Source organism: Chlorocebus sabaeus, chromosome 20, assembly GCF_047675955.1.
Source record: "Chlorocebus sabaeus isolate Y175 chromosome 20, mChlSab1.0.hap1, whole genome shotgun sequence".
NCBI classification, from domain to species: Eukaryota; Metazoa; Chordata; class Mammalia; order Primates; family Cercopithecidae; genus Chlorocebus; species Chlorocebus sabaeus.
The window spans coordinates 44,718,911-45,007,268 of record NC_132923.1 but is presented as its reverse complement, the minus strand read 5'-3'; the positions used below and the strand labels follow the sequence as shown (position 1 = coordinate 45,007,268).

Here is a 288,358-nt window from a genome sequence, read left to right as displayed (position 1 = left end):
AGTTCAGTGACCATGTGTATTTCTTACATCAATGTGGTCCCAGGAAACTACTATGGCAAACTGCCTATTAGTTCTGCCTGTTCACTGTCAAGATCTCTCAGGAAAAGTACTCTTAACTCTCCCCTGGTACATTTGTATCCGGAGGGCAGATTGAATTGACTTTGATCACTTGACATTCTGGCTCCCTACAAGAGTCTCTCTCTCCTTATCCTCCACAAGACACTGATCATCATATGATTCCAAGATTGGTAGGACCACTCTACTTGGGCAGATCCTGACTGTAACAGAGACAAATAATCCTTTGTTTTGAAGATGGCTATTTTGATGTAGAGGAACAGAGGCTTGACTCAAGCTAGCTAAAAAAAAGGGGATTCAATTTTTAAAGATAAACATGAGGCAAAGGGGGATCAGAAATGGCATAGGAATTCAAGGACAGGTACCATAGTATGGCTGGGCTCCACGGGAAATCTGCAACTAGCAGAGGCCACTCTCTCTGGGCATCTACCAATCTCTGGCAATGACAGCTCCATTCTCCTCCCTAACTGACCAACTTTCTCTGCTTACCTATTCTTTCAAATCCCTCTAACTTTGGAATGCGTATGGCTTATAAGGGCCACTCAGGCCCCAGCCTAATGGCAACTCTTGATATAGAGATTTGGCTTTTGCCTTCAGTGTTCACTGGTCTAGTTTTAGAAAAGCTGCAATTTAAAATAAATGTTTTAATTATAGAATTTAACACATAACACATACACATTACGGTAGAATACTAAAGCCCCACATACCCATCACCCAACTTCCAATTACTAATACTTTTCTTCTAAACTTCTGTCAAACTATGCATCTGCCAAAGGTCTAATATCCAGCACCTATAAAAAAACAAAACAAAACCTGTGCAAATTCACAATTAAAAAAACATTAAAAAGTTGGCAAAGGACATGAACAGAAGAAGACATACATAAAGTCAAAAAGCACATGAAGAAAAGCTCAATATCACTGACCATTAGAGAAATGCAAATCAAAACCACAATGAGATACCATCTCACATCAATCAGAATGGCTATTGCTAAAAAGTCAAAAAATAATAGATGCTGGCGAGGTTGCGGAGAAACAGAAAGACTTATGTACACTGTTAGGAGTGTAAATTAGTCCAACCATTGTGGAAAGCAATGTGGTGATTCCTCATATAGCTAAAAACAGAACTACCATTCAACCTAGCAATCCCATTACTGGGTATATACCCAAAGGGATATAAGTCATTCTATCATAAAGACACATGCATGTGTATGTTCATTGCAGCACTATTCACAATAGCCAAGATGTGGAATCAACCTAAATGCCCACCAATGGTAGACTGGATAAAGAAAATGTGGTATGAATACATCATGGATGTTTTGTTTCATTTAATTTAATTTAGGAGAGCTAAATAATTAAACATGAGGCCAAAGTACATAAGAAAGTGGCAGTCTTTTATTCAAATATGCACACACTCTCGGGCGAGGTTCACTGGTCACAAGAAAGGGCCAGGGAAGTCGCGCCGGGGCTCTAGGGTGAGGTTCCCCGGTCGATGAATGCAGGGGCTGAAGAAGTCACACAGGCGCTTACCAGCGGCAGACTTTTATGCCTGGGAGCTGGAAGGGGAGGAGTTTGGGGCATGTGTGTAGGAGTGGCTTCTTGAATTTCGGTGTCCCCGGCTTGACGTCACTCTGCACATGCTCAGTTGATTTGGTTCTTTTCCCGGGTGCGGGAATTTTTCCCGGGCGTGGGAAAATCTGTGATGAAGAACCCGGAAACAACAGGGACTGCTCCAGCTTGTTCACCTTCCTCCATATTGTCCCTTCTCCCTCACCCAAACAATGGAATATCATGCAGCCATAAAAAAAGAAAAAGATCATATCCTTTGCAGGAACATGGATGGAGCTGGAGGCCATTATCCTTAGCAAACTAAAGCAAGAACAGAAAACTAAATACTGTGTGTTTTCACTTATAAGTGGGAGCTAAATGATGAGAACACATGGACATGTGGAACAACACACAATGGGGCCTACCTGAGGATGAAGGGTGGGAAGAGGGAGAGAAGCAGGAAAAAATAACTGTTGAGTACTAGATTTAGTACCTGGGTGACTAAATAATCTGTGCAACAAACAAACGCCCATGACACAAGTTTACTCATATAACAAACCTGTGCATGTACCTCGAATCTAAAATAAAAGGTTATTTTTAAATAAAAATAAACTTCTGTTTACCTCTCTTTTTTTTTTTTTCTTTTTTTTAGTATTTTAAAGCAAATCCCAGAAATCATTTCATTTCACTTGTACATCCTTTTATTGAATTTCCATATTTAAAGTCATTAGACCCTTTCCATCAGAAAGGAGTATGATTAGCCTGCCTCACCATTGTGAGCCCAGGCATACAAATGATCACTGGTGTCTTTGGGTCAGGTGATCAACCCAGTGCAATTAAGAGTGGCTAGGGAGAACTGTGTTCATTACCACAAAGTAACTGTGATGACACTACTTCTCCACAAGGCCAAGAGTTTTCAGTATAAGGGGGATTAGACCTGGTACACACTGCACAACCTTGTTAAATCATCCCCAGATCACTGAGTTATCCACCAGGGCTGGGGCTAAGGTGAGGCAAAGGGGGACTTGCTTCAGGCACAAAATTTAGGGGGAGCCAAAACGTTCAGTAATCAAGATAAATAATATTTTAATGCAATCCTTTAATGAATCAAAATTACTTGTAGAAAATACACAGTGAAGAAAATATCAAAATGTTGGCCGGGCGCGGTGGCTCAAGCCTGTAATCCCAGCACTTTGGGAGGCCGAGACGGGCAGATCACGAGGTTTGGAGATCGAGACCATCCTGGCTAACACGGTGAAACCCCGTCTCTACTAAAAAGTACAAAAAACTAACCGGGCGAGGTGGCGGGCGCCTGTAGTCCCAGCTACTCCGGAGGCTGAGGCAGGAGAATGGCGTAAACCCGGGAGGCGGAGCTTGCGGTGAGCAGAGATCTGGCCACTGCACTCCAGCCTGGGTGACAGAGCCAGACTCCGTCTCAAAAAAAAAAAAAAAAAAAAAGAAAATATCAAAATGTTAAATAAGGACAGAAGCTGTCCACAAAAGTAATAAACTTGCTGCAGTGAATGACTGTCTTGTGTATTCAGGCACTTTATATACATGAGAGCATTAACTCCTCATAATCCCGTAAGAAAGGTTATGATTAGCTAGTCTTAGGAAAATTCTTGACATAAAATTGTATTTCAATCTGTTCTTGGATAAAAAAGCATTTATTGGTGAAGTTAAATGTAAGGTATCAGAAACTCAGTAGAGACTCCTACAAAAAAGTAACCATACTCTCGTTTTAAAAATGTCTTAATTTTCTCTTTTTCAAGTATGCCCAGTTCAACCACCTAACTTGCTTAGAAAAACAAGACTTTTCTAAGAGAAACAACATTTAAATCAAAGAAAATCCTCACAACAACAGTGTTTTTAAACGTGATTGTTTTAAGATTCTAATATGCCCGACAGGCTGAGTTTTGAAACTTCAAGTTGGGGCGCTTTACCACTCAGGGGCCGCTTCTTTAGGGGAATTTTATAGCTGCACTTCGAAAGTTGCAGGGAGAGGGTTTTTTGCCTTTGAACTGTGATATCTCTTCAACAAAAAGGTTTTCATTATTATTATTATTATTATTATTATTATTTACAGTGAAACCTAGTGACAGGCAGTTACTATTAATCATTTACTTGTTCACCATTGGGGGTCCTCATGGTTTACAGCACTATGCTTGGGATACTACTACAAAATAAGATAACCGAAGTCCCTGCTTTCGTGGGACTCACATTTGGTTTTGTATTGTTTTGTTTTTTACTTTTTTTTTTTTTCCTTAAACTCAGTGGGAAGAATGACCTTTGATTTTTAGTATTATGATAGGGCTTAAATGCATGTTGGGCACATTGCATTTAGGACCTAATTTTCTCATATTTTAAAAAATGTTAATTTGTGCAACTATAAGGAAAATGGGAAATACATTCAACCTCAACTAAAGTCTGAACACTAAAATATCCCCTAGTCAGTAACAATCCTTAGACCTATGTTAGCATTCTCCTAAACATTCTAGCCCATTAATGGCTTATCCCCTAAACATTTAATAACAAGTTTGCTTGTACCACATGGTTTGTGTGAATTTAAAAATCCTATGATTTTTCCCTTTCTTCTAAACTGCCTGTCTGAAAACCGTTCAAGAAACCAATAAGGAGTTAGGTGAACTCTGCCCTTTATGATCTTATCATAGAAATGAATAAGGGTGGTTAATTTAATGACAACTTTAACCTCCTTTTCAAATTATTTCTGCCCATAAAAATGTTTTCATATGGTACCAGATAACTCCCAGCTTCTCTATGTGCCGAGACATGCCTTTTCTGGTAATACCATAGGACTCCAATGGTACAATCACAATACACAGAGATACCCTCCCTGACTTTTCAGATCTTCAAGACAGTTCTTAGGAGCTGGGCCCAGCACTGCTGAAACTACCTTTCATTAAAATACTACTGGTTCCACAGTTTATATTACTCCTTTTAAAATCTTGCTAATGTCCAGACACTTGTTTTCCTAAATAAAAATGTCTCAAGGCTCCATAGTCACATACTACCTTTGCATTAAAATGCAATTGCAGCTAAAATCAGGAATGAAAGCAGAACATCACTACTGATCTTAGAGAAACAAAAGGGATTATAAGGTAATATTATAAACAACTGTATGTCAACAAAATAGACGACTTATTTGAAATGGACAAATATCCAGAAAGACACATACTACAGAAACGGACTCAAGAAGAACTAGAAAATCTAAATAGACCTGTCAGGCCTCTCAGCCCAAGCTAAGCCATCATAGCCCCTGTGACCTGCACGTATACATCCAGATGGCCTGAAGCAACTGAAGATCCAAAAAAGAAGTGAAAATAGCTTTAACTGATGACATTCCACCATTGTGATTTGTTTCTGCCCCACCCTAAATGATCAATGTACTTTGTAATCTCCCCAACCCTTAAAAAATTCTTTGTAATCTCCCCCACCCTTAAGAAGGTTCTTTGTAATTCTCCCTACCCTTGAGAATGTACTTTGTGAGATCCACCCCCTGCCCCTAAAACATTGCTCCTAACTCCACCGCCCATCCCAAAACCTGTAAGAATTAATGATAATCCCACCACCCTTTGCAGACTCTTTTCCGACTCAGCCCGCCTGCACCCAGCCTTGTTACTCACACAAAGCCTGTTTGGTGGTCTCCTCACAGGGACGCATGAGACAAGACCTATAACAAGAGACTAAATTCGTAATTTTAAAACTTCTAAAAAAATGTCCGGGTTCTTGGGCTGGGCGTGGGGGCTCACGCCTGTAATCCCAGCACTTTGGGAGGCCAGGGCTGGCAGATCAGGAGATCAGGAGATTGAGACTATCCTGGCTAACACGGTGAAACCCCGTCTCTACTAAAAATACAAAAAATTAGCCGGGCGTGGTGGCGTGGCCTGTAGTCCCAGCTACTCCGGAGGCTGAGGCAGGAGAATGGCGTGAACTGAAGGCGGAGCTTGCAGTGAGCCGAGATCGCGCCACTGCACTCCAGCCTGGGCGACAAGCAAGACTCCGTCTCAAAAAAAAAAAGAGTTCCGGGTTCTGATGCCTTTAAACTGATGAATTCTATCAATCATTTAAAGAATAATTAAAACTAATCTTTCACAAACTTTTTTAGAGAATAGGAGAGAAGCGGCCACGCATGGTGGCTCGCGCCTGTAATCCCTGCACTTTGGGAAGCGGAGGCGGGCAGATCACGAGGTCAGCAGATCGAGACCATCCTGGCTAACACGATGAAACCCCTTCTCTACTAAAAAATTAAAAATAAAAAAATTAGCTGGGTGTGGAAGCGGGCACCTGTAGTCCCAGCTACTCGGGAGGCTGAGGCAGGAGAATGGCGTGAACTCGGGAGGCGGAGCTTTCAGTGAGCCGAGATTGCACCACTGCACTCCAGCCTGGGCAACAGAGTGAGACTCCATCTCAAAAAAAAAAAAAAAGAAAATAGGAGAGAATACTCCCAAATATATTATGTAAAGCCAGCATTACCCTGATACCACACCAGACAAAGACATCACAAGAAAACTACAGACCCATATCTCTTACAAATATGGTCACAAAAATCCTCAGTAAAATACTAACAAATCAAATTCAGCAATTTATAAAGATTATATACTATGACCAAGTGGGATTTATCCTAGAAATGCAAAGTTGGTCTAACATCAGAGAATCAATTTATGTAAGATACCATATCAACAAAATAAAAACAAAAATTAGTCCTGGTGTGGTGGTTTCATGCCTGTAATCTCAGCACTTTGGGAGGCCAAGGCAGGAGGATTGCTTGAGCCCAGAAGGTAGAGGCTGCAGTGAGTTATGATAACCCGTCTCTAAAACAATAACAACAACAAAAAACTTTAAAACAAATTAGATGATCATCCCAACAGATGTAGAAAAAGCATTTGACAAGATCCAACACTCATTCATGATAAAAATATTTAACCGTTTAGGAAGAGAAGGTAACTTCCTCAACCTGATAAAGACTATCCACAAAAGACTCACAGCTAACATTATACTTTGAATAAAAGACTGAATGTTTTCCCCTAAAGATTAGGAAACAAACAAAGATATCTGCTCTTGCCACTTTTATTCAATATTGTACTGGAAGTTCTAGTCAGTGCAGTAAGGCAAGAAAAGGGTATAAAAGTCATCCCAGTTGGAAAAGAAGTAAAACTATCACTATTTCAGCAAGGCTGTAAAAGATAAGATCAATATACAGATATCAGTTTTATTTCTATATACTATCCATGAATAACCTAAAAAAGAAATGAAAAAAGCAATTTTATTTACAATAGCATCAAAAAGAACAAAATACTTAGGAATTAATTTAATAAAAGAAGTGTAAGATATATACATTGAAAACCACAAAACATCACTGAAATAAATTAAATACTTAAATAAATGAAAGGCATTTCATGTTCAAGGATTGGCAGGCTTAATGTTATTAAAATGCCAATACTCCTTAAATTGATCTACAGATTCAGCACAGTACCTATTAAAATCCTAGCTATCTTTTTTGCAGAAATTAATAAGTTGATCCTAAAATTTACATAGAGATGCAAGGGACCCAGAATAACTAAAAAAAAAAAAAAAAAAAAAAAAAAATTTTGAAAAAAGAAGAACAAGGTTGGAGGACTCATATTTTCTGATGTCAAAGTGCTTCAAAGCTACAGCAATCAAGACAGCATTTTACTGGCATAAAGATAGACATATAGATTAATGGAATAGAATTGAGGATAGAGAAATAAATCCTTATATTTATGATCGATTGATTTTTGACAAATGTGTCAAGACTTTTTTCTCCAATGGGGAAGAAACAGTCTTCTACAAATGGTTCTGTGAAAACTGGACATCCACATGCAAAAGAATGAAGGTGAATCTCTTCCTTCCACCATACACAAGGATTAGCTCAAAATGGATTATAGAATTAAGTGAAAGAGATAAACCTATACTATGTAACACTTAGAATAAAAAGGGCCAGGTGCAATCCCAGCACTTTGGGAGGCAAGGGCAAGGGGATTGCTTGAGACCAGATGTTTCAGACCAGCCTAAGCTACAGAGTGAGACCCTGTTGCTACAAGAAATTAAAAAAAAGAAAAGAAAAGAAAAAATAACTAGCCAGGTATGGTGGCATGTGCCTGTAGTTCCAGCTACTCTGGAGGCTGAGGTGGAAGGATAAATTGTTTGACCCTGGGAGGCTGAGGCTGTGGTGAGCCATGATTGCCACTACAATCAAGCTTAGGTAACAGAGTAAGACCCTGCTCCAAAAAAGAAAAGAAAAGAAAAAAACATAAAAATAAATCTTTGTGACCTTAGGTTAAGAGTCTTGTTAGATTCAACAGCAACAGCACAAGTGAAAAAACTAAGATAAATTGGACACCATGAAAATTAAAACTTTCTTCCCACTGATACTATCAAAAAAGTAGAAAAACAAGCCATCAAATGGGATAATATATTTACAAAATACATGCATGATAAGGAATCTAGTCCAGAATATATGAAGAACTCTTATAATCCAATAACAATTATAAAACAGGGTAAAAGCTCAGAATATTTTCCCCAAAGATCTATAAACAACCAATTAGCACATGAAAAGATGTTTCATATTATTAGTTATTAGGTAAATGTAAATAAAAACCACAATGAGATATTACTTTAGGCCCATTAAGATGGCTAAAAATTTTTTTTTAAAGTAATAACAAGTGTTGGGGAGAACACAGACAAATTGGAACTCTCCTACACTGCTGGTGGAAATGTAAACTGGTATAGCTAATTTGAAAAACAATCTAGAAGTTCCTCATGAAGGCCAAATACAGAATTACCATATGACCCAGCAATTTCAGTTCTAGATATGTACCCAAAAGAAGTGAAACCATACATCCACACAACAACTTGTACATGAATGCTTATAAAAAGCATTATTAATAATAGGCAAAACCAAATGTCTACAAACTGATGAATGGATAAAACGTCATATAGCCACACAATGGAATATCATACAGCCATGAAAAGAAATGAAGTTTTAATACATACTACAGCATGAATGAACCTTGAACATTATGCTAAGTGAAAGAAGGAAGTCACAAAAGACACACATTGTACGATTCTGTTTCTATGAAATGTCTAGAATAAGCAAATCTATAGAGACAGAAAGTAGTTCAGTGTCTAAACCAGGGCTGGGGGATTGGGAAGAAGGAGGGGAGCAACTGCTGATGGGAACAGGGTTTCTTTTGGGGGTGATAATACAGTTTTAAAATTAGATTGTGGTGACGGTTACATAACTGTGAATATACTAAAAACCATTGAATTGTATGGATAAATTGTATGGTATGTGAATTATATCTCAATAAAACTGTTAAAAATGCAATTGCAGGGATTTATGTTGGATACAAAATTAATTAAAATAATATGGTTAATTTTTAACCTCTTGACTCTTAGTTTATTAAACTGTAAAATTCAGATAATGCCTTATTTCAAAAGGTTATTGTGAAGAAATTATTGATTCCTTCATTCATTTATTCAACAAAAATATTTGTTGAGTGCTCTCTAGGTACAAGCACTATTCTAGTATGGGGGATAGAGCAAAGAACATAATCCAGCCCTTGTGATGCTAACATTCCAGTAAGAGGAGACAATCAAATGACACATGTGTTAGGTGAGAAATTGTGTTACAGAAAAAAATATATACAAATATATGTACATTTCAAATATATATATATATGTACATATATATATGAGGAATGGGGAGAAGGTGAATAGGGTGATGGATGGAATATTCCATTTTAAGTTGATCAGGAAAGGCTTCACTGAGAAGGTGACATTTTAGGGAAGTACTAACGGAGCAAGTCCTGTGGTTAATCTGGGGGTAAAGCGCTCCTGGTAGAAAAAGGCCTTGAGGCAGCAGTCTGCCTCTGGGTGTTCTAGAACCAGTAAGCAAGCCAGGTCAGTGACAGCTGAGTGACAGAGAGGGGAGAGAAAAGATGATGGGGTGTAAGGTGTGTTGGGTGGGGGTCGGAGGAGGTACAGGGGAAGACTGGACCAGATCACGTAGAGCCTTACTATAGATTGTTGTAAGAAACCTGGCTTTTTTCTCTGAGCAGGAAGAGCCAAAGGATTTTGAGCACATTAGCACATTGATCTGATTGACATGTAAATACCTACAACTGCTCTGTTGAAAACAGACTGCAGGACTGCATCATCAGGAAGACCAATGGGAGACTGCCTCAGTGGGACAGGAAGGTGGCTTAGGGTGCTAGTGGAGGAGGTGATTAGGAAGGAGTAGCATCTGTATATATTTCGAATGAGAAACCAACAGGATTTATGGACAGATCAATTGGGAAGTGTGGGAGAGAGACTTAAATGAAAGAGAAATAAAGATAAGTTAATAGGGCTGGGCACGGTGGCTCACACCTGTAATCCTAGCACTTGGGAGGCCAAGACGGGTGGATAGCTTGAGGCCAGGAGTTCAAAACCAGCCTGGCCAACATGGTAAAACCCCGTCTCTACTGAAAATACAAAAAATTAGCTGGAAGTGGTGGCGAGAGCCTGTAATTCCAGCTACTCGGGAGGCTGAGGCAGGAGAATCACTTGAACCCAGGAGGCAGAGGTTGCAGTGAGTCAAGATCATGTCACTGCATTCCAGCCTGGGCAAGAAGTGCGAAACTTTGTCTCAAAAAAAAAAAGAGTTAATAGATTTTAAATGCTTAGCATAGCACCTGGTAAACAGAAACCAGTGACTATTTTCAGCTGTTATTATTATTATTACTACTTCCTGTTATGAGAGTCATAGAAGGTAATGTATGGAACCTGTAAGTAGTACTTAACATAAGCTATTCTTATTAAATCCCAGAGAGAAGCCTTAACAGGAGTTTGTGTCCTCTCTGCAAGGCTGGGTGATGGGCAGCTGAAGAAGGACCGAGGCTCAAGATGAATGAAATAAGAACTTCAAGTTCAGTTCTTATATCCTGTTTCAACCTGAGGTCCCTGCTAAGGCTGTTGGGTAAGATCGCTAAGTGCCCATATTCCTACCACTCTCTCCCTGTACTCATAACCTTCATTGCCTTCTTTTGAGCATTGTAGAGAATGTTTTCTCTCAGTTACCCTCTTCAGTATTGTTTTAAAAAACATTAGTGTTGTTTTTAGTAAAAAGGCATGCATATTCAATGTAGATAATTTATAAAACATTTAAGAAAAAAGTAAAACTATTCAGAAATAATATCACTCTAGTATTTTTCTGAGATAGATACTTTTTAAATTAAAAATGAGATTATACTACACATACTGTTTTGAAGCCCTCTTTATTCATTTAAAAATACATTGTTTCTTAACAATAAATACTCTTCTATAACATCATTTTCAATAGTACATAATGGAGAACCCAATTATGTATTCCCTATTGTTCAATGCTTAGGCTATTTATAAGTTTTTGTCATTAGAAGCAGTCCTATTGTAGCAGGACAAGCCACAGACAAAACTCCTCAGACACCGAGTTAAAGAAGGAAGGGGTTTATTCGGCCGGGGGGCATCGGCAAGACTTCTGTCTCAATAGCTGAGCTCCCCTAATGGGCAATTCCTGTCCCTCTTAAGGGCTCACAACTCTAAGGGGCTGTGTGTGAGAGGGTCATGATTGATTGAGCAAGCAGGGGGTACGTCACTGGGGGCTGCATGCACCGGTAATGAGATCGGAACAAAACAAGATAGGGATTTTCACAGTGCATTTCTATACAATGTCTGTAATCTATAGATAACATAACCCATTAGTTCAGGGTCGATCTTTAACTACCAGGCCCAGGGTGCGGCACCGGGCCGTCTGCCTGTGGATTTCATTTCTGCCTTTTAGTTTTTACTTCTTCTTTCTTTGGAGGCAGAAATTGGGCATAAGACAATATGAGGGGTGGTCTCCTCCCTTACTATCAATGAGTGTCATTACCTATATATTGTCAAGGAAAAAATTACAAAAAACTGAGTTTAAAGATCTAATTGGCTTTATTAGTGATTTGTGAATCAGGCAGCATTTCATGTGCAGAACAGAAAGGTGTTCTCCTGGGCATGACAGAACAGCTGGTTTTTGTAAGGTAACTTGAGCAGGAACAAAGAAACAGCAGAGTGCAAAAAGTGGATTGGTTAACATCAGGTTACTTTGGTTTACTTTCCTTATATGGCTAAAGTAGAGGGGGCTTCCTTATGCTGATTCAGTTTGTCTAGGCTTTTTTGGGTTTTGTTGTTGTTATTGTTATTGTTGATTGAGACAGAGCCTTGCTCTGTGGCCCGGGCTGGAGCGCAGCGGCAGTATCATGGCTCACTGCAACTTCTACCTCCTGGATTCAAACAATTCTCATACCTCAGCCTCCCAAGTAGCTGGGACGACAGGCGTGCACCACCACACCAGGCTAATTTTTTGTCTTTTTAGTGAAGATGGGGTTTCGCTATGTTTGCTAACTCCTGGTCTGAAGTGATCCGCCCACCTCAGCCTCCCAAAGTGCTGGTATTACAGGTGTGAGTGACTGTGCCCAGCCAACCAGGCCTTTTTGGATAGGTTGCTGTGATCTCTAGTTTTCTGAAAAACTGATCTGTTTCTAAGTACAGCTTGATTATGAAGCACCTGTCACAAGTGAGTCCATTCTGGTTTGGTCTGGTCTGTTCAGCTGACTGCAGGAACTGAGTCCAAACCAATGGCCTCCCATAAACTTTATTTAACAATATCTTTGCAGCCCTCTGATTAATTCCCCAGGAGAGATCTAGAAGTGCAGATGCTGAATCCAACAGCATTCATAATGCTTTTTTTATTTTTAATTTTTTTCAGAGACAGGATTTCACTCTGTCACTGAGGCTGGAGTGCTGTGGCATAATCATAGCTCACTGCAGCAGACTTGAGCTCCTGAGCTCAAGTGATCTATCTGCCTCAACCTCCCAAGTAGCTGGGACTACAGGTTTGCCCCACCACACCTGGCTAATCACAATGCTTTTGATACATGTTTCCACCAACCTGATACTGATCCATCTAAGCCACCCGTTTTTATGACTGAAGACTCCTTAGATTCCCTGGGCTTCCTCCCAGAGGAACGTAGTAGGACAGAACTTTAAACTACGAAGAACTTCAAGTTCAGTCCTTATATCCTATTTGAATGTGAAATAACTTCACCTCTCTGTTTTTCAATGCCTTCATTTGTCAAATGAAGCTATAGTACTTTCCTCAATGCAATGAAAAAGCCCCTTGAAAAGATTATGAATTCCCAAAGCACATATTACTTAAATCAAAGAATCTTTAAAGACCAGGCCCTGTCCTTAAAATCATCCTTTATCCTAGAGAAGAGAGAATGGACCTCCTTTGTCTTCCAAGCCATTTTTTCCTGTTATATTGTAAGTCACATCTGGAAACTTACTGAATTGAGATCTGGGAACAAGGAACCAAAGAACTCAATAACTGATTGTCAGAAACAGCAACCTGTACTTGCTGCCTAGAGCAAGTGGGCATTCCAGCAGGGAGGCCATAGGATGCAGCAAAGGTGACTTCCTTCTCAGCAGGAAGAACTTAGCCTAGTGTTGAATGATAGATGGGTTGAACTTTGAGATGGTAGCTGGACTGAGTCTGCTGACCCAGGGAGGATACGCCCTACTCTCACCCCAGGTAGGGGAAGTTGGTGTTGGGCTGCCTCCCAAAGGGGTGCTAGGAGACAGGACTGGTTGCAATGAAGGAGGAAAGCATGAGTTTTGGTGGTGTCAGTAACTGTGAAAAAGCCCCTTCCACAGATCTCACTTCCCAGCCACCCTTGGGCCTTAGGCCTGAGTGAGTCAGTACCGTTAAGCATCCCACCCCACCTTTCTGCTTCTGGCTCTTGGAGCAGTCCCAGCAGAGGAAGCCAAATTTCCTCATCATGGTTCTTTCCCTTGTCCAGTTTATAAGACCTTTGAGGGCTCGCTGAATAGCAGTACCTTCCCAATACACAGAGAATCACCCCAGGGCTTCTAGGCCACAAACTTCACAAACCCCTGAACAGATTATCCAAGGCATGGGAAGAAGACCAACGTCAGAACCCTCCAGGAAATTTCAGTGCTCTTAGTAGATACATTTGGATTCTTCTGGAAAACCTCCAAGCTCCCCCAAGGTAAATGGCTCTCCCAGCACCCCAAAGGAACCCACAGTTGCTTCTTTCATATAGAGGCCACAGAGGCATCCACTGCATGAGGTCACCTCACCCAAGGGGCGTGGCAAGACTGCACAGCCTCCATCCTTCCCTGAAAAGTGCCTGCCGTCCTCCCTCACATGTTCTCACATGGACCACGTTCTGCATGGCGTTCCTCAAAGCACAGCCAGTGGCCTTAAGTGGGACCGAAGACCCATGGAAACCACAGAAACTGCAGAGATCCCAGGAGCCACAGCCACATGTGTCATCATGATCTCAGAGGTTCACCCCTCAGGCAGCCTGACTGGATGTCATAAAAATTAACTAAATAACTTAAATTGACTGTTGGGGTGTTTGCCCAGAGCAGACACTGACATCCCTCAGGCTTCGCAGGGCAGCAGAGCTCATATGAGTCATTCTGCAACGGGTCCCAGTGGAATCAGTGGAAACAGGGAGGTGCAGGTCTGGCTGCCCTCCCGGGCTGAGTCAGAGCAGGCCTATCACTAGGAGGCAGGGCTGTGCCCCCAGACCCTGGATGCCCTTTACCCTCAATCAGGGGCTCTCTCCCTTCAGGATCTCACCCTCCTGCAGGAAAGGTCAGCGTGAAGCCTGCAGGAGTTCACAAATGTTAATTTCTACCACCACCACCTCCACTTCTGAGTAGATGTCCTTTTCTTCCTTCTTTCCCCCTCTTTTTTTTTTTTTTTTTTAAATAGAGACGGGATCTTGCTCTCTTGCCCAGGCTGGAGTACGGTGGTGTGATCACAGCTCACTGCAGCCTTGAACTCCTGGCCTCAAGGGATCCTCCCATCTCAGCCTCCCGAGTAGCTAGGACTACAGGCATATGCCACCACTCCTGGTCCCTTTTTTTCCTTTTCCTTGCTTTCTCTTTTCCCACATCCAATTCGGGAAGTGGGAGTTGGCAATACTCAATTACCCAATAGGCAGATAAGCATGCGCTTAAGGTCCAGGAAGGCAGGGATACCCTCAAAATTGTTTGAAAAGTATCTCGTATTATATCCTATATATCATCACATACGCAGATACATGCATTAGAAAAATCATACTTTTGTTTACCTTGTTAACACTTTCTTTGTGGCTTAGTGTAGTTTTTCTTTTGAATTAATGGGGGTCGTGAAAACCAACACCATTATCTTTTCATCTTTTCTGAGCTTACAGCTGCTCAAGTCCTTGGGTAATGGTGGTGAGTTTTGAGAAGTTGTGTTTGGAATTAGTGAGGGAGGGAAACAAGCTTTCAAATGTAAACTCATGTCTAATACCTACACTAATACTGGGAAATGTTGGTAGATGTAAGTGGTTTCAGCTACTTTGAGAGGCAGTAGTATAATGTAAGGTCTAAAGACTTTGAGGTTACACAGGCTGGGTTCAAAACTCAGCCCTGACATTTACATACCCGGTGATCTCAGTGAGTTATTCAACCTCTCAGGGGGCCAGTTTTGTCATTCATAAAATAAGTGATCCTTCGGGCTGAATGAGCTAATATGAGTAAGCTACTTGATACATATAAGCATTCAGTAAGTGCTAGTTCTTATTTTCCAAGATAGGTTTTAAAAGCAGCTCTGCCATTTTTATTAGTAAAGTTTACAACATGATAAGTTACGCTTTTTAAAAACCTTTTTCTTATAAATTAATTATTAATATCTCTACTTTTTAATATGGAAAGACCCTCTATTAAGGGCTGCTAAATAAGCCAACTATTAGATTAAGAACTTAAATCTCAATTCAGGTATCATTTGTTAATTTGTTCAGTTGATGAAATTATTCATCTCATCATAGAAGCCAATTAAATTAATGCATCTATTTTACCTATAATTTAAAAAGAAAAAAAAAGGTCTAGAAAGAGCAAAAACACTTTCCTTACCCAGGCTCTTATTATTATCAATTTAAGTTGACGTAGACCCAAAGGAGAAAAGGCTGGGAAGTGAAAGGGTACTGACCCAGGGTGAAAGAGGGGTGGGAAGCCGGGGAAAGGGCTTCCGTCTTGGAAAAGACCAAAACAAGAGCTTCCACGGAAGTAAAGATTCATGCAGGAAAGGCCTGGAAACCTGACCATTAAGTGGAGGGCTCCCATGGTCCTGATCCCCCGATGGTGACTGATAACCCCCATTGTGTTCAGGCCTAGTGCTTCCGGGCAGGAAACCCCAGCTTCTGTACCAGGGATAAGGCAGGCTGGGAGCAGGCCTGGTGAGGGCATCTCACTGCCACTTCCTTCTCTCAAGGAGGGTCGGAGTCAGGCTCCCTTTCCCAGGACCTCAGAGTTCTGAGAGGTCAGGGCTGGTGTGGGCTGCTGTGGAATCAGGCCTCTTCTGCGTGGAGGTCAGCCCTTAAAGCCAGGCCTGGGGATGGCGGTGAAGTGGCCCTTGAGGGGAGGTGTATGAGGAGGTTGAGGGAGGAGGAGTGAGGGAGAAGAAGGTAAGAATTGAAGATTCATAAAATGGCTTATGTTAGGGTGACATAGTGATGATAAGGGTCAGCACAGAAAGGGATTTGAGCGTTGGACTAGGAAAACTCTCTCTTTCCTGTATTGTAATTTTTTTTAACTTTATGTTTTGGCTAGTCATGTTTTTACTAGTTATATTGCGTCTTTTACTAAGTTGCAACTTCGTATCTTAATTTAATTTAATTTTTTTTTTTTTTTTTTTGAGACCAAGTCTCTGTCACCCAGGCTGTAGTGCAGTGGCCTGATCTCAGCTCACAACAGCCTCCACCTCCCGGGTTTAAGCAATTCACCTGCCTCAGCCTTCCAAGTAGCTGGGATTATAGGCGTGCACCACCATGTCCAGCTAATTTTTGTATTTTTAGTACAGACGGGGTTTTACCACGTTGGCCAGGCTGATCTCAAACTCCTGATCTCAGGTGATCCTCCTGCCTCAGCCTCCCCAAGTGCTGGGATTATAGGCATGAGCCACTGTGTCTAGACACATATCTTAATTTTAAACTGAAGATCAAAATTTGATTATCACCCCTTTTAAAAATCACAATATAAGGCTGGGTGCAGTGGCTCATGCCTGTAATCCCAGCACTTTGGGAGGTCAAGATGGGCAGATCACCTAAGGTTGGGAGTTCAAGACCAGCCTGACCAACATGGAGAAACCCTGTCTCCACTAAAAACACAAAATTAGCTGGGCATGGTGGCGCATACCTGTAATCCCAGCTACTCGGGAGGCTGAGGCAGGAGAATCACTTGATCCGGGAGGCGGAGGTTGAGGTGAGCCAAAATTGCACCATTGCACTCCAACCTGGGCAACAAGAGTGAAACTCTGTCTCAAAAAAAAAGAGAAAAATTACATTAGTGTTTTTTTCTGATTAGAAAATTTATATATAGTTATTGTAGAAAATTTGAAAAAAAATTTAATCACGAACAAGAAAATTAAAACTACCTACACTCTTACCACATGGAAATAACTATGGTTAATGTATTAATGTATCTTCTTCCAGATATTTTTGTATGCATAAATGTATGTACGTTATTGGGATAATACTCTATTTTTATTTATTTTATTATTATTATTATTTTTTTTTTGAGATGGAGTTTCGCTCTTGTTGCCCAGGCTGGAGTGCAATGGCGCAATCTCAGTTCACTGCAACATCCGCCTCCTGGGTTCAAGAAATTCTCCTGCCTCAGCCCCCAAGTAGCTAGGATTACAGGCATGCGCCACCATGCCTGGCTAATTTTGTATTTTTTCAGTAGAGACGTAGTTTCTCCATGTTGGTCAGTCTGGTCTCGAACTCCCAGCCTCAGGTGATCCGCATCTCGGCCTCCCAAAGTGCTGGGATTACAGGCGCGGCCACTGTGCCTGGCAATACTCTGTTTTGTAACCTGCCTTTTCCCCTGGATAATATAACAAAAATGTGTTTTTATGCCCTGTGGTATTCTTATACAACTGGATTTTTAATGACTAAGTATTCTGTCATATGTATTTTCATAATTTATTTAACCAACCCCTCTCACTGCATATTCAGGAATTACCATTTTTCCCCTCTTAAAAAGTAACAGTGATAAACATAATAATTACCACTATTTTTTTTGAAACGGAGTCTCCCTCTGTCACCCAGGCTGGAGTGCAGTGGCATGATCTCAGTCCACTGCAACCTCTGCCTCCCAGGTTCAAGCAATTCTCCTGCCTCAGCCTCCTGAGTAGCTGGAATAATTACAGGTGTGCACCACCATGCCTGGCTAATTTTTTTTGTATTTTTAGTAGAGACGGGGTTTCAGCATATTGGCCAGGCTGTTCTCGAACTCCTGACCTTGTGATCCGCCTGCCTCGGCCTCTTAAATACTGCTAAAACAAAGATGAGGCATTACTGTGACAATTATTCAAAAGGTTCTAAATTCAAACAAAGCTCTGAGAAGTTTGAAAGGCCATCTTAATGTAGCTCTCAGGTCTCCCTTCAGGCTTGCAGAGCATGCAGCCACCTGACTCTGACCCAGGCCTCAGCACCATGGATCATGATATCGTTTGTATGTTTATCTCCACCCAAATCTCATGTTGAATTGTAATCCCCAGTATTGGAGGTAGGGCCTGGTGGGAAGTGATTGGATCCTGGGAGTTGATTTCTCATGAACAGTTTAGCACCAGCCCCTTGGTGCTGTCCTTGAAATAGTGAGAGACTTCTCATGAGATCTGGCTGTTTAAAAGTGTGTGGCACCTCACTCTCTTGCTCCTGCTCTGGCCATGTGATGTGCCTGCCTCCTCTTCGCCTGCCTCCATGATTGCATCCTTCTAGAGACCTCCCCAGAAGCTGAGCAGATGCCAGCACCATGCTTCCTGTAAGGCATACAGAGTCGTGAGCCAGTTAAACCTCTTTTCTCTATAAGTTATCCAGTCTCAGGTGTTTTGTTGTTGTTGTTGTTTGTTTGTTTGTTTGAGATGGAGTCTCACTCTGTCACCAGGCTGGAGTGCAGTGGCACCATCTCGGCTCACTGCCACTTCTGACTCCCTGGTTCAAGCGATTCTTCTGCCTCAGCAGCCTCCTGAGTAGCTGGGACTACAGGCACGTGCCACCATGCCTAGCTAATTTTTGTATTTTTAATAGAGACGGGGTTTCACCATGTTGGCCAGGATGATCTTGATCTCTTGACCTCATGATCTGCCCACCTCAGCCTCCCAAAGTGCCGGGATTACAGGCATGAGCCACCATGCCCAGCCGGGTGTTTCTTTATAGCACTGCAAGAACAGCCTAATACAGAGCGTCTATTCATTCAATTGGCTCATATTTTTTGAGCAGCTACTATTTCAGGAGCAGAGGCTGCAACCTCCAGAGTAGTCATGGAGTTTGTATAAAGAGAGCTTAGGATCCCAGGATCCTGGAGTCAGGTTGCTTGCTCTGGTCCCAAGAAGTTTACCATATGACTTTGGGCAAGCAACTTTACCACTCTGAGCCTCATTCTCTTCATCTGTGAAGTGAGCATAATGGTGCCTACCTCATGGATTGTTGTGGAAATTAAGTGAGATAATGCTTGCAAAGCTTTCATAAAATGTCTGGTGCATCCTAAGTGCTCTACCTATTTTTATTAGCTTTAACACTGCCCTCCTGCTGTTATTATTGAAGTTTTGTTCATTGAAGCTTTAGAGCCATCTCTCAATAATGCTAAACCTCTTTATTGACAACACTTCAAATAATTCTACTCTTGTCTTGCCAGCAGCTTAATTGAGACAACTGTCTGACCTGTAATCACTTGAGGGGTACACACTGTCAAGGAAAAAGGAAACACTCAGTTAACAGATAAAAATACAGAGTTCAGCAGTCAGCCTTCCACACTACAGGAGATACTTGATTAGTCTTGAAACTCAGAGTCAATGAAACACAATTGCTTAAGTTTACTCTGGACAAAGAGATTTCCTCAGTGAAGGAAAATCACGTTCTCTCAAGATCTGTTGACATTTTGAAACTCTAAACCCTCCAGTTACTCTTCTACAAATCACATCTGCTGGGACCCTGATATGGTTTGGCTCTGTGTCCCCACCCAAATCTCATCTTGAATTGTACTCCCACATTTTTTTACAGGCTCATAGGCGGAAGGGTCTTGCCTTGTCTCTGATGAGACTTTGGACTGTGGACTTTTGGGTTAATGTTGAATTGGTTAAGACTTTGGGGGACTGTTGGGAAAGCATGATTGGTTTTGAAATGTGAGGTCATGAGATTTGGAGGGGCCAGGGGTGCAATGAGATGGTTTGGCTCTGTGTCCCCACCCAAATCTCATCTTGAATTGTACTCCCATAATTCCCATGTGTTGTTGGAGGGACATGGTGGGAGATAATTTTAATTATGGGGGAAGTTTCCTCCTTACTGTTCTTCTGGTAGTGAATCAGTCTCATGAGATCTGATGGTTTTATCAGGGGTTTCCACTTTGGCATCTTCTTCATTTTCTCTTGCCACTGCCCTGTAAGAAGTGCCTTTCACTTCCCGCCATGATTCTGAGGCCTCCTCAGCTATGTGGAACTGTAAGTCTAATAAAACCCCCTTTTCGGCCAGGCGCGGTGGCTCACCCCTGTAATCCCAGCACTTTGGGAGGCCGAGGCGGGCGGATCACAAGGTCAAGAGATCAAGACCATTCTGGCCAATATGGTGAAACCCCGTCTCTACTAAAAATACAAAAATTAGCTGGGCGTGGTGGTGGGTGCCTATAATCCTAACTACTCAGGAGGCTGAGGCAGGAGAATTGCTTGAACCTGGGAGGCAGAAGATGCAGTGAGCCGAGATCACACCGCTGCACTCCAGCCTGGAGACAGAGTGAGACTCTGTCTCAAAAATGAACAAACAGACAAAACTCTCTTTTTCTTCCCAGTCTCGGGTATGTCTTTACCAGCAGGGTGAAAATAGACTAATACTGACCCACACCCTCACTGCATCACTGATGCTGAGTAGGAGTGGTGGGAGGAGCACGGAATGCCTCCTCCCAATCAGGGTATTTTCAGTCTCTTCTGTGGTCAGAAACTTTATGAGGATCCAGGATTTCAAAGCAAAGAGGCGCTGAGGCCAACATTGAAATGGTTGCTCTACCCTTTCTACCCCTCCTCCTACAAAATTCTGCAGCTTGATCTCCACATTTAGTTCTTACTCCTTAATAGGGATACAACACTACACTAACCTTTTTTGGCTATAACTTGTGTCACGTAAATGGCAAAATGCAGCCGAATACTGTGTTATCTGGAATGGAGATTTGCAAGGTGCTAATGGGGAAATTAAAATTACAGCCTGAGTTGGGCAGACCGTGCGGCTGGAGCAAGGCTGAAACTGTTGATGAGCACATGGAGGAAGAAGAAGTAGCAAAAGAAGACAAAGAAGAATCTGATGATGAAGCTGCAACAGAGGAAGAAAAAGAAGAAAAGAAACCAAAGATTTAAAAAGTTGAAAAAACTGTCTAGGACTGGGAACTTATGAATGATATCACACCAATACGGCAGAAACCATCAAAAGAAGTAAAAAAAAAAAAAATAGAAGATGAATACAAAGCTTTTTACAAATCGTTTTCAAAGAAAAGTGATGACCCCATGGCTTATATTCACTTTACCGCTGAAGGGGAAGTTACCTTCAAGTCAGTTTTATTTGTACCCACATCTGCTCCACGTGGTCTATTTGACGAATATGGATCTAAAAAGAGTGATTACATTAAGCTCTATGTGCACTGTGTATTCATCACAGATAACTTCTGTGATATGATGTCTAAGTACCTTAATTTTGTCAAGGGTGTGGTGGACTCAGATGATCTCCCCTTGAATGTTTCTCTTGAGACTCTTCAACAACATAAACTGCTTAAGGTGATTAGGAAGAAGCTTGTTTGTAAAACTCTGGACATGATCAAGAAGATTGCTGATGAGAAATACAATGATTCTTTTTGGAAAGAATTTGGTACCAACATCAAGCTTGGTGTGACTGAAGACCACTCGAATCAAACATGTCTTGCTAAACTTCTTATGTTCCAGTGTTCTCATCATCCAACTGACATTACTACCCTAGACCAGTATGTGGAAAGAATGAAGAGAAAACAAGACAAAATCTACTTCATGGCTGGGTCCAGCAGAAAAGAGGCTGAATCTTCTCTATTTGTTTAGCGACTTCTGAAAAAGGGCTATGAAGTTATTTACCTCACAGAACCTGTGGATGAATACTGCAGTCAGACCCTTCCCAAATTTGATGGGAAGAGGTTCCAGAATGTTGTCAAGGAAAGAGTGAAGTTTGATGAAAGTGAGAAAACTAGGAGAGTTGTGAAGCAGTTGAGAAAGAATTTGAGACTCTGCTCAATTGGATGAAAGATAAAGCCCTTAAGGACAAAATTGAGAAGGCTGTGGCGTCTCAGCACCTGACAGAATCTCTGTGTGCTTTGGTGGCCAGTCAGTACGGACTGTCTGGCAACATGGACAGAATCATGAAAGCATAAGCATATCAAACGAGCAAGGACAGCTCTACAAATTACTATGCGAGTCAGAAGAAAACATTTGAAATTAATCCTAGACACCCGCTGATCAGAGACATGCTTTGATGAATTAAGGAAAGGTGAAGATGATAAAATAGTCTTGGATCTTGCTGTGGTTTTGTGTGAAACAGCAATGCTTCGGTCAGGATATCTTTTACCAGACACTAAAGCATATGGAGATAGAATAGAAAGAATGCTTCCCTAAGTTTGAACATTGACCCTGATGCAAAGTTGGAAGAAGAACCCAAAGAAGAACCTGAAGACACAATGGAAGACACAAAGCAAGATGAAGACAAAGAAATGGATGTAGGAACACATGAAGAAGAACAAGAAACAGCAAAGGAATCTACAGCTGAAAAAGATGAATTGTATATTATACTTTCACTGTTTGGATCCTTTGTGGAGAGGGAATGTGAAATTTAAGTCATTTCTTTTGGGAGAGACCTGTTTTGGATGCCCCTAAAATGTGGGATTAGGGATCACAGAAAGAAGTAGGTTTTTTAGTTGAATTTTTTTAACATTCCTCATGTATGTAAATTTGTACTATTTAACTGACTATTCTTGATGTAAAATCTTGTCATGTGTATAAAAATAAAAAAGATTCCCCCCCGTCCGCCAAAAAAAAAAATACAGCGTGAAATCACAAGGGGCTTCAAGATAGTTTAAAATCCTCTCCACTATTTACCCTGAGTCTTTAAAAAAATGCTTCAGACTGTGGGAAAATGAAGGTGGCTCTCTGTAATTCCTGGATATGGCGATTGAGTAGGAAATGTGGCTTTGAGGGGACCAAATTTAGAAGTAACTGGAGAAGCAGCACCATCTAACTGGTGGAGGATCCAACTGGATTTTCTATTCCTTCATCCGTTGAGCTGGCTTGACACTTCCTTTCTTGGTTCTTTTGTTTGATTTTTTGTAAAATGAGAGTCACGCTACTAGATAATCTCCAAAGACCTGTACAAGACTCTATGAAATTTTTTTTAGATATTGAAATATTTTTAGACTTTGCACAATTATTAAATGTATTGAGATACCTGATAAATATATTTATTAATAATATGGTATAGGCGAAGAGCATAGATAGATGATTCATAAGAAAAAATACACATAATTAATGAACATTTCCAAAGGTCACTTTTACTAATAATCACAATTTTCTACTTATCCCAACAATATATATTTTTAAAAAACAGTTCACATTAAAGAATCACATGGAGAGTGTTGAGATAATCTTGTTTGCTTGGAAGGTCATGGAGATGCAAATAAACCTCTAAATCCAGCAGGGTCTAAGCAGGATGGGGACCTGATGTTTTGCAGCCTGCTCCACCCATTGACTTTTGTGATGGACTCAGTTAGTTTTGTCTGCCTGCTTTCTGGGTCCTTTTCTTCTACTGTCAGCACTCCCCAGGTAGCCATTTATCCCTGACTCTCAGGCCCTTTGTTTTGTGGATGCTGGGCAACACCGCCCCCACCACCCCAGTCAACTACTGTAGAATTCAGACCTTGGACCCGCCCCCACCACCCCGTCAACTACTGTAGAATTCAACCCTTGGACCCGCCCCCACCACCCGGGTCAACTACTGTAGAATTCAATCCTTGGACTTTGGTCGGAAGGATCAGGAAAGCCACATTCCTTTCTGCTAGTACTAATAGCTTTAAGAACGCATAGGCCGGGAGCTGCTGTGCTGCGATGAGAGGGCCTGATTGAGAAGAAAACCAATACAAGGAAAGCTGTAAGGATATAGGACAAACTAAAGTGTTTTTCCTACCCTCTACTCTCACACAGTCACTCAGTATTATACTTTACACTAGATGTGGGGGTGGTCTTCCCCCACACACCAAGCAATTCTGCAGATGATTCTCTGGTGGACACAAGCCGAGTGTCTTCAAATCAAATTCTATTCTATTCTCACACTGTCTTCCTGAAGATAGCAAGAGATCCCACAAGTTGAGGGCTCGGTCCCATAACACTGCCCCCACTTCAGATGCCAGTTGCAAGCATAGGATGTGACCAGGGTTTCTGACCAACCAGCTATAAACTGGGGTTTTCCCAACCCCTTCCTTGGGTTCTGTTAATTTGCTAAGTGGCTCACAGAACTCAGGGAAACATTTTACTTACATTGAGCCATTTATTATTATAAAGGATATTATAAAGGATACAGATGAACAGCCAGGTGAAGAGAGGCACAGGGCAAGGAAAGTGGGAGAGAGCCTGGAGCTTTCATGTCTTCTCTGGGTGCCTTACCCTCCAAGTACCTCCATGTGTTCAGCTATCGGCAAGTTCCCAGAACTCAGTCCTTTGGGGTTTATATGTACGCTTCATTACATATAATGATTCAATCGTGATTAAAGTATCGGTCACTGGTTTATCAACTCAACCTTCAGTCCCTCCCCACTCCTCAGAGGTTGGGAGGTGTGGGGTAGAAAGTTCCACCCCCCAATCACATGGCTGGTTTCTCTGGCAACCAGCCTCCATTCTGAGGTTACCTGGGAGCCCCAGGTACCAGCCATCTCATTAACTTACAAAAGACACTCATCATTCAGGAGATTCCAAGGATTTGGGGAGCTTTATGTCAGCAAACAGGACAATGAGCAAAAATATATTTCACAATATTACAAAAGCAAAGCCTAGAGGGCCAAGTCCTGATGACTTCATATGAGTTCTTGGATCCAGTCATGTCTGAAGATGGTCCTATCCATAGACGTTTTATGCCATTATTTTTGAAGTAATACAATATTCAGAGTATTAAAAGTCAAATAATATTACAACATCTACAAACTGCAACAACAGAAGTCTCCTGCCTATTCCTTCCCACCTCTTTTATCTTCCTCTTCAGCGTTTTCTGCTACTTTATATTGTGTTTATCTCCATATTTCTAACCAATAGGGCTATCATGCTATTTCTCAGATCAATACTTCTCATATGTTCCCTCATGACTTTCTTTGTGGAAGAAGAGGATTTAGCGCTATTTTCTCACTACCTATCCCTCACCCAGCTTCATCCTTCCATAATAGATATTTTACAATTTTTTGTTAAATTACTATTTAGTTTTCATCTTGTTAGTCTCATCAGTGTTAGGTGATTACATTTTCTTCTATTACTGTTGTTCTTTCTGTAAGTAATAATTTCCTCCCTTTGTTCATTTTTTATTGAGTGTCATGATTTCTTTCTGCACTCACAAAAGCCTTTTAAAACTCTGAATCAGCTTCCTTTTTTAAACATCTGATATTCTTGTTTTTTTCCTTAGAAAGGGTCTCACTCTGTCAGCCAGGCTGGAGTGCAGTGGTGCGATCATGGCTCATCGCAGCCTCTACCTCCCGGGCTCAAGAGATCAGCCTGCCAAGTAGCTGGTACTACTTGACTAATTTTTGTATTTTTTGTAGAGACAGGGTCTTGCCATGTTGCCGAGGCTGGTCTCAAACTCCTGAGCTCAAGGAATCCTCCCACCTGGGCCACCCAAAGTGCTGGGATTACAGGCGTGAGCCACCATGCTTGGTCTGATATTCTTTTAGTTCCATTTTTTTTTTCCCTAGGGACATTCTCTCCTGAAGCTTTTCATCTTTCTGCTTCAATCTGACTAGCTGACTTCTAGGACTGCTGCAAGATTTCCTTGATTTTATCCTCCAACCCTTCTTGTGGTTGATGCTACTGTGTTCACCAAAACAGATCCTTCTTCCTGAGTACAAAGCTAGACTATGTCAGTTGTAGCTGATGGAATGTGAGCAGAAATGATTCTTGAAAGCTACATGTTAAAGATGGCAGGGTCTTTGTCAGTGGAGCTCCTAACAACTTTGTGGTGTCCTACCCCACTCTACTGTCTTTTCCTACTGATTGGACTTAAATGAATGAGAAATAATTTGCTAGCTTTCCATTCTGTTCCTTTTTATAGCATCCAGTTCTTATTTCAATAATGTAACAACATTTGTTACCTCTTTGAGGATATCGAAGACTGTTGTGGGGTTTTTGTTGTTGTTGTTGTTTGTTTGTTTTGCTTCCTGCCTTGTGTCTGTTTCCTCTGAGTTCTTTTTGACACCTACCTGTTTTGATCACTCTTTCACGTTGAGTTTTTCCTCAAGTGTATGAGTATCATCATTGACCTCTGACTATATTTGAGAGTGAGGTATTGAGAAGCTGATTAAAAGCTATATGACCATGGGTGGGGTTTGTTGCCTGGTTAATCTTCATTACAGAGATAAAGTGGCTGGCTGGGTTTTTCCATTTGAGAATACCCAAATCTCAGTTATCATCAGGGCTTTTCTACTCCACTGGCCAGTCTTCTTAGAGAAAGATTCTTCAGTCTTCTGCCCAGGCTCTGTAGGCCTGACTGCTGGGTTCTTTGAGCTGATCAGGAAAACGGCTGAAGTCTCCCCATTCAGAACGTGGAATTGCCTGTTTTTGGAAGACTTTTTCCACTGCTTTTCTGTTTTCAGTTGCCCCCCCTGGACCTCTTTGCTACGTCTGGTGTTTTGGGTCTGAAACCTCTCTGGTTACAGTTTATTCCACAGTAAACCTTCGGTCCCTTGTCAGGGTTGGGGAGAGATGGGTACCTCTCAATGTTCCTGTTTCAGACCCATGTCTCCTTTTGTCCTTAGAGGCTTCTGCTTCCCCAATTCCTGAGCCTTTCCAGTGTTCTGTGGTGTGAATGGGCTTGCTTCTCCTTTGAATTCTCTTTTAAGAATGTTGGGGTGTACCACTCAGATGGCCCCCTTTTGATGGAGGTCTCATTTCCCAGCTGCTAGGAGTGTTGGCTGATGACATTCCTAGGAATTGACTATGGATGATGGGAACTGCCACACCCAAAGTTATCCCAGGGCCTGAACCCCTTGCCTCAATTTGGGACCACTCTGAAGGGCTTCCTATGAGGTCTTCTGTGACTGTGCTGTGACTCCATCTCAGCTCCACCTATCTCTGCTCAGTCCTGCTTCTTTCACTCCCCCACAGGTGTCGTACCCAAGACCTCTGCCCACTAAACTTCCAGCATCAGATTTCCATCTCTGGGTCTGTTTCACTGGGAACCTAATCAAAGACACCTTTCAGTCTCTAGCTGTTTCATCTCATTTTAATATTCCAAAAATATATTGGTATTTCTCATCTGCTATTGTCTCCTCTCCTATAATGATTGACTTTACGAGTATATACCTGTTTTCCCTCTTCTGTTCTCATTTTATTGATATTTCTACAAGGTATCTGGCTTAAACATATGTGTTCGATCTGTTATTTTATTTATTTATTTTTTTGAGATGGAGTCTGGCTCTGTTGCCCAGGCTGGAGTGCAGTGGCCAGATCTCAGCTCACTGCAAGCTCCGCCTCCTAGGCTTACGCCATTCTCCTGCCTCAGCCTCCCGAGTAGCTGCGACTACAGGCGCCCGCCACCTCGCCTGGCTAGTTTTTTGTATTTTTTTTTTTTAGTAGAGACGGGGTTTCACCGTGTTAGCCAGGATGGTCTCTATCTCCTGACCTCGTGATCCGCCCATCTCGGCCTCCCAAAGTGCTGGGATTACAGGCTTGAGCCACCGCGCCCAGCCAATCTGTTATTTGACCAGAAGTCGGGAAACATATTAATAACACCATGGAACACATAACGAATCCTTCCAGCTTCATATAGGTCATGTGAAAATTACTAAAACTAACTCCCTTTTATGGACACTACTTGAGATGGAGTATTAGAGAGTAAGAGACTGTAGAATAAATATGCCATATCCAGACCACCAATAGAAAAGCTAGAGAGCAGCCCCCATACTTTCCTGGATCACCCCTTCCCCTTCCCCAAGCTATGTTCCCTCTCCTTCCTGGGGAGAGGGGGCGCGCACTGAATCCCCACCAAGCTCTGAGCCTGCTCTCTTCCTCTCCAGGCCTTCGCAGATGCTGCTTTCACAGCTTGGAATGTCCTTTCTTCATTTCACCTGACCAAGTCCTTTTAATCTTCCAGAACCCAGCACAGAGCATCATTAACCCCTCACACTCAGCACTGGGTCAGGTACCTCCCTTGTGCATTTAAAGTACCCCACGCCTGCATTCATAACAACACTTAATATACCAGAATTGTCACTGCCTGCGACTTTGACCTCCTTGAGCACAAGAACTGAACATTTTTCTTTTTAGAGCTAGTACTTCTCACAGTACTTGACAGATGTTTAAAAGTGGCTGTAGGGGCCGGGCGCGGTGGCTCATGCCTGTAATTCCAGCACTTTGGGAGGCCGAGGTGGGCAGATCATGAAGTCAGGAGATTGAGACCATCCTGGCTAACACGGTGAAACCCCGTCTCTATTAAAAATACAAAAAAATTAGCTGGGTGTCGTTGTGGGCGCCTGTAGTCCTAGCTACTTGGGAGGCTGAGGCAAGAGAATGGCAGGAACCTGGGAGGTGGAGCTTGCAGTGAGCCAAGATTGCACCACTGCACTCCAGCCTGGGGGACAGAGCAAGACTCCATCTCAAAAAAAAAAAAAAAAAAAAAAAAGGTGGCTGTAGAACAAATGGAATAAATGGATCAATGAATAGATGGATGGATGCTTCAAACAGGCTCTCCTTGGAGAGGTTGCCATAGAAGAGCAAGGCCTCAGGTTTGGGGAAACAAGAGGAGTTCAAGTTAGGAATGAGTTTCTCCTGTCCAGCCCTCACCTAAACCTTGGTGAACTAGTTCCCAGAAATGGTAGAGCAAAGGAGGTGGTCCAGCCAGTTGTTACTGATCTGGATTGGCAGAAATGGAAGAAAAGATGCCAGAGTAACAATTGAGTATTGATCCAGAAAAGGCAGAGAAGGGAAGTCGTATGTAAAAATACCAGCCTGAAGCTGCAAAAAGCTACAAAGGAAAACCTCCCTAAGAGCTTATCATACCAACAACAAGAAGCACTACTACTAACGCTCATATCTTAGATACTTTATAAAATTCTGCACATGTTGTAACTCATTTTATCTTTACAACAGTCTTATGAGTTGGGTGCTTATTCATATTTTATAGATGAGGAAACTGAGGCACAGGAAACTTACCCAAGGCGATTTAGCTAGGAAGCGGTGGTGCCGGAGTCTGAATCCAGACAGTCTGATTTTGGCATCCATCCTCTTAACCATGACAAGAGAAAAGCTGCCTCCCCTCTCATTTCCTGATCTCACCAATTCACCACTACCCCAAGTTGCAAAAAAAAAAAAATTCATCCTTTTTGATAGAACAATATTCCTGTCAAGGCAGGATTCCCAGCTGTATTTGGTCTCATAGCTCAGGTAGAACAAAAGTGAGGTGAGGAAGAGAGCTGGGAGGGAGAAAGGCCCAGGGTCTGGGATGGTCCTTATATTCCCTTCCCTTGACAAACACATTCCCGGAAAGAATCAGTATAGAGGAAAAAGGGGGAGAACTGAAAAACTGCAGGACACGTCCAACTGACTGTCCCTCCCTGGAGAGTGGTCCCCTCCAGGACTGGTCGCAGGGACTCTGTGGCCTGCATTCCAAAGATGGGCTTTGGTTTTTGGACCCAGGAAGAAGGGGCCAATATGCATCAGGAATCAAGTCAGAGCCTGTGACTCAGCCCACACAAGGCCCAGAGGTTCAGTAACACATCACAAGATGCTGAGACACGTCTCAAACACTTGCCAGCTGAGTCCATCTGGAACATGAGTTCTGAGCAGAAAAGAGCAGGGAGTCGAGGGGAGGAGCCCTGGATGTGCTGGTTAGTGAGAACTGACTCAAGAGGTGACTTCCAAGGCCAACCTGGGGTGATCTGGCTGAGTCTCGGACCAGTCCCAAGTACTGTGGAAGGTCATGAGAGTGGCAAGGCTGAACCTCAAGACCAGTTTCCCAAGCAGGGAGGAGAGGGTGACTCCAGCACCGCCTAGCCTCTCTCATGCCGTCCCTTTCTGGTCTCACTCAGGCCAGGGAGGACTGTTTTCCCAGGATGGCCCACCCTGAAATGTAGGAGGCAAAACAAGGGAGTGCCATCAAAAATCATTGGGGCAGTCTTGTTGCCACTCCTCTGAATCCTTTCAAAGGAAAAGAGCTCATAAGCAAGGCTATGAAATTATTCCCACTTGTATAAGCAGAATTCTCACACTTGTGACTATGGAGCTTGTGATGTGAAATTACTTGTTCTATATTTGTCTTTCCCACCAGGAAGTAACTGTTACCAGTGAAGGGACCAGGCTGGTCTTGTTCACTTGTGCCTAGGAGAGTTCCTGGTACACAACTGGTGCTCAACACATATGTGTTGGGTGATAAACTGTGCAGGGACTCTGGTCTTCTTCTAGCCCTTAGTTAGGAATTAGTATGAACAAGACCTCTTCCTGCCCTTCTTTATGGGACCAGCCTGCAGATGCTCTTGCTCCCATCTCCCCCATCCACCACGGCCTCAGTTTGCATTTGCAGAGCCGGCAATTAAAACTCCCCCAGGAACTTTCTCAGAGCCAGAGCCCAGGTCACATGGTTTGGGTCACCACATGGAGCCTGGGCCTCCTCTGGCCCCAGTTGCAGCTCAGGTGTCAGAGGCTGGGCTGGGGGTGGGGGCTGGACTGGGAGGGCAAGATTTCTAGGAATCACTGGGGGACTGAATTACTCAGATGAAGAATTTGAGAAGTTGATTCAGCTTTTGGGAGGAAATGTCAGTAACTAGGGGAAAAACAACTGGGATGAAGGGCGAGCTCCTTGGCTATGGGAAAGTGTGCTGGCTCTGAGTCAAACTGGCTCTCATCCAGATTTTTATTTCTGGTGTTTGGTGGTTACATAAAAAAAGCTTATAAACTTAACTCCAGTTAGAAAAAAATATAACTATTTCAAATATTGATCCTGGATAATCCCTTCAAACCTGTCAGGGAGACCACCCGGTGTGAAGGGAGGTGGGGGGCCCAGTAGATGAAAACTTGGGGAGGCCTGGGGCCAAGGACACTCTGGGGCTGCATGATTTGGAATAGCACCTTCTCCATGCAGGATGCCTGTTTTACTGGTCATCTGGCTGCTTCCTATAGGATTTTAAGGACCTAGGGACAAAAAGTCAATGTACAGGCTGCACTGCCTCCAGCAGTGATTCCTAGTCTTTCTAGACTGCTCCCATGCTCACATTTGCATCTGATATTCAGTGACTCTTCCTCTCTGAGCAGAAATAATAGGTAAGTAGATATTTTTCAAGTGGAAATGAATTAAAGTAATTTTATCAGATTGATAAAAGCATGACAAATATGAAATAGAGGAATTAACGAAGTATATGAATGGACAGTTCACTATACGAAAACAAATGCCAATTGAACGTCTGCAAAGATGTTCATCCCCAACAGTCGTCAAAGAAATGCAATCAAAACGAGATATTTTGTGTCTTTCAGATTAAAAGGACTAGAAAGAAATAATATTGTTTGTCAGTTTTAACTCTTGGAAAACCAGCGAGTCAACTGGAAGACCACTAGGGCTGAGGCCTCAGTCCGGTGACTGGTCACCATATTCTCATATAAAAAGCATAGAGAGACAGAGTTCTTCCCAAATGCCTACAATAACCAGTTAGAAAATACAATGGGGAAAAAATTCCTTTCACAGTAGCAACAACAACAACAACAACAAAATTTTAAATGCCCAGGAATTAATATAACAAGAAATGAGGAATCTAGATGAAGAAAGCATTCTGCCTTACTGAGAGACAAGGACATCAAAAGAGCTGCACGTCTAAAAATATCCAGATGAGTTAAAGATTTCAATGTAAAATATGAAATTGTAAAAGTCCTAGAGGAAAAGCTAGGTAATTATGTAATTCTGAGATAGGGGAGATTTCGATAGATGACCCCAAAAGCAGAAACCGTTAGTGAAAAGTTGGATAAATATGACCTATATAAAATTTTTTCAATATGTTAATGAACAGCATAAACCATACTACAAGGCAAATAACAAACTTATAAGTACTAATACATTTTCTCGATGTTAATAGAAAACATATTGCTGGTGTTGCATTTTGTTATGGAACATTCATTAACATCTATTTTAAAGGAGCATTTTTGGGGAAAGTGTCAGTAAGATGCAGTTTCAGTTCTTAATTCACAACAACACATAATTCTGTGGGCTTTCTTCCAGTTCCTCAAAAACTACCAAGATCTTTTGGTTCTAATGTCCTCTACACTTGCTGTTATCTTTGCTTAAAAAGTAAATATGTCCTTTCTCACCCCATGGGCAGCCATGTCTCATGCTTCAGACTTGGGCATAAATTATGCCTTCTCAGACAGGCCTACTTTAACTAGTCTAACTCAAGACATTCCTCACTCTTTATCCCACCAATGTGTTTAATTTCTTTAGAGCATTTATCAAAGCCACACCTTGTAAATATAAACTTATTTGTTCATTTGTGACTAGGCCTCCTCTGAAAGAGAGTAAGGCCATAATAGCGGCTCAGGAAGACTCCTGCCTGTTCACAGGCATAGAGCTGTACCTGGTAGAGTATAGCACTGCTGGCATAGGTCAACCAGGCAACACTCATTTGTGGGACAATGAATAGGCACTCATCTGGTGTTGGAAGAGTAAGAGAAAATGAAACAGAGCCCCTCTCCTCCTACAGGATTGGTTGCTTGAATGAATGGATGAATTAATGAACAGAGTTGGATAAGCCTCTCATGACAGTATTCTGTAAGGATTGTATACCCATGTTTTGTCTCTCCCCAACACCAGAACTTTGACTTGAATCAAGAGTCTTTGTCAAACTTAAACTTTATCTAACTACAATCAAGTACAGATGTTCCTCAGTTTATGATGGGGTTATGTCCCAATAAACCCATTGTACATTTTAAAATGTCATAAATTGAAGATACGTTTAATACTCCCAATCTACTGAACATCATAGCTTAGCCTCGCCTACCTCAAACACAATCAGAACACGTGCATCAGCCTACAGTTGGGCAAAATCATCTAACACAGAGCCTATTTTATAGTAACATTATAATAAATAATTTTGAATCAAAACTTGAAATTCGAAGTATGGTTTTTACTGAATGTGTATTGTTTTTGTACCGTTGTAAAGTAGAAAATTCATAAGTTGAGGACTGTCAGTGTCTTGAATCCAGCTGTCATTATCTAACTGAAACCCTACCCTAGTCAATACCGAAAGCCCAGCTCCAGAGCACAGGGGACCACCGAAACAAGGAAGCACAATTCAACAAAGAAATTATCGAAAGGGAGTTTCACTTCTTCCTTGTGTCTCTTGACATTCAAGGGAGTCTAATTTATAACCCCTGTGGGACTTTTCATATCCTCTCTTCTCTACCCCAATCCCCTGCCCACCCCACAAGAATCTAGACCAATCTAGATTTTTCTTTACCAATTTTCCCAACCCCTTCTCACCCAATGCCCCTATTCCCAACTCCACCTCCCACACTGTCCTTTGTCCTTTTTTGCTCCCTGGCTATTCACTAGGACTTGACCCCTTTCTAAGTGCTTTTCATCCCCCCACCATCTGATCTGAGTCTCTTGTATCTTCAGAACTTCAGAGCCCAGTAGTCTTTACTAAAGTCCCAAAGTCCGGGAGTAACTCTGACTGACATTCTCTTGGGAATATGGAGGTGGGAGTAGGAGAAAAGTGATCTGGAAATTATTGAAATCTCTTTGGTGGTCTGGGGTGCAGGAAAGGGGGAGAGAAGAGGTATGTCACTATTTCTCATCAGTAAAATGCCTGCATCCCCAGCCTCTTCTCTGACCTCTCTCCATTGCTGTTCTGCCTGCTCCGGGGCTGTGTCCTGACACTCAGCTGCTCCTGGGGTTGTTGGTCCTGCCACATGCTCTACCCCAGAGCACTGTTTCTCATGAGGCTGTAACACCTCCAGCTCTGAAGCCCATCATATCAGATGATACACCAACTGGCCCGCCTTATTACAGCCCGGTCCCACCCCTTCATCCCTTATTCCTTGTGGGTCCTTCTCACTTATTATTTCTGCAATAGACTCTGGCTTTCTCATCTCCTCCATCGTCAAAGGTTGGAATGCTCTGGGGCTCAGTTTCTTTGACCGCTTCCATGCTTACTCCCTAGGTGATGTCTTTCAACCATGTGGATGGTCTACACATCTATAGGCTAATAACTCTCACGTTTATATCTCTTGCCTGGACTCCCCTGAACTTTAGACTCATATATCCAATAGCCTATTCCTGTCTCTATTCAAATGTCTAACAGACGTCTCACTGTCAACAACAGAACTCTTGATTTTCCCCACAAACCTGCCTTCCTTATAGTTCTCCTCCTCTCAGTAAATGTACCTCCACTCTTCTAGTTGCTCAGCCCCAAAACCTTAGCATCATCCCTGACTCCTCTTTCTCTTACATCCCACATTCAACCTGTCAGCAAATCTTGTCATTCTAGACTCAATCCACTTCTCATCACTTGCACAGCAACCTCCCTCCTCCAAGCCACAGTCTCATTGTGCCTGGATTCGTGTCACAGTCTCCATAGCAGATACTCAGCATCCCTCTCGCCAGTGTATTAAGTATTGCTTAGGCAAATAGTATGTCCCCTGGGCCCTCCTGCAGAATAGAACTGTTGGTTTTCCCAGCCCTACATGAGGTAGCCACTCCTGTATGCCCACTACTCTGAGGCTTTTCATCCCTTCTTCCACCATTGCCATAGAAGTTTTCATAGTTCTACTTCACTTTATTGGGGCCATCCCTTTCCCTGAGCAGCAAGTTAGCACTATTTCCCCAGGTGCATACGAGGGTGTTAAATCCTGCATCATAGGATAATACTCCCATATCAGTATACTCTCCATAGCTGGAGACTCTAGGTTGGTTCCATGATTCCACCTTCTAGTATTCACATTCTTGTGTAATCTCACCATAGAGCACAATCTAGATACATGGTGAGTTCTATGTGGTTACTTGTATGTGAGTAACATTTGTCTTGCTAGGAGGACTCTCTCTTGCTGGCTTCCAAGGAGCAAGACGCCATGTTATGAGTTGCCTTAAAGAGAGGGCCATGTGGCAAGGCACTGAAGGTGGCCTCTGGCAGACAGCCAGCAAGAAACAGGCCTTCAGTCTGATAGTCTGCAAGGCCCTGAATCCTGCCAATAACGGTGTAAACTTAGAATTAGGTCCTTCTTCACTCGAGCTTTCAGGTAAGATCTCAGCTCAGGCTGACACCTTGATTGCAGCCTTGCAGATGACCCAGGAAATCTGTGCTGGAACTCCTGACCCAGAGAAACTATGAGAAAATAAATGTGTGTTCTTTTAAGTCACAAAGTTGGTGGGGAACCGCAATACAGAAGTAGATAACTAATACACTTACATTCTGTCCATCCCCTGCTTTGATCAAACAGTCTTAGAATCTAGTCCCATATGCACTGTCCCAGGTTTGACCAATTTATACTGGCCAGGTCCGGAGCTCCTTTCTTCTCTTAGCAGGTCCGGCACTTCCCCAGCTGTGATATATTGTGACTTGACCCTAGTTATTGGTTTTAGCAATTGACAGCTACATTTTGCCAGAGGTGATGGGGTCCTCATAGCCAGCCTGCCAGTGAGCGATTCTGTCCCAAAATCCCATTTTAGAGTCTGCATCCTAAGACCACTTCTTGTATCAACTGTCATAGTCAGGTACACAGAGAAACAGATTACAAGATTCTGAGACTTGCGTGCAGGAGGCTTTCTGGGGTGCACTCTTGGGACAAACATCTTCAAGGAGTGACGGGAAGCAGGACTGAGCAGGGGAAGAAATTGACCTGCACTGCAGTTACAACAAAGGTTTCAGCTGCTCCTATAAGTTGCCATAGCACTCAAATGGCCTTCAGGGCTGTTCTGCTTTGAGGCAAGGGGGCTGGGACTTAAAACCTTCTCATCATCCAAAATTGTTGAAGGCAGGCTTCTTGCAGGGAAGGGGGCATGATCTTGGCAGGCAAATCTTCACTGGAGGAAATTCCCCAAGAGAAAGTCAGCTGAGAACAGTCAATCGCCAACACTCCCAGCAGCGAGGGGGGATAAGTACCCAGATCCTGAGCACATCCAGCACCCACTACATTCTCCCTAGAGGTCCTCCTCCAGCTATTTCCACCCCATCTCACACTTCTTCAGCCAGCCCACCCAGATACCAGCCTCTCTCACCTTCAAGAAAGACCGGTTATTGGACCTGTAAAATCAGGCTGGGAGTGTCCTGTCCCCAGGAGCTGGCAAAACAACGGGCTCCAAGGGCCTCTGTCTCATCCTCACCATCCCAGAGCAGCTTGAGAAATGATCCGATGTGGCCTTACAATGTTCAGTGCAGAGAACACAGGAGAAGAAGCCACTGGGAAAGAAACAGGTCCTTTCCCTTCTGCTCAATGGGCTGCAAACTGCCTGGTCGGTATATGATCTCACTTAACCATCACAGCACCGGTGAGCTGAAAATTGTTCTCTCTGCTTTCCCAGTGAAGAGTCTGAGCATCAGAGGGATTCAGTAACGTGGGTGCCAGTCTCTCTGAAGCAGCTTCTCTGTCTGTCTTTTTTGCTGCGCCTTCCTCATCCTGACCCTAAGTACTGGAATCACTCACTTATGAGGGAGTCTCACCCCACTTTATGACTTTAAGTACCATGTTTGCACTGATGATTCTACATTTGTATCTTCAGCTCGCTCTGCTCCCCAGAACTCCCAGCCTAGATATTCATTTGCCTTCTCAGCATCTTTTCTTGGATATCAAAGAATGAACTTGATAGTTCAAAACAGAATTCCTGGTTTTCTCTGCCAAATCTCACCACCCCCATTCCTAACGTCTTAGTTTCCATTCCTACTCAGAATGGTACTGTCATTCTTCCAGTTGCTCAGGCCAAACACCTGGCGTTGTCCTTGACATTGCTTTTTCTCTCATACCTCATATCCAATCTATTTGCATACATTGTCAGATTTTCCTTTGAATCTGACCCTTTCATACCGACTCTGCTGCAACCATACTGGCCTAAACCACTGTCATCTCCCATCGGTACTATTGCAAGAGCTACTTCCTTGGTCTTCACTCCTCAATTTCTTCTCTACATAGCAGCCAGAGTGATCCTTTTAAACTGTAAGATCATTTGGGAAGCCAAGGTGGGAGGACTGTTTGAGGCCAGGAGTTTGAGACCAGCCTAGGTAACACAGAAAGACTTTGTCTCTACAGAAAGTTTAAAAATCAGCTGGGCACAATCGCACACACTGGTAATCCTAGCCACTCAAGAGACAGAGGCAGGAGGATCGCTTGAGCCCAGAGTTTGAGGTTTCAGTGAGCTATGATTATACCACTGCACTCTAGCCTGGGCAACAGAGCAAGATCCTGTCTCAAAAATCAATAAATAAACAAAATGAAATGATGTGTAAGATCATGTCCTTCTTCAATTCAACACTTTCCAGTAGCTTCCTATTTCATCCAGAATAAAATCCAAAGTCCTTGCCATGGCCTACAAGACTACCAGATCTGGCACCCCCTAACCCCTCTGTCCTCATTTCTTACTCTCATCTCTTGATCCTACATCTCACCCTTTCTTTATTTCACTCTAACCAGTATGGCCTCATTGCCGATCCTCAATACTCCCAAAATGTTGCTCCTATCACAGCCCGTTGCAGTCCTTGTTTCCTCATAGAGATTTATATCACTCCCTGCAACACTCTTTCTTTTGGTCTCTGCACCAAGGTGCTCTGTTTGGGTGTCTCTCCCTACATCAAAGAGGCATTTCTTACCAGCCTAGCTTAAAACAGATGCTGTCCTCACCCCATGATTCTGTAACACTCTTATTCTGCTCTATTTTTCTGCATATTGTGTGTTTGTTTGATAGCCTCTCCACCTAGAATGTAAGCTCCATGAAGGCAAGTCTGCTGTTCACTGATGTGTCTCCAGCATCTAGAACAGTACCTGGCACACATTGAGTGCTCAGTGTTTGTTGCAAGAATAAGTGAATAAGTGAGTAAACTGCCATGGCAGAGACATGGCCTGGCAGGTTTCTTGTGAGGTTTTTGGAAAATGTTCTGTGAAAGCCTGGAGAGCAGCAGGTAACAGCAGAAACTGGCATATTGGCTGCCTCTTTTTTTCAGTCAAGGGATTTCTCATCCTGTATTTGTTGTTGTCTTATCACCTCATTCAAAATACAGTTCTAAAACCTCATGGCTTCTACCCAGACCAACAGGGTTTATGACATGACACAACCAAACCCTTCCTCCTTATCCATTTCCCAAACACAAATCCACATCCACATCTACATCTACACCCGCACTTAGCTTTAGTAAACAAATCTTCACAGAACACAATTAGCTAACCAAATATATAAAAATATATATTTACAAAAAGATTTTAGGAGATGTTTATCCATTTCACAGAAGGATCCTTTGCTTTGGAAAAGGATTCACCACAGGAATCCTTTCACCAAATCATTTCAAAATAGTTCACCAAATCATTTCAAAATAGTTCAGCAAATCATTTCAAAATAGGAATTGCCTTCAAGTGTCTCTCCTAGAAGAAAAGAAAGAAGCTTGTATTTACCAAATACCCGTATGTTCTCATCACTGGGCCTATGCTATTGGCTATTACTTTATTTAATTCTGATACTCTGTGACTTAGTGAGTTATACCAGGGGTCTATCTGATTATTACATTCATTTAGTTGTATCTTTTGAGTTTCTTTGAATTTCACAAATGATTATATTTTATCCAAGGAAAAATATAAAAATACATAGCATGCTGGGGTCATTTAGTTTTGGAACAAATATGTTTTATACACCTCAAAAACACTTAAGAAAGCAACTTCCATTTCTAGCCATTATGGAATAACTATCAACAGACTAGTCTTCCTTTTTAAACAACTCTTAAACTGGAAAAAATGTATGAAATAATTGTTTTCAGACTTTAGACAGGATTGAGATTCCTGAGAGGAGGAAAACAAAAGAGATGAACTTGTCAATTGCCCTGACTTTTTGTCTGGAGCACTTTGCCCACTGTGGTACAAGGAGGGGATGCTCCAATAGTGGATGGTCCTCTTGCTCAGCCAAGATGGCAGACATCAGAGCTTAGCACTACTGAGATGGTTGGAACTTGTGGGCAAGGCACTGTAGAAAAGGGAACTTTGCAGAGAAAGAACTCTACACATCTGCATAGAGGTCCCCATGAGTCTTTAGCTGATATTAAGCTGTACTTGTGTGGGCCAAGACTCCATGAGTTGAGGCAAAGACTAACTGCCAGGGGAAAAAACAACCACTGGGATGATATGAACTAAACAACCACTAAAACTCACACAGCCCTAGGAGACATTAAAGTTTTGACCAGCCAGATGGAAAGATCTCACTGAACGCTCCAAGCAGTCAACAGAGATCCCAGGAAGGCCATATCTTAGGATAGGGTGAATTTAACCTTACAGTAAAGGCTACTCTAGTAAAGACTACTCTAATAAGGCTTAAAAACAGCTCTTATTTTATTTATTTATTTATTTATTTATTTATTTAGATAGGGTAAGGGAAGGGAAAAGGAGAAGAGAAGGATAGGGGGCAAAACAACTCTTGTAAAAACCAAGTTGATCCACAAGTAAATTAACTACCAACTAGAGCAAAACTCAACGTAATTAAAGAAGACAACAAAATCCAGAATTCAACAATGTAGCACTAACAATGTCCAGCATCCAATCAAAGATATTACTAAACATCTGGAGAAGTAGAAAAAAGTGACCTATAGTGAGAAGAAATATCAGCCAACAGAAATAAATGCTCCTAATGTTTTCCTTGCAACATGGTACAGTATTTTCTTTTCAGAATTAGAACTCTGATTCAGTAAGAAGGTAAATGATATTCTGGTTATTTTGTTTAAAAGGCAGAAAAGTGGCCGGGCGCGGTGGCTCACGCCTGTAATCCCAGCACTTTGGGAGGCCGAGGCGGGTGGATCACAAGGTCAGGAGATCCAGACCATCCTGGCTAACACGGTGAAACCCCGTCTCTACTAAAAATACAAAAAATTAGCCAGGCGAGGTGGTGGGCACCTGTAGTCCCAGCTACTCAGGAGGCTGAGGCAGGAGAATGGCATGAACCCCGGAGGCGGAGCTTGCAGTGAGCTGAGATGGCGCCACTGCACTCCAGCCTGGGCGACAGAGTGAGACTCCGTCTCAAAAAAAAAAAAAAAAAAAAAAAAAAAAAAAAAAGGCTGAAAATTATATAATATTTTTAAGGATTTATGTCCCAAATAGAATAAATAGAAACTTGGGGTAAGTTTCACCTCTTTGACAATAACTCTTGAAGCTTGTGAATAATTTACAACTTCATAGAATTATCACACTGTCAGTGGCCATGGAGATCATCTATTCCCTCATTTGAAAGATGTGAAAACCAAAGCCCAGTGACTTGTGGTAAGAAGCAGCTGGGTAATCATTGATCCAGGTTAATTCTCAAGCCTAGGCTTTTTCCATGCTGCTTCTAGAACCATCTTGTTAATTTTTAAATTTCACAGTATTTATTGCAGACCAGCTAAGGAGGGCACCATCCTAGGCATTAGACATAGAGCCATGAACATGGTGGATATGACCCCTCTTCATGGAGCTCACATTCTAGGGCAAAAGGCATGCAGTAAGCAAGAAAACAATGTATATAAGTTCTGGATTGGGAGAAGTACTCAGAAGAAAATAAAGACAAAAAAATGGGATAGAGAATGACTGAGGGGTGAGAGAGGTGTCAAATTTGGTTTATGCGATGAGAGAAGGCTTCTCTAAGAAGGTGACATCTGCCTTGAGGCCTCAATGATGATAAAGAGCCAGCCATATGAAAATCTGCAGGAAAATAATTCCAGGATGAGGGATAGCAAGTATAAAGTCTCTAAGGTAGGAATGAGTTTGGCATGACCATGGTAACAAGGAATGGAGAGGGGAATAGTGATAAAGAGGGATTGCAGACTTGCATCCTGGACCTATTGCTAATTTTCTATATTGCTTAATTAAGTCTAGGTGATCACCAAGCCTCTGACATATTATGGTTCTCTAATTTATGGAACATATTCAATGTGAAAATTGAATAGGGGTACCATGCACAGAATAAAGAAGCAAGATAATATCCTAGGTATGGTGCAAAAAGAATGTGCTTTGAAATCAGCTTAACTTATTTGGATCCACATGTATTAACCACATATTCTTGGATAACTTCTTTAAGGGCTTACTAGAGTCTTGGCTTCTTTATTGACAAAAATAGGTATAATGCTAAGTAGCACAGAGTGACCAGAAAAATTGACTGAGATGTGTAATAAAACCAAGCCCAGTGTTTGGCACATATTAGCAGCTCAAAAAAATGTTATTTTAAATCTTCTTTCTGGGGAACATGACTGATAATACTCACTGTAAAGGCATGTGAAAACATCTAAGGAGAGGATAAAAGGGTTCATTCATCACGGATCTGTGTGACATACCTACTAAGTGCCAGGCACTGGGGATGGACTGATGAGCATGACACACACCCTGTTTCTTTTGGAGCTTGCATTCTGAATAGGGAGAGACGGGCAATGTACAAACTAAAACAATTAAAAAATATATTATCAAGGAATAAGTGTCATGCAAAGAATTAAAACTGAATGATGTAAAGGAGGAAAACTGGGTGTCTACCACAGACTGGATGATGGGGGAAAGCCTTTCCCATGTGATAATTAAGCTGAGATCTGAAAAGTAAGGAGGAACCAGCTGTGGGATGATCTGGGGAGTAGCATTCCAGGCAAAGGAATTGTCAATGTGAAGGCATTAAGGTAAGAAAGATATCACAGAACATGATGGTTGGAGCATAACAGGGAGGCAGGAGAGTCGTATGAGCTGAGGAGGAGTCAGATCCCTTAGGTCTTTGAGTACCAAGATAATCACAGACAAATCTTTGTAATATACAAAGCATTCCTAGAAATTGAGAAAATAAAGGACAACAACCCAATAGAAAAAGAGGCAAAGGATAAAATAGACAGTTCACACAGCATGAGAACAACAAATAATCCTTATACATATAAAAAGATGCACAACTTCATTCATTGTAAGAAAAATGCATATTAAAATTACTTTTAGATATCATTTTTTCATCCATCAAATTGGCAAAAATACCAAAGTTGGATAATGCACTCAATTGGTATAGCTATGAGAAAGCAGGTATTGTTGATAGTTTAAAATGGTGCAAATTCAATGGGATACAATTTGGTAATATCTATTAGAAATAAAAATGCACTTACTCTTTGGCCTGGCAATCCTACTTCTGGGAATTTTTCCTTGAGATACACTTGCACACAAACCCAAGAACCTTCATATGAGGCTACTAACTGCAGTGTGGTTTCTAATAGCAAGAGATGGAAACAAGCCAAGTAAGTGTACGTTGAAAGGGGTAGGTTAGGCTGGGCGTGGTGGCTCATGCCTGTAATACCAGCACTTTGGGAAGCCGAGCCAGGTGGACCATGAGGTCAGGAATTTGAGACCAGCCTGATCAACATGGTGAAACTCTGTCTCTACTGAAAATACAAAAATTAGCCAGGCGTGGTGGCATTTGCCTATAATCCCAGCTACTCAGGAGGGTGCGGCAGGAGAATTGCTTGAACCTGGGAGGCGGAAGTTGTAGTGAGCGGAGATCTCACCACTGCACTCCAGTCTGGGCAACAGAGTGAGACTCTGTCTCAATAAATAAATAAATAAATAAGTAAATAAGTAAAATAAAGAAGAAGAAGAAAAGAAAGGGATAGGTTAAATAAATTATGGTATATCCCCAAAGTAGAATTCTATATGGCTGTAGAAAAGAGATGAGATACTGCTTTATATTCTGATATGGAAACAAAATATGTTAGGTGAGACAAGCAAAGTGCAGAACAACATGTATAGTATTAATATGCTTCCACCGTGTAATAAAGGCAGAAAGAGAGGAGATTCTTATTTGCTCACATTTGCTTTAGGAAGCATGACAAGCTAGTGAAAGTGGCTACCTGCAGGGGAACAGGAGGGTACGTACACACAAGAATAGGAGCCGGATTTTTAAAAGTATAGTTTTTTCTGTTTTTTTGGAATTTATTGTAAGTGTGATGGGAAGCCATTGTGGAGTATCAAACGGGATTGACAAGATCTAACGTCTTTTAAAGACTGTTCTAGCAGCCACGTGGGGAATAATCACAGAGAGACAAGGAGGCCGCAGGGAGTCTGCTGGATGGACTGGTTTATGTTAGAGGTAAGGATGGCGTAGACTCCGGTGGTGGTGGTGCAGATGGAGAGCAGCAGATATGTTTGGAAGCCATCAGGACTCACTGATGGATTGGCTGTGGGAGGTGAAAGAAAAATAACAGTTTTGTGTCTTGAGCCATGAGGTGGCATGGTGCTACCAGACCCCAGAGATTGATAAAATAACAGCTGGGGAAGTTCATAAGGTTTTATGGAAAAGGATGCCTGTTAGCAGAGTTGTGAAGGACTCTAGGATCTGAGGAGGTGATGAGAAGGCCTTGCAGATGGAGAGGAAGGAATGGAGCAGACAGAGCCAGGAGGCAGGGGGAGGGGGCTCTGCTCTGCGGACTGGTTGGGTCTCTCTGCTTCAGTTTTTCTCCATTGCAGCTCAGCTCAGCCCCAGGGCCATGAAACAACTTGAAACCAAATCCTCTATTTCCCATCATATGCTTCTTTTAACTGCTTCCTACACTTCCTGTGACTGTTTCCTTGCAATAACTAGTTTCTCTCACATGCATTGGCATTCTGAGAAATACACTAAAAGTGAAAAACTCAACCAAAGTGAGGACTGTCTGGCTGGCCGGGTTAAAGATTTGTCGCTTTTTCCTTTGCTGGTGCGATAATGTAATTATCTTCTCTTGGATCACTCTCCGGGGTGGAAAGGTAAAAAGTGGTGGATTTCCCTGGAGTGCACGTTAGATGCTCCCCTAGGTGCTTCCACTTTTAAGGCTAACTGGTGGGCTAAGAAGCTTCTTATTGTCACCTCTCCTCTCCACACAGGAGAAAGATTTGATAACTGGAATCCTCAATGGAAAGTCTCTTCTACAGTTGCTTACTTACCAAAAAGTGGTGCTCCAGAAGAAGTTTGTGTTTCAGATGAAGATTCTTGAAGCTCTAGTTTCCACTTTTGGGGTATGCTGTACGGTCTTGGGTTTAAATAACAAAAATTGCCAGGCACGGTGGCTTATGCCTGCAATCCCAGCATTTTGGGAGGCTGAGGCAGGTGGATCAATTGAGGCCAGGAGTTCAAGAACAGCCTGGCCAACATGGTGAAATCCCATCTCTACTAAAAATACAAAAATTAGCTGGGCATGGTGGCAGGTGCCTGTGGTCCCAGCTACTTGAGGGGCTGAGGAAGGAGAATCGCCAGGAAAGTCAAGGCTGCAATGAGCCAAAACTCTGTCATTGCACTCCAACCTGGGCAACAGAGCAAGATCCTGTCTCACAAAAAAAAAAAGTTTTCTCCCTTCCTACACCATCCCTGCACCATACAGAATCCATGTGACTTTCCCTTTTAAAAATTCAGCATTATTTCAACACTGTTGTCAAGTACACTGTGTTCTTTGCAGAAACTATGTCATAGGCAGTTTATGAACCGAGACAAGTAACAGACCAGCAAAAGCTGCTCCACCCAAATCACTTATGAAGACTTTCAGCTTTGAGTCTTTGATTGGTCAAATGGAAGGAACCAAGTTGGATTTTAAAGCTGAGAAATTCTTGTTCTCCTTGTCCATTCCCTCTTTTCTTGCACAGGCGGTGTGCTTTGGTTGATAAAAGGATAATCAGTTCAGGGACTTCTGAGCAGAAAGAAAATATTGATAATATGTTAATAAAATAGAAAGGAAAAGGGTTGAGGGGTGTGTGTGTGTGTGTGTGTGTACTCACATTCCCACCCCTCATTTCTTTTTAAGTCAAGGTAGAGTTCACTTCAGTCATGTGGTTCTACATTTAAAGTTTTTTTTTTCTTTTTAATGAATTCTCAGAGGCAGTAAACGCAGAAAGTCATTAAAAATTAATTCAAGCTGTGACCTTCTGAGGAAGGGGAGGTGATGTCACATGATGACCTTTATTTTAAGTGTGAAATCAGATCTACATAAAGTACAGTGTTCACTTCCTCTGAAAAAGCTGAGATGGAAATCTAAGCACAAAGGCAGCAAATATGCCAAAAATCAAACTTTTGATTATCAATGACATCTATAAAAATTAATCCAGCCATTTGCCCATTTTCAAACATGTTGCATTGGGGAAGAGCAATGCTCTAGGTTTGGCTTGCTTTGAAACAAAAAAGATGCCTATATTTGGCATTTGGTAACATTTCTTCACTTTATAGAATGATTATAACATTCACAAGTGGCTAGATGAAACCAACACTTTATAAATAATGTTTGATTAAGGAATATTAATTTTTTCACAAACATGGGGAGGGAGGAAGAGGAGGAAGAGCAGCAAATTATCAAGAATACTGTGTGGAACCATGAAAAGTTTGGGGTAGACCTACATTGATTTGCTTTTTATTTACTAGACAACCTTTTCTCTCTCTCTGTGTTTTTTTTTTTTTTTTTTTTTTTTTTGAAATAATGGGGAAAGAAATTACATCTGTGTCTTTTTTTTTTTAAATAATAAAAATCAGACAACTCACAACTCCTATATAGGTCATGAAATTATAACATTTTTGGATCATAGACTCTTATAAGAATCTAATGAAAACTATGACTTATTGTCATATGTAACGGCCTAATGAATTAGATGGATTTCTTGTTGTTTTACTTGTCTGTTTGAGTAATCCGTTTAACTATTCCTAGCTAATACCATATTATTTTAATTACATGATTTTATACTATATCTGCTAAGGTCAGACTATCTCACCATTCTTTTTAAAAGTATTAATTCAATGGGAAGTGAATAAACGTTTTAATAAATGCTTCCAATAGAATTGAATAATCATCTGGAAAGAAGCAAAAATAGGCCCCTACCTTCGTATCATACACAGAAGTGTGGATAAAGACCTACCTACATTTTAAAAATAAAAGTTTAAAAGTATTAGTATATATCTAGAGTCAGAGAAACCCTAAGCAAGACAGGGAACCCAGAGGCCAAAAGGAAAAGATAAGTATCTTCAACTACTTAAGAATTAAACATTTTGTCTTGGCAATATCAATTAGAAACAAAATGGAAAGACCATGAGAGACTGGGAAAATATTTCTCATAAATGACATGTGACACAGAATTTCACTAAGGTACGAATCATTAAGAAAAAGACAATTCATTGGAAAAATGGGCAAAGAAAATAGAAATTTACAGGAGAATCTGGAAAAGACTGATTTGATAATTTAAAACTTAGTCATTGCAGATAATACAAATCCAAATGAGATACAATTTTCAACCATCAGATTGGCAAAATTTAAAACACATAACACTGGTAACAATGATAGTAGGTAATATTTATTAAGTGATTAGTATAAGCTAAGAACTTTATGTGGACTAGCCATTTAATATTCACAACAACGCTAAAATGTAGATTTTTTTAATATCAAGGAAACAGTTCACCTAGCAAATGGTAGCACCAAGATTTAAATCTTATGCCTAGAGTCCAAACTTCTATTTCAACGTAGGCAATGTTGATGAGGAAGCCAGCTGGAATTACAGGCACCCGCCACCATGCCCAGCTAAGTTTTGTATTTTTAGTAGAGACAAGGTTTCACCATGTTGGCCAGTCTGGTCGTGAACTCCTGACCTCGTGATCCACCCGCCTCGGCCTCCCAAAGTGTTGGGATTACAGGCGTGAGCCACCGCGCCCGGCCAATGTTTTCTAATTTATTAAAATAAAGTTTATGATGATCCATTATTAAAATTTCTGCTATATCTGTTGTGTCTTTTTTTAACTTCTAATGCATGTGTTTACTTTTACTTAATTTTTGCCTATCTCCAATAGTCTTTTAAAGTAATAATTAACTTGCCATGTTGGATACTCTTACATTTTCGATCTTTTTTTTCCAATGTACAACTTAGAGCAATTTAAGTTTCTCCATAAGTTACATGTTTTAGCTGCATGTTTGAATGTAGTATTTTCACTATTTTTCAAGTTTAACCATCTAATTTTCTTTTTTCTTTTTCTTTTTTTTCCCTTGAGATGGAGTCTTGCTCTATCACCCAGGATGGAGTGCAGTGGTGCAGTCTCAGCTCACTGCAACCTCTGCCTCCCCGGTTCAAACGATTCCCCTGCCTCAGCCTCCCGAGTAGCTGGGACTACAGGCACATGCCACCATCTCCAGCAAATTTTTCTATTTCTGGTAGAGATGGGGTTTCACTATGTTGGCCTGGCTGGTCTTGAACTCCTGGCCGTGGGTGATCCACCTGCCTTGGCCTCCCAATCCAATTTTCATTATGACTTCTTGAGCCATGAATTAATTAGAAGTGTTTTTTTTTTTCTTCCCCCATTTAACTGATTGTCAGAACATATAAAGTGGTTTTTTGTTTTTTTGTTTTGTTTTGTTTTGTTTTTAGACAGAGTTGTGCTCTGTCACCAGGCTGGAGTGTAGTGGCACAATCTCAGCTCACTGCAACCTCTGCCTCCTGAGTTCAAGTGATTCCCCTGCCTCAGCCTCCCGAGTAGCTGGGACTACAGGCGCATGCCACCACACCTGGCTAATTTTTTTGTATTTTAGTAGAGACAGGGTTTCACCATGTTGACCAGGATGGTCTTGATCTCCTGACCTCGTGATCCGCCTGCCTTGGCCTCCCAAAGTGCTGGGATTACAGGCGTGAGCCACTGCGCCCAGCCATAAAGTGTTTTTAAATTCCTAAATGTATTGAATATTTAAAAATTAATTTCATATTCATCTTTAAACTATTTGTATTGTGATTAGGTAACCTGATCAGTATGATTAAATTTTGTGATATTTGCTGAGAATGCCATTATAGTTCCAGGAGTGGTATATACAAAATTCTCAAATTGGGGGACACAGGATTCTATGTATGAATCTTAAATCAAGCTTAATTACATTGTTCAAATCTTCCATATCCGAATATTTTTGACTTGTCAACTTCTGAGAGTGATATGTTAAAATATCCTACTGTGATGATGAATTTGTCAGTTCCTCTTTTTCTGCTTTATAATTGTCACTTTTTTTTTCTCTCTCTTTAAAGCATTGGAGTGTGAGAACATAATAGATAAGGATATTAACTACAGCAGAATATCTTGGCAAAAAACTAAAATGTCCATTACTAGTGCATTATCTGAATTCATTGTAAAAAATATCATGCAGCCACCAAAAATCATGAAATTTGTTCCATATCTAATAATCTACAGGAGGTCCATGTTAAGTGAAAAAGGCAAGTTGCAGAGTATGTATATTGTGATCCCATTTTTAGTAAGCGAAACAAAAACTTCTATATTCATGAACACGTTTCAATATGTTTGAGTTTGAAAAAAGGCTGTTGGCTGGGCACGGTGGCTCAAGCCTGTAATCCCAGCACTTTGGGAGGCCGAGACAGGCGGATCACGAGGTCAGGAGATCGAGACCATCCTGGCTAACACGGTGAAACCCCGTCTCTACTAAAAAATACAAAAAACTAGCCGGGCGAGGTGGCGGGCGCCTGTAGTCCCAGCTATTCTCAGCTGAGGCAGGAGAATGGCGTGAACCCGAGAGGAGGAGCTTGCAGTGAGCTGAGATCCGGCCACTGCACTCCAGCCTGGGCAACAGAGCAAGACTCTGTCTCAAAAAAAAAAAAAAAAAAAGAAAAAGAAAAAAGGCTGTTAACATCAGCTCCTCTAGGTAAGTGACTGGAGGGAGTAGGAAGGGTAGCGTTAACAAATATCTTTGTATTTCACTTCCTATGAAAACCATGTTTTTATTTGGGCAATTTAAGGTAAGCCTAATAAGAAAATGATGATGATTAGCATTCATCTCAGGAGGCCTGAGAAAGATATGCCATATGAAAAAAGCAAGTCACAGGCTGGGCGTGGTGGCTCACATGCCTGTAATCCCAGCACTTTGGGAGGTGGAGGTGGGTGGATCATTTGAAGTCAGGAGTTCAAGACGAGCCTGGCCAACATGGTAAAACCCCATCTCTACTAAAAATATAAAAATTAGCTTTGGGTGACAGAGTGAGACCCTGTCTCAAAAAAAAAAAAAAAAAAGAAAAAGAAAAAAGCAAGTCACAACTGTTATAATCCAATCTTCTTTTTTGACAGGGCCTTCCTCTGTCACCCAGGCTGGAGTGCAGTGGCATGATCTCAGCTCACTGCAACCTCCACCTCCTGGGTTCAAAGATTCTCCTGCCTCAGCCTTCTGAGTAGCTGGAATTACAGATACATGCCACCCCAACCCACTAATTTTTGTATTACTAGTAGAGACAGGGTTCCACTATGTTCGCCAGGCTGGTCTCGAACTCCTTACCTCAAGTGATCTGTCCACCTTGGCCTCCCAAAGCACTGGGATTACAGGCATGAGACACTGCGCTGGGCCATAATCTAATCTTATTTAATGTCACGGACATGTTGATATGAATTAAGGAAACATCTGGGAACACATACGCTAAATCGGTATTCTTATATTCAAGTTGGAGGATTACGGAGGCCTTTTCATTGCTACATGTCTGTATTCTTTGCATTCATTTTATACATATATATTGTTTGAACAAGAAAGATAATTTTTTCTTACAAAAAGCCTATGGACTCCCACCAAAAACAACAGCCGAGACACATCTGCAATAAAATCCTACATGCAATTCCGGCCCCTTCACAGACTCTCTGAAGCCAATTTATTAATCACCCAGGTTTTTCCTCCAGTAGACACAAGGAGAGTTTGATGGTAAACAAAATTCATTGACCTACCAATTCCTCCCACATATCCTAAGAGGAGCTGGTTGCACGGGGCACCGTAGCTGTGAAATGCAGCTTAATGCTATTCCTGCTCTGAGGGTACCCACCTGTGTAAAATGTGAGGGATGGGCTGCTGGCCTTGACGCCAAATCATCTAAGTCACTAAAAATCTCAAAAGGGGAGTGTGGTCTATAAATGCATATTCAATGCTGTAATGTAATATTTGATATTGAACGAGAACTTTTTTCATTACAAATTTGTCTGTGGGTGAGGATGCCAAATAGAACTGAGATCTGGGGAGGTGAGAGAAATAGCTGGGAAGGCAGGCAGATTAGCCTCCTCGGAACCACGCTTAGGAATCTGCACTTTAGCCTGAAGGCAAATTGGGGAATTACTTAAAGGCCTCAAAATGGAGTCTTTTTAGGATTTCTTTGGCTGCATGGTGGAGAAAGAATTGAAGGGAGCAAAATGGAAAGTTGGCATACTAGTTAGGAGGCTGCTGCAATGACTCAACTCAAGAGACAATGGCTCTTGAGCAGGGTGCAACAACAGCCGGAGCAGGACTAAGTCAGTGGTTTGAAGAAAGAGACATTTTAGAGGTAGAATAACACTTGGACTTATTGATTTGGTTAGAGCGGAGCCAAAGAGGCTGTAAATTCCCAGGTTTCTGGCTTGGACAACTGGAAGACGGTGGTACCATCTGGAGATATGGAATGCTGGAAGCAGCACTGGGGTATTTGAAGGGGCTAAAAATAGTAGACCTTAAACACGTATTATTTTTCTTTGACTCTGGGAGATTGACAGAAGGCCCAGGAATGGTTTCCAGGGCTAGACACCCACTTCCAAGTCCCCTGCCACGCTTCTCTGAGAAGAGCAACAGCTCCTGCTGCCCTCTTCTTATAGTCCGTAGGCCCTTCCCTCTGCTCTGCACCTCCCTCTTCCTCATCAACACAGTTGGACCAGACGATACATTCAGGAGAAAGTCACAGTGAAAAAAGTTACATCAGCCTGAGGGGTAGAATTTAATGATGACAAGACAAGACACATATTAATAATTGATATATATCTTTTTATTATGCACAGATAAAAGACTTAAAACTGTGGTTATCAAAACTATACATCTAAGCATCTTCACAAAATAGCTGACACACTGAACAGAGAAAAGAATACAATGGGGGTGTTCAAACTGGCCACAGGGATTTTAAGGGTACTCTTTTTACCCTCATAGATGATGAAACCAGCAACAAAATCAGGCTCATTCAGGAAAAACCAGAAGAGAGAAGTATTGTATTTGGAAACTGATAATAGTCCTTTTTAGAAAAACATCTGTCAGTTTCATGAACAACCCCAGATAAAACAAACATGAAAAAAATCACATAGGACTCACCCAACAAAATGTGCTCTGTTAACACAACCAGCAGTACAATCATTCGAACCATGAGGTAGTTACAGTACAAAAAGACTGGCACGCGTGTGAGCACCCCACACACACACACAATCATGCCCACTAAGAACACAAGCAAGAAATGGATTTACAATCTTATTCCAAGATAAGGAAAAAACCATTTTTTTTTGTTTAGAAAATGCTATAGAAACAGTTTAGACAGAAGAAATCTCTGGCTTTTTAAAATACAGAGTAACAGCTGGTAAACACCACATGGTGAAAAGCTATAGCGTATTATACAGACAATCTGCCTTGGAGTTTAGGGCATTTCAACAACAGCTTCAGCATCAAACAAACAAAACAAAATGGCCTCTGCAAATTAAGGGTGTAGCCTGCAGAAATAACAAAAGACTGCAGATGAAGAGTTCAGCTGAAATACAACAATACTTTTAAAGAAACTCATAGAACATGTTATAAAAGTAGAGCTTGTACTTTGTATTAAAACTGTAAAGTGTGAAGCAATTAGAAATACTGTAATGAGAAGCTAGGGAGAAAATACCTTATTTTTTTATGTTCATTTTTTAGAAACATTTCAGAAATACTTAACAACATTCACTCTCCAATATGAGATTAGGTTTTATTGACATAGATTTCTTGATCTGAAGAATACTTCTGACAATGAGACCCAAACAAATAAAAGGTGATTTTTTTTCCTCTCTCTCTCTTTTAAAAAAAATCTTTTGGTTTGCATCTATAAATTTGTAAATTAATTTTAAATTATTTATAAAATCATTGGCAATGTAGCATCTCTCTTAAAAATATATATTTAAATATATTACAGAAGGTTTTAACTCTGCCCTTCTAAGACATCGATCTTTTAATATCTCCTAATAGCTAATTTTCTTTTTAACAAGATGGAAAGGGTTTTTTAAAAAAGCAAAGGACTGATCAAAAGAATTCACAGTAGCTGAAATTAAACATTTCATATGGAGTAACTTAAATTTATCTAAAACACTTAAATATATCTTTATACACAGATTTTGTAGTAAAATATAGCTATAAGTGACTTAAAGACTCTAGTCTTCTTTGAAGACATCTTTAAACTTTTTTATACATAGAATATGCTAAAACAATACATTCCACTGAAGGTTAGGCAAAGCGCATTATTTTCAAACACAGGTAGCGTAATCTAGGTCCTCTACTCTGATACCCTTATGTTAAAAAAAAAAAAAAAATTAAAGGAAAAAAATTCTCTAAACTCATGTCTTCTTCCTTTGTATATGGAAATCTGGAAACTTTTCAGTAGATCAATGTAGATAGCCTGGAAATCTCAGCCCTAAAGTCATCTGTTTTGGTTAAAATTTTCCTTATTGAATGTCTATATCTATTAGGTTAGTCAGATTATTACTCAACGATTTGGTAAAAATGATTGTCAATTTCCACATACTTGTTTCCCGTGTAGACACTGCCCTAAGGTTTTAAGCTTCATCAGCATTTCCCACTGAGGTTCCATTCACAGACGACCAGGCATAACTTCCTTATTTTAAGGGCAGTGGGATTTGCTTAAGAATATTTTGGGGGCAGAATCTAACTTGTTCTACTTATGGAATTCTAAGTTGTTTGGGGGAATTCTGGAAAAAGAATAATTTGCAATGAAGCTATCTTCAGCAGTAAAATAATTTAGCATGATAATTTCCCTCTGGCATTCTCTCTCGCTTTTTTTTTTTTTTTTTTTTTTTAACATAGAGGCATCACTGAGCTTATTTTAGCTGCAAAGTGGCATCTTATTATTCCATTTAATGAAATTCCCCTCAAGCCCTTTTTGAGTTTGGGATATATTTAAGGCAAGAGAAGTAAGGCAATCCAAATAAGTGCCCTTTTCCAATCTCGGCACTGTCTTGGTGGAACTGGCGACACTATTTGGATAACCAACTGGAGACCAACAGGATTTGCCATACATTTGCATCTCGCTAGAGTTTAGTTTTTATAAAAGGGCCTACTTTTTTTTTTAAGTTGACAGGTTTTGAGTGGAAACACTCACCCTAGCAAATATACTTAAGAGTAAGTTGCAACTCTAAAAGCATAAGGACATTTTCAAATTTTCTCCAGCTGAGAAAATGAATGTGCCAGATGACATATTATATACTTGCACTTGCATACACATAGAAATATATCACTGTGCAAATTTCTCCTTGATTTTATAACTGAATTTCACCTCAATTTATATATTAATTTGTCAGAAGAAAATATTAGGAATGGGCACAAATCTGTGGTTCCTGATTTTGGTCATTTTCAATTTCTGTAGGCCTATAAGAAATATAACATTTGCATTAAGACATTTTGCAGTGGTGTATGCAAGTATGGGAAGAAACAGGAAGCAGATAAGGTCATTAGCATTGGTTTGGCCCAGGGCATAAGAAAGGAATGTTGCCTTGACACTTGTCAGGGTGCAGTCGCTGAGGGCAGCACCCATCAAGGGACACATCAGACCCCACGGGGTGTGGCAGCAAAGTCAGAAGCGTGCATCCAGACGAAGGTGCGAATTAGACAGGAGGAACACTTAGAAAGCCTCAAAGCCATTTCTTGTTTTACATCTTGGTTCAGATATAAAGAATCTTTGGCCGCATCTCCTCACTGGTTCTACTATCTGGCTATTAACCCTTTACCAACTCCTTGAGTCTGGGTAAAACTCAGGGCCCCAAATTATATGTTCTCACCTGGACAAAGCAGCATTTTAAAAACTGGCATGTGTTTCACATTGAAAACCCCCAAGCCTGTGAGGGGCTGGTGGAGAAGACCACCATTTTAGCTTTCTCACATGAATTCTAGTGTGGTACAGAAGCCCAGGGTCATGTTTATATTAGCCCTGGGTGTGGGGTGAATACAATGGGTGATCTTTATACTGAAATTCATTGTCTTTACAAGGGAACCAAAATCCAGCCCTCTGAGTCTGGACATGAGGCTCAGTCATTGGTCCTGCCCTTGGCAGTAGCTGGGCTGGGCTGGGCTGGGCTGGGCTGGACTGGGTTGGGCTAGGCCGTGCTGCTGCTGGAGCAAGGTGTGCTCTGCGTGCTGCCGATGCTGTGGGCAGCACTGCTATTTTCCGAGGCTGGCGGGGAGGTGGGGACTTGCTGCCTTCCTGCGGTCTCCCCTGCAGTTAAGAAAGAAAAGGCAGAGTCAGAGAAAGACGCATATTATGTATGTGCATTCCTGAAAAGACCATTTATTCCGCATTTGCCATTTTAACCGATGTTTTTCTCAACCAGGGACAGAAGCGACTAGATCCTAGATGGCTGGAATACCTTCTAAAACAAGGTTTTGCTATTTGTTGTTTTATTTTTAAAACATCATGAATAGGAAAAAGAAGACAGCTGACTGACAGGCAGCTCTAGTGGCTAAGACCTCTGACAGTTGATGACAAAGTCCTTGAATTTCAGGGTCTACAACCTTTGATGAAAACACCACCACCTGGTCTGTGTGAACTGGCAACTGACCAGCACCTGTATTCAGGAAACACTGTCCATCTTCTTTCATTAAGATATTGTAGGATGTGGAGGGTGTGACCTTTAAATTGTAGTTAAGAGAACCTTGGAAGTTTGGGAGCCTTGTTCTGAATGCACTTGTTAAAAACAGGAGTGAAATATAGACTTTGTCCTAGCTACAGCAGAGAGAGCCTTGTGTGCCAAACAGATAAATTACCTGAGAAATTGGGGTGGGGGATAGCTGCTATTGGAAAAACCTTTTGGGGAAGGGGTTTAGCTGTTTGCAAATGCGGACTGCAGTTGCCAGCGAATGGCCTCTCTTCCCCACTGAGGTTCCCTGTGGGGTGCAGTGTGAGTATCTCCTAACACTTTAAGCATCCCACTTTTCATTACACACCCCACTGCATTTTAGTTAAAGCCATTCATCGTGCCAAATGTGCAGTGCTTTGGAGAGGAAGGAAACCTCAAGTCACACACATGGTTTGCATTTAACAGTGCAAAAGGCCCTAGAGTTAGTCTTCTCTTCGGCAAAACTGGCCTCAGTGCAACCCTCAAAAAATGGCTCTAGGTAGGGAAAAGTGATCAGGGCTCTCCAATAAAAAACACTGCATTTACTTTGAAAAGTCAGAGCATAAACTTCATAAACTTCTTGTAAGCAGCATCCCCTCCTTCAATGTGGGAAACCCCAGAGGGCCAGGCCTGTTGATGAATGAGCCTCCTCTTTCCTGTCATGCTGAAATACACATCTATCAGCCAGAGATAAGCAACCCTCCCAGTTGCTTCATTAAAACAAAACACTCAAGGAAAGGCCCTGCCCTCCAGTGCAGGAACTTGGCCCCATTACTTCCATTCTCTTTCTGGGGCCCCTCAAAAGCCTCTGTGAAAAAAGCAGTTCTGCAAAATGTAGAACTGGCTCATGTCCCTGGGTCTGGTTACAGCTTTTCCTGTCACCCCTTTCATGAACCACACAGTTATACACACTTTTGCATCAACCTCAAAGTATTTATGTGCTTGTTGTAAGTTTGGCCCTTGTTGTACTTCCTCTAATTATCTTTTCTTCTGGGATTGGCGGGATGGATAGGGGACTGGGGTCAATATTCCTGAGAAGCGGAGAAACACTGCTTTATTTTTTTATTTTTTTGAGACGGAGTCTCGCTCTGTCCCCCAGGCTGGAATGCAGTGGCGTGATCTTGGCTCACTGCAACCTCCACCTCCCAGGTTCAAGCAATTCTCCTGTCTCAGCCTCCGGAGTTGCTGGGACTACAGACACGTGCCACCATGCCTGGCTAATTTTTTGTATTTTTAGTAGAGACAGGATTTCACAGTGTTAGCCAGGATGGTATCGATCTCCTGACCTCATGATCTGCCCACCTCGGCCTTCCAAAGTGCTGGGATTACAGGCGTGAGACACCATGCCCAGCTGAAACACTGCTTTTGACTTTTTTGGAAACCTATGTTTTGGACGCTCCCCAGCACTGCCCTCTACTCTTCATGTGTGTGTATAACTAAGGGTGGGGAAATCTGCCCCCATGGCAATAACTTTCTGCCAAAAATTCACTTTCCCCAGAGTAGAAGCTTTATTTCTAGAAGGGAATCAAATCTCTTAACTATCCTGATGTCAAAACAAAAACAAAAAACCTCCAGAGACCCAAACAACTCTAGATATGCTTTACGAATTCAACTCCCTTACAAACCACATGTTGGTCCATACCCAGCTGGATCCTCACATAATCAATTAGAAGGACTAATGTGGCTATGCATGAACCACGTTTTAAACTTACATTTTCCTATTTAAATAAGGATACATCTGAAAAGCAGGAGGCAACTCCATCTTTTTCTTCTTTGGCTCACCTGGGCTTTGTTTGCTCAGCCTAATAGCAGGTAAAAAAGTAAGAAGGCCTTGCTTCATCTAGCAATAGGGAGCAAGTTTGCTCCTCCAGGAGTTGCCCTGTGCTTGATTATTGACATTCAGGAAAAGTGCCAGGACTATGCCCTGCCCAGGAAGCCTGAATATCTGCTTTCCGATGTCTATTTGCCAAATATAATTTGTTGCCATGTCAGTTTATTTTCATCAGTGCCTATTAAAGAGACCTTTCAACTTCCCGAGTTTTGGAAACTCTTGTTCTGGTGATGCAAAACACTTCAGAACAAAACCCCAAACAAACAAAGAAGCCTCTGCACTCAAGACTGCAGGATACATCTCACCAGCTGGATAAGTCAAGTTAACCCAATATTATATTGACTTTGATCCAATAAAGGGCCAAGGTGAATCTGAGAATCTGCTGGGAAATATTGAAAGTCCCCTCTTCAGACCATCCTTTCCACTTCTGTGGCTACTTTCACATGTAAGATGCAAGGTTTCTCAACATAACCATGTTTTAAAAATAACTCTTACCGGCTGGGTGCGGTGGCTCACGCCTGTAATCCCAGCACTTTGGGAGGCCGAGGCGGGTGGATCATGAGGTCAGGAGATCGAGACCATGGTGAAACCCCGTCTCCACTAAAAATACAAAAAATTAGCCAGGTTGGGTGGTGGGCACCTGTAGTCCCAGCTACTTGGGAGGCTGAGGCAGGAAAATGGCGTGAACCCAGGGGGCGGAGCTTGCAGTGAGCCAAGATCACGCCACCGCACTCCAGCCTGGTGACAGAGTGAGACTCCATCTCAAAAAAACAAAACAAACAAAAAAAAAAAACTCTTACCTTTTGACAGAATTAAGAAAAAGTTTTTTCATTGTCAAATGGAAGTGATGCTACAGAAAAATTCACGATGAGGAAGAAAGTTGAATGTGCAGGTGCTTCTACTTAATGGGCCAACAGAGACCCCTGGGTTTTCTGAGATGGGTCTTTTGGCTGTCTGCTCTCCACTGCAGTGGTCTCTGATTTTGTGGAGCACTAACTTTCTCTAAAACATCCATTGGGTGACAAATATAACCAGGCTGCTCCTAAAGGAAATGGGCAGGGAGGACCTCGTGGCTAAGCAGACTAGGCCCAATTAACACATCTAAGAAAATCAAGGAGGGCGCCTTGCTCGTAAATAAATATCAAACTTGGCCAGCAGAGGAAATGTATTCAGTCTTCATGCTTTCCTCCTAAAATCTCAAACCACATTGAGGGAACAGAGATTTGAGAGGAGGGAGAGTGAGTAGGGGAGAGAGGAATTTGGTGTCTGACATACTCTCAAGGAGGAGGGTACACTAAGGATAAGGATACTAAGCATTAATTCCACCCATCTCACAGTTAGCTATGGCTGGGCCTAGATACTGCCAGAGATGCCTTAAGAAATAGAAAAAGCCAGGTGCAGTCACTTACAGTGCCAGCTACTCAGGAGGCTGAAGGGGGAAGATCTCCTGAGGCCAGGAGTTAGAGACTGCAGTGAGCTATGATCTCGCCTGTGAAGAGCCTCTGCACTCCAACCTAGGCAACATAGAGAGACCCTGTCTCTACAGGGGGAAAAAAAGAAAAATAGAAGCAAAAAAAAAAAAAACCCACAGCAAAAAAAGAAAACAAAAACCCCATTTCTTAATGGAGAATGTTTTATTTCTTTAGCATGGCATGGAGTTGTCCAGATCTGACTTCCTGCTATCGCTTTGGCATCTATATTACAACTGGATTCTTATTTCTAAGTCTTTCACCATGGCAGGTCCTGGGGAAGAAACTATTCAGGAAAGATGTGAATAGCACTGGAGGACTCTGTGGGGAAACAACAGAAGAGTTAAAAAGAAAGGTGAGGCGAAGCTTGGTATTTAGGGCAAAGGAGACTATTGCAAATACTGTCCATGAGGATTATTACAAAGAGGAGCAGACAGCTGTTCTTTATCTCCCTGGAGGGCAGAACATGAGGAAATGAGTTTAAATGGCAGGAATAGGGATTTAGGTCAGAAAAGAACTTGCTGATCATGAGGATTGGTTAGTTATAGAGGGAATTTATAGAATCTCCTTCTCAGGAGATATTTAAGCATAGGATTGAAAACCATATACCTGGGGGTACTTTATATTTAATATTCCTTGATGCTAGAAAGAAAACAAAGATATTTTCTTCTAGGTTGCATGCAATTTTGTATTAATTAATGTCTCAGTTTCTTGATATCCTAACTGTAATTAATTCACAAGCTCACTCTTTAAGCAGAGTGAATGATACTACTTTTAATTTAGAGAAGTCTTCAATCACTTTTTATCCTTTTCAAATTTCATTCCTCCCCAGTCTCCAAGCGAAAGACTCTTCTTTTGCAGCAAAATTCTCCAGGAGGGGTGAGTTAGATGTTGTTAGAAGTCACGGGGAAAAGACTATATCAAGAATTAAAGTTTTTCACAGTGTCCTGCCTACTACTTTCTCTCTATATTCCTGCAGTGTGGCCAACCTGTTTGTATACAGACTTTGGTTTTCTGTGGTATCTTCCTTGCCTCTGTGGCCCCTGAATAGGATGCAAAGTCTGATAATAACTAAGAAGAAGAAGAAAAGCCAGGTGGAGGAGGAAGGCTGTCCCCCACAGCTATCACTACAATCCGAATCAGAAACTGGACTTGAAGCTGTGGTTTGTTCAATGGCTAGACTTGCTACCTCAGCAGGTGTGTTAGTTGTGTTTCCCTTTAGTCAACAAAGAGATAATCGCTACTTCACAGGGTTATCAGGGTGAGCGTACTTAAAACAAGAAATGCGCAATAAAAGCTTTTTCAACTTTAAGGCTGCTCTGATGTGTAAGCAGAAAAAAAATCTAAGAGTGGAAGGAACACTGTTTCACAGAGCATAATAAAATGCTGAGGTTTTAAATTAGGTGTGCCCGTCCCAACTCATCGGGCAGTTTTCAACAGCCCTCCACGGAACACACCATGTGTTCTTAAAGCAAAAGTCAAGCGCGTACCCAAAAGTCCACCCGAGTCAGGTAAGAGGTTTTCATTAGGAGCAGCTCTAGAGGTGCCAACGTGTTCAGAGGCCTGCGGTTTCTCCAGGTTCCCAAGCGTAGCCCGATGAAAAGAGAAACAGCAAGAAGACAGGCTAAGGTGTGATAAGGTAGGAGGCAAGAGACCAAGTCCCAGGGATCAGACAGATGCAGCTGGAACAGCTGGAAATCCCAATGTGACTATGAGGAAGGCAGGCTCCACTCCACTCTCTTTTCACTCAAATGCTCATATCATTATTTTATAAAACCATTAAACACAGAGGTTAAGATGAATGCCTTCTGCTTTCCTGGTGTCTATTGGTGTGTCTTTTTCTCTCAAAAAACAAAGCACCTCCCAGAGCATCTGGCCATTCATACCCTTCCCCCTTCTTCTCACCCTCCCCTCAGTTTCCCTGAGAGGTTAATAGAAAACTTAATTCTTCAGCTTAGAAACACTTCTTCCTTCTCCAGTGAGACCTCCCTTGTCAGTTCTCCATTTTTCTGACAGAGTTCATCAGGTCATTGCTTTCCTAAAGGTTGGCATGTGTGCCTGTAGCTGGGTTTCTGCCCGAGCCACTCTGCTTATAATCAGTCTGTTTGGTTATTCTCTTTCTCTGAATATATGGGAACTCCATGACAGCAAGGACTTCGTGTTGTTCATGGCTATTTTACCAGTGCCTAGAATAGTGTTGGCATTTAACAACAGCTTAAAAAATCCATTGAATAAGTGAGTGAAAGAACGAATAAATGAGTGAACAAACCAAAAAAATTTAGCTGATACTAAACAGAGGCAAAAAGAAAAACCAAAATACTTGCTAATTAATGTTTATTATCTGATAAGCAGATGGAAGATAAAAAGATTATGGCTACATGACCTTTGAATTTGTAATAACACAATAGCAAGAGAGGAGAAGAGTGAACTCTGAATCAAGAAAGCAAGGTTCCAGTCCTGACTGCTGTGCCTGTGTAACTTTGAGCTGGTCACATCAGTTCTCTGGGCTCAGTTTTCTCGCTATGTAAAAAGGAAATGTTGATGTAGACTAGTAATTTTCCAAGGACTCCCTTTAAGAAACTGATTTAAAACAAAAAACAAACAAACAAACAAAAAGCAAGGGTACGACTTTGCATAGAGATAGTGCATTTAAAGGCACTGACTTGCATTCCTTTCCCAAATCTTACCACAATGACAGTAAATGGATTTTTAAAAGCATAAACACATGAGAACAAAGATAACAAAAGTAAAGATAACAACAATAAAATATTGGAAGCTGGTGAGGAAATGGGTGAGTGGCAACTGACTTGGCAGACTCAAGAGAGCTGAAACCTAAGCCAACAGCGGGAAAAACTGAGAAACAACCAATTTATGTCACTGAACCCTTAAAAAACTAAGGGAATAGTGGCATCAGGCACCTCTGGAAACCTCTCTTGAATATATGGCTATAAGCAAGAGGGGTTGGCTGAACTATATGAGAAGCAGAATAGTTCTCTGCATTTCCTCCCTCACTCCACTGCGCTGAGATCTGCCCTTTCTAATCCAGGAAGAAGAGGGCAAGTTTACTCTCTTAAGAGGAGGAAACTGAAGGTTCCAGGAATGATCAACACCAGGCACATTTGAGGGCAACAGTACCACATTCAAAAGGGGGGGACTCAGCAAATATATATTAATACATATTTTGGCTCACCTGGGCTTCTTTTGCTCAGCCTAAAAAGAGATAAAGCAAGATGGCCTTGCCTCATCTAGCAACAGTGAAACTCTGAATCAAGAAAGTAGGGTTCCTGTCCTGACTGTAACTATGTAACAAATTTGTCTCCTGTAGAAGTTGCCATGCGCTTGATTATTTGCATTCGGGAAAAGTGCCAGGGCTATACCCTGGGCAGGAAGTCTGGATATTTGCTTTCTGGTGTCTATTTGCCAAATATAATTTGTTGCCATGTCAGTCTATTTTAATCAATGCCCATTATAAAGGTCTTTCAACAGCCAGTCCTATACCTTTCAAGTAGGAAACAGAAAAACATATTTTATGGAAGCCTGATGAGCTAAAGAGGAAAGATCTGATGATGAGATATTAGGGGTTCATCAATAAAATGGCCCAGTCAGATCACCCTAAGGAAGTTCACAATCAATATGTCGCACCCACAGTTTAGCATTTCCTTATTCTTAAATAATCCTATATTAATATTCTCAGACGATACTGTACCCATGAAACAAGAATAGAACCTTTTTTTTTAAAAGGAAAAGAAATTCATAGGAAAAAAGTTATTGGAATTAAAAAATTTGAAGCCAGTATTAAAAACTCAGTAGACAACTGAAAGATAAAGATGAGAAAAACTCCCAGAAAATAAAGAAAACAGAAAGATGGAAAACAGGAGAGAAAGGAAAATTAAAGGACAAGAGGTTCAACTTTCAAATAAATAAAATGATTTCTAAAATGAGAGAAAACAGAAAAAAGGGGGTGAGAAAAAAAATAAATCATTTTTAAAACTCTTAGTACTGAAAGACAGGAGTTTCTAAACTGAAAGGGCCCAATTATTGACCAGCACAACGTATGAAGATACATCTAACTCAAGAATCACTGTAAAATTTCTTCCAGAAAGAAAAACAGGTCATATGCAAAAGGGATCAGGAATCTGCACAGCTCTGAACTTCTCAACAGCAATCCTCAGAGCTAGAAGACAATGAGGAGGGCTTTCAAAAGTCCAAAGGAAAAAGTGTCTATAATCTAACATTCTATACCCTGCCAAACTATCTACCAGGTGTTTCTGTTAAACGAGGATATTTTCAGACATGCAAGGTGTGAAAAACATTTGCCTCCTATGTACACTTTAAACCAGGAACAAGAAAGGCAGGAGATACATGACACAGGACATCCACAACTCAAAACAGAAGCGAACGGAATGCACAGAATGGTAGTGAAGAAGATCACAGGAAGACAGCAGCGTCCAGAAATGGAGGGAACTGGTTCAGACAGGAGCAAGTCAGAGGCTCCAGGAAAGAGCTGAAGAAAAGGAATCAGTAGAACATTCCATATGTCTCAATGTATTAAAAGGAGATTGAGACAGCTGGCAGGGTCAGCAGAAGAAATAATGATAAATATACAGAAAATTAAGCTAATGACTGAGGCAGGAGAATGGCGTGAACCTGGGAGGCGGAGCTTGCAGTGAGCCAAGATTGCGCCACTGCACTCCAGCCTGGGTGACAGAGTAAGACTCCATCTCAAAAAAAAAGAAAAGAAAAGAAAAGAAAAGAAAATTAAGCTAATGGGGTAGGGTGGGGAAAGATAATAATTCTAGGGAAAATTAAAAGTCATGCAGGATATTATACATGAGTTAACTGTGATTAGCATTTAGGTAGTCATAATAATGTAAACAGTAAATGCTGATCTAACCAAAATGTCAGCATATTTCTATTAAGAGGATGGCGGGGGAAGGGGACATTCTCCATAACAGGGGGTCTACAAAAAAGGTCTAAACCTGCAAAGTCAAAAAGCAGCAATATACTCGTGGTATTTAGAAGTATGGATTAACGTCCAAAAGGATGAGCTAAGTGTCAAAAAGAATGCTCTGGGGAGTGAGTTAAGAAGGTGGGGCAGTAGGGGTTTGATTTTTTTTCATAACAAGTCTTGTAGGATTATTTCAACCTTTAAGTTACTTGCATGTACTACTTTAATAAAGCTAAAATGTTTTACTAGAAAATAAAAATAAAAGCATTTGTTCCTCCCTTCAAGAAAAAACCAGATATAATTTTGCATGTGATTTTAGGGACTTCATGGACTAGAACTTAGGGATCCCTGAACTAGGTAGGGTCCCTAGGAGCATGAAGATTCTACGGTTCCAGCACCATTTCAGCCCCCAAGCACCCCTCCTCTCTACAGCATCTTAGGAGAGAATCTAAGTTTTAGGAATGGAGTTTTCCAAACAGAATTAATCCAGCCTCAAGGGAATATCTCTTATTGTGCCCAGAGTTGTCCTCTGATAAAGCGGGAACCCCGTCTTTGTAGGCTAACACACATTCCAGGTATGTAAGTAGATATCCACAATCCAAATTTGTGACTTGGTTTTGTGCTCTGTGCTGCACATGGAATGGAAAGCATAAACAAAGCGAAAGTCATTCAAATTAAGGATTGTTTTTCACACAGAGGTAGATGCTATCTGAACCCCCAAATACAACATATACGATCTGTGAGTTCCACAGCTTCAATTATTGTTGAAATTGAATGGACTGAGGTAGTATTTGTATCGTAGCTCTCCCCATTGCCTACTGCATTATAATCTTCCTTATTAATCTAAATTGCTGCTAGCTGACCCAGGTAAGAAACTGAAGGGGTTCCAGAAAAGAACTATCATGTGGTACTGAAGTGAGTCTTCTTCATGCTTGTGTGATGCTCGTATTCCTCAAGAGCAATCTATAAAATGAACCAGAGGCTACAGTTTTTAATAAAAAGTAATTTTGAAGCTGTCTCATAAGTCATGTGAAAGGATTTTAAGCCCAAATGACAGTGTCTATAAACCTTTTACCTTCTGAATCAGTGTAATTCATTTTGCTGGAAAGCATCACAGGAGGGAGGTCTTTGGTTTCATTTTTCTTAAATTTACTTATAAACCTATTTCTACATTAACAGTACTTTAAAGGTCCTCCTAAAGTCTCTGGCTTGGGGGAAAAAGGATCAGTAACAGCAGACTTCCAAATTCAATGAGCATGAATACATGCCATACAACCAAGCTTTGCTTTTTGTCAGGTTTGTGTGCTTGCCTGTGGGTAACAGTCTGGATTACTGGGGGGATTTCAGTGGGGCGTGTTCCAGTAGTGAGTGTCATTTGGTTCCCTATATTCTGCCTGGATATAGCTTCCTGGCCCAAGATATTGGACCTGGCTTCCTGGCCCAAGATTAGCTTTGAGAGTGCAGCTGTGTGACCAAGGCCAGTCAGTGGCTGAGCAGGCACATGGTAAACATCTGTGGGTGACCCAGTCTTCTTGGAGTACTTTCAAACTCATTCCCAACAGACAACATGTGCTGCTGACTGCCCTAGCACCTCTCAGCCAGGCAGGAGGTTGGAGAAGTTGCAAAAAACTGTTAGCTTGAGATCTGAACATGTCGGTATTCTTGTGACAAAATTCTTACTTTAAAGTGCTGCTCTGCTAAATTCTATCTTTCTGGTCCGTTTATAAACTGTTCATGAGAAAGAATGCTCCTAAACTGATTCACAGATGGTTATATAATACTCAGAATCATGACACTGGAGTCTTATTTATTTTGAGACAACTTCTCTGTTGCCCAGGCTGGAGTGCAGTGGCGCCATCACAACTCACTTCAGCCTCAACCTCCCAGGTTCAAGTGATCCTCCCACCTCAGGCAGCTGGGACAAGAGATGCACATTACCACGCCATGCTAGTTTTTGTGTTTTTTTGTAGAGACAGGGTTTCACTATGTTGCCCAGGCTGGTCTTGTACTCCTGGGCTCAAGTGATCCTCCCATCCCGGCCTCCCAAAATGCTAGGATTATGAGGACTCATTTTTTAATCTTTCACATAAACATACTTCACTCAAAGTATCCTGACTAGAAACAAGCATTCGAGGACTCAAAGCCCGTCTATTAGAAAGTCTTCTACGTTTTTGCCAAGAGGTTGACTTTTGGGTGAATGTCCCATGCTAGACATGATGAGTCCATTCCTCTCCTTCTGGCATAATCTAAAATACCTCAGTCAGGACATGTGGTATTTAAAGTGAAAATTCTGATGAAAAAGAATCTGACACTTTTAACTACCAGAGGATCACTGTGTCATGCTTTTATTCTCAACAACTTGAGGTTTTGTCTAGCAATCAAGAGGGTCAAGATATGACTCTCCAAAATATCCTTCGGTACTTCTTTCCCCTTTAAATCAGCCATCCTTTCAGCTTGGCCCAAGGGGAAGCCAAAGATCATGACATTCATTGGTTTAATGGACAATTAATGAAATTCTAAACAGAGAAGCTGGGCCTGCCATTTGCCTCTGATGGATCAATCTAGCACAGTTTACCTAGGTTCACAGTGTAAAACCACAAGGATCCAAGAACAAACAAGAACAAGACCAACTAGTTCTCTAGAGTGCCTCAAAATGCATGTCACTCCTTCCCATAGTTGTAAAGAAACTAAGAAAGAAGCAATAGCAGGGCAATCCATTTGTTCTTTCTCCATTGCACTGAAGACTCCCTTTGCTGGCCTGCTTTCTGTATTGGGGTCAGAACAGGTTCTCTCATCAGGCTACTCTGTTTCAACCTTGGGACTGGTAGGGAGGGGCACATCTGAATTTTGAAGATTGAGGGATAATAGCTTGAAGATGAAGTGCCGGCCGGGCGCGGTGGCTCAAGCCTGTAATCCCAGCACTTTGGGAGGCCGAGACGGGCGGATCACGAGGTCAGGAGATCGAGACCATCCTGGCGAACACGGTGAAACCCTGTCTCTACTAAAAAAATATAAAAAACTAGCCGGGCGAGGTGGCGGGCGCCTGTAGTCCCAGCTACTCGGGAGGCTGAGGCGGGAGAATGGCGTAAACCCGGGAGGCGGAGCTTGCAGTGAGCTGAGATCCGGCCACTGCACTCCAGCCTGGGAGACAGAGCCAGACTCCATCTCAAAAAAAAAAAAAAAAAAAAAAAAAGAAGATGAAGTGCCATGTTTCATCACTTTTATTTTTTCAGTTCATGGAAATCTATTTAGAAAATTTAACTTTAAGAAAAACATGACAATTTAATGTTTTATCAAAGAAGACACAGCATGGGTTAAAAAAAAGGTTGAGAAAATCTGGTTTAAGTCACTGATTAAGGACTCTGATGGACAGTGCTCAATACCTTGGCAGGTGTGGTAATAAAATATTGGCTTTCTTTTTCACCTCCTCTAATTTATATGCCTATCCTTAAATCTTTGGTTTTGACAGAATGGTTTGTATTTCTGTACATTGTCTGCATTAACTTTTTTTTTTTTTTTCCAAATGTTTATTTTATGTACAAAGAACTATCATGGTTTTTCATTGAGTAGATGCCTTGGATACTCCTTTGAAGGAAGATCATTTAGTCCAACTTCATGGAACCGATATCCTTCGCGTACTGACGGAAACACTGGCGGCACATATTGAGGCCATATTTCCGGATCAGACCGTGCCGGTTTGAACACACGCGACAAGAGCGAGAACCCTGGCCGAATTTTCGCGGGTGGTTCCAGTACAGCTGCTGGTGACCCATCTTGCTCTCAGAAGTGCAACGAGGTAAAAGGCTGCATTAACTTTAAACTCTAACAACAAAGCAGCTTTATTAGCAGCTAAATTTCACCAACATCACAATTGCAATTAGCACAAACAGTTTAAACATTCCTTTTCTTTCCACTGTTTATGGCAAATTATACTTTTGTAAAACCCAATTTAGGCCAAATATGTAAATGTAAAAATAGTAGGAATGAACTTTCTCTTTCATTCGTTATTTCGTCCAACAAAACACTGAGTGTCTATTGTGTGGCAAGAACACAAGCTGTTCACCAACTCATAGTCAACAGTCACACTAACCTGTGTGAGAATAGATGTACCACAAGGCCCCTGTCAGGAGTGCTCCGATCACAAAGGCTGCAAACGCAATGCCCATCACAGTTAGGGTGTCCAGACCATGGAAAATTGCTATAAAGGAGAGAAATCGATACACACAACTTTTCGGTTAGTCTGCATCATACATTGCAATTTTATATTTGTTTCACAAGCACTGTCATAAAGGTTGAGCACTAATAAAATCTGAGAATGCAATGAAGATTCCAATAAAATACACTGTATTTTGTAACTTGCAATTTTTTTTTTCAAAGGAGAAATGAAACGATCAGGTTTTCAAGGTATTCTCAGTTTGCAATTTATTTTGATCAACAAACTAAAAAATCAGATTTGCAAACTCTGTAAAATCTTAAGTCTGTCATCTCATTGCCTCACTCTGAGGACCTACTATTTGAATGGAGGGTGGCTTGAAAATTCACACTTAAGGTGCTTTGGAAAATAAAGTGAACTTCCATGATCAAAATCTGCCTTATTGCTGCTTATTCACTGAACACCTCCAAAAATGACACACCGCACAGAAAGCACACACCTTAGAATACTTTATACACACATTTTTGTGAACATTTACAAGTATGGAAGATAACAGAAAGAAAGGAGAATATAGAGTAAAAATAAACTATTCCTGTGGATTATAACATTTCACCGATCTCATATTAAACTCTTAATCTTAACAGCTTCATATTGTGTCATTTAAAACAACCTACTTTTTAACACTTTTCCAACCGTGATCTTTCTATGAGGGGAACGGAAATACCTCCCAGTGGGGAGTGATGTCAGTTTTATGATCAGCAAAACATATAAATAGAACCAATTGTTTCTCCATTTGGCAAAGGTTTTTATATTTGAAATTAATTCCAGGCCCCAGAAATAGAACATTTCCTTTCATTTAAGAGAACTACCTTCTTTGAGTCACTTATAAAAAGTTAAAATTGGTTTCCAAGGGAGAGGAGTTTTTGGTAGAACACAATTTCTAAGGTCTCTGGGTTTTGAATGTAAGTGGGAAATACAGGATCTCCCCACCATTATCATACTATTTCTACTTTCTGCTCCAGTCAGAAGCAACTCCGGTGATCTCTATATAAATTAAATCCCTTTGTCTTTCAACTCACTGCAGTGTAAAGAAAGCTATTTTTTTACATGGAAGACTGCCATACACTCCTGTGACCTTTGAGCAGCCCAGCACTCCAAAGGCTCAGGGAAAGTATGCCATGGTAGAACGAGACTGGAAGGATCCAAACTCCCAAGTTCTGGTCCCCACTCTTTTAGACCTGTGCTCTTTGGTGTGTTCATTTAACTTCTGAAAAATGCAGATAGCTTCAGTCACCTGCTGAAGTCAGAGGGTCAACACCTGAGTTTGTAAAATGGATGAAGATCTACTAGATGGAGGAAGAGGTGGGAAGAACTCCCTGGAGGTGAGGTTGAACCAAGCCTTCAGCCTATTTAATCTAGTCCTTACAACTGATATTAGAAGATGATTTGCCTTTTCATACCCACAGATGCAAAAATTGAGCATGATTACAAGTTTTCAGTGAAACTATTCTAAATTTCCAAAGATGGATATGTGTCCATATGTGCCTCTCTTTGAGTTCATATTGTTCCATAATTAAAAAGTAATAATAATAATCCACTTAAGATAACGGTTTATGAAGCGCTTTGTGAAAGGAACTTTCCAGACTGATTGTTACATGTAGTGAAGAGTCAACCATGGAGACTAATCCTGGGAGTCTTAGGAAAGGAAAAAAAGCACAGATTCACAAATTCTCCTCAGGAGACAATATTAGCTGGGAAGTCTAGGTTCAAGTCCTGCCTCAATGCCAATGAGGCAGGAATATTTCTGGGTCAGCATTTTCTTCTGCATAAAACAATGAAACTGGCCTAGACAATTTCCAAGTCCTCATTCTGTAGCAATTGGTGTTGCTTTCTCTTTCATTCATACATGCTCTTCCTGGTGCCCCCAGCCCTTGCACTACGGATTGTCTTGAAAGTATAGCAATGAGTTCCCTTAGCATTACTTCTCTGAGCAGATAAACCTTGTTGATAAGACTTAAAGCAAACCACTTCCATGGCTGTATGTGAATACTTTCAGGTCAGAACAGACATAAGCATGCAAGTCATTAACTTGTCTCTCTAAATAAGTTACTACCTTCCCACTCAAGCCATACATGCCAATGGATCAACAAATTAATATTTTAAAGCGGTAAAGGTGGAAAGGGAAAAAGAAAGCAGGGATAAACAAAGGACAGAGGAAAGGAAAAAATATGAGCAAAAAGGGGAAAGGGGAAGGGGGAAGGGAGAATGAGAGCAGAAGTCTCCTTATCAAAACACAAAGTTTGGCAAATGTTCACTAACCAACTCATTCTTAGGAAAGCCCAGGAGGTTTTATTTCGAAATAGTTGCATAAAGACTTACGTGGAGAAATTGGATTTGGTTCCTTCACGCTTGGACGTTTTTCTGAAACAAAAACACAAATCACAATGTATTCTATGGAGAACCAAAATTTAAGCAAAGGGTCATCAAAGTCTCAGCAGAAACTGACACTTTTCCATTTGTTAATAAATACTTTGAGAAAGCTCGGTCAATGATCCTCTTTAGATATCAAAACTATAATGAGTTACCCAGAAATTTTAAGCATTGTACTTTGTCAACATCAATTGTATAGGCTCTCCAATTTGAAGAAAATTTGAAGGCAAACACCTGAACTTAGGGAATTTGGGTCTGACAATTTGTGTATGTGTGTCTGTGTATATCTTTTTATTTACTTACGAAAAAATCCAATATCTTTAAATACCATGCCTTTCCAGTGTAGTCTATAATATTATTCTGCTTTCAAAATACATTTATATACTTTTTTTTGAGGGTCTCACTTTGTTGCTCAGGCTGGAGGGCAGTGGTGCCCTCAGCTCAGTGCAGCCTCTGCCTCCCAGGCAATCCTTCCACTTTAGCCTCCCAAGTAGCTGGAAGTACAAGCGTGTGCCACCACACCAGCTAATTTTTATATTTCTTGTAAAGACAGGATTTCACCACGTTGCCCTGGCTGGTCTCTAACTCCTGGGATCAAGCAATCCACCTGCCTCGACCCCCAAAGGCCGAGGGATTATAGGTGTGAGTCACTGTGCTCAGCTTTCAAAATATTCTTTTAATTTAATAAACACATTTTGTAAAAGTACTTTGTTCTTCTATTCTTAATGCTATTATCCTACAGTTTAACTCCCCTTCATTGCTCATCAGGATTATCACAGAGGCCCCCTTGTCTCCACCACTACCCTCCCCCCAATTATTTCCTCCTCCACATTTGCCACCAGAGTGAATATTCCAGAGCCCAGAGCTGATCATGTTATAACCCTGACTAAATCCCTTGATAACTCTCCTTCCTTTATAGGGAAAAAAAATCCAAACTCTTTAACATGACACACAAAGTTCTCCCTTCCTTCTCTATCCTCTCTCTCCAGCCTCCTTTCCTAATGGAGTCCTTCACCCATGGTGGGCTTCCCATACTTAGTAATTTAAGCTCCCCAAATTCTCTATGCTGCTCCGTGTCATCGTGCTTTGCAAGTTATCCTGAGATACCCTCCTCCCCAGATCTGCTTTGTTGGCATTTTTTCTGGGTGACCTTTGCTGAGTCTCCCACTGCTCCATCTCCATCCCAGCAGAGCTAGTCTCTCTCACCCTTGCTCATTCCATCCCTCCTCTGTTACACTTGGGCCACAATACCTCCTAGTTTTTTTTTTCTCTCTCTTTCCCTTGCTCTCTTTTTTTTTTTTTTTTTTTTTTGCTGTGAGGGCAAGGTCTGGTTCCCAGTCATCTATATATCCCCAAGGGCTCAGACTGGCATAGAATAGGTCTTCCAGAAATGTTTGGTGAAGGATGATTAAAATGTGAATGTACTTTATGCAAATGGAGGTCACAGAGGAAACCAGCAATCAGACTATGAAGATGTTCACATGCGGTTCGCACCAGTGCCATGAGGAAGGCAGAAAAAAATTTTGTATCACTGTTTTGGAAATAAGCAGCCTGAGACTCTGATATCGTGTGACTAGAGCCCAAGGCCACAGCTGGAAAGCATCAGGGCAGAAGTTGAATCAGAATTCCAGAGTTCTGCCTAGCAGGCTAAATGACTGGTGAGCGTAGCTCTGTCCCTAGCTGGGGAAGCACTGATGAAGCAACTATTTGTGCACAGTTACTCATTATCTTCAGCAGTGAGGCTGAGACCAGCAGTTGGGATATTATGGTCCACCACCTATTTTTGTATGACCTGTGAGCTAAGAACGGATTTTATATTTTGAAATGATTTTTTAAAAATCAAAAAAGGTTATTTCATGACATGTGAAAATTATATGAAATTCAAATTGACTCCATAAATGAAGCTATACCTGGACACAGCTATGCTCATTTACATACTGTCTATGGCTGCTTTCATGCTGTAACAGCAGCGTTGAGTCATTGAGACAGGGATTGCATGAGCCACAGATAAAAAATAATCACTATCTGGTCCCTTACAGAAAAAGTGTGCTGAGTCTTGCTACAGACCTTGACCTTACTCTTTGGAGTTTAAAAGTGATACATGCTTAGCACCTCTCTTTTCATCTCCATTTTCATTCACTACAGAAGGAACACACACCTTGTGTCTGAATTCACAGTGAAGCAAAAAGAACTTGGGAAAATTTGACCCAAACAAGCAGCATCTGAATTGATGTCTACAAAAATAAAGAAGCTAGACAGGGTAAAAGAAAAGAGAACTGTAAATTCTCAGGATTAACCATCTCCGATGGGTGGGCCAACATTCTGGCCACATGAGTTATCAATGTCTGGCTCTAGGGGAAGGAATGCTACCGGATGAATCAGAGCCACCACAATGGAATGGTGCCCCCTGGAGTTGTGCAACATAGTGGCCCTTGAATGAGGATATATGCAAAAGTTATACTTAAATACAATTACTAAGAAAATAAAAATGATTGTATGTTTTTAAGAAAATCTAATTCAGTATGCAGAACACACACTAATTATGCTAACTACAGAAGGCACTACCCCGGGAGCTGGGTCCCATCAGCCTCATTGGCACCAATAAGAACAATGATGCCTTACATTTGTACATCTGTATGGTGTTTTGCAATAGACAAAAAGCCTTCGGCCTTCACTTACATTGTCTCATTTTAAACTCCCAAGAACTCTATGAAGGAAGGGTATCTAGCCACAAACTTCTCCTACTTTCAAGAAGTAGTATTTGATTCCCTGAACTAAGTCCAAAGGCATTTAAAGGTTGCTACAGTATGCATCATGTAAGAAATATATACACTTCTGGGAATAATTCCATCCAATCAACCACCCATGGTTAAACTTTCTCACTCAGAATCCCCAAGCGGTTGAAAAATTATGACTCTCTCCTAAGGAGACCTCACATGTAAGAGTTTAGGTTTTATAGTAAGGCCTCTGTGATGGATGGCATTGTTTTAAAATTCTTAATGGATTTCTGTTATGATCTAATCCTTTACCCCCACCCCAAATAGGGGCCTTCTCACAGAGCTAAACAGAAACAGTTGTTGTTCATTTCCCCTGGGTGAAGTCCCTTCGTGATTTCTGTGCACAAACAGTAACAAGCACAGGCTGCAGAACTGAGGTTAAAGGACTCTCTCCTTGAACTTTTCTCTTCCTGAATCCCTAAGAACCCCCGAGTATAACTAAAATGGCTTGATCTCCACCGGAACCCTATCATCGAGTTGGCATGCTGAGAGGAAAAGAGTGGACGTAACAATATTTACTTTTGGTTTAAGGATAAGATTGTATGAAAGGAATCTTAGCTATTGCTGTAAAGAGAATTGTAACAATAAAGATTTCTTTACAGAAAGGACAAACTATAATCAACGTTCTGAATTAAGTCTTTTCATATACTCTGAGCAAATTTTGGTCTACCTCTAGAACCAAAATTCCCCTCCTCAGATTGTTCGGCATGGTTTTCATAAATGGGATATTTCTGGGGTTATGCATGAGTAACTGACCACAGTTTTTGGCCTTTAGTGTTCAATTTGGTACTAGGCACCACAGGATGGAGTGGGCCCACAGTGAAGCAAGGCATCCAACTGGTACCCACATCTATTGGCATTTGGCAAAGGGAAGAATAGGGAGAGGAAGATTCCTCCTGGAGACTCAGGAGGTCTTTGTACAGGCCCCATTTAAGATAGAGTTTTTACTAACTTGACGTCACAGCAACTGAACCCTTTCTCTGGATTCTTTCAATATTTATGATATTCATTGCAACTGCCTGTTCACTTATCTGTATCCTGCCACTAGACCAGCGTGTCTCACGTGGTGGGTGATTTTTATTCCAGGGGACATTTGGAAAGGTCTAGAGACATTCTGAATGGTTACATTCAGGTGGTGGGAGGGTGTTGTTACTAGCATGCAGTGGGTAGAGACCAGGGATGCTGCTTAACATCCTGTAACACACAGGCAGCCCCCCAACTACAAAGGGTATTCCAGCCCAAACACTGACTGAACTGAGATTGAGAAACTTTGCACTAGGCTGTAAAGCCCTTAAAGACAAGACAATTTGTCCACTATATACCGGCCATATCTTAGGTACTCAATAAACTTTTTTAAAAAATAAATAACCACAAATATCATGTATATTTTACTCTTGGATATTTCCCCAGCAATGCAACCTTCACACCATTTTCAGAGTAGCCTTCCTAAATGACCTAATCATCAGTTTCCTGCTTGAGATCTTCTGATGGTTCTTAACTTAGAGGTACATACTGGAATATGTATGGATGAAATTAAATGTCTGGGTTTCCTTCAAAACAATCCAGTGGATGACAGAAAGTGATAAAACAAGATTCACCATAAATTGGCAATTGTTGAGAGTTATTCTATTTTTGTATATATTTGAAATTTTTAAGATAAAAAGTTTTTAAAATGTAAAATACTGGCCGGGAGCGGTGGCTCACACCTGTAATCCCAGCGGCCGACGCGGGTGGATCACCTGAGGTCAGGACTTCGAGACAAGCCTGGCCAACATGGTGAAACCCTGTATCTATTAAAAATACAAAAATTTGCTGGGCATGGTGGCAGGCGCCTATAATTCCAGCTACTTGGGAGGCTGAGGCAGGAGAATCACTTGAACCTGGGAGGTGGAGGTTGCAATGAGCCGAGATTGTGCCACTGCACTCTAGCCTGGGTGACAGAGTGAAACTCCGTCTCAAAAATAAATAAATAAATAAATAATGTAAAATACAGGGTGTTAAACAAAATCTCTATGATATCCCTCCTTCCCTTCTCGGATAGAGACTGCATGCCTTGGTCTGTCAATTAAGCATTTCTACCAGCTTTCCACTCAGTTTCCGCTTACCTCGACCTCAGCTTGAGGACAAAACCTGGCTGGTCCTTTAGAGTATCTTTATTCTGGAAAGATCAAATATGTTCCAAAAAGTAATGCCTCTCTTGGATCAACTTCCAACTGACATTCACAACTTTCCCTTCCCAAAAAAACTCTAGTTTGCTGAGAGGTTGAGAGGAAGGAGAGGAAATTAACATTTACTGAGTATCCAAGATACGCAGGCATTTTTATTTTTTAAAGTTAGGTGGTAAAAATACGGAGAATATTCAGTATCTCAAATATTTAACTTGCTAAGAATTAAATGCATCTATAGGTATATAAATCATGGCAAATTTTGGAATGATATTTTTTGCTCCTGACGTCCACATTCACACTCTTCTGTGTATGTGCACTGTTTCAGAGAAACGGTTACTCCTCCCTTTCACCATTAAAAAAAAATCATCACCAATGTGGTGTAATCATTTTTACTGTATAAGCCCAAGCATTCTCAAATGCTGTACAAAGTGGTCACAGAATCCAAGGCATACAGCACTAATATGCCTATACTTCAAAATTTCAGAAAATAGGGTAGGACGGCACTCCCTCAACTATTTTAAATGTTTTGTCATAAACCATAATAGGCATAAACTATTTATGTTTTCTGGGCTTTTTCTGTGAGTTACTATTGAAAATCATGCAACTTCTCCTGAACTTGAATACTCTGCTAAACAGGTTACACATTTCCCAACATCTTAACCCTTTGGGTGAACAGATATTTTTCCTAAAATCTTTCATCTTCCTTTTAGTTCATAATTATTAGGGTATTTGGGGTGTTACCTTGAATACTAATGTGATATGGTGTGAAAAGGGAGAAGTGAGCCGGGTGCAGTGGCTCACGCCTGTAATCCCAGCACTTTGGGAGGCTGAGGTGGGCAGAAAATCACCTGAGGTCAGGAGTTTGAGACCAGCCTGGGCAACATGGTAAAACCCAGTCTCTACTAAAAATGCAAAAATTAGCCAGGTGTGATAGTGGGTGCCTGTAATCCTAGCTACTCGGGAGGCTGAGGGAGAAGAAGCGCTTGAATCCAGGAGGTGGAGGTTGCAGTGAGCCGAGATCGTGCCACTGCACTACAGTCTGGGTGACAGCATGAGACTTTGCCTCAAAAAAATAAAAAAATAAATAAAATAAAATAAAATAAAGCAAGAAAAGTGAGAAGTGGGGCAGGGAGAGGGGTGTGAAGACATAGATGCAAATGATTCTAGTTTTCAGTAAAAACTAGAAACAACATCCATCTGGAATAAGGCATAGGGTTTAAGAGCACAGGTTCTGGAATCACAGTGCCTGAATTTGAAATTCAGATCCACCATTTATATGCTGTGTGCCTTTGGCCAAGTTATCTCTATACAGAGGTGCTATGAGGATAAAATATAATAATCCACATAAAGCATTTAGCACAGAGCCTTGCACAAAGTAAATGCTCAACAAATGTTAGATCATCATCCTCATCTCCATCACTATCATCATCAGCTTTAAACTTTCACCTATTGTTAAAAATCTAAATAGTAAAAGAATGCTAACCCAACACTGATTCCCAAAGGACTTAGAGATCAAAAGTGGCAAAGATGTGCTCAGGAAGGTTCCATTAAAAACAGTGGCCCACAGGAGGAATCCAGAAATATTTTTGTAGTCTTGATTGCCTACTTTCCTGTCCACAGAAGAAACACTGAAGTATGTCAATGCTATTGGCAGGGGTGGCCACAGAGCAGCTCTCTGCCTGGCTGTGAGGTTGCCAACCAGAGCCTTTATCTGCTGTCCCAGAAAATCCAAGTGGTGAAAAATAAGATGAACCAAACAAACGACCAGGAAGAGCTGGAGTTTTGGCATGGCCTTCAAAGAGCACCTATGTAGTAAAAGCACAGTGAAGCATCCCATTGGTTGGGAAATTTTTACCCAAAAAGTCATAGATTCTACAATAAAGGGACATAAAGCTGTCTGGCAGGAAGGACATTTGTGACCTGTTATTATTCAATTAAACCAATGCAATTAGACAAACGGTCACAGTCTCTCTTTTTTTTTTTTGAGACAGACTTTTGCTCTGTCCCCCAGGCTGAAGTACAGTGGTGCGATCTTGGCTTACTGCAACCTCTGCCTCCCAGGTTTAAGCAATTCTCATGCCTCAGCCTCCAGAGTAGCTGGGATTACAGGCGTGTGCCACCATGCCCGGCTAATTTTTTGTATTTTTTTTTTTTTTTTAGTAGAGACAGGGTTTCACCATGTTGGCCAGGCTGGTCTTGAACTCCTGACCTCGTGATCCACTCGCTTTGGCCTCCCAAAGTGTTGGGATTACAGGTGTGAGCCATTGCGCCTGGCCCACAGTCTCTTTTCAAATGACTATTCCAATTCACTTTGAGGCAGAAGGCACAGGCTCCAATGGTCTGCATTGAGGAGAAACGATTTAGAGTCAAAAGAAAATAAACATAAAAGGTGAGAGGAGTCACACAGAGCTGAAACCTGCCAGAACACTTACCCCAGTCAGTGCAAAGTTAGAAAGAGAATTTGCATACAGCCCCTGGGAAGCTGGCCTACAGTTTAACCTCCTCAATTTATTTAACAACCCTAAGTAATACACTTTCTTCACCCCCATGCTTCTCAACTAAAATCTAGTCTCAATTTGCAAATCTCATAAAATTGCTTTGATATTTGGTAAAACTTTCCTCTTGAACTATTATATAAGAAAACATTGAACTCTCAGTACAATTATACTAAGTTTAAATAAAAGTAATTACCTAATTTGCAACAGAAATTACTTAGAAAATACCACCAGGCTCAAAAGAAGAATGGATGAATTGCTGGAAGTTATACTGCTGCAGTATTAATGCCTAATTATTGTCTGGCATGGGAAAAAGCAAGCTGCTGCCTTCAATTACTAGCAGAATTACCTCTCTCAAAATAGTTACGAGTAACAGATGGAATCCAAGGTAGCTGCTCTTATTGTTAAATTGTCAGAGACGTTTGAACCAGACTGACTCTACCTTGAATAGGGCTGGGTAAAATGAGGCCGAGGCCTACTGGGCTGCATTCCCAGGAGGTCAGGCATTCTCAGCCACAGGATGAGAGAGGAGGTCACAAGACACAGGTCATAAAGACTCTGCTGATAAAGCAGGATGCAGTAAAGAAGCTGGCCGAAACTAGCCAAAAACCCCCAAAACCAAGATGGCAATGACAGCGACCTCTGGTTGTCCTCACTGCTCATTATACACTAATTGTAATACATTATCAAGCTAAAAGACACTCCCACCAGCACCATGACAGTTTACAAATGTCATAGTAAAGCCTAGAGGTTACCCTATATGGTCTAAAAAGGAGAAGAACCCTAGTTCCAGGAATTGCCTGCCCCTTTCCAGGACAACTCATGAATTATCCACCCCTTGATCAAGAAATAACCATAAAAATAGCAACCAGCAGTCTCTGGGGCTGCTTTGTCTATGGAGTAGCCATTCTTTTGTTTCTTTACATCTCTAATAAACTTGCTTTCACTTTACTCTGTGGACTCATCCCCAAATTCTTTCTTGGGTGAAATCTAAGAACCCTCTCTTGGGGTCTGAATTGGGACCCCTTTCTGGTAAGGAAACCACTTCCACAGTACAAAACAGGGCCAGCTGCTGCCCAATTGTGATTACTCTGCAACACAATTTATTTCTCCTGAACCCAATAAAAAGGAACTATTTGGACCATCCATTTATATAAAGACTGGGTCTGTTATAACTTTCAAATGGTTGAAAACCAATCCATAAAAGTAAAAAAACAACAACAACAAAAGCGTTGCCGAGAACATCTCATGTACATTTCACACCAACTTTAGGACAGCCAGGAAAATGAATTAAAGATTATTTTGCTTCTATCAAACAGAATAGTTGAGTATTACAACTGAAAGGACCTTCTGGAAGTCACCCAGTCCAAACCTCTCCTTTCCAGATAAAGAAAATGAAACCCAAAGAGGTGGTGGTAGGGGGTGTTCTCCAAGGTCCCACAGCCAGTTAGCAGAGAAAGCTAAAAGCAGTGCCTTAGGCTCCCAGCTCCAATCCAGTGTGCCTGCCACCTATACTCTTCTGCCATTTTGAGGGAGCACATACAATCATAGGAAGGGGGCAGATGCCACCACCAGGTATCACAATTGGAATGGCACAGCTCTTTTCACAAAGGTTAGTCAACCAAATAAGACACTAGACAGTACCTGCATGCTTCTGTTCTGGTAGGTCCTGCCCACTGTCCAGGGTCACCCCTGCTGCCTAGTCTTGCCAAATCCCAATCCAACACGCTCAGATCAGGAATGCCATGCCAGGGCCACCCCAAACCCTAGATCTGGTGTCAGCACCACCCAGCAGATCTTCCAGCTAATGCCCAGCAACCAGAGCCAGACAGCGTGCTGGCTTTTGTCAAGGCCCTTGGTGCCCAGGTTCCTCTGTGCCCCTCAGAATGGCAAGAGGCAGCCTATAGCTCTGACCCTGAAATATCTAATCCTGCTTGGAATCTACTTTACTCTCCCAGCCTTCTCTTGGTTTGACACCCTTAGATATCAATGTTTCTAGATTGTGACAACTGTGATTGCCTAGATATCCCATGTGACATTTGGTTCCACCCCTCAGACACTGCCAGCTGCCTGGTGTGTTCTTGCTTGTTTATACCCCTTGGAGCTATGATGCAGGTCCTTGTCAGATGCTCTTCTCACCGCCCACTGCCCACAGGGCCTCATATATCCACTCCTAACATTTGTTAGGGCCCAGCTCTGCCTCTCTGCTGCTCTGGCAGGCCAGGCCCATGCCAGATCTGGCTCTGCCCTGCCTGTCCTCTCAGGTACTGATGTCATATCCCTTAGGGCACATCCTTCCTTTTCTCACAGAAGATACAGCTTGCTGAATGTTCCTGCTTGTGGAGAAAGGGGCATGCTTGGCTTCAAGCAACAAATGTGGTTGTGCAAAATTCCGAAAACTGAATTATAAGATGCATTTTGGGCAGTGGTTCTCATCTGTTACACCTAAGATGAATAATGTTCACATATTCTCAAAGGCATCTGCAATTTTGATAGAGCAACACAATAGGTTATAGCCACCATAACCTTTAGTAGTAGATCACAGAAAGATGAACTGTGGATTGTGTGCAATTCCCAGGACATGGGACTAACTAGAACCCTTTTTTGCATACTCAAGGAAGCATATTTGAATGCAAGGGAGAGTGACCTTATGACAGGAACAACCTAGACCTGATATTTTTTACAAAGGAAATCATTTTCAAATAGATTACTTACAACTAAGCCGTAATGGCTGTAAGAGAACCAGCTAAAGAAAGGACTCTTCGGGCAAAGAATGGTCTTCTAAAATAACTAACTGGCCCTTTAGTAATCTTGTGACTAAAACTGGACTTTGATTTACAGTATTGGGTCTTCTTAATGAGCAGTGCTCAGGCCCCATGCTCTGATCGTGCCTCCCGAAGCACACCTTTAGATTCTACTTCATGGTGGATCACAGCAAGGGGCTTGGTGAACGTCTTCTTATTCTGCATCATAGCCCAGATTATCGAGGCGTCCAGCGAGGTGCAGGCTTCGTCAGGAGGAACGCACTGCAGAGAGGCAGAGCAAAGCACAGAATCAGGGGTTGCTGAAAAGTGCCTTCACCAGCTCTACCTGCACAGCTGTCCTGTGGCCTTTTATCAGACAGCATACAGTCGTTCACTACAGAAAAGCAAGAAGGTGGGTGTTTTTCAGAGAACACCAAATAACCTGGGAGATATCACAGCAGGCCCAGTAGATTTTTAGTTGTACCTGAAGATGCAAATATCACTGGATAGCTTCTCAATATTGTCCTCCCCCTCCCCCTCTTCCCACAAAACTAAACATTTTAGTGTTAGTTTGAAAAATAGAAAAACTATATGCCTAGTGTTGGTCCTCACCAAGCTGGCTTCATATACACGGTTCATGTTTGTGATTGGTGACTGTGGGAAATTTCCTGTAAAGATGCTCCTCAACTAATGATGAGGTTACATCTTGACAAACCCATTGTAAATTGAAAATATCACTAAGTTGAAAATGCATTTAATACACCTAAAGTACCGAACAACATAGCTTAGTCCAGCCTGCTTCAAACATGCTCAGAACACTCACATTAACCTACAGTTGGATAAATCATGTAACACAAAGCTTATTTCATAACAAAGTGTTGACCAGCTCACATAATTTACTGAATACTTTACTTAGAGTGAAAAACAGAACGGTTGTATGGGGACTGTCTATATTGCATTATGAAGGTGACAGATTTTATATTTTTGTCCAAAAAGATAATTATGTTGTTGAGTTTGTTTCATTTTTAATTCTGGTATAGGCTCATGTAAAACTAAACTTTCCAGGGTCATCTGTTTTTAATGTTTCAAAATGCAGATCCTGGGGAGCTGCGCCCAGGTTGTGGAGGCCATGAGGTCAGCTGCTTCTATTCTATTTCAAGGCCTCAGACCTATTAATGAGCATGCCCAGGCCCACTACATCTGTTTTGAAAAGATATGATCACACTCCCCACTTTTTCTTTAAAATAACTTTGGTTTCTTGTCTATACTTATCAATAGGTATAATTCTTTTTTCTTAAGACAGGGCTTTGCTGTGTTACCTAGGCTGGAGTGCAGTGGTACAATCATGGGTCACCACAGCCTTGGCATCATAGGCTCAAGTCATACTCCCACCTGAGCCTCCCCAGTAGCTGGGACTACAGGTGTGCACCACTATACCCAGCTAATATATATATAGTAGTGACGGGGTCTCACTACATTGACCAGGCTGGTCTCGAACTCCCAGTAATCTGCCCACCTCAGCCTCCCAAAGTGCTAGGATGACAGGCATGAGCCCACGCCCAGCCTAATAGGTATAACTTTAAAGTAAATGACAGCTTCTGTGGCAAGAAGACATATTAATACATCCATCATTTTAAACATCTATAGCAGGCATCCCAAAAAGCTAATTGAGTTCCATCTTTTCCAAACGCAAAAGAGCAAAGACTTTAGGCCTTGCTGTCATTGCTGCTCTGAGCAACATGCCAGTCAGACACTTCTTACAAGACAACACTCACCGCCACACCCCTAACCCCTCAAAAAGAGAAAAGCCTTTAACAAGAGCCCTCTTGTAAAGAAAAACAACACATTTTCTGTGGAGGGGCATGATGATTGACAAGATTTGCATTTTGCTTTCCTGTTTTAGTTTACTGTTACTTTCCTACTGAGCTCTTCAGTTGAGCAAGAGTCTATGATTCTACATTTAACTCAGTGGTCTGTGACCCTGGGCAAGACACTGTACTCTCTGGGTCTCAGTTTCATCAGCAAACGGCAGGGTTGGTCTCAACAATCTCTGAGACCTCTTCCTAGAAGATGCTTTGGCTCTCTCTATTGTCACAGAAAACACTCAGAAAATAGAAATGTGAAAATATTACCTATAAGCAGCAAACAGGAAGACAGTGGTAACAGCTCATCCAAGCCTCTGATGGATAAAGGGTGGGCTGTCATTGTACCTACTGTCCTATTTGCTCCTCTACTGAGGAGGGAAGCCAGGTATGATTATAACAGTTTTATAAATACAGACTCTGAGGGGTCCAGGGACTGACTTAAAGTCCCATTGGTGGCAGCAGACCCTCCTTCTCAATCCCAGGCTCTTTCCATGTTATCTTATCTTGGGGGTAAAGGGTGACTTAAGGTTTAGGGTTATATCCCATCATGTCATCCCCTGAGGTTTAGAACTCTCCTTAAGAGTGTTCTGGAAGAAAATTTTAGGATTAATTTTCCCAGATTAACACACATGAAGCTGGGCTGTTCCAGGCCAGGTCAGAGAGAAGTAACAGCCAAAGCCACAGTAAAGATCCCTGGTAACTGCTAGCCCTCCCTTCCAAGACCTCTAACCCTTAAACGTTACCCTTCTGCCCACAGGAAGCAGCTGGTCCCGTAGCCATACACGAAGCTCCCCATGGCTCTCTACCACTGTCCACTAAGCCCCAACCCTGATGGCGAATACCCACAAGGCTAAGGCATCACTGCCGCAAAAGCAAACTAAGGAATACAGTCTAAATCACTGTATATGTGCTCCTCAGTGATTATGATCGTATCTGCTCTATTTTCATATGCAAATGAAATTCTCTTGGGTATTATCAGAGAAAAGGATGCCCAGGGTAAATATAATGATGCAAGGAATTCAGATCAATTGTAATCTATTTGGAAATGATAGTTTTTCCTCCCACCTCCATACCTAAGACTTACAATTTGTGAGTTAAATGAGAAAAATTCCATACATACATTATTAATAATACTGCTTGATTCTTAGCCTTTTAGACATTGATATATGACGAAAGAATTGGAAATCAGTTTACTCTGTGTGAGATAGCCACAGAATAAATGCATATATGAAATTATACATAATTATGGCAGATCACAGAAACAAAACTATGGCAGAAGATACCTTTCATATACAAGGCCAACCTAATGGGTATCATCATTAATCTTGCACATCTCCCCTATCATAGGCATTCCACCAAGGTCGAATGGTTCTGCTTTTTGTTATGGCAACAGACCATTCAATCTGGAGAGTGACAGGAGGCAAATATGATGAACTGGTATGAAACTGAGAAAAGCTAAAATATTTGTTAGTTTCCCCTAGAAGTCTCCCTGAGACAAGTCAACCTTATAATTCACACAGAAAAGGTTAAAAAACAACTACAATGCCAGTCTCAGCAGGACCTGGAAAAATTAGTTCTCACAATGAACTTGTCCTTTCGGCTTGCTGTATTTTTGGCGCTGCAAACTATCTGAAAAGCAAAGATAAAGCCAGACCTCTCCCTCCATGGAAAACAGTCTTGATTTATCACTTGTAAGGTACTACTAAGTAGCTCGCATGGAAAAAAGAAAATCATGCTGTCAGGATTTATTATCTAAGACTCCATAAAACTCACAGTTCCCTGCTAATACTGACTTTAATACTTCAGTTGGGCAGTTCCAAAACAAAAAACCTCAACCTGCAAGACCTTGGGATTAAACTTTTCTGCCTCACCTAAAAATGCCAAGATAACCATCTGAATGGATGAAGGCCCACAAACCTTAGGCAACTTCTGGGGGTGCTTCTCTGTCTTGGTACACAGCGTCAGCTCACACTGTAGAAAGAGCAGTGAGGTGTTGAAGACGGGCTTGAAGACAAAGCTGAATCGCTTCTTATCCATGTCGGCTTGCGGGATAGGAAAGTGCACTCTCCTGGGACTGTAGAATTTCACAGATTCATCTTTAGGACAAATGTTCTCAATAATGGTGTAATGAGACATCCTATCAGGGTTCGAATATGGAGAGATAAAGCACGTTTGGATGGCAAATCCCAGTTCCTGTTCAGCCTTAGTAACAGATACCTACGAGAGGGCAGAACGATGAATTAGGAAACGAGTTAGCATCTCACTTCCACTTTAGGCACAAGGACCATATGCCAACACAGCCCTTCAGAAGACATGCTGCTTTATCTTCATACCATATTTATAGCCTTCTTTCTCATTACAGAAGTAACACACACAAATGTTGAAAGAAAAATATATTTTCCATTTCAATTTGATATGGATGGTGACAGTGAATTATTTCGTTCAAATGTTAGTCCGTTAGATTCAAATACAAGATGAGTAAGTCTCTTCCACCTCCCGGTAAGTCCTCTGAGTGCTACAAATAAAAGCGTATTTTGCATTTAAAGTGGATTTTCCCAAGTAAATAAAACACCAATAGGCAGAGTCCCTAATGTTTTAATAGTACAACACTTATAAGCTAAGCTCTTTTTAAAAATTGACCAAAAAATAGAGTTCAGTGGCAAAATCTACTTAACCTAGGCAGGAAGACTGAGCTTCTAAACTGCAAAAAGTCAGAGTGCCTGATGAGAGTCCTGCTTCATTGGTGAGAAGGCAGAGCTGGCTCCGGTGCCGGGTGTCAGTGACGGTGCAACCTGGAGGCCATCATGGGCCTGGTAAAGTGTCCCAGCTGCTGGCAGATCCAAATCAGCCTTGCCAAGTACTCCCCCTTCACTCCACAAGCCCGGGGTAGTTTAGGGGAAATCTAATCTGGAAACGTTTCCGACTCATTTATACTTCCCCCTTTGAAAACATTTGTATGGGCTACGTCCAAATTTTGTTAAGGTTCTTTTCTTTAGAAACAGGAAGTAATGTTTAGCCAAGAGTAAACAGAATTCAAACCTCAACTATCCTAAACTTAGCTAAAATCCCCAGACCAAACTAGATTCTCCATTTGGTGACACGTGGATCACTGCATGAACTGCCCCTCCCTGCTATGCCTCATTCTTTGACTAAATTTAGGATCAAAATAAACTTTAACACTTGTAGAAACAGCTAAGTCCTTACCCACAGACCAGCAGCCCCAGAATCATTTCAAAAGCACGGAGATAGAAACAGACATTCCGCGCTGAGATAACCCACGGGGAAACCCCTGACATCACATGGGGCTTTGAATCCACAGCACTGCTGTGAAAGGTTCCTACATGGCGGTGAACTGCAGGACACTCAACAATGAAGATGCCAGTGAAGAGGATACTAAGAGGAAGTGTAAATACTAACACTTCAGTATTTTTGCAATACTTCTGAAAAGCAAGATACTCTATCTTGGAAAGGTGGCAAATTACATATGTGCTATTACTAAAAACTGCCCTTTAACATGAACTCAGAACCCACATGCCAAAATGTGTAACACAGGGACCGCAAATCTTTTTTCTAATCTCAAAGGAAAGTATGTAGTGGCAGAATGTCTAAGGTATCCCAAAAAGGGATACCTTTGTAGCAGAGGGAAAAACTATATATTATTTTTAAATATATTTTTACATATATAATTCATATATATAAATTATCAGCAAATCTTTTACTAAAAAAGATTTTACTTTTAGACCAGAAGTGAGTAGGAGAAGGACTACAGGCTCTGCAGTGAGACGAGCTCATAAAAACCACATGCTCTCCTGCTCACATGCTGGGCACTGAGACTCAGTTTCCTCACTTACAGAATGAGAACATGAATACCCATGAGATATCATAATTGTGAAAATTAGCAAAGTAAAAGTTACATGCAAACAACACAGCTCCCAAAGCATCAATAAATGCTACCTATTAGTAGTAGTAGTGTTCTAGATTTAAAATTTTAGGTTATTAACAATTGGGTTTGGCAATTCCCCAACACAAATGAACCAAAAGAAAACTGCCATTATGTGACCAACAGTCACGTGAGATGACCAATGAACAGGTGGCAACACTGTTAACTTGGATTATGAAAGGGACTGCATGGTGTAGAGGGAATAGAGGAGAAACTATGAGAAATATAGGTGATATATGAAAAGGCATAAATGGGAAAACAAGAATGGGAGGGAAAAAAACAACCTACCAATAACACTTTTCAAGTAAGCCAGCATTTGAGGGATGGGGGAAAAAACCCAAAATATCCAGGGTAAGGTACAGGAGGAAGACTGACCGCTGATTAGCATAAATGAGCAAAGCCAGGCATAGACTTGGAAAAGAACAATCTGCAGTTATGCAGCACCCCTGAAATCCACAGCACAAGAGAGTTGTTGACCAACTGCCCATGTGAACTATACAGTCAGAAAAGCAAGAGAAAAACAGCCATCTTAGCTTAGGAAAAGCATGTAGAAGGCAGTATATTTTCCCCAATGGAGAAAGAAGGTGTGCTCAAAGAAAGAGAACTCTCAGAATGGGGGAGGGGCCGAATCCATATGATCAAGGAAAACAACATCTAGCACCAGCAGGCTCTGTCCCAGAGTCAGTGCAAATGTGAGAGTTATATGTCTTTCCAAAACAGAAACACGTGCACCAAAGTCACTTTTAACATGCAGAAGTATCCCGCTTTGACCCTTTAAGCTTCTCACCCCTCCCACTATGAAGCTGAGCTTGCAGCTCAGCACCAAAACCAGCTCATTAGATGAGGACCTTCCCATAAGACCAACAGATGATATGCCCACTGGAAACACTAAGGTTGAAACATGAAAGTTTGTACCCAGGGCACAAGAAACAATAGACATCCTGGTGCCATAAGGACATTTATCTTTTCTAGAATCCAATCTCTGAACCTGGATGTTTGCACTGATAAGACGTTATGTTTTCTCCCCTTTCAAATGGCACTTTGGAGATAAATGATAGTCGTATCCAGCGAAGAACGGTCAGAGCTCTGGAGCCAGGCGGCCTATGAGCACTGAATCTGAACTCCACTAGTACCAGCTGTGTGGCCTCAGACAAATTTGTGCCTCAATTTTCTCATCCATAAAATGAAGGTATTATTAGCCTCCCTCATAGGATGGCTCTAAAGAGTAAGTAACCGCTGCAATACTTACAACTATGTTTGGCACATAATAAATCTGCAGCAAATGTTAGATGTTGTTATTTCGTTATTACCACGCCTGCCTAATATTCTGTAGTCACTCCAGATTCCAGATTTAGGCTGCAAATGATTATTAACATTATATATAGGAAATAGTTTTAGTAAGTGTATACAGATACTTAGATCATGATCTAGAAAAAAATTTTTCATGAGTTATAATAGCACATAGCATTTCACTTAAAAGTGAGTGCAATTTAAAAGATAACTAGTCAGTTTCAGTGGCGGCAGGGACCCACAGGGATTTGGCTGCCATGCTGGGAGCCAAGGGGACTGTGCAGGGAAAAAAAAGAAATAAAAGATAACATATGAGGTGGTTTTGAAATATTCCACAGTCAACTCTAACACTGCAACTAGTGAACTACTGTTCCAAAAGCAAAGGACAGGGCTTTACCAGTAGAATTCACACTTGTCAATTTTTTTTTTTTTTTTTTTTTTTTTTTTAACATTCGTCTACAAAACACTGTCTTCACTTAGCATAATGTATTACATCTTGAAATTTCCTGCTTTGGTCAGAAGTCAACCTGAAAGTGTTCTCTGAGCCAAGCCCTCATCAGACCTGGTGAAGGTCTGTGAGGCAGGATAGGAAGAGGTCTGTACAGGGTATTTTAGCTGATGGCTAAGGAACTACAGCTCAGTGCTAACCTAAAAGCTCAAGGCTAACTTTCAGGTCTCACCTCAACATAAACGTGTCCATTCTCTGCCACAGAGAAGACCCCCTGGGAGGGCACCAAAAAGAGGTCAGTGTTGTAAAGCTCCATGTTGAAGGTGATGTTTCCATGGGGCTGTTCCTGGAAGCTGCTGGGGTTCCTCACCTGCTGCAGGCTGCAGTTAAACTGGAAAAAACAACCCACAGGAAGATTAATGACAGTCACATGAAGGGTGAAGGCCCTGTAGCTTCATGAGCTTTAGCCTTTAACATCTGATTTTATTTTCAGATAGTCCCTAACTAAAAACAAAATAGACAGCATTTTCCACAAACCCCCTGCTGATAACAAACACGTACCACCACAATTTCAGGTCGGGTGAACAGGGAAGCATCTCCTTCATCCATATCTCCCGGAAATCCATTATCACCTGACTCCAGATCTTCATAACCGTCTGGCCAACCACTACTGTCCCCAAGGGCTGGAACCTGTATCACAATCTAAAAGGCAAAGAAAGCACAGCCAGTGTTATAAAAACACCAAACCATGTGCATTTGGTTCTGCCTCACACAAACACTCATGTAATGATTCTGATGCAAATTGAAAATCTGACTTTAAGACAAAAAAATGAAATAACCTCCAAGCTTTTTCGAATTTTATCTTCAAAGTGATGAAGAATAAGGAGAAGCCCAATGCAGGTTCAAGTTAAAAGCTAAACTAATATTTGTATTGTCTTGTGAAAAATAAATATTTATGTTGTAACCATACTGAATAATGACAAATGACTTCAAATGATGGGAAAACACTAGATACTAGAATGGAGTTGAATGGAGTTGTCAAGACGCTTGCCTATACCGTGAGAAGGGGCTTCCCCTTAAGAGTCTTTATATTAAAAACTCTAAGACGTACTAAGTTGGTGAATACAAGGAGCTTCGTTATATATATCCTTTAAGAGTTGTAGAAAGTTTGGTTGAAGTTAGCAGCGAAGGACCTAACGTTTACTATGGAACACCTCTTCATTGCTGTGCTCTCGTACCCCTCTAACTTTTGCCCATTTCTTCCCTAAGAAATCTTTCTCTATGGTGTATGGATGTGGAAAAGAATATGTTTTATTCCAGGAATCTTTTTTTTCCATCTTTTTCACTATCCACCTGCAGATATATTCCAGGAATCTATCTTGACATAGGTTGAAAGTATGATTCCTGGATTATTTCTAAATAGAATGAGAAAATTCACCCAAGGGTTGTGACTCCATAAATGAAATCCTAATTTCTCTTGCTTCACATGCTTGGATTCTGAACATGCTACAGAATAGAAACATATAGTAAGTCTGAAAATTACTACAATTACAATTGGTGAGAACAGCTAAAATAGTCCCCGAAGAGAGTAGGATGGGAAGAAAAAAAACAAAAAACTGCCTTTCTCTCTGTACCAGGTCCTCCAAAGAAAGTACTGATGTCAATTAAAGGAAGTATCTAGGATATTGCTAAACTCGAAGATCATAATAAAGAAAAGAAAAATATGTGAGGAAAAAAGGAACTTTAAGGGATCATTACATGCCTTTCTCTCCTGAAGCAACTGGCATTTTTTTTTTTTTAACTTAACGGACATATTACTGCAGCCACTCGTTGGTGTTAACTTGGACCACAGTTTTAAAATGCCATAATCAAGTATTTCAGTATTATATGACATTCATTATATCTGTAGACACTGGATAACTGAAAGAAAATTCATGCTGTAATTATCAGGAGGTCAAAGGTTAATAAAGTAATGATTTGAGTAACAAAAGGAGATTAGCAGGGCCTAGCCTGGTGTCTAGGAAAGATTAGTGGATGAGAGGTCAGGAAGTTGGATTCAGTCGTCCTGGCTCTGCCATGAGCCCATCCCTGGAGTTTAAAAAAGCAAGTCTTTTTAACTTCTTGGAGTTCAGTTTCCTCACCTGGTGAAATGAAGCTGAATAAGCTCATCTTAGGTTCTTTGCGGCTCCAACAATCTAAGATTCTCTGAGGAACAATATACTTGGGCTCATGGGAGAGCCATTTCTCACAGGAACTGCGCTGACCAGAGCACCTGATTGCTAGCCTCTCTTCTCTGCATTGGGTCAAACTAGCAGCCACAGCTCAGCCACCCCATGTCAAAGCTGGATATGGCACTAAGAAGACACCATCTCCCCACCCCAACCCACCCTGTGTCAAAGGTGGACACAAGGATCTCTGAACCTTATTTTTAACTTTAAAAGTAAAACCCAAAATGCAAAATCAGCACTTTAAAGTTCTTCTGAAATGAGTTCAGGGTCAAAGTACATCCATTTTGCTGAGAACTGACACTTGGCTTTGTTCAGGCCTGGGGTAAAAATCCTCTTCATCTTCAAAGAAACGTTAAGTCTAATTTTCAGGGAGCACACAGCCAGGCTCTGGCAAAGGGCAAAGCTTTGTTCTGGAAAACACTCACAGAGTTATAGTAGACCACACCATCGAGGGCTGACCACCGGGGCCGCGTACCACAGCCATTCAGGGGAGACTCCAAAACAAAGTGTGTGCCATTCATCTTGGCCTTGCAGGTGGGATCCAGCAGGGTGACATCCATCCCCGAGTAGCCACTGGCCTAAAACAACAACCACCGAAGACATAGTCGGAGGCCCACAGGCAGTTCTGTTGCATAACTGACACAACTGACAACTGCCTGGTCTTCCAAGGACAGGCGACAAGAGGCCTGCATCGTGCCCTTCCCCACATATCTCTTCCCAGCTGCCCACCTCTCAATAGCCCAAGGGTAATATCTGTTGGCCTTGGCAATTCAATAGCAAAATATTGACACACGTGGATCTGGAACCCCCCCGTCACTGAGAACAACAGGAACCGGGTGAGAATCGCAGCCAAGGGGAAGTAGGCCCATCCAACTGAGAAAACAGTATCAAGCCTCTGGAGTTCAAAAATGAAAGAGATAGGGAGAAATTACAGATGTAGACTGGGGCCAGATGGGAAAGGAGGTGGCCTCTCTTCCCTCCTGTAAGCAGCTGCACTGACCTGAAAAGAATCTTTTTCTACAGCCACGATCATCTTCTCATTGTCACATTTGACAGACAGGGCAATATCCACGCTCCCTTGCACCTCTTCTGGCTCTCTGAGACCAGGAAACAGCTGTATGCTGGGAATGACAGGGTCCTTTGGCCTAGGGAGCCCATCTTCTCCCTCTTCATTCCAGACTCTCCTGGAAATATCTGGGAAAGGAAAGGGAAGGCCTCCATTTTGGCCTCCCCCTCCCTGGATGGGTGGGTTCTGCAGGGCAGGCAGGGCACCAGGGTCCAGCAGGATCCGTAGCTCAGGAGGAATAGTGTGGACTTCCTCATCTCCCATCTCCTCTGCTGGTGACAGAAGGCAAAACATCATCAGTGTTTGATGCCAGGCCACCACCAACATCATTACAGGCAGAACAGGGGGAATTAGCATAGAATGGGCAGGTGTAAAATGACTTTTAATAAGCAATGTATAAAAGTCATTAGAAGTCTAGAAGCCTGAATTCTAGTCCTGCTGTTCTCTCTAACTAGCTCAGTGGCTTTGGGCAAGCGGTTTGCTTCTCTGTGCCTCAAATTTGCTTTTCCAATTTTTTAAATTAAGCGGTTGGAAATGATTAGTGGTTCTTAACTTTGGCTACACATGAAAATCACTTGGGAGCTTTAAAAAATATTCCTGTGCCCAGGTTGTACCCCAAACAATTTAAACTCAGACTCTCTGGGGTGGTACCCAATCATTGATATGTTTTAAGCTCCCCATGTGTAACTGCAATGTGCACCTAAGGCTGAGAGCCAATGGAGGAGACAGTTTCTAAGGCTGTCCAAGTAGAAAAATCTGTGATTTGAGTAAGTTACATGGGGCAATATTATTCCACTCAAATGCCACTAAAATACTTTCCTTGAATCAAGAGATTCTTTTGAATAGTTTCTGTAAGGATGTCTTGAAACAATATTGGTATGTGAAAATTACTTCGCCACCTTCTTTTTGACAGCTAAATTTTAACAGGTATCTGGGCACCTTGGCCTTTTAGAATGTATTCCCTTGAAAGATAAGAAAGAGCTGCGTAGACACATTCATTCCTTCAAAGGGAGAGATGTATTTCCATATAATCAATAATCAATATTTTTTCATATTTCTAACAATTGAAATAATAATTTCCCCAGTTTTCTTTATATCTACTATCTAAGGCCAACTGATGTATACTTGAGGTCAAATCCATCTCAGTGGAAGCTGGAAGTGAAGATGACAGTTGGACATTATCTCTCCTTTAATAGTATTCTTTGGAAAGGACGCTAGAGCTGTAAGGGTCTAAAATAAGTCATAGCTTTGTAGGGTTTTTAATCTGTACTTTCACAAAAACCTTCACAACAACCCTGTAAGGTCAGTCCTATTATTTTCCCCTTATTACTGAAGAAAAATCTGTGGCTCAGAGGTGAAGCGACTTCTCCCCAAACAGTGACTAAATGGTAGAGCTGGGGCTTGAACCTGTACTCCTCATCTTTATTCTATTGGCATTTCACTCAGTGGCGGTACCATGAGCTGAGGAACAGGTCTAGGGATCAGAAAACTAGGCTTTCAAGTCATGCTAGCTATAAGACTCCGGAAAACCTCAAGAATTTGTTGAGCCTTGGCTTTCCACCCCATCCAACTGGGGTAGTAACTCCTGCCTTCCCTCTGGGTATGAATGCCCAAGTATGAGTCCTCATGACTATTTTCCTAAAAGATACAGCCTTTGACCATGAACTTCTTTCCTGCAGTCTTAACTCTTCTGTATTCTCAGCCATAAGTGGCCATTAGGTGCCTCAGAGAGAAAAACCTAATGTAGTCACAGTGAAGATAACCTATAACAAAGTTCTCTGAATATGCATTCAACTCTATGTCACTGAAAATCTGTATTACAGTTTCCTCAAAATCTCTTTCTAGGTAATTTTAAGCCTTCTGATAAAAAGTAGTCAAATTATTAAAATGTGCAAGAGAAAAACAGCAACATATAAGCTGAAATGACAGTTCCTCACTGGAAAAGCTTCGTTTGGAGGATATTTTTTATATAACTTAAAAAAATTCTAACTTACCATTATTTTCAAGCTGAAGATGAAATCTATTAGCCACAGGAGCCATTGTGTATGAAGTTATTGGACTATAGCCATTGTCCAAAGCCCACTTCACCAGATTCCCTTGGGTTGAAGGAATGTCATCTCTTATTGATTTGGTCATTGTCATAGATCTTTCACTCTCTTTTCCAAAGCCAATACTGTTAGGAGCCTGAAGATATAGCAAAAAAATTCACTCATGAGTCTAAAATTAAACAGTACTTTAGATAATAAAAATTAAATATCTGAAATAAGTAGATTCTATATTGTGTATGAGTGAATTATTTATTCTTTTGACCCCTATTTTCTTTGGGCTAAGAACGATGATGTGAAAAACCTTTAATAGCAGATTAAAAGACATCTACGCATGCTGCTTGATCATACTATTTGTATTGACTATGCTGATAAAAAAATCATCCAATGACATGTAAGTAGTTACATAGTAAGTATACCTAGCTATAACTATACAGTTAGTCTAATGTTTAAATGATTAACACACACAGTAATTATGTATATTAAGCTTTCCCTTTTTACTTAAAATGACATATGAAGTATACAGACAGACATGTTATATTGCCCTCAAATTTCCACGCTTCCACTTCCTATTCCCCTAGATTTCAATGAAAGCAGTCAGTTACACCCACTTAACAATGGAGATATGTTCTCAGAAATGCATCATTAGGTGATTTAGTCATTGTGTGAACATCATAGAGTGTACTTACACAAACCTACATGGTACAGCCTACTACCTACCTAGGCTATATGGTACAGCCTATTGCTCCTAGGCTACAAACCTGCACAGCATGTTACTGCACTGAATACTGTAGGCAGTAGTAACACAATGGTCGGTATTTGTGCATCTAAACATAGAAAAGGTACAGTAAAAATATGGTATTACAATCTGGTAAGACCACTGTTGTATATGTGGTCCCTCACTGACTGAAACGTATTATATGCTCAAGACTGTACTTCAGTGTGGAGACTATCCCATCTATATAAACTACTAAATTCCACATGGTAAAACAACCAATGTTTATATTTCATCTAAAATGTATGATCAATGAGCAATTCTATAATTGTATTCATTTGCCAATTCTATGAACCAAATATACTTACATCTTCTATTCTAAATATTAATTAATTTAGGTTACTCTCCCCTTAAGTATCACTATTTTATCCAGTAATACAAGTAGGTCTTAAGATTAGCTTTCAGAGATGGGTGCAATAGCTCACACCTATAATCCTAGCATTTGGGGAGGCTGAGGAGGGCTCAAGAGTTTGAGACCAACCTGCGTAACACAGTAAGATCCCATCTCTACAAAAATTTTAAAATTAGCCAGGCATGGTGGCATTTTCCTGCAGTCCCAGCTACTTAGGAGGCTGAGGTGGGAGGATCACCTGAGCCTGTGAGTTAGAGGTTGCAGTGAGCTATGGTCATGCCACTGCACTCTAGCCTGGGTGACAGAGTGAGACCCTGCCTTAAAAAAAAAAAAAAAAAGATTAGCTTTCACTGGATAATCAATTACAAAATAAAAATGATAGAAATATTTTTGGGAAAGGATATAAATGGACTCTACTCAACCAGGTTATTCAACAAGGACATGGAAGGTAAATTTATACATCAACTGCTGACTCCTGTGGCAGTGCTCTCATCAGAGGGTGAGAGAGCTGAATGCTGCAGAGGGGACCCCAAAGGGAAGGCATCATATTTTCAACAACTGCACCAACAGGGCTGGAAAGCCCTTCCAGCATGCAGATTACACCATTTTCATGCTGTATAAAAATCACTTTAATTTCCATGCCCAGTGATTTTCTCCTGCATGCATGCAGCATTTTTCCTAAATTCCTCATTTGTTTCCCATTCTGTTTGCCCCTAACATGACTAAATATTAATCCTTTCCCACTGTAAAACCCTAAAAGATTCACAGGCTCTAAGTTCTCTTGGCCTATGTGGTTGTGGGATATTGGCTGAAGCCACATGTATTTCAACTCAAAGCTTAAAGGATCTCATTCAGTATATTTTTCTATTACCTAAAGTGCTTATGTGTGGGAATACTGCCAGACTCACCAGTCACAAATACTACAAGCAAAGGAACTAGACAGAACTTTAACCAACTTCTGCAGTCATTTGTAAACTCAGTTTAATAGATTCAGAATATTTTAGCTCTTACTCCAATTCAGAAAAAATCTCCTTAGGGTAAAGAAGGGCTAGGGAGGAAGGAAGGAAGGAAGGAAGGAAGGAAGGAAGGAAGGAAGGAAGGAAGGGAGGGAGGGAGGGAGGGAGGGAGGGAGGGAGGGAGGGAGGGAGGGAGGGAGGGAGGGAGGGAAGCAAGGAGGCTAAAATAAGATAATGAAAGATCCAATTTATTCTTAGAAGTTTTTATTCATTTAGTCAACAGTAGTTTTTTAGGTACAGCTTCTTCCAGCCTTTCAGAGCTACATGTCATTTTGATTGGCTGGAATCACAATTGGCCTAAACAATACTGCTTGCTCTCATCTGCCCTAGTCTTTCATGTTGTTGGACAACTGAGAAAGTATCATATTTCCAGAACACTATCATCATAACTGCCACCTGTCCTTTTGCACCAGTGTGGAATGAGCTGTTTGCACCTTTCCACATTAAATCTAGGAGCTGTCAATACATGTCATTTTGATTATCTCTGGGAACTTAAAAGACTCGACATCGATCTACACATTTGTAAAGCAGCAAGGTTTGGGACAATGGCAGACAAGCTGGTGGTTCCCAGCTTTGAGCAAATTCTCACACTGTACCTCTGGAAGTCCCTAGGCTTTTTCCAGCTTTAGTGGAGCTACTCCAAATGTAGGTGTACAAGGGGGTCTCCAAAAACCACCACCATCTTTTCCAGCCATATCTTCATGAAAGATGAGGAGTTGAGTCTAAGTGCCTCCACAACCCCCCCGCCATATTTTCATCTGAACTGATGGCATAGGGGAGGGAGGACTAGGAAAAGGAATGGCCAGAGAGGGTAGTGCATATGCCCACTGGGATTTTAAAAAATGTCTTCTCTAGGAACAAGCTGCCAATCATCAACCCTGAAGTTCTGAGGCCACATGAAATAACGTAAGAGGAAACCTCTAACACGTTTCCTCCATCTATTCTTTTATGTTTTAGAGGTTCTTCCTACCACAAAAGTGATTATGCATAGTCCACAGAGGACCTGAGAAAAGAGCCAGATCTGGACAAGGCAATGTAGACACCTCCAGTGTTCCCATTCTTGCCCACTTCCTGGCTCTTTGCACCTCTTTTAACCATTTCGTCATCTGGAGGGCACATTCTGCCTATGCCCCACCCCCAACACACACATGCATAAGACATTCATGTTTAATGGTGCTCTTCTTTAAATTACTCCATCAGGCTCCTTACAACTCCCTTAGACTTTTTTCTTTCTTTTCACCTTATTTGGAGAAGTGCCTTAATTGTTCCTATAGACACCTGAAAGAGTTATTTATGGAAGGAAGATGAACCCCCTTTTTATGGCAGGCACGTTGCTAGGCATGTATTATTTTATTTCTCTTCCATAATATAAGGAGACAGGCATTACTATTCCTGTTAGAGAAGGAGAACCTAAGACTCACAGAAGCAACACATGTAGCTGAGAACTAAAATGTGCAGGCCCTGTGTCCAGTGCTTTAGATGAAATATCCTACAGGCCCTTAACAAGTACTCGGCGAATAAATGAACAAACAAATGAACTCAGCTAATGAACCACAAACTCAAGGTGAGTACTATCATCATACCCATTTCACAGATGACCAAACAGACTCAGTGTTCATCAGTTAGACTGCACAATATCTACTAGGAGTAGTAATCATTGGAGATGGGATTTAAATCTAGCCCTGTCTGGCACGAAGTCAAGATTCTTTCCATTCCACTATGCTGTCTCTAAAGGAAACAACTAGAAACAAGGTTTCTACTAACCACTGCCCCCTTTCTAAACACTAATTTAAACTTTTGTAGGAGGTCACAGTGGGATTGCCTTTCCCTCACAGCACAGTCAGAATTCACATCTGAAACAGGGAATTAGAAAATCACAAAGCATCAACTGGTTGGGAGAATAAAAAAGAACATCATGAAACATTACCTAATTGTTTAGTAATGTTGTCATGCATTGTCCAAAATTGGCCTGGAACAAGAGTACAGCCAAGGAGAGGAACATAAACAGATCTTGCACTGGGATGAGCAATCTCATTTCTAGCCTTTCTGATTCATATGAGAGATGGGGACATTCAAAGTGAACTCCAGGACTGCCATGGGCCACGCACACATACTCAGGGAGAGAAAGAGCCATTGAAGGGTCAAGGCTGAAAGAATATTTACACAAGAACTCCAGCAGGGAATTAAAATGTACCGTATGTTTTTGCCTTTCAAAGCATGATTCCCTTTCCTGTTTTTGTTATTCTGAAATTAAAAACATTTGGCCGGTGTGCCAGGCAGCAAAAGCAGCAGACAGCCCAGGCCACCAACACCCCTCTCATGCCATGCCAGAGAAGGCAATCAAAACATCTCTGACTTCAGATCATGGCTAGGCTTTGGGCTTGACAACAAATTAATGTATCACCATTACATATCATGGCTCAATGAGATCCTAGCAAAGTTAAAAAAAAAAAAAAAATCCACAGGAACCAGAAATGATTACTTTAAAATTAAAGTATGTGTGCTAGTGGTTTTGCCTGCTGCCTCTGGTGAGTGCTTTTACCTGACGTTGCCAAGGGAACTGTTGGCTTTGCTCACTGTGGTATCACATGGAAGGTGCCATGAATGAATGAATAATACCAAAACCAAGGGCATCCCTCTCCCAAAATACTGAAAACATAAAACCCACTTCAACTTATTCAGTGCAGGTACTAAAAGAGAAATTGGCCAAAAAAAATTTAAAGACGATGCATAAAAATTTGAGCCCACAAAAGAGATACTAAAGAGATAATTATCTTCTTAAAAAACAGGGAGGAGGATTTTTCTTTAACTTTCAATAATTCAGTCAAATAGTTATTGCCTAAGTATATTTGAGATAAGATTTACTTTACCAAGTTTCAACATTCAACTTTTGAGGAAACCAGCTGCTGTTTGCCCATCATGCCAATGGGCTAAGCCTTGTGCGTACATCTCTATTAAATAGAGGGCCTTGGGAACAAGCTGGAGTAGACTTGCCCAGCATGATTTCACTGACTTCGCAGTTACTGTGATTCTTCTATCAGTGTTTCACACTTAGGAGTTGGAAGCAAGCAAAAAGACATGCCAATATTTCATATTTAACTCAAAAAGAAAAGTCAATGATGTGAGCTGGGATCAGCCTAATTTTCCATACTTTCTCTAAGTACCTAATTCCATAATAAAAGCTGATATTCGGAACTGTGACACTTAGGTCCTTGTGGGACGCTCATTATGAAGGCTTAATTGTGTTCATTACTTAACACTTACTATTAGTGGAAAGCATACTAATGTATTTCAGGAATTTCACAAATGAGGGAGCTGGGGTTCAGAGAGGTTAGGGGACTTGCCAAAGGTCACAGTGGGATTACCTGGACTCAGACCTGCGTCTGTCTTAATCCGAGGCCATGTTTTAACGACCACACCTATTTTATAGGAGCATCCTATCTTGCAAAGTGAAAAATAATTGACAAAGCTTAGAGAGTCCAAAGAGGGAGAAACTCTAAAAATAACACATATAAGTACAGCTTAAATTGCTGTCATTCATCTAAACAAAACAAAAGACATACTCAACCAACTTACAATAATTTTCAGGCTTCCCTTAACATCAAAAGATTTGATCACCCAGTTGACAGACTTTTTGCACTTCAAGATCAGGATGAGATTTTTGACCACCTCAAGATTCTCTTGAGAAGGTCTTATATCAATTGTTATATCCACCTGGAAAGCACTGTGAATGGAAAACAAAGGCAAAGTTAAGACCTACATGCCAGAAAGTTGCAACTATCTCCCCTCTTCCAAGTCTTCATGTTTCTAGTGTCTGGCCAGTTGATTAAAAAGCTGGAGTTGATCCCAGGCCAATGACATGTGCAAAACAGATTGTTATTGCACACATAACAAAATTGTTTTACATAACAATAGAAACATATGCTTGCTGATAATTAGTCACTAAAGTTTTTCTCTTCTTTGGTGGAAAAGAGGTGGTTACTTAATGCAGCCACTGTTTGAAATGGACTTGAACGAACCAGAAGAGTTTACTTTTGAAGCAGTATTGTTGCCTTTTCAACCTTTAACACCTTTGATGTACAGGATTCCCATTTGGCTATATGTTCAAATTCCTTCAAAACCCAAGTAGGTAGCAGTTTGGTGAGTTGTGGGAGGGTGGTGTGGGGAGAAGGGAAGCATGGTGGTAAAAAAAAAAAAATTAGGAAACTTCAGAGTAAAATAAGAGACAAAAGGCTAAAGAATTTCTTGATTTATATAAGGTTTGCTTAAGTCATTAACAATTGCTACAGAATCATATCTGCATTTACTTTCCCAAACTTCTGGACATAAGGTTATTAAAATAAAGAAAACAGATGGTCAACCAAGTGATTACTGGAAAATTGATGAACACAACCCAAACTTCTAAGAATTCATATAAAAGAGAATTTTTTACTAAACAATAACATCCCTGTCGTTCTGAATTTAAGGGAACAGTCTTTCTTTCCATCTCAGCTTTACACACTTGTAAATCATAAAAAGGATGGTATACTCCAATGAAGCCTCAGGCCTGACATTGAAGCACATTCACCAGACTGCTCCTACTCCCATTCCCTTTTCACTTTCCACAAAATTCTTCAAGTGGACAGAGTGGAATCTTACCAAAACTGATCTGTAGCTTACACACTTTTAAAGTCAAACACTGATTAGAATTTTAACCTCGAAATTCCTCTACAATATAAATTTAAAATTTTAAGTCACTAGTCCAGATTCAAAGGAAGGAGGGTAAAATGCAGGCTAACGTGGGAAAAGAACCTACTTTTTCTCCTTTTTCTTTATTTTAAATTCCCTAATTATTCTTGATAGGGAGGGTTGAATTTCCAGTCCAGTGGTAGGAAGCTGAGAGGGAGAACAAGCGCACAAGGGAGAGGCAAGTTCTATCAAATGGCTCTTTGGTATGTCACTATGAAGGCCCACTCCAGCATACACACACACACACACACACACACACGCACACACACACACACCAAGCACACAAGGGAGAGGCAAGCTCTATCGAATGGCTCTTTGGTATGACACTATGGAGGGCCACTCCAGCACACACGTGTGCACACACACACACACACAGATTTAAAGCAAACAGCTCTGAGTGCCTAAGTGCTCTGAGGACACCATAAACAGAGCTTTATTAAAACCAGAAGGTTACTAAGATGATAATTATATTAATAGGGTATATTCTGTAATTTTTCTATCAGGGATAACCTTAGTCAGAGGTGATAAAGACGGAGCAAGAGTGACTGTGTCCTGTAATTAACACCCAGAAGTTCAGAACAGGTTTCAGGAATTCATATGAAATATCTGGGATCTAGGGACAGATGCAAAATATAAAATATACCACCGGTGCCTTTACTCTCTTCTTCAAAGCTTCTGTGAAACACATCTGACGAAACACACCTGAAGCATCAATGGCTCCCTTCCCTCCTGCGTGAAGCATCAATGGCTCCCTTCCCTCCTGTGTAGGATGGGCTGCACGCACCTCTCCCTGCCTCAAGTCAAGGAAGATCTTTACTTTCATCTCTTCTCACACTCACACACTTAGACTCGCTTACCTGTAGGGGTTAGAGTTGGGGGTGATTAGCTCGATGATGTGTACTTCCTCATTCTGGGGCTGGCTGGACATCACACACCCTTCTGCTGCTTTGGGCTGAAGGTACTCAGCAAGGTAATTGAGTGAGAGAAAATTCTTCCCTATGTTGCACTTCGGAGGGAACACTTGATCTGAAAGAGGCACAGGACAATCTGTCAAACCACTGAGCTACTTGGTAACCAGATTCAAAGGAAGGAGGGTGACAGTAAAACTGAGCAAATGGCGGACACAGGGAACCACGAGCTCAAAGGATGGGCCTTTGTCTGTGAACTCCTCAACCACCACCCTGAAATGCATCCTGTTATGGTCACCAGTGACCTCCTATTGACTAGCCCCCAACTAGGGGCCTCTTTTGGCTAAATCCTCTCCTTGCTTGTTCTCTGTGATACTTCCTGTCCTTGTCCATTTCCTCTGACCTATCTTTCACATCTCTTCCACTGGTTCCTCCTCTGCTCAGAATCTGTTTAGACCCCATCCCAGAGAATCTGATTCAGAACACCCAGCGGGGGCCTAGGCAGCTTTCTTTTTTGAAAAGCTCTGTAGTTGATTCCAATATAAACTAAGGCTAAGAACTTCTCAGCTCCTTCCTCAATCCCCTTTCTATCTCATTCTTTTCCTAGGTGATCTCAATCACTCCCATGGTTTCAACCTGTACCTGGATCATGACTCCTTTTCTGAGAAGTCAACTTATACTGTCATCTGTCTACCAAGCATCTCCTACCTAAAAATCCAATACTTAAGTATTTCATGGTCAGCATATTTAACATTCAATCCATTTTATCCCCAAATACACTCCTCCTTGGATTATTTGTTATTTCAATTATCAGGAGAGGCAACCACCTAATTAATCCTCTGACGCCCCATGTAGAATTAATCTTTCCCTCACATGTATTCCTCACAGCACTTCATACTCTGAAGATGAAAGGTAGGAGTTTGGGGGAAACAAAGAAGGCAGACTTTCACTCTTTCTCACAATCTGAACACAGACCACTCAAGTTTATATGGCACTTTACAGTTTACAAAGTGCTTTCGCAAACATTATCTCACTGTGCTGAGAGTTGCTCACCACCTCTACCCGGGAAAGTGATGTAAGCACCAGAATCTGAAGACACTCCCCCAATGGCACATGCCATTTACACAGCACGGCGGCTGATGGGATTTCCATCCACGGGCTTAAATGTTTCAACAGAACTTGAAAGAAACTGCTGGCAGTGTGACAGCTGGGACCAGTGTCAAGGAAGTTCTAGGTGTAGCATGCTTTTTTCAGAAGGGATAATTAATCAGAGACCTGGCACTATTATAAAACAGACTTCTGCCTTTTCCATTTTGAGGACAGGATGCCAGGGTTCAAATCCACATGGAAGTCTCACTTTGGAGTAAGGAATCAAACCAGGGGGTCCCAAGACTGGGTTGATACTGTCCCTCCCCCTCCCAACTTGTGCAATCTCCCTTGTGCTCAGGTCTGCAGCACACACTGGGGCATCATGGCTCTGGTCACCACAGCACCCCCAGCACCACCCCAGAACAAAGGGGACCAAAGCCTCTGCTTGTGGGCTCGTTGCAAGAGAGCATTGGGTTTGCCCTCTGCAGTCTCCTCTAATTCCCCTCCCCCTCAGAGAGAAAAGCTCAAGGCTCCACTGACTGCCGTTAGAGCAGCCTCCTTCCACTTCTGCTGAGGGTTTTGCCAGATGAGCAGATGAGGTATGCACACCGTGCAGCTGCAGCCCTGCGGATGCCTCCCCCACATCGCAGGGTGGAAAATGATATTGGAATGGCAAGGTTGAAATTTAATTAAGAAAGAGTGTCTATGGGCTAGGGACAGGCCAGTCTGGAACTCAAGAGACTAGGGCCCTCCTGGGATTGTGGCCGGCATATCCAGTTCATAGGTGTGCCTGGTTTGTATCTGGCACATAGTGGGCATATGGTATAGGTTTCCTGAATTAACAAACAATGATGTGAGATTTGAGACAAATAACAAAATATTCACTCATGTGAAGCCACTAGGAAAGGTCTAATTGTTCAAAAGTTGATGTTATTAAGGGCTCTAGTCCCAGATGCCATTGTCACTAAGTTGAATAAGCTGACCACTTTTGTTGTGTGTGGTTTCTCCCCTGCTCCCCAATGACTTTACAAATACCTGGCATCAAAACTTACACCGAGTGCCAAGTAGAAAGGAAACCACAAAGGGGAATTCCCGGGTAAAAGCCTGGCAAGTTTGGGGGCAGGGGGAGTCACATGCTTATTTGTATTTTAGGAAAAGATTGACAAATGACTTTGAGACACAGAAGGATATACTCTGAGAGCAGGAATGAACCTGGGGGTTAATGCAAACATCTCATTTTCCTCTGCAGAAACTGAGGCTCTGGTGGTAAGTCAGTGTTGCTTGAAGCCTCACAGCAAGACCAGCTGGGATAAGAGCAAAACTCTTAAATTCTTCCATTCTGGGTATATAGATGAGAGCAGTTCCTAAATGTCAGCAAGCATCAGATCTCCTGGAGGGCTGAATGAAACACTGACTGCTAGGTCCCACCCCCAGAGTTTCTGATTCAGTTGGTCTGGGTTGGGCCTGAGAACTGGCATTTCTATCAAGTCCCCAAGTGATGTGGATGCTGCTGGGACAGAAACCACACTCTGAGAACCGCTCGGGTTAGAGTAATCAGGCCTCATGGCCTGCGATCCCTGGGTACAAGAAAGGTAGACCCAGGTTGGATTCTGGGAAGTGGGGGATGAGGCTTGCGCAGTAGAGTCTGAGCCGTGGTGATAAACGTTATCACTTTGTGGTTCACTGACCTCACCAAGGAACCTCCTTTCCCTACTGCTCGTCTCTCCATGGCATGGCCCAGTGACTTATACTCAACTGGTGGCTGGAGTCAAGTTTCAGGGGTTCCGAAGGTGTTACCAAGGAGTTAACCAGTTTTTACTGCACCAGACAGCAGGTCCTTTAAGTTGGCTTCCCCTGCCTAGTATGCACAGGCTTAACCAATTAAGTGACAACCCGTGGCTCTCAGGGCAAGTGACTGCTGTGCTTAGAAAGAAGCTTATGTACTGCCGAGAGAACACAGTCCAACATTCTAAATGTTATTATAACAAATTTTCTTATTCTAACAAATTCCAAGGGGTAATCAACATTCTTTCATGCTACTAGAATTCTGCTTCAGCAACGCGGCCCACTGGCCAGGGCTGAGAGTCTTTATTAAAAGAGATTTTTCATTTTGTCTCAATGGGATTTGACCTCTGTTATTAGCTACCTATCATGAGAGCACAGAAACAAACTTAGACTTTTTGAGCCTAACCTTCATCTAAGCCCCCTCCTCTCTGCCTCAACTAAACAAGGATGTTCATCCAGGTGGACCACTTTCCTTTCTGAGTTATGCTTATTTGGCTAGGACTTAAAGTACAGCTCAGGCAACAAGCGTTAAACTCAAGAGTCAGGAAGCGTGGGTTTGGGTTCTGGCTTTGCCACTCGTTAGTAACTTGGATGTGAGCAGGTTCACTTAGCCCTTCACTAAGCCCTCTGTGAAATGGTGGAAATGACGTCTTCCTCCTGGGATTACTGTGGGGTTAAGTGGGGTGCACATGAAGGCCCCTGAAATGGCTTCTGCATGTAGCATCCTCTTCGACGTCTGTGTCCCCTGTTCCTGCCTCTGTCTCTCACACACTTTAAAGCAGCCCAGATCCAAACAAGAGCTGGGATCAAGTGTTCACTAACCCACCCTTCCCTGTCCTGTCTGTGAGGAGGTGACAGCTGCTGTAGAATTTAACAGAAAGCAGCTGGATGCTGAATGCTGGATGCTGAAAACCTGAAACACAGTGTTCACACAATCAGCTGGCTATAACAAGGACCCATTCACAGGAGCTGCTATTTCCTAGTAACTTATGGGGGCTTCAAATATACTCAACTGAAAATACTGATTTAAAAAAGAAAGGTCTGGCCAGGTGCAGTGGCTCAAGCCTGTAATCCCAGCACTTTGAGAGAACAAGGGAGGAGGATCTCTTAGCCAGCAGTTCGAAACCAGCCTGGGCAACACAGCAAGACCTATGTCTACAAAAAAATGTAAAAATTAGCCAGGTGTGATGGCATATGCCTGTAGTCCCAGCTTCTCAGGAGACTGAGGCAGGAGAATCACTTGAGCCCTGGAGGTTAAGGCTGTAGTGAGCACTGATTGCACGACTGCACTCCAGCCTGGGCAACACAGCGAGACTCTGAGGAAGGAAGGAAGGGAGGGAGGGAAGGAGGGAGGAAGAAAAAGGTTTCTCTCTCTTTTTTTTTTTTTTTGAAGGCTTTCAAAACTGGGTTTCTGGATATTTCTATCCCTCTGTAATGCAAGGAAATTTACATAGGCAATCTCTTATCAAGACAATACACTTCTTTTCTTCAATAATTTGTCCTTGTGATAGTCATTTGTACTAAAAATACATTTAAATACTTTTCCTCTGCTATTGTCCAAAATGTAACCTATGTCTCAGTACAACAAACTGACACAGGCTTCAGATGTTTGCCGAAGACAGGTAAGAGGAAGCCACCTGCTGACCCATTCTGCCAACTCTTCCACTCCATCAGTCATCACCTCCTTCCCATACCCTCAGCTTCTCGCCTCCACTTACTTTTCTTGACTTCTGTACATGGGTGTCTTCTAAATCCCACACAATAACCTCCTCCTCTCTCCCCATGCTCCTCCCTATTTTTCACTTGGCTATAACCAGGCCTGCTTCTCCAGGAGGAAAAAAGAGGGCAGGGAATACAGGGGACGGCAGAGAGGCCTGGGACCAAATGACCCCTCAGGTCCCTGCCAGTTCCAACATTCTGTAATTCTGTGATTCCTTGCCCTAACCACCTGGTTTCAGAAAAGAAAACAATTGCCTGTCATAAATCAGTCATTAACTGAAGCCACATAAAATTTACCTTCCCCCACTTTAATATAAATGTTTCTTGCTATCTTGAGTTCGGTGAATGAAGTAACTGCTCCATACTCCTTTCGGGCCCAGTTTAACAGATGTTCATTTCCATGGGGGAAGTTCCTTTTTTCTGTTACTGCTGTCAAGGAGAAGTTTCCTGACGAAAACTGGACCAAGGAACCCTCAGACACCTAGAGGAAACAGAATTGCATATTTAACATGGTGCAGTCACTGGAGCTGAATCATAATTAGAGAAAGCACTTCTCAGACAACTAATGGGTATTTGTAAATCAAACCTCTTCCCTTTGTTATACAGGCAGATCAGCGTTTTTAAGCAGCTGATTCAAGAAATAATCCCAAGCCTAGTCCTCCCAGACAATGGCAAAACTACCAATGCAGGATGTCCCTCTGAACTCCGAAAGAACCTCGTGATGATGGACTGCACTGCACATTGAGTAATCATAAGAATTATCACTGCTATTTCCAAGAAATCTACATTGAAGACCGATCTTACAATGAATGTATTTCAAGTCAAGTGGCAAGCCTTGATGAATGTTCTCATGGGCTTCTAAAAAGCCTCAGGATCAAGACAAGTGATCCCAAAGTCCTGCTAGCAACTGATCACAACTTCCAGGTCTTCCACAGCTGCGGCATCTGCTGACAGAGTCATCACAATAGGGACACAGCGAGAGTCATCTTGGTTTATGTTCTCCTCAGCACCGAGATAAAAATGGCCAAAGGTTGCCAGCCTTTCTATCACATTGCTCTATTTCATAGCAGTGAGATGAATGTTTGTAACAGTTTATTTTGTAAGACCCCCAAACTCCCACAGATAATGAAGCCAAGAGGCTGTTAAACTGATCTAATAAAACTTTCAGGATGATTTATGCAAGTACCTCATTCTTGCTGGATGTATTTAGACCACTGCTGACCTAGCATATCAAGGTATACGTGTAATTAACACAACCAAAGGAGGAAAATCATCATCTTATTGCTGTGCTATAATCAAATTGAGTTGCTGGTGAAATAGGCATGCCATTTTTATTGGCTAGCATTTATAAAATAACTGATTTTTTCAATGTCACAGTGAAACCTCAAAATGTGGGCAAGAACGCTCACAAATTCCCAAGTCATAGAACTATAAATGTCTTGTATTAAATTTCACATGAACCGTTTACTCATAACGAAAAGCAAGCAGTTTCTGAAGTAAGACTAAGAAGCAAGTCGAGGGCAGGGATTTTATTAGTCGTTCTATCACAGCAGTGTTTTTAACACACACAAAATTATATTTACCCAGCTACTGTGCTAGACATTAATATTTTCTATACAATTATATAAACCTATCTTCTAAAAATGCTGGCAAAAAAAAGTACTGCACTTAATTGATTCCATGACCTTCTAATGTTGCAAGCTGAAAACTAGAATCACCTGAAGAGTTTCCAGATATCCTGATGCCCAGGCCACACAGATAGCACAGAGCTACATGTTCCATACTAGTTTTGTTTATAACTGGCATCAGGACATTCAGAAATGATTGTGACTACACTTGACAGCACTGATAGGTAGTAAGTGTGCATGCAGTCAGTGGTAGCTGTGTAGAATTACACAGGGTCTGTGGAAGCCCTGAATTAATCACTCATAAACTGGGTGTAAACCATAGCTACTCACAACAGCTACCACTGACTGCACACTGAGTACATATCAGTGCTGTCAAGTGTAGTCATGATCATTTCTGAATGTCCTGATGCCAGTTATAAACAAAACCAGTGTGGAACATATAGCTCTGACCTTGTTTTGACATCACCTGAATAAGCAAAAATCCTACGTCATTTTCCTGCCAAAAAATAACCAAGCCCACCTAAGTGTAACTTCTCAGAGGTTTAGCTACTCATCAACACTGAACTTCCAACAACGTTTATCTAATTTTTTGACTTTTGCACTGTAGTAAAATTTTCTTTTCACTTGTACTAAAAAGGCATTTTTATCAAGGCTGTCACCAAAAACCCACAACAGTCCAGAGGCCTTTGTCCCACTGCCAGCACAGTTCTGAATGTTTAGACGAGAAACCATGGATGTTCTGCTTCTTGTTTCTCATTCATGCTGTGGCCGTAAACTACGGCAACTGGGCTTTAAATGCGTTATACATAGAGTACATTTTTTTCAGAGCGGAAAGCAGGATGTCACACTGGTGCATTCTAGAGGCAAGAAAGCAAACAGCACAAACACAGAAGATACCAACGGCAACTCCAAATTGTGTCCTGAAGTAATTGAAGAGTGATGCCGTGATGAAGCTGGTGACAGGGCTGCTTCATGGAGGAGGAACAAGTCCCTCTGCTCCCTCCAGGCACCGTCCTCCTCATGGGCCAGCAGCAATAAGCTTCATACACTCAGGGCTGAGGAATTTGGAACTGGAGTTAACAGCCACTCCTCAGGCACATTCCAATAAGAAGAAAGTAAAGCTGCAGTGAGGTGTCCCCGACTGCAGGTCAGTGGAAATTTTCAGCTTCAGCAAGGAGTGAGCCAGCACTCTCCTCCTGACTGCCAGTTCTCCTGACCCTGACAAGGCTAGAGCTGAATTTTAGAAGGTGTTGTTTTAGAAGGTATTGTTCAGATGTTATTTCCACCTGATCTGCGGAACTGTGAGGCAGGCTACCATGACCTCTACAGCAGAAAAGCGGAAACCTCAGAGAGGCTAATGGCCTACCCAAGGCCAGATGGTCAGCACCAGGCCCAGACCAGAACCTAAGACTTCTGACTCCTGGTCACAGCTGGCCTCTGCTTGCACCCTTCCAGAAAGAAGACCTCACTAGCTCCCAAGACAGCAGATTTCTGTTCTGTTAGATTCACTTTTTATACACTAGTCTGAGCCATGCCTACCAGAACAAATAATTCCTTTGTCTTTCTTCCATGAGACAAGACTTCAGGTGTTCAAAGGTGTCACCTGACCTCAATCACATGTTTGCTTTTTCAGGGCAACACCCCCAGCTTCTTCAACTCTGCCCCAGACACCCTGGTTGTCACAGCATCAACAGGATAGTCTCCGAAAGATGGTGTCGGGACAAAATTCAAGGTCTCCAGTGTGGTCTAAGAAGCATATTGTGATGGTTCATTTTACGTGTCAACTTGACTGAGGCACAGGTACCCAGATATTTGGCCAGACATTATTCTGGGTATTCTGGTGAGGATGCATTTGGATGAGATTTAAATGTTAGTACACTGAGTAGGGCAGATTTCTCTCCCTGATGTGTGTGGGCTCATCCAATCAGTTGAAGGCCTGAATAGAACAAAAAGCTGACCCTCTCCCAAGTAAGAATTCTACCTGATGGCTTTCAAACTGGAACATCAGCTCTTCCCAGTGCTACGGCAGCCTGCGGGCCTTCGAACTGGAACTGGGGCATTGGCTCTGCAGATTTTGGACTTGTTAGCCTCCATAATCTCATGATCCAATTCCTATAATAAATCCCTTTCTCTATGTGAACGCTGCATGAAGCATCTGCATTAGCTTTGGCATCAGCTGAACCCTGCTATGATCGCATATTTACTAATTGATATAGTTTGCATATTTGTCCCCACCTAAATCTCATGCTAAATGGCAATCCCTAATGTTTCACATGGGTCCTGGTGGGAGGTGTTTGGATCACGGGGGCAGATCCCTCATGAATGGCTTGGGTCATCCCTTTGGTAACAAGTGAACTCTCATTTTGAATTCACATGAGATCTGCTCATTTAAAAGTGGGTGGCACCTCCCCTGACACACGTTCTTTCTCTTGCTCCTGCTTTTGCCATGTGTAAGTGCCTGATCCCACTTCATCTTCCTCCCTAAGTAAAAGCATCCTGAAGTCTCCCCAGAAGCAGATGTTGGTGCTATGCTTCCTGTACGGCCTGCAAAACTATGAGCCAATTAAACTTCTTTTCTTATAAATTGCCCAGTCTCAAGTATTTCTTTTTAGCAATGCAAGAACAGCCTAATACACTAATCTATGCTTTAAACACACAGCCAACAAAGATTTATGGAGTGCCTGCCTACTCCATTGTTCTCCACGCTGGAGACACAGAGGGGAACATGACAGACAAAATCCCCTGCCCTTATGGAGATTAAAGTCTAATAAGGCAGCCAGAGGAGCAAAATAAGGTCACAGAGAAGTTAAAGACCTAAAGGAGATGAAAGAACCACAAAACATCAAGGCAAGGAGCGTTCACAGTTGAGATGCAGCAGGTGTAACATCTGACACGGTAAAGGAAGACCAATGAAGTCAGTGTGGCTGGACACAGGCCTGAGGGGAGGTTCGTAGGACACAGGTCCCAGAGGAGACCAGTAGGCCCACAGGACCTTGTAGACCATTGTAAGGACTTTCGAAACATCTACCAAATGTTTTAACAGGATGGATCTGGCTGCTATGTTGAGTCTAAAGAGAGACTAAAGCAGGAGATCATTAGTAGACTTCCAGAATAATCCAGGTGAGGAACAGTGGTCACTCATACCAGGAAGGATCGTAGAGAAGATGGTACCTAACCCCCCAGGTCTTTTCACCAGTACGAGGCTTTTCTATCCTATCCTTACACCCATAATTCTCCCAAAATAAATGCAAAGTCTTACAATTATTCTTTAGACCCATATTTCAAGTCTGAAGAGACCATGTAAAAATCCTTATTTTATTAGCTATATATAACTAAATTTTATAGCACACCTTCTGCACTTTCATCTAAATCCCCAAGAAGTTGACCAAGACAAGACTGAGGTTTGTGACTCACACGTACACCCCCACACTAACCTAAGCACATTAGCAGTCCTTGCTGGGGTTCCAGGTTGTTCAACCAACTACGAAGGGACCTCACAGAACCTTCCTTATCTTTGTAAGGGCATCATGCTACAACCTGCCAAGAACCCTGTTGTATTAGTCCATTCTCACACTGCTATAAAAAAATACCTGGGACTGGTTAATTTACAAAGAAAAGAGGTTTAATTGGCTCATGATTCCACAGGCTGTACAGGAAGCATGGCTGGGGAGGCCTCAGGAAACTTACAATCATGGTGGAAGGTGAAGAGGAAGCAGGCATGACTTATATGGCAGAAGCAGGAGGAAAAGAGGGAGTGGGTAGGTGCTACATACTTTTAAATAACCAGATCTTGCGATAACTCACTATCACAAGAACAGCAAAAAAGAGGAAATCCTCCCACCCCCATGATCTAATCAACTCCTACCACGCCCCACCTCCAACAAGATGGAGTCTTGCTCTTGTCACCCAGGCTGAAGTGCAATTATGCGATCTTGGCTCACGGCAACCTCCACCTCCCAGGTTCAAGAGATTCTCCTGCCTCAGCCTCCCAAGTAGCTGGCATTATAGGCATGTGCCACCATGTCCAGCTAATTTTTGTATTACCAGTAAAGACAGGGTTTCACCATGTTGTCAAGGGTGGTCTCAAACTCCTGACCTCAGGTGATCCACCTACCTCGACCTCCCAAAGTGCTGCGATTACAGGCGTGAGCCACCGCACCCAGCTGGGATTACAATTTTTTTTTTTTTTTTTTAAGACGAAGTCTTGCTCTGTCGCCCAGGCTGGAGTGCAATGGCACGATCTTGGCTCACTGCAACCTCCTCCTCATGGGTTCAAGGGATTCTTTTGCCTCAGCCTCCCGAGTAGCTAGGATTACAGGTGTCCACCACCAGGCCCGGCTAATTTTTGTATTTTTAGTAGAGACAGGGTTTCATCAGGTTGGCCAGGCTGGTCTCGAACTCCTGACCTCAGGTGATCCACCTGCCTTGGCCTTCCAAAGTGCTGGGATTACAAGCCTGAGCCACCGTCCCAGGCCGCAGGATTACTATTTAACATGAGAGTTGGGTGGGGACACAGATCCAAATCATATCATTTGCTGAAATGAAGACAAGATATTTCCAGGTCATTCCTTTAGTCTACCAGTCCACACCCCAGACACTGCATTAATTTTCATGGCGTAGTACCCTTATCAGAGTCTGGCTTGTAGAAGAATGTAGGATAGAAAGAGAATAGCAAAACACATAAGAAATGTAGGGAAAATAATTTTGTCTAATATGAGAAAGGGTTGCAATCATCATTGCAAGGAAAATAACTGCAAGAGTGTATAGGAGAAAAACAACCTATTTTTCTCTATGCTAACACCACTCTCAATAGTTTACTTCTGACATCGGATGTCTGGGTGTTTTTCCCACACCAACCAATTCTCCAACTCAGGACACCAATTGATGCTGTGTATTTCGATGTAGTTCTGATACCATCTACCTGGAGATAGGTCAGACCACACAGATCAAGGGCTCAGGCTCAGTCCCATGAGACTGCCCCTCTTCAGATGCTTCTGATAGAGGAGCTATAAATCATAGGTTCCCATGACCACGAGGTTCAATTATTTTCTAGAATGGCTCACAGAACTCAAGGAAACACTTTAAGTTTATTCATTTATGATAAAGGATACAACTCAGTAACAGCAGCCGGATGGAAGAGATGCATAGGCCAAGGCATGGGGAAGGGGTGAGGAGCTTCTGTGCCCTCTAGGCAAGTGCCACTCCCCAAAGCCCCGGCACCTCCACATGCTCAGCAACCAGCAGCTCTCCAAACCCTACCCCGCAGATCACGGATTTCTAGAGAGCCTTTGTTCCACAGGCATGACTGATAAAACCATTGGCCATTGATGATTAAGTCAATCTCCAGCCCTTCTCCCCTCCTTTCAGGGGTGGGCTGAAAGTTCCAACCTCTAATCACATGGTTGGTTCCCTTGGCAACCAGCCCCCCATCCAGAGGCTATCCAGGAGCCCCAGCCACCAGTCATCTCACCAGCATACAAAAAGGTACTTAGCACTTCAGAGATTATGAGGGTTGGAGGAGCTGTGTGCCAGAGGAGGAGACAATTTATTCCATGCCCCATCTTCCACCTTACCCCTGGATGCTTGCCACAACACTGTCCCATTTCAGGTCCTTATAAGCTCAACCAAACTGTTACAGTAACTTCCTACCTTCCCAGCCACCATTCCTGTTCCTTCTACTCCTCCTCCACACTGTCACCTGGGTAATCCTTCTAAAAAGTAAACACATGATAAAGCAGAACAGCACCTAAGCATCTTAACACGGTGCATGACTAAAGAGTGCCTCTGCCCACCCTCATCTCACGCCACCCTCCCACATACCCAAGAACTACTCATAGTTGTAGAACACGTCATGCTGCCACACACTGCTGGGTCTTTTTACACCCTGCACCCTGCCTGAACCCCTCTATCCTACCTTGTTCCCAGGGCAAACCGTTTCATGTCCTCCCAGGAGTATCACCTGCTCTGTGAAGCCTCCCAGGCTCCCTGCTCTCCTCACAATGAGCTGCCCACATGTGTCTTCTACAGACCTTTAGTCCATCCTTCTCTCGTATGGACTGCAACTGTTTATCAGCATGCCTGCCGCCCTCACTTGACAAAGAGCAACACCTCAAGGGCCAAGAAAAAATCTTGTTCATTCTGAATCCCTTGGGCCTGGCATTGTGCTGGGCACGAAGCAAGGACCAAATAATTGCTTGTTGAATGAAAGCTCAGTGTTGTTACCTATAGGAAAAGATATACCACAATTCATTCATTCCCATTACCCAAACTCATTGCTTCCCTTACTCCCCAGGAAATGAGCTTTTGGCCAAGCTTTAAAGCTAATGATTTGATTTTTCACCTAATAACTCCACCTAAAAACCAATTATTAAAGCATATTTAGTAATTCCATGTCTTCCCCACAACCCAATGAACTTTCCTTCTGCTTGCTAATTAAAATCCAATCCTCTAACATTCCCTGACATGGCAAATGTCTTCCTGTGGGAATGAACAGAGTACTGGGCTCCAAGGGTCCCAATTCCTAGTAAAGGTCTGTTGAAGGGGCAACCGTGAAGCACTTTACAGTCTAACAAATCCTGGGATGCTGAGATGCACCCTGGACTCTCCTGAATGCTCCTCTCTACTTGAACCATGCACAACATTTGTATTTGAAATTCAGGTTATGCTACCAGACTTTATTTTAAAGAGCAGAACATTACTCTATCTGCCAATTGCTGGGAGTTTTATTACAAGAACTTACGGCTAGGCAACCACAGCCAAGTTTATTATTTTTTCTGGATCAGGTTCAACAACCTCATCCAAAAGTACATGAAAAAAGTCAAAGAGGCAACCAGCCCTTTGTTTCCACACCTGTCTTTAAGCTTTAACTCTTCAAGTCCTCAGCGGACCCACGGAAGCCTCAAGGCTTATCTCCCAAGCCTGAGTAAAGTGCACAACTCCCAGCTAATGGGCACGGACACCATTTTCCTGGCACTGAGCTTCTTTGCTTTAGCACTGAGCACATCAGCTGACTCACCGCCTGGCAGGTTGCATCGTAGCCTCTCTCTGGGCCTCCCCCACATTGGTTTAGTCTTCAGTGGCGAGGAGAGGAGCTTGCTGTGGATAGTGCCACACTGCCCTGTCCCCATCCTCCTACCTCCTTGACCCATACCCCAAAAAGAATGCTCCCAGATGAAGTCTTGAGGAAACTTCAGGCCACCCTAGATCAAAAGTGGATATTAAGTCTCATCTTAAGTTTCACCTCAACCTCCTTCAAGTCTATTCAAATGCTACCTTTTCAATGGGCCCATTTAAATTACAACCCCACCGCCCAGCCCCACTCTAGGAATTCTGATTCTCCCAAACCCACTTCACATTTTATTTCTAGAGTACTTGTCACCTTCTAAAATGCCATATAATATGCTTATTGCCCAACTCCTTCCACTAGAAAGTTCCTTCAGAGGCTAGGATCTTAGTGTGCATTGTCCATGGGGATATTCCAAGAGTTGGGTATAAAAAAGATACTTGTTAAGTATTTGTTTGATAAATAAAATGAATCTTGATGTCCAATTAACTAGCAATGCCTGCCTAAGGTTCTGTGCTGAGAAGGATTCTGAGGTCATATTCAGGAGTAGCAGAGAAATGGGAACAAGTGCCATGAGCAACCATGTGTCTGCCAGGGTGTTAACGAAGGCATCATTGCTCTACAGCTGTGTTATCCAATGTAGTGCCCACTGGCCATAAGGCACCATCAAGCACCTGAAAAGTTGCTAGTTAAATTGATCTGTAATTACAAACGTAAAATGCATACTACTTAGCACAAGAAAAAAAGTGAACTATCTCATTAATTTTTATTGACTGATTACATGTTTATACGTGATATTATTTTGGATCTACTGGGTTAAACAAAGTGTCATTAATATTAATTTTACTTACTTTTTTTTTTTTGAGACAGAGTTTTGCTCTTGTCGCCCAGGCTGGAGTGCAGTGGCGCGATCTCAGCTCACTGCAACCTCTGCCTCCTGGGTTCAAGTGATTCTCCTGTCTCAGCCTCCCAAGTAGCTGGGATTACAGGCACCTGCCACTATGCCCGGCTAATTTTTTGTATTTGTAGTAGAGATGGGGTTTCATCATGTTGGGCAGGTTGGTCTTGAACTCCTGACCTCAGGTGATCTGCCCACCTCGGCCTCCCAAAGTGCTGGGATTACAGGTATGAGGCACCACACCCAGCCTTCTTCTACTTTTTAAATGCACCAATAGAAGACTTAAAATTCCATATATTGTTCGCATTGTATTTCTTTTGGACAGTGCTGCTCTAGAGCCTCCTCCAATATGACCCTAAGAAAGGAACATGTTTATGAACTGATCATGTCCATCCATGCATCTGCTTCTTGGTCTGGTCTCAACATAAATCAATGTCAAGAAAACATCTCAAGCCCAATGCTTCCCAAAGTGTGATCCTCAGACAGAAGTACATTAAAATGCAGACTCCAGGGTGGTGGGAGGTGGGAAAGTAGGAAACTACATTATAATCCTCCCTCCACCACTCATGATTCTGATGCATACTTGAGGAACATTGTTCTAGGCCATAGATATGAATATTATTTAAACTCCAATAATCTTTATAAAGCTCTAATGAGATTGTTGAAGAACAAGCAAGAATCTCTCCTCTGCACTGATGATAAAAAGCCAAGAGGGAGAGCAGAAAGCCAAGTCATGGATGGAGTCATCTCCTTGCACATCTCAAAAGGAAGAAATGGGCCTTGTGAAATAAGAGAAACCATAGCTCCCCAATGATAATGAAAAAGCCTATTGAGATCTCAGAGGAAATCTGTTCCAGGAATCTCAAACACACGCGTACACACACACACACACACACACACACACACACACACACATCCCCTACAACTCAGCTGTGGTCCGTGTGGAACTTGAGTTATCAGCTGGGTGAGTGCCTGCTGTTCAGGTTACAGGCCCTTGGGGCTGCTCTAACTCACACATCCAACCGCACAATGTCCGTGACTTTGGCATTGGTGGAAGTTCAACACTTACACAATGAAAATCGACTCCTCCCCTCTTCTGTCCTGCCCTACTCCCAACTTTCAGTATTCCTCTTCCCTTTTCCTGACTCCTGCACAAACAAATCTCTTTTTGGAGTTGCCTGCTTAGGAAAATAGAAAGAGCAAAACAAGGAAAACAAATAAAGCAAAGAAAAACATACTGATATTTCAGAAACACCTGCCATGCCAAGAACTTGCTGGCCCAATTCCAGAGGGAAAAGACACATGGTAAAGGAGAATAGCTATTCCTCCAGAATCTCAGTTTAGGTTTAAGTGGGATCTTCAGATTGGCCCTAGAACTAGTCACAGCCCCCACACAGAAAGGCATTACAAAGATTATGCTTTTATGTATTTTGGACACACAAAGTACAGCAAAAACAAACATACTGGAACAGTATTGAAATATTTACCTTCCAAATGAAGACTGAACCCTGCATTCTAAAAGAGGAAAATCACACATTCTCCCTACCCAATTCCTGGGAGGACCCTACTTGCCTATTTCCTCTGAAGCCATGTGATGTGAAATGTAATCTGAAACATGTTTTCTATTAACATATATCATGACTCAATGCTTTTTAAAAAAGGTTCATTTCAGAGAAATAATAACTTCCATGCCTGTGAACCTTTGCAAATTCATAATTTGCAAAGCTACATATTCATGAGCCATGCAATGACAGTATCTGCCAATCATGCATTCATGAAACACAAATCTATGCAGCCATTTAAAAATTCTTGGGTGATTTTATTTAGTACCCCAAACTAGATCACTTTCTTCCAATAAAATGACTTAAAACATATTTGACTATTACTTTCTCTCAAAACATTCATGATAATCATCCTGTTCTTAAGTTTTGCTGAAATATAAAAAAAACCTAAAGGATTGAAACCGCCCCATGTTCTTAAAACCCTGCATGTTTACACACATCCAAGAGGAAAGCTCTGAAATGCTGCCCTCCAAACACAAACATGCACAAACTTGAACATGAGCCAGTACAAAAGCAATACTCTCATCTCCCATGGAAACGTTATCAGAACAACAGTACATGTGAGTGTGTACATATACAAAGAGAAGCAAAAGATGTCATTCCATCTGAAAAACAAACTAAGTCCCTACAAGTTACCAAACTGATGAAGCACAAGCTGCTTTCTAATACAGTTTTCCAAAATAGAGTTCCAGGCCACATAGGAATCCAGTCCAGCTTTACAAAAAATTCTTCAGACTCCTCACTTTACCCTTCTTCATCTGCCAATGTTAGCCTGAGGGAAGAGCTTACCCCCAAATTCAAAGTGCATTTCAATCTAAATGATGTTTTTCAGGGAAAAAATAAAATGTTGGTATCATTACTATTACTTGCCATATTCCTCTATCTAATTTTGCCCTCCAAATGTGCTCCTGGAGAACCCCACAGGAGGGATGACTCTCTCTTTTTTTTAAGTTACATGCAGTCTGCCAAGTCAAGTTCAAGAGCACAAACTGAATTTTACAAATGCCTGGCTTCAAATATGTTCCTAGAATTCTCTTTATAGAGTTCTTCTTCATCAAGGCTGACAATCTCAATCCCATTTTACAGAGAAGGAAATCAAGGCTCACAGAAGCTAAAGGATCTATCCAAGGCACATAGCTGGCAGACAACAGGGTTGACAATGGAACCAAAGACTTGGTTTCTCACTCTAGAGTTCTTTCTATTCCATCGCTGTGGAAGAATCAGCTACCAAGCTTAGAAATCAGTAGTGTTGGGTAGGCAGGCACTTCCCTCAGCCTCATGTTAATAAAACACTAGGAAATATGATATTAATCACAAAAGCTCATGCTGCACACTTCCTAAGTGCATGTCACACGGATTCTGAATCCTCATATCTGACCGTGGAAAAAACTGGGGCTCTGAGCAATTAGATAAAGTGCCAGATCACATACCTTTAGCAAGAAACGAGTGCAGATTCAAACTGTCTGCTGGACTCCAAAAATGATGCTCTTTCCACTGTGGGAAGGTGGACACTCTACCTGGAAAGGCCATTTCCCGTTGGTGAGGGAACTGACTGGCTCACAGGTCAGCAAAGACCTGGGTGCCTTAGGGCAAGCTTTCTACTAAGGCTGGGTAGGCAAATACAAAGGAACATTCTCCAGGCTTTGAGGAGAGTGAGAAGGAAAAGCAGTGGGACAAAGCAGGGGCCTCCCACCCTTCGCTGCCGCTTGCAGAGATTCTCCTGGTGGGTGGTTTCCCCCTCTGTCCCCGCTTCCCCAGCAATCTCAGAGCCGTGCTGGTCAGAGTGGAGGGGAACGGAATGGAAGGGACAGACAGAAAAAGGAATGACTTAAAGAAACGGAATAATTACTTGGCTAGAAGTAAAGTTAGAGTAAACAACAACAAATTGCTCAAGGATCTTAAAAATTTCCATGACGGTCAGTTTTATACATCAACATGTCTAGGCCATCTTCCCCAGTTACGCAATCCACTTATCTACACGTTGCTGTGAGAGTATTTTGTAGATGCAATTAAACTCCATAATCAGGTGGCACTAAGGAAGGGAAGGGAGATTATATCAGATAATCTGGGTGGGCCTGATTCAATCCATTGAAAGCCATTAAGAGCACACCCAAGGCTTCCCTAAGGAAGAAAAAATTCTATCTGTGGACAGCAGCTTCTGCTCATGCCTGAGCTGCCCTTCCTGAAGGGCCTCCCTATGGACTTTGATTGCCCTGCTGTCCCCACAATGGCATAAGCCAATTCTTTGTAATAAATCTCTTCATATATATCCCTGACTGGTTCTGTTTCTCTAGATAAATGCTGACTGACAGCTCCTGGGAATGGCTGGTGCAAGCCCCAGGAGAAACAGAGCGGCATATTCTGGCCCAGGAACCACAGACCTAACAACAGTTTGGGGAAAAAAAAGTTCTAAAGGGCATGTCCTTGGAGGGCAAGAATGGAGGTGAGGCCTCTAGCCCAAAATAACTGTGGCTGGAGCCTCCTTTGAGCTTCCTAAAATTAGCTCTGAAGCAAAGGCAAAGCCCTCTTAAGCAGGCCACACCCATTTTCCAGTCTACCTTGAAAAGTCTCTGAAGACGATCAAGGTGATCTCCTAGGTCAAAGCCAAGAAGGTTGAACTGAACATATTTAGCATCAATTAACAAATGGTCCCCAAAGGGTTAAGGATACATGCAGATATTAAGGCATCCCGGTGCAGCTGATCCAGAAATGCTCCAACTGGGACAACAGAGAGAAAGTGCTCTTGGGAAAGGGGTCAAGAAACAGTTTTAAAATCCTTATCCAAGTGAAATACTGATATGATCTAGATCCCAGTACTGAAATAAGTCATGCACAACACACTTCGCTGAAACAAGAACTTTACTCACCCGATGCGATGCCCTGATTTGGCTCTACAGGTTCAATTCTGAAGCCCTGTTCTTGGGACAGTCATGAGTGACTCCAGACTGGAGGCGAGAGTCACAGATAAAATCATAGTCATGCCCTCGAGTCAGCAGTGTGACTGTGTCCAATGAGGTCCCCATTTACCATTCTGGAGAGTATTATTATTATTATTGCTAACATTTACAGAGTACTTACTAAGTACTGTCCATGGGTTAGAGCCCCCACTTACTAGCTATGGGACCAGGTACATGTTAACTTCTTTGTCTCAGTTTCCTCATCTTAAAACAAAGACAACAAAAGCACCTACTTCACAGGCTTATTATGAAGACTAAGGTCATACATGTAAGTACTCAGAAGAGTATCTCACACATGGCACACACTAGAAGTGCTTGTTAAACATACATCAGGCCATGAGATTTGTCTGACAGATGCTGAGGTTGACAGGCCACGAGTCATTCCTCACTATGGCAGGACCATAGCTTTCTTATATAAACTGCTAGAAAAGGATATAAAAACCCTGTTCTAATGGATTGGGGCGTGGCTCCAAACAGCAGCTCTGAACATCACCCTGCCATCTGTATCAGCCGGAACCAATAGAATCTCAAGAACAGGCTCTCCATGATAAAGATGGAAAGGCCAGAGATCAGATGGACTGTGAGACTTTTGCTGGAGGTAGCAGATGGATGACCCCCTGACTTCCAGGTATATACTGTGTCATTCACCACCTCAGTGGGACAAGGCAGAGGCAAAGCAATGATGACTCCCTAGCACAGCGGCATTAAGGACCCACAGTTGCAACAAAGACCCCAGGCCATCTAAGGATAGAGTGTTAGGAACCAAAGGCAAAAGCAGATCTTGAGAAACAAATTCTATCCTAGACACAGATATTAGAAAGGCTAAAGGACCCCCCTTCCTTCCCTGCAGAAATCAGAAGTAGCTTCCAAGCTAGAGTTAGATAATGCGGACTTGAGGTGCAAGAACCAATTTGCCTCAAATAAGCCCAACAACCTGTGCCCAGGAAGGAGTTGGACCATCCTGGAGCTGCTTTCTGAGATGGGGAGTGTGGGCCACCTGTGGAGAACCCTTACCAAGAGCACTGTTGTCTATAATTTATGAGGAACAAGGCATAGCCACAGCCTTCAAGTCAGCCTCCCAGAGTCTCTTGGTAAACAGCTGGGGTTTTTTTCCCCTTCCTATTACATGGAAATAGAATATTCTGCAACCTCCTTTAACGAAACAGTCACTTTTTCTACCAAACAGCTCTCTGGAGGCTGGCCACCACGTCAACAAAGGGCACCAGAGATGTGACATTTGATACAACGTCCAACACTTGGGAAGGGCAGATGCATCTGATTACCAGATTAGCCTTAGGCAATAAAGCCTTAAAAGACGTCATGGGACTCCACATGAAGAAACACCAACCTTGCCTCCTCAGTGAAAGTGAGTTTATTTGACCTCAATTTGTTGAATGAAAGCAAAGCCTTCACAGGGCTGCGACCCATGCCTGCACACAGACATGACACAAGTCCAGCCAGAGCCAGGAAAAGTCTACACTTGCGTGAACCCTCCTGGACAGGATGTCTTCCTCAGGAAAAATACACCCAGGCAAATCTCCCAGGGGCCACGGGCCATTCACTCACTCACAACATTCACCAGCCTTAACCCAGCAAGTTAGAATAAATCCCAGGGAGTCTTTCAAAAACCCCTTCTGGACCAGGTTTACCAGTTGAAACTGGGCTCTTTCCAATGTTCTAATTGCCATAGTGACATTTAGGAAGAGCTCAATGGCCACAATAGGGCCAAAAACTCATTCCTAGGAAACAGGAATGAGTTGTTTGAACTAGGGTAGTTGACTGACCCTAGCTCATGAGAGGATCAAGACCCATATAATTAAGGCTCTTAAGGACAAGCCACAAAACCAACAGATGAGCAGACTCCGGAATAAAAATGCATGGTACACAACCACTTGGAATATCCCACAGGACACAATGAGTCATTCTACAAGAGACATTTAAAAAAAGAAGAACCACCACCAATCTTGAAACATTTAGTTATTTAATCTGCCTTCAAGAGAGAATTTATCTGGGGAAAGACCTCACTGCAAAACACAAACTGGTATATCCGGGTCCCTGGAATACAGGGGTAATGCTTCTGGCTGAGCCAAGAGCTGTGTTTGTGTCTGCAGCCCTGACCCGTTTGCCACATGCTGTTCTCCAGAGCCAGCCTCATGCAGGAAGCTGCCTTGATTGCATTTGGAAGAAGAGAATTCTCATTTTCTCCAATTTCTACTATTCTCATCTTCTCCCATTTTCACTATTATTTAGTGTAATAGTACTTAGCACACTAAACTGCAATTCCTAATTTTTCAACCAGCTCTCACACATCATGGGAAGCTAAGGACAGGCAATTTACCCCAGTTTTCCCTAGATCCTCCACAGCTAGCACAGTTCACAGTTAGGCACTAAAAACTGGGTGTTGGATGAATGAACAAGTAGATACAGAAACCATCATACCAGGTATGCTAATTCTGTGTTTTTTTCTGAACGTGGGGGTGGGGGAACTGCCAAATAAGGGAAAGAAGGAAATTAGCAAAGAAAAAAATTATTTCCAGGTTTTTTTAAATGCAACACAATAGAATACAGAATTTTTTTTTAAAGAAGTTCCCTTCTCTACAAGCAATCTTGAATGTCTGAGTTATTCTTAGGGCGTTTTTGGACAGACACTACAACCCTCAGTTACACATCACTTGGCTTCATGAAAAGGTAACAGCTGGACATGCGCGGTGGTATGGGCTGTGCACGTCCCTTCCTAGTGCCGCACTGAGCACACATCTGGGGCTATTTAGCAACTGATTGGAAATTTAGCCTTTTGATTTCCAGTTAAATACTAGGCACAGGAAAACAAATAGCACTTGTTTTTCACTGAGTCTTGTCAGTCATCCAAACTCCAGTGCAGACCAGAGAACTGCCTGTGGTTTGGTGGCAGAGGTCCAAAATATTTGGACTTTTTTTTTTTTTTTTTTTTAATGCCTCTAGTTTAAGTAAAAGGAATAAACTAGATGTTGGCAGCTCCAGCTTCTTCACCCATCCCTCCCTGCTTCTTGAAAATACAAAACTGGTTTTAAATGTATTGATTTACATTTTTCATTAGGATTAAGTTTTGATTTGTTTTTAATCCAAAGCTAATAGCATAGAGTTTGGTTTCTGTCATTTATTTCAACTGCCCTGCCTTGATATTTACTTGGATTTGCTGAGGAGACAATGCTCAATTTGCCAGTTTCTGTTCCAAATTAAATTGGGATATAATATCTAGCAGTCGTGCTATCAAAGAATCACGGAGTTTAAAAGCTGGGAAGAGCTTTAGAGATGAGCTAGTACAATCCCCTCATTTTAGAAATGAGGAAACCAAGGCCTGAGTAGTTAAGTGATTTTTTTTCTCAGTGATGTATAACTAGTTAGTGGCAGAGTCAAGACTAGTACTCAGGCGTCCTAACATCCAGGCCAGGGCGTTAACTGGAAACAAAAACCTGAATTACCTCCGAGTAGAGCTGCCCGATAAAGCACAGGACACCCAGTTAAAGTTGAATTTCAGGTAAACAATGAATACTTTTTTAGCATATGTTATGTCCCAAATAATGCATGGGCACACTGACAAAATTATTTGTTGTTTATCTGAAATTCAATTTTAACTGGCAATCCTCTATTTTTGTATGCCAGCTCCGGCAATGGTACCTCAAAGACCAAAATCCCCTTCCATGCCCCATCCTCCACTCAAACATACACACATTCACATACATTTGCTCTCTGATTTTAACGATAAATGGCTAGAGAAAAAATAGATCACGGCACAGTAATATCGAGAGTGAATGAGGTTGGAAGAAGCTGCTTATTTCTTGAAACTTCTAATCTTAGATACCCTTTTTTCCTTATGAGCATGCAAAGTGAATAAGCCTGACATAAGTAGGCTGGCGATGGCCTCTGGACTAGGCATTTTAGGTTATTAAAAGCCAGGCACTAGGGTCTCATCTTGAAAACGTCTGCTTGTCCTAGGCCTCCAAGTCTACAGACCTTGCAGGAGAGAATGCTCAAATTTGGAATACAAATAAAGCAAGATTAAAAAAAAATTAGAGGCCAGGCATAGTGGTTCACACCTGTAATCCCAGTACTTTGGGAGGCCAAGGCAGGTGGATGACTTCAGCCCAAGAGTTTGAGACCAGCCTGGGCAAAAAAGTGAAACCCCGCCTCTACAAAAAAAAAAAAAAAAGTCAAAAATTAGCTGGGTGTGGCGGTGCATGCCTGTAGTCCCAGTTACTCAGGAGGCTGAAGTGGGAGGATAGTTTGAGCCCAGGCAGCAGAGGTTGCGGTAAGCTGAGATCATGCCACTGAACTCTAGCTCGGGCTACAGAGCCAGAAAAAAAAAATCCTGTCTCAAGGAAAAGGGAAAAAAAAAAAAAAAAAAAAAAAAAAATCAGGTACATGGAATAAAGTAAAAAGATACACTTTAAAATCTAGTTCATGCCCAGCACTGTGGGTCATGCCTATAATCCCAGCACCTTGGGAGGCCAAAGTGAGTGCATCACTTGAGACCAGGAGTTTGAGATTCACCTGGACAACATGGCAAAATCCTATACCTACAAAAAGTACCCCCAAGAAATCAGCTGGTCATGCTGGCATGCACCTGTAGTCCCAGTTACTCAGGAGGCTGTGGCAGGAGGATCCCTTGAGCCCGGAAGGTTGAGGCTACAGTGAGGCATGTTTGCACCACTGCACTCCAGCCTGAGTGATGGAGTGAGACCCTGTCCTTAAAAAAAAAGAAAGAAAGAAAGAAAGAAAAGAAAAAAAAAAGTGCTGCAGCAAGGTTTTCTTGCTAGTTTTATGAAATATAGTTCACATCCCATAATATTCAGCCTTTTAAACAATTCAGTGTTTCTGTGTATATTCACAAGGTGTGGTATATTCACCACTATGTAATTCCAGAACATTTTTATCACCTCCCAAAAGAAATCTCACATCACTAGCAGTCATTCCCCATTTTCCCCTCTCATCAGCCCCTGGCAATCACTAATCTACTTTCTGTTTCTATAGATTTGCCCATTCTGGACATTTTATATAAATTGGAATCCTACAATTTGTGACCATTAGTGTCTGGCTTCTTTCACTTAGTATAATGTTTTCAAGACCCATGTATGTTGTGGTATGTATCAGAACTTCAATCCTTTTTATGGCTAAATAATATTCCATTGTATGGATATAGCACTTTTTTCATCCATTCATCTGTTGATGGACATTTGGGTTGTTTCCACTTTTTGGCGACTGTGAATAATGATGCTTTGGACATCTGTGGGCAAGTTCTTGTGGACATGTGTTTTGTTCAATTGTTTTCCACAGAACCATTTTACATCCCCAGCAGCAATGTATGCATGTTCCAATTTCCCTACAGCTTTCACAACCCTTGTTATCACCTTTTTTATTATAGCCACCCTAGTGTGAAGTGGCATCTCACTGGTTTTCATTAGCATGTCCCTAATGACTCATGATACTGAGCATCTTTTCATGTGTTTTGTGGCCATTTGTGTCTTTTCTCTAGAAACTGTGTATTTAAATTGTAGTACGTTCTTAAAGACAATTTCAGATTGTGGCTCTCCTCAATCTTTTTTGGCAAACTCAGGTTGAAGGTTCAGGCATTATCACCCAGTTAAGTTAGCTTACTTTTTTTCAGTGTAGAAATGAATGTATAAATAAAAATGGGCTTATGTGATCCTTCTAAGAGATTATTTGTAGTTTCAACATGGCACACTGAGAGGGTAAGATGATTTTTATTTCTGATTGTTCTCTGGGCCACCCATACACCCTGCAAAAGGAAAACTACAAGATTATGACAACTTCATCACGTGTGTGCATGTGTGTGACTCACACTCAAAGATTCGCTACTTGAAACTCAGCCCGAAAGCGTCACTCTTCATCCTACTCATATTTCCTAGGTAACCAGAATAACCAGATAAAGGAGCTGCACCTGCAGAGAAAACTAAATCCCACTTTCTCCCTGCCTGACATGCTCCCTTCTTGCCTGTGCTGTGAGGGGGTGAGAAGGACTGAAATGATTTGACAGAAAAAGACAGATGCCTTTATTACCAATATTAAAGTATGTTTTTAGTCACCCTCATGGGTGGCTGCGATTTCTGGGTAACATAAGGCCCTCCTAACTAATTACGAAAGTTTTCCTTTTTTAATTTGGGCAGTCATAACAACACAGACATGTCCATTTAAATAAAAAGGTCACCCTGATAAATGAGTAGATGCTGTTACCTGAAACTTTTCTCATCACCATATTAAAAAAAAAAAAACAGTTAAAAGTATTGTAACTCTACATACACAGTAGACAGCTCTGAGACAGAAATGCAAACCCTCCAGCAGCATACCAGGAAGCAGGCAAGGATACACGTGTCTTGGACTGAGAGTCAAGAGACCCATTCGCTTTCCACAGCTCCTCTAAGCTCCCTGCATAACCTCGGAGAAGACAGTGATGAAAATGGTGAAGCCTCCATTTCCAGAGATCCCATGGGCCCTCTGAAGTGTTTGATGAACACTTTATGTAACATAATTTAGTTATCTTATCCCCAAACTTTAACTCTTAACTATATAAATGAATAAAGAGAACACACCACTGGATTTCTATTGATCACCAGACCCTCTTTGGCAAAGGCTGTCAAGGAGATGAGCAGACACTAAAATTCATTTCAGGCCACAGAGAGGAAGGGAAAAGCCTGCCCACGGAGAGTGGCCCAGCTTGTGCAAGGACTTGCATCACTCGTTGTCCGCCGATGTGAGAATGTGAATGAACAACAGATGTTCCATCGTCTCTTCCAGGCCATGAAGAAATGTACAGATGGGAAAAAAACCATTTTCCCTAAAGGAAGCCTGCTGGACAACAAAGCAGAGTTCAGGTGTCCTGGAATTTAAATCCTTGACTTCGCCTGATGCTGCCTCCCACGTGTTGGTAATTTTAGGCTCATTATTTGATCTGCAATCTCCTAACATGGGATTGATCCAAATGGGGTTTATGTTCAATTGTTTACTAAAGCTGCCGCCTTCTTTCATTGTTAGTGTCCACACTGACGGCCAAGAAGCAGTTTTCACAGATTTTAAGCAAAATTAAAGCAAATTAATAACTAAGAGTAAGACTCTTTCCCTCAAAACCCATGGACTGGCAGACTGAAGAAAGAATCCAGGCAGTGATAAGTACAACTATGTCATACATGGCCCACACTTTCATCTGGACCTATAGCCCAGAGAAATAGAACCCCTTTCAATCTGGGGCCAGCCAAGCTAGATATTTCATAATTACAGATGCAAATTTAACACCCATCCCACATGCCCTTAACTGTGGCTAGAAATAAATAAGAGCAGCGACAGCAGGTAATGTCTACAAACATTGTATATATGGTCTCGCTTACTCAAGATAACAGCCCTATGATGGAGGGCCTGAGAAAAATCCGGCTTAGAGAAATTAATTTGCCCAAGGTCGCTGCTTGGATCCAAACCAGGACACGCACTGCCTTTGCTCATCATGTCTCCATAACCTGCCCACCGTGGTAGCCACTAGCCTCACGTAGCTACTGAGCACCTGAAATGTGGCTAAGCAGGACTGAAGAACTGTAATTTAAGTAGCCACGCACAGCTATTTCCTACAGTATTGAACAGGAAAGCTCTACAGTATGAGGGCTAAATGTGCATATGACTTTATGATCAGAGCCATTAGTATTACTATCCCAAGTAACTTTAGTTAGAGGAGACTGGCAGTGATTATGAGTACGAAGGCAGACAGTTTAGCATAACAGCTTGTAGAATAGGTCCTATCTAGGTTTGAGTACCAACTCTGCAAGTAACTAGCCATGTGGTTTGGGCCACTACTTAACCTCTCTAAATCTTAGTTCTTCATCTATAAGAAGGGATCTACACTATCGTACTGTAGAAGGTTATTGTCAGAATTAGATAAAGTATTAGAGAATTTAGTGACCTGAAATATCCTAAGTGCTCAATAAACGTGCCAGTAATAACAACTCAATAATTACTGGTTTTTGGCCTTTTTAATATAGAAGTAATAAGAGTTGCAATTCCCAGAAAAGGCTACAATAAAGTTATTGTAATACCCACCTTGTAAATGTACCTTTTGAGCTTAAATGTTTTATTCTGAAATTAATTTAAATTTACAGCAAAGTTGCTAGTACAAAGGACTCTAGTATAGCCTTTAACTAGATTCATCTGTTTTTAAAATCTTGCCACATTTGCTTTATTCTTCTCTCTATACAACATGTTTTTTTCCTGAATGATCTGACCTTTTAGCTCTTAACCTTAAAGAGTATTGAGTATGTTTCCTAAGGATATTCTCTTACAGAAAAACAACAATTATCAAATTCAAGGAATATAACATTGATACAATATTTTAATCTATAGGCTCAATTATAATTTCACCCATTGTCCCCCTAATGTCTTTTATAGCAGCTGCCCCACTCCCTACCCAACAGGATCCAGCTCAGGATCACATGTGTCTTGTCTTTTTGTCTCCTTTAATCTGGAATGGCTCCCCAGCCTTTCTCTGTCTTTCATGACTGACACTTTTGAAGATTACAGGCCAGTTATCTTAAAGAATGTCATTCAATTTGGTTTTGTCAGCATTTCTTCATGATTAGATTCAGGTTATATGCATTTCTGGCAAAAATACTACAAAAGTGATGCTGTGTTCTCTCTCATTTATAGGCACACGACGTCCATCTGCCCCACATTGCTGATATGAATTTTAATCACTTGGTTAAGGTATCATGGGATATCCCCAATGTATATAGTCAGTATTTTTTATGTGTAATTAATAAGCAATTTGTACAAAAGATATTTTAAGAATATCTAAATATACTATTTCCTGAACTCCCTCCATCTCTGCTAGATTTAGCATCTGTTAATAATTCTTACCTAGTCAACTTTTATTATGATGGTTGCAAAATGATCATTTTCTAACTCCTTTGCTCCTTCTATATTTACTAGCTGGCATTTTACTACAAAGATGAGCTTTTTCTTTTCTCCCTTTTACTCATTTATGTACTTATTATAATAATTGTATTGACTATGGATTCTTACATTATCCAACAAGAACCTTTGAGTTTTTAGAAGTACTCTTCAAATACAGGGGAAAGAAACTACAGATCTGGATTGGGAGTCATTAACTGGGCAAAGTTTATTCATGAGGCAAGAGGAAAACTATTAACTGGGGACTCCACTTGTTTTGGATGCTTGTGGGCAAGAGAGGTTTAAGGCCTCAGGCGCTGCAGTTAGGACATTAGCCTGCAGCTCTCGCAATAGACAAATGTGAGTTACCACTACCAAGTTGCAGTATTGCTCATCATCAGACATGATATCATACCAAAAAAATTCCATCCAAACAACCCATCTATTTCTCCACAACTAGCAAACTTGAATGTTCTGGCAAACTCAAAGGGACATGATTTACAAATAGTAGGTAATATTTGGATCTTTCCACAAGAGCTGGGTTCCAGCTTGTTTTTTTAATAAAATACAAATGACTTCATTTTGGAGCTCACTGTGTCACTTTCTCAACAAACAGATCCTCAGATCAGGAATCAGGCCTGTGTTATATACAAATAGTATGGGTTCATGCATATTTATTTTGTGGTCAGGGACCACACACCCGGTAGCCAGTTACAATATTTACAGTGCTCCTGATGCCACAAGCGGGGTTTCAGAGCTGAAACCAAAGCTCAGGCCACACAGAGTATGACGACAGATCCTGCTCTAATGTGCGCACTAGACCCCAGGCTCTGCCCACAGAAGATGGGCAGGTGTGTCTGCTTTCTGTGAATGCTTATCTATGTTATCCAAATATCATTAAGTGCATCCTTCAAATTTAACACTCTTTGGACTCTGGCATTATTTCAATGAAAGTAAGCCGTTATTAAAAGTTTGGCAAAGTTTAAGGATTATTATACCCTTGTGCTAAAGATCAGTTTGGGGGAGGTTTAAGCACTTACCAAAAACAGTCTGGAGACCCCAGTGGCAAGTCTCTCTGTCTTCAGATGCCACACCAGGGGGTGTGGGGAGTTGAGCAGGAACACGACAGGCTTGTGGTGGATGTGGACTGAGGAGATAGGATTCAGGTGAAGTGTGACCTAGGAAGCAACAGAAAGAAGGTAGAAATCTTAGCCCTGGCTTTCCATGAAAATCACTCAGAGCAGCCTCTGGAATACTTTTTTGCAACTCACTATCAACAGAAACAAGCTACAATCCAGCTCAGATCCTATGACTAAGATACATTAAGTTGAACCAGATGACATTGCCAATATTTGACCATTTTTTTACTACAAAATGGCTACTTCGTATGGGTCAACCACACTAATCTCAACAAAAGCATGAATTAGCTCCCCGTCAAAGAACAAATAAACAGAACACATTTTTTTCTTTCGAAAAGTCAGCAAAGGTGGAATAAAAGTTACCTTCCCTTAGGCCTGCTTTAAGCTGTAGGTCAAATGACTAAGGTGAAAACTGGAAAACAAAATCCCCTGGGGGTGGGGTCATCCCTCTGGATCTCCAGAGAAATGACTTTCTTCTCGTCCAGGTAAGCTCCAACCTCCATAAAGTGAAATGGGTTCTGCCAAAGAAAAGTGCCAAAAGCTGAGAGAAAGGGGCTGCCAAGGGAGGCTGCCAGGGCTTTCGCTGTCTCAGCTTTTAGCTCGAAGGGCTTTTCCAAAGAAATGAAGCACAGAGGACACACAGAATAAAGAGTGATTGTATACAACCCCTGTCAAAAAAAAAAAAAAAAAAAAAGGGAAGAAAACCATGGGATGGATACAAAAACTGTAGCCAATTTTGACAGCAGATCAAGGACTACTGCAGGTCACCACTGTTGTCATGAACATCACCAAAAAGCACCTGTGAATGGAGCTGCAAGCCATGGACTCAGCAAAGTCCTCTTGGCACACATGAACCCAGGGCAACATGAACATAGGAGATCAAAAGGATATATAAGGAAATATTGACTAGATACTTTCATACAGTCTGTCCATACTGGCTTTCCATACACAGTGGGGAGGCAAGACCGAGGCATCACATATTTAAACAGAGTGAACTCATCAAAGACAACCATAAAGTAATAAGGGAGGGACAGGCCAAAAAAGGACTTAGGCTAAAAAGACACAGACTGAGTGATGCACTGGGAATAATAGTACATCTCAGCTAGAATTTTCATGAGGATGACATGGTCTAGATCCACAATCTGAGTCTATACAACCATCAGGTACTAAATGCTGGACTACTTCACATTTTCCCAGTGGCTGTCAGCCCACTGTGATCTCAACATACTTCTACCTTTTTTTGTAGGGACCACTTATGACCAATGTCACTTATCATAGTATACTCTCAGGTCATTGATAAATAAGACACTCAACTTTCATTATCTTTCAAAACCCAGGTTTTTGCACATGGTAGGCACTCAATAAATGTCAAAATAATGTTTTAATTCTCTGCTTTTCGATGCCACAAAAATATTCTATAAATAACTTGCATCATCTTGTTCACTAACTTGAGTATGCATGTCTTAATTTCCAAAATGGACTGTAGGCCAGGAGTTTGAGACCAACCTGGCCAGCCTGGAAAAACCCCATCTCTACTAAAAATACAAAAATAAATTAGCCGGGCATGGTAGCAGGCACCTGATACTCAGGTGGCTGAGACACAAGAATCGCTTGAACCCAGGAAGTGGAGGTTGCAGTGAGCCCAGATCATGCCACTGCACTCCAGCCTGGGCTACAGAGTGAGACTCTGTTTCAAAAACAAAAACAAAAACAAAAAACTGTGCTTAACATATACACGATAATACACTTGATCTTAGCCAAAAGGCTGGGAAGTAAGCATACACAATAATATTTCATTTATCACAGCAAATTCATATATTTATGTGTTACCTAAAGGAGAAAAAAAGGTTCAAAGGAATTTAGCTGGATAATTTGCAAAAAAAATTTAAAAATATAAAAAAATAAGCAACACTCTAACTGCCATGAGCTATTTCTGCACACAGCTAGGATCATTTTTATATTTGGCATAAGCATAGTGCTAAATCAAAATACTAGATGAACAGTGACGTCAAGTACAGCTACAGCAAAGTAATGTGCTCCTTGGTTGTAAAGACTCTACCTCACAGCACACTTTGGAGATGCTGTCCGCATCTCGAAATAAACAGACTGATAGCCACTGAGAAGAAGAGATGCTATAGAAACAGCAGAAGCAAAGATTCAAACTGTACTGAACAAAGAGACACACACACTATGGAGAATGAAGGAGGGATGAAATCATCATTTGTTCCAGAGTACCTGAAAACTGCAAAGCAACACTCTGACTGTCACTAATAGCATGTATCAGTAAAAGGTTTCTCTATTTATTCCAAGACTATTTACTGAGTACCATAATGGCACAAAGAATAGTAATGTATATCTGCAGGGGCTGCATCAACTCTTCTTCTGAAGATTTTCTTTGCAGTGCTTAGGCATACAATTCTTCTTAGAGCTCATAGATAAGCAGAAGTTTTGGTCAAATATATACTACAAAATACTAATAAGTATGTGTCTCAAATGAACAAGAATTTTTTATAAAAGCTCATGAAATGAGAAGAAAAAGATCTATGAGACAGATATTGGTGCTCAGGTCCAAAATTTTCCAGATGGTCAAAAGTGCTGAGGCCTGGCTCATATAATCAAGGAAAGATTTCTAGGAGCCACAGCCCTCAGCTTTCCTGGAAACAGCTCCCTCTTCAATATGTGGCAGTGTCTGGCCAAGATGAATCTCTGACTCTGGCACACGGGGTCCAGGCAGGGCCCCAAAAGCCATTTGGCAAAGAAGAATTCACACTACAATTGGGAAATTCAAAGAAAAATACCCAATAGTTTCTTTAAAAGATCATTTGGCAGGGACAATGAGTCCTGCAAGCACCCGCTCACCTAATCTCTCAGCAGCCTGTCTTTTCTAGGCTTCCCCTGCTTGAGTAAATCTTGCTGAAGGGAAGATAAAGGACAACCAAAACAACTAACAAAAGAACGATGGTATAAAAGCTTCCAGAGAGAACACACTGCAGTATCTCAAAGAATTCCTGGTTAAGTTGCCCAATTTCTCCCAGGTTGGAAAAAAAGAAAAGAAAAGAAAAGAAAATCCTCCTGCGGATCAATTATAGCTCAGGGTAGACTACAGTTACAAATATAAGAACATCCTGAAGCTTTTGTGGTTACACTCTCCAGTGCTCATGGTCTAAAGGCCGAGCTGAGGCAGACTACAGCAAATAAATATCCCGTGAAGAAATGATACAAAGAGTATCCAGCAATCTCCAGCTTGGAAATCCAAACAGTAGTTTAAAGAGTTGAACATCAATCCTAAGTCAAATTTACACATAAAAATACAGGTTAACAGCTTTGTCTATGGGTTCATAAGTAATAACAAATCGAACACTGGGACCATGCGAGCTGTGAAGGCTGGTAAGCTAAAGGGGATGCAGCTCAAAGGAAGCAGCAATGACCAGTCTCGAAACCACTGGCTTCTTTGTAAATCTTTGGGAGTCATGGAGCATTTGAGAACTTAATGCATGTATACTCTCTTTATCAAACCAAACCAAACAAAAAACATCCACATCACACAAACTTTTGCAGACAATGTCAGGGAATTACATTCATTGCAGGGCCCATGAACTCCAGGTTAAGCACCCATCAACCCAGGTTAAGAACCCCATTGTAAAAGAGTAAGAAAATTCTAACAGCAGCAATGGTAACAAAATGGCTCCATCTAATTAAACTACAAATTACACCTCTGGTCTTAAGATGTCATCCTTTCAGGAGAAGAACTAATAGATGAAGACTCAAAACTAAAAAAACTTTAACATGTAGTTTCTGGTGGAACCCATACTTTGACCACAACTGGTCCATGAAGCCTAATCCAAGAGTTCCTGTTCTAACCATGCTGGTCTCAAACAGTGCTGGATATTCGGTATTCCTTATGGTGTGAGAAAATGCAAGCAAACCTGATCTGCCACATCCCTTATGTAACACCATCCCTCATACATTGCTGATTCTTCCCCTAAATGGAAAAGAGCTCATTGGTCTAACCTGTTCTACAACATCTATTCATACTAGGTCTTCTGCGGTTATCTGTGCAACGCAACGAACATATAATTTTATAAAGAAATTCAAAGCAGATCTTCTGGGTGTTTTTCTGGGGAATCTGAACACAACTTTGACCAAAGTCAAGGACAACTCTAAGGAGCACAAAGCCTTTGAGTAGTAGAAAGACCACCTCCCTATCTCCCACTTGGGAAGCATGTCCTTGCTCACATTATCAGCAGAAAATAACAAGGACAATCTTTTCTGGACCTTGTTATAGTGAAGGCTTCTCAGTTCTCTAAAGATTATCTTTGATAAGCAAAAACTATCTATTGTTTCAAACTCTGTAAATTACTTTATGAAAATTAATTACAGGAAGAGGGGGAAACCCTACTTACTTTATGGAAAGATTCCTTATGAAAATTGTTTTGAATTTCCCAAGATTCATAATACAGACGCAAGGCATTTCTACCATAGAGATTTTAGAATATGTATTAGTTAGACCCCCTACTTCAGGGGTTCATTAAAACAAACGAAAAAGCAAAGTGAGCAAGCAACTGATACGCTAGTCTAACAGCTGTCCAATTTTGCTAACGTGTCAGTGAGGTCCATTTCAACATTTCTGATTCTTAGAACAGCCCCTGTGGACCTGTGAAGCAATGAAGTCATCCAAAACACTACCAGGGAAACTCTCATTATCTAAAACCAGACCAAATAATTCTCTGAAATGGATGATTCAATAATCAGTTTACACTAAGATAAGAAAAGAACTCCAACAGCGTGCCTACAACCAAGATCCATAAAATCACATGCTGGTCTGTATATAGCCATCATCTGTCCCCTCTTCAGGGGTAAGGAGATATCCACTTGGCAACAATGTTAGTAGTAACTGAAAACATCCTGAATCTGGGTCTCCCAGCACCCACACTTTGCATGCACAAATGGAAAGGCATAAACCTATTTCAGGACACTAGGGTCCTACCACTGAACTCAAATTTCACTGACATTTGGGCAATATGACTTTTAGGAACTCAAACCTGACCCCAGATGGATCTAAAATGTGCAACTGACTGCTAGGGGTGGGAACAGTATTTACTTAGTTGCTGCTGCAGTATTTAGTATATTCTGGTCTACAGAACCCCTACAGCTGATATTTTATTCACCATTGCTTGTCCTTCACCATTTGGGAATTGGTATAAAAAGATTCCCTCAAAATATTTTTAGAGAACTGGATTTGGAGCTTTTAAATGTTTCCTTTTTTTTTTTTTTTCTTTATATTTCTCTGAATTTCTAGAGGAATATTAATCAGTTGGTGCTGAATTCAAGAAATCTTGACATACACACATTCCCCTACACACACACCCAGGGTCCCCATCCTGACCTGGGGCACTCAACTGACCATTCTCCTTGGTCAAATGGTATCAAGCTCTTTCCCAATGGTTTTGTCTTGAAACCACTTAATGTGCTGAGAGGGACACTGGCAGTTCATTTCAGGATTCATCACCCCTCCCCCCAACAAGGACATGATTCAGGATTCCCTGAGAGCCTCTGAAAATAATCTAATATAACCACAAAAGAGACCAAAAAAAAAAAAAAAAAAAAAAAAAAACTAAAATGAAAGTCTGAAGTGGGATGCAGAAATAAGCTCCGCTCCATATTTTGTATGCCCTGGAAAAATACTGGGAACTAAATTTGGGTTGGGGGTGGAGGGGCAAGAGCTCATATAAACAGAGGAGTATTTATGAAACTACAGGTCATGACCTTCTAAAGGGGTCCTGGGAGCCGTTGCAAGGAGATTCCAGAGACCCAGGCCCTTCTTTCCCAGAGCAGCCACAGCTCCCCCGGCTGCAGGGAAGAGAGGCAGGCAGAGTGGAGACCCTGATGTGTGGGTGGTTCCAGTGGAGGAACGCTGCTAGTGCCCTCAGCAGGCCACTACTGATGCAAGTCTGAGGACACAGACAGGCACTTTTCTATCATCCTTTGGCATTAAGATAGGTTGTGTGAACAGTGTACTGTATACATCACTAACACACTGCAGCCTTGCAGGATTCTGGCCTAAAGTGCACCACAGTGCTCCAGATGGACTTGTGGGTCCAGCTCACAATGCCATCTCCAGTAAAATCTTTCCCTCTCCCTCAGACAAAGCTGGAGCTCTCTCAGACAGCACTGGTGTTTCTACCTCTGCCTGGCACTATAATGATCTGTTTAGATCAAGCTTGTCCAACCCATGGCCACATGCTGCCCAGGATGGCTTTGAATGAGGCCCAACACAAATTTGTAAACTTTCTCAAAACATTATGAGATTTCTTTTGCAATTTTTTTCTTTTTCATTCATGAGTTATCATTACTGTTCATGTACTTTATGTGTGGGCCGAGACAATTCTTCTTCCAATGTGGCCCAGGGAAGCCAAAAGATCGGACGCCCTGGTTTGGATGTTTGTCTCCCCTGCCACTGTGTAAATTCCTCAGGTCATTCTCCAGGGGCAGAAACTGAGTCACACTCATTTCTGTATCCTTAGGCCTAGCACAGGGCCAGACATTTAGTAGGCAGTCAACAAGTTCTCTGAAAGAAGGAATAAAAGAAGGAACGAACAGAAGTTATTAATGAAATGTGACTAGAATAATAATTACAGAGTCATATTGTCCTGTTTTTCTGACCAGAAAAAGGGGGTCGGGGTATACATAGTAAACAGAACATTAACACATAGTCAAGAAAAGCAGATTCCAGCTACTGAAACAAATGACTGGGATGCTTCCTGGAAGGTATGCTGGACAGGACGTCAAGGCCACACCCAGGTTTTGTGGGACAAGCCACCCTAATTGTCATCCTCTCTGTGTGTAAGACAGCGTAGAATGGCACTCAGGCCATCCATGGGAACCACACAAGGCAAAGAAAATAAAATAGAAAATATTTGTTATCTTAAACAGTTACACAAATAAAAACATGTAAAATGTAAAAAACCTTTGGAGCGTGTTTTCTTCTTTAGGGATAGACAACAAAGGTAAAATATTCTGAGCAAATGTTCCACCATCTTTCAGAGGCACAGAAATTTACATGGGTTTTCATGTAGGCAATTAAGTGTGTTAGAACGGTTAGAAATTAAAATTCTAGGCAAACTGAAGAAACTCAATATTTGCACATTAATTAAAATGGGGGGGAAGTTTGATTTATATATATATTCCCCATCACATTTTAATACATACATCCATTCAGATCACTTTATTTTTGTTTTTAACACTAATATGTAACCAAAGCCCCATATAACCATTTACTATACAAATGTATTTCCCCTCAAGTTCTCCTTTTTGGAGACAAGATCTCACTCTGTCACCCAGACTGGAGTGCAGTTGCACAATTAGAGCTCACCGTAACCTTCAACTCCTCAAGCAATCTCCTGTCTTGGCCTCTCAAGTAGCTATAGCCACAGGCATAAACCACCATGCCCGGCTAATTTTTTTTTCTTTTTTTTTTCTTTTTGGTAGAGACAGGGTCTTGCTATGTTGCCCAAGCTGATCTCAAATCCTGGTCCCAAGCAATCCTCCTACCTCAGCCTCTCAAAGTGCTGGGATTACAGGTGTGAGCAACACAGTACCTGGCCTAATTTCTACATTTTATAATGGGCTTCAAATTAGCTTTGCTACTTACCTGTTTAGTAAGCCAGTATTCTGACATGTATATGTCTTTACCAACAACAGAATCTTAGAATGGCTTGTGTGTCAGTACTGTGGTGTATCAAACTGCATAATAAAGAGAATCACTGGAGTGATCATTAGAAGCTGATTTACAAAATAAGCATAGCAGGAACTCAATTCCCACAAAATCTGGGTACTGGAGTAATCATTCCATTTGCTACACACAGTCATAGATGAAGCTGTCGTCACTGGGTTAACAAGAATTCTGGACAGAAAATAGAGTTATAATTAAGCATTAACATGCTACTCTTTGACCTACTTTCTTGTAACCAAAAGTCACATGCACTAGATTCTCACCATTTGCATCCCCATCACTCCTATAGATAGATAGAAGCAAATCCTGAATTCCAACAGGACAGCTGACACCAACCAGTTTAAAGACCCCCACAAAGGAACCACCAAATCAGCATGAGAACACCGTTTCTTTATCTCCCTGTCCCATGACTTTACCCTGCACTCTTCGACCCATCAACATTCTCCATACTTCAGCCCACTCCAAAACCCTTAAAAATTCCAACCCCAAACTCCTGTGGGAGATGGATTTGAGTTTCCCCCAGTTCAGCAGCTGTACAATTAAACCTCTTTCTCTGCTGCAATCTGGTGTCTCAGTGTATTGACTTGCCACGCACATTGGGCAATGAACTATAATGGCGGTAAGATCTCAATAAGGATTTCTGTTTAAGCAGCATCTTAAAGTTAGTTAATTTGTAACAGTAAAAACAAACAAAAAACCCCACAAAATGCAGTTGATTCAGGTAGCGATTTAAGATGCTCTCAGCATCCAAGGATGGTATTTGGATTCCCCTGGGCTAAAGTACAATCTTAGAAAGTATATTAACCTGAAGCTGGTAAGGAATTCTTTAGGAGTACAGTGTTACCTTGCTAGCAGAAATCTAGAGAGAAGTAATTACTAAGATATGAACATTCACAAACACCACACTTGGATTATTGTTAAAAACAGTGGTGGCAGCAATAGTGAAAACCATCATCATCATCATCATCTCCTAAGGAAAGACAATAGGTAGATCCATGGCTCCTGTTGAGAGTGCTGCTCTCATCAAAAGGAAGTGCTCTGCATAATTATCTAATTAATCCCATCTTAAAGGTAAAGAAATTGGTGTTCTTGCCAAAGTCAGAAGGCTAGAAAATGACAGTGCTGGAAGTAGAATGAATGTCTCTACCTGTCTATCTCTCTCTCCCCCTACCTACCCACCCCCATCTTTAATCTTGGGTGTCAGCCTTGGGGCACAGAGGAGAATGGGAAGCTGCTCTATAGTAGTAAGAGGCAGGAACTATTTTACTGCTGGAAAATATATACAAACTCAGCAAAGTAAACTTCTCAATTCTTTCTGGAAGCAGGGAGAAATGCATTAATTACTGTTTTGTATTTTCACATTGGATCACAGAAAAAAAAAAAATGCCATGCTCTTTAAGAAGACTTTGTGTTGGTCGGGCACAGTGGCTCACGCCTGTAATCCCAACACTTTGGGAGGCCAAGGCAGGAGGATCACCTGAGGTCAGGAGTTCAAGACCAGCCTGGCCAACACGGAGAAACCCTGTCTCTGTTAAAAATACAAAATGAGCCAAGTGTGGTGGCACATGCCTATAATCCCAGCTACTCGGGAGGCCAAGGCAGGAGAATCCCTTAAACCCAGGAGGCAGAAGTTGCGTTGAGCCAAGATTGGGCCATTGCATTCCAGCCTGGGCAACAAGAGCGAAACTCCATCTCAAAAAAAAAAAAAAAAAAAAAAAAGGAAGAAAGAAAGAAAGACTTTGTGTCCAGAGGATGTTACTGACCTATATCCTGTTGACCTATCTCTTAGAGCATCCAGAATCTGATCCTTGTATTAACTTTGTACACACAAACTATCTCAGAGGATGGGGTGGGACTTGTATTTTTATCACCTTAGAACCTAGTGCAATATCTGGCACTTACAGGAATTACAGTAATATTTGGTGATGAATGAATGAATGAAGGAAGGAAGGAACTGATATGTTTTGGATCTGTGTGCCCATCCAAATCCCATGTCAAACTATAATCCCCAATGTTGGAGGTGGGGCCTGATGGGAGGTGACTGGATTATGGGGGTGGTTTCTCATGAATGGTTTAGCGCCATTCTCCTAGCGCTTTCTCATGACAGAGTTCTTACCAGATCCGGCTGTTTAAAAATGTTTAGCAGCTTGCCCTTCACTATCTCTTCCTCCTGCTCCATCCATGTAAGACGTGCCTGCTTCCCCTTCACCTCTGCCATGATTGAAAGTTTCCTGAGGCCTCCCCAGAAGCTGCTATGTTTCCTGTACTGCCTGCAGAACCGTGAGTCAATTAAACCTCTTTTCTTTATAAATTACCCAGTCTGGGTATTAATTTATGGCAATGTGAGAATGGACTAATACATGAATTAACACACACATTTCAAAGCATAATTCAATGTCTTCCAAGATCTACATTTTCTTCTAAGTTGGCCACATCTCCTGTAACCCAATCCTTTGGGTCACTCTGCCTTCCTTTCTAAATTACAGGCAGTTTGACCTGGTAGTTAAGAACAGCGACTCAGAGTCAGGTATTAGGTTGGAATCTCAGCTCTCCACCTACCCACCCTAGGGCCCTGAGGGATATTAAGACTCTACTCGAATCAGTTTCATCAATTGTAACATGGCGATAATAATTGTATCTATTTCATCAGATGTTAAATCTGTCATTTGTCGAAAGCACTTAGAACAGTGACTGGCATCTGGTAAGCACTCTCTAAGTGTTAGCTGTTATTACTTCTGCCCACTAAAACCACAGCTGCTATTCTCCATTCCCTTGGTTCCTATGGAAAGAAGCTCTTGTCTATACCATCCTCCACTGAGGCTTCAAGTCAAAAAGGGTTTCCTCATAGTCCTCTAAACATCAAGCTGTTGGCAACCTTGGACTCGGCTCACATCCTCTTCCTAAACCAACTTCTCTCTGGGCACACACAGGCCCTGTTAAGCTTCCCCTTTGCCCCCACTCTCTTTCTTCCCCACCTGGCAACCCCACTTCCTGAGTCACGCTCCCAAAGCTTACTCATAGCACTATCATGACCAATAACATCTCCAAGGCTCACTTCATTCTAGCCAGACTTGGAGATACTTCAAAGGCCCCATACAATTGGAGAGAAGAATAAGGGAGCTGTTTTTTTTCGTTTGTTTGTTTTCTTTTTTTAATACAACACATCCTGAAGGGGATGCCCTGTTTCCATGTGTGTATTTTACTGTGACACAAACCGATCACTCTCAGGCTTGAACAAGCTCGGTGAAGACCTCCACCAGATACAAAACCAAAAAGGCCGAGACAGCTGCAAAGGTTTCTATTTCCCTAGAGATGGGAGTTTCATGGAAGGCTAAGGATCACCACAGCAACCAGACTACAAAAACAGTCGTGGGCTTCAGCACCATAACTCTGGTAAAGCAATTTGTGCTCCGTGAAAGGCTGGGGCACAGAAGTTGAAGAATGATCAAAGTAAACACTGCTCCTCAGGCACCATTTTGTTGTGCTGATTTCAAGACTATGAGTCTCAGCATCAAAGTTCTGTTATGAAAGATGCGCATCAAGTGCCAAGGATTTGCTAGGCTGGACCGCCTGCCCTGGTGCAAAGGTCTGAAGAGAAATTCATAGCACATTTTCCAAAACAACCATTTCAAATTTGCTCTAAGAGCAGACCAGGGTAAAAATGTATGCCATTATATCAAGTTACCCTGCCCATGCTAGAACAACTGTTGATCCCAATCCTGGATTAAAAAAAAAAAAAAAAAAAAAAAAGAGTGGGTGATTTTTTCTCATAAAACCCTAAATAGACTTTATCCCATGCTCAACTTACATAGACTGATTCCTACAGATTTAAGAAAAAAAATTCTCTAAACTTTATTAAATACTAAATGAAAAGAATCACCTGTTCTAGTCTCTGATCTGCTACCCTAAATCTGTATTACAAGTTTACATAATAAATAAGAAACTACAGCGCACTATTTCTACACTATATAGAAGCAGCAACTATAGAGTATAGTAACTAAAACAGAAATCTCTTCATGGATTTATAAAAGCCTTCAATATTTATAAGTATGATTAATTATTAACTATGTTAACTACAGCTCGAATATATAGAACTTGTTCTTTTTAAAGAAACTCAAATTGGTCTACCTGAGTAATATTACAATATCCTCAAAAATTAGGTTAAAAAATATATAGTTCCCATGAGCAAATTTATAGAAAAATCCCTCAGACCTCTGTTATGTTGGCAGTACACAATGCAGTCCTAAAAAACAGTGGTAGTGAGAAATCTGTAACTTAAACTGCCCCAAACAGGAACACTGAGAAAATACAACTACAACCATGTGATATGTACACATACGTATCACACCCCTTTTCTCTAGGATGTGTCCCATGTATAGTGTGCTGCTTTCTGAATCTTTTGTGGGGAAGGGGTCCACTTACACAATTTCTGGAGTTTCAGTAGATGCTCAGTAAGTCAGCAGGGACTCTGCTGTCAACAGAATTTATTGTTCCATAGGCCCCTCTAGCCCAGCAGTTTGCAATGCATAAGAGGTAATTAGTAATATCTAACACCTAAATGCTTCACAGACAGGAATGAATGGCTTGGCTTACAGGCTTGCTCAGTCTTTTCTAGCCACACCTTCCTCATTTTATCTCTAGGTAATAAGCACACAGGGAAAAGAAGTTCTCATGTTATGTTTTGCACATTTACTATTCATTCCTCAGAAACTGAATGGCTACTAAATGCGTAAAGCACTTTACTCAGTCAATCATGTGGAGATACTAAGAATGTTTTAAGATATACTTTATGTATATATTTTTACAGGAATTAAAAACATGATTTCATGTTTAGGAAGTTGAGGTAAAGTCATTTTTTAAGTGAGTAGATTTAAGAAAAATATTAGGGGCCGGGCACAGTGGCTCATGCCTGTAATCCCAGCACTTTGGGAGGCCAAGGCAGGTGGATCACGAGGTCAGGAGGTCAAGACCATCTTGGCTAACACGGTGAAACCCCGTCTCTACTAAAAAATACAAAAAAATTAGCCAGGCGTGGTGGTGGGCACCTGTAGTCCCAGCTACCAGGGAGGCTGAGGCAGGAGAATGGCATGAACCCAGGAGGCGGAGCTTGCAGCGAGCCGAGATCGCGCCGCTGCACCCTAGCCTGGGCGACAGAGCAAGACTCTATCTCAAAAAAAAAAAAAAAAAAAAAAATTAGATAAATAATGCAAATAATATGTGAATACTACACAAACTGTGAAGACTAATAGCACATATAAACTTATATTTGGGAAGCACCACTGGGTAATGAAAGGGCTTCAAATGTGAGTCAGACACAATACCTGCCCTCAAGAAGTTCACAGTGTGATGGGGGCAGAGGGACAGGCAGATACAAACACATCTGTGCGCAGCAGGAAGGGGCACTTCAGCTGGGCTGGAGGGCAGATAGGGAAAGGTGGATCTAAGGGGTCCAAGCAAGGAGGAGGGCAGTGGAGGCAGCATGAGTGGGTCTGAGGAATACTTAATTCAGATGGAACTAAGGAAATATAAAAAAGAATAAAGAAAAATGTCGTTGAAAGGGTACTGGAGCCAGATCACAATGAGCCTTGAAAGCGAAGCTTAACCAGTTAATGAAAGACGACCATTTGCTTTTTGGAGACATGGACCATGATTTGCTTCCTGATAGATAATGAGTACACTAACTTCTGGCTTAGTACGTGTCACTTAGTTAACCACATTACTGCACTGATTCACTAAAGGAACTTCCGTTACCTGACTTACTTGCCCAAAAGAATACATATCATTCACAAATCTAATAACAATTTTAAATCCCATTTTTGTTTAGGATCCCATTCCAAGTCTTCTATATTGTTGCTGAATTACCAAGGAATATCTTGTATGGTGAGAAAAATCAAGCTTTAGCCCTCAACCCTAAATCTCCTAGACTTGAGGAGTTTGTTCCCTGGCTTTGTTCCCAGGTCGTAGTCCCTCAATAAACACTTGTTAAGTTTGGGGTATAACCATAAACTATCAACAAATAGTGAGCTAGGAGCCTTGAGCATTTCTATAAGGAACAATTCTGGTAATTCTGGTCCTGGTTATATTATTTTATGCAAAAGTCTATAAGTCCTATCCATAATTCTCTACTGTGTAAGAAATGAGCTGAATTAAGCCTCTTATCTATCCCTCTACTTTATCATCCCTAAGGTGAAAACAAGTCACCATTGTAGAGTGGTATACAATGTCTTCCTGAGATGGCCTCTTAAATCTTGGCAAGACATACCAATACAATATTAGCATCTTCAGTACACATCTGAGACCATTTTAGGTCAGAATCTCTCTCATTCTTTTCAAAGAAGAAAGTAAGTAAACTGTTGGCATGAAATTTTAGAAAACAGGATTGTCTGATTTCAACAAAATAATCATTTGTTGTTTGTCCTCAAGGAAAAAAAAAAAGTTAACTGTCCTTGCCTGAGAAACAGAGGAAATTAACTTTCACTATAAACCACAAACCCTGGTGCTCCCCAGTTTTGCTTTCCTCCTAATGTAAGATCCTGACATATCATTCATTTTAAAAAGGGGGTCAGGCACAGTGGCTCAGGCCTGTAATCCCAGCACTTTGGGAGGCTGAGGTGGGCAGATCACTTGAGGACAGGAGTTTGAGAGCAGCCTGACCAACACAGTGAAACTTTGTCTCTAAAAATAATAAAAATAAATAAATAAATGATTTTTTTGCTGAAGTATCTTACTTTGGGCTTCAGTCACCCCATAAATGAAAAGGTTAGACTCTATCTCTATGGCCACCTATAACTCTAGAGTCGATGGCTCTTCCAGTAACTAATAGAGTCAGTAAAACCCTTCAAGACAGATCTCTAGGCCAGGCACGGTGGCTCATGTGTGTAATCCCAGCACTTTGGGAGGCCGAGGTAGGCAGATCACCTGAGGTCAGGAGTTCAAGACCAGCCTGGCCAATATGGTGAAACCCTGTCTCTACTAAAAAATATAAAAATTAGCTGGACGTGGTGACAGGTGCCTGTAATCCCAGCTACTCGGGAGGCTGAGGCAGGAGAATTGCATGAATGTAGGAGGCAGAGGTTGCAGTGAGCCAAGATTGCGCCACTGCACTCCAGCCTGGGCAACAAAGCAAGATTATCTCAAAAACAAAAGATCTCTAGAAATGAATGTATCTCAATAAATGAATTGATGTGACTGAATTATCAATTTCACAAATGCCATGTCACACTAAAATGATTTGTGTACTCAATTAAAAGGAGTAATTTTAAAAAGTTTAGTTTAGCCTGCCAGAGTGAATACTAGAGAACAAAATAGAAGTGCTTTCTTCTTTCAACAAGTGAAAATGGCTTGAAATGCTGGTTTGAAATATTAAATAATGTTTGTTTTAGAGAGTTTATTTTCTTTCCTTAACTTTAATTTTGGATAAGTGTGTGCCCGCTTAGTCTTTTACATTTGGCAGAAGCAAAACAAATAATGAAATACTCAAAGCTAATCCTAAGGGTAAATCATGATTTACAGTGCATTTTAAAATAGGAAGTGTTGACATGGTAATAGTCTAAAAACAAGTTAATATACTTGGTCTTGCTAATTTCTTTTAGACATACTTTTCTTTTATTTGAGAGTCTCACTCTGTCACCCAGGCTGGAATGAAGTGGCATGATCTCGGCTTACTGCAACCTCTGCTTCCCAAATTCAAGAGATTCTCACACCTCAACCTCCCAAATAGCTGGGAGTACAGACGCGCACCACCAGCCAGGCTAATTTTTGTATATTTAGTAGAGATGGGGTTTCACCATGTTGGCCAAGCTGGTCCCAAACTCCTGGCCTCAAGTGATCCACCCACCTCAGCCTCCCAAAGTGCTGGAATTACAGGTGTAAGCCACCGCACCCGGCCTAGATATACTTTTCAATGAGAGAGTTGTATAATTGATACTGAATTTCAGGAAGATGGGCAGATTTTTTATTGAAATATAAGCTTTCAATAAATCAAAATATGATTTAAAAAAAAGAGTAAATGCAAACAACAGTATCCCACTGTCAGGTTCTCAAATGCCATTTTGATGGGATAAATCCTCCTCAGTAAGGACAGTAGCAGTTTTTCGTTAAACCGTACATCACTAGCCTGAGAACAAGTCTCGGTTATCACAGTCGACTCATGTGGTGATCGGGAATTCTTTCAGGGCAACAGGCAGTGTGTTAAATGGGCACTGTTGAGGACACTGTGCAAAGTTATGAAATTCTCTCTTTCCCTCCTGACATTTTTCTCCAAATACTTCACTGGCTACTCCAGAAGCAAAGGAATAGAGAAAAGAATGAAATCAGAACTAGTGAGTGGACTTGGTTTACTGTAAGATCACTGATAAAAGTCTGAAAGAAACAAAAGGATAAAACCAAAAATGAAATCTATATATAATAATTGACCTTTAGTGAGAAAGGAGATTTTAGAGACATGCTACTCCAAATGTTTGTTATAGATAAGGAAATTGAAGCCCAAAGAGGTCATGGGTTGCCCAAGTTCTGCAGCTGGTTATGACATGGTTGGGACTAGAGCCCAAATATCCACTCTGGTAATCTAGTTTCTACTTCTCTTGCCAGTGGAACTATTCACATTTCTCCTTATAGAACCAATTCTCTGTTGTTAGGAAACAGGGACTTCCCAAGTCTTCAGAATTGAGGGTCAGCTCTTTTAATTACTGGGTAAGAACAGAGAAATGTAAAGAAATGCCAAGAAACAACTTCCCACTTGGCAGGGCCCCACATGTTCCAACCCCACAAGGACCAACCGCACCTGCCGCCACTCTCCCCCTTGCTAACTCCGCTCCAGCCACACTGGCCCCTCTCTCATCTCCAACAAGCCACTTCCAAGCTGAGGGCCTGGACACCAGCAGATCCTTTATTTGGCCTCTTTTTCACCCAGATCACCCCTTTTCATCACTCAGGTCTCTGTTTGAGTGCACTTCCTCTAAGAAGTCCTTCCCAACCACCCTAACAACCAACTCTTCCTGTCACTTGAATACCCAGGTAGCTCCACAACTCGGTGCTGGGAAATCCTTTCATTTACATTTTTATAAAATTGAAGGGAAAAGACAGAAAACCTGTTGGCATCTATCCCAAGAATATCTCCTGGGCACTTCTAAGTAAAGGTCACTGCCAACAACAAAAAAAATAACCAACTTTCAACCTACTCAAGACATGTAAGAATTCAAGACCAAATCTGAAAGCTTCCCAGAGTTCACCTGATTCTGCCAGCAGAAGCCTTGCAGTGCTGAATTTCTGGGCATGTGAATGATATACTGTTGTACTGAAACATTCATTTTCCAAGATTCCTTTCCAAATTCAACTCCATGTTTTTTGTTTGTTTGTTTTTTCTAAAGGGCAAAATACTAACCTGTTCCCAAGCTATTCAGCAATATTTTGGCACAGGTAATCCATTAAGAGAATTGTTTGTATAGAACAGAGCTAGTGTTAATAACAGGGCGCCCCAACCTGCCCCTCTTTCTAAGCTCTTCACCTATAGACGACGGCCCAGCTAGTCACATTTAATTCTTACCAGATGGCTGTTCTATTGCAGCTCAAAGACTTAGCTGCATATGATTAAGTCAACACGCAACACTGGGCGCAACATCTAAGCCCACATTTAAGCAAAGCGAAGAGCTTGAGATCATCTAAATGGGAGAAGGAGCAAGGGAAAACTCACTATCCACTGTATCTTTGTTACCTTTGGCAAATTCTCAAGGCACTGTGCCTGACACATTACAAACAGGTGCTTAGTAAATAATGATTTCATTATTGAATAAATGCCTAAGCCTTGGGAAAGCCCACCTTGCCCAGAGCCACTCACAGTGCATGTCAATTCCATCTATAGGAAGTGTGTTGTGAATTCAAGGTTAGATTATATCAATTACTTCCCAGTTCATGACCTTGGGTAGAACACTTAACCTCTCTTAGCCTCAACTTCCATACCTATAAAACAGAGCTAACAGAATCTCCCTTCCAGGAGTGTTGAAAAACACAAATAAAATGCCAGGTTTTGTAATTATCTGCGAAGAAGCCTACCAGTGTCTGACTTTGGCTCTGATCAGCCTAGTGCCATTACCTCCTGCCTACAGGTCCCTGGATTTTCAAGCAGGGTGACAAATTGGTGACAGCTGCATACATGACCCTCCAAACACTTGACTTCCTCATGAGGAACTAATGGTTGTTCTGCCATTTGTCTGCTTTTCCTTCACCTTTGGGATTTGGAGCTCATTAAAGACAAGGGCTGAAAGGTAGCACAGACGTCTTCATCTGTGCTGGTTGTTCCTGTTCAGGCACTACTAACCTGGACAAGCTCAGGTCTTGCTCCCCAAATCTCACAGAAGTTCTAGAGACTTCTGAACCTAACAAACGAAGGTCCTGGGAAGACCACATTCATTCCACACCTGACCCCAACACCATATCTGCTCTGAGGTTACCCCAAATCTCTGAACAAAAACTCAACCACCTGTGCTTGCTGCCTTTCCTCGCTGGCAGGTGCCCTCCAAAAAAATAGGAACATAGGAAGTGTCAAAGCAAGGAACTGCTTCCAAGGCAGCTGACATCACCGGATTGGGAGGTAAAACTAGAGGTTTCTCCCAATCTGTAGTGGGGAAATTTGGGGACAAACATTTATCTTCAGAGGCCAGTCTACACTGCCCCTTCCAGTGTCACAGGCTGTCACAATTCACCTGGCTTTGAAGACCTGTGGTGTTCAGCTGAAGACCATTCTCTCAGCATCAACACCAACAGGCAAAACCATCAGCTGAAGCTTTCACAGCTGCCAGGGTACTTGCTGTCCTCAACATAGTTCATACTCAACTCGGCTCTATTTTATTTACCAGTCTTCTCCCCTAGTCTTGGAAAATTCTCCTTTCAGCCCTCTGCCAAACCACATCCCTATTTCAAACCTTTCCAAATTCTCACCTCCAAAAAGCAGCGCCAGGCAAGCACACCTGGCTCCAATTACTCCAGTAACGCCTTCCCCCAGCCCCAGCCCCAACCCCAGCCCTAGCCCCAGCCCCACATCCCTCTAACATGCCTGATTACTTAGCACTTACGTGTTTATCTCAGCCCAGCTGTAGTTGATTAAATCTATTTGGTTAAGTTTCTATCTCGTGTATTTAGGGCAATGAGATGTTTCTACATCTCCGTACTTTCTGTCACAGGTGTTGCTCTTTGTCCCTGGATGCACAGTGGGTGATCGTGAGCTCCGAGGACTGCCTTTTTTCTCACTCCCGCAATGCTTTGCATGGGTGCCCGGTTCACAAAGGCAGCTGCAGCTGACTGTCCAACTGCCTGGTTCTAATTTATGTGGAGAGAGGCCTCCGCTCAACAAACTGAAATAATTCATTCTTCTAATCTTCCGTATTTCAATAAATAAATGAAAGATGGAGAAAGATTCACGTGTACTCTGTCCTGACGAAACAGTAGAGCTCTTTGGAAAATCATGAAATTTTTACTGTGCAAAGCAGTAAGATATAAGCAATGAAACTCAAAAGCATTTTCCCAAGTATTCAGAGGCCAGATCTGCCCCCAGACTGTAAATCCTATTTAATCTAGGTTAAAAAACAAACAAACAAAAAACATAAGAAGACATGAGACACCCTTAGTTGACATTTCAGCTCTTAGGTGGTTCCTTACTCACTGGATGCTGAGGGTTTCTTTAAGGGGATTTTGTAGTTTAACAACTCCAGAAATGCTTTTGACTCTAGTTTTCAATTGGTATTTTGAAATATTAATTTTCTCAACATCTTTATATTGACAAAAAAGAAAAAAAGAAACTGAGATCCAAATGGGTCTACACACTTGCCCCCAAGTTTAAACAAAAAAGATCACAACACAGGGAAGACCAAGTCTTTTATTAAGACTCACAATCCAGTGCTCTCGTCTATACCTTGAAGCCTTGGTTTAAGAAACATTACTTTATGCCCAAGCCATACATACCAACATCAATAACTGGATCTCTTCAAAAAATATAATTAATGAGAAACTTCCATACACAGAATTTCTAGACTTAACCTATTTGCTAAAGCTAAACTGTTACATCAACATACTCATTTGTTCATGCAAATATTTATTTCACAAATATTTCTTGAGTGCTTACTACATAGTGGGCTCTGTTCTAATTCCTGGCAATACCAACTAACAAAATAAAACATCTATCCTGATGGATATACTAGCAGAAGAGATAGACAGTGAACATATTTAAAAATAAGTGAGTATCAGGTGGTAATATATTTTTTAAAGTAAAACAGTAAAAGCGTGTGTGTGTGTGTGGGGGGGGGGGTGCTATGACTATTTTAAATGGGGTGGCCAATGAAGACATCTCTCTGGAGGTAATGGCAAAGCAGGGACTGGGTGAAGGCAGCCACATGAATAACCGGGAGAAGTGCTTCCGGCAAAACAAAGAGCCCATGCAAAGGACAGGAGGCAAGATGTCAGGGCCCACGGCAGCACAGTGAGCAATGGCGAGAGTGCTGGGAGAAGGGGGAAAAGATCATTCAGGGCTCTGGTGGGGATTGGAGATTTTCATTTAAATGTAAGGGGAAACCATGGCAGGAAGCTGAAATGAACTTCGCGACTGGACTGAAGTCTTTCAAAAGATCATGCTGGCTGCCACTTAGAGAACAGATCTTATTGGCTAACAATGACAGCAGCTGACATTTACAGAGTGATATTCCACGCACTGTTCTAAGCACCAGTCATGCTTTAATTATTTAATAGTCACAGCACCTCTATGAAGTAGATACTATGCTTATGCTCACGAGGAAAATGAGGCATAAAGAAGTTAACTGACTTGCCCAAAGCCCCACAGCTCACAAGCAGTGGAGCCAGACTTCCAGCACTGGCACTCTACCCCAGATCTTGCACTCCTAAGAGGGATGGGCCAGAGGCCCACTGCATCTCAAGTAAAAATGTGGTGGTGGTTCAGACCGAAGGTGGTGGTCAGAAGTGGGCAGATTCAGAATATGGTCTTAGGGTAGAACAAATAGGATTGGATATGACATCTGAGCAAACACAGGAAGTCATGGATAATAATGCCAAGGACTGTGGCCCTGGCAACTGTGTGGCAGTGTCCTTTCCAGAGCTGGGGAACACAGGAGTAAACAAACTGGAGACAGGAGGCAGCATGGAACTCAAACTAATATGAGAGTGTGCTCATTTCCCATGCTGCTGCAACAAATCACCATAAACTGGGTGGTTTAGAACAACAGAAGGCTATTCTCTCACAGTTCTGGAGGCCAGAAGTCCAAAATCAGTATTGCTAGGCCAAAACCAAGGTGTCAGCAGAGCCACACTCCCTCCAGAGGCTTCAGAAGAGAACCTGTCCCCAGCCTCTTCCAGGTTCTCGTGGCTGCTGGCATTCTTTGGCCTGTGGTTCCAGACCACCAATCTCTGCCTGTATGGTCACACTGTCTTCCCTTTTGTCTGTGTCATCAAATCCCTGTCTTATAAGGATACATGTGACTGCATTTAGGGGCCAGCAGATAAGCCAGGATAATCCTCCATCTCACAATTCTTAATTTAATCACACCTCCTAAGGCTTTTTCTATATAAGGCAACATTCCCAGGTTTAGGGGGTTAGAACATGGGCATATCTTTGGGGACCATTATTTGGCCTATCACAGTCAGGAATACCATAAATAAAAACAATAAAACATACAGGTGTGGAAAAACAGTAAGCAAAGCTTTTCCCTCTTTTACATGAGAATGTGATCTTCTGTTAACTCTCTCAATTCTGTAACCCTGGTAATCTGGTAAGATAATATGCCAATTATAATACAAGGCAACTTGCTATTGGGACTGGAAAATTTTAAGACATCTGATAAGAAGTGACATCTGGGGGCTTCCCTGAGAGCAGTGATTCTTGTAAACTGGGCATATTTACGAGAGAGAGTACCAAGGAAACTATTTCTACATAGTGCCTACTAGCTCCTGCAAGGATCTAAGGCTTCTTTTTTTTTTTTTTTTTGACATGGAATTTCACTCTTGTTGCCCAGGCTGGAATGCAATGGCACGATCTTGGCTCACTGCAACCTCCACCTCCCGGGCTCAGGCGATTCTCCTGCCTCAGCCTCCCAAATAGCTGGGAATAACAGGCATGCGTCACCACACCTGGCTAATTTTGTATTTTTAGTAGAGACGGGTTTCATCATGTTGGTTCGGCTGCTCTCGAACTCCTGACCTCAGGTGACCCACCCGCCTCAGCCTCCCAAAGTGCTGGGAATACAGGTATGAGCCACCACACCTGGCCTGCCTAAGGCTTTTAAACTAGAGAACTACACACACACACACACACAGATCTCATCTCCTGGCATTTGAGCCATCAGCTGGAGAGCTCTGGATGGCTATGTGAACTGATGAACTGATGTGTGGACAGTCACAAGGCACACAACAAGGAGGAACGCCTTGCTGCCGTGCCGTAAGCTGTGGTCCTTGTCCTATATCCTTTTAATAGAATGAAGCCACCTATGGCCTATGATAGTTTCATGGGTCTGAGTGTTTATTTGGACCCAAGAAGACTCCTTGCCTGAGTTTGCTGCCACATGTAATAATATCGTTTCAGTTCATTACTTCCATTTCTTCCTCCACCACAGTTACTAGCAGCAAAAAGGAGTACAGCATTTGTTTCATCTGTTCATGCTCTTGTGTGGCCTCACTCAAACAGCAAAATGGCTAAAAAGGGCAAAGGGAAAGGAAAAGCTAGAGAATAAAAATGAGTAAATTCACAAAAACTGAGCTAACTGTTCCCTCAGGGAGAAGTGAGCACTGCCTACGAGGAACACGCTGCGCTGCCTGTGCTGTGCCTTCCAGAGGCCTCTCCAGCAGAATGAAATGCAAAATCCCTAACCCACAATTCTGCTGGAAATGTGCAAGTGGGCTCATTACTCAGAGCCAAGATAAAGGATAAATCTTTATGAGTACCGTAAGTATGAGTCATAAAAAATAGGAAACATATGTAGGACGTATACACGGTAATAGCACCAAGCCAGAGAAAGTGTTTAGGAAATGTATTTAAGAACACATGACAAAACAGGACGAAAAATTGCCCTTGTACATTGCTCCAAAACACATTAAAAAAAATAACCTCACAGCAAGTCAAGGGCCCATATCACTTTGTTGATCTCGAATAAACACAGATCATTTCCATATTTGGAAATAGGCTGGCCTTTTTTTTTTTTTTTTTAATGCAAATAGGAGGAGAGCTGAATCAAGAAAAAGTAACTTGGAGTAGACTTTGAAAGATTTTATGATTTGGGAAATTTGAACAGCTTCCAACTAAAATACTGGGAATTAGATCTTAACAGCATTAAAAATGAATAAGAAAGATTCTTTTAGAAAAATAATTGTTCACAATGGTAATATTACCATTTCATTTAGATTCTCACTATCTTAATAACCAGTGGAAAAACAAGTGGAATCTTCAAACCTTATGAAAGCAGGAATCAAAAATAAACAGCAACACATGGGCTGACAACATACTGAGAGCAATCAAGGGCCTGCGTGAAAGCCCTCACGGGGATGCTGGGCTCTGCAGGAAGAACTCGCAGCAAGGAAGAGGCAGAGCCCCCTGGCCAAAAGCACCAAGTGACAATCTGGCGGAGGGGGGTGTTCAGAATAGACGGGAGGGTGATCGGCCCCCAGAAGTATTTTGGGGCCAGATGACTGAGGCAAAATGTATCATCATTGGAAATTAAGCTCTTCAGTTGCCTTAGATTTTGGAAGACACCGAATTTAAGACAGCTTGGCAAGGCTAGGAGACACCTACATGCCCAACACAGAATCATGAGTTTCCCAACGGACCTTTGAAAGCTTCCTTGGACCAGGGCTTTCTCCTTTACCTTCAGAAACTGCTGCCCCCCAAGGAAAGCACCGCTTGTACATCGACTGACCTGAGGTTGAGAGGAGGAGCAGAGGAATGTGGAAAGGATTGTTTTTACCTTCATTAAGTGTTAAATTTACCTAGGACTTCCAGAAAGTCAATGCTCTTCAGGAACTATTCTGAGGCAGAAATTTCAATATAACTTCCACCTCATGAAAAAATCCAACCGTAGGCCATTAAAAGACCCCAGGGGCATGGCGAGGGCTGAGAGGTATGATAGCTCACTTTTGACCTTTTGTTGCTCAGGCCTGTCAGCAGTTGCTATACCTCTTTGCTCCTCTCCCCCAAGGCACCTCAGTATGTGCTCACATCACTGGTAGTGAGGCCACACCTCACTCTGTGAGGGGCACTCACCTTTTAAGAAGACATCGATGCCGCTTCCATGTAAACGGGTCCACAGCCATGGAGTCCCTAACCTGTGGCAAGCCCCGCGTTAGGCACAGAGAACCAACAGCCACGTCACCGACTTGCTGGAGCAAATTCAAAATGGATCAAACGTGTGTACATATGTATCAACAAATAGTTAAGCTATAATGGGCACACGGGGACACTTCAGCTCAGGGCAAGAGTTAGGCTATGGCAGCAACCTTGGATCCTAAAGCTGGGCTCTGTCCTTGCCTCACAGTGAGAATCAGTAACACCTCATCTCATTATCTCTCTTATCTTCAAAAGTATCCAAGTCATACCTGTAATTTGCCCCTCTTCCTTCAAGAGATGTACAAATTTCAGGTTCAGCTGAAGGACTCTGTCGTTCAGGTGAAAAAAAAAGCCATAAATACAAAGCATTATTGTAGAGTGCTTTGGACTAGAACCCTGTCTGTCTAATATCTAGGCCTTGACATTTTAGCCTTTTAGACAAGGCCAAGGAGCTCAGGGACAAGGACTCCTTCAATTAGCCAGCAGTACCACGGAGGTGCCCCGGCGGGCTGGACAGGAAAGCACGGAGAGCACGGCTGCAATGGAAGCCAAAGCAGCAGGTCTTCCAAATACAGACTCAGATGCCTGTGTCTTTAAGACCAGACCCTCATAAATGGATTGCTTCTGCTGGACACCACGCTCTAAATAAACAGACTCTTCTGGCCGACACACAACTTCCTGTAGGATTCTGGTGGGTAAAGCTTGAAAAGGCTGCCAAATCCAATGACCAGCAACTTTTGAGCTGACTTAGAAAACAAGCTACAAAGACTTGAGTCCAGAGTAAACAAAGGAAAAAGCCATATTAAACAGGGAACAAATTACTATATCGGCAAGGATATTTTAAGTACTCACTGAGCAAGAAAACAAAATCAAAGAAATCAAGTTATAAGGTATTTAATAATACATGGTAGAGTAAAATGCCCTCTTTCAGTTAGAGGAATCAAAGTTAATTAATTCCAGCAATATTAAGAATTGGCTGGAGTCACCCCCTACATCATGAGGACAGATCATTCTCAATGGCCCAACTTCAAACCTGGCTCAGATCAAATGAGCTACCCAAGGGAGCTGCATAGAATTGAAAAGCATTTATAGCTTTTTACCCAGCTGACGGAAAGGACTAACTAGTTTACTAGCAGATGACTAAAACCCCTCAGAGTAAAGAAGAATGTAACAAAGATTTAGAAATGGGCTAGGGAAAGACTGAACAAAGATCTGCAGAGTTTAGAGTAAAAAATAGGATTAATTAAAAGAGATTTAATTAAAAAAATAAATCAAAGTGGTCATACAAAATGGAGGACACCTGCTTAGCTCCAGTGTTGAGGGGCTTAGGGACCAAACACTGAGTCCGCTAATAGAATGCAAATCAAATAAAGATGCACTATGCAAATCAAAAAAGATGCATTGTGCAAAAGTCAAGTCATTTAAGAAGACTTTCAGTTATACTTTAAATAACATCCTTGGTGCCGTGCAATAACCCAATCTGCATAATGCAAAAAAGACCCAAGACCTATTTCCTGCCCTGAAGCAGTCCACTCACCAGCTGAGTGTGCAGAATTAACACACGTGATTCAGCAGCAAGTAATACAATAAAACATATAATTCCATACTGTGGGAAGGCACAGGTTGTGGTAGGGGGATGAAGAAGATTCAGAGCGATGTTCCGAAAAGAAAGAAATGGAGGAGGGTAAAGGAATCAGGCAAGGGTTTGGTAAAGGGCTAAGACCTAAACATGGGCTTCCAACGTGGCAAGAATTGAGAGACTAAAGAAGGAAGTCCAGGTGGAATTAAGAATAAAGGCGTGGGGCAAGGGTTTTAGCTGGTAAGCCCAGGGTGAGCCTCAGGAATCTATACACCAAGGGTTCTGATGCAGGGGCTTCACACACCACACACACTTTGAGAAGCACTGATACACAAGATTAAGTCCAAATCCTTACATGGCCTTTCCAGTCTCATCTTCCACTCAGACCCAGCCCACCCCCCTCATTGTCTCCATCCTCTATTCCAGGAATTGCCAAGCTCTTCTTGCAAAGGGCCGAATAGTAACTATTTAAAGCTTTGCAGGCCATGCAGGTCTCTGACACAATACTCAACTTTGCCACAGTAGTGAGAAGGCAGCCATAGACAACATATTATCAAATGGGTGTCCTAATAAACCTTAAAAACAGGCATTGGACTGATGAATGCATAAACAAAACGTGGTATAGCCACACAATGAAAACTACCCAGGAATAAAAAGGAATGAAACAACTGATACATGCTACAACATCGATGAACCTCAAGTGCTTTATGCTGAGTGAAAGAAGCTAGACACAAAAGATCACATATTGCATGATCCCATTCACATGAATGTGCAGAATAGATAAATCTAGAAAGTAGATTAGTGGCTATCTTGGGCTGGTGCTGGGTTGTGGGGGGTACACACAGGGAATGGGAGAGTGACTGTTAATAGACACAAGGTTTCTTCTTAGGGCAATGGAAATGTTGTAAAATTAGATTACGGGCCACTGTTTGCACATTTCTATAAATATACTAAAAACCACTGACTTGTACACTTTAAACAGGTAAACTTTATGGTACGTAAATTATCTCATTAAAGCTATTTTAAAAACAAAAACAGGCAGCAGGTAGAATTCAGTCCTGCCTGGCACCCCTGATCTGTCCACCAGCCACCCCGTGTAGGTGAAGAACTTTGCCTGGTGCCCACTCTTCCCTCTGTGTATATTGAGTCCTCCCATCCCTAGGTCCAACAGCATCAATTTGACTTTTAAGCCCTCCATCGAATGTTCTTTCTTCTGGGAATCCTTCCCTCACTTCCCGATAGAATGAACACACCCTTTGCTGGGCTTCTGTACTTTTTTTTTTTTTTTAGATAGCGTCTCGCTCTGTCTCCCAGGCTGCAGTGCAGTGGCGCGATCATGGTTCACTGCAGCTTCAACCTTCCGGGCTCAAGCGATCCTCCTGCCTCAGCCTCCCAAGTAGCTGGGACCACAAGTGCACACTACCATGCCTGGCTGTTTGCATTTTTGATAGAAACAGGGTTTTGCCATATTGCCCAGCCTGGTCTTCAACTCCTGAGCTCAAGCGATCTGCCCGCCTCAGCCTCCCAAAGTGCTAAGATTATAGGCATGAGCCACCACAGCTGGCCTTCTACAAATTTTTAAAATATATTAGTCACATTATTTGTCATGTTTCATTAAATTCATTCTTTCTCAACTCTAATAGGTGCTAAAGACATAAAAATGAGTAAGAATCTGGCAGAGCACCTACCTAGCACACAGTGGGTTCTCAATAGTGATTCATTGAACAGGCCTGTGAATGAATAAACAAATTCATTATGAAAGCATTATTTAGAGAAGTTTGGTTTTATGAAGAAGTTCACAAGCTAGACAGAAAGAATCAGGGTCTAAAGCGGAAGAGGCCAGTCCCAGGAGACCAGTTAAGGAGGCTGCAGGGTAAGTGGAGAAAAACAGAGAAATTCAAGGGCAATTGCAGAGGAAATGTCAATAAAACATGGTGATTGGCCAAATACAGGGTTTAAAGAGAACAGGCAGGCCAGGTGCGGTGGCTTTCGCCTGTAATTCCAGCACTTTGGGAGGCTGAGGCGGGTAGATCACTGGAGGCCAGGAGTTCAAGACCGGCCTGGCCAACATGGTGAAACCCCATCTCTACTAAAAATACAAAAATTAGCTGGGTGTAGTGGCGGATGCCTGTAATCCCAGCTACTTGGGAGGCTGAGACAGGAGAATTGCTTGAACTCAGGAGGTGGAGGTTGCAGTCACCAAGATCGTGCCAATGCACTCCAGCCTGGGTGACAGAGCAAGACTCCATCTCAAAAAAAAAAAAAAAAAAAAAAAAAGGATGAGTAAATACAAGATGGTTCAAAAGTTCCAAGATGGAGGGTACTGGTGACATTGATGGCATAGGGAAGCCAGACTGAAAAGCCAGCACTAGGGTCAGGAGAACTGGCCTGGGAGGGTTCTTAAATTCTATTTGAGAGAGAACAAAAATGACTGTTAGCTAGCAGTTGACTGTACCTGCACCGGCCCTAAGTGCCACAGAGACATTTCTCAATGGTCAGTGAACCCTCTAAAAAAGTGCTACTAGCTGGGCACAGTGGCTCACATCTGTAATCCCTGCACTTTGGGAGGCTGAGGTGGGCGTATCATGAGGTCAAGAGATTGAGACCATCCTGACCAACATGGTGAAACTCCATCTCTACTAAAAATACAAAAATTCGCTGGACGTGGTGGCACATGCCTGTAGTCCCAGCTACTCAGGAGGCTGAGGCAAGAGAATCGCTTGAACCCAGGAGGCGGAGGTTGCAGTGAGCTGAGATCATGCCACGGCACTCCAGCCTGGTGACAGAGTGAGACTCCTGTGTCAAAAAAAGTCATAATTAAAAAAAAAAAAAAAAAAAAAAGGTGCTACTATCATCTCCATTTTACAGATGAGGAAACAGAGCTTAGGGAATTAAGTAACTCACCCAAGGTCACACATGGGGAGTGGCAGAACTGAGACTAGCCCTGTATCTAACATGGGAGCGAACCACAGTGACAGTCACTCCTCCAGTTCATATCTTAGGCACCTGGCAGCTCAAGGTGGGACCCAAGAGCCGGGGTGCTTCAGCCATCTGACTGGAGCTCCACTGGAGTAGCCCAGGCACAGTTTTCGGAGCTGTAAGCAAGGAAGTGACAAGCAAAATCCTAAGAACAGACAAGCCACCTCAGGGAGAGGAGGCAGAGGAAAACAGAAAGCCTGTGCCTCAGTCAAGAACCCCTGAGGTCAGGCACACTTGCTCATGCCTGTAAGCTCAGCACTTTGGGAGTCCAAGGCCGGCAGATCACTTGAGCTCAGGAGTTTGAGACCAGCCTGGGGAACATGGTGAAACCCTGTCTCTACAAAAAATGTAAAAATTAGCCGTGCGTGGTGGTGTGCGCCTCTAGTCCCAGCTACTCAAGAGGTTGAGGTGGGAGAATCGCTTGAGGCTGCAGTGAGCTGAGATCACACCACTACACTCCAGCCTGGGCGACAGAGCCAGACCCTGTCTCATGGAAAAAAAAAAAGAAAAGAAAAAAAAAAAAAACCCCTAAGAAGAAAGAGTGAGCAGCTGAGAAAGAAACAGAAAAGCAGATGGAATGGTAGAATGAGAACCAGGAAACCAAGAGGGAAGTGCCAGAAAGGGAGTGCTTGACAGCACTGGAGGCTTCATAAGCTGGGGAGGAGAAAGAGTGGGGCAGGGAGATGTGTAGAAGCAGCTCTGCAACAGAAGTTGGTGTCCCCAGGGGCTAGTCTAGTGCTGGCACCAAGTTCTTGGTTATAGTGAACATGTCACCGCTACACCCTCTGGCCTGATCCCCCTAAGGTGTTAGGGCTAGGTGGACTCCAGGGACCCTCTAGTCCTAGCAGCCCTTGAGTTGTTCAAAGGGGCATCATCAGGGTCTCCCCAGAGATGAGCTCAGGCTGCAGAGAGGGAAGAAGGGAAAGAAGGACGTACAGATGGTCACTTATTCCAGTGGAGCAGGGGAAGGAAAAAAGAAATAAGCTGACCCGAGGCATCAGAGGGGCCAAGTCATACATGGCCTCTTCATCGTGGAGGAAAGAAAAGTGGAATAATTAAACATATGTCTAAATTTACACAGAAATATTTAGAAAACACCATGGAAGGAGTGACTGAAGGCAATACAATAAATACTTCTGCAGAATTTAAGTATTTAAATCAGCTATTAGCAGTTAAGTTTCCTTTTACTCTCAAACAGCATGTCAAGAAGCAGATAAGCAATGGCAAGGAGAAGGCCAAGCTGGAAAACTGGAGACACTGCAGACGCATGCACTGGGCCTTTGCCCAGTCCGCACATCTGCGTCTCAGATTTGCAGACCTGCTCCTGACTTGGGTCCACTGCTTTTTTTTTTAATACTCTCCCAAAAGTTCTAAGAGCAAAATGTCACATTTTTAAATCAGAGTGTGCTCTTGTAAAAACATTATCTAACAACACTTTCAGGAAATTATATAATTTTTTTAAGTCAGGGCAGTTACCATGGCAACAGTAGTATGGGTCAGGGTTCTAACCCTAACCTCCATAAAGACAAAACACCATACTGGCTGGAAAATGTGGCTGCTGGACAAATTTTAAAAGAGTTCGGCCGGGCACAGTGGCTCACGCCTGTAATCCCAGCACTTTGGGAGGCCAAGGCTGACAGATCACAAGGTCAAGAGATCGAGGCCATCCTGGTCGACAAGGTGAAACCCCGTCTCTACTAAAACTCTACTAAAAATACAAAAATTAGCTGGGTATGGTAGCGCACGCCTGTAGTCCCAGTTACTCAGGAGGCTGAGGCAGGAGAATCTCTTGAACCCAAGAGGCGGGGGTTGCAGTGAGCCGAGATTGTGCCACTGCACTCCAGCCTGGGCGACAGAGTGAGACTCGTCTCAAAAAAAAAAGGGGGGGGTGCGGTGTCAAGGCAGTCTCTTCTCTATCTGGGAGAAGTGGCAATAATAAGAGGTTTTAACAGTCTGTCCAGCCAGCATAGAATATAAATCGGCATTACCTCATTCTAAAAAGGCGGAGTCCAACCAGGCTCAGTCCCTCTGCTGGGGCAGGGGCTGTGCTTTCCTGGGGCAACGTTACGGCATCTGGATATTACTATGACGAATGACAGGATTTAAGTGACATGACCAGCCTGTATCTTGGTAGGAATGTTTTAGCTTCTTAGCCTTGTGTCCTGGTTTGTTTCCTAAACCCTGGTGTTTACTATTACCTCTCTGATTTCTGCTTTTACTTTTTCTAAAAGTCCAAGACTGCATTTTTGGAGAGTTCCTATTTGAGAGTTAGCTGGAATTTTTGATTGAACATCTTGCCCCAAAGTGTTAGACATCATCCTTGACTAGTGTGACCAGTGCCAACTCTCGCTTGCATTGTCTGTTGCGACAGCGAGCAGATGCATTGCCTTGCTGTCCCTGACCCTGCTCCCCTTTCCAGGCCCGGATTGGCACCTTCACACGCCTAGCAGGGTGGTGGTGTTTAAATTGCATTGAGTGTCTTCAAGTAAAGGAGTAACTCTTTTTAAATGATATGAGTGTGCTATTCATTCAGGCCCTCCAATTCTATGTGGACAGACAGGTTCAGTTGCCTTTGTAGGTAATGAAACGATTTCTATAGTAATACTCAAATAAATGGGGAAGGGAAGAAAGGAGAGAGGCAGTGGGCAGGTGGGGAGAGACACAGGAAAAAAAAGAGAGAGAGAGAGACAGAGAAATAGTGCAGGCATGGGCCACATAACAATGCTTCAATCAACAAGGGACCACATATACGACAGTGGTCTCATAAGACTATAATACCATAATTTTCCTGTACCTTTTCGATGTTTAGGTATGTTTAGGTACACAAATTCTTACCATTGTGTTACAATTGCCTACAACATTCAGCATAGTAACATGCTGTGCACATTTGTAGCCTGGGAGCCATGGGCTATATATACCATATGGCCTAAGTGTGCAGTAGGACATACCATCTAGGTTTGTGTAACTACACTATGACATTTGCACGACACAATCCCCTAACGACACATTTCTCTGAACGTGTCTCTGTCGTGAAGCAATGCACGATAGTATCTGTTATAGGTCTGGTGGGAAACTAAATGACCATTTCAGAGGTAATCTTTCCTGTCAGGCTGGGGTGACTTCCAGAACAGCCTCCTTTTAAACAAACACCAGGCAGTGCTTATATGCAGAATGTATTTGTTTAGAAACCAAATTTCACCGATATACCGTGTCTGTATGTGAGGGGTTTACTTTGACACTTGCTTAGTACATACCACATAAAAGATATCTCAAACATAAATAGCCCTGGGTTTTTTGTTTTTTCTGCATATGCACAGGACTAGCATTAGGAAGTCATTTATGAATAGCAGCAGGGTAAAAAACGCCCCAGATAGAGAAAAGAATGTAGCTAGTTTAATGTTTTTGCTCTCATATCTGTACTCTCCCAAAATCCAGCCTTGAGATTTTATATCAGTTCTTTTACTGGTGTTGGGCAAGGCACACCTATTCCTCCCCAAAAACTGTTTTATCTGAATCTTGATAATTAAGGGGGAAAAAGAGAAGAGGTGTTCATATATTAATATTGCGGAAATGGGGAAAGATTACATATAGATAAGTAGGTAGGTAAAGATCTCCAAAGTGGTGAATCTTTGAATTGCCAAATTCCTCAATGTAAGCAAAAAGATGTCAAAGCAGATGGCAAAGTCTGAATACTGAAGCTCTTGCATTTCATTCTTAGCAAGAAGAGTCAGTTAATGCACTAGTTCTCTCCCACCACACAGTTAAAACAAGTTTGGATATAAGACGTAGTAAATTATAAGCAGAGGACAGGTGAGCTACTTGTGTGAAGGCAGCTGAAGGCCTGGGGGTGGCGGGAATGTTTAACTATGAAAACAGACAAGAACATAAAAGGCCCCTTGGTGGTGCCATTTAGCATGGGGATTAGCAGCCACATAGAGCACAATGGCTCCTGAGCTCAGCCCTGCATTTTATAATTACTGACATGTGGTGTGATAATCCTAAACCATGAAAGGGAAAAAAGGGACACTGCCACACACAGACCAACTTGATACTGCCCCAAAACTGCAAGGAAGGGAATCAAAAAGGACTCTAAGCACTGGAAAGAGTTATTACCAACCTATGCACAGAACCCAAACCCTCACTAACAGACCTACTTGCTGGCTGTCTAACAAAGCAGACTAACAGGTTCTGTAACCCAGAACCAAGTAAGAGCTAATAGGAAAAGGACGACTGTCTGGAGTACAGGAAAAGCTTTGCAGCTTGCACTGTAGAATCCAACAGACACAACTCAGGGGCTGGCCCCGCAACTCACCATCTGGTTGAATAACCTCCCTAAGCCCAAGCATTCTCTTCTGCAAAAACAGTGACCATGACCACCAAGCCTCTGTTTCAGGCTGACGAGAAGACTGGCAGATCCAAACAAGTGCCTGGCAGGTGGCTGGCCCACAGGAGACACGCAGTCTCCACCACTATGGCTGCTAGTATTGTCATTTCGGGGATGTGAGAGCTGTTAAGAGGCAAGTTGAGCAGTTAGCACTTGACAGTGTTTACTTCCTTCTCTTTCTCCCCACTGTGGTCTTTCCTGCCCCCAAAAAGAACCAAAAATGGGACAGCTTTATGCCAATCCTCAGAGAAGGTACAAAGTAAAAGTGATTTGGAGCCACATGTGTGATTAACCACACATCCCACTTGGCTTGCCTGCCAAAAAGTCTGGAGCCAAATTTCAAACACAATCATACCAACCACATTAACCCATATGGCTCACAAACTGCACTCTCCTCTTTCCCTTGGTCCTCATTCTGTATTTCTGCTTACATTGTTGGTATGCCTGTTGCTGGAAGCTCATCTCAAATCCTCTTTTGGAATGAGGCAGAGAAGCTCATAGGGTTCGGGTGAAGTTATTAAACCTGGCCCCCTTCCCGTGGTAATGGAGCCTCCCGATCCCCACTCCACCCCTACAGCCAGGCACTGGCACACCCATTGCTCCTTAATGTCAAAACAAATACATAAATTTAAATGTCCATATATTTTCTACACATATGTAATGGCTAACTAGGGACTTATCCTCAGCAGCTTTTCATAATAAGCAAGCAATTAGATAGGTCGGAAATAGAAAAGACACACCACCACATAAAAGCAGGTCACAAGTAAAAATTAGATGATAGGAAACAAAATTGTTGCCATTCCAGCAACTAATGAAAGTATGTTACTGTAAACAAGCCTCTGATGGTGCTGTAACCCTTCTCAGGAATCAGGAAACGCCCTGAGCAATTAAACTCTGGGATTCTGACAGAAGGGGGAGGCTGCATTTTATCTCAGTCAGAGGGTACTAGGAGCCGGTTTTCATGGGGATGGAAACCATGACATCGGTCCTCATTTGCTCTAAAAGATAAATCTGATCTCTCAGCATTGTTTATGCTCTTCTGCTGTCCTCTGTTGCCAGAAAGTCATTTTCCAGTTTCCTGTTCGCTTCCAAGGCTGTTGTTTCCGAAACCAATGATTACAAATGAGAGGTGTGTTCTCAGATGAAAAACACAATAGGTCTACTCTGACCCGAGGAGAATCCAGCAGGGAGGCCAATGACAAAACTGTGCTTTGGTACTGAGGGCTTTTTATGTACTGTTGTAACAAGTGTGTTTCTGATACAAATTCTCTGCTGGCCTATAAAACTGTTCATCCAACTTAAACGTAACTGTCTCCCTGAATCTTGTCAACCTGCTGCAGTCACCACTCTCAGGTGTAGGCTCTGTCTCCTCCTCTACACAGGAAAATTAAAAATCTCTCCCTAGCTGAAGAACCTGGGAGGTAGGAATTTATTAACAGTAAAATATGAGAGACGGGGTGATTTATAATAGATCTTGCTACTGATCCGGAACCAGTAACAAGCCAAGGGGAAATGGGGCTGATTTAGTAATTCCCTCACATTTAAGGATGACATCATGAAAACCAACTACAGCAGTCTTCAGAGTCATAGTCAATTACGGCTTGGAGCCAGCACGGTCATTGTTTTGCTAATTTGTAAGTAACAGCACTTACCATTTCATTTTGAAAAACATTTGCCTTTAATATTTGGTAGAGGCCGGACGTGGTGGCTCACACCTGTAATCCCAGCACTTTGGGAGGCCGAGGCAGACAGATCACTTGAGGAGTTTGAGAGCAGACTGGCCAACACGATGAAACTTAATCTCTACTAAAAATATAAAAAATTAGCCAGGCACGGTGGCACATGCCTGTAATCCCAGCTAATCATGTGTCTGAGGCATGAGAATTGCTAGAACCCAGGAGGTAGAGGTTGCAGTGAGCCGAGATCACACAACCGCGCTCCAACCTGGGTGATACAGTGAGACTCTGTCTCAAAAAAAAAAAAAAAAAAAAAATTGATAGAGACTGCACAAAGGCTGCCTCTGCCCTCCTATTAGCCTCAAAACAGATCAGCTGTTATTTTTAGCATAGACTATATCATGGCATATCTACAAAAACCAAGTTATCCATTGAAAATAACAAAAAGCATTAGGTGAGTTTAAGTTGAAGGAGTAAGCAATCTTGATAAAGTGAATTGAGCCAAGGTAAACTTTATAGACTAATTAGCATGTCAGCAGGTCAAATGGTTTTTTTTAATAGTTTTATTGAGATACAATTCCCATACCATAAAATTCACCTACTTAAATTACAATTCAACAGTTTTTAGTATATTCACAGAGTTGTGCAACCATTAAAATTTTAGAACATTTTTGTCATCTCCTCCACTTTTGTTCTTTTTTTTTTGAGATGGAGTCTTGCTTTGTTGCCCAGGCTGGAGTGCAGCGGCGCAATCTTGGCTCACTGCAACCTCCACTCCTGGGTTCAAGTTATATTCCTGCCTCAGACTCCCAAGTAGCTAGGACTACAGGCACTCGCCACCATGCCAGCTAATTTTTGTATTTTTAGTAGAGAAGGGGTTTCACCATGTTGGCTAGGCTAGTCTCAAACTCCTGACCTCAGGTGATCCACCTGCCTCGGCCTCCCTAAGTGTTGGGATTACAGGCGTGAGCCACCTCGCCCGGCCTCCACTATTTTAAAAAAACCTGTACCCATTGGCAGTCAACCTCCATTTCCTTCTTTCCCCTCTAGCCCTAAGCAATGACTAATTTACTTTGTCTCTATAAATTTCTGTATTCTGAACATTTCACATACAAGGAATTATATGATATGTGGTCTTTATGTCTGTCTTCTTTCATTTAGCGGATTTTCAAGGTTCATCCACGCTGTAGCACATATCAGTATGCCATTCTTTTTATTGCTCAATAACATTCCATTGTATGGATATACCACATTTTATTTACCCATTCATCAGAAAATGAACATTTGGGTTTTTCCACTTTGGGACTAATGCTGCCACGAACAGTCACAGACAGTCTTCGTGTAGACATGTGTTTTCATTTCTCTCGGGTATATACCTAAGAGTGGAATTGCTGGGTCATGTGGTTCAAATGATTTTTAAAAACTGTTTGCACAGCTGTGGTAATGTTCTCCACAGTCACATGTCGAGAGAGTGAACGATATTTAATCCTTATCCACACCCATCTTACCATCCACAGTCTTTCATTCTTTCGTCGCACTGACCCTCATTCTGATGTCATCCTCTACGCTCACTTGGTATATGCAAACTACTCTGAGGTCTGCCATATGTGAGCAAGGCAGAGCCAGATGGAATCTCCAAAAATCAGTTATCCCAAGATCTTGTGTTCAAACAGTATTGAACTACAACCATCTAATTCTTAAAGGTCTCTCTGTTATCTATTCTCAAAAACATCTTCAAATCACTGGCCCCAAATCATACAGACACTATACAAATATTGAAGGAGAATAATGTTCAGGTTTTTAAACAAGTTTGAGACTACCCTTTGTAGGCTCTCTTTCTTTTCTTCCTCACTGAACACACTATGTCCCTGAGGCCAGCTAATGTTATGTATCCTCAGTACTGCCAGGTCCTAAAACAAATCCCATTTTGAATAACATAGTAACCAGGTGCAGGAGGGCCCGCTGTCACTCCTTGAGGTATTTTTCTTTTGTTTCAGTAGTCTTATTCGAATTTGTTTTCAGAGTCAACAACAGTACTGCACAATTTAACATCAAGAATTTTCTGCTGTTGCTACTGCTGTAACAGCTTGCACTTTCTTTTCCCTCTGAGTTCCTCTGAGAGAAGCATATATAAAATGAGTAATTATCGCTGCTAAAGAATTGCTGGAGTCAGCAATGCTTCATAGGAGCTGCATTTCCTCCTCTCCTCCTTTCCCTCTCACCACAAACTCTCCCCCATCAGTTCAGAATTAAAGACACATTACTGGGATAAAGAAATCTGACCTGAAATATGAGTTGCAGCAACAATGGCAAGCAACCAAGAGTATTAACAATAATTTCCAATGCTGCTGGAAAGGTTAGATGATCTGTCTTTGAAATGAGCCAACTCTGCACACTTTCACGAGATTAAAATCAGCTTGCTTTTCCTTCTCATGCTTCTCCTCTTCCTACCACCCCAAAAAGATGGGGTGACTGAGGCACATAAACAAGTGGCTCTGGAAATTAACTTGCTTGACCAGAAGAAAGCTCAAAGATAAATTCCATTCTGCATTACTTTTCCTATACTTCACTATGATCGGATTTTTTTGTGGTTTCTTTCTCCCTGGAGAGAGAATACCTGAGTGATAACATTTCTGACACACGGAAGCTTAAAAACAGAAGGAAAGCACTCTGTGTTATCTTGTTGGGAAATCTGTCCTCTTAAATGATGACCATTCACCCACAATCTAGACCACTTTTGAGCCACAGGAAAGAGGAGGCCATTTCTCTCTGAAGATGATGACCTTGCGCAAATAAGTTTTCTGCACCTGTTTTGTCACCTGTAAAATAAGTATAATTGTAGGATTCATGGAGTTAGTGTATGAGTGCTTCGAACAGTGCTGGGCAGAGTAAATGCTGAGTAACTATGAGCGTATATCTTTATCATCACCATCTCCGCTAACGTTATCACCACCTTTGGGAAGCTGCCTAGATAGTGATAAGGAGCTATGCTCAGGGATTTTCAGGCAAGTACAAAGTACTGCCATCTTTATTCCAGAGTGTCCCCATTTCCCCTCATTAATCCTGCAAGAGCAATAAGCTCATATGACAAAGTAAAGAAAGAAGAAAGAGAGGACACAGGGGGAAATGGGAAAGACATTTCACAACAACAGAGAAATGGTACCTTATTTGGCTTCTCACAATCATGTTTAAAAGATGAAATTATTATTATTTTTTGAAACAAGATCCCACTCTATCTCCCAGGCTGGAGTGCAGTGGCAATCATGGCTCACTCCAGCCTTGATCTCCCAGGCTCAAGCAATCCTCTTGCCTCAGCCTCCCAAGTAGCTGGGACTACAGGTGCTCACCACCACACCCTGCTAATTTTCTTTTTAATTTTATTTTTAGTAGAGATAAGGTCTTGCTATGTTTCCCAGACTGGTCTTGAACTCCTGAGCTCATGTGATCTTCCCACCTTGGCCTCTCAAAGTGCTGGGATTACAGGTGTGCACCACCACCATGCCTGGCCTAAAAGTTGAAATTCTTATGAACGTTTTTTTTCAATATGGAGGGCCAGGAAAGGGGGAGAGCCAACCAATCTCTAGACAGAGAAATCCTAAAGTTGCCCAATCCAGAGAGCAGTTGGTATTTTAAATCTGCTCTCTTATGTTTATACACGAGCTTCTTTGTTGAACCCCAGAAGAGAAAAGGACTTCTGTCCAGAAAATCGTCTCTGCAGACTCAGTGGCAGTGGGCTGACAGCTGACACCTGCACCTACCTCTCTCTGCAGTTGGCCAGGCCCCTGGTCCGCGGTGCGGAGATTCAGGACATGCACCTCCTGCGGCAGCCCAGTCGTGCCTCTGCTGGCACAGCCTGACAAAACGGTGAAGCTCTCCATCAAGGCCTGGACAGGATGGGAGGCACTGACAGGTGACAATTCACACAGTGCACCAGGCTCTGGACCTGCCAAGGGAATCACAAACACAAGCCACTCAGAAACAGCAATTAAGTCTGCCTCAAATGGGCAAGGGTGATCAAGCCACTGCCAACCCACCAGAGATGCCTTTCCAGGTAAACTGTTCCAAGACTAAGTGGCCAAAAAGCTAGCCTATCTTCTAAAATCCCAATCTCTTACATTTCTTTTGGATAATTTGGTGTGTATTTGATTTTTTAAATTCCCTTTTGGACTCACAAGTCATGAATGCATTCCTCTGTGTAGAGGACACTTTCCATTTTACAATTGTGTGCAATTCCTTCTTCCCTCTTGGTAGAAAATCAGAGATAAATAAAATAAATTGCTTAAAGTCCAAAAAATACTATACATAAATAATATTAAATACCTAAAATTGCACTTAACAAAAGTAAAGATACAGATCCTATCTTTTCAGAGCTTCCCTTTATTAGGGAAAGCAAAACAAACTTAAGAACAATACAGAGCAAGATGTAACATGTAGAGGCGATCAGGGCCAGAGCAGTACAGCAAAATTTGGGCCAGAGGTCAGAAAAATCCTCCCAAAAGAAGTAGAATCTGAGCAGAGCCTCAGATAGAAAAAGTAGAACCCTGGTCATATTTGGTTCCTGCTTCTTCATTCCCTCTTTCTCTAATCAATCAAGCCTTAAATCCTAAATCCATTCACTCCTCTCCATCTCTACGTCTTTACCAACCCTAGACAATTACAAACCTTCCTGAACAGAGTCTGAGGACTCAAGCTCTGCATGCCACCTTCCACACAGGCACTGTCCACCTAACCTAGAGGCACTCAATGTTACGGGTGTTCCCAAAGCAAATGCCTGCTGCTGGCATCTCTGTGGGCAGTTCCTGTCCCTTCAAAATAGCTTCCCTACTGAATAAAGCCTAAGCTCCATCACAGAGCACAGGAGGCCCTTCTTGATCTAGCCCCTTCCTATGTCTCATCCCTCCCCAGTCCACATCAACTTACTTAAAGGTCTCCAGACACACCAGGATGTTTCCCAACTCCATGTCCTCATTCAAGCCTGCTTCCTTTACCCAAATTCCTCTTCCACTCTCACTCTGCTCCCACAACAAACGCCCCAAGCTGAGGAAGACTCTCTTTCTCTGCCCTCCCGCAATTTATCTGCCTGTCTCCACTACTGCATTTACATGATAGCCACTGGGGTACACATCCATCTGTACTGGTCAAATGTGACCTCTCTGAGGGCTGTGCATGCTCATCTTTGTATCCTCAGCATTCATCTGCAGTGCCTGGCATATATGAGATGCTCAGAAAATGTTTGTTAAATGAATAAATGAATCATTGAGCTTTGAAAAAAATGCCCCTTCTCAGATCGGTGAGTAGGGCACCATTCCAGGGACTTGGATTTGGCTGTAGGGAATATGGGAAATAGGCTGCTACAGCCCTGAAATCACTGCAGCCTCCTTTCACATTGGCTGGATTGATAGACACACAACCAGGGGAAGGAGGAACTAGATGCTTACTCCTCACACACTTCTGTGAGCTTGGTGCTGTTGTCTCCATTCAATCACCCAAGAAACTGGGCTGAAACATACAATGCCCACTACACCACAACCTCCCAGATGGAACCCAGGTGAAAGGCCTGAATGTACTCCAGTTTGTTCTTCCTGACTTCTAAATAATAAAGGTACTCTCCAGGGTTGCAAACATAGTTCAGAACCAGTCAGTCTGCACCCAGAAGCAGACACCCTGCCTGGTGGGCCAAGTCTATTTCAGGACTCACAGAAATTATCTAGGCTGATAATAGCTATCTGGTCTGAAATGAAGTATGTGCCTTCTCAAATAGTCACTGCCACTCTCTGTACAGCTGGACTGTGGCCAGCTGCTTTCTGAGAAAGCATAAGGTGGTGAAGGAAGATGTCCCGAGAGCAGTAACAGGAGGTACTGACTGTACATTCCCTGGAACCCCTGGCGGGGTGCAGGGAAACCGTATGGGCAGGCACTCCCCCTGCTGCCCTCATCCTGCCCTCCTGGCCTCTCTGGCTTTCCCAGCTGCAGTGGGATGTCTGGTACACTTCACACCCAGAGTTTCAAGAAATTATCCTATTCCTACTCAATTCTGGGGACACTCACTGGCTACAGCTACCTACACTGGGAAACCCTTCTGAACTGGTTGCAGAGCCTCCTGCCACGAATTTACAATTTTCACAAATTAAGCACAAATAAAATGCCTTTCAGTTCCATTCTCGTATGTGTGCAAAGCTCTGAACAGGCTGAAAACACATCTGCGAAAAGACCTGCAATCTATTTGATCTGCCCTCCTCCTCATGATGCCACCATCACCCATTGAGATCTCCTTAAATCACCACACTGCTCACCTCCACACTGGGGAAGGGACGAAAACTCAATGGAAACAAATCAAATAATAAGGTATTCTGGTGCTAGGAAGCCTTCAGTGCTGAGGATGCGCGCTTCTGGCCTTAGAGTCTACAGTCTCTGTTTTGCCAGAGTCCAGAACAGAGCAAACACCCTCTTTAAGGGCTGGAGCTCTAGCCATGGGTTATATGAGTCAGTTCAAGGTCAAAGAAAAGAGAAAGCAATGCATGGGGCACACCCTGATCAAATGCCAGGACAGCAACTCTTTACAGAGACCCACAGGAGGCCAGGCACAATGGCTCACGCCTGTAACACCAACAATTAGGAAGGCCAAGGCAGGCATATCGCTTGAGCCCAGGAGTTCAAAACCAAACTGGGCAATATGATGAAACCCCGTCTCTACAAAAAAAAAAAATATATATATATATATATATACACACACACACACACACACACACGCATATATACACAAATATGCAGATATAGATATAGACACAGACATTAGCAGTTGTGGTGGTGCACACCTGTAGTCCCAGCTACTCAGGATGCTAAGATGGAAGAATCACCTAAGCCCAGGGAAGTCCAGGCTGCAGTGAGCCGAGCCGTGATCACACTACTGTACTCCAGCCTGGGTGACAGAGGGAGACCCTGTCTCAGAAAATAAAAATAAAAACGCAGAGACCTACTTGGCTCAATGTTTAAATACACTCAATAGTGTGTTCCTGACCATCTGACACAATAGAGTAGTAGTTGGTTTTCGAAGTTCCTCATAGAATTTTTTTCCCTCCAAGATTGAAAAAGAAAAAAAGTTACAACATATGCTCAAACTATCCTTACACCAAAAAAAGACAAAAAGAAAAAAAAAAATCAGGAATTATCTACCACAATCCTGAGGGGCATATAAGAAATGGTATCTTTAACAGTTCAGCATACAACGTAATAAGAGATACTGCTCAGCCCGGTGCGGTGGCTCATGTCGGTAACCCCAGCACTTTGGGAGGCCGAAGCGAGTGGATCACCTAAGGTCAGGAGTTCAAGACCAGCCTAGCCAACATGGTAAACCCTGTGTCTACTAAAAATACAAAAATTAGCTGGGCTTGGTGGCGTGTGCCTATAATCCTAGCTACTCAGGAGGCTGAGGCAGGAGAATCGCTTGAACCTGGGAGGTGGAGGTTGCAGTGAGCCAAGATTGCGCCATTGCACTCCAGCCTGGGTGACAAGAGCTAAACTCTGTATCAAAAAAAAAAAAATAGAGAAAGAGAGAGACTGTTCCCATTTATTAAGTGCCCACTATGCAATGCTAGGTGCTGCACATCCTTCTGACACATCGCAAGGAAGCAGCACTAACCCCATTTTAAAGAAAGCAAAGTAAGCTCAATGTGCTTAAGTAACTGTTTCAAGGTTTCCCCAGTCACCCAAAGCCTCAGACTTGGCCCCCCTTGGCGCTCTCTCTCAGGAGGCAGGGTCCTGAAGTGCCCGGCCTTGCAGTAATCAGGGCAAGAGAGATGATGGTGTCCGTGGAGATGGAGAGAAGGGGACAGAGTTGAGTCGCCAGAAGAGAATGAAGGGGTGACCACCCATTGTACAGTGAACATCCAGCCCAAGGCCTGGGCTACTGTGCCAACACTTTCTGTGCAAATAAAAAAGGGGTCATAGATTTAGGGGTGAGATCTACCGTTTTGTAACTTACTTTGAAATACCTCCCAAAAAATAAGATGGAGAGATATTTGATAAAGCTTCTATTGCAAAATGCTAATTGTGGAATCTAAATGTTCCCTGTACAATGGTTTCAACATCTACACATGTTGAAATTTTTCATTAAAGAAAAGTTGGGAGAGAGGGGCAATGCTTATAAAAAAAATTAAGCTCAGAAATGCCTTAAGAAAGGTTCCTCAAAAAGTATGCCAGCATCATACTGCTGCTGAGAGAGCAAATTGGTATAATATTTCAGTGGTATCCAAGGCCCCACAAAAGGTACATATCCTTTGACCCAGCAACTTCCTGCTAGGATTTTATCCTGAAAAACATAACTGGATAAGTTTGCAAAGGGTACAGAATGTACAAGTGAAAAAAATAATGACTTAAGGGAGGGGACAAAAAGTCCCTGTGAAAATGTCCAGGCTAGAGGATATAGGTTAAACTCTAAGTATGGTGTAGAATAGTCGTCTTCTAAGAGAACATACGCAGTGTAGGAGTCAGGAGAGAGGGTTTCCTTTGGGGAAAAAGAAAGCCTCTCTGGCCAAGAAAGGAAAGGAAAGAGGCAGTGTGATTGTATGAAGTTTTCCTTTGAATATCTTGGAGAGATGCTCTTCTGCTGCCAGCTGTTCCATCCCCACCTTCCAGGTAAAATGCCTGCCAGGCCTTCCTGGGGTGCACTATCCTTTTTCCATAGATTTTCTCAAACACATCCATGGGTTCAACTCCCATCTCTTTACAGAAACAACTCCAGGCCATCTCAGACTTACTTATTTTTTCTTTTTTTTTTTTTTTGAGACGGTCTCGCTTTGTTGTCCAGGCGGGAGTACAGTGGCACGATCTCAGCTCACAGCAACCACCACTCCCCAGGTTCAAGTGATTCTCGTGCCTCAACCTCCCAGGTAGCTGGGATTACAGGCACCCGCCACCACACCCAGCTAATTTTTGTATTTTTAGTAGAGATGGGGTTTCATCATATTGGCCAGGCTGGTCTCGAACTCCTAGCCTCATGTGATCCACCTGCGTTGGCCTCTTGAAGTGCTGGGATTACAGGCGTGAGCCACCACACCTGGCCTATACTTCTTTATCTAAGCTCCAGGCCTGAATATTCAACAGCTCCTTTACCATCTACTTTTGTCTCATGGACACCCAATCTCAACATGCAGAACTCAGGATCTTTACCCCTTGTGCCTGTTGTTCCTCCTTCATTCCCTCCCTAAATGGCACCAGCCTCCATCTACGTATACCTGGCACCAACCTGGGGGAAGTGCCCCAACATCACCCCTTCCCTCTCCTCACCCAATGGATTCTCTCCTTGGCCACTCAACTCTGACCCCCCCCCTCCATCTCCATGGGCACCATTATCTCTCGTTCCCTGATTACTGCAAGATGCTCTTAATTCTTATCTCCACCAAAATGTCTTCTACAGAGCAGCCAAATTGATCTGAAAAACTCAAGTCTGATCCTGCTTCTCTTTGCTTTAAAAGACTTATCACTCTATCTCTGCTGTCCAGATGAAGCCCCAAAACTTCAACATGACTTACAAGGCCCTCCAAGATCTGGCCCTGCTTCCTACCATGGCCCCGTCTCTCATTCCCCAGGCACTTGCTCCCCGTGTTTTGGCCATTCTGATGAAGTACAGAAGTGCTCGCTGTCTCCCTATAGCCATCGTTCTCCTTTCTCTAAGTGCCAGCTGGTCACACAGCCACCCAGAACGAAGGCCACGTTTCCCAATCTTGCTAGCAGCTGGCAGCTTCCTGTATGAAGTGAAGGTCAGTTCTTCTGCCAACTACTGGTTGGAACATGGATGTAACGGGCAGCACTAAAGCAAGCCTTTGTGGCCATGAGACAGAAGCAGCATGCTAAGGAGGGCACAGCAACTGAGAAGCCACCTGGGTACTCGATGAACATGGAGCCACGGGATCAGCTCTGAACTGTTTTTTTAAAAATAGGAAACAAATGTAAACTTTTTTCTTATTTAAGCCAATGTTATTTTGGGTTTTCTGATATTTGTAGCTTAACCTACCCTAATTAATGTACTTGCCTTCTTTTATTTCATCAGAAGTGCCAAACTTTGTCCCAAAGGAGCCTCTGAATAGCAAGGTTTCCTCCAGGAACACGTTCCCCGCTGCGTCTGTTCCTTCCCGCCACCATGGCATGACAAACTCCTGCTCATTCTACTGATCTCTCAAGGAAGCTCCCCAAACCTCCCTCGCTGTGTTAGATCTATATTTTTTCATACTCTCGTGGTACTCTCCGTTTCTCTCCACAGCACCTCCTGTGATTAGATGTACATAATTATTTGTGCAATTATTGGTTTCACATCTACACACTCCCAAAGACTGCAAACACGACAAAAGAACAGAACCCAACCATTCTGTGTGCTGCTGCCTGCCTCACCCCGGCACAGTATCTGGCACACAGTAGGCACCCAATTATCGCTGAGAAATGGGAAAGAGCCATGGGGTGACGCATGCTGCATGGGTTTCATGACAATAAGAGACTGCCTGTCTCAGACTTCCTGCTTTCATTCTTTACCTGAGAGCCAAAGCCTCATTCTTATACTAAAAGGGGGAGAAAAAAAACACCAACCATGAAATGAGGGAGGTGGCATTTCTGGTTGCTAAGAATCAAGTTCCAGTTGGGGCTTCCCCACCTTCAACTGTCACGAACGCAGGAAACACAAATCTGTTTTTGTCTTCTCTTCCCGAACACTCTTCTGGCCAAGTCCCTCTCTCCAGGTGGCAGAACAATCCTCTATCTCTCCGTTGGCACACCACACCCCCAGCCTCATCCTGCCACTTCTGGGTCAGGCCCTAGCCTTCCTGTCCCCTTCCCTCTGCCACAGCCGGCTCATGAACTTGTCTCCCATCCTTCCCGCTTGGCCTCATAGTGGTTCCTTCTGCAATCTGTCCGCACAATGCCAGGGCCAGCTCCATTCAGGAAGGCTTCCACCTGGGAACAGCATGATCCACCCCACAGGCTCTAGCACACGTGCCTGAGTTAACACGGTGGCTCAGATTCTCACTTGACCACCATGGGGCCCGATACAGCACCTCCCAGCCACAAAGGCTTGGAAACCAGGAAAACATGCTCCGAAACCCCATCTGACTCATCTGCTCACTTTTGTGGTGACCTGTGAGCTCTGGAGCTGCTACTGTCGGCCCTCACCGGCAGCCTCAAAAGGCTGGGAGTGTCTCCTGTGGCCACGGCTGAAAACCCACATCCCGTCTTCCCTACGCAATCTCTTCCCTGCAGTCAAGAGCCGAGTGAGCAACACGCTCTGATGACGCTCCTTATCAGCACAGCGAAAGCTGTTACCACGTAAGGATCAACCAGGGCGTGGACGATGAGGAAAGAACAGGCCTGAAAGCAACGATGCTCATAAGCACACACGTCTGTTCACTTCACACCATACTTTATCATGAAAAGGCATGTTGCAGATACTTCATCCGAAGCCTCACAGAAACTCTGTAACCCACTATAAGTAAACTGTTGTTAGCCACACAGAGGTAGGATGTGTATTTCAGAAAAGTGCTTCCTGGCAGTAATGCACATATGGATTCACCTCCAGAGACAATCCTCACTGGTGCCTCCCAATCTGGATATTTCAGTTCATTGTGGGCATCTGGTATGTGCCGAGTCCAGGACTCCTTAAGGGTAACTCCCAAAGAAATCTAACTTTTCCTCATACTCAAAGTGTGAGCTGAATTTAATCCTCCTCTGCTGGCTTACTCAAGAAATCTGATATCCTCAAAATCTTGCCGGGTGTTGTGTCTTGTTTGAACTGAAGTCAGGCTCTGCTCTTCTGTTTGGTACACTCTCCTCAGCCACCAGCACAGAGGCACAGCCCCCTTCACCCACAAGATGCTACTTCTACTGACAAAAACATTTACTGACCTGAAGACAGCACAAATTCAAACCAACTCTGCGGTGAGAAACTTCCTAGGTGGCCCAGACCACGGCCACACTGCCAAGGCCACTGCCAAACCAGCCTCCTTCACAAAGCAGGCACTCACTGCTCGGCTACTCAGCAGCTGGGCCACCTGAGGCCACACTGCGAAGCACGTGGTAGCTCCCTGGGCCACCGCCTTGTGTGAAAAGCTGGGGGTTAACTCTTCGTATGTATGGTTACCACACCACTAGGGGCCACATACCTTGTACATGTTTCTGATCCTCACAATGCCACTGTGAAGACAGTGTTAATGCTGTCATTTTAGAGTGATGGGAAACTGGAGCTCCAGAGAGGCTAAGAAACATATCGGCAGGAAGGGGCAGTGGGGGATCTGAACCTGGGTCTCTGAGACTCCAGCTCCAGGCTCTTCCCCTGGCAGAGCGCCACCTGCCTCTGCCTTGCACTTTCCAGTTCCTCTCCTCAGTACTGGGTGAACAGAAGTATAGACCAAATGTAAACATTCATTCATGTCTACTAAAATAAAATAAACTGCTTGGTTCACACTTATCACCTTTGGTTGACTTAAAAGACTTCATAAACTTAATGAAACTCCTTTCTCATTTTACCAAATGCCCTCCTCCGTCCTTTTTACTAATGCTTGCTTATCTGGACACATGGGAAACGTTCCTAAGATCTCGCTATAACATCAATGTCTAAATTCCCAGTTTCACTTAAAGAAAAAAATCAAATGGACTCACCCTTTCATTATGTCCTTTAGCTGCAACACAGCATTCCAATCTCAGTTACAGAACCCCCACATCCCTGCTGGCGGTAGGCCAGCTCCAAAACTTGACAGAATGCAGACAAAGCATTTGGGAACAGATGCATTTGAGGCACACACTTTAAATTTAATCTGTGCCAAAAGAAATTACTAATATCACACCTCATGCAACATGGACAAAAATACTGGCGGAGGGGGGTAATGTTTTGGAGAAGACACAGTAAGTAATTTTCACATTTAATAAATGTGATTCTCGAGCATTCCAAATACCAATGCATACCAAGTTGACACAAACATCTGGTACCTATTCCACATAATTTTCAGCACTCTGATTCCCCATATCACCCAGGGTACTAATGAGGAGCGTGTGTTCAGCTGTAATACAAAGTGGTAAAGATGCAGAGGGAATTAAGGGGTAACATTATAGCCTGGGACCAAGACATCACAGTGGAGAGATTTTATTCTAACGACACCATTGGCTAATAAAGATTTTGTTATTGTCCCACAGGGAATTCTGAAATGCTGTCAGCTGCAAAGAGGGACAAACTCCCACAGACTGTGGGACTGGGTACTACAGGATCTATTCTGCCCTTGGGCTAAAAATCCTTTCTACCCCCATGGGATGCAAGAATCTGTAAGAAAGGGCACCCAGGATGATTTCTCAGCCAATAGCACCGCCTCACTTTAATCGAGCTTCATGAGAAGGAATGTTACCAAAATCAGGATATGATGCAAAAACAAAGCTCCAAGAAAAAAACACCTGGAAGGCCCTGAGCTCACAAACACGCCTGGCCTGTACATAACATATGCTCATGTTTGTACCATCTCAAATTACAATTCACTGGAACTACAGCCCATTGGGGATGGAGCGGTGGAATGTACCACCATTAAACTCCAAAGAGGACCCTTCTACCACAGCTCCCACCTGGGGTTTTCAACAATAAAACCTGGCTTCAGGCTGAAGCTTATCCCTAGTAGGAAAAAGGTAGACAAGTACTAAAACTTGTAATTTGGATTTCTCAGGGGGAAAAAAACTAGAATTTTCTACAGCACAACTCTTAGGCATATCTTATCTTGGTTTCTTTCACCCTCCAAGCAAAATCTACATCCAGACCTTCCTCCTAACAAACTAACCCTCTTCCAAGAAGTCAACCACCAACTTGTTGGGCCAAAAGCCAGTGCATATTTGTGTATTGTTGTGTTGAAATCATGGCGCAACCATGTTGGAGAATTTCCTGTGTTCAATTGTGTTTTCAAAGTTCAAAAGGAAACAAAGGGTACAGGTTCTTCAGGAATCCAATTTCTCAAAGTGTTGGGAAGTGCCAAGCTATAAAAGACACGTACTCTTCCATCTAAGCAAGATACCATTATACAACCTGGACGTGCCAACAGAAGGGGATTTCTGCAGCCTTGTGAGGAAGTGGTGCTGTTATGCTTTATGGTTTTTATGACCTGAAGTGAAGCAGGGGCATCTCAGAAGTCACCACTGGACGCAGCAAGAAGCACCGAAAAATAGTGAACCAGGAGATACGGGAGCTGGGTTTTAAGCATTCCATGATCTCTTATTCAATGACAGGCTTGACTTACAGATCAAATGAGGCACTATATGTGAAAATGCTTTACAAACGTCAAACACTATTAGAGACATAAAGTCCCTTGAGGGGAAGAGAAATAAATGAATGAGAACATTTTCTCCAATCAAAAACTGTTTTCTTTAAAAACTTTTAGAATGATTAATAAAATATCTAAGATAAGATGTTCTTATACTACTCCCTAGCATTACTCTCCAGAAATTATTTCTATGAATTGCACTGGAAAGACTTAAAACTACAGCTGGGCATGTACTCCCTGTAATCATGCCTGTAATCCCAGCACTACGGGAGGCCAAAGCAGGAGGATTGCTTGAAGCCAGGAGTTCAAGACCAGCCTGGGCAAAATAACCAGATCCCCATTTCTTTTTTAAAAAATGTTTTAATTAAATTAAACTATGCACAGTTCTAGAGTAAAAATTCCTGTTCTCTTAGCACATTCTGGAAGTACAACTCCCAAAGGCAAGAATAGTCCATGTTTCTGCCTCCAGGGAATTCCAGCAATCCGTAAAGACAGTCATTTGGCACCATCTTGGCCAACAGTCCTTCTGACTTACTTTGTTGGGTATTTTGTTTTGTTTTGTTTTTGGAGACACAGTCTCACTCTGTCGCCCAGGCTGGAGTGCAGTGGCACAATCTCAGCTCACTGCAAACGCCGCCTCCTGGGTTCGAGTGATTCTCCTCCCTCAGCCTCCCAAGTAGCTGAAATTACAGGCGTGCACCACGACACCCAGCTAATTTTTGTATTTTTAGTAGAGATAGGGTTTCACCATGTTGGCCAGGCTGGTCTCAAACTCCTGGCCTCAGGTGATTTACCTGCCTCGGCCTCGGCCTCCCAGAGTGCTGGAAGTGAGTCACCACACCAAGCCCTGATTTGCTTTTGACCTATAATATGGTGCACCGGTCCCTATTCTTCTGACAAAAAGGAAGCTTAGACAGGAGACACTGGCTACAGCATTCATTTTTGAGGGGTAAGAATTTATGGGATGTGACTGCCTAATTGGCTCAGCACAGAGACCAAGAACAAATCTGAAGATTTGAAGGATGGAAGAAAATAGGATCTTTTTTCTCCTACCCTATGAATTTGGCAGATACAAAATAACTGAAGGATAGTACACTTCTTGATTAAAATGCAAACGCTTTATCAACTTAGATTCAAAATATTAAACTAAACTTTATCACATAAAAAATTACAACTTAATTCCTACTAATGCAATATCTGATAGCAAAGTAACACTCGCAGAGCTACAAAGCTACTCCTCATTAACCCTGAGGGATGACATTACCAAATCTGTTCATCTCTCAGACCTTGATTTGTACCTAAGATGATCACTAATTTTCTCTTTACCTTTGGCAAACTGGTGTCTAGCAAGAAAGAAAAAGATGGGAGAAAGAGAGGCAAGAATGTGTGCAAAAGTATGGGGGAATAACACGCATTGCATGTGGCATGCTCCGGGACTGGTGAGCGTTCTGTTAGGGCTGTGGCCACGGTCTGGGGTGCAGCGTCTGAAGCAGAGAGAAGTAGCAAGATGAGAAACTGTAAGAGGGTCAGGAAGGGCAGAAGGGGGAAACCACAACTGCTGGGGAGTTGAATCATCGCCTATAACCACTGGTCCTGATTGCAGATAGGAGACCATAGATTAAAAAGGGAAAATCTGCAAACTTTTGGTTTGGCTGTGCAAAATGTTATTAATTACAGCCATGTGTACATACTGGGCCATGAACTAAAACACATTTACTTTAAGGAGTTTATACATCATCAGGGCACTCACAATTGGTTACAGGAATGAGTCAAATGCTTAACACTGAATGCCAAATTATTCAGCTTAACATATAGGTCCCAATTATAAGACTAAACTCTATTCCTTCCTCTTCAGGCTAGCTAGCCTGCTGCTTCAGGTGCTTCTGTTAGGAGGGAAACTGAGAGCAGACATTTTGCAGAGAAATCTATGAACATCTGGTCACTTGCTCTTGCTCCTTTCACAGTGAAACTAAAAGCCTCTGAGAAGCTGTGGACCTGGTTTTTCCGAGCTCGTAGCTGTTACGGGTTCATCAAGCAGCGCCATCAACAGAACTACTCAGTGTAGACCGGGTCTTAGAGAGACAGAAGGATTGTGCTCGGCTCAGTTGCTGTGGTTCAGAACCACAGTTTTTTGGGGGGTAGGTGGAGGGGGACAGGGTCTGGCTTTGTTGCCCAGGCTGGAGTACCATGGTATGATCTGGGCTCACTGCAACCTCTACCTTCTGGGCTCAAGCCATCCTCCCACCTCAGCCTCCCGAATAGCTGAGACTACAGGTGGGTGCCACTACATCAGTTTATGTGTTGTATTTTTTGTAGAGACAGGGTTTTGTCACATTGCCCAGGCTGGTCTCAAACTCATGAGCTCAAGCAATCCACCTGCTTTGGCCTCCCAAAGTGCTGAGATTATAGGCATCAGCCACCGAGCCTGGCCCAGAACTACACTTTTGTATTATACCTGATAAAATTCAGAGGTTCCTTAAACTGTTACTCCTGTTTAATATTATACCTTCCCTTTATAGCAAATATAAGCTTTTATAAATCTGTTGCTTCATTTATTCGGGTATATGTTTGTGTGTCCTCTACTTACCAGAAACTCCATGAGGGCAAGAACTGTGCTTCTTTCACTTCCTCTCTCCCAGTGCTTGACACAGTGCCTGGCATGCAGCACATGTTCATAAACATTTGTTGAGTGATGAATTCATGTGCCAAACAACTAAACTCCCAAGCTGCTAATTCTCTAAGGACTATGGAGCCAGTCTCCTAGGTTTATCCCAGCGCTGCCACATTTTAGCCTTCTAACCTGGGGCAGTTATTTAGCCATTCCCTGCCTCTGTTTCTTTATCTATACAATGGGGATAATAACAGGATCTGCCCCATAAGGCTGTTCTTAGGATCAACTAATTTTTATTATTGTATTACTGTAATTATTACCAGCTCTTCAACAATGAGATGTGTTCTGGAAAAAAAACACAAAACAGAAACTTTATCAAAACACTTAGCTAAAGGAAACTACATCATTTGAGTGCCAAACCTAGCTCTGCGCTTTCTAGCAGGCAGGATAAAGAGAAAATATGATGCACACATAGATATTACAAAAAGGAAACAAATCACAGGCGGGTGCAGTGGCTCACACCTGTAATCCCAGCACTTTGGGAGGCCATGGTGGGAGGATTGCTTGAGCCCATAAGTTTGAGACCAGCCTGGGCAAGAGAGTGAGACCTCATCTCTACAAAAAAAATTTAAAAATTAGTCAGGCGATGGTGCTGCACACCTGTAGTCCCACCTACTCAGGAGGCTGAGGTGGGAGAATCCCTTGAGTCCAGGGAGGTCAAGACTGCAATGAGCCAAGATAGTGCCAGTGCACTCCAGTCTAGGTGACACAGTGGGACCTTGTCTTGAAAAATAAATAAATAAATAAATAAATAATATTGGGAAACATTAGCTCTTGCAAGAAAATACTTTTCCAAGGTCTCAATTTAAGAGGCCTGTAATAAAGATGGGTGATTTTTAACTTTTTAAACCAATAGTCTGCATTAATGTAGGTATGAAAGCAAGAAGCAAACTGGCATTTATTTGCTAAAAGCATGTGGGGGAGTTTGTGATTTTGGCATGATATATGCCACGACATATATCAAAAAGTTTGGATTTTGCTGTGTTGGGTCAACAAGCAATTTCTGAAAGGATTAAATCTAAGCAGAGATATCAGTTCAATAAAAGGCTGAGAGAGAAGGGTATAATTCAATCAAATTGTATTTAACCTAAAAATAAGATAAATTACTGTACTATTGTTTAATAAACTCTCCCCAAAAAATTTAAAACTGGGATAAATGAGATACCTGTTCAGAAAAACATCTATTGAGCATGCTCACGACGAAACTTCACCTTGTAACGTACCATAAAACATACATCTGTATCTGACAAGGCAACCTTTCAAAACAGATGTGTCATATGATGTTTCAAAATTGAATTTTTTTTTTTAAGTTTGTCACATTCAGTGAAAGCAACTTCTGTTTTTCTGAAATCTGTGGTGTTATTTTGGAGAAAACTTTGCTTTGGTGTTTTTCCACTCTGGATCAACTAGCTCCTCTCTTTTCCTCCCAAGCGAACCTTCGTAAACCACACTGCCAGAGGGAACTCACCTTTCTCCCACGGAGACAGCTCTAATACTTGCAAATGGTCAAACTGAAAATAAAATCCTTTGCATGCCATTTCCTCCAACAAAAAAGGCTTTGTCTCGAGATTTGCACAGAAAAACATACCAAAGCTACATCTATTATTTAAAGTAGTAATTCTTTCTCTCAGTATTTCATACTATACTCCTTTCTTCCCACCTTACTTCATCTGGCCCAAAGAACCACCTTTCCATCACACAATAAATGCCTCACTTATTCAACATTGACTGGCAATGAGATATTCCACATAAGCAAATTTTCCAAATAACTAAGTCTTTTCTTGTTTCAGAAAAGAAAGTGTCTTTAGTCATTTTTAAGGGAAATCTGCCTAAAATGTACTACATGCATAATTTCTTCCTGGCCATCTTAAATGTTTTGAGCATCCTGAAACTCACCTATTGTATTTTTTTCTTGAAGATGTAGGGCTGCCATTAAGAATACTAATTAGTTTATTAAAGCTTGATGTGATTTCAGTTACTATATCTACCAAATAGTCCCATATTGCTGTGCTTTATAGTTTTTTTGTTTTTGTTTTTGAGATGGAGTCTCACTCTGCTGTCCAGGCTGGAGTGCAATGGCACCAGCTCACTGCAACCTCTGCTTCCCGGGTCCAGGCAATTCTCCCTACCTCAGCCTCCTGAGTAGCTGGGATTATAGGTACTCACCGCCACACCCGGCTAATTTTTGTAGCTTTAGTAGGCATGAGATTTCACCGTGTTGACCAGGCTGGTCTTGAACTCCTGACCTCAGGGGATTTGTTCATCTCTGCTTCCCAAAATGCCGGGATTACAGGTGTGAGCTACCGCGCCTGGCTGCTTTATAGTTTTGCCTATACTTTTTACAGTCGTGGGAGTTTTTTCCAGTTCCGGCTGCAGGCCTGTGTCTCTGCCTTAAGCCTATCACTTACCATTTTTTACGCTCTTATACACTCAATTTTAAGTCAACCAAGTCTGAATGAAGACCAGAAGGTGGCTCCCCATTCTATCCATAGAGTAACCTATATGGACTTTTGACGGCTATTTTCCTTATAACTCACTAAAACACTTGTAACTCACTAAAATGAAGGAAGTTCTGGCTTCCTTCATGATGCACAAACCTGCTGTAAAACTGATGTTACTGACAATATTAGGGACACTGCCCAGAGTAATCTAGTTTGAATGGCAAACCATCAAAGAAAGTGAAGCTTATGCACTAAAGGTGAACTGTTGGAAATTTAGTTCACACCAAAACCATACTAAAAGCTCTACTCTCCTATTGCTTCTGGTGCTTCAAGCATTTCAGAAGTTCTAAGAGAAAAAAAACAAATGTATAACTAGGTATAACAAAGTTCTTACGGTCCCTCAATCCCATTTTCTCAAGGTGACCTCCCCTTTTCTTTCAGGATGAAAAGATATTTAACCTGTACAGTCCAGATTAATTACGATTTTAGCATAATTTGCACATTTTTCCACTCTAGTTTCTCAATGGAAGTTGTATTCACCATTCCTTCCTATCTTCATTCTTGAGTCAGTGCCAGCAAGCACTGTTCATAGAAATCAGATACTCCTACCAGTGCTCCCTGGTCCAGGTCAGTACAAATGATCTACCACGAACCACAGAGTCCAGAGCAGGCTGGAAAGCACCACCTAACAAAGAAAACACATTAACGGGGCCACTCAAAGGCCCCTTTATGGCAACAGTCCCCAACCTTTCTGGCACCAGAGACTGGTTTCATGGAAGACAGTTTTTCCACAGACCAGGGAGGAGGGGATGGTTTTGGGATGAAACTGTTCCACCTCAGGTCATCGGGCATTTGTGAGATTCTCATAAGGAGCAGGCAACCTAGATCCTTCGTATGCGCAGTTCACAATAGGGTTCACGCTCCTATAAAAATCTAATGCCACCGCTGATCTGACAGGAGGTGGAGCTTAGGCAGTAATGCTCACTCACCCGCTGGCTGCTCACCTCCTGCTGTGTACCCCCGTTCCTAACAGGTCCGTGGCCTGGGGGTTGGGGGACCTCAGGTCTATGGTACAACAATACCATTTGCAGCTTTCTAAAATCCAACCATGACATGGAATCTTCCCTGCCCTTCCATGTTAATTTGAAGTCGGGGTCCAAATTCACTCTTTGCAAACCATTATTATGTAAGGAAAGGCATATGTATATGCATATGTATGTACATATACACACGCACACATACACGCCAAGGGCTATTACTGTTTTTCTTATACTCAAGAAGGTTCACTTCCTAAGCTCCTTCCTGAAATGAAATTGTTTCTTTGCCCAAGAGATAACTCATAATTTATCCTAGATTTCAACCTTTTTTAGTAAAAAGTATAGGAAGTTACATGGAAACAATGAATGGAAGTGTACTTTTTTTTAATCAAACAAGAACAGGAAACTTTCAGTGGTTTATGGTAAAACTACATATTTGAGCCAAAGAAAAAAATAAACTATGCTCAATCCCTTTTTACCCTCTCCTATCCAAAACATATAAGAATATGCACAATTGACAACCACAAGACAAATCTCGACACCAGGGAAAAATTAATATTTATAGGCTTCAAAAATATACTTCCCCAAATTACTTAATAAACCCCTTCAAAAAGGCCGACATCTACTTCTTCTATTATTGTATGACCAAAATGAGTCATAATAAAACTTTGGAATATTAAAGACAATAAGTGAGGAAATTCCAGAAAATACAAAAACTATTTCAGGGAGCCAAAACAGAACTATATTTATTTTTCTATCCAAATGCATAGGTATGAATAAACGGGCAAATAAAACAGGCACTCACAAAAGTAAACATATACCCAGCTGCAGTTCTACAACATAGTCTTCTAAATTACCACCTCCTCCACATTAGAGAAATTATTTCCTTCAAAAAAATTAACCTCCAACACCCTCAAAACTGCAAAAGCCTCTACTATGCTATGAGCAATTTAAAAGCAGGCATTTTTGAGGCCAGGCACAGTGGCTCACACCTGTAATCCCAACACTTTGGGAGGCCAAGGCAAGTGTATCACTTGAGGCCAGGAGTTTGAGACCAGCCTGGTCAACGTGGTGAAACCACGACTCTACTAAAAACACAAAAATTCGCTGAACATGGTGGTGGGGGCCTGTCATCCCAGCTACTTGGGAGGCTGAGGGAGAAGAATCACTTGAACCTGGGAGGCGGAGGTTGCAGTAAGCTGGGATCGCACCACAGCACTCCAGCCTGGGTGACAGAGCGAGACTCCATCTAAAAATAACATAACATAACATAACATAACATAACATAACATAGGGATAATCCTGTCCTCAGGGTCATCATGAAAACAAATGAGATCATGGCATTTGAGAAGTTCTTAATTAAATCAGGAAGTTCTATAAAAATATAAAGATAACACCAATAAGTATATGAAAAATCAATAGAAAAGAACCTCCCTTCTCCTCACTACCCCCTTTTACTTTACAAAAAAGAAGCCCACAGCATACAATGAGAACCTTGGGAGCACAGAGGAAAGAACACTACATTTGAACCGAGAAAGCCTGGGTTCCAGGCTCATCTCTGCCATGAACAAGCTCCTTGACTTAGGGCCCCTCTCTTGGTTGCCTCACCTGGAATTAATACTACATACCTTGCCAAAATGAATTAAAGTAAAGTATAGCAAAGAATTCTATAAACTCTAAAGTGAGATCCCTATAGAAGAGACAAATGAAATCGACCTGCTGAACAAAAAGTTTGAACTTTAATGGTTTGTGTTATAAAATCGACTGACAAGGAAAGAAGTTGGTTGTAATCAGACTCTTCCCAAACACCCGAAGGAAGAAAGCCAACCAAAACAGAGGAGTGGAGAAGCATCCACAGTGTGAACCTAGAAGGGTTCAGCTTGTACATTCATTACCTAATGAAACAGGGGCTTTAGAAATGGGAATTCTGAACCTGTCACTGTGGATCAGAACCTCTCTGAATCCACTTAAACCCATGAATTGAAATACTGGGTTGGATTTTTTCCATTCCTGGTTAAGATAGAGCCACACAAATCCTAATTCTAAATGTGGATGCTCAACATTCCAGAATAAACAGTAGCTCATGGAGAAAGCAACAGAAGGATGGCAAGAGCAAAAAATAGATCAACAAACTACAACAGATTGGTCACTTAGTAATTAAAAAAGAAAAAAAAATGAAAAGAAAACAACCCATCTCAAAGTTCAACTCAAGGCTGAATTCCTATCAGAAAGCTACCAGAGGCCAAAGACTACATCTGCATAATACTTTAAATCTGAGCCTGGTCTTTGAGAAAACATTTGACAAAGATTATCAAAACATCTATTTTTCCTTCTTTCTCCTCATTTTTCTCAATTATTTTCCCTTATCCCTACACTTCACTGACCACTCCTGTGTTCTCGATTGCAGTAAGCAAATACACACTAAGTTGGATAACATATTATTTTATATCTATTCTTTTTTTTTAATTGGATACTTTCCTTTTGTAATTATGAGAGAACGGCAAATATACGTGCAACTAACAGGCAGCAAAATGGGCTGGTACACGGCTACAGTGTTGGAATGGCTCCTGATTCTCCCTGGGTTAGCAAATGTTCACTTAAATCAAGTGTACCACCTATTTCAGCTATGCAGTCTCTTTCATCTTTATGGGACTATATTTTGAAAATACTAGAAACTGTGTGGTTCCCATATACTAGGCTCAACTGAAACTCTAAACTCATGCAATAACAGTTCATATTCAAGTATAATTTTACCTAGCAGTAAAGTTATATTTTGCACATCAAAAGCAAAATGAAGCATTAAGAAATTTAATTATATACATTCTTTCATATCCTTTTACATAAGCAGAATACAAAGTACTTACTTTTTTCCCCCTAAATGAATACAGGATTTCAACTACATTAAGACATGATTATTTTCACTTACTCCCAAATAATAGGTATTCTTATTAAAGAAAACATCTTAATGTCACCATATAAGAATTCATCAAATCTCTGAGTACTTTATCATTTATCTTCGCTACCACTACACATTTGATAGAACCAAACTGTGGCCCTAAGAAACAAGAATTACTGGCATAGCTAAGAATTCAAGAAAACAGAATACAGTCTCCAATTATGCATTTACTTCAAATAAGAACAATAACTTTAAACTCTGTGTTAGGCTTTGAACTCACCTCCAGCCTGACTTTAAAAAGCTACCATGAGGCCTAACTCCAGCTGGCAGTAGTAAACATCCCTAGCTATCTAATAATATTTTTACAAACAAAGCATCATAAAGAAAATAACATTCAAATGGCATGGAAACTGTTTTCCACGGTCCATATTTGACAATCTTTCAAAAAAAGTTAATATTACACATATTAGCACTGTGTAATATAGAAGATGTAACCTCCTCTTCATACCAAGATCAGTTGCAAAAGAACACTATGATCGTATTTCAGAAAGTAACATGTAAGGAAAAAGAAAAAATAAAGAACACTATGACCTTGGCAAAATTCTCAAGTGTTCAGACAGAAACTTCTAGAAGTGCTTGTTTGTTTGTTTTCAAATACTGCTTTTTGAAACTACTCACTTGATTTTTAGGCCAGAAAGGATGCAAATGTCTGATTTTCTACAGTCACCTCCCTCCCACTGCTTTTAATTGCTCTATAAAGCAATCCCTCTGGACACCAAGCTTAAACTGCCCTGGCCTTGCCAGGACAAATGTTCGCCCATGTATTCCAGTAAAGCCATGAGTATCCTGAAGGTCAAACAAAATACATATTATTTCCAATCAGAAAGGAAGCCTGTGCTTTCTGGAACAAGGCCCCAGCTCAACCTTGACTTGGTGCGCTATGAGGCAAATAAACCAAGAACTGGGAATGGCCTTCCTTTTTAATCAGTACTTTCTGAAGGATGCTACTGATAACAGAAAAAAAAAATGTCAATATATGTGATAATTCACATCTCCCTCTGTCTTGGCTGGAGTTTTTTACAGATGCATTTACAGACATTTAAAATAATGATCATTAATAAAGCTTTAAGTTTAGAGTATGTAAATTTCGATTTTTTCCCCACTCCTGAAAAAGGCTTGATGGTTACTTAGCTTTTTCTTTTCCTTTTTTTTTCTATTTTACAAAACAAGTTTCCACAAGTCCTTCCTACAGCAAACAGTTTCCTAGTGATAATGGTGCTTAAAAATAAAAAATAAGAAAGGAAGAAAAGAGAAAGCTTTTGGCGTCTACTTTTCATAAAGGGCTAAAAACCTAATTGTTCTCAAGCACTAAGGCACATGACTTAGCAGCAACCTGCATGCCTATATTACAAACATAATATTCTCTTTCTTTCTTTGGCACACTGAAACAAAAAAAAATCTCACTGTCTTTTCTGCAGATGAGGAGAGCGGGGCCCAGAGAAATTAAGGGACAGTTTAGCATGGCAGTCAGCAACTACCACGACAGGGGCCCCCATCTCCTTCTGGAGCCCAGCCATCCAGAAAGGCCTCATGCTTCCCCAGCTCCACCTGTGGGTTCCTAATCTTCACTCCCCCTCTCTACCATGCTCAGTGGTCTTCACCACCTCTGTGAGTGCCGCCTTGCTCTTTCCTGTGAATTTCGGCAGCAGGTTGGTTCTTCTCACAGCAACATGGCTGCAAAGCTGAGCATTATCTTTTTTTTTTTGAGACACAGTCTCGCTCTGTTGCCCAGGCTGGAGTGCAAGGGTGTGATCTTGGCTCACTGCAACCTCCACCTTCCCGGTTCAAGCAATTGACCTGTCTCAGCCTCCCAAGTAGCTGGAATTACAGGCGCCCGCCACTCTGCCCGGCTAATATTTTTACATTTTTGGTACAGATGGGGTGTCACCATGTTGGCCAGGCTGGTTTCAAACTCCTGACCTCAAGTGACCCTCCCACCTCAGCCTCCCAAAGTGTTAGGATTACAGGTGTTAGCCACCACACCCAGCCAAAGCTGAGCACTGTCTTAACTATGCCCTTAGCATCTAAAGGAATGTGTTTTCTTCTTAATCCTCCATAGCACCTACCTTGGCTTTGCACATACTGAGCATTCAATAAGTATTTGTTAAGTGAAATTATTTGATTAATGAATAAAGTAATATTTCCAAGGTTCCACAGTAAGTGAGCAGCAGAAGCAAAAAATAAAGCCCATGCTTTGCGATGACCACAGCAGCACAGCTTGTGCCACACCACAGTGAAAATCCAGGGCTGCATCTGTATTATGTGTGTGGTGAGGCGTGTTCTGTGATTGCGTGTGCACACACGTGTCCTCACAGCCAAGCAAAGAGCAGTGAGATTTCTCACCATTAACTCACACTTCATTTCACATGTTCCCACAGCACCAGCTGCTAGTTTATATTTTCAGTCTTTACTATTAAAAAAAAAATTTCAACTGCAACTGCATCATTTCCCCTTAGCCTTGGCCTTTTTTTTTTTTTTTTTTTTTTTTTTTTTTTTAAGGAAACTTTAGGACAGCAGGAAAACTGCTGAGCTGTGACACAAAGAAAAGCTGACTCTGCACATGCCTCATTGTTTTCTATTTTCATTCCAGCACAGTTGTGGCTGGAAACCAGCCTTCAGGATTCCCCATGGACCTTGCCAGCCCTAGTCCCTGGTGTTTTAAAATGTTACACTTTATACACTACTCAGAGAGGTGTGATTCAATTGAGTATGTTCCCTGTGGTTCTGAGTGAGGCTAATATATATCGTGTGTCTTTGGAAAAGTAACTAAAATATGTGTTTAGGGAAAAGGAAAAAAATAGGATCAAGGGAGTATTCAGAGATGTAATTACACCTACTCAAGTGGGACCTTTTGTGTGTGTGTCTTGGAGGTGGGAGACTTAATGTAAATACTGACCACATTTGTGCTTTCTGTTATACACATCCTGTATCACCACACACTTGAGTACACATGTGTTAAAATGCTGACACATTCATTATAAGAACATCATTTATCCTATTATGAGTTTTAGAGTTTTGTGTGTTTTTTGTTGATGGTGGGGCTTTTTCCAGATTTTCTTAGTTTTCTTCCTCAAATACATTTGACTACTTTTTTTTTTTTTTTTTGAGACAGAGTCTCGCTCTGTCACCCAGGCTGGAGTGCAGTGGCGCAATCTCGGCTCACAGCAAGTTCCGCCTCCCGGATTCATGCCATTCTCCTGCCTCAGCCTCCCGAGTAGCTGGGACTACAGGCGCCCGCCACCACGCCCAGCTTATTTTTTGTATTTTTAGTAGAGATGGGGTTTCCCCATGTTGGCCAGGATGGTCTCGATCTCCTGACCTTGTGATCCTCCCACCTTGGCCTCCCAAAGTGCTGGGATTACAGGTGTGAGCCACTGCGTCCGGCCTTGATGACTTATTTTTAAATGTGAGAGTATTATTATACCACCAACAGCATCCTCCTACAATCTATGGACACAGATCATTTTGCCAGAGTAAAACAGATTCCAAAAGGCTGTTCACACCTTCTTTGGGGGACCTAAAACACAGGGTCCAGGAAGAGCTGAGAAACAGCCCTTAAATCCTGACCATCGCCGGGTACGGTGGCTCATGCCTGTAATTCCAACACTTTGGGAGGCCAAGGCAGGCGGATCATGAGGTTAAGAGTTCAAGACCAGCCTGGCCAACATGGTGAAACCCTGTCTCTACTAAGAATACAAAAATTACCCAGGTGTGGTGTGGCATGTGCCTATAATCCCACATACTCAGGAGGTTGAGGCAGGAGAATCGCTTGAACCCGGGAGGCAGAGATTGCAGTGAGCCAAGATTGTGCCACTGTACTCCAGCCTGGGTGACAGAGCAAGACTCCGTCTAGGAAAAAAAAAAAAATCCTGACCATCATCCCACTCCACTGACCTTGTAAGCGAGGCCACTCCTCAAAGAGCTAGGGATCCCACAGGCTAAAACTAACCCTTTGACCCACATAGAAATTAAAACTCAGAGGAAGCCAAGACAATTCATCCACTAGAGCCATTCTCCTGTTTGGAGAGGGCCTACAGGCGTCAGCAGCATCTAAACATACAGGCTTTCCTAGTCATGATTTATTTCTTAGCATGATAGTAAATCCATAGCTTACAATAGCAGGACGTTGCTGTCAGACACCAAGGTCTCTCAGCACAGCCACTATCCTGAAGTCATGAATCACACCTCCAAGCACAGTGACAGGTTCAGAGGCTTTACCACCCCCTCTCTCCCCTAAATCCACAGGATGCCCACTTTGCTTATGCTATGATTTCATTAGTTCAAAGATATTCTGCCTTCTATCATTTTTCTCCTTACAGTTCTTAAGAGGATGAACCAGCTTCAGAAAATGGGGAAAGAAAAAACAAATTGATCACAGAAGATGAGGGTTCAAATCTTGAACTGGCTTCTTAGAAGCTGTGTCACTTTATGCAAGCCACAATCTTTCTCAGTCTTAGTTCCAGATAAACAGTGAAGAGCAGCACATTCTTCATGAGATTATTACAAGACTCAAATGAGAGAATACACAAGAAAATACCTAGCACATATTAAATGCTTGCTAACCTTTCACGTAGGAGCAATCATAATACTCAATTCATACTTTTCAGAGGGTGTAGTCATTCAATAATAAAGACTAGAAGAAATATGTTAAGTCTTCTGTAATCTTCTCAGCCAGGTTTGGACAGCAACTGGACTGTCCAACCTCTCTCTAAAGGCATTACATCATAACTGTAATTACACCAGGAGGTAACTGATATCAGTGTAAATATACCAACTGTACAACACCATAACTTTACAACATCACTGTTATGGTATTATACAGTATTACAGGCATAGGTGTTAACTGCCACGGTATTTATAATAAATATTTTTTTAAAAACCGGCCAGGCACTGTGGCTCATGCCTGTAATCCCAGCACTTTGGGAGGCCGAGGCGGGCGGATCATAAGGTCAGGAGATCAAGACCATCCTGGCTAACACAGTGAAACTCCGTCTCTACCAAATAAATACAAAAAAAATTAGCCGAGTGTGGTGGCAGGTGCCTGTAGTCCCAGCTACTCGGGAGGCTGAGGCAGGAGAATGGTGTGAACCCAGGAGGCGGATACTTGCAGTGAGCCGAGATTGCACCACTGCACTCCAGCCTGGAAGATACAGCGAGACTCCGTCTAAAATAATAATAACCTAAATGTTCATCAAAAAGGGTATATTTATACCATGAAATATATATGCTGCATTTAAAACAGTGTTATTTGTACAGACAGAAATATCTTAATGACATGTTCTTTTTAATTTATTAACCTTCTAAAACTACGTGTATTTGTCCATACGCATGCACATATATGCATAGAAAAAGGATTGAATGGATAACTAACTATAAATGGTTCTTACCTAAGGTAGGGGTGATGCTAGAGACGGGTTGGAGACATGAGAAGAACTCTGACTTTGCTCTCCATCCTTCTATGAGGTTGATGCAAAAGTAATTGCAGCTTTTGCCATTAAAAGTAATAGTAATGGCCAGGCACGGTGGCTCATGCCTGTAATCCCAGCACTTTGGGAGACTAAGGCAGGCGGATCACCCGAGGTCAGGGGTTCAAGAGCAACCTGGCCAACATGGTGAAACCCCATCTCTACTAAATATACAAAAATTAGCCGGGTACGGTGGCACACGCCTGTAATCCCAGCTACTCGGGAGGCTGAGGCATGAGAATCACTTGAACCTGGGAGACAGTGAGCTGAGATCACGCCACTGCACTCCAGCCTGGGTGACAGAAGTAAGACTGTCTCAAAAAAAAAAAAAAAAAAGTAATGGCAAAAAACACAATTACTTTTGCACCAACCTAATACATTCTTAATGCTTTTACTGTGCAAATCTGTTTTTGAATATTACTTAATTAACAATGTAAAAATATGCTCTACTTTATCATAAAAACAATTCTGATCAAAGCCAATGCTAGCTGATTGGCTTCTGCTCTACATATCTTATTTTTAAAATCATATGTGGTTTAAAGGAACAATCTCAGTGTCTCTCTAGGAAGCAGAGAACCCTGGTTTCCTCCACTTCAGTGACAATGCCCTCTCATGAACCTGAGAGCTGTGGCCCAACTTCCTCCTCCCCTGTGGTCAGCAACTCTGCAGACCTGGGGCCTTATCTGAGCTGAGTAGGATGCTGTAGAGAAAAGACCTGGCTTTGAATCCTGGTTGTGTCTGTACCATCTGAAACTTTGCCTTAGTTTTCTCATTTGTAAAATGAAGACATCTACACTTTGTGAGGATTACATAATGCATGCAAATATACGATACATATTAAATGGTCAATAAATGGCAGCTTTTATCATTACTATTATTAACCAGGCCAGTCTCTAGATTTCAGTATCAATTCTCCTCTGTAAAAAGAGGGCCTATCATTTGATTATTTTAAAAGTTCCCAGCTCTAATAGTCTATGAACATGTGCTATAGAAGACAAGGGACAAATATGTGCTAAATAGTGAAGCCAGGTGGCTGAGACCAAAGAGACCAGACAAATGGCTATGCAGAGCTTTGGCAATAGTGTGACTTACGTGACCTGTTACCATATTACGGGGTAAGAGGCAAAGAGGATAAGAGAAGTCTTTTCAATCCCACCTAGAAGACTTTAGAATCTGGAGAGATGATAGCCACATTTATATTCTTCTACTGCCAAACAGAAAACAATTCCAGTATCTCCTAGTGCCTGCTATAGGCTGAGAAAAGCAAAGCATTAAAAAAAAAAAAAAAAAAAAAAGATGAATCTTAGTGTGACCTTCCCAAACACAAACTTCATTTTCTAGCCTCACCAATCTTTTAGAACAGAAGATCAAATCCCTTTAGAATCAATGGGTAATAATATCTCTGCACATCTAATCTATTTTGGGGGCTCAGTTGAAATCCTATCTCCTTTATTAGCCTTCCCAAATTCTCCTCACTAAAAGCTATCACTCTCTTTCACTTCTCACAGACTTTGTTCTTCAACTCTATCAATTTCTGCTTTACATTAGTTATTTGCATGCCTATTTTATCTCCTTTACAGGGCCATAAACTCCCTTATCAAGCTGAATAAGGGCGGGGAACGGTGGTACACGCCTGTAATCTAGCACTTTGAGAGACCAAAGCAAGAGAATCACTTGAGTCTAGGAGTTCGAGACCAGCCTGGGAACATGACAAAACCGAATCTCTACAAAAAAATATAAAAATTGGCCAGCGTGGTGGCACGTGCCTGTAGTCCCAGCTACTTGGGAGGCTGAGGTGGGAGGATTGCTTCAGCCCAGGAGCCGGAGGCTGCAGCGAGCCAAGATCACACCACTGCACTCCAGTCTGGGCAATAGAGCTAGATAGACCCTGTCTCAAAAATAAAATAAAATAAAAATAAAGATGAATAATGTCCTATTTAGTCACCCATTTGGAGCACCTATCTAGATGGTAAATATCATATAAGGTCCTGGAGATACAGAAATAATAACATTTTCCTTCTTCAAGGAGCTCACGGTCTAATGGGAAAGGCCAGTGAACACTCAATCATCACGGTGTTATGGGAGCATGGAGGGGAAGCCTCCCTAATTCACCTCAAAGAAGGAGAAGATGAGAAGGGTCAAAAAAAGGCTTCCTAGGGCAGGTGATATCTGAGGTGATTCTTAAGAATTAATACAATCTACCCAAGCAACAAGGATAGGAAATGACAAATCTGTATTAAAACCAACATAGGTACACATACTTGAAGAACTGGGTGGCAGTTTCTTATAAAGTTACATACAACCCAGCAATTACAGTCCTAGGTATTTACTCAAGAAAACTGAGAACATATGTCCACAAAAAGACATGTTTATAGAGGTTCACAGCTAATTAACTGCATAATACTCAAAGGAAACAACCCAAACATCCATCAATAGGTGAATGAATAAACAAACTGGGGTATACCCACGCCACGGAAAATATTCAGCATCAAAAAGGAACAAATTATTAATACATGCAAAACCTGGCTATTGATTCTCAAAAACATTTTGCTGAGCAAATAGGAGTCAGACACAAAAGAGCACATGAAATTCTAGAACAGGCAAAACTGATCTATAGCAACAGAAAGCAGATTAGTAATTGCCTGGGACTGGGGATACGGACTACAGGGAGGCTGAAGAGAATGAAAGGGGTAGAGACGAATAATAGAAAACTTCCCTGTATCTTGATTGCAGTGGTGATTGCACAGGTATACGTATTCATTAATACTCATCAAAATGTACCTTTAAATGTGTGCATGTTGCTGGACACAGCAGCTCACGCCTGTAATCCCAAAACTTTGGGAAGCCAAGGTAGGAGGGCTGCTTAAACCCAGGAGTTTGAGGCCAGCCTAGGCAACATAGCAAGACCCTGTCTCTACAAAAAATACAAGAATTAGCCAAGTTTAGTGGTGCACACCTGTAGTACCAGTGACTCAGGAGGCTGAGGGAGGAGGATCACCTGAGCCTGAGAGGTCGAGGGTGCAGTGAGCCAAGACTGTACCACTGCACTCCAGCCTGGGTAACAGAGCAACACCCTGTCTCAAAAATAAATAAATGAAGTGTACATTTTAATCTATATAAGTTATACTTCAATATAAAGTTGATTTTAAAAGAAAAAAAGAGTCTGTAATACAGAAAACAGACTTTGGAGCCAGACTGCCAACTCTACAATTTATTGGCTGTTTAAGAGTTAACTAGTAATAGCATTAATATTCACATTGCATTAATATTATAGGCAAAGACCTAGAAGTAAGAAATGACATGATAGCATGAGGACTACAAACAGTTTGGTGTTTGAGGAACATAAATCTAGAGGAAAGATGTGAAAACAGATGAGGCCAGAGAGGCAGAGAGAGCCTAAGGTTGCAAATCTCTATGCCCCCACACCTAGGAAAGAGCATCTGACATGCCATGGGTGGCCATTCAAATGTTTATTTTCATTGATGAACATCCATTGAGATACCATTGCATACCCACTAGGATGACTAAGTCAAAATGACAGATAATAATAAGGTTGGCAAGCATGTGGAGAAACTAGAACCCTCATATATTGTTGCTGGGAGTATAAAATAATGCAACAGGCCAGGTGTGGTGGCTCACACCTGTAATCCCAGCACTTTGAGAGGCCGAGGTGGATGGATCACAAGGTCACGAGTTTGAGACCAGCCTGGCCAAGATGGTAAAACCCTGTCTCTACTAAAAACACAAATATTAGCTGAGCACGGTGGCAGGCACCTGTAATCCCACCTACTTGGGAGGCTGAGGTAGGAGAATCGCTTGAACCTGGGAGGTGGAATCTGCAGTGAGCCAAGATCGCACTACTGTGCTCCTGCCTGGGTAACAGAGCAAGACTCCGTCTCAAAAAATAATAACAATAATAATGCAAACACTTTGAAAAAGAGTTTGGCAGTTCCTCAAAGGGTTAAATACAGAGTAACTGTATGACCCAGTGATTCTACTCTCAGATACATATAAATCCAAGAGAAATAAAAACATAAGGATGTGCTTGACTCTGGCCTTGGCCAAAGCCATACTTCCCAGAAAAAAGGAAAAAAACATAAGCCCACACAAAAACTTGTATGTATATGAATGCCCTTAACAACATTATTCCTAATATCCCCAGACTGGAAACAATGCAAATGTTCATTAACTGATGACAAATATTTTTAATGCGGTATATACGTACAACAAAATATTACTTGACTATAAAAAGGAATGAAATGCCAAATACATGCTGCAACATGGATGAATCTTGAAAACATGTTAAGTGAAAGAAATTGGTCACAGAGGGCCACATATAGCATGATTCCACTTCTATAGAATGTCCAGAATAGGCAAATCTATAGAAACAGAAAATAGATTAGTAGTTACTAGGGCCTGAGGAAAGGGGAGAATAGGGAGAGATTGCCAATGGATAGAGAGGTTTTTTGGAGGATGATTAAAATGTTCTAAAATTGACTGTGGTGGCAGCTGCACGACTCTGATAACATATTAAAAATGATTGAATTGTACACTTTAAAGATGTGAATTATATGGTACATGTATTATATCTCAATAAAGTTGTTATAAAATGTGCAATGAATACACTATCAATAATCCACTTGTGGTCGGGCTGAGTGACTCACGCCTGTAATCCCAGCACTTTGGGAGGCCAAGGCGGGTGGATCACATGAGGTCAGAAGTTCGAAACCAGCCTGGCCAACACGGTGAAACCTCATCTCTACTAGAAATACAAAAATTAGCAGGGCGTGGTGGTGGGTGCTTATAGTCCCAGCTACTCAAGAGGCTGAGGCAGAATAATCACTTGAACCCGGAGGTGCAGGTTGCAGTGAGCCCAGATAGTGCCATTGTACTCTATCCTGGGTGAGAATGAGACCCCGTTTCAAAAAAAAAAAAAAAAAACCACTTGTTTCAAGCAATGTTTGATAAAAGTTAAACACAAAGGATATGAAGTATCCCTTTTCGTTCAATTTGCTGAAACCCATATTAAGTCCCCTCTATGTGCCAGCTACAGTGGCCACAAATAGTAAGATAGAGTGCCTTGGCTTTAAGCAGCTATACTCGCGGAGTCGGGAGACAGAGACAGGTACACAGTGAGATAGCACATTAGAAGGTCCCCTAGAAGGCTGCTGAGGGAACTGAGGAAACACAAACAAGGGCCATGATCGCCTCTCCATTACCTTGTCCAGTACCTTAACCCTAAGTCATGGTCCTGTTAGATGTGCATTTCTTCTATTTTAAGTCCCGCCCACATTTATATTTAGTAGGAGGCCCCTGTGGTGAGCGGTGTGACTGAGTCTCCAGCTGACTGTCCTAAGCCAATCACTGTAACTCCATTACTCTACCAGGGACTGATTCAAGGGTGGGGAGGTGGGGAAAAGCTGAGTCAATTCAGCCAGTGATTGCAAAGAGAGACATACTGGGTGTCTGGGGAAAGAAGCTCTCTCGCTCTTAGCTGAAGCCAGCACTGCCCTTCCTGTTTGAAGGAGCACGCCGATGGCTCCTGACAGCCATTCCTAAGCGCCAGCACTTCCTTCTTCAGCTGAAGATGACCCTATGGCCAGTAAAGCAGACAGACAAAACGACCTAAGTATTGAATAAAATTAGTCACATTCCCATTTTCTCCCATCCACTATTTAAAAAAAAAAAGGCCTGGCCACGCCGCCTGATGCTTGTTTCCCCTCACCGGTCTGGAGGCACCTACAGGGCAGCGGACCAGGAGTTCCACGCCTCTCATTTCCTCCCCTCAGAGGCTACCACTTAGTCAACCACTGCAAATCACATATTTTGCAAGAACAGAAAAGCGACGAACAGACAGTTATCAACCTGTTCTTCTTACACTCAACCCCAAACATTTTTAAAAGCAGAATTCAGTGGAGGAAAAAAATTACCTACAGGTCTTTCCTATTAAAACAGATTAACATAGTTGTCTTTATTGATTCAAGCAAAAACCACATTTTACTGAGGAAAACTTTCTGTCCCTTGCCCTCCACCTATTCCTGTGGTGCCAACATAGAAAATGTCCTGGACTTTTAGGGAAGGTAAGCTCCTGGGGTGGGGACGCCGTAGGTGTGACGTAAAGTGCCAGGCATGAGGCTGGCGTTTGATGTTAAGCGCTGTAGCAACGATCACAACAACAGAACCAGCGGGGCATGTACGGGCTGGCAGTTATGACATGGAATGGTACTGGTTTCTATTCTCAGCATGTGTCACTGACTTACTGACAAGACAGTTAAACATAAAAGGGGCCCATTATCAGTGGTAAATGGGATCAAGTCCTTGGGATAGCAGGAATAAGAAAAATCCAGCAGTAATCCCCAAACCTCCTGTTTCTCAAGAGTTTCAATTTCCTGCTCCAAACCTTTTCAAAAACTGCTATTACCAAAGTAAACTGATTTAAGTTGACTGTTACTTCCTTTTCATGATGTGACGGCACCAAAGGATGAGCAGGCAGAGACAGAAAGGCCCCCCATTAAACTCCCCTTCTTAAGGCTTCTTTGTATTCACACCGCACAAGATAATTCATTAATGAAGAATAAGTTACTGGTTATGATAACACAGCCCCTGGCATACAGTAAGCACTTGATAAATGTTTACTGGACGACTACAGGAAATATCAGAGTGCTGGACAGAGGAACAAAGCCTCGACTCTCCCAGGTTCACTTCTTTAGCCAACCTGTTAACAACAATAATACTGCATGTCATCAAAGAGCTGGAAAGGAGCTGGCTTCAGTAAGGCTGCAGTCACTCACTGCTCAGCGAATGAATCGATCCATTCAGTTTCTCTGACCCCCATCCAGAATACAAGGTAGTTATGGCCAGTTCGGGCATAACTCCCAACGGACTTGTTATTAACCACACAGGGTAACTGTGAATGGATGCAGAGACACCAGTTCAGTTCAGCTGCAGACTGTCTGGAACATCATCTTGGTTAAGCATCTACTCCAGGGTACCAGCTCTTCAGATCACACTGAGGGCTGCTTCTCAAAGCCTGACAGCATCAGAACAGTACAACCTCTCACAGTCTTCTTTATCCCTTCCCCAAGATAACTCATCATGACTGCTATAGAATAAACCTGAAAGGGTTTACTTACTACCCTAATTACAATTACTCGGGGTGAAGTACTGGATTCTCCTGCATCATGAAGAACTCTCAAATATACCCATTCACACCTCCTCTTCCCCTAACTCCACACCCCGGTCAATATTTTGGCTTCATTAACTAGTCAAAGGAAAAAAGAGTTTGCCAAATGGCAAACATTTCACACAGTTACCTCAGCCAAGTCAGGAAGGAAACATCAAATCCATAGCCCAGTGTATAAATGTTCAGCACTGAAATAAAGGAAAACCAACAGGACACTTGTGGTTATGCTTTAACTTAAATCCCTAGTTAAAGGGAAACTAAAGCTGATCCAGTTCAGTTTATCAACAGGAGAGTTCATAAGGAATTATCATGAGCAAACGGGGCAGCCATCCCCGTAACTGTAGTTGCCTTAAGTAGAAGCGGAGGTGCAAGTGAACTCAGCCGTGAAAGGATCCCTCTGGATGGTCACCTCCACAGGAGCAGCAGCTGCTCAAGCCCCAAGGCACACTACTAAAGTTAAGGACTGAAAGGCTGCTGGGGTAGAGGAAGACCAAAATTCTTCCAGGAAGGAATTCTAGTTTAAGCCCGTATTACTGTCACTGCAGTTCTAGGACCCTCCCACCACAGGTCCCTCTCTCCCAATTCCCTGGCATCTAGTCAGACCAGGAAGAACAGGTGAGGGACCTCAAGGACTCCTCAATGCAGTGAGTGGGTGTTTGAAGCTTTAAGGCTAAGGCTGACTTATATGTATGTGAAGGAGTCCCTCTTTTTCTGGCCATCTTCCCGGGCATGTGTCCTGCTGCCAAATCACCAATGCCAGCACTCTCTACCTCCCAACCCCGCCCCCTCTACCATGACACATGGGCCATGACCCAAGCAGACATGCAGTAACAAGGCACAGTGTGGCTGGGCACAGTGGCTCACACCTGTAAGCCCAGCACTGTGGGAGGGGGAGGTGGGCAGATCACTTGAGGTCAGGAGTTCAAGACCAGCCTGGACAGCACGGTAAAACCCTGTCTCTACTAAAAATACAAACATTAGCTGGGTGTGGTGGCGCGCACCTGTAATCCCAGCTATTCATAAGGCTGAGGCACAAGAATCACTTGAACCCAGGAGGCAGAGGTTGCAAGTAAGCTGAGATTGCCCCACTGCACTCTAGCCTGGGCAACAGAGTGACACTCGAAGGTCTTAAAAATAAAACAAAAAAAAAAAAAAAAGAAGGAGGAGGCATGGTGTGGGGAAGAGAGCCACAGGTTGGCATCAAAGACCCATGCACTGGCTGTGGTTCTGACAAAGTGACACCAAAGGGCACATATGCTAGAAGGGTCCAGCCATAGAATCATAAAACCTGTGAATACCAAAAGCACCCAGAACATAGCAGTCCCCTAAAAGGAAGCTCTGAGATTCAAAGTGTGCTCCAAGATGATGTCCATGGTTCACGAATTCCCATGGAGAGTTAAAACTACCAAGGATGCCCTGGACACAAAGAAAACAATCACTATGAAAGCAAGGACTCTAAGGGGACAACAAACTCCAAACTCAGTTGTTCCAGACAAGGGTTTTGTTTTGTTTTGAGACAGGATCTTGCTATATTGCCCAGGCTGGAGTACAGTGTCTGTTCATAGGCACAATCCCACTACTGATCAGGATGGGAGTTTTGACTTGCTCCATTTCTGACCTGGGCCAGTTCATCTCTCCTTAGGCAATCTGGCAGTCCCCTGGGAGTCCCCAGGGAAGTCACCACACTGATGCTGAACTTAGTGCAGACACCTGATTGGCATAGTGCACTACAACAGCCCGGAACTCCTGGGCTCAAGTGATTCTCCTGCCTCTTGAGTACAGACCCAAATGGTCATTATAGTTTACATAAAGGCAGGGTCTGAAATAAAATTTTCAAAAAGCAAGATCTTTGGTACTAAACATTATTTCCATCTAAAACCAGAACTAGAGGCCAGACCTGAGCAATGCAAGGCTGTGTTCCCAAAACTGCCAATACTAGTACCATGTTCTTTGCCTCTGTCTGTCTCGGGCATAACCAAGATCAGCTCACCCTGGCAGGGGTATGCTTGGTGAGGAGGGATACAGGCAATCGGGACTTGGTGCTCGTCCCCAAGGGCAGAATACTTCCTGGCTACTTGTGTTTGGTATGTCTTTGTTTTGGTTTAGCCCTGGCAATCTGGCACGCAGTGTATTTCCAGGGGGAGCTCTGTCCACGGTATGGCTGCCCCAGGCTTGAGGTCCTCATTCATTTTCATAAACAAAGCCCAGTTGCCACAGTGACTGGTGCTGTGAGCAGCTGCTAAATAACAGAGGTCACCCAGAGCTTTCTCTGGGTTCTACAGTCTGTTCCTAGGCTTCTGTGAACAGTGAGTGGGTCAACGGGAGCTGCAGTCATACCAGCCAGTACTTTATATGGGAGTCTGCCCCCTGAGGAGAAACTCCCCAGAAAGCTGCCAGACACACAAGCGATTTCCTCCTCCCTGTGGCTTCTACAGTCCCCAGAGCAGTGAGAGGGCGCACGGTCAGAGCTTGGGGCAAAAGGAATGATCCTGGAAAAGTGAGTGTGGAGTTGGGCCAGTGCTGCTTCTGCACCCTGTGTGCCAATCAGATGCCTTCTCCCTGTCCCACTTAGGTGGGAAACAGCTCTCACCACCCCCATAGCAGGAAGCACAACACATCTCCCACCCAGCACACACAGGTAAAAATTTCTGGACTAGAGTCCCAAAGGTCTCTTCAAGTTAGAAATCATCACTGTTGTGTTTCCACCTCCCCAAAGCAAGCCTGTCCAAAGGCCACAAGATCTGCTAGACCTCGCAAGCTGGGGCACAACCTGCACCATGCCCACCTGCCTGGATTGTTCACTTGTTAAAACCAGAAATAGTTTGTCTTTTACTCTGCAAAGTGCAGCTTCTGTCCTCAAGGTAGATCATTTCAGACAAAAACAATTAAAAAAAAAAAAAACTGCACTATAAGGCAGGTCCTCTTCACTCTCGCAAAACCAAGTCACCTTGGCTAGAGCCCAAGGAAGCTGTAAAATAGAAATGAGCATAAACGTCACTTAGCCTTTAGACTCATTCCCATGTTAACATGGAATAATAAACATTCTTCGGCCCCAGTGCCAGTTCCAGAAATAAGTGATCATTTAAAACTTAAGCAAAATTAAGGTTTACCATTCCCAGAAACATATGCTTCTGTCTTTATCAACCATGAACCAACTAAACCACTACAAGGAGAGGAAAATGGAAACAAAAGGTCCCTGATTTGCAGTGTAACTCAAAGGTAAACCTGCAGATTTGGGTCAAATATGCTTGCAACCAGGACCTAAATGTTTTACACACAGGACTTTTCTGTGTTATTCCCACCACTGTAGTTTATTACAGGCCAGAGGAAACCTAAACAGTTAAGAAGTTTGTCCTTAGGCAAATAGTTCAGTAATTTAGACTTCAAAGACTCCATATTAACCTCTGTTTACACAAAGTAATGTGTTTCCTTTGCCTGCTGAACATCAAAACACGTAACAATTAATTACCTCTATTTTTGAAAACCACGTAAGTCCTGTGAAATATAATAGCCAACACATTTTAAGCAGAGGGAAAAAAAGCATGCTCAAAATCTGCTGCATTCTCTGTAGAGACAAAGTAATAAGAAAACACCCGCGGAATTTAATTAACATAGAAAATTATTTAAAAACAAAAACTTTTCTCCTTAAAATTGTCATTTTTCTTTCTGTATTATCTATTTTTTTCCATGTTGCCTTATGAACACAGTGAATCTAGTAATAGAGCAGAGTAGCTTTTTTTATCCCTTTACTGAAAATTTCAACAAAGTTAAAATTCCAAGTAAAGGTAAAGCTTAGATAACTCAAAGTTATTTCATGTTCTAACTAGTCAGCTCTCCTGAGAGCATTCCTAGTTCATCATTAATGGGTAATTAATGACTAATTTCCTAGAAATTAACTCCATATCCTGTATAGGGAAGTGTAAATGGAAGAACAGTTAGTGACCCTAAATGAGAGAGAACTTGGCAAATACTAAGGTCACCTTTGATATACAGAGACAATCAATATTCTTTTGAATTTGTATAGGAATTTTAAATTTGCAAAGTTCTTTTATCTATTTTTCCATTATATGACCCTCAAAATAACCACATTTGGCTAACAATAACATTATTATCTATGGAGTGTTTACTATTGTGCAAGAGTCTCTTCTAAGCATTTGACGTGTATTAACATGTTTATTCCTCACAACCACCTTGAGATACACTATTATTGGCCCCACTTTACAGAGGAAAGAACTAAGGTAGAGTGATATTAAGTCACTCACTCAAAGTCATAAAGTTATTGAATCAAGTGAGTAAGCCAAGCCAGACAGCAGGGAAAAGGTAGAACCTAGATTAGAAGGCAGGCCAGCTCCTGGGTTCCAAAATCGAAGGGAGTTTCTTCTCAGAGAAAACTCTTGAGTCGAGGTCAGGCATGGTGGCTCACACCTGTAAACCCAGCACTCTGGGAGGCTGAGACAGGTAGATCACATGAGACCAGGAGTTCAACACCAGCCTGGCCAACATGGCAAAACCCTGTCTCTATTAAAAATACAAAAATTAGCCAGGCATGGTGGTGCATGCCTATAATTCCAGCTACTCAGGAGACTGATGCAGGAGAATCACTTGAACCCGGGAGGTGGAAGCTGCAGTGAGCCAAGATCACACCATTGCACTCCACCCTGGGCCACAGAGCGAGAATCTGTCTCAAAAAAAGTAAAAAAGCCGGGCACAGTGGCCTGTAATCCCAGCACTTTGGGAGGCCAAGGCAGGCGGACCACAAGGTCAGGAGTTTGAGACCAGCCTGGCCAACATAGTGAAACTCCATCTCTACTAAAAATACAAAAAATTATCCAGGCATGGTGGTGGGCACCTGTAATCCTAGCTACTTGGGAGGCTGAGGCAAGCGAATCGCTTGAACCCGGGAGATGGAGGTTGCAGCGAGCCGAGATCACGCCATTGCACTCCAGCCCAGGCGACAGTATGAGACTCCGTCTCAAAAAAAAAAAGCCAGGCCTGGTAGCCCACACCTATAATTCCAGCTACTAGGGAGACTGAGGCAAAAGAATCACTTGAACCCAAGAGGTGGAGGTTGCAGTAAGCCAAGATTGCACCACTGCACTCCACCCTGGGTGACAGAGCAAAGCTCTGTCTCAAAAAAAAAAAAAAAAAGCCAGACATGGTGGCTCACGCCTGTAATCCCAACACTTTGGGAGGCTGAGATAGGTGGATCACTTGAGATCAGGAGTCCAAGACCAGCCTGGCCAATATGGTGAAACCCCATCTCTACTAAAAATACAAAAAAAATTGTCTGGGTGTGGTGGCACACACCTGTAATCCCAGCTACTTGGGAGGTCTTGAGGCAGGAGAATTGCTTGAGCCCAGGAGGTGGAGGCTGCAGTGAGCCAAGATGGCGCCACTGCACTCCTGCCTGGGTGACAGAGCAAGACTTCGTCTCAAAAAGAAGAAGAAGAAGAAGAAGAAAACCCTGAATCAAGATATCCCAAGGAATATCCCAATGAGATCTGCCTAAATAGATGTCCTAATTCTATGGAAAACTCAACTACTAGCATATTAAAGAAAGATACAAAGAATTAAAAAAGGAGGTCCAGATTTCCTTAATCATCTACTCATAATTCTCAATATAGTTTTAACTTTACACATATTTTCTATACTGTCCAATAGTCTTTGCAAATTACCTAAGAAAATGTTTAAAGCCTCCAGAAAAAGGAACTATTTGGACATTATATACTGGAATTTTCACTACATTTTTCTCCTACATTGTAATGTTCTGATGGCTTTTTAACAATTCATGTTTCTGGCAAACTTGTTCTTTTAATACTCAAAGTAAAGCTAAACTCATGTAACACATCACCCTGGCTGCAGTTTGAAGCTACCATCCAGCCAGGCTGATTTTAAAATCCAATTCTGATAGCATGGTATATACTCCTGCCTTCAATAAGAGTAGAAGCCTTTCCTTTCTAGAAAATCCTCACATATCAAAAAGACAAAAGATACTTTTCTCTTTATGTATTTGAAAGTTGCAAATAGTAACAGACACTGCTGAGATCTCATTTCCTATCCTCTGACAGGTTCCCCTTTGGTTCAGGCCTGAAGAATGGGCATGACATACAAGTGTTTATTTTCCTGCACTAAAGTGAAAATCTATTTACCTTTGAGAGTTCAGAGTCAATCTTTAATTCCATCATTTGAATACTGAACACCTACTACCTAAAGTGCCAAGTTCCTGTGGCTACTTGAGAAACCGCAGCGACCAAGATAAGCAGTTTCTCCTCTGCTTCCATGGAGCTTCCATTCTATGCAGGAGGAGAAACAGACATGAACAAATACGTGAGATAGAGTTTGTTTTGTTTTGGTTTGGTTTTTGAGACAGAGTCTTGCTCTATTGCCCAGGCTGCAGTGCAATGGCACGATCTCGGCTCACTGCAGCCTCTGCCTCCTGGGTTCAAGCAATTCTCCTGCCTCAGCCTCCAGAGTAGCTGAGATTACAGGCGCCTGCCACCACACCCAGCTAATTTTTTGTATTTTTAGTAGAGTCAGGGTTTCGCCATGTTGGCCAGGCTGGTCTCGAACTCTTGACCTCAAGTGATCCACCTGCCTCGGCCTACCAAAGTGCTGGGATTACAGGCGTGAGCCACTGTGCCTGGCCATGAGATGGAATTTTTATGGCACAAAGAAGTTCTTCCTCCAGGAAAGGACAAGTACAGCGATGCATGGGGGTGCTTTATGCAAGTGGGGGGCCCAAAGACCAGCCACTGCCTACCCCCTGTCTGGCTCACAGCCCCATCACAGACTCAATGGGACAAAAGTGTTCCCAACTACATCAGGACAGCTCTAACTACAAATCTGAGCCTTGCTTCTTTTACCAACAGGGAGCAAAGTCCTCTGAGCTCCCTCAACTTTGACACACACCAATCCGCCACTTTTATACAATACTTAAATTGTCCAGAATTCATTTGCTTCACTGTCACCACTCAGATGGGTTATTTGTTAGACAAAAATTCTATGTAGCTCTACAAGGAAGAAGTAAGGGCTGGGAGAGGAGGTTACAGCCAGGTGAACTGTAGCACAACATTAGGAAGAATTTCCCAAGAGTCAGAGATGTTTTAAATTCAAGTAAAGGTTGGGGGCTTGGTCAACAGGATATGAGAAAGGTAATTTACATATCAGGCTGAGTTGGACCAGATAATCTCCAAGGATTCTTAAAATGCCAGCATAGGCCGGGCACAGTGGCTCATGCCTGTAATCCCATCACTTTGGGAGGCGGAGGTGGGCAGATCACAAGGTCAGGAGATCGAGACCATCCTGGCTAACATGGTGAAACCCCATCTCTACTAAAAATACAAAAAATTAGCCGGGTGTGGTGGTGGGCACCTGTAGTCCCAGCTACTCGGGAGGCTGAGCCAGGAGAATGGCGTGAACCCAGGAGGTGGAGCTTGCAGTGAACCATTGTGCCACTATACTTCAGCCTGGGCAACAGAGCGAGACTCTATCTCAAAAAAAAAAAAAAGCCAACATACCACTAGAACTCTACTATGCCCTACGAATACCAAATCTTCCCAGATGTAACTTACCCTAAAACATTACTTGAGGATAATGTTGTTAATGAGATAAAAATTCAGATGTCGGCTGGGTGCAGTGGTTCACGCCGGTAATCCCAGCACTTTGGGAGGCCGAGGTGAGCGGATCACCTGAGGTCGGGAGTTCGAGACCAGCCTGACCAACATGGAGAAACCCCACCTCTGCTAAAAATATAAAATTAGCCAGGTATGGTGGCACATGCCTGTAATCCCAGCTACTCAGGAGGCTGAGGCTGGAGAATCGTTTGAACCTGGGAGGCAGAGGTTGTGGTGAGCCAAGATCGCACCACTGCACTCCAGCCTAGGCAACAAGAGCGAAACTCCGTCTCAAGGAAAAAAAAAAAAAAAAAAAATTCAGATGTCATGAAGAAATAATCTAAAACGTAACAATTGCTAACTAAACAGTAATGGAACAACAGAGCACTTGAAGCATAGTATCTCATTAGATCTTCAAAACAATCCAGGGAGATGGATATTATCTCCATTTTACAGAGGACACTGAAGCAAACAGAGGTTACACAGCTACTCAGCGGCAGCCGTGGGATATGCACCCAGGCAGCTGGCTGTCATGTCTATGCTCTAAAACGCTGCGCTCCATTAAGCTCTCCTGCTGGCAGTGAGCAGCATTTTCCTCTTAGATTGGGTTCTATGAATATCCTAAAATAGTACTTAAAGAAACCTTTGAAATTTGATGAAACTTTTTTACACATAATTCTATATTTCTATTGTATTTATAATACATGCTAAGTTAAGTTTACTACAGTTTACTAAATTGTAGAAGCTCTCACAAAGTTAATTCAGCTTCCAAATCTTATTTCCAAGCAGTAGCTTCAAAACACTGGAAGGATCTGGCTCAAAATCAGCTACAACATTTTGCTATGACAGTATAACACACACGCTGCATTAGATATTTATATTTCTACTAAATATCAGAGATGCTCAAGTTGGTGATGATGACAGAGCTGGCCCTCCACTGTGGCAGTTTCCATTACAAAATTCACTTTACAAGAATGCAGGATCCTGTTTAACATGTGATTTAGACTGATACTTAACACGACAAGATACTACTGGCTTCCCTCCCTTTCGTTTCCCCATTTTAAAAAACTAAGCCATCAAATCTCCTTTCATTTAAACTAAAAAAGAAAAATGTTAGTTCCAAAGTTGGGGATTCTTTTTTTTTTTTAAGATAGAGTCTCGCTCTGTCGCCCAGGCTGGAGTGCAGTGGCGCGATCTCAGCTCACTGCAACCTCCGCCTCCCGGGCTCACGCCATTCTCCTGCCTCAGCCTCCCGAGCAGCTGGGACTACAGGCGCCCGCCACCTGACCCGGCTTTTTTGTATTTTTAGTAGAGACGGGGTTTCACCGTGTTCGCCAGGATGGTCTCTATCTCCTGACCTCGTGATCCGCCCGCCTCGGCCTCCCAAAGTGCTGGGATTACAGGCGTGAGCCACCGTGCCCAGCCTAAAGTTGGGGATTCTTAATAGATTCTAGCTGGTACATTTTTAAGTCTATATTTGTAAATACAGACCTAATAATTTTGTTTAAAACCAAAGAACCAAAATAACTAATTAACTTCATGAAGACTATAAGTAAGGATTTTATTTATTTATTTATTTAATTTTCCAAGACAGAGTCTTGCTCTGTCACCCAGGCTGGAGTGCAGTGGCACCATTTCAGCTCACTGCAGCCTCCACCTCGTGGGTTCAAGCAATTCTCCTGCCTCAGCCTCCCAAGTAGCTGGGATTACAGGCATGCACCACCACTCCTGGCTAATTTTTGCATTTTTAGTAGAGATGGGGTTTCACCATGTTGGCCAGGCTGGTCTCAAACTCCTGACCTCATGATCCACCTCAGCCTCCCAAAGTGCTGGGATTACAGGCGTGAGCCACCGCGCCCGGCCAGTAAGTAAGGATATAATGGATATACAACCTGAGTCAACTTCAACAGAGACATCAGTGGTATATTTAGAACCCATTAACAAATTTAAATGATTTATGTAAATACTTACAAATATTCACATAAGTTCACACACACACATCAGAGCAGAAAAATTCTCAGAAATCATGCATTTTTAAATTTGTGATATACATAAATTGACAAAAATATTCAGCAATAATTAAAAATCTTTCCCTTGCTCATTACAGTAAAACCTAATAATCATGAAAACTTCTATTATTTTAAAGGAGCAGCGAAAGAAATAATTTTACAGGCCCAAAAAGAAAAGTCCCTGGAATCCCTGCTTCACAAATACTACTGTGTTTTATCCTTATATATAACCTTCACCTTTAACCTAGCAAATAGCACACTTAGGAGATTGCTGCATACTGCCCATGCTGACCATGATAGTGATTTGAAATCATACAGTTTGGGGTTGAAAGAAACTTGGAGATAGTACAAGGCAATCCCCTTCATCTGCCAGTTGAGTACACTGATAATTGAGTGACTTCCCTGCAAGAGCCAAGAGTCATTGGTGGAGTCCTTCATTAAATTTTTATTTGATCCAGAAGAAAAGATTCCCCTACTAAGATATCTCTTCTGTATTATTCAGAAAAAAAAAAAAAAAAAAAAAAGCTATTCTAAAACTTTTTGGTGTTAGGATCCCTTTATGCTTTAAAATAACTGAGGACTCCAAAGAGATTTTGTTAATATAAGTCTATTAACATTTTCTGCAATAGAAATTAAAACTGAGAAAATTTTAAAATATGTATTAATTCACTAAAAACCAACCATAATAAACTGTAACATAAACAGTATCTTTCTTGAAAAATAACTATTTTCTGCAACAAAATGTAAGGTGAGATGAGCAGCATTGTTTTATATTTTTGCAAATCTCTTTTCTTGTTAAATTTCAAGACGTATGCATAGCAAATCTCTTTAATGTCTGGCTTAATACAAGACCGCTGGGTTTTCGCATCTACTTTTGCATTCAATTTTTTGCAATACATTGTTCTGGTTGAAGGATATGACGAAATCTGGCTTCACACAGATACAGTATATGCAGTTGGAAGTTTCACATCTTAAGTTGTTTTTTCTTTTGTTTTGTTTTGTTTTTGTTTTTTGTTCTGAGACAAGGTCTCACTCTGTCACCCAGGCTAGAGTGCAGTGGTGTGAACATGGCTCACTGCAGTCCCGACCTCCCAGGCTCAAGAGATACTCCCGCCTCAGCCTCCTGAGTAGCTGGGACCACAGGCACACACCACCATGCCTGGCTAATTTTTGAATTTTTCGTAGAGACGCAGTCTCGCTGTGTTGACCACCCTGGTCTCAAACTCCTGGGTTCAAGCAATCTTCCCACCTTACCCTGTGAAAGTACTGGAATTACAGGTGTGAGTCACCACACCCGGCCAAATCTTAAGTTTTTTTACATACTTGTGGTTATTTCTTCTTTGCTATTACACCTAAACTCAACAAATAATCATTTCTTAAGTTTAGTTGCAATGTAGCATCTGAATTACATAATAAATTTTTCATACTCCGTAACGTTAAAATCCATTGCTTTCCCCAAAATACCGAGTAATTTCAAAGTGAAAAATAGTACCTTTACACCAGAGAATTCTGGCAGACACCACTCTAGCCAAGTGATCAAGGTTAACATCACTAGTAATAATTCCTATCAACATAATATATCCCTGATTTGATGCCCTGAAAAGAGGACATCACCTCTGTGGTATTCTTCCAAATGACACATAACCTCGATGTAATCCTGAGAGAATGTCAGGAAAAAAATTAATTGAGGAACATTCTCCAGTAGTTCCCAAAGTGTCAAGGTCACTGAAAGACCAGGAAACTGTCAGCTTGGAGGAGGCTAAGAAGACAAGGTGACTAAATGCAGTGTGAGATCCTGGGTTGGATCCTGGACCATAAAAAGAACATTTATAGAAAAACTGGTGAAACCCTAATAAATATTATACTTTAGTTAATAATATTATAACAAGATTAATTTCTCAGTTTTGAAAATTGTACGTTGGTTATGTAAGATGTCCTCATAAGGTAAGGCTGAGTGATAAGTCTAAAGAAACTCTGTACTACTTATGCAACCCTTCTGTCAGTCAAAAATTATGTCAAAATAAAAAGTTTTTAAAAATCACTTGCTTTGGCCAGGCACAGTGGCTCACACCTGTAATCCCAGCACTTTGGGAGGCTCAGGCAGGTGGATCACCTGAGGTCAGGAGTTCCAGACCAGCCTGGCCAACATGATGAAACCCCATCTCTACTTTAAAAAAAAAAAAAAAAAAAAATTAACTGGGTATGGTGGTATGCACCTGAAGTCCCAGCTTCTTGGGAGCCTGAGGCAGGAGAATCACTTGAGCCCAGGAGGCAGAGTTTGCAGTAAGCCAAGATCATGCCACTGCATTCCAGCCTGGGCAACAAAGAAAGACTCCATCAAAAAAAAAAATTGTTCTATCTTGTACTCTCAAGATGTGGAATATTTTACTAATGCATGATTTTGTAATATCATGCATGATTTTGTAACATCATGCATTGGTCATCTGGACAATAATGATTTACTGCCAAATAAGACATATTTCATTATATAATATTTTAAAAATCACATTTGTTAATATCTCCATTGATCTCATCAGAAAAGTATTTAACCATTGAGAAACTGTCACAATCATGGTGACGGATGTAAGTTTTCCAAAATTTTAACTTGTGTAAAAAATGAAATTTTATTATTGGCAACAAATACTGTTGTTTTCCTTGAACTAATAGGTTCACTTTGTTCATTTTCTTTTTCTTTTTCTTTCTTTTTTTTTTTTTTTTGGAGATGGAGTTTCGCTCTTGTTGCCCAGGCTAGAGTGCAATGGCACCATCTCAGTTCACTGTAACCTCCACTTCCTGGGTTCAAGCAATTCTCCTGCCTCAGCCTCCCGAGTAGCTGAGACTACAGGCACATACCACCACACCCAGCTAATTTTTGTATTTTTAGTAGAGATGGGGTTTCACCATGTTGGCCAGGCTGGTCTTGAACTCCTGACCTCAGGTGATCCGCCTGCCTTGGCCTCCCAAAGTGCTGGGATTACAGGCGTGAGCCCCCGCGCCCAGCTCACTTTGTTCATTTTCAAAAATGTCTGCCAGTACTGAAGTCTGGATAACCATCAATTGTCTGGCAGTCATTATTTCACATAAAATGGTGTTTCATGAAAACCAGACCAGATCAGCTCACAACTCAAACAACTGCACAGTGCTTTTCCTAAAGAAAATCATCACACTTTGGAATGTAGAAATGCAACATACGTACGTCCCATTTTACCATATAGAATAAGGAAAAGACATGTATCTGAGGGTTATAACACTCTTAAAGGAAACTGGCAGATGTTTTACTGCAAGTGTGTGCCAGTGAAGTACTGCCTTGATTCCTGCTAAGTAACCAGCAGTTTTATCCAATATCATTCTTATACAATTAGAGCAGTGTTAACCCAATCTTGGAATTATTATAAAAATAGTTGGCCAGGCGCAGTGGCTCACACCTATAATCCCAGCACTTTGGGAGGCCGAGGCGGGCAGATCACGAGGTCAGGAGTTCGAGACCAGCCTGATCAACATGGTGAAACCCCATCTCTACAAAAACACAAAAATTAGCCAGGCATGGTGGTGTGGGCCTGTAATCCCAGCTACTCAGGAGATTGAGGCAGGAGAATCACTTGAACCTGGGAGGTGAAGGTTGCAGTGAGCTGAGATCACACCACTGCACTCCAGCCTGGGCTGTGAAGCAAGACTCTATCTCGAAAAAAAATAAAAAAAAAATAAATAAATTAGTTTTAGGCCGGGTGGGGTGGCTCACACCTGTAATCACAATGCTTTGGGAGACAGGTGGATTGCTTGAGCTCAGGAGTCCAAAATTAGCCTGGGAAACACAGTGAAACCCCATCTCTATCAAAAAATATAAAAAATTAGCCGAGCATGGTGGCGTGCCCCTGTGGTCCCACCTACTCAACAGGCTAAGGTGAGATGTCACTTGGTGAGCCAAGAATGTGCCCCTACACTCCAGCCTGGGTGACAGAGCAAGACAAGGAAGGAAGGAAGGAAGGAAGGAAGGAAGGAAGGAAGGAAGGAAGGAAGGAAGGGAGGGAGGGAGGGAGGGAGGGAGGGAGGGAGGGAGGGAGGGAGGGAGGGAGGGAAGGGAAGGGAAGAAGGAGAGAAGGAGAGAAGGAGAGAAGGAAAGAAGGAAAGAAAGAGAGAGAAAGAAAAAAAGAAAAAAGAAAAAGCTGCACCAGAGCAAAAGCAAAACTAACTTGACTCTCACGGAGCTTACATTTTAGTGGAGGAAGATAAATAATAAACATAAGTAAATTACAAACAGCTTTTGAGGTGAGAAGTGCTACGAGGAAAAACAGAGCAAGATAAGAAGGAATAGGAGTTTCTGTGGTTAGAGAGGGATTACAATTTTAGATAGGGTGGTTAGACTGGGACTGAGCCTAGAGGTACCACACAGATGAGGAAAACTACCAATACACAGCCTCAATGCACTGCACTTGGGTTCTCCTGTCCCCCACTGGTCCTGATCCTCGGCACCGCCACCGTTCTTGAGGATTCATCTTTACCCTATAACTTCCAGTTAAAGACCAAGTCACTACCTCAAAATAAAACAAGGTCTTTTCCATCCAGGTGCCCAGTTCAAATCTACCTGGCTCAGCCAACAGCTCCTCAGCCATCTCCCAAGGAAATTCCCCGACCTGCCTTTTCTCCACTGGGAGCACAAAGCTAAACAGCAATTGCATTCTGCCCATCATAAGGTTGTTCTAGCTCTCTCCCCCTCTTTTCCTAAATATATAGATTCTCTAAACAAACATTAATTTTTTGAAGACCTACTACTATGTGCCATAAACTTCTGGCTGCTTTACATGTATTTTATCCTCATCAAATCAAAGGAATAGGTATAATTCGCAGTATTGTATAGATAAGGCAACAAAAGCTCTGCAAACCACAAAACTGGGACTCAAATCTCCAAAAAAAAAAAGAAAGAAAAAAAAGTAGGGGGGAAGAGTGCTTCTTATTCACATCCTCTCCCAACTTCATCATTCCCATTATACCACTGTGGTATTCCTACTATACTGCTGTAAGTAAAACATATGGAAAATAAAGAAACTGCGTATCAACAAAATCTGTTTAACAGCAACATTATATTTCAGGATCAGATCTAATTTTTGTACCAAAAATATGCTTGAATAATAGAACTGCAACTTAAAAGACTGATTAAATATGTTCACCATGTGTTACGGACTGAATGTGTATCCCCCTAAAATTTGTATGTTAAAATCCTAACCCCAGTGTGATAGTATTAGGAGATGGGACATGCTAACAGGTGGAGCAATTAGGTCATAGGGACAGCGCTCTCACGAATGGTATGAGTGTCTTAAAAGAGACTCCAGAGAACTCTCTAGTTTGTCTTTTTGAGACTTTCATGTGAGGATACAATGAAAAGTCATCAGTCTACAGTCTGGAAGAGGCCCTCACCAGAACCTAATCATGCTGGCATCTTGATCACAGACTTACAGCCTCCGGCACTGTGAGAAAAACACATTTCTGTTGTTTTTAAGACAGCCAATCTATGGGTGACTTACATGTGACTTTGTTATAGCAGCCCAAACTAGGTAAGTGCTATGGTAACATTTTCAAAGCATACTATTTCCAATAGTTTCATTTAAAATAAACATGATCCTCTGGTTTATATGCATTATCTCATCTATAATCCTCACAAGAACACAACTGAGATAGGAACTACTGATACTTCAATTTTACAAATGAGGACACTGAGTCTGTGGTCACACAGCCTATGATCTGGACCTGAACCTGTGTGCCTGAATCCAAAACTCAAGGTCACAACTACTGCACGATCTGACTTTTCATGCGTCTCTGTCAAGACCACTCTTGACATTGCAGTGGAGAATTACTTTCCCTAAATAAAAGTGCAAAAACCCAACAAAGTTACTGTTCATCTTCATAAAGCCCTCAGGTATTACCCAGATTCAGAGAGTAAAATCTCTACAAAATCCTTCTGTTACAAGTCCAAAATGAAAGTTCACTGGAGTGACTCTGTTCCAGTGAAACTCTGCTGGAAAAGCCCAACGGCCTGATGAAAAGGTACAACATCCTATCTTTGGGTTCCAAAACTGCCTCTAACTCTGACATTTAGTCCAAAGGAACAAGGATGTTCATTTTACTACATCTCTTGCTCAGCAACACTAGCCTTAAGCCTTAAAGAACATATTTCTTTTTTTTTTTTTTTTTTAACTTTCTGTAGCTACTTTTTATTTTTTTTTTTTATTTTTTTTTTAAATTTATTTATTATTATTAAACTTCAAGTTGTAGGATACATGTGCACAACGTGCAGGTTTGCTACATATGTATACTTGTGCCATGTTGGTGTGCTGCACCCATCCATATTTCTTACAGTACACACTGAGCTTTCAGTTCCTACAACTTACAGCAAAGGTAGCCAGGCCAGTAACTCACTTTAGCAAGTGGCCTTAATTACACATCCCTGAGCTCACCCTCCAGGAAAGTCAAAGGGAATATCAGTTTTCATCATTATTAATGCAGAGTAGATCGAAGAGGATAGAATTACAGCTCTAAAACAGAGGTTCTCAAACACAATTTAATAAAACAGACAGGATGAATCTTGTTCACATTTGGACACACTAGAGTCTTCAAAATAAACTAGTGAAAACTACAAAAGCAGTGCTGAAAGAAATTAAGGAAAACCTAAATAAATGAATGGGTGTACCATGTTCATGAATAGTAGAACAGATACTACAGGCAACAAATTATGAGCACTTTTCATTCTATCACTTGTAATCCTAACCCCTCTTTCTCCCTTTGAAATATTTTTAAACGCAAATAACTATAGTTATTTTAGAATAACCTAGAATTTGTTTTATCTTTTTGAGGAAAATCATTTAAAGTCTTCAATTTAACTATTAGTTGTAACATTATTCATGATATCTCACAACCTAACTGGGATATACAAGTAGGTCTTGACACTGTTATACAGAATTACCTCTCCAAAATAAAAGCATAATGAGACCTTTTAAACATAATAAAGCAGTAAAGAAAAATCTGTGTCTTTTGTCAGTTCAAAGGCTTTCATAATTCCTCACAGCTCTCAGATCTGTGTTTCTATCAACTCATAAAGTTGGCTGGGAATCATCTGACAGAAAGGGTTAAAAATACTAAGCTGCTACTCTAGGCCTGCTGGCTGAGGAGGAGGCAGGTTGCCCAGGGTTTCAGGACAGCCAGCCTCACACAGAGTAAACGTAGGGGATGCTGTACACTCAGGAATAAATTCCTCAACCAGTGCATACTCTCCTGAGGCATTCTTGTAAGCTTTTTCCAAGTTGAGTAATAAACAGAAATAATAGATTTTTGGGGGCCTTTCGAGTTCAGGGAGATCTGACAATATCACGAAATGTTTCGGCACAGTCCTCTGAAATTTTTCATTAGAATTCTTTTCTTCTGAATCATGTTAATAAAGAAAGATTTGGTCTGGGATTTGTACATAAGTACTTACTCACATGTTGCTCAAGCCCAAAAGGACAAGAAAAAGACGCTGAGGCCTGTCAATAGGAGGCAGGGCCAGGTCCAGGAACTGGAAGATTTGTGGATGGATGTTTTCAAACAGAGCTACACACAGCTCCCTTATATAACACTCAATTGGCTTTTAGATAAGTCTGAAATATCCTTCTGTACTTTCATCTTCTGCTGTCTCCCTTGCCCTCAGAGTCAACAGAAACTGGCACTTGGTTCCAAAAGCCTCAAATCTCTCTCATCTATGAGGGACAGGGACTTCTATTATTTGTCCACAATTTGTCAAGCTGAGCTAATTCTAGGTGTTATCATTCTATATGTCAAATGTAGCAAAATAATGCAAACCTGTTTACCTGTTTCTTCCCTTCCTGCATATAGTATACCCTGACCTTAAATTGGCATGCACTTGATTTCAAATTGAGATTTTTTTAAATAGCATCTTCCAACTGCAGTAGCAGTTGGAAAATTCACTTTTTGCTGACCTGGGCCACCTAAACAGAAGAAATGAGAAACCTGACTTGTTCTATTTTAAGAAGAAAAAGCTATTTAAAGCCCTGATCCTGGCTCCTTTGAACATTTAACACTTAAAACCTGAATTGTTTCACAACAAACTAGAGCTCCTTTTCCTCTATTTAAGAACAGGCCCCTGGGAAGTATTTATTTAGTTAATGAATGTTAAACGATTGTGTTTCTCTCACAAAACAAAAATAAACAAACCTCTTGAAGATGCTCTTTGGGCTCTCTAGGTCTGCAAGGGTCCATATGAGCTCCCTCACTGACAGCCTAGAGCAGTACACTGGCAATTTAGAAAACAATATGGCCACAAGCACTTCTCCAAAAAGAAAAGCAACTCCCCTCTTGGCCAAACTCCAAAAAGGCAATTGAGCCGGGTAAGGTCCAGGCTAATCTCTGTACTCTCTCTGCCAACTTTCTCCTGCAGGCATTAGGTTTTTCAGCATGGGCTTTGCAAATAATCTAACAATTAATTAGTGCTTTTGAATTCACCCCATACCATTAATGGAACACTGCCAGACAGCCTTTGAGAGGGTATTTCTAGAGCTAATTAAGCTTGGCAAAACAGAGGACACAAACTTCCTGGCACTCACAAGGGCCAGGCTGAGACCTGGCAGGTGACAGACAGTAAAGTTGTCCTTACAGATAATCCTAGGGTGATGAAAATGGCAGGCTGCTTGGATCAGGCTCTCAGGGTCCTCTATAATATGCCAGACCCTACTCTCAAATTATATAACTATCAGGCTTTTCCCATTCAAGCTGTTCTTTCACCCTGAAGACATTTTTTTCTTACGAATGAAGATGTGACACTTAAAAGTTTGGTATTGCTTCTAGTCCACACCCCATCCTGTCACCCCCAAAAAGGACTGGTTTAGAAAAAAACAAAAAGTTGTATACTAGGTTTTTTTTACTATATCTTAAAATAAACCCCATCTCAAAATGTCCTTCTTCCAATCAAACAGTCCTTGCATAATCCAAGATTTCTCACTCCCATAACCTCGGTCATGTGGGAAATCTATTTTTTTCACTATCTAATGCCACACAGAATTCCAGACTGCTCCACATGCGTGGACAGCAAGATAAACACATTTTTGGGAAGACTAGAAAAAAGCTAGCAGGGGGGCAAAAAGAAAAAACATTGTTACATTCCTCAGGACTTTTCTGGTTCAATTTCAAAAGCAGAATGACCACCACCTGAGGCTTGCTGCAAGCTCCAGAGCTGTGTGTAGATTGTACGCTGCCCTGCAACAACAGTGATGAGGCCGGAGAAAGCAAATCAGAAAACCTTATAAACTACTCAATGGCAATGTAAACAAATAAAAGTTATTTTAAAAAACAACTTTTCAGGCACAGAGCTTAAATATTCTCAGTCTTAACCCCACTTATAATAAATATGGTGTCAGGGTGCTTAATAAACATCGATTACAACTTACAGAAATTTTTCCCTTCAAAAAAATGTTAATTTTTTAAAAGCTCTAGCCTGGAGTCTGATTATAAGAATAAAGTAGGGCCGGGCACAGTGGCTTGTGCCTGTAATCCCAGCAGTTTGGGAAGCCGAGATGGGCACATCACCTGAGGTTGGGAGTTCAAGACCAGCCTGACCAACATGGAGAAACCCCATTCCTACTAAAAACACAAAATTAGCCAGGCGTCGTGATGCATGCCTGTAATCCCAGCTACTCAGGAGGCTGAGGCAGGAGAATCGCGTGAATCCGGGAGGCGGAGGTCGCAGTGAGCCGAGATCGTGCCATTGCACTCCAGCCTGGGCAACAAGAGCGTAAGTCCATCTCAAAAAAAAAAAAAAAGAGTAAAGTAGGAAGTCAATGGGGGAAAACTAAACTAGAAAATTAGAACCCTTCTAACTGAAATGAGGTATATTCAACTTTTAACTTTTAGTCACTAACTCTCATTACCTAAGAGTCCCTTGGCCATGGCTTCCTGGACCAATGTCCCCACCCTCAGTGACCCAACACGAATCTCCTACCTTGGTCTACTAAGTCACAAGGCAAGAAATGTGACAAGGCAAAAGAGGCACACAAAAGGAAGAAATGGGGGTGGGGGAGAGAATTCCTTCTTTAACAACTGTTAGGATTATGTCAAGGTGTAGCCCCAGCTAATGAAGATGCAGCTGGTTTCTGCAGGTGCACCACACTTACAGCCACAGAGCTAAAGGCATCTGTGGAACTCAATGCCTCAAACCAATTTCCTCTCCAGCACATGGATCCCTCTGACCCAAGCAAGTTTACCAAAGTTGTTCAAGGTAGCTGTTGTAAAGGCATGCTAGAATCAAGCTCCCTTTCATGGCACTAAGAAATGGTCTAGGTGTTTGTAGTTTCTGTGTTACAACTTGTGCACTGAGAAAACAGATGACGTATGCTGTCAAATGTGGTCCTCAGACTAGCGGCATCGGCATCTTATGAGCCTGTTAAAAATCTACAGTCTTTGACCCATCAAGGCCTACTAAAACAGAATCTGCATTTAACAAGATCCCTGGGTCTGGATTCTCATGCATATTAAGTTTAAGAAAGCACTAGCCTAATATTTGTTTATAACTTCAAACTCCAAAAGGAAAACTTCCTATTCCACAAACAAGATGGTATATTCCACCTCTGGCAAAACCACTATGAATATCCTTCTTATAAAATGTATTTTAAAGTGATTTTCTTTACAGAAAAAAATCTGCCGTATCATGCTCCTTGCTCACATTTAATATGTAGTTTAACTTATAAAAATAGGTTGACACACAACTCAGAAACACTTACTATGTAAAGCTGGATGCAACTGTATTTCTTTGAAACTGTAATTTACGACACTGTAAGAAGCACTTCTGCAAAAGGTGGTGAGACCCTCAAAACTCATGATCCTGAAAAACAGGCCCCTTGAGAAATGAAAAGAGCAAGACTTGGAAATCAGGAGGGTAAGCAAGCAAGGAAAAGAGGGTTCAGGCTATTAAGACGACGATTTTTCAAGGACATTCATTCACAATACAAAGAGATTTTCTTTAGATGGTTTGGGGGATTGCTTTGTGTTTTAAGATTCAGCTTTTGCAGTTCTATAGATGTAATTATCTTTAATATTAGGTTACAGCACAGTATTCCACTGATATAAGAAATACATTTTTATCCACTTTCCTCCTCAAAAGGAATAGGTTGGGGAAAAAATTACAAAAGCATCATTCTGAATTTCTTAAGCATATGACTCCCAAGGGTCCTTCCTTCTAATAAGCAGTTCTGGTCACCATTATCTCTTGCCAGTATCTCCAAATCCACCTTTGCCCAATAGTCTATTCTCAACCCAGCAGCCAGAGTGGTCCTGTTAAGACATCCTTCAGATCATATCATTCCTCTGCTCAAACTCTCCAATGGCTCAGTGTCATTCAGAGTGAGAACCTTATGATGGCCTACAATGCCCCAGGCTATACACACCCGCACCCTCTCCCACCCCTCAGTTAACTCTCTGACTTCCCATTCCAGCAGCCACGTGGCCCACCTGCTATCGCCTGAGCCCTTCAAGCAAACTTCCACCACAGGACCTTTGCACTTGCTTTTCCTGCTGCCTGCAATGCTCTTTCCCCAGATATCCACTTAGCTTACCTCCTCCAAACCTTTGCTCAAATGTCATTTTCCTAGTGAGGCCCTTCCTAATCACCTTACTTCAAATTGCAATCCCTGCTAACAATCCCTAACCCCTTTGCTTTTTATTCGTGGAACCTGCTGAAATATGCATTCTGTTTGTTTGTATCTGGTCTCTCTCCACTAGAGACACGCTTTATGAGGACAAGGATTTTTATCTGTTTTGTTTATTGCTATCTCTCCCAACACTTGGAACAGTGTCTGAAATACAATAGGTACTCACTAAATCCTTGTTAAATCAATCAATCAATGAACACTTTGGGAAACTTAACTGTATTAGAAAAAGATGAAAAAAACTCATTCTTTGCACTAACTCCAAAATCTCTCCCCGTTCTGTGCCTCAGAAGCTAGCAAAGTACCTGAATCTTAGGAGGTACTCAAAGTTGACCAGACTACAAGTCTTCATCTAAAACATAGTAGTTTTTTCAAAGTTTAAAGAAAAGGCAAAATGATAAGTGGTTCTGTCCTCTAACTCAAAAGGAAAAGATAAGGGTGGGCAGGAGCTATACAGCATTTTGCTTCACCATATAGTATTATAACTTTAACTTTCAGCAATTTAACAACATAATTGTCATGCACAGGTGCATCCCACTGGAAAAGTTCGTCACAGGAAAATGCTGTAGCAGTCCAGTGGGGTCAATAATGAAAACAACACAGCAGGGAGGCCAGGCACGGTGGCTCATACCTGTAATCCCGGCACTTTGGGAGGCTAAGGTGGGCAGATCACTGGAGGCCAGGAGTTTGAGACCAGCCTAGGCAACACAGTGAGATGTCATCTCTATAAAAGATCACAAAATTAGCCAGGTGTGGCGCCACGTGCCTGTAGTCCCACCTACATAGGAGGCTGGGGCAGGAAGATCTCTTGAACCCAGGAGGTTGAGGCTGCAGTGAGCCAAGACTGTACTACTGCACTTCAGTGGCTCACGCCTGTAATCCCAGCACTTTGGGAGGCCGAGACGGGCGGATCACGAGGTCAGGAGATCGAGACCATCCTGGCTAACACGGTGAAACCCCATTTCTACTAAAAATACAAAAATTAGCCGGGCACGGTGGCGGGCATCTGTAGTCCCAGCTACTAGGGAGGCTGAGGCAGAAGAACGGCGTGAACCTGGGAGGCGGAGCTTGCAGTGAGTGGAGATGGCGCCACTGCACTCCAGCCTGGGTGACAGAGCGAGACTCCGTCTCAAAAAAAAAAAAAAAAAAAAAAAAAGCAGAGCAGGGGCTGACTCCAGAGGCTGAACCTCTGCCCTCCCTTGAGGCCTATGCTACCTGTGTATCCTGTATCCTTGTGGGTGGGGCAGGAGAGTAGGAAGGAAGGGAGGTGTTATTCAGATGGCCCTAGTCAATATTCTGGACTAGGACGCAGTTACTCAGGCATATGAGGACAAAAGGAAGCAAAACAAAGAACACAGAGCAATTTTATCAAGACTTTTTCCTTTTGCCATATATGGTTCCCCTCATTGCCAACGAAGAGAGTAACTTAAAAATAATTTTTTAAATCAACATTTTCCTTTGAAGGTAGTAAAATTTTCCACATTACACTGTAGATTTTTTTTAAAGATTTTTAAGAGCTGGCAAGGGAGGGCAGGGGAATAGCTGGGCTTCAGTCCCCAGAACACCTGCTCCTACTCCTTGGAAGGAACATTCCAAGAGCTAGGGCATTTTTCAGCCCCTAGAACTCCACCTGATTGACAGCGCCCTCTCAGAAAACAAAAATGTGACTTTGAAGTTCAGGACAGATGTTTTTTAGGCCATTCTGGCAGAGATTGTTTTAAAGAAAATGAAAGTCAGTGGCTCCCATGGATGTGGTGCGCGATGGGCCAATCATGCGCCTTGGTGCCGAGCAGGGTCAGTCCTAAAGGAAGGCCTCTCGCTGGCACACTTCCCGGAACACTTCCCAGAACACTCCCTGCTCCTACACTTCCAAAATCAGCGTGCTCAGAGCTCTATGGGGTGATAAAGACACCCCCAGAGTTGGATTAATTACCAAAGCAAACAAGCTGAGAAAGTCTAATTTCCTATATACACAACCGTACGCAAGGATAAGCTTTTAGCAATTAAACAGCTGTGCAGGCACATACAGATAAAGCTGTGTCTTGATGGAAGTGTTGATCACTATAAAACACACCATCACTGCTGTCCTAAAATAATCCAAATCAATCAGAAATCCAGAAAGCTGGGTGGCAGTTATACAGCCTACGATAAAGATGCAAAGCAAAGAGAAACCTGGATTCTCTTGACTTGGCTAACGTCAAATCTAGGAATAATCTTACTCATTCTTGGTAAACATCCTCCCCTCCACTATATGCACATTCAGTTGCCCAACTAGCTATTAGTAAACTCTCCTTGAAAAATGATAAAAAGGGCCAGGTGCGGTGGCTTACAAGCCTGTAATCCCAGCACTTTGGGAGGCCAAGGCAGGTGGATTGCTTAAGCTCAGGAGTTTGAGACCAGCCTGGAAAACACGGCAAAACCTCGTCTCCACTAAAAATATAAAACTTAGCCAGGTGTGGTGGCGTATGCCTGTAGTTCCAGCTACTCAAGAGGCTGAGGTGGGAGAATCGTTTGAGCCCGGGAGGTCAAGGCTGTAGTGAGCTGAGATATTGTGCCACTGCACTCCAGCCTGGGCAACAGTGAGACCCTGTCTCAGAAAAAAAAAAAAAAAAGTAAAAGGCCTTGCATTAGGCTATCCACCCTACCTCCACACACACACACAGGTCCATACAGGGCAAGGGAATCTTTGAGAAATGAACTCACCTTTCTCTCAACTACTGCCTCAACTCCCGTGTGTGTGTGTGTGTGCGTGCGCATGTGTGTTGTGTGTGCACGTGCATGCATGCACATGCAGTTTCTACAGAAAAATCTAATGGAGAAGGCAGACAGGGAGGTGCTTCATCACACTTGCCTATGCACAATATCCTCAAAGGGAATACACTCTAAAATGCAGGCTACCCTATCCACTCTGGGTCTTTTATTTTTGAGACGGAGTTTTGCTCTTGTTGCCCAGGCTGGAGTGCAGTGGTGCCATCTCGGCTCACCACAACCTCCGCCTCCCAGGTTCAAGCGATTCTCCTGCCTCAGCCTCTCCAGTAGCTGGGATTATAGGCAGTCACCACCATGCCACTCTAGGTCTTTTAATAGCAGTTCTTTGTTCTTTAAAATAAAGTTTGGTGCTCTGGTGACAACTGGGATCACATTTGACAATGTGTCCTTTCCTTGTGCATCAAGAAGCAGAATTAAACACAAAACTGGTTAAAATAACCAGCTAAAGGCTGGACATGGTGGCTCACACCTGTAATCCTAGCACTTTGGGAGGCCAACACAGGTGGACCACTTGGGCTCAAGAGTTCCAAACCAGCCTGGGCAACATGGTGGAACCCCATCTCTACAGAAAAAAAACACAAAAATTAGCCAGGCATGGTGGCGTGCACCTGTAGTCCCAGCTACTTGGGGGGCTGTGGAGGGAGAACGGCTTGAACCTGGGAGACCGAGGCTGCAGTGAGCCATGATCGTGCCATTGCACTCCAGCCCAGGCAACAGAGTGAGACCCTGTCTCAAAAAATATATAAAATAAAAATAAGATAAAATAATCAGCTAAAAACAATAATAATCACAGACCAAATCAATTAGCTATGTTCTAAGACCTAAGGTTTGGCAAAAAAAAAAAAAAAAAAGAAAAGAAAAAAGTCAAGGGGGCGGGGGCGCTTTTTTTCAGTTTGCTTTGAACCTTTGAGCCTATCCATCTTCTATCCTTACATTCCCTGGTAGCAGCCCCCTGCCGGCACCCTCCAGCCTTCCTGCCCTTATGAGTTTACAGGCTTCAATCACTTGATTGGCAGACAGGAGATAACTATGGCAGAACCACCTCTGAGGTTTACAGGCCACTAACTCAAATCCAGGATTTCTCTTTCAAGTACAGGATAAATGAATAAATTGAATAGTGAAAATGTATATATACACAGTGGAATACTATACAGTCTTAAAAAAGAAGGAAATCCTGTCATTTGCAATAACACGGATGAACATGGAGGACATTATGCTCAGAGAAATAAGCCAGGCACAGAGCGACAAATATCGTATATGATCAAACTTATATGCGGAATCTTAAAAAGCCAAACTCATGGCCGGGCGTGTTGGCTCATGCCTGTAATCCCAGCACTTTTGGGGGCCGAGGCAGGTGGATCACAAGGTCAGGAGTTCAAGACCAGCCTGGCCAAGATGGTGAAACCCCATCTCTGCTAAAAATACAAAAATTAGCCGGGTGTGGTGGCACGCACCTGTAGTCCCAGTCGGGAGGCTGAGGCAGGAGAATCACTTGAACCTGGGGGGCAGAGGTTGCAGTGAGCTGAGATCATGCCATTGCACTCCAGCCTGGGTGACAGAGTGAGACTCCATACCCCCGGCAAAAAAAAAAAAGTCAAACTCATAGAAACAGTAAAACGGTGGTTACCAGAGGTTGGGGAGTGGGGGTGGAAGGACTGAGGACATGTTGGTCAAATATACAAAATCTCAATTAGGCAGGAGGAATAAGTTCAAGAGATTGACTGTACATCATGGTGACTAGAGTTAATAACAAGGTATTATAGTAGATACTGCCACCACTGAGCCCAAGATGGCCATGACTCCTGCAGAGGTGATCCACCCCCTCACCTACCCCTCTAGGACTCATGCCTTCCTCAAAAATGCCTGGGCCATGGAGCTGGTGCCAGTCATGTCCTTCACCATGGGGGCCAATACTCAGTCCCTACCAAGGACAACATCATGACCAACCAGGCAATGCCCTGCAACTATATAGTGCCCCTCCAAGGCGGTAGGAACATGCCGACATGCAGAACCACCTCCAGGACCCCCAGTGTCCAGCTTGGAGCTGCCAAAGAAACTGTGACTACCTCACTTGACAGTGAGGAGGCCCCCTCCCTACAGCCCCCTATAAAAATGTGAAAAAAAATATATTTTACATATGAAAATTGTTGAGAGTGTATTTTAAGTGTTCTCACCACAAAAAATGATAAGTATGTGAGGTTATGCATATGTTACAACGCTTGATTTACTCACCACAATGTATACATGTATAAAAACATCATGGTGTACACCATAAATATGTACAATTTTTATTTGTCAAGAGGTGCTAAGGATGCACTATACCAAAAAGACCATAAGATTTTTTGGTGCAGTTTGTCTGCAAAAGCATGTTTAAGTTCCGGTCCAACCAAGACTTGAATTGTCTTTCTAAATCACTTACTTTCTCTAAGCCCTATTATTCTCATTCTGAAAATGAAGAAAATAGTGCCTGCCTACCCCCAGAGGGTGCTGTGAGGATCAAATGAAATACTTGTTATAAAAACATTTTTAAGATTACAAATACAGTATGATATTATTAGTTTAGACTCTACCCAAGGCTGCCAGCTTGTCCCATTCTAGACCAAGTATTAACCAGCTGGTATCTCAGCTTGCCTCCCATAGACACAAAGAGTTCAGAGCTTTCTTAGCGGGAAAATAGCTCAGACTAAAAGCATCTCGATTTTCCTGTGCACTCTACCTGGAATTCCAGGTACATCCAGTAGAGAGGGAAAGAAATGTTTCTCAATAGAAATCTGTGTGCAGGTTGCAGGCAAGTTTCCAAAAGGACACATCTGAGCACTGAATTGAGACAGTGGAATGAAGAAGTTAGCCGTTCCACCAGTAGCCCACTGGCATCAACGCCAGCAGCACCCCTCTGACCTGGCACAGAGGGCCAGTGGTAAGTCCAGCCCTTCCAATCAAACCGATTTCCCTGAATTCTCCATGCGTGCCTCTTTTTCTCATTATTAAAACTCCTGGAAACATAGCCCTGCCTAATGCTGGCAAGCCTCAGAGGCAGCAGTGAGTATCTTTTAAAATGTGTAGAACAGTTGGGAGGTTTTTTTTTTTTTTTTTTTTTGCCTTTTCAAGTTTTTATTTTTATCCATTTTTTGCATTAAAAAGAAAAGCACAATTATCACAAATTACAAAGGAGGAAACCAAAGCAGAACTAGAATAATAAATGAATCACTTCAGCCTGGAAAACAGGTATTTTCAATAATATTAATATTATAACACAAGTATAGAAGAGTTTTTAAAGCAAAACTTAGACTGAAGCCCATAGTATCAAGCACTTATTTTTTAAACTTCCCATTTTTCTTACATTAGGTAGATTACAGGATCTAAGATAAGAGGCCAATAAATAACCTAAGATAATTTCTTTTTCTTCTTTCTTTTTTGTTTTTAACCCCAATAAATCTCTTGTATTTATTTTCTCTCTCTCTCTCTTTTTTTTTTTTAACCCAAGTAAATCACCTAAGCTAATTTCCAATCAGGAGGCATTACGGTCCTTACACAGCTCATATTCACCAAGAGCACAGTCCACCCTCCACCCTCAACAGTGCTATATGATAACAAAGGAACAAGGGAGGGGAGGGAACGCACAAGGTTTCTTTTTTTTTTTTTTTTTTTTTTGAGAGGAGTCTCGCTCTGTCACCCAGGCTGGAGTGCAGTGGCGCCATCTTGACTCGCTGCAAGCTCTGCCTCCTGGGTTCACACCATTCTCCTGCCTCAGCCTCCTGAGTAGCTGGGACTACAGGCGTCTGCCACCACACCCAGATAATTTTGTTTTAGTATTTTTAGTAGAGATGGGGTTTCACCGTGTTAGCCAGGATGGTCTCCATCTCCTGACCTCATGATCCACCCGCCTGGGCCTCCCAAAGTGCTGGGATTACAGGTGTGAGCCACCGAGCCCAGCCGAAAAGCATGAGTTTTGACAAAACAACATTAACACTGGGATATGGCTTGCTCCCCTCACCCACCTGGCCCCAACCTCCTTCATTCACTCTCTACCACAGGCAGAGAAGGAAAGAAAGGTTTTCACCAAAGGCCCAGACAAACCCATTGAGCTGGAACAAGCAGGCTCCTATGATTCTAACTTGGGCTCAATTTATGTACTCCCTTGTGCTCTGCCCCTCTTCCGGCCATATAACCAAAAAAAGGCCTTTGACAACCTTCACCCCTCTGCTACCAGACCTCCACACCTTCCCACCAATTTACAGCTTTAAGGCCACTTTGGTTAAGTGAGAATACAAATAAAGAAGGCCCACTACTTGAGGGTCCTTCTGCTCTGACGACCCATGCGTGTCTCTTCTGAGGCCAAAGGGGCTGAATCTGGTTCCAGGATGTCACACTGGTAGCTACTCACCTGGTATTTAATCAATCAAGAAGAGGTTTATTCATCCCACACAGAGGGTCTCCTCCCTAGAGGAGGATCTAGCGGTTGATGGGCTGGATTCTACAGCCAAACTGCCAGGTTCAAGTCTCAACTCTGCCACTTACTAGTTCCAGGACTTTGTACAAATTGTTAACCAAACTGAGTCTCAATTTCCTTGTTTGTAAAATGGAGGTGATGATAGTAAGAATAGCCATCTCATAGAGTTGTCTTCTAAAGACAAAATAAATTAGCTGGCAGAGATCAAGCCCTTGATAAATGACAGCCTGTGAGCCGAGCACTGCTGGGTCTGAAGCTAATGAGGCTACATACTCAGCCTCACTGTTTGAGGCCACCGTTTGAATTCCAAGATTAAATAGTGCAAGCCTTTGGCTCCAAGGGATGGAAGAAGAGAGCGTCCAAACCACAGAATAAAATCCACAAGCCTCATTATGATATTTAAGATCTTTCATAATCTACTCCATCCTTCTTTCCAAATAGACCTCCTGCTACATTTCCATACCAGCTCTCCATGTCATCATTAAAAAAAAAAAAAAAAAAAAAAAAAAATTAAGCACCTAAATGCCACTTTCTGTACTAGGCCAGGTTTTCCCAACTGGTCAACTCAGCGCCGCCTTCTTCCTAGATTCTGCCCAGTCTTCAAGACAGAGCTCAAGATCTAGAGCTTCCACAAAGCCCTCCCTGGCTGCTCTGACCCACAGGGCTTCCCCTCATGACCCCTCTGAGGTCTTTGGGTTTTACTTGGCTTTCACCATACATTCATTATTTGGTCATATGGTTATATTTTATAAGCCTAACTAAAGTACGAGCAACTCAAAAGAAGGGATGAATATGGCTGGGCACAGTGGCTCACACCTTTAATCCCAGTGCTTTGAGAGGCTGACATGGGAGGATCGCTTGAGGTCTGGAGTTCAAGGCCAACCTGGACAACAGAGCAAGACCCCATCTCTCCAAAAATAAAAAAAGTGGGGTGGGAATGAATCTTACATTTCTTTGCATGTATATCCCTAGTGACTATTACTGTGCTTTGTACTTAGCAGGGATCAGTGAATAAATGATTTACTTAATATTTCAGGAGGACATAAATGGCTCAAAACAAACCTATTACCATTCTTTCCAAACAAAGGCCCTTCAAATCAATCCTTCCTCACAGCATAGAGGCCTAAAGGTTCAGTCTCCAGACCTGGTATAAGTAGGTTTATAGTTCCACCTGCCATTTATTAGCTGTGTGACCTTAAGAAAGTTATTTGACCTCTCTGTGCTTCCATTTCCTCACTTATACACTGTGGATAATCAAAGTATCTATACTTCTTAGAGTATTTATGAGGATGAAATAAGATAATACATGTAACGAACTTTGGGGCCTGACACATGGTAATTATTTGAAATACTCATCATTGTTATAACTACCCACATGAGCTAAATTCAGCTCATCTAGAATGCCCAAAAAATCATTTTATAAAGTATGCTGGGCCTACAGAGAAAAATATCAGATATTAGCACATAAAAACTTTTTTTTTCGGCCAAGCGCAGTGGCTCACACCTGTAATCCCAGCACTTTGGGAGGCCGAGGCAGGCAGATTGCCTGAGCTCAGGAGTTCACGATCAGCCTGGGGAACACAATGGAACCCCATCTCTACTAAAACACAAAAAATTAGCTGGGCGTCGCGTCATGCCCCTGTAGTCCCCGCTACTCGGGAGGTTGAGGCAGGAGAATTGCTTGAACCCAGGAGACGGAGGTTGCAGTGAGCCAAGATTTTGCCACTGCACTGTAGCCTGGGTGACAGAGTGAGACTCTGTCTCAAAAGAAAAAAAAGAATTCCCTTCTTCTTCTTCATTCATTTGATCTACTATATTTTGCAAATGGAAACAACCAAAAAACTTCGACACCAAAAAGGCATCCGTACCTCTGTACTACTTATCAGTTGCCTGATGCTATTATAAAATCTCTAATTCAGCCAGGGGTGGTGGCTCACACCTGTAATCCCAGCTGCTCAGGAGGCTGAGGCAGGAGAATCTCTTAAACAAGGAGGCAGAGGTTGCAGTGAGCCGAGATGGCACCACTGCACTCCAGCCTGGGTGACAGAGCGAGACTCTGTATCAAAAAAAAAAAAAAAACATCTGTAACTCTACTGTCCCTTCTACCTCGGCAAAGCTTTGAGTGTGTATTCAACTCAAATATATATACACTTGTGTGTATATTTTTCCAAAGGCTTGAAATAGAAAAGGAAGATCTGAAGCAAAACTGATTCACTATCAAATTCATCAAGGCTGGACAGGGCCATCGAACTCACTCCTTTCCCATAAAGTGCCTTCTTCAGTTGTGTTTTTCAGTCTGACCCAGGCATCAATCAAGGCAGAAAGCCCAGCCTAAAACCCACAAGGTGAGACTAGATATCTTGTCATCAAAACAGCATATTTTCCATCAAGCCGCTTCTCTCCCTCTTTCTTTTTTTTTGGGGGGGGGGGGGGCGGGCATTTCTACTACTTCTCAATGAGATTTTAAGTCAATTCCATTTATTCCATTGTAATACAAAGGCTAAAAGGCAAATAGCACTTCAAAAATGAGACAAAATGAAACTGCTGATAGACAAAAATAGAGAATGGGCAGTTCAAATTCATAAACTGGCATTCAAAAAACAATGACAATAAAAAAGGCCTAGCAACTTTCTTTCAAGGTATTTATGGCCGGGGGAGGTGGCTCACACCTGTAATCCCAGCACTTTGGGAGGCTGAGGCAGCCAGATCATGAAGTCAGGAGATTGAGACCAGCCTGACTAACACGGTGAAACCTCGTCTTTACTAAAAATACAAAAAATTAGCCGGGCATGGTGGCACACGCCTGTAGTCCCAGCTACTTGGGAGGCTGAGGCACGAGAATTGCTTGAACCCAAGAGGAGGAGGTTGCAGTGAGCCGAGATCAGGCCACTGCACTCCAGCCTGGGCGACACAATAAGACTCTGTCTCAAAAAATAAATAAATAAAGTTACATATTGAAATATGCGAAATAGGCAAAACTAAATACCTCCCAAGCAGCCTACGTCAAGAGTGTCACCTCAATCTAGAAGATCTATTCATTTGCTAATAAAGAAAAGGACAAAAATGCTTTCTTGAAATCCTTATTCAGGGACAAAAATGTAAATACAGGTCGGGCACACACCTGTAATGCCAGCACGCTAGGAGGCCAAGAAGAAAGGATCACTTGAGCTCAGGAGTTTGAAACCAGCCTGAGCAACATAGGGAGACAAAAATAAAACATTAGCTGGGCATGGTGGCACACACCTGTAGTCCCAACTAGTTAGGAGGCTAAGGTGGGAGGATCGCTTAAGCCCAGTAGGTCAAGCCTATAGTAAGCCATGATTATGCCTCTGCACTCCAGCCTGGGTAACAGAATGAGACTTCATCTCGAAATATATATATATAAACAATCTATGCATGTAACAAAATTAAGTGGGATTATTCATTAGCGTATTTGTTCTCTTCCTTCCTCCACCAAGGTTAGCTAGGTATCTGCATCACTAACATGACAATGCCAGCACCAACCTAGTAAAATATAGCACAGACCAATGTATTATGTATCTACATAGTAGTCAAATATTTTATTTCCCTAAAGAACATAAATATTCAAGTTCTGCATGAACACCACATGGGCTAAATTCTTCTCAACTAAAGAGACTGGGACAAAATGTATCCAAAAATATATAACAAACATGCAATTTATATTATGCAACTTACCTGCAGTGGCTAAACAGGAACTCATCAGGGCAAAGATGGCAATCACATAATGGGAAGTCATTTTTATTTCTCCAACAGTGTGTCTCATCCAGTCACTTCAGCCTGCTCAGAGCACAATCTTTGCAAATCAGAAGTAGTCTTAAAGTCTCTCCTTGCAATTTTCAAATTGCCTGTAAAACAAATTTCAATAAGCAAACTTAATGAAGAAACTTCACAAACGGACACTAAAGTTAAATGGAGAATTTCTGAAAAGCATAATATAAGAAATTTATCTTAAAAGATGCCAAATAGCACTCAAGCAAACTAGACTGAGGGCAGTGACTACCTAATAAAGATTTTTATAGCAAATACTTTTGCAAATGACATATTTGTTTTTGACTTTTGTTTTCTTTTTGAGATGGAGTCTTGCTCTGTTGCCTAGGCTGGAGTGCAGTGGCATGGTCTTGGCTCACTGCAACCTCCGTCTCCTGGGTTCAAGCGATTCTCCTGCCTCAGCCTCCCAAGTAGCTGGGATTACAGACACGAGCCACCACACCTGGCTAATTTTTGTATTTTTAGTAGAAATGGGGTTTCACCATGTTGGCCAGGCTGGTCTTGAACTCCTGATGTTGTGATCCTCCTGCCGTGGCCTCCCAAAGTGCTGGGATTACAGGCGTGAGCCACCACGCCTGGCCCTGTTTTGACATTTTAAATCTTTGGTTTTATAGAGAATTTTCAGGACTACAGAAGAAAATCAAGGTGCACCTGAAATATAACATCACCAGTTGAGCTGTGGTACCAAACTTATCAATGACACTTAATACATGCAACCCTAGTGCCAACAAGAAAAAAAAACCAGCTCTGATTAGAGACTCAATCTAATGTTATAATAACAGAGTTATCACAAGGATCAAATTAAGTTGCACTGAGAAGCAATCTGAAAAAAATAAAGAAACGTAAAAAGGCAAGGTCCTTATTTCAACTGTTTGCCAACATTTTAACAGGAGAAAAGCCTTCCCTGTCTCTCAGCCCATCTGAGACTATCTCGTTACTGGACTCGAGGATCTAGAAGGTTCTTTCTAATCTTTTCCTATCCAGAGTCTTGAATGAGAGTTTTGTGGTGGTTTGCCTAACTTGAATATTCCTCACATGGCCCTAATGGTTACTGATTTAGACACTCCAAAGTATATTTTTCCAGCCCTCTATCCCTGAGCCTGGCACAACTCACAGAAGTGCAATTAACAAACATTTACTGAGCATTTACTATGCTCCAGGCATGGTTCCTTCTCATCAAGAATAAAAGTTACGGGTAAAAGTGCAAAGATCTTCCCTGATCTAGGTCCTGGAAAAGGCAGAATGGTGGAGTTTCCAGGAGCCATCACACACACCTGGGGGTTGTGGCCTTGTTATCTTCACTCAGGAAATATCACCCAACAGGAGCTGCCCGCTACCTTCAGAGACAAAGCCAATGTGGGTGCGTGAAGATACAGTACAAAAAAATTTTTTTAATGAGTTTGTAATTAAATGGTCTTAGTCTATTGCATCAATTGTCAAAGAGAAAGATATTTAAAATGGCTCTTTGCAATTGTAACATTGCCTATGAATAGGGTGACTGCAGGACGGGGGTGGGAGGGAGCGGAAGCCTTTTCACTGAATTCCCTTCTGGGTTTTGTATTAATAACATCTGCAAGTATTACCTATCCAGAAATAATAACAGTAAAGTTCCAATTTCTTTTTTTTTTTTTTTTTTTTGAGACGGAGTCTCGCTCTGTCACCCAGGCTGGAGTGCAGTGGCCAGATCTCAGCTCACTGCAAGCTCCGCCTCCCGGGTTCACGCCATTCTCCTGCCTCAGCCTCCCGAGTAGCTGGGACTACAGGCGCCCGCCACCTCGCCCGGCTAGTTTTTTGTATTTTTAGTAGAGACGGCGTTTCACCATGTTAGCCAGGATGGTCTCGATCTCCTGACCTCGTGATCCGCCCGTCTCGGCCTCCCAAAGTGCTGGGATTACAGGCTTGAGCCACTGCGCCCGGCCTAAAGTTCCAATTTCAAAAAGAATTTCTTAGATATGTCTTAAAACTAAATTATATAGGCAGGAGGCACTATGGTTCAATCTTGATATATGTCAGTGATTAAAATCCTAGTATGAATAGTATATGGATTATGATAAAGATAAAAAATCTGCCTGGGTGTGAATCCACTCTACCCCAATGGTAATGTTAGGCAACTAACATTTCATGAACTCTTCATGAATGAACATATCCTGTGGTAGGAAATGTATGGTAGGCTGTTGTGAGGATTCAGTTAGTTAATATACATACACAATGCTTAGAACAATCCCTAGCACATAAAAACCAACCAAATAAATGTTAGCTATGATTACTGTACTGTATCACTACTTGTCCATTCTCTTTGAGGTATTTATACCAATGAAGTGGAGAAATTAAGGTATATTTATGTAAGTCTTAGCTACTGTAAATCCAGTTCAAACTTTTGTTTAGTGAAAAACAAACATTACAACAGACAAAAGGAGATAAGCTAAAGAGTGGACTCACTAAAAGAACAAAATTACCAGTTAAGTTGAGGCATAAGTCATCAATGACACAGCTTGTCTCAAAAGCTGACTAAATTATAGAGATAATTTGGGAGCCATTAAACTGACTTAATTATCCCTCAAAGTCCAACATTTCTGTCACCATAATTCCACATCAACTCTGATCACATGGAAATCATCTCTGTTAACTTAAAAATTAAACCACCACAAAGAGTATCTGTGTCTATTTTTTTCCCTTCAAAATATTAGATTCCCTAAATTAGTGAACTGGTTTACAAGAACTATAGTGCCTCCTGCCTATGTAATAATTTTGATAAGGAAAAACCTCTCTGGAAGAATATGCTATTTCAGCAAATGTTAAGGACAACTTTCATAAAGCAAAACCCTGTAAGGAGATCTCAGAAGAAGATGACTTCCCAGAGGATTTTACGAAGCACATAAACTGTAAGCAGCACGAGGCTTGTGGGAATATTTAATGAGCTTGCGTCACCCTGCCCACAGCTGCAGTGGGTCTGAGGGTCTGTGCTGCGTTAATCCAGGGGTTTAAACCAGGTCTGAACGAACCTGTGGAAAAGAAAGGCAAATGGTTCCATTAAAAATATAGGCTGCAAATTGCTGACAAGAATATTGGGCAATTATTAAAATGCAGCAATTACGGATATAATAGAGCCAAGCTAAACAGTTTGATGCCCAAAGGCAAACCACAGCAAGTTTACACCGGATCTTAAAACATCTCTGAGGAAGTCCTGGACAAGTTGAAACTGCACACTGTTGTTTGTAACAAAAAGGGAGCTTTTCTTCTTTTAGCTTAAAATTCTCTCCATAATGTAACTTATTCAAAAAGAAAATAAACTGCAGAAGGTTTTTGTCTAATCTCCCCAGTGTGGTGAAAGGCTCCCAAGGCAGAGGGGAAGCAAAAGGGAAGCGTGTCATTCTCATTCAGCTGAACTCCAGTTTTGGCCACAACTTGTACACCTCAGTGCCTTAACACCCGACTTAGGAATCAGTTTCCTAATTAGAATGCTGGATGGACTGAAGGCTTCCGAAAAGTTGTAGCTTTGATAAAACTAAAGAAATATAAACTCCTCTTTTCTTCTGTGAGGTTCTACCACACTGACTGTAAACACCAGGGACTCCCAATCCTGACTTTTTGACCTCAAAGAATCTCTGGACTTTATGAACTAAATGCTTTCTTTAGAAATACGGGTTCTGGCCGGGTGCAGTGGCTCATGCCTGTAATCCCAGCACTTTGGGAGGCCAAGCTGGGCAGATCACCTGAGGTCAGGAGTTTGAGACCAGCCTGGTCAACCTGGCAAAACTCTGGCTCAACTAAAAATACAAAAGTTAACCAGGCACGGTGGTGCGTGCTTGTAATCCCAGCTACTTGGGAGGCTGAGGCAGGAGAATCACTTGAACCCAGGAGACGGAGGTTGCAGTGAGCCGAGATCATGCCACTGCACTACAGCCTGGGCAACAGAGTGAGACTCCTTCTCAAAAAAAAAAAAAAGAAAGAAAGAAATATAGGTTCTGCTATGGAGTAGCCATTCCTTTATTCCTTTACATTCTTAATAAACTTGCTTTCACTTAAAAAAAACAAAGTAGAAATACCTAATGTAAATGATGAGTTAATGGGTTCAGCAAACCAACATGGCACATGTATACCTATGTAACAAACCTGCATATTGTGCACATGTACCCTAGAACTTAAAGTATTAAAAAAAAAAAGTAGAAATATAAATAGGATACTCTGAGATCGTGAAAGAGCAATTTGGAATAATAGTCATTTTGCCCACATTTCAAAGCAACATGTTCCATTTAAAAGGTAGGTGAACTCTGATGAACTGATGAACACTTAGTATTCATCAATAACATAAGAAAATTCGGAGACTTAATGGTTTTTTTTTTTTAAATAATAAATAAATAAATAAATAAATGCGCTGCTAATTTCAGAGATCCCCTGGGTTTATTTCTGAGTCCATTAAGTGCACTGCCCCTCATGCCCTCATGACCCAAAAGAGTGCACAGGTAAAGACCAGGATTCGCTGAAAAAATCCCATCCAAATGAATCCTTAAAACCATCATGTTCTAAACCAATATTCAAAATGATCTAGTTGGGTACAATATTCCCTAAGGTGAGGAGAGAAATCTTGCTGCATCTAAGAGAAAAACTGTGGCAAAATGGATGTCTGGCAATAGGCTAAGAGCCAGTAAGAAAAAATTAGTAGCTTCCCCTTAGATGGCTAACATGGCCTGGCTACATCCATGAGATGATTCAGAATCAGAACTAATCCCCATCTTCAAACAGATTTGGCACAAAGGGAGAAAAAGTCCTAGATTTGGATAAGAAATCTTTGGACTCACATCTAAGCACAATCAATATTCAATAAATATTACCACTATATGCCAGGCACTGTTCAAGATGCCAGGGATATACCAATGAAAAAAGACACCAAAAATCCTGCCCTCAGGGAGCTTATATCCTAGAAAAAATATCATTTACTACTTCACGCAAGACATTTAATTTCCTGAGTTTCTCCATTCAACAAATCTTTACTGCTTACTCTGCTAAGCAATGGCCAAAGAGATATGTTTTTTGCCCTTGTGGGCTTAAAAGCTGGTGAGATAAACAGACAATAATCACAAATATATAATTACACGATATAATCAGAGCTCTAAAAGAAAAGTATCTGCAACTTGAGGATAAGTGAAGATTTAAAAAGTCAGGTGAGGAATGATATTGCAGGCAGAGGAAGCATTACAGGAGGGAGGAGAGCTGCAGAGCAAAAAGGGAAAGAGAAGAGGAATAAGTTCAAGGAGGGGTTTAAACAGGGAATGGCGTGATCAGATGAGATTATTAAAGATTTCCCTCACACTGTACAGAGAACAGACTGAAGTGAGGCCAGAGTGCCTGGACAATCAGTTGAGATTCTCACAGCATGTCAGACAAGAAAGGATGGAGGTTTAGATCAGAATGGAGCCTCAGTTTCCTCCTTCGTAAAGATTGTAACAGACGAAATTTACCTACATCACAGGGTTGTTGCAAGAATCAAATGAGACTGTGCACGTACAGTATTAAAACTATCATTTATCATTAGCAAGCTGTTTCTACCAAAGAGATTTATTATCCTGAGGTGTCAGATTAAAGTCCCAACACTCTGTGGCTGCCAGTGGCAGGAAAAGAAAGGAGGAAGATTACTCTGGAACTACCTGTACTGGTAGGCACAGGGGAGGCAGTAGGCACAGGGGAGGCAGTAGGCACAGAGGGTATGAGGAGAGCAGAGAAGCCTGACTCCACTCTGCCTGTTCTGTGCCGGCTGCCTTCAGAGGCGAGGTGGGCTGTCCCTCCAGAGCAGGCCCACCCTCATTCCTGGCTGGGAGCATGATCAACAGATCTGGCCCCAGCAGCCTTGGTTTCCTTGGGGCTGAACTTCAGTCCGTCCTTAAAAGCCCTTCCATCTATCCCAAGCATAACACACCTCACTCCCAAGCAAAATACAGGAAAAAGGGAGGGTGGGCGTTGATACATTTCACAAAATTGGAAAAGACCATGTTTTATTCAAACTCACAAACCAGGATGGCTTTTTCACCCACCCTTGCAATACTCTAAGAACCACCTTTTCACATTTAAGATTTTTGCATCCAAAGGTTTCTGTAGCTTTTCATTTATAAGGGTGTCTGCTTTTAAGCTACAATTAATAAAGAACTATATTTGGGGGTTCAAACCCTGGCTTACTCAGCTGTGTTACATTGGACAAGTCATTTAGCCCCTACCACTCCCTCATCTGTAAAATGGTAGCAATATTTTGATTATAATATATGAGACAGAATATTAGGCATGGTACCTAAAACAATACATGGCCCACACAGTCTATTTTATTTTATTTTATTTTATTTATTTATTTTTTGAGATGGAGTCTCACTCGGTCGCCCAGGCTGGAGTGCAATGGTGCAATCTCAGCTCACTGCAACCTCTGCTTTTGGGTTCAAGCAATTCTCTTGCCTCAGCCTCCCAAGTAGCTGGGATTACAGGCATGCACCACCACGCCTGGCTAATTTTTGTATTTTTAGTAGAGACAGGGTTTCACCATGTTGGCCAGGCTGGTCTGGAACTCCTGACCTCAGGTCACCCACCTACCTCAGCTCCCAATGTGCTAGGATTACAGGTGTGAGCCACTGCGCCTAGCCCCACACAGTCTATTTTAAATAAATAATAGTCATTGGTATTTTTATGGTTAAAATATACCTAGACTTTCAAAAAGAAAATAAGTAAACTACTAGTAGCAAGGCAACAGAAAGTTGTTTATAGCAAATTTTGTATTATTTTGGAGACTTTATCATCTAGAATTTCAAAAATTCCCTCCATCACCAAAAAATAATGATTCCAAATTCCATACAAGGTACGGGTTCTAAAGATACTCATAATGTAGCAAACTGTTCAAACAGGGGTGAAGCCACTGCCTCAACATTTCCGGTATAAGTTACAGGGATCGGGCTGCAGGGCCCTTCTCGATTCTATCTGATGATTCCCAGTTAGCTGCAGGGGTTTGGCTGGGGGCTACGGAACTCAATCTGGCACTGCCACCAAACCAGCCAAGCTACCTAGAGTGAGGAATCAGCTGTCCTCAGAAAGGTTTAAATCATAAAGCTGTAATTATTCAAGCAAAATTCAGCATATCAGAATATTCTCAGGACAACAGTCATCCTCCCTCAGGCCCTAGCAAGCACGTGGCCATTGAAAAAAGCTTTCGAGGTCAGCAGATCGAGACCATCCTGGCTAACACGGTGAAACCCCATCTCTACTAAAAAAATACAAAAAACTAGCCGGGCGAGGTGGCGGGCGCCTGTAGTCCCAGCTACTTGGGAGGCTGAGGCCGGAGAATGGCGTGAACCCGGGAGGCGGAGCTTGCAGTGAGCTGAGATCCGGCCACTGCACTCCAGCCTGGGCGAAAGAGCGAGACTCCGTCTCAAAAAAAAAAAAAAAGAAAAAAGAAAAAAGCTTTCGATAGCCTGGACAACATAGTGAAACGCTGTCTCTACAAAAAATTTAAAAGTGCGCCGGGTCTGGTGGTTTACAGCCCAGGCATGTGAAACACTAAGAATTAAAACTCTTCAATGGTTGCCCACTGCTGTCGAGACAAACAGCAAAACTTCACATGGCCACCAACCATCGTCTAGTTAGTCCAAGTTCATCTTCCGCACACTCCAGCCACACTAGTGTCAATTCAGTCCCACAAAAGGGCCAAGTCCTCACCTTCCAAAAGTGATGTTCACTATATCAGAACTCAACATCCCTCCATGGTCCCTAGGATGGTCACTTTCTAACATCTTCAGGTCTCAGCATAAGCCTTACTTTTTAGAAGCCTTACTTTTAAGAAAGCTCCTCTGATTCCCGTGGACCAAGTTAAACTTGGACACCTAGAACGCAGTACAATCCAACCCTCCAACCCTTCAGGTTGTAATTACTACGTAATTATTTCCTTCCAGGTACGGCTTTCCCACTGTCTTAATTCCAGCAAGGCAGATCATAGTCTACCTACACTTGGCTGACAGTGGGCATCTAATGAAGGTACCACAGTAGACTACAGGTATAAAAAACTACTGCGTATACTACAATAAAAATAGTACAGGCCGGGAGCTGTAGCTCACACCTGCAATCCCAGCACTTTGTTAGGCCAAGGTGGGCAGATAACTTGAGGTCAGGAGTTCCAGACCAACCTGACCAACATGGTGAAATCACATCTCTACAAGAAATACAAAAATTAGCTGGGTGTAGTGGCACATGCCTGTAATCTCAGCTATTCGGGAGGCTGATGTAGGAGAACCACTTAAACTCGGCAGGTAGAGGTTACAGTGAGCTGAGATCATGCCACTGTATTCCAGCCTGGGCAACAGAGCAAGACTCTGTCTCAGAAAAAAAAAGAAAACTGCTGGGCACGGTGGCTCATGCCTGTAATCCCAGCACTTTGGGAGGCCGAGACGGGTGGATCACAAGGTCAGGAGATCGAGACCATCCTGGCTAACACGGTGAAACCCCATCTCTACTAAAAATACAAAATATTAGCCGGGCGTGGTGGCAGGCGCCTGTAGTTCCAGCTACTCAGGAGGCTGAGGCAGGAGAATGGCGTGAACCCGGGAGGCGGAGCTTGCAGTGAGCTGAGATAGCGTCACTGCACTCCAGCCTGGACGACAAAGCGAGACTCTGTCTCAAAAAAAAAAAAAAGAAAGAAAACAGAAAAAATAGTACAGCAGGATAAGTTATTAGAACATTTCTCGATAACAAATAAGAGTTGTGCACAAGAACCTCAGGTATCCTTAAAGGAAAAGGAGGCAGGAGTGCAACCATCAGCATGTTTTACCAGCTCAGACCTTCTGGGTCCTACTTCCTTCATCTCTAATATGAAGAAATTAAATAAGAAAATCTTCTATTCTATATCATACTATAATTGTCATTACATGGACTAATAATCCTGAATCCCTTCTAGAAAATGAGACTTCAAACACACTTGTAGAAATCTGAAATGCATAATTATGTAAAGGCTAGCAGGAATAACTTCACAAAATGGGAAAGTGTTATCCAAGAAAAATATTCAACTTGACAACATAAGAATAAATAGAATATTAATACATTAGCTATTTTAATATATAACTTATGTAAACAAAAATTATTTAAATGCAGTATCTTCCCAACAATGTAAGCACACATAAAACCTGAATTTTGTCAGATCTGCCCATTTTATCACAATCTGCCATTTTTATGCTATTTCTCAAAGTCTAAGAACTCTACTGATGGTCCTCACCTCATTCTAAAAGGGACTTCTGATTAATCCCATCCTACTGTGAACATTCTGTCACTTAACATTTTGTGTATAATTCGTTCCACATTATCTTCTAGTCAGAGCCAACTTGGAATGCTAGAAATAGGTAGTATCTACTCCGACCCTTTAATTTTACAGATTAGCAAACCAAAAATTAGAAAGGCTCAACAACTGGCCCAGCTTTACACAGCTACTTAGTTGCAAAGCCAAGACTTGTCCACATGCTGCTTTGTAATTATTCTGTGGTTGATCAAGTGTCTATACTTTATTCCCCTTCCTGTCAGAAGCTGACATCTCTGCTTTCTTCTGAACCCACATAATGTCTCAGCTATCACCTATTGAACACCTATCATGTATATCACAATTTCTCATTTAATCCTATCAACAACCCAAGGAGAGAGATGCCCTTTACTCCATTTTGTAGTGAGAAAAGTGAGGCTTCAAGATGCTAAGCAAGGCTGGGTACAGTGGCTCACACCTATAATCCCAGCACTTTGGGAGGCAGAGGCCAAAGGCTCACTTGAAGCCAGGAGTTCACAACCAGCCTGGGAAACATAGAAAAAATAAAAATAATTTGAATATCATGAGTTTCTCAAAAAAAAAAATACAAATAAATACAATCACAAATATTAGCCAGGCATGGTGGCGCATGCTTATATTCCTAGCTACTTGGAAGTCTGAGGCAGGGGGATCACTTGAGCCCAGAAGTTTAAGGCTGCAAGGGAGCTACAATGGCACCACTGCACTCCAGCCTAGGCAACAGAGAGAGTGGGACTCTGCTCTGTCACAAAAAAAAAAAAAAAAAAAAAAAAAAAAAAAAAACCATGCTAAGCAACCCGAAGTCACCAGCTTATAAATCCTGGCACCAGGACTTAAGTCCAGGTCTGTGTAATTCCACGCCCATGCTCTTAACCACTACAAACAGGGAATCCTCCAGAAACAGCTGACTTACAAAAAAAAAGATAGGGACTGTGCCTATTACTAAACCACTGTAGATATCAACCAGGCCCTGCATGGACTCTCACTTTCTGGTGGTGGGTAGTCTGACGAGATCTGACACAAGGGACAAATTATTTTGTTCTGAAACCAGGGTGGCAGGCCTTGATCAGCAGTTTTAGTTGACTTCATTTATTCACTCAACAAACATTTATTAGCACCTACCCTGTCTTGGGCACTGTTCAGGGAGGTGGGCACATAGCAGCAAATTAAACACACCCTGTTTTCACACAGTTTACCTTCTAAAGGTAGGGACAGACAGACAACAAAATAATATGTCAAGGCCTGATAAGACCTAGGAAAGGAAAATAAAGCAGGTTAAGGAGAGAGAGTGGTGACAGGAGGGATGCTATTTTAGACAGGGTAGTCAAAGAGGGCCTCCCAGACAAGGTCACATTTAAGCACAGAGGTAAGAGACAAAACTACAACAAAATCTAAAGGAAAAACCTCCCAGGCAGTGGGAATAGCGAATGCAAAGGTCCCGAGGTAAGAGCATGCTTGGTTTGTCCTAGAAGCAGACTACAGTATAGCACAGTGGAAAGTGTGGGGCCCCCACAGCCTACCTGAGTTCAAATCCCCCACCTGACTTTTCTAAGCAATGTAATTTTGGGCAACTTACTTAAAGTTCCATGCCTGATCTGTAAAGCAGAGATACTGATTCTATCTCCTTCATGGGGTTGTTATGATGACTAAATTAATAAATAAAGCAGTTACTCCCTAGTATGTTGTTAGAAATTCAGGAAATAGTAGCTATGATTATTTTTAACTACTCACTGATAACTCAGCTCCATTCCAGACAATTTATTTTCAATGTGGTAGCTTTGAATCCCAGGGTGAATGACACTGCAGGCTTTGTACATGGCCAATAGCTTCCTCCTAAGCCTTTGACTTTCTTGGCTGGGCTTCCTATCCCTGTAGGAACCATGCCGATGTTATCTCAATAAGAGCAGGAGGCAAATTCCTCTAATTTTACTATTACACTAATACAAATTATGTATTCCATTCCACATAATCCCTACCCACAAGAGTCTGACACTTCTTCAGAGCTGAATTTATTACCCCGTGGATTTAAGGTATTGGTTTCACAAGACGGGGTCCTGCCAGTCCTGACTTCCCACTAGCACCACCAGCAGAAGCAAGCAGAAATTTCAGTGACAACCCCTTATCTTGAGAAGGGTTAAAACTTCACTTCAAAAGATGGTAATTTAATTTTAAATAATCCATTCTCCAATGTCCTTTTTGCCTAAAATTAAGATTTATTTTCAAAGAAATTAGAACATCAAAGCAAAACTCCTCAAGAGTCATCTGGCCTAAAAGTCTCAAGACAGAACATAGCCCCCAAGCAAGGCAGCTCTGGAAGGAACTGTGTGACCAGACAAGGGGATGGGCACAGAAACAAGGCAAGATGTCAGGGCTGCAAGGAAATTCTGCCCTGTTTCCCCCTGCCCTCTTCCCTAGCTCTTTTCTTTAATGTTGTGTTTGCTTTTCATCTTTGTAGCCTGCTAGGTTAAAGGGCAAACCACAGGCAGAGAGAAACCTCAGCAAGCCCATGCCTGTTAGACATAAAATGGGAGTCTTCCCAAACCACTTGTAAGGATGGGGGGACCCACGGGTGCTGCTTCGAGTGTTCTAGTCCAACGAGTCTTAAATGAGGTTTTTTAAAAATCAGATTCTCCTTCCCCGAGATCTGATGGTTTTCCCTTTTTTTGAGGGGGTGGTGGGAGAGGGGGATAGGGTTTCACTCTGTCACTCAGGCTGGTGTGCAGTGGCTTGATCATAGCTCACTGCAGCCTCGAACTCCTTGGCTCAAGCTATTCTCCCACCTCAACTACAGTCCCTGTAAGCAGGGACTCTGTTCCCCAGGCTGCAGTGCAGTGGCGCTATCTCAGATCACTGCAACCTCTGCCTCCCAGGTTCAAGCAATTCTCCTGCCTCTGCCTCCCGAGTAGCTGGGATTACAGGTGCCTGCCACCAAGCCCAGCTAATTTTTGTATTTTTTTTAGTAAAGACAGGGTTTTACCATGCTAGCCAGGCTGGTCTCAAACTCCTGTCCTCAGTCTCCAAAAGTGTTGGGATTACAGGCCTGAGCCACCATGCCTGGCCCAGTTTTCCCTTTTCAATGCCCTGAGTGCACCTATAACTGGGGCTATAAGAAATCCATAAAATGGACTGGGCGCTGTGGCTCACACCTGTAATCCTAGCACTTTGGGAGACCAAGGCAGGTGAATCACTTGAGATCAGGAGTTCAAGACCAGCCTGGCCAACATGGTGAAACTCCGTCTGTACCAAAAATACAAAAAAAAATTAGCTGGGCATGGTGGCATGTGCCTGTAATCCCAGCTACTTGGGAGGCTGAGGCAGGAGAATGGCTTGAACCCAGGAAGCAGAAGTTGCAGTGAGCCAAGATTGTGCCACTGCACTCCAGCCTGGGTGACAGAGTGAGACCCTGCCACCAAAAAAAAAAAAAAGTCATAAAATGATGCTTCTCATTCATTTATTAATTTAATAATGTTTATCAAGTGCCTGCTTCATGCCAGGACTGTTCCAGGTGTGGGTATTCAACAGAGAACAAAACATAAAAATCCCTGCCCTGATGGAGCTTTCATTCTAGCTAGAGGAGACAGACTATAAACAAGATACATAATTATATATTACATAGAGACCAATGCTAAGAAAAAAAAGCAGAAAAGAGAGAGACAAAGTATGTGTGTGAGGTTTTGGTTTGGTTTGTCTGTTTTGAGTAAGGACCTAACAAAAGCAAATTCTGTACCTATTTGGGGAAAAACATTCCAAGCAAAGGAAACAGCACGTGCAAAGGCCCTGAGACAGAGCGTATCTGGCGTGCTCAGGGGCCAACAATCAGGTGCGGCTGCTGGAGCAGAGTGAGCAGCCTAGAGAGCACAAGAGGGAAGTCAACTGGGTCACCAGCATGAGAGTGGTGGGCTTGTTGTGCAGGGCTTTACAGATCACTGTGAGAATTTTGGCTTTTATTCTGAGAAAGGCAAGAATAAACAGTAGAGTGTTTTTGTTTTGTTTTGTTTTGTTTTGTTTTGTTTTGAGACGGAGTCTGGCTCTGTCACCAGGCTGGAGTGCAGGCGCAATCTCGGCTCACTGCAACCTCCACCTCCCGGGTTCAAGCGATTCTCCTGCCTCAGCCTCCCGAGTAGCTGGGATTACAGGCACATGCCACCGTGCCCAGCTAATTTTTTTGTTTTGTATTTTTAGTAGAGATGGGGTTTCACCATGCTGGCCAGGCTGGTCTCAAACTCCTGACTTTGTGATCCGCCTGCCTCAGCCTCCCAAAGTGCTGGGATTAGAGGCGTGAGCCACTGCTCCCAGCCTAGAGTGTCTTAAGCAAGGGAATGAAGGAATCTGACTTAGGGTTTATCACAATCGTTCTGGCTATTGGGTGGGAACCAGGCTGCAGAAGGGCAGGGAGGGGAACACCGTTCTCTGGTTGTTCTCATCTTTAGAGAAACTTAAGGAAGATTATTCTAAGCCCCACTCTAACCCTAAACTCTATGATTCTGAGTTGATTTCCTGTGTCTTTTCTATAGCTATAATTTATATCAACTGTAAGCCTGATCTTTCCCCAAAGTCATAACTGAAGTGGGCTGAAATGAAGAATTCCATTTTTCAATATATCTATAAACCAGGCCCATGCTACACACCTAGGATACCAAGATGGTAAGACTCGATCCTGCTCTGGGGAATCTGCCGAAGGAAGAAAAAACATTCTCATGAGTCAGCAAGAGAAGCACCTGCCAGGAGGAGCCACATGAAGCCCCACCAGAGGAGCTGGCAGCAATGAGAGCCTGGAAGAGTAAGCAAGAACCCCCACAGAGAAGAAGGGACATGGGAAATACAGAAGGTGACACTGTGGAGACTATGGACCACAGAGAAGTAATATGGTGGCTTTTGGACTGTAATAGAAAAACCTACAGAAAAACCAGATGGCACTGTCTGAGAGGCTGTTGGAAATATGGGTGTGAAAAAACTGGGAGCTGTTGATATTGAAGCACAGAAATATGAGCAACTCAATGTAGACTGAAAAGACAAGAAAAAGAAAAGAGGAAGGGAGGGAAGGAGAGGGGAGGAAAGGAAAATGGAACCTTGGAAAATGTCAACCCATAGGGATCGAGCATTCAAAAGGAAGACTGGGACGGGCACTGTGGCTCACGTCTGTAATCCCAGCATTTTGGGAGGCTGAGGCAGGTAGAGCACCTGAGGTCAGGAGTTCAAGACCAGCCTGGCCAACATGGCGAAACCTTGTCTCTACTAAAAATACAAAAAGTAGCTGGGCGTGGTGGTGCACGCCTGTAATCCCAGCTACTCTGGGGGTGGGAGTATGCAGCTGAGGCAGGAGAATTGCTTGAACCCGTGAGGCAGAGATTGCAGTGAGCCAAGGTCATGCCAATGCACTCCAGCCTGGGCAACAGAGTGAGACTCCATCTCAGAAAAAAAAAAAAAAAAAAAGGAACGAAATGGAAGACTGGAGAGACATCTGGAACATAAGAGGAAAACCAGGAGAACTCATTTCAGGGAAACCAAGAAAAAAAAAATGGGGGAAAAAGGAACGTAAAGCAGCAAATGCAACTTTGCACTCCGCACTTCGCACCTCTTCTAGCATCTCATGGGGGTGTGGTGGGCGTGGGAGCCAGCAGCAGGCAGGAGAGTAAATGGAAGGTGAGAAGAAAAGCACCAAGAGCTAAAACACATTAGCCTCAGTGACAAGACTAAGAGTTATCAAAGATTATGTAGCATCAGGAAAGTCTTATTCAACACTCTGTGGAGGTGTAAGGTATGAGAAACAGGAACTAAGACCTGCCGGGGGTGATCTTCTGGCGGTGGAAAGGAGATTTCTTAGTTAACACCTAGGTCTCACAGGACCACTAATCCTGAAACTAGCAGTAGGCATCCGGAAAGGCTAGTTGGCTTCTGACAAGTGCTGAGGACAATAGATTCACCCACACATCATCCAAATGCTAGGCTTCGCACCTCCATACCTTTCCCACACTAACATCCCTAATTTTCTCCTCCAGCAGAATAATGCTAGGCAGCAGGGACTACATTTCAGTTCAAAGCATGGTAAAAAAAATTCACATAACAAAAACCATAGCACCACTACCAGGCATGATGCTGTGAGCCCATAACCTAGGACCATTTAGGCAGGAAAAGGCTTTACAAAAACAAGCTGGGTCCCAGAACACTGGACCCAAACCCCTTCATGTCAGCAAAAACTGCCTAAATGTTCTTCTGTTTGCTCTCTGAGAAACGAAAAGAAGCCGAAGGAGGAAAAAGCCTTTAATCCTAAAATTATTCTTAATTTCCAATACAGAGCATTTGAGAAAAATCTGAAAGCCAACAGAAAAACTAGCAGATTCTTTAAAATGTGTGTCTACAGTCCTTTCTCCTTTACCCTCTACAAAAAAAGCAATCCAACTCCCAAATGATCATTTTTCTTGGCTTAATTTCACTATTTTTTGTGATACATAATTGGAAACAGACTACTTTTTCCTGGCCTTAGAGAACAGGATCTTCAGGGTTACAAGAGTTGCCAACTACAGAACCTCAACCTTAGCAAAATTTCTTTTGCAAACATCTTACCTATCTACCTACTTGAAATATATATTAACTCCAAAGAAAACACTTAAATCCCTTATTATTATGCAAAAGTGGATTTTCTCCCAACAAATTAGACACTCCCCTCCTTTTCCTAGCCTCCCTACCCATTGAAATCCTGCTCTGTGTTCAGCTATCTCCCACCCAAACATGACCAAAGCCCTCACCAGCATGGTATCTAGATGGGATACCTTTTGGAAGCATTTTCTTTTTTCTTCATATTTTCTTTTTTTTTTTCTTTTTGGTGGGGACAGGGACAAGGTCTCACTGTGTCACCCAGGCTGCAGTGCAGTAGTATGACCAAGACTCACTGCAGCCTCGACCTCCTGGCTCAAGCAATCCTCCTGCCTCAGTCTTCTGAGAAGCTACAAGTGCACACCACCACACCTGGCTAATTTTTAATTGACATTTTCAGGAATTTAGTAGAATTGGTTCTACAGGAAAGCTCCTTATTTAGCCCACACAGTGAATGAAATTAAAACCTGGAACATCTTAGAGAACAACCACTCTAACAATGAAATAAAGATGCCACAAATTGAAAAAAGATATAAATATGGAAAAATGTGAAATGCAACTAGTAGGTCGTCCTTCCCCTAGCTCCTGTGTCAAAAAAACATGATACATCCAATGGCTGTACAGCTATTGTAATGAATAATGAGTATGACAGCTTAAAAGCTCAAAGACAAGTGTCTTTACAAAATGGGTTGTTGGCCTAAGTATTTTTTTTCAGGATTCAGATGATTTATCACGAATACATAACAAGTAACAATCTCTCTAAAGTCTCGAAAATAAGAAAATGAATAGGAATGTCTATTCAGAAAGGTTTTGGCAAAAAGATAGACCAGCAATAGGAAACATGCCCATTTAGATCAGAAACTTCTCCCACACACATAGGGAAGACCTTATACTGCAATGATGCAAAATGTATGTAATGAGTCAATGGTGCTTTCCCTCAAAGTTAAATTTAATTTGCCAGCCAACTGCACAAAATCTAATATAACAAAATGAGATACTTATTCTTTATGGGGAGTCAGAAGAGTTTTGTTTTAAAGAAAAAACCATAAAAGAGATAACTCACAGCAACACAGTGAGTATCTTACAAAAGTACTCAGGGTACCACATGAACACAAGGCTTTGTGATTAGAATCTAAGTCTTTCACCTCAAATAACCTTCCAAGAAAGAAAAGGAAAAAAAAAAAAAAGCCACATTATGCTCCAGCAATTATCACACAGTTAGTTAATTATAAAATGAAATTTCCAAATAGTCTCCAGAGTATTTTTGCATCCAAGGACCAATATCACACTGTCAAAACAATAAATCACTAAAAATGCTAACAAAACGAATACTCCCAAAAGGGACCCTTTTCACTTGCCAGATGGATTTAAGTATTCGTCAAGTTTCCATTAGCAAAATAGTATGATACAAATTTAAAAAGAAATCCAGAGTCCTACTAGACCCTCCACCTGGCCCATGTGATGTTCTCACCTATAAAAGGTAGTGAGTCATGCCTGTGAAACTGCAGACCTTCGCCCAAGGCAATCTGATCCACAGGAAAGCTCAAGGACTAGTATCTGTAAAGACTGTTTTCTAAAGATCATTTTTCAAGGACTAATCAACTTAAATGTGTTTTTACAAATGATCCATCAGCAATTTTACACAAAAATCCTGACCTTCGGCATATACCAGAGAAATGAATTATATGCCTGGAAGGACAGAAAAGCAGGTGTTTCATCCTCCTGCAAACAGCACCCAACTCCAAAGGCCCCTTTCACTAGGAGTCCAATGTACAGAGAGTATACGCTTCTTTATAACCATTTTTTTAAGTAAAGATAGAGCTAACATTTCAGACTTAATTCTAAATTACTATCTTGGCAATAGTTTAAGATTAAAGTCGGCTTGTGGGCGTGGTGGCTCACACCTGTAAACCCTGCACATTGGGAGGTCGAGGCAGGGCAGATCACTTGAGGCCAGAAGTTTGAGACCAGCCTGGACAACATGGCAAAACCCTGTCTCTACTAAAAATACAAAAATTAGCCAGAGGGGTGGCCCCCACCTGTAATCCCAGTTACTTGGGAGGCTGAGGCACAATAATCGCTTGAACACAGGAAGCAGAGCTTGCAGTGAGCCAAGATCACACCACTGCGCTCCAGCCTAAGCGACAGAGCAAGAGTCTGTCAAAAAAAAAAAAAAAAACATTAAAATCTAAGTCTAAAAATCAACTTTGCCAGGCTCTACATATAACTAAATCCTCTTCCCAGGCTGGAAGAAGATTTCAACATAACAGAAACACCAGCACAAAAACCAGACATTAAGCTCCCTGTCCTGCCCCCCTCCACACCAAAAAAATTATCTTCAGCAGGGCACATTAGGATGGCCTGAAGGCATGGTTCTGGGGCTCTTGTTCCAGACCTTCTGTTTTAAATATGGTCTCTATCCCTCATAAGCAGTTGTCAGCCTACTAAGTCTTCATCTTTGGCCTGAAAAACTGAAGAATAAAAAATGAAGAATAAGTTCCAAATGAGAGTAGCCTCATGAAGAATTTATATTAATGTTGTTTCAAAAACACATTTTGGTTGAGAGAGCAAGACATCAAAATCATTATTCAAGAGGGGAGGAAGAATGCTTGGAAATTTGTGCTGATTCTTAAGCAAGGACTTTGCAAGCAGAGAAAATAAAGCTCAATGTCAGTTAACAAACAAATGTACTATTTCAAAAGATATAAAATAAGAAATCTAGAAATGGAAAGAGCCCAGGAAACGAACCCAGATCCTTCTTGTAAGTCCCTTCCAAGCTGTGTTGATTTATTTCAGCTTGACTAGAAACTGAACAAATTAGCAACAGCTTGTGTTTTATGAAATGCTGCAAAGAAACAATGCTATCATTCCAAGTGTTACTCTGAAGATGCAGAACCACAGAAATTACTGCTATGGCTCTTGGTACACTTAATTTTCTTCCTACAGAAATGCCCTCACTCAATCTGCTGAAGGCTCACTGTTATGTGTTAAAGGTTAGCTTTTCATATAACCTAGATTCACTATTGAATTCCAAATTGTTTATATTCCTAGTGGCAATACAAGATTGCTTTTACATTAAAGGTCCCTAAAAACATTTATCTAACTCAAGTTATGCAAATTTCAAAAACGTTAACATTTTTAAAATTTACAATTGTTTTAAATAAGTTTAAAAATATAAGAAAAATGCTCCAGTAGACTGATGGAAATGGCAATAAAATCACTTTTAAATAACTGTTAAGACTGAAAAAGAAGACTGTCCTTTAGTAGCTAATAAATCTGACAGCCAGGAGCAGTGGCTCATGCCTGTAATCCCAACAATTTAAGAAGATGAGGCAGGAGGATCACTTGAGCCCAGGAGTTCGAGACCAGCCTGGGCAACATAGTGAGACTCTGTCTCAAAATATACATATATAAAATATATTATACATATTTTTAGATTATATATTAGATTTTATATATGTAAGATTTTACATATATTTATATATATTTTTATATGAATAAGTATATAAATAAAAATAAAAAATAAATCTGACAATTACAATTTTTAACCAACAGCAATGAAAGCACCACAAAAAATACATTTCAAAATGAATTATCAAGAACAGGGGTAATTCAAAATGACCACAGAGCAGAATCATCCAGGCAAAATATTTCAGCAAAGTTACTACTTACACAGCCACTGTCTAAGCTCTAACTGTTCTGTCTGCTAAACTTAAAATGTAAAGTCAGGTCCTTTCACAGATTTTTGAACCCAGGAAATTGGTCATCACTTATATACTAAAGAAGTCAGCAGTGATCACCTTCTTAAAACTTAAAGGACAGTTGAGTTCCCTCGGCTCTTAGGCTCCCATTCTGCCCTCAGAAAAACAAGCACTCACCTGACTTTCACAAGTCACAACCAAGTTTGCATGCAAGAGAGAAAAATTAATTCCTCTGAGTCTTAAAAAGAAGGGAAAAAAAAAAAAAAAAAAAAAGAATGGAGCAACACTTTCCTTCAAGCAAACGAAAGGCTTTCTGTAAGAAACCCCTAAGCAACCTGAAGGCATTTTGGCCCCCCGCTGTCAGAGCACTGAATAAGGACAATTAATTTGTCAAGCTCCAAGACCAGGAACCATAAGCCTAGAAGGGAGTAGGAGGTTATAAGTGTTTGTTGAATTACTTGAGTAAACTAGAGCAAAGCATAGAAGACTAAATGAGATCCTAAATAAATGCTACTCTGTAGTGTAAGTGCAATGCTAAGATTTAAAAAGAAGGGACTAGACTAATTTTGAAAGTTATTTTAAAATAGGATCCATGGGGCCCTAACGTGGTAAATGTAATAAAGGTAAATCAATACTACATAATACGGGGCCGGGCACAGTGGCTCACACCTATAATCCCAGCACTTTGGGAGGCCGGGGTGGGTGGATCATGAGGTCAGGAAATCAAGACCATCCTGGCTAACACGGTGAAACCCCATCTCTACTAAAAATACAAAAAATGAGCTGGGCGTGGTGGCAGGTGCCTGTAGTCCCAGCTACTCGAGAGGCTGAGGCAGGAGAATGGCGTGAACCCAGGAGGCAGAGGTTGCAGTGAGCCAAGATTGCTCCATTGCACTCCAGCCTGGGTGACAGAGTGAGACTCTGTCTCAAAAAAAAAAAAAAACCTACATAATACGCAAGAAACAAGAAAGGAAACTGGCCTACAAAACTACAGACGAAAATTAAAAACCCTTTTTTTTTTTTTTGAGACAGAGCCTTGCTGTCTCCCAGGCTGGAATGCAGTGGCATGATCTCAGCTCACTGAAACCTCCACCTCCTGGGCTCAAGGGATCCTCCCACCTCAGCCTCTGGAGTAGCTGGGATTACAGGTGTGCACCACCACACTCGGCAAATTTTGTATTTTCTGTAGAGACTGGGTTTCGCCATGTTGGCCAGGCTGGTCTCAAACTCCTGACCTCAAGTGATCCACCTGCCTCGGCCTCCCAACATGCTGGGATTACAGGCATGAGTCACCGCACTCAGCCAAAAACTTTTTTTAAAAGTCAAGTTTGATTTTCCAAGCATATTTATTCTTATTGTTTATATTTACAGGTATGAGTATTCATAGACACATCACACCTATACTAGTATCAAATATAATACATCTGAACTATTACTATACTTGAATATTAACATAAGCCTCTGAGGAACGCACAGCAATAGAACTGCTGTTATTTAGGATTACTGATCCCCTATTGTCTTGCACTTAGAAGACGTTAATGAAAGATGATGACAGGATTGTGAACACACCAACCTCCCTGAGAACAAATTCATTATATTCAGTTTTCTACAAAAGACAAATGAGGATCATTACAAAGCATTCACAACAAATTCCTCTGGATTTCCAGTTCTACTAGATAAGTTGAAATATTATTCAAACTACACAAAATTAGTTTACATTCAAACTTCACTTTTTAAAGAGGATGGGGTCTCACTATATTGCCCAGGCTGGTCTCGAACTCCTTGGCTCAAGTGATCCTCCTACCTCAGCCTCCCAAAGTGTTGGAATTACAGGTGTGAGCCACTGTGCCTGGCCTAAACACCACTTACGGAAACAAATTTTTAAAAAACTGTATGTGTGTTTATTATCTGTCCAGCCACCATGGCGTTCTTGACATATATTCAACACACAGGCCCTGTCCTCAAGGCCATTCTTAATCAGTTCAAATTAAATCTAGTCCTCCATTATAAACTCCAAAAGCAACTTGGTTATTTTGCTAGATATTTTGCCCTCCCTTTTCAAAATATATGTTTAATACTCTAAAAATGGGTTTATGCGCCTTACAGATATCAACAGTGTGTTATGCTCCCCCTATTGACTAATATTCAAAATAACAATGAACTCCCCAGGGGTTGCCTTTGAAGTGCTGGGGTTCAAAAGTATGTTGGTGATTTTTTATATTTAAAAACATGAGCTGAATCAACAGTTGTTAGGCAAAGCTGCCATGTAACGGTCAGATTCCATCAAAACAGGAAAAATTAAAGTTGACAAATGACAAACCGAAGGGCCAAAAAAAAAAAAAAAAGCTTAAGCCTTGAAACGCTAAACAATGCAGAAATAAAGCCAAAAGCAAAGAACAGCAAGAAACAGAGCAACATCCTTTAACTGACACAATAGCATGAAATCAATTTCATGTTAATAGCCCTTAAGGGGGTAAGAATTATTTCCCTGCCTCCTGTGCCAACCCCAAGCTGTTTCCTAAGGAAGCCAAGTAATGGTGATCAACAATGTCTGGAGAATTAATAAAAGAAATTAAGAATAAAAATCCATGTTGGCCAGGCGTGGTGGCTGACGCCTGTAATCCCAGCACTTTGGGAGGCCAAGGTGGGTGGATCACGAAGTCAAGAGATCGAGACCATCCTGGCAAACATGGTGAAACGCCATCTCTACTAAAAATACAAAAGTTAGCCGGGCGTGGTAGTGCGTGCCTGCAGTCCCAGCTACTCGAGAGGCAGAGCCAGAAAAATCTCTTGAACCCAGGAGGTGGAGGCTGCAGTAAGCCGACATTGCACCACTGCACTGCAGCCTGGGGACAGAACGAGACTCTGTCACACACACACACAAAAAATCCATGTTAATTAATATAAGTCAGAGTTCTATTTATAATTATTTGGGGCCAGTGTTAGAGGAACTTTAATTCGGCACCCTCATAAGTATGTAAAATCACCTAAATTCATCACAGATACCTTATGTATGTTTCAAGAGATATGCGTTCAGCTCAAATAGAAAGCTGAAAGATGGGAGAAGATGCATGGGCTATGATTGGCCTGCACTTGCGGCTCTCGAGGGAGAAAGCTAGCTTTGGAGTCAGAACTAACAGAAAATTGTGTATGATCTTGGACAAGTAACTTAACCTCTAGTGTCTTATCTGTAAAATAAGGTTATTAATAGTGCTTTTCCCACAGAGATGCTGTGAGGATTAAGTGCACACAGTATGGGCTTACTAAACGTTAGCTGTTATTATCATCCAAAAGAAACAACTGAGTTCACACTGAAATCACTGTTTGCAGTCTGAGTACCATTTAGGAAGAAGAAATGGTCTTGACGTGTTTCTACTATCTGTGGAGACTTCTCCCAAACCGCTCACTTCTTCGGAAGGACGTAAAACTCAGAATACGCCCGGTTCCCCAGCACAGCCTGTCACTCCTACTATCCTCTGCCCTCGCCGCTCCTATCCTGCCACCGCAGGGCTAACGGCAAGCAGCGCTAACCTCCGTGCGGTGCTTACTCTGTGCCAGGCACTGTTGTAGCACCTTACACACATTAAATCATTCGATGCTCACAGCAACTTTACGGGGCAAGTACTACTATCCCCACTTCACAGCTAGGGAAATTGAACGGTTTTCTTCTTCCAGCTTTTTGTGAGGACACCAAATCCACTAAGTTCTACTTTGCCAAAGTAATTCATGCTTGACACGTCCGCTCCTGACACTATGCGATTCTGCAAAGCGGGGCAAATGCCCTAATAAGATCAAGTCTGCAAGCAGATTCTTCTATCGACAGTCCAAGATTTCCAAGTTTGTCCTAACCAAATGAATACAGAAGAGAGCCTTCAAAATAAACCGGGGCGCATTCTCTGCGTGGGGGGGCCGAGTTGCAGCTTGCGGCGCAGCCCGCAAGGCACCCTGAGGGCGCGGTCCGCGGGGAACGCAAACCGCGTCCGTGCACTAGTCCGGGAGCCACAGCCTGGGCCACGGCAATTGACTGCGAACCCACAACAAACCGTTCCCACCGACGCTGTCACGCGTCCGGAGGGAAGTGGCCGCCGCGCCCCGCAGGGGTCACAAGGACCCGCGGAGAGGAAGAGTGAGGGCGGGCGTGGAGAATTCCTCCCCAGCACTGCGCATCGTCCAGAGCACTGCCTGCCCGTGCGGCCGCTCCCCACGCACCGCTGGCCACCGGTGCCCGCTCCCCGGAGCGTAAACACTCCCCTACCAGCGCCGCCCTCCCAAGCGCGGAGGTCCCAGCGGCTGGAGCGACCCTGGCCGGGAAGTAGGCACTGGCAGCCCGCGCCGCGCGGACAGGCACCGCGCAGCCTGCAGACCCCACAGCCCCGGCGGGCTGCAGCGCCGCGGGGCTGGGCCGGCACGTACCTCAGAGGCGGTGTGTCCAGCGGAGATCCACCCGCGGCAAGTTGGAGGAAAGCGGCGGAAAGTTTCCCCGCCCAGCGCTCGGCGGCGGCGAGCTCGGGCAGCTGCTGCGCCGCGGCACAACTACGCCATCTGGACCCGCTGGGGACTCTCACCTCCTGCAGGGAGCTCCGGGAATCGCGCAGGGAAAGTGGCCGGGGCGCGAGAGCCGCCGACTGCCCTCCTTCACTCACTGGGAAGAGGAAAGTGCCGCTCGGCGTCCCCGAAACCCTCGATTACCCCCATCAGGCCGACCCGGCGCACTCACCCTCCCTCGCACACACGCGGGCGGGGACGGGCAGGACGCCACAGCAATCAGCGCGCGGGGGGAAGGGCGCTCCTCCGCCGGCCCCACCGGGGGCTCTCGGCCGCCCAGAAACTCCTCCTCCCGCCTCCCGCCTCCTTTCTCCTCCCCCTTTGCGTCCGCGGCTGATGGATGAGCCCCGAGTGCTGCTCGAGCCTGTGTTTCCCTTCGGGCCGAGGAGGCAGAGAGAGAAGGGGCTAGGGGCGCCGCCAGGCTCAGCGCGCCCGGGTTGGGGCGGCCCCTGTCCTGGGGGAACCGCGGGGGAGACGCGGACGCGAGCTGCGGGGACTCGCTCCCTCAAACGAGGTCCTTCGAACTTTCCAGGACTCCCTGGAAGAGTTGGGTTTTCATTTGGTTCCTTGGTCTTTATATAAAAGTTATGAAACCTCAGATAATCTGATCACAGCCTCTTGCCCTCTCCCCAGCACAGCTCCCCCATGCACACATTCATTCTGTCCCTGTGTTTTTTCCCAACCTCCGGTCCTGCTTGTTGTCACGCTCTGATGCTGGGCGCCGGCAGAGTCTTGCCTCTTCCGCTCTAGCAACTAAGACTGCATTACCTAGTCGTTCCCCTGCTAGCTAAATAAATTAATACGAATAATGGAGCCAGGTCAGCATAACCGGCGTTACCCGGTGGTAGGCGGGATATGAACTACAGTCTCGGCGGGGCAACGTCCTAAGCACCTGTGCCTGTGAAGTACACGCTGCAGAAGCTGAATGCAGGCATCAGAACACCACTTTGATACTCTTGCTTACACCCAGTTTTTCCTATTAAAAAATGTACTTAAGTAACAGCACATTGTTTTACAAACAGGCAGGTTAAATGACCGTGGACTGGCAGGTTTCAAAGACCAGTCCTGAGTACTGTGCGACTTTCCACAAATGGCTGACGGCTAATACTTGTCAAGGCTCAGTTCAAATGATGGGCTTGGCCTAGTTCTTCCAGTTCTAAAGGGCTATGGACCTATGCCTTTTTAAAAATAATTAATTAATTAATTTTTGAGACGGTATTGCCCAGGCTGGAGTGCAGTGGCACAAACTCAATCTCAGCTCACTGCAACCTCTGCCTCCCAGGCTCAAGCGATTCTCCCACCTCAGCCTCCTGAGTAGCTGGGATTAGTGACAAATGCCACCACATCCAGCTAATTTTTTGTAGAGATGGAGGGGGTTGGCAGGGCGGAGGGGGGCGGGGGTCTCACTTTGTTGCCCAGGCTGGTCTCAAACTCCTGAACTCAAGAGATTGCCCTGCCTTGGCCTCCCAAAGTGCTGGAATTAGAGGCGTTAGCCGCTGCACCTGGCTCAGTCTTAGGCTTTTAATATGTTGGAGAGTAGAATGAGGAGGCTTCTTATGACATGTTATTTGGAAAGTTATTGAGAGAACGGGAAATATTTCTCATCCTCTTCCTCTTTTACCTATAGGTAGAGAATCCACCCAACTGCAGAATTGGAGATTCATTCACAAAGCTCAAATGTCATCAGTCACCTGAATTACTGCAGAAATCTCCTTAATGAACCATTTTTTTCCTTACCAGTATTCACTGAGCACAGACTGTGGGAGAGCCCTGAGTCAGGCATTGGGAATACAAGTAGGCATAATATTCTGAAGGAATAAACAGTCCAGATGGAGCTAGCCTCTGCTTTTATAAAGTCTCTCTAAGTTTAAGGCCTTAAGATTTCTCCTAGACTCAAATTAAACAGTATTTGATATGGTTTGGCTGTGTCTCCACCCAAATCTCATCTTGAATTAAGTCCCACAATCCCCATGTGTCCCAGGAGGAACCCAGAGGGAGGTAATTGAATCATGGGGATGAGTTTTTCCTGTGCTGTTCTCGTGATAGTGAATAAGTCTCAAGAGATCTGATGGCTTTAAAAACAGGAGTCTCCGTATACCAGCTCTCCCTTTGCCTGCTGCCATCCTTGTAATATGTGACTTGTTCCTCTTTACCTTCTGCCATGATTGTGAGGCCTCCCCAGCCATGTGGAACTGTAAGTCCAATACACCTTTTTCTTTTGTAAATTGCCCAGTCTCGGGTATGTCTTTATCAGCAGCATGAAAACAGACTAATACAGTATTTATGCCTTGTTATCAAGTTTTAGTTTCAAGTACAGATGTGAACACTTGAACTAGATGTGAATATTTAATCCCACATTTAAATGTATTGGCCAGGTGAGGTGGCTTGTGCCTATAATCTCAGCAATTCGGGAAGCCGAGGTAGGTGGATCACTTGAGGTCAGGAGTTCCAGACCAGCCTGACCAACATGGTGAAACCCCATCTCAACTAAAATACAAAAATTAGCCAGGCATGGTGGCGGGCACCTGTAATCCCAGCTACTCAGGAGGCTGAGGCAAAAGAATTGCTTGAACCCAGGAGGCAGAGGTTGCAGTGAGCTGAGATGGTGCCATTGCACTACAGCCTGGACAAGAGCAACACTCTGTCTCAAAAAAATTAAATTAAATGTATCAATCATGTTGAGGCTTTCTAAATAAAACGGCATGGTAGATAATTTAGGAGTGTCTTGTCTTTTAAGAGTGATGAAGCAACTGTTCCTCGTAGAGCCAGATTCACAACAGTAGCCATCAACATCTGAGCCAGGCTGGGTACTAAATTCTTGTTTGTTTGTTGTTGTTTTGAGACAGAGTCTCAAAAAAGAGCCTGCCGCCCAGGCTGGAGTACAGTGGCGCGGTCTCAGCTCACCGCAACCTCTGCTTCCCGGGTTCAAGCGATTCTCCTGCCTCAGCCTCCCGAGTAGCTGGGATGACAGGCACCCACCACTGTGCCTGGCTAACTTTTATATTTTTAGTAGAAACAGGGTTTCATATCATGTTGGCCAGGTTGCTCTCAACTCCTGACCTCAAGTGATCCACCCGCCTTGGCCTCCCAAAGTGCTGAGATTGCAGGCATGAGCCACCACGCCTGGCCATGGGTACTAAATTCTATACATATAAACACATTTACTTCTTGCAGCCCTCTAAGAATATGTATAAATGAGCCTATATACACATCTCTATACAAACTGAGATCTTATCCACGATTCGATCCCACACCCACTGACCTCAAAACCTAAGTCTTTAACCACCAGGTTCTTCTACCTGTCATCAGAAGCTTTATAGACTGGCAAAATAAAAGGGCTCAAGTGATCCTCCCACCTCAGTCTCCCAAGTAGCTGGGACTACAGGCACATACTACCACGCCTGGCTAATTTTTGTAGAGACTGTACATGGCCTTTGAAGTGAACTTAAAACAAAAGAGACCAGGCTGGTCTTGAGCTCTGTGAACCGCCTGCCTCAGCCTCCCAAAGTGCTGGGATTACAAGGTGTGAGTCACTGAGCCTGGTCTCTTTTTTTTTTAGTTCACTTCAAGGCCAAGTACAGTGGCTCATGCCTATAATCCCAGTACTTGGGAGGCCGAGGTGAATCACTTGAGCCCAGGAGTTCAAGACCAGCCTAGGCAATGTGGTGAAACCCAGTCTCTACAAAAATTAGCCAGGCGTGGTAGTATGTGCCCGTAGTCCCAGCTACTTGGGAGGCTGAGGTGGGAGGATCACTTCAGCCCAGTAGGTCGAGGCTGCAATGAGCCGTGATCGTGCCACTGTACTCCATCCAGCCTGGGCAACAGAACCGAGATCTGTCTCAAAGAAAAAAAAAAAAAAACTCTATTCTTTAAAACTTTCAAAATATAAAAATGAAAGTTTGTTTAGAAGAACTACTACCCCACCACCACCACATAAAAATAGATTCCTTTCACTAATTTAAAGTTTGTCTAATACAGCCAACAGCTTGAAGGCAATTGCACAACTACTCTTAAGAATGTGTGACAGAACATGAACCAAATGTTCCAAAATTGTTGTGACAGGATGCTGATCTACAAACTACAGCATCTGCCCTTATTTTCTGCTCTGTTAACCTATTATCATAGACAGATTTACTGCTTTATTTTTCAAATTCGCTCATAAAGACCCAGTTCATACTCGTTGGTGTTTTATTTCATCATAACCTAACCTAAGGCCATAATTTAAAGCCACATTTTCTGTATCTATCTACAAGATTAGAATTTGGTTTTCGTTGATAAAATTGCAGCTGGCAAATTTCAATTAATGAGAAAAAATACAATCAGATGAACCTGTATGCAGAGCAGAGTCCAAAGCAGGCACTGGCTTCAGACCTGGGGAATTCCACAGAGATTCTGGACATAAAAATCCAACGCTAATTTTCTCACAGTAACCACAAGTTCCTGCAAACTCACCATTTCCTGAGACTGTGCAGGAGCCCCCAGTGGAGGTTTCCACAATACACCTTCAATTTCCCCCTCAGCAGGGATTCTGACGAAGCAGGAAACCTCATACCATTTCAAAGTGACAGCAAAACCCCCCGAGATCCCTGTGGTCTTAGCTCCATAGGGGATGTGGCAGGACCTTGCTCTCCCAGCAGCAAGGCTGGGATTCCAGAAGGAAAACTCCATCCTCAGCCCCACCTCCACAACACCCTACAGAGAACTAGCTCCACCTCTTTTGTTTATGTTTTCTGTTTACTGGGTTTTGATCTCTATAGAGAAGAGAAAAAAAGAATCATGAATTATGTAATGTTATTTTGTGCTCGGGGCACAAAAAAAGACGAGGCGTACCCGGGATATATATTAATGTCTGTAAATGTTTTGAATCTCAGCCCAAAACTAAAGTGTGCCAGAAACATACCTTTCTTATTTTCTAAAACTGAACTAAAGTTGCGTTGTGAGTCCCTTAATCAACTGAGGGTCTCCCTGAACCCTCTCTGTTCAGGGTTGTATCTTGAGCATTGAACAGAAATGAGTGAGGGCACCATCTCATCCTTGGATCATCATATCTGTGCTTGACTGTTTCGTAATGAACATGTATCATTTTTACTAAGAGCCATGAGATGGTTATTCCGGTGATTTCAGAGTTTACTTGAAAGTAATACCAGTTTAGAGCTGAAAGAACTATATATGTGCATTACTATTCATTTTGAGTTGCATCTGTGTGGTATTTCATGCAAAAAGTTCACAATACTTGCAAATATTAACCAAAGTAGCTTCAGGAAAATGCTATATTCCTAAAGCCAATTGATCAATCATTTCCTTCCTAGTGCCCCTTGATACTCAGTTAACACTTTAAAGAAAACAACCTCATTGACTTCATTTCAACAAGTAGAAGAAATGCTGAAAGTCTAGCTCTGAAAATATCTAAATTTTAAAATTATTGCTGTTATTATTGGCTCTCTGTTATTATTATCCTTTATTGAGCACTTACTCTGTGGAAGGCCATGTTGTAAGTTTGGCTTTATAAAATGTATTTTCTAACATATTTTGAAAATGAGCATATCCACATATTTGTCATAAAATTACCTGCTGTAACATTTCTTGAGTTTCTTTTAACATGTTGTCTAAGGAGAAGGAAGAGTTTCTTAACTTGTAACTTTTTTTTTTTGAGACAGAGTCTTGCTCTGTCGCCAGGCTACAGTGTAGTGGTGCGATCTTGGCTCACTGCAACCTCCACCTCCTGGGTTCAAGCAATTCTTGTGCCTCAGCTCTGAAGTAGCTGGGATTACAGCACACACCACCATGCCCAGTTAATTGCTGTATTTTCTGTAGAGCAGGGTTTCACCATGTTGTCCAGGCTGGTCTTGAACTCCTGACTTCAAGTGATCTGCCCATCTCAGCCTCAAAGTGCTGGGATTACAGGTGTGAGCCATTGTGCCCGGCCCAACTTGTAATACATTCTTTAAGATTCAGGAATGAGTTAAACAGAAATATGTTTTTATTTTGTCTTTTAGTGATAATCTTAAAAAGCAATCTTTTATCCTGTGGTTTTTTTTTTTTTTTCTGACAAGGATAATTAAGAACCAAAAGACTTTCTCATAATAAAAGACATTATTTGCTTATAGTCCATGTTTTTCAAAGTAGGAAATGTTTTCCCAAAGGTTTCTAAGAATGTTTCTCTTCAAAATGGGTTCAGTCAGTTGGAGGATTTAAAATTTTATTTTTGGTTTACAATTCATCGTTAATATTTGAGAAAAATGGTATAAAATTTTTAATTAAAACTTCCTTTGTCCAGGCGCAGTGGCTCACGCCTGTAATCCCAGCACTTTGGGAGGCTGAAGTGGGTGGATCACCTGAAGTCAGGAGTTCGAAATCAGCCTGGCCAACATGGTGAAGCCCTGTCTCTACTAAAAATACAAAAATTAGCTGGAGTGGTGGCATGCCTGTAGTCCCAGCTACTCAGGAGACTAAGGCAGGAGAATGGTTGAACCCGGGAGGCAGAGGTTGTAGTCAGCCAAGATTACACCACTGCACTCCAGCCTAGGTGGCAGAGCGAGACTGTCTCCAAAAACAAAACAAAACAAAACAAAAAACTTCCTTTAAAATTTCCTGTTTACTCATATAATTTGTGCTACTTTCTGGAAGATGTTAGTTTCTTCCATGTTCTAAAAACCAATATTCACTGAAATGTGCTAAGCCATATTAAGAGGTGAAAGTACACATAAGGGCTGGGCATGGTCGCTCATGCCTGTAATCCCAGCACTTTGGGAGGCTGAGGTGGGTGGATCACTTGAGGTCAGGAGTTTGAGACCAGCCTGGCCAACACAGTGAAACCCCGTCTCTAAAAAAAAAACACAAAAAAAATTAGCTGGGCATGGTGGCGGGCATCTGTAATCCCAGCTACTCAGGAGGCTGAGGCAGAAGAATTTCTTGAACCTAGGAGGCGGAGATTGCAGTGAGCCAAGATCCTGCAACTGCACTACAGCCTGGGTACAGAGCAAAACTGTGTCTCCAAAAAAAAGTGCATATGAGGGTAACAGGATTATAATTAAAAAGATATCTAAAGAACAGGAAGGCATTATTTGTTAAATAGTCTCATCTGTTGAATGAGACTATAAATGCTAGAGGAATTGAGATGTGCCTGGGCTTGAAAGGATCAGAGCAAGGTAAGAAGTGAGCTTAGGATTCAGGGGATGCAGAGAATAAAAAGAATATTCTGAACAACCTTCAAGGGATGTTGTGTCTCTACAGCAGGAGTGCCTGAGAGACTAGTCCTAAGAAGGAAGCTAGAATAGAATGAATTCTTCACCTCCCCCTATGAGATAACAAGGCTATCACAATCCTGTTTACGTCAGTCTCCATAAGAAATCCAAGCCTTCCAGCCGGGCGCAATGACTCACACCTGTAATGCCAGCACTTTGGGAGCCTGAGGCGGGCGGATCACAAGGTCAGGAGTTTGAGACCAGCCTGGCCAACATGGCGAAACCCCATCTCTACTAAAAAGACAAAAAGTAGCTGGGTGTGGTGGCACATGCCTGTAGTCCCAGCTACTCAGAAGGCTGAGGCAGGAGAATCACTGGAACCTGGGAGGCAGAGGTTGCAGTGAGCCGAGACCACACCATTGCATTCCAGCCTAGGCAAAAGAGCAAGACTTGGTCTCAAAAAAATAAATAAAATAAAATAGAAATCCAAGCCTTCCAAGTCATATTAGTCACCTGGATTCTTATCACCATATGCCACTGATCATCACCTAACTTGATTCAATCTTCCTTCCCTCCTCAACCTTCCAAATCCCTCCAGTTTGCCCTCTGGAATTTATGGCAAAACAGCAGTAAAATCTCTTGTATCTTCCACCTTTGGAAAACCCTGACCTCTCAGTGCCTCCACCTTGTCACCTCCTAGTACCACAACCATGTCCAGGTCATGTTCATCAGTAATAACTGTTCCACCTCCACAATCTCCATTACGAGCATTTCTGTCTCACTACCAATCTTGATCTTTCCAACTCATTGCCTCTAATATCTTGGTTCCAAGAGGAATTTGACCCACCAGGATCTCCAATTCATTGACCTTACCACTTTTTCACCATCTACACTTTAAATTGATGACCATAATCCTCAATGGGCCCTCAGTGCTGCTCAGCAATCTTGCTAAATTTTCCTTATTAGCTCACTCTGCCCCTCTACAAGAGGTTGATTTTATTTCTTCTCAAGTCCTCAATACCTTCTTCTCCCTCTTTGAACTCCACAGATGACCTTGTTTCTTATTTTACTGAGAATATCAGAGCCCTCAGAAGAAAGTATCTTTCTCTTCTCAAAACATCTGCTGATTTATCTATGCCTCTGATGTGCTTTCTCGTTACTCTGGATGAACTGGCCTTGCTTCCTCCATCTATGCCCTGGGGTCATTCCTTCAATGACTCAAGGACTTTCATCCTGTAGTAATTCCCTCTTGCAATTGCAGTCTCAGATTTCTCTCTTTCCTGGATCATTCTCATCAACTTACAAACATACTAGAATATTTCTTGTCTTTAAAAATCTTACTTGACCCCATCTACCTACCTAACCCCTATTCCTCTACTCCCTTTGCAGTAAAACTCCTCAAAAGAGATGTCTTCCTTTGTCACCCATGCTCCTTCACCCGCAGCTCCTCCTCAATCAGATCCAATCAGATCACTTGTCAAGGTCACCTTGTGGCAAGACCAGTGACTGATACTCAGTTTTCATCTTACCTAACTGCTCTTAGTTTATGCAAGAGATTACTTCACCCTCTTTGAGACATTGCATTTGGCTGCAGGGATAAGATGCACTAATGGTTTCCCTCCCATCGCACTAGCTGTTCCTTGTAAGTCACCTCCGCTGGCTTTTCTTTCTGCTCCCACAATCTAAATGTTGGCTTGTCCCAAGGCAGTGTCCTTGGTCCTCTTCTCTATTGAGACTCTCTCTCTCTCTCTTTTTTTTTTTTTTTTTTTTGAGATGGAGTCTCATTCTGTCACCTAGGCTGGAGTGCAGTGGTGCAATCTCAGCTCACTGCAACCTCCGCCTCCTGGGTTCAAGAGATTCTCCTGCCTCAGCCTCCTCAGTAGCTGGGACTACAGGCGCATACTACCACACCTGGCTAATTTTTTGTTTTTTAAGTAGAGATGGGGTTTCACTGTGTTAGCCAGGATGGTCTCGATCTCCTGACCTTGTGATCCGCCCACCTTAGCCTCCCAAAGTGCTGGGATTAAGGCATGAGCCACCATGCCCAACTGAGACACTCTCTCTCAAGGTGTTATTATCCAGACTGATCTAGCTTGAATCTGCGTCCTCATCCAAATCTTGTGTTCAATTGTAATCCCCAGTGTTGGAAGTGGAGCCTAGTGGGAGGTGATTGGATCATGAGGGCAAATTTCTCATGAATGGTTTAGTATCATACCCTTGGTATTGTCCTCGAGATAGTGAGTTCTTGCAAGATCTGATCATCTAAAAGTGTGCAGCATCTCTCCCCTCACTCTCTTGCTCCTGCTTCCACCATGTGAAACACCTGCTTCTCCTTTACCTTCTGCCATGATTGGCAGCTTCCTGAGGCCTCCATGAGAAGTAGATGACGGCTTTATGCTTCCTATACAGCCTACAGAACCGTGAGCCAATTAAACTTCTTTTCTTATAAATTATCCAGTCTCAGGTATTTCTTTTTTTTTTTTAAGAGAGATGGAGTCTCACTACATTGACCAGGCTAGTCTCAAACTCCTGGCCTTGAGTGAATCCTCCCATCTTGACCTCCCAAAGTGCTGGGATTAAAGCGTGAGCCACCACACCTGGCCAGTCCAGAATGGACTAATTAATACAAGACCCATTTCTTTAAATGGATTACACATTGATGATTCTCAAAATTTTATCTCTAACCTTGAATTTCAAAGTCATGTATTTGTGACTTCTCAATATCGCCACCTGATTTTTCAACTGGAAAATTAAATGTAACAATGAAAAAACTCCTGATTCTTGCACACACATTCTCTGTCCTCATCTCCGTAAATAGCCCTACCGTTCACCCAGTGGCTCTGGTCAAACACATATGAGTCATCATTGATTTATCTCTGTCTCTCTAACCCCACAACCAGTCTGCCAGTCAGTCCTGTTTACCCTCAAATGATCACTTCTCACTGTTTCCATTGCTGCTACAACCCTGGTCGAAATACCATCATCTCTAACCTAAATAATGTTGATAGTTCTGGTTTCCTTGCTTCCTGTCTTGCTTCCCACCCACTAACAAACACATACACACACACTCATTCAGTACCAGCTATGTACAGGTGTCATTAGTGAAGAAACCTGATCCCACCTGAAAGCAGGCTCCCTGTGTAAGCTCCATAGTACACTATAAGCACCAGGAAGGCAGGGGCCATGGCTATCTTAATCAGCACTATATTCATAGCTCCTAGCAGAATGGCAGCACCTAACAGGTATTCAATGAACATTAAATTAAGGAATGGTTTCATTCTAGAGATGGGTACCCACAGTTAAGAGGTTGAGGCAATTAGTGATGTTTTGCAACAACCATAAAGAGAGATGCACCTCTAGGGCTCAAGGAGAAACTGATGCAAAGGCTTTGAGTGTTATGCAGCTCAGGACTTGGGAGTCATCAGAATACATCTGACCTGAGGGAATTGGGACCAATTAGTCCAGGCAGGGAGCAAGTATGTGGTGTAAACGGCATGAATGAATCTCCACCTGGAAGCCAAAGGTTCTGACATGAGGAAGGGGTTACCATGGTCAGACCTGTTCACATAGAGTAGATAAATCAAATCCCCTAGGCTGGAGCAAATAAGGCTGCTGACTAAAGCTAGCTGAAAGAGAAAGAGTCAGACACAAGAGAAGTAATGTGTAATGCTTTACCATATTGCTCTTATTTTGGTCTTATATTAGTATACTGCTGGAGTGTCTTTAAATGATGTCCATACTGCTATTATCATTGCTGGAACATGCTGGCTATCTCCTTCTAGAGAAGGAAAAGGAAACGAGTCTTAAAGGGTCTTTGACTACTCCCCAAGTGAGAGAAAGGAAGGAAGCCCTCATTAATGTACACATTCCCTCCTTCCTACTCACTTTTTCTTTTCTTTTTTTCTTTTTTAGGAAGTGAAGTGTATATGTCTTTTTTATTTATTTTTGAATTTAAAAAGATAGACTAAGGTTCCCTAACTAGTTCTCCAGACATTCAACTTTTCTTAAATACCTCCAAGTTCAACTCAGCTGGAATTTTGAGTGCTGCTGAGTACACTTACATACTTGCCTCGTTGTTTTTCTCTTTCCTATAGGTTTTACTAACTGGCATTTCAGCTTATGAGACTCTCTTTCAGAGGAGGTTATTTCAATAGCACTCTGCAGCTCCGCTGCCTTTTTGCAGGTATTGTACTGTCAAGTATAGCCTGCGGGGGTATCAGGAAGCATTTGGGTATTTATGTGGCAGAGGTGCAACACTGACATATTTTGGGGGATGCCAACTTGACGTGGGGAAGCAGAATATTCATTGGAAAGGGTAATAGGTCTGAAAAGCATATTTGGTAAAAGGTTTTGTTATCTTTGGGAAATCTCATGTACAAACACTAGAAAAGTATTATGTCCCAAGGGCTTTGTGTGGCACAGTTCTGGTGACAGCATATTTTCCTTGTATATATTGGTTCATTAAGCTCAAACCAACCTCATAATTACATGATTGTGACAAGATTAACTGAATGGACAATCCAAATGGCCGAAAGGTCAAATGAGGGTCCCTCTGTCTAATAATACTTTTATTCTTCTGTTATTTTTAGGCTGGCTTAGAATGTGTCATGCAGGCTTGCAGAGGATTGCTTACGTTTTGTTCCAAGGCTCATTTATTACTACTGTGTGGGCCGAAATGTGCACAACTTACCACATCCAGGCACAAAGTAGAAGATTAATCTTCACAGGAGGGAACAAATCTTATTTATAAGAAATCTTCAAAAGACAGAAAAATGCAAAGAATATAACAAACACCCATGAGTCAACATCCAGAACTGATCATTGCTAACATTTTGACAAATTTTTTGCCTTTGCTATAAGAAATAAAATATTACAGCCGGGCATCATGGCTCATGCTTGTAATCCTAGGACTTTGGGGGCCTGAGGCAGGAAGATTGCTTGAGCCCAGGAATTCAAGACCAGCCTGGGCAATATAGCCAGAACTCAGTCTCCATTAAAAAATGTTTTTGATTAAAAAAAAGAAAGACAGAAAACATTACATTAGTCACTCTTAAAAGGTACAGAAAAAAAAAATTACAAATACAATTGAAGCCCCCTTGCACTCCCGTCAATCCCAGTCTCTTCAGAGGTAACAACTTTCAGGAATTGAGAGTGTATCCTTCCAGTGTGTTTTCTTCCACATATGTGTGTGTCTGTGTGTGTGCATTTAAAAAGAGAGAACATGAAGATGCTATTAGTATGAATGTATGTGTCCATTTAAAAATGTTCCATCTTCCAGTGCCCACAGAGGAGAAAAACAAAATAAATAAAAATGTTACATAAGCAGTACATAATCTTTAACTTGCTTTTCATTCAACAGTATGATGTTTTGTGTTTTTTTTGAGACGGAGTCTCTCTCTGTCACCCAGGCTGGAGTGCAGTGGCGCGATCTCGGATCACTGCAAGCTCCGCCTCCCGGGTTCACTCCATTCTCCTGCCTCAGCCTCCCAAGTAGCTGGGACTACAGGCACACGCCACCATGCCCAGCTAATTTTTTGTATTTTTAGTAGAGAAGGGGTTTCACCATGTTAGCCAGGATGGTCTCGAATTCCTGACCTCGTGATCCTTGGCCTCCCAAAGTGCTGGGATTACAGGCGTGAGCCACCGTGCCCAGCCAAGAGTAAATTTCAAATGTTCTTACCCCCAAAGTAAGTATGTGAAGTGACACATACATTAATTAGCTTGATTTAATTATTCCACAATGTATACATCTATCAAAATGTCAGCTGGGTGCCATGGTTTATGCCTATAACCCCTGCACTTTGGAAAGCTTAGGCAGGAGGATCACTTGAGCCCAGGAGTTCAGCAACACAGTGAGAGCCTGTCTCTACAAAAAATTTAAAAATTAGCCGAGTGTGGTGGCATGCACTGGTAGTCCCACCTACTCAGGAGGTTGAGGTGGGAGGATCACCTGAGCCCAGGAGGTCAAGGCTGCAGTGATCTGTTATTGCACCACTGCATTCCAGCCTGGGCAACAGAGTAAGAGAGTCACAAAAAAACCTTTCTACTAATCACATTATCCCATGTAAGCACTTAGATAGATGGCTCATTCCACTTTTCAGGTTCAAAATAAAATACTTCTAATGCTGACATCTTGACTTAGGTGACTTTTCCCAGGTACTCACCACCAAAGATCTACATACAAGGATTCTCTGCCGTCCCTCTGATGTTGTGTCCTTGCTTTGACTACAAATAAAACAAAGAACATTAATTGAGTATAGTCGCAGCAACCTTGAGTTTTTGGCTGAAAATTAACATGTATACAAGAACTCTTGAAATATCAAGAAACTGCTTTGGCTGGGCACAGTGGGCACTTGTAGTCCCAGCTACTCAGGAGGCTGAGGCAGGAGAACCACTTTAGCCTAGGAGTTGAAGACTATATATATTGTGCTATGATGGTACCTGTGAATAACCACTGCACTCCAGCCTGGGCAACATAGTGAGACCTGTCTCTAAAAACTAAATAAAACAAAAAGAAACTTCTTTGACTTTTCTTGCACAGTTGACTTGAATTTTGTGCATAGATATTTGGAGTAGTTAAAAAAAATTTCTGAAATATACTCCTAGATATCCCTTTCCATTCATATTAAACTTACTTATTTTATATCATTTTATTTTATTTTGAGATGGAGTCTCACTCTGTTGCCCAGGTTGGAGTGCAGTGGTGCAATCTCCGCTCATGGCAACCTCCACCTCCCAGGTTTAGAGATTCTCCCACCTCAGCCTCCCGAGTGCCTGGGACTACAGGTGTGCGCCACCCATCTGGCTAATTTTTGTATTTTTAGTCCAGACAGGGTTTCACTGTGTTGGCCAGGCTGGTCTCAAACTCCAGACCTCAGGTGATCTGCTCCCCTCGGCCTCCCAAAGTGCTGGGATTACAGGTGTGAATCACCACACCCAGTCAAACTTAATTATTTAAATCTAAGTTGTTAGCTGTTAGATGAACCGTTTGTAAACTAACAAACTCACCATTCTAACAACAGTAACATTTAAAATCACTATTAATGAAAATTCTAAATATGCAAACTGTAATTTCCTAATGAAATAGCTAGTTTTTTTCTTACAAAACAAAATAGAAAAGTATCACATACAAGAAACTCCACATCTTGACCACTTCTACCTTGCAATATATATTCTTGACTCACTCTTTTCTGTTAGTGCCAAAGGCAACACTGACACTCTTGCATAATCCACAAGGTGGTCCAACATTAATGCTCTCTGGAAAATAGTTGGGATGAGAGCAAAGCTGAATCATCATATCACATTACAGTGTCTCAAAGTATCAAATAGTAAAATTGCGATTGCCCCACTCTCTGGATATTTCCCCAGTGGTGCCTATCTTGAAAATGCAAATTCAAGAAACATGAAAGAAAGTTATTGGGTTTGGTTTGGTTTTATTTGATATAGGGTCTTGTCATGTTGCTCAGGCTGGCCTCAAACTTCTGGGCTCAGATGATCCTTCTGCCTCAGCCTCTGGAATAGCTGGGACTACAGGCATGCACCACTGAATGTGGCTTCTCATATGGTAATTCTATTTTAAATTTTTTAAGAGCTCTGTATGCCATTTTCCATGGCAGCTGCACCATTTTACCTTCCCACTAACACTTTACAAGAGTTCCACTGCCTCCATGTCCTCGTCCTCACCAACACTTGTTATTTTCTGTGGGTTTTGTTTGTTTTAAAAATAATCATATATACTTTTTATTAGCTGTATTTTTATTGAGTCTCATTCTCTGAAAAATATATAACAACTCTTCATCAATCCAAATATTTGGTTAGTTGGAACACATACAAATAATATCCAAAGAAAATAAGTAGCTTCTCCAGCATGGAAGAAAAGGTCAGAACTAATATCTGAAAATATGCAATTAATGGAAACTACATGCAAAGATTATAGTGAAACAAGGCAATCTATATGCAATAAGCTGATTATTTATGGGATTAAGCTGACAAGGATTTATATCTGTTTTCAGCCTTTTGTTTATATAATAGCATTGTACATTCTCATATTATAAATGTTATTGTATACTATTATATATTATAACATGTTTAAAGACATTGAACTAACTTTTTCAACTGTTCTTGAAATTTTATAGAAAAAAACATTAGAATAAATGTTGTGGGCCAGGCTCATGCCTGTAATCCCAGCACTTTGGGAGACAGAGGTGGGAAGATAGCTTGAGGCCTGGGTTAGAGACCAGCCTGGGCAACATGGCAAGACCTAGTGGCTAAAAAAAAAAAAAAAAAAGTAAAAATTAGCCAGACGTGGTAGCATACACCTCTAGTCCCAGCTACTCCAGAGGCTGAGGTGGGAGGATCACTTGAGTCCAGGAGTTTGAGGCTGCAGTGAGCTATGAACACGCCACTGCACCACTCCAGCCTGGGCAACAGGGCAACAAAGCAACGCCCTGCCCCTCCCCCACCCCACCAAAAGAAAAAAAAACAGTGTGTGTTCACTGATACTCAAGAAATTTATAGATTTTCCTATCAAAATCAGTAGGCTCTATTAATTTATAGTAATTTTTGTGTTTTAAAACTTACCTAATACTAGCATGCACAGAATTTAATTGCCCCTACATCCTTATAAGTTAAATATTACTGAAAAACTGAGGTACAAACATCTGCCCAAAGACATATATTTAGTAAATGGTTAGCTGAAATTCAAAGTTAGGTGATCTCTTTCCAAATCCCTACTTCTTTTCACTCCTCCATTAGAGAACATAGTTCTGTTTGAAGAAGTATGGTTTCTTTTCTTTGTGTGTGTGTGTGTGTGCACGCGCGTGACAGGGTCTCACTCTGTCACTCAGGCTACAGTATGGTGGCATAATCATAGCTCATTGCAGCCTCAAACTCTCAGACTCAAGCAGTCCTCCCACCTCAGTCTCCCTAGTAGCTGAGATGACAGACGCATGCCAACACGCCTGGCTAATTTTTTTTACTTTTTGTGGAGACAGGGTCTTGCCATCTTGCCCAGGCGGGTCTCAAACTCCTGGGCTCAAGTGATCTTCCTGCCTCGGCCTACCAAAGTGCTGGGATGCTGTTATTATAGGCATGAGCCACCACACCCAGCTAAGTGCAGTTTCTTTTTTTTTTTTTTTTTTTTTTTTTTTTTCCTCACATCTTTTTAGGTCTCTGAACACCCAGAACACATTTATTTCAAATAAGGGCTCAATTAATTACATTCCAGACTTGGTCCCTGTATAAGAAGCTAAAACAAACACAGGATGCCAATTCAGCACCCAGCACTGAAAAGTCAACATGAAAACAAGGCATTGTCACACACAGAGATGATGGAGGTCAGGAGTAGAGTTTGCATCAGAGACTTAGCTTAGGAAAGGAGACAGCTGTGGACAAAGGCAGTGCCAGGCTCTCCACCCCTTTTCCCTGCCTGCTATGCTGAGGATCTCAGGAGATGGTTAGAGATGCCCTCCAGATCTTCCAAAACCACTGGGTTTTGTGAATTTTTTGAAAAAAGAGTGACTCCCAAGTTCTGGTAACAGTCTTCTAGCACCTCACTTAAAAAAAAAATGCAGCCTGGCGCGGTGGCTCAAGCGTGTAATTTCAGCAGTTTGGGAGGCCGAGGTGACGGCGGGGGTGATCACCTGAGGTTATGAGTTTGAGACTCGCCTGACCAACATGGTGAAACCCTGTCTCTACTAAAAAATACAAAAATTAGCCGGGCGTGGTAGTGCGTGCCTGTAATCCTAGCTACTCAGGAGGCTGAGACATGAGAATCCTTTGAACCTGGGAGACAGAGGTTGCAGTGAACTGAGATCACGCCACTGCACTCCAGCCTGGGTGACAGAGTGAGACTCTGCCTCAGAACAACAACAAAAAAAATTGCCAATCTGGACCTCTGTCTCATAAGAGAAATAATTTATCATTCATATAATGATTGTTGATGGCAAATTCTGATTATCTGTAAGAATTTTGACAGGCTAGGTGCTTTGGCTCACACCTATAGTCTCAGAACTTTGGGAAGTCAAAATGGGAGGACTGCTTGAGCCCAGAAGTTCAAGACCAGCCCAGGTAACATAGTGAGACCCCCATCTCTTTAAAAAAAATTTTAAAAATTAGCCGGGCATGGTAGTCTCTGCAGGTACTTGGGAGGCTGAGGTAAGAGGATCATTTGAGCTTAGGAGTCCGAGGCTGCAGTCAGCCTGTGTAAAAAAAAAAAAAGAGTTTTGAAATAAGATCTCCATGTCAATTAGACATTCTTATCAGGAATAAGCTACATATATATTCAAAATATGTCGAAAAAATGATATTTGAATGAATTCTTATGAACTGCTAGTTACAAATGGTTGGCAAATTTAAAGAATCAATCTAAGGCATCTAACATTAAAACTTAGTAAAACTGGCCGGGCGCGGTGGCTCAAGCCTGTAATCCCAGCACTTTAGGAGGCAGAGGCGGGTGGATCACGAGGTCAGGAGATCGAGACCATCCTGGCTAACATGGTGAAACCTCGTCTCTACTAAAAATACAAAAAAAAAAAAAAAAAAAAAACTAGCCGGGCGTGGTGGCGGGCGCCTATAGTCCCAGCTACTCGGAGGCTGGGGCGGGAGAATGGCGTGGACCCGGGAGGCGGAGCTTGCAGTGAGCCGAGATGGCGCCACTGCACTCCAGCGTGGGCGCCACAGCTAGACTCCGTCTCAAAAAAAAAAAAAAAAAAAAACTTAGTAAAACTGGCCGGGCATGGTGATTCACGCCTGTAATCCTAGCACTTTGGGAGGCCTAGGCAGGCAGATTGCCTGAGCTCAGGAGTTCGAGACCAGCCTGGGCAACATGGTGAAACCCCATCTCTACTAAAAATACAAACAAATTAGCCAGGCATGGTGGCGCGTGCCTGTAATCTGTAATCCCAGCTATTCGGGAGGCTGAGGCACAAGAATCGCTTGAACCCGGGAGGCAGAGGCTGCAGTGAGCCGAGATCGTGCCGCTGCACCCAACCTAGGCAACAGAGCAAGACCGTCTCAAAAAACTATAGGAAAAAACCCTGCTAACTCAAAAACTTACTTTGGAAACTTATAGAGAGCACAGTGGTTAAAAGCATGGGTTTGAAATTAGAAAGATCAGGCCTTGGATTTTTTTTTTTGTTTGTTTAGAAATATCAACATGAGGCCAGGCGTGGTGGATTAACTTTGGGAGGCCGAGGCAGGTGGATCACAAGGTCAGCAGATCGAGACCATCCTGGCTAACACGGTGAAACCCTGTCTTTACTAAAATTAGCTGGGCGTGGTGGCGGGGGTCTGTAATCCCAGCTACTCTGGAGGCTGAGGCAGGAGAATGGCGTGAACCCCGGAGGCGGAGCTTGCTGTGAGCCAAGATCGCGCCACTGCACTCCAGCCTGGGCGACAGAGCGAGACTCCCCCTCAAAAAAAAAAAAAAAAAAATTCAACCTGAGGGCTTAAATTTGGGTTCTACTACTTGTCAGTTGTCTTTCTAATTTCAAAGCCCATGCTTGAGCACATTGCTAACCCTAAAATTCTTTTTTTTTTTTTTCTTGCTCTGTCGCCCAGGCTGGAGTGCAATGGCGCGATCTCAGCTTACTGCAACCTCCGTCTCCTGGGTTCCAGCGATTCTCCTGCCTCAGCCTCCCAGATAGCTGGGATTACAGACCCCCGCCGCCATGCCCAGCTAATTTTTTGTATTTTTAGTAGAGACAGGGTTTCGCCAGGTTGGCCAGGCTGGTCTCGAACTCCTCCTGACCTCAGGAGATCCACCCGCCTCAGCCTCCCAAAGTACTGGGATTACAGGCATGAGCCACCTGCCTGGCCGACCAGTTACTTTTGCTTGCACCAAGTTGAGCATTCTCACTCCTAGATGAAAAGCAGTATCAAAGCACTTTTGGTTGCAAATGATCGAAATTCAATTAATATTAGCTTAAGCAAAAAGGAATGTATTGACCTCAGTGTTGCCAGAGCTCTGCTTCCTTCTGTGTGCTGGCGTCCATCTGCAGATAGCTTCTTCCTGCACAGCCTGATGTTAGGACCATGCGCAGTTTCAGGCTCATGCAGTTCTTTCGTTTGAAGGCCCAAGGGAAAAAAAGCTCCTTTCTTTCTTAGTAGCTACAAATCTCAGATAAATTTTAAAGACGATTCTGGCCAGGCGTAGTGGTTCACGCCTGTAATCTCAACACTTTGGGGGGCCGAGGCGGGTGGATCACGAGGTCAGGAGATCGAGACTGTCCTGGCCAACATGGTGAAACCCCGTCTCTACTAAAAATAATAATAATAATAATAATATAATAATAATAATAAAATTACAAAAATTAGCCTGGCGTGGTGGCGTGCGCCTGTAGTCCCAGCTACTCAGGAGGCTGAGGCAGAAGAATCCCTTGAACCCAGGAGGCGGAGGTTGGGATCGCGACACTGCACTCCAGCCTGAGCGACAGAGCGAGGCTCCGTCTCAAAAAAACAGAAGCTTCTTAGTTCAGAGTAGGTGGGGCACTGTGGTCATCTCGCGAGAACCACATGGCCAAGGGAGGGGCGATTCCCCAAAAGGAAATCAAGAGCTGATTCCTAACAAAAAGGAATGGTGGGTGGGTTCAAAGAAATGGTAGGGAGGTTCATCCCTGTGAGGTTGGCGGGGCGGGGCAGCTAGGAGGGTGGCCCTGAGGTTTCTGGGGGGTCGCGGACGGGATGCCCAAGAGGCAGGACTCAGTATTTCGGAGCTTTATTTGCACTATCCCTAAGTTTCCGCGGAATAATAATTGAACTAACCATTTTCTGTTTTCTTCTGTCCTTCATTTGTTTTAGGGGAGGGTTTGGAGAGATGTGCCTGTGCCTGCATTTGGCGTCCTCTCTTCTTTAGCTGTTATTAGCTCTGAGCAGTCCCTTTTGTATAGGGAATTGTGTTAATTTTTTTTTTTTTTTTTTTTTTTTTTTTTTGAGACGGAGTCTCGCTCTGTCGCCCAGGCTGGAGTGCAGTGGCCGGATCTCGGCTCACTGTAAGCTCCGCCTCCCGGGTTTACGCCATTCTCCTGCCTCAGCCTCCCAAGTAGCTGGGACTACAGGCGCCTGCCACCTCGCCCGGCTAGTTTTTTTGTATTTTTTAGTAGAGACGGGGTTTCACCGTGTTAGCCAGGATGGTCTCGATCTCCTGACCTTGTGATCCGCCCGCCTCGGCCTCCCAAAGTGCTGGGATTACAGGCGTGAGCCACCGCGCCCGGCCTATTGTGTTAATTTTTATGTGCACCCAGAGCGATGTACCTTTTGAAAGATATAGGTAAGCACTAAGGTACTTTTTTTTTTTTTTTGGCATAAAATGGATAAATTTGGATATCACAAAGGCTGTATAATTGTGTTCATGTGTTCTAGAGCCTTTTTCCTATTTCTCTAATGGGGAAGATTATCAAATAATGAGGAATATAAACATAAGTGTGCGTGGCTGTCAATGAAACAGGGAAAGCAAAGGGAGCCTGTATTGCGCTTCCCGACTTTGAGATCTGTAGATATTTACCCAGGAGTACAGTATCTTTCTTTCTCTTTCACTTTTATATCACATTCTTTACTATTTAAAAATATATATTATTCTAGTTAGAACAAATAATATCTATTATCTAATAGCACAACAGGGTAACTAAAGTCAATAATAATTTCATTATACATTTAAAAAAAAATAGAGTATAATTGGATTGTTTGTAACACAAAGGATAAATGCTTGAGGCAATAGATACCACATTTACCATGACGTGATAATTATACACTACATGCCTGTTTCAAAATATCTCATGTACCACATGAATATATATACCTACTATGTACCCACAAACAATAAAAAAATTTTTAAAATTTTTTATAAGGTATGGTAGAGTGAGCAGAAAAAACAAAAGATGCCCGGCTGGGCACAGTGGTTCAAACCTGTAATCCCAGCACTTTGGAAGGCTGAGGTCGGCAGATCACCCGAGGACGGGAGTTTGAGACCAGCCTGACCAACATGGTGAAACCCCATCTCTAATAAAAATACAAAATTAGCCGGGTGTGGTGGCGCATGCCTGTAGTCCCAGCTACTCAGGAGACTGAGGCTGGAGAAACGCTTGAACCCAGGAGGTGGAGGTTGCAGTGAGCCTAGATCGCGCCATTGCACTCCAGCCTGGGCGACAGAGTGAGACTCCGTCTCAAAAAAAAAAAAGAAAAAAGAAAAAAAAAGATGCTCACAGCAGATAGTTTGGGTTGGATGACCCGAAAACAAAGACTTCAGCATAGCCATCTTGAGATCTATTAAAATATGCATTTATACCAGGCACGGTGGCTCACACCTGTAATCCCAGCACTTTGGGAGGCCTTGGCAGGTGGATCATCTGAGGTTGGGAGTTTGAGACCAGCCTAACCAACATGGAGAAACCCCCATCTCTACTAAAAATACAAAATTAGTCGAGCATGGCGGTGCATGCCTGTAATCCCAGCTACTCGGGAGACTGAGGCAGGAGAATCTCTTCAACCTGGGAGGTGGAGGTTGCGGTGAGCCAAGATCGCACCATTGCACTCCAGCCTGGGCAATAAGAGCAAAACTACCTCTCCAAAAAAAAAAAAAAAAAAAAAAACCTTTATTTCATGAAACCACATACAAATGTTTCAGAGGGGCATTGGGGTGGCCATTCTCGACTCATGAGTATTCTGTATGCTAACTAAGCTCCACATATGGTAAACATCTGCCAAAAAAAAGTTATCCTCATATGTTCTGCATCCTAAGCAATAAAGTGTGTGCATAATTACATGAAAAAAGGGAAAATTATCTTTCCATATTGAAAAAGCAAATCAGACCACTAATAAATAATAATCATATACAATTACGTGAAAAAGTAACAAAGGAAAAATGTTTCTTCATATTAAAGGAGCAAATCAGGAAATTAATAAATAGTAGTCTAAGAGTTCTTCATAAAATTTTGCCAATTTTGGCCCAGCGTAGTGACTTATGCCTATAATCCCCGTACTTTGGGAGGCAGAAGCAGGCAGATCACTTGAGGTCAGGAGTTCGAGACCAGCCTGGCCAATATGATGAAACTTCGTCTCTACTAAAAATACCAAAACTAACTGGGCTCAGTGGCGGATGCCTGTAATCCCAGCTACTTGAGAGGCTGAGGCAGGAGAATCGCTTGAACCCAGGAGGCAGAGGTTGCAGTGAGCTGAAATTGAGCCACTGCATTCCAGCCTGGATGACAGAGCGAGACCCTATCTCAAAAAATAAGTAAATAAATATAAAAATTTGCCAACTTCAAAATAAAAACAAAATAGTTAACATTATAGAAATAATTTCCACAATACTGAGGAAAAAAAAAAGGAAGACATTGGCATTATTTGCATTTGCAAATCACTGTTGTTGGCTGAGTCGATTTTTCTAAGTGAAACAGCATCATGCTTACAAGAAAAAATAAGTTATTATAAATATTTTTAAAATACGAAAAGGAAAAATTCAGTGTTCTTTGTTTAATCCCAATGCTGAAAATGACTTTTTAAACTCCTGATTTTATTCTTCAGCATTTTGGCATATGAGTGAGTAGAATACTGATGCCTCTCAAATTAGAAGATTCTTGCTGAGACTTCACTGGGCTCCACCAATATGATTTCATCTTTCAGCTTGGTTATGTTCCAAATCTAGGAGTGAGGGCGAGTATATGATCAGGGAGGAAGAAAAGGAAACGTTTACATAAGCCCCGTAATATACAACTTTCTTTTTTTCTCTTTATTTCTTTTTTTTTTTTTTTTTTTTTTTTTTTTTTTTTTTTTTTTTTTTTTTGAGACAGAGTTTCATTCTTGTTGCCCAGGCTAGAGTGCAATGGCACGATCTTGGCTCGCTGCAACCTCCACCTCCCGGGTTCAAACGATTCTCCTGCCTCAGCCTCCTGAGTAGCAGAGGTTACAGGGATGCGCCACCACACCTGGCTAATTTTGTATTTTTAGTAGAGACTGAGTTTCTCCATGTTGATCAGGCTGGTCTCGAACTCCCAGCCTCAGGTGATCCACCCGCCTTGGACTCCCAAAGTGCTGGGATTACAGGAGTGAGCCAATGCGCCCAGCCCAATACAACTTTTTAAAACTCCAATAGAAATCTGTGGTGAAGCCAGGTGTGGTGGCTCACGCCCATAATCCCAGCACTTTGGGAGGCCGAGGCGGGCAGATCACCTGAGGTTGGGAGTTCGAGACCAGCCTGACCAACATGGAGAAACCCCGTCTCTACTAAATATACAAAATTAGCTGGGCTTGGTGGCACATGCCTGTAATCCAGCTACTCGGGAGGCTGAGGCAGGAGAATAGCTTGAACCCGGGAGGCAGAGATTGTGGTGAGTCAAGATCGAGCCATTGCACTCCCGCCTGGGCAACAAAAGTGAAACTCCATCTCAAAACAAAAAAAATCCATGATGAAAAGAAGATGTATACATAATACATATACATACGTGTGTGTGTGTTTGTATATTCCCTATGGGAGTACACAATCCAAACAGGGCATAATCATAGAATATGGTAAAGAAGTGAGAAAAAAGAAGTCACCCTTTGCAATGAAAACACCAAAAAGAATGAGATGAGCCATATGAGGATATCTTCCCTAGAGTGGACACACCCAAAATTTGAAACCTTATAACTAATAACGCTAGGTTGTCTTCCTAAATCACTAAGATATTGCATAAAAATCTCATCTGGAAGGCATCAAATTCAAATATTAACTAATTAATATATAATAAACTGGCCGGGTGTGGTGGCTCAGGCCTGTAATCCTAGTACTTTGGGAGCCCAAGGTGAGTAGATTACTTGAGGCCAGGAGTTCAAGATCAGCCTTGGCCACATGACAAAACCGCATCTCTACTAAAAATAAAAAATTAGTTGGGCATGGTGGTGCACACCTGTAATGCCAGCTACTCGGGAGGCTGAAGCACAAGAATATCTTGAACCTGGGAGGCAGAGGTTGCAGTGAGCCAAGATCATGCCACTGCACTCTAGCCTGGGCAACAGAGCAAAAGTCCATCTCAAAAAAAAAAAAAAAAAAGAGAGAGAGAGAGAAAAAAAAAAAAAAAATATATATATATATATATATATATATATATATATAAAAAATAAAGCATCCCTGGAAATGATATATTGCAGTGATGGAAGCTTTTGCAACTAGTGGGTTGAACATCTTTTGGTGTACTTCCAGAGTCCTTTTCAAGGAGAATGGACTTTGAGTGACCTACTGTAAGTGGTAATTAAATAGAATCAATTTATGAGAATCAGTTTTTTCTCTAATATTCTTTTTTTTTTTTTGAGACCGAGTCTCGCTCAGTCGCCCAGGCTGGAGAGCAATGGCGCAATCTCGGCTCACTGCAAGCTCCGCCTCTCGGGTTCACGCCATTCTCCCGCCTCAGCCTCCAGAGTAGCTGGGACTACAGGCGCCCACCACCACGCCCGGCTAATTTTTTGCATTTTTAGTAGAGACAGTGTTTCACCGTGTTAGCCAGGATGGTCTCGATCTCCTGACCTCGTGATCTGCCGGCCTCGGCCTCCCAAAGTGCTGGGATTTCAGGCGTGAGCCACCGTGCCTGGCCTTTAATATTCTCAAAATATTTACTAAGTTCTATCATGTTTTTTACCTATACCATCCCAATTTAACTAATTAGAGTATAAATGTTGCATCTCATTTATAAGGTACCTTTTAGGGATGATATCTACACAACCAAAGATGAAAGTCAGACTGGGCAATTTATTCAGTCAATATAATTAAGATATTTATTTATTTATTTATTTATTTATTTTTATTTATTTTTATTTTTTTATTTTTTTAGACAGTCTCCCTCTGTCGCCCAGGCTGGAGTGCAATGGCACCGTCTTGGCTCACTGCAACCTCCGCCTCCTGGATTCAAGCAATTCTCCTGCCTCAGCCTCCTGAGTAGCTGGGATCACAGGTGCATACCACCATGCCCGGCTAATTTTTGTGTTTTTAGTAGAGACAGGATTTCACCATGTTGGTCAGGCTGGTCTCGAACTCCTGACCTCGTGATCCACCTGCCTTGACCTCCCAAAGTGCTGGGATTACAGGCGTGCGCCACTATGCCCGGCCATTATTTATTTTTGAGATGGGGTCTCACTCTGTCACCCAGGCTGGAGTGCAATGGTGCAATCATGGAACACTGCAGCCTCTTCTCTGGCTCAAGCGATTCTCCCACTGTAGCCTTCTGAGTAGCTGGGACTACAGGTGTGTGCCACCATGACTGGCTAATTTTTTATTTCTTTGTAAGTCTCCTTTTATTTCCCAGCCTGTTCTTGAACTCCTGGCTTCAAGTGATCCTCCTTCCTTGGCCTCCCAATGTGCAGGGATTACAGGAATAAACCATCACACCTAGGTATGTTGCCCAGGCTGGAGTACAGTGGCTATTCACAGATGTGATCATAGGGCACTGTGGCCTGGAACTCCTGGATTCAAGTAATCATCCTGCCTCAGTCTCCTGAGTAGCTGGAACTACAGCTACTCAAGAGGCTAAGGTGGAAGGATCACTTGAACACAGGAGGCAGAGGCTGCAGTGAGCCATGATCATGCCACTGCACTCCAGCCTGGGTAACAGACTGAGACCCTGTCTAAAAAAAAAAAAAAAAAAAAAAAATTCTCAGCCTCAGAGAGCTTCTATTCTGGAAGACAGAAGTAAAGTGCTTAATTAACATTTCACTACATCTTTTCTTATTTGAAAAGTAGATCACAGGCCATTAAAACATTAAAATAGGCTGGGCATAGTGGCTCACACCTGTAATCCCAACACTTTGGGAGGCCAAGGTGGGTAGATCACGAGGTCAAGAGATCGAGACCATCCTGGCCAACATGGTGAAACCCCATCTCTACTAAAAATACAAAAATTAGCTGGGCATGGTGGTGCACACCTGTAGTCCCAGCTACTCGGGAGGCAGAGGCAGGAGACATGGCTTGAACCCAGGAGGCGGAGGTTGCAGTGAGCTGAGATTGTACCACTGCATTCCAGCCTGGCAACAAAGCGACACTCTGTATCAGAAAAAAAAATTAATCTCTAGATTGTCATCACAGATTGAGTTCAAGAACACCTAGAAGGAAATATTGTACCACATGCATTATTTTTCTGGATTTAAGAGAGTGTGAAATCTCTTTAGCCAGGTGCCTATAATCTCAGATAGTTGGGAGGCTGAGGCAGGAGAACCTCATGAACCCAGGAAGTAGAGGTTGCAGTGAGCTGAGATGGCACCATCGCACTCCAGCCTGGGCAACTCAGTGAGACTCCGTCTCAACAACAACAACAAAAAAGGTATGAAATCTCATTTAATGTTTATCATATAAATGATTACCTTATGGTTAAATTTGTATGCATCGTCCTAGAAAATTGTGCTTTTCTTTGTAATTATGCTTTTCTCCCTCTTTCCAGAACACATTTCTTCCCAGAGAGAAAGTCTCTGGGAAGAAATGTGTTCACAGTGGAATGTCTCTAATGTTTACATTAAAATCAATGTAGATATCAATCTCTCACAGGGTCTCAAGACTTCCTTTCTGTCCCAATGAAGAAGCCTCTGATTTAATACTTAGTTTGTTCATTAATCATCATTGCACTATATTTTTTTTAAATCCCAACATATTTTGCTGGGTAAAAACTGCTGACTCCTTGTTTACTTGAAATATGATAGAATCAAGCATGAACAAATCACAGAACATAAATTTGGGTGTTCAAAATACAAAAGATTAAAAACATACTCTGTCTACGTTAATAAAAACTTTCAAAGGGATTGCAACCAATTCTATCAAAGCCTCAGAAGTTCCTGCTTTGGCAGTTAAAAGAGAAGAACATGAAACATCTTGTGAAATTTTTTCTTTGTGGATAATTAAACACAAGCCATGAGAAAGCAAATGTGCAGATGTACACCATATTTTCCTCACTCTGAAGACTAGAGCCATGTTTTGGAGACTTAATATTTGAAAAAAAAAATTGAACTACATGTGAGGCATGTTACTGACTTTTTTCTTAAATTAATGTTTTTTGGTAATTTTATCAAGCATCGCCCCTGTGTCTTCCTTTCTATTTAAAGTGATAGAGTTTAGTTATCCTCTTCTTTCAGGGAGGCCAAACTTACATTTCCAAATAACCAGAGCACATTGTAAAAGTGTGTACATGGGGGTGAGGGCGTGGCTCTCTATGTCAAGGTGGACATCGTCCTTCATTCAGTTTTCCCTTCATTCATAAGAGAAACCCTTCCTGCTGGTTGCTATCACAAAAGAGATACCATTTCTCCCGGGGCCTATAAGAACTTATCTCCTTTTACTCAGAGTTGGAATCTCCCCAGTAGGGAGAAAATCAGACTCAATATTATTATGAACCACTTTTAAACCCTAAAGAGCCACATAGAAGTGAGCCATCCTGGGAACTCTTACAATTCATCTGGTAACTTAATAATTAGTGGCAAAATATGTTCATTTATTTCATCTATCCAACCAACATACAATGAGATCCTGTAACTGACCCAGGGTGGCTGGATGTGAGGGATGCCACCAAGAACAAGATACCTGCTCTCATGAAGATTAAAATCTGGTAGGGAAGAGACATTAATAAAATAATCCCACTAAAAAATATATACATATAATTACAACTCTCATAAGAATCAGGCAGAAAAGGTACACGGTGCCAGAAAGCTCAAAATAGGGGGACTTGATACAGCTGGGGAGGGAAAGAGGTCAGGACTGCTTTTCTAATGAAGAGGTGGGGGACCCATTCCAGATTGAGCCAGGGTTTGTGGAGCTGGAAAGACTGAATGAATGTCAGTGCAGCTGGATCTCAGAGAGCCAAGTCCCCATGGGTGTTGGGATGGGCGAGGGAGGGGAGAGATAAAGCTGGAAATATAGTTAGATCAAACAAAGCTTTATAGTTTTTTTGTCCAAGGAGCACTGAAGAATGGGAAGCATATTCGCGTCTTGAAAACGCTCCCTCTCTCGAAGAGCTAGCAGGAAGATTGTGGGTAGGTGGAGGGTTGCCTGGGATCTGGCCAGATGTAGGAGGCTGCTGTAGTACTTCTGGAGAGTCACAATAGGCTGGTGCTAGGCTGATGATATCAGCCATGGAGACAAGAGGAGGTAACATAGACAGGCCAGTAAAAGTAACCATCACATTGGAGAATGCAGAAACTACAGAACAGCCCTTGACAAAATGCTGTGAAGTCCATGCAGTAGATTTCCTCTCTTAATATTGTAAAGACGTCCACTGTGTATCAGGGACATCCACTGTGTATCTTTCACATTTCTTCTCATTCTGGAGAAGGGTGTGTCGGCTCAGATTCCATCTATGGGAAAAAAGTTGGATAAATGAGTTTTCAGGTTGTGTGCGGTGGCTCACGCCTGTAATCCCAGCACTTTGGGAGGCCGAGACGGGTGGATCGCTTGAGGCCAGGAATTTGAAACCAGCTTGGGCAATATGGCGAAAACCCGTCTCTACTAAAAATACAAAAATTCACCAGGTGTGGTGGCATGTGCCTGTAATCCCAGCTACTCAGGAGGCTGAGGCATGAGAATCACTTGAACCTCGGAGGCAGAGGTTGTAGTGAGCTGAGATCGCACCACTGCACTCCAGCCTAGGTGACAGAGCCAGACCTTGTCTCAAAAAAAAAAAAAAAAAAAAAAAAGTTTTCAGGCAATGGCATAGTGGTGAGGAATCTTTCTCTAGGCTGCGGCTTCCCTCCCATGCAAAGCTGTAAAGCAAAGATGGTCAGGCTTTAGAGGTTCCAGGTTCTCTTGATTGCCTTTTTCTACTCAGCCTGCCTAACTTTCATTCTTTCACACTCTATCACCCACTGCATCATAACCTGCTCTAAGGAAAGTATCTGATAAACAAATTCTAACAAATATATAAAGAAAAAGCATATGAATGACTTCTCCCAAAGAGTGTTTATGTTTGAATGTCTAAAGGAATGAATCTCTAATTATGGAAGGCCAGGCATCAGTCAACAAACGGAAAAAAGTATTTGGGACTAGACATGGTGGCTCACACCTATAATCCCTGCATTTTAGGAGGCTGAGGCAGGAGGATTGCTTGACCTCAGGAGTTCAAGACCAGCCTGGGTAATATAGCAAGATCCCAGTCTTTAAAAAAAAATTTTTAAATTATCTGTGCACAGTGGTTCACACTGTAATCTCATCACTTTGAGAGGCTGAGGCAAGAGGTTTGCTTGAGCCCAGGAATTTGAGACCAGCCTGGACAAGATAGTGAGACCCTGTCTCTACAAAAAAAAAATGTTTAAATTAGCCAATGAGGCCAGGCACAGTGGCTCACGCACTTTGGGAGGCCGAGTGGGGTGAATCACAAGGTCAGGAGTTCAAGACTAGTCTGGCCAAGATGGTGAAAACCCATCTCTACTAAAAATACAAAAATTAGCCGGGCATGGTGGCGGGTGCCTGTAATCCCAGCTACTCGGGAAGCTGAGGCAGAGAATTGCTTAAACCTGGGAGGTGGAAGTTGCAGTGAGCTGAGATTGCACCACTACGCTCCAGCCTGGGTGACAGAGCAAGACTCCATCTCAAAAAAACTAAAAACTAAAATATAAAATAAAAATTAGCCGGTGTGGCAACACACGCCTATAGTCCCAGCTGGGAGGCCAGGAGTTCCAGGCCACAATGAGCTGTGATCTCACCACTGCACTCCAGCCTGGGCAACAAAGCGAGACCTTATCTCTAAAAAAAAAAAAAATCAATTAATTAAAATTTAAAAAGAATGTGATCTGTACGCTTGACAGTTCCCAGTTTCTACCTTCCTACCTGATCCTCCGCTGAGTTCCAGACTACGCCATCCAGCTATTGATCAACCATCTCTGCTTGGACATCTTACAAGCATTTCAAACGTAACGTGTCCAAATCAGAACTCTTAATCTCCCAACCCCTAGAAACCCAGACTTCTTTAACTCAGTAAATGACAACATCAGACACTCAGAAACCTGGGGTGAGGGTCAGGGGCATCCAGGACTCCTCCCTCTCTGTATTAGTTTCCTATGGCTGCTGTAAACAATCGCAGTGTATTTTTTTCCCAGTTCTAGAAACCAGAAGTCTGAAAGCACGGTATCAGCAGGGCTGCTCTACCTGTGGGGCTCTCAGGGAGAAACCTTCTTGCCTCTTGCAGCTTTCTGGTGGCTCTAGGTTTCTTTGTGGCTGTATCACTCAATTTTTCTTTTCTTTTTTCCTTTTTTTTTCTTTTTTTACATATACCTATTTATTAGGAAGGATATTACAAAGGATACAGATAAAGAGGCATGTAAGACATGTAGGGTGAGGCATAGGGGAAGGGGTGTGGAGCCACCTTGCCCTCCCTGGTGCAACCTTCCAGGAACCTCCATGTGTTCAGCTGTCTGGAAGTTCACTGAATCCAGTCCTTTTGGGTTTTTCTGGAAGCTTCATGACATCAGCATTTCTTCCCCCAGGGTATAGGGTGGGACCCTCTCATGGGAAGGGCTTAAAGTCAGGAGGACATTAGAGTGGAAGATGGGGAGAAGGTCAGAGGCCTGCCCCTGAAGCCTAACACAGCCAACATTCTAACAGAAGGTTCTGACAGGGCCTATGGGAGTTATGAGCCAGGAACCCTGGGTAAAAATAATATATATATCATAACACCACAGGCCACTACCTGGTTTTCAACCACGGATTTTTTACTCTCTATATATAAACTATATATATATTTACTATATATATGTGTATATGTATTTACTATATATGTGTGTATATATATTTACTATATATGTATATATATATTTACTATATATGTGTGTGTATATATATACACACACACACACACACACGTACAATCATGAATGATCCAGACCATCATATTGTTTCATGAACCCAAAAGTATCTGAGACAGATCCCAATCAATTTAGAAAGTTTATTTTGCCAAGGTTAAGAACAGAACCGGGACACAGCCTCAGGAGGTCCTGGCAACATGTGCCCAAGGGACTTGGGTTAGAGCTTGCTTTTATACATTTAGAGAGACATAAGACATCAATCAATACATGTGAGATTTACGTTGGTTCAGTCTGGAAGGGTGGGACAATTCAAAGCAGGGAGGCTTCCGGGTCATAGGCAGATTTAAAAATTTTCTAACTGGCAACTGGTTTAAAGAGTTATTATCAATAGAAACGAATGTCTGGGTTATGATAAGGGGCTGTGGAGAGCAAGGTTTTATCATGCAGATGAAGCCTCTATGTAGCCAGCTTCAGAGAAAATAGATTGTAAATGCTTCTTATCAGACTTAAGGTCTGTGTTGATGTTAACACTGGTTGGTATTTCCCAAATTCCAAAAGGGAGGAGGGTATAGTGAGGCATGTCCAGCCCCTCCTTTCCATCATGGAACTAGTTTTTCAGGTTAACTTTGGAATGTCCTTGGCCAAGAGGAGGGGTCCATTCAGATGGTCAGGGGGCCCTGGAATTTTATTTTTGGCTTACAGTTTGAATATCTCCCAAGATGAGGCCACTCAGTTTTGTAGGTTTCCTCTCAATCTTGTCAGGTTCCAAAGCAGAAGTGGTCTTGGTAAATATACAGCTTACCCTTTCAGGCATCTGGGATGATGGAGCTAAGACATAATGTCATTTCTTAATCAGAGACTCTTGAGTTTTTGAGTTGTTAACATAATATTGAATTATCCTCAATTAATAACTAATTGATTCATTCTCTCTTTTTTTTTCCCCCACACAGGATCTTGCTCTGTTGTCCAGGCTGGAGTGAAGTGGTTTGATCATGGCTCCCTGCAACCCTGACCTTCTGGCCTCAAGCAAACCTCCAGAATCAAGTGATCCTCCCACTTCACCCTCCTGAGTAGCTAGGAC

At 42.3% G+C, this 288,358-nt stretch overlaps 2 protein-coding genes and 2 pseudogenes across 4 annotated transcripts; 1 reads left to right on the top strand and 3 right to left on the bottom strand.

The window, feature by feature from the left end:
• Positions 1 to 21,014: 21,014 nt before the first annotated feature.
• Positions 21,015 to 22,776, top strand: LOC103224446 (endoplasmin-like; annotated as a pseudogene).
• Positions 22,777 to 50,895: 28,119 nt separating this feature from the next.
• On the bottom strand, positions 50,896 to 256,581 carry TGFBR3 (transforming growth factor beta receptor 3). 3 transcript variants are annotated; one of them, XM_007977984.3, is made up of 17 exons: positions 256,223 to 256,581; positions 232,130 to 232,299; positions 167,644 to 167,828; positions 129,125 to 129,262; positions 105,349 to 105,532; positions 100,408 to 100,576; positions 98,399 to 98,546; positions 92,629 to 92,818; positions 90,569 to 90,906; positions 89,994 to 90,146; positions 87,902 to 88,042; positions 87,573 to 87,731; positions 83,580 to 83,879; positions 79,959 to 80,079; positions 69,563 to 69,604; positions 67,121 to 67,228; positions 50,896 to 54,382 (listed from the first exon to the last, which is right to left on the bottom strand). In XM_007977984.3, exons 2-17 carry the CDS (start codon positions 232,215 to 232,217, stop codon positions 54,264 to 54,266), a joined length of 2,583 nt encoding a protein of 860 aa, XP_007976175.2. In that variant the 5' UTR covers positions 232,218 to 232,299; positions 256,223 to 256,581; the 3' UTR covers positions 50,896 to 54,263. The 3 variants fall into 3 exon arrangements, with proteins under 3 accessions (XP_007976175.2, XP_007976176.2, XP_037858800.2); XM_007977985.3 differs by having other exon boundaries at positions 90,569 to 90,903; XM_038002872.2 differs by having other exon boundaries at positions 256,375 to 256,547.
• LOC119625788 (small ribosomal subunit protein uS14-like) lies at positions 66,251 to 66,921 on the bottom strand. The gene has a single exon (XM_038002874.2). It carries the CDS (start codon positions 66,801 to 66,803, stop codon positions 66,633 to 66,635), a length of 171 nt encoding a protein of 56 aa, XP_037858802.2. The 5' UTR covers positions 66,804 to 66,921; the 3' UTR covers positions 66,251 to 66,632.
• LOC119626523 (U2 spliceosomal RNA) lies at positions 130,845 to 131,000 on the bottom strand (annotated as a pseudogene).
• Positions 256,582 to 288,358: the final 31,777 nt, after the last annotated feature.

Bases quoted from the DNA above. Each gene is read 5' to 3' on its own strand.
- LOC119625788 (XM_038002874.2), bottom strand. From the start codon at position 66,803: ATGGGTCACCAGCAGCTGTACTGGAACCACCCGCGAAAATTCGGCCAG.
- TGFBR3 (XM_007977984.3), bottom strand. From the start codon at position 232,217: ATGAGACACACTGTTGGAGAAATAAAAATGACTTCCCATTATGTGATT. The intron at 90,147-90,568 runs GTCAGTGCAGCT...TTGTTGTTTTAG, and splicing joins TAGAAAAAGATTCTTTTCAG to GCCAGTGGCTACTCGGGGAT. The intron at 88,043-89,993 runs GTGAGTGTTTTC...TTTGCCTTTTAG, and splicing joins GTGTGGTCTACTATAACTCT to ATTGTGATACAGGTTCCAGC.